A 238,099-nucleotide genomic window follows, 5' to 3' on the forward strand; every position below is an offset into this window, starting at 1 on the left:
GACGCAGAAGAAGGCGCTCTCTCAACCACACAACAAAGGCTCTGCGCCAGATGCTGTGAATACCAAAAATCCCCGCAACACAAACATAAAATATATAAATTAATCAGAGTGCAGGTAAATAAATAAATAATGTATATGAGGAGCTAATTAAATGTGTTTATTCCTGTTATCATATGCTGCCCTCATTTCCACCACTTGAAGTCATGAATCATTAAGTGGCTGCTAAATTGGTCTCTGGGGCCGTCCTAGTGGCAGGGGGCGGTCAAATCCTGTCTGGCAGAAGGCAGGTGTGCAGCGGACGGACGGATGGCCTGTGCTCCTGTACTCCTCGGACAGCGGCGCCTGACAGAGGGGAAGCAGGCGTCATGCTGGGAGGTGAGTGGCCAGAGGAGAGCCGGTAGCAGAGCGGCTGACAGGACCGCCCGTCACTGGGCCGGCTCCGCTTTGATTAATGAGGGCATTTGAAAGACAATTAGTGGGAGCAGATTTGCCTTCAACTACCTTATCAATCAGAACCCTTTTAATTCAAAGTGTAGCACCCTCTGCACCAAAATGAGTGTCTAAGCATTGTGTATCTAGCAAGGGGCAGACTGCCAGTCAAAAGAAGGTGGGAGAGGAGGGGCCGTGTACAGAAACAAAACTTCACCCCTCTGAGGACTTGTTATCGCAGTTAGTGAGGCCTACGGAGTGGTTGCTGTGTTGAACTTGTGGTTGCCAACTCTTCACATTATGTAAAGTGAGATCATACCATAACAAAATGACAGTTACTATTCCTTTAAATGGTTGAATACATACAGTACTTATGCTCTTATTTGTTGTATCGCTATCATATATCTAAGAAATTAGTATGTGCAATATACATTTTTCTGCAGTGCAAAAAACAAGATCACCGCATGTGCATGCATGTATTTATGTGCACGCATGTATAAAAATTAGAAGCACATGCTATGTAGCTGACAACAGTTGGCAAGCTTTTAAACTTTTTTTAAGTTGCATGCCAATTGCTTTACAAAAGGGAAGAAATACTATTCAATTGATCTGCTATCACTCAGGATGCGGTCAGATAATTTCTTTGGTAATGAGCAGTACAGTTGGAGGTCAGGCCCAAAACACAGTCTCAGCTATTTAACCCTGCTTAAAGGCCTCAACCAAGATGCCGACCAAGTTTCCATGCATCTTTCTCACATTTCCCACTGCCATCCATTATCAATATAATTTTCAAATTTCAGGAGGCTCTTTGAAACAACTTAGGCCACAAGAATTGATTTTATACATGATGCAAATCCAATCATGTTAATGTATCCTAATTTATTCCTATACTATAAATTAGAGTAGACTTTCCTTTGATGTTTCTCAAGATCTGTCACCTAATTAATAAGTACTGAAATAAAATCTCTCTCAAAACCAGCTTAAAGTCTCCCAGTATTAGCTATGAAAGCCTTCAAGGCACATCTCACTAGTTTCTTTTAACAACTGACAGCTGGAAAGGTCGATTTTCAAGAGAGTTCATGACAGCACAGAAGTGTGTTCTACAAATATACATATCAAGAGTTTACCTCGGTGCTGCAGCATTTCATCTCGCTCTATACAGCCGCCCTCTTGCACAATTACACTTGTCAATCATTTGAACTCAAATTATTTGAACCACTGGAGAAATGATGTAGATCTGCCAGTGTGCTTAAGAGGGTGAAAGATGTGTTTTCATAAAGCTGGAAACAAGCAAGTAAAGAAGTGTCTCTATTGATTCCACTGCCTGTAAATAAAACAAGGGCAATGGGCAAAAAGAAACAAACAACACTGGGTAGAGAGAACCTGGGGAGGAAAATCAATAGGTTCCCTCACTGGCGGGTCTTCTTCGGTCAGACTATTCTCTCTGGGTTAGGCTGTCTGCAGGCAGGGAAGGAGTGGAGGACATGGTCAACCTCCACTTGATTTCCAAATATGTTTTATAATGGGGCCCAAGTGTGAATGCAGCTCATATGCATTTAACCCACACAGCTAAAAGAGAGAAGGAAGGGCCGGCAGTTTAGCGGATCATCATACAGATGTCAGATAGCTTCCAGCCAAGAACTTACAGAATGTTTTTCTCCAGTATGACGGAAAGGCCAGCTGCAGTACTTTGAAGCAGGGGCTTAAAACTTTGTAGTGCAGTTTTGTTTATTAAGAGATTCAAGTGATTCCATTTGGAGAGTGACTGATCGTCTGTGAAGTGTGGTGATTGGATTACACATATATTAAATACCAGTTATTACTGTACTCGTATTGTACTAGTATGGAGTATCTGTAAATCACGCTTATGGCAGAATACTCCCATTTATAAAATAACATGCTTGAGGAGAAAATAACAATTTTGAGTCGTATGTAAGGATGAGTGGACTTGCTGTGCGACTATAGGTGTTTAACAATGTAATTGTAAGGGGCGTCCTGGTGGCTCAATTGACTAAGACATGTGCTGCACAGTATAATTGTGACATCCTGGGTTCAAATGCGGCCCAGGGCCTTTGTCGCATGCCCTCTCTCTCTCTCTCTCTCTCTCCATTGTCAACTGTCAAATAAAGCCCAAAAAAAAATCTTTAAAAAAAACACACAAAAAAACAATGAATAAATCACATCATAAATCCGTGTACAATCCTGCACCATTTGTCAGTACAACAGAGAGAGTCCTTATTATATGTATGGGAAAAACACATAATCAGCCTGTGGACATCATCATCATCATCATCATATGTGGAGAAATGACATCATCTCGAGGGGCAAACATATTTAACTGTCCCATTTCGGATGTGTCATATGATGTGTTTGGCTGTGGTGCGGTGGAGGCTGGCCTGTTGTGGACGCTCCCCGGCTCTGCCTGCCTCTCCTCCTTGTTCCAGCTTAGCGGGCAATAAGGAATGCTGCCTGCTGCCCTCCATTTCCCATTAGCTGTTTTATTTCACGGGAAATTTGCTTCCTGCTTGCTGTAATTGGTATGTAGGCACCTCCTGATGTGGGCATTACGATTTTTAATACAATCTTTTACGCAGGTGAGAATGTGCATATATTACCCTTTCAGCAGCACATTATTTGATTGTCATTCTCAATTATTTACCAATACACTGTGTGAAACAAAGTTAAACATTGTGGCTAATGTTATTAGCTGGCTACTTGTGGGCATGGCTTTGTTTCCACACCCTAACTGCACAGCGGTGATAATAACGTCATCTGAAGACTCAAAAACTCAACAAACTTCTCCAAAACACAGACCGACTCCATAACAGCAGGATGGTTTGCTTCTTACACTAATTCGATGATTTCTTTAATTTACTGAATGTCAGTGCTGTTAAAATATAACCATGAGCAGACCTGTAATGAAAACCAGCACATTGTGTTAGCCCAGAAAAATGTCTTCTGGAGAGTGACTTTGATCCCTGTCCCTGAAGATCCCATCCTCCATGTGTCAACACTGGCCCGAATTCACAGCACAATTTGGAGATTTGTTTTTATTACTTCCAGTAACAGACAGGGCCACATTCAGCGTACAGTTTAATAAAGGGTATTTGTTCATGTTTGGGAGATAAAGAAAGAGATAATCTCACCCCTAAGTAATTAAGTCGGCTGTGCCCTTTTAATTCATAATATTTCTTGGGTTTGGTTACTGCAAACTGGTAGTCAACTGTGTGTATAGAATTCCAGACGCACGCGGTACTGAATGGTGAAATTGCAATAAGTCTTTCTCCAGCAGAGGCCAAAAACTGGGTGCCATAATGATATTCATTTTCAAACAGGAGAACATTCTAATGGGCAATTAAGATGATCAAGCCTGCCAAGCTACACGTGAAGAACGGAGTCCTGGTGCCAGTGATTACGTGTCCTCCGCCCCTGCCTCCTTCCTCCGCTGGCCCAGGCTTTGTCTTATGTGTGTGCATAAGTAGCAGGGAGGGGAAGAGGGAAAAGGCTCCAAAAGCACAATATAATTGAACTTTCCACATTATTTCTCACTAATATGTGCTGCCACTTGGTCTCATTAGTGGAATGATGTGCTCTCCCGTTCTGGAATGAACTCTTTGCCCGAGTAATTAAGGCTCCTAAAGTTTCTAGTCCTTTGTTTAAAGAATTCGTCCTTGTGCTCTCCATGCCCCATCAGCTGCCTAATTAGCAGGGCCTTTGTGTGATTAAAAATTCTCACAGAGATTCCATTGGATATTTTCCTCTGTTAATGAGTGTTTGTGGACAGCTGGGAACGGGCGCAGGCTCCCTCCTCATAGGACCTCCTGTGCATTGGGCAGACCTCTGTCAGGGCCCAAGAGTGAGAGCTGTCATTTCCGTAATGGGGATGGAAATTGGTCAAAACCTACCCGGGCCCCCGCAGGAATGGAAATGCCTTGAAATATAAATGAGGATGAATATTCATATTTTTTTTCTACTTCAATAAAAAAAGTGCTGAGTATTAATATACATGTCTGTCAGTTTAAGCAGCACTAGGAACTTGGTGTGCTATGTCTGCCCATCAATGCAGCCCCTTGGCTTCATTTGCTATTATCCTCAGGTTCTTTTTCTCCCTAAAGTTGGGGTCACGCTCTCCACTGAGAATTGCACATTGGAGGCTTTCCTTTTGTAACAATTCTCCCACTTAGTGAGTGTGTGTAAGAGAGAGAGAGAAAGAGAGAGAGAGAGAGAGAGAGAGAGAGAGAGAAGAGAGAGAGAGAGGGCCCTGAAAGAGCCAGAAAGGCACTTAATGAAGCCCACTCGGAAGTAAGGGAAGCAGGGGTCAAACCCAAATGAAACGAACAAGGCAGGCAATGTGTGCAGTTGGAGGATAGCAGAAATCCAGAGGGAGAAAAAGAGGGGCGATGGGAGAAAAGGCCTGGAGAAGAAATAGTCCACATTGGTTTAGCTGCCTGGGACAGATGCCCTTCAGCCTCGCAGCGGTTTCCCCACCTCCCCTCTGTCTTCATTTGTCTCCTTTTGCAAAGTGATGAGAAAGAAGAAATGTTAATGTACTTGTTCGTACAATACTCTATATCTATATTTCAACAATGAGCTGAATTTGTTTTACATAAGGGTTCATATGGAATTCAGTGACCTGTGCTATGTCTGAAACAAACACTGTCCCAATATGAGGAAAGAGGAAAGAGGATGGCCTTCACAGCCGGATGTGTGAGTTGTGCTTTGGTAAGGCCAGAGGCAGAGAGAAAATCAAAGCAATGATAAGGAATTGGTCTGCACAAGGAGAAACTGTTGAACCAAGCGATTCTGGGGAAGTTTAATTACAAAGTGGAGCGATGGATAGATTTCTTAAAACATCATTATAAACAGAGACAGGCAATAATGAGCTGCGTGGCTGATTATATTTCTATTTAAAGACCTGGATCTCCAGAGAAAACAGCAAATGATAGGACATCTTACAGAACAATTTACACCTGAAAGGGCACGTTTAGCCTTGGAAATAAAAATCCATTCAAATTCTGCAGGAACAAAAGGAAATGAAAATGATTTCTTGCCCCTTTTCAGTATGATTTTCATAAGCAGTCCGGATGTACTGAAGATAAGTGCCTGCGGTGAAGGTTAAAGAGATTAGATTGATTATCAAATAATAAATCAGCGAGTGATGATTTCATTTGCTGGGCTCATGGGATGTATTTGTTGATGTAGACTGTGTTTTTGACTCTGATATTCTGTCTCCTTGCTGTCTTCTGATATGCAGTTTGCCTGTTTTTTGATCTACCAATCTTTTGATGTACTAATTCTCATTCTCTCAACACTCATAGATATTCAGGTGTTTTTTCAGTCCGTGTACCTGTAGACTTCCCCACAGGAATCATTCCAGAGCTAAAAGTTCCACCCTATTTGGATGGAGTTAAATTTCCCTGCATGGGCTTTGGGTAATTTGTTTGTTTGTTTTTAATTAAAATCTAATGTAGCTTTCTCAGGGCCTGGCAAGCTCTGCCCAGTGACTGGGGGATATTTAATAAGCTGCAGTGCTAAAAGTTGTTTCATTAGGTGTGAAAAGGGCTGATAACTCAATAGCCAACAGCCAAACATCCTCTCTGTGTCGGTTTCCTGCCTCTTTAATCTGTTTTTCATTCTGTCTGGCATGCTGTTGCAGTACAGGGGGCTTCACAAAATGGAAAAGACATTCATCACCATCGGGCCTCCAACAAACCAGGGTGACAGAGCGAGCCAGCCAGTTCAGCTGAGGAAGGAGACGCCTCAGACTGCAGAGCACTGCAGCTGCAACACCTTGTGTGTATGGGTGTGTGTCTGTTTGCTCATCTCTACATTTAATATACTGTACTGTAGACTACTTGTATGAGTATAGTCATGTGTCTAGATCATATAGCATCCCAGCAGCTCACTGGCCTGCAGAAAACCACAAGAAGCCTGCAACAATGACACTCATTTTCCATAGCTTTCAGTCCCACCCGTTTACTTTTTTTTTTTTTTTTTTAAATTGTAACCTCTTAATCTAACGTCATAATCATAGTAACGCCATAAAGCTAAATTCTAGTCCGACAGGACATAGGTGCCAAGAGGCACGTTAGCCAGATAGATAAGGTTTTTTGCACTGTTCATTATTGGACTTCAGTAATGATGAAGTTTAAGATTTTGTTTTCAGAAGTTATGAATATACAGGGCATAGAATAAAAAACAATACCAATTTTGGATTAGGTACTAAAAGGTTTATAGTCATATTTTTAATAATACTAGTCTCCTACGATTACTTAACAACTGTATGCTAAAGCGTTAGCATGTGCACCAGACACAGAGATGATTTTGGGACCAATCGTCTTGTCATATATTGGGTAAGGTGACCAACAGGCCAAACTTCTAAAAAACATCAGTGTAGTCAAATATCAATCTTTAATCTGGAGGATGTAGACCTACAGAACATGATTAACTCATGAAATCTCAAACTCCTGAGATACTGAAGGAGCAAATTTTCTGTGATCTATCTTTCTGCTTCTACTGAGCATGAAGACACAGTACAGGGCTTTGCAATGATGTTTTCACTATTTTCACAATTTTCCTCCTGGAAGTCAACAGAAAAAAGGAACAAAATCATATCTAAAATAAATTATCTCTATGCTGATATGCATTGATAGCGCAATAACAGGTTTAACAAAATTTACTTAATCCTTTCATACTTCATATAGTCAACCATGGAAGCCACACTAGGAGTTTCTGGATCTAGATGGATCATATGTGAAGCAGTATGACCCAAATTACCAATCACCAAACAAGGGAGGACTTTAGCATGGGTTGCAATCAGCAATGTAAACATTTGCACCATTTTTTAAAGGACAAAGGTTATCTAAGTTTGAAAATAAACTATTTTCCCTTTTACAGTTGCCTCAGTCAAAAAGAACATTTTTTTGTAGCTCATTATTTACAGTGATTGTTTTCTATGATCTTTTTTACTGAACTTTACAAAGGGTTTCAATAACTGCTGAGTGCACTGCTTGAACTGGACTGTTATTGTGAACTTGTGATGTCTTTAGATATTGTTTTGTTACTGCTGAGTGTTAGCAGATAATGTATAAATATATAATAACCCAGAAACAGCAGATCTGTAATGACAGGTATTAGAGTATAACAGTGTAGACAGTTATAATATCACTGGTGGTCTGCTGGGTTGCTTGGCCATGCTGAGGCAGTAGTGTACTGGGTGTATCATTAAAGTAAAAATCCACCATAGAGGTACAACCCTGTCTCTTTTTTCCACCTGCAAAATCTGACAGGCCAAGTATATCGCAGGCTCTTTTTTCATCCTGAATAGATATCACAGTTCCTAATTTGCTGCCAGAGATCTGTGGCAGAGTTGAGTGTTCCCCCTCCCTCCCTCACTCCTTCAGGGAGGACTTCTGAAGCTCTTACAGTAATAAGGCGACAAGTATGCCTTCACGTGTTGAACTACATCAAGCCCACTAATCCTTGTAGATTGAAGCCGCCCACTGATTTAGATTGTCATTATGTGTTTCATAAACGTTACACTCTGAGGTTTTATATTCAAAAAATCTGGAGAGGTGGGGGTGGAATGGAAGGTAGAAATGGTCCTTTCATTACCGTTCCTCCCTCTTTATGCAGAGTTTAACAGGGCAAGGTAGATGTGCTCGCTCAATGACTCTGTTCCACCTGAGATGAAAGGCTATTTACATCCACCGATGATGATGATGATGGCTGTGGGAGCCAGCATTGTTTCCAGGCGACCAGGGTTCCCCGCTCACTGTCATTTGACAGGCTTTAAGGAGCACACTGTTAGAGCGCGGCGCACATTGTGACCATCACACCTAATTGACCAAAGGGGCTAAGCTTTAAGTGAAACAGAAGTATAACAACCGAAGAAATGAAGCTCTTCCCCCACATTACCAGACGGATGTGACAGCACGGACAAAGCACAGGTCACCACTTTATAAGTCTGAAGCTATATTATTGTCCAATTTGAGATAGACTGAGCTTGAACTTTAAATGTGTAAACTAAATGAGACTGGACCAATCGTGATAAATGTAAAGCCCGAAGGCATGGCTTCTTCTTGTCCTGCTCATTCTCTTATTTCACTTATTTCACTCTTTGCACGCAGAGTTGATAAGTTGATTGCTGATAAGTGTTATTAATTTCAATGAGTAAGCCAATTAAAAATTGAGTTTTATCTAATTTGATAGTTAGACATAATTTGCAAGAGTTTAAACTGAAAACTCTCAGTTAATAGTGTGGTATATTTAATTTTCCACTTTTTTCTGGAATATTGGATTAGCAGGATTTAAACTTTGTCTTCCAATTGCACAATGCTGTTGGGCTATTTAATTAGCCATTTTTGCTGCTCAGAGAGGTGCATAAAGCAATATCCCATATCCCAGAAAATAAATGAATAATTAAAATAAATGTACGATTAAAGGCAATTAAAGCAGTGATTGCTTAAGCAGCTACATAAGTAGCACTTGTCCTTGCACAAGTGCCTGTAAGAAAAACTAGTGTAAATGCACACACACTATTTTGTCACTTGGGCATTGGTCTTGCAGGTAGTAACCAGCTTTGTAGCAAACTTGACATAAGAAAATGGAGCCAGTGAAACAGGCTCCTCTATTTTTCATGAATAAGGTCACTTATCAGTGAATGTAATGTCACCAAGTTCTCTTCATCAATTCAATAACAGTGTGAAAGTGAAAAAAATAGTTGGGTCATTTCTTTGTAATACACCCCTGGGCTTTTTATTATGACTTCATTTCCCGTTGTAATATTGGAACGTCTCTATAATTGTAAAAGTGTAATAGACTCTAATAGAATTTCATTTTGAACCCTGAATGGTCTATGCCATCTCTGCTCAATTTGAGTAGAATAATGATTTTTAATGTCCACACATGGCTTCCTGTGACCTTATTCAATCTCTGGGCTGATCAGGAAATATATTGATTCAATTACAGCGCTGATGACAAGCGAACAGAGGAGAGGAGGGAAAAAAGGTCAGCATATATTTGAAAATGTAAATCTTAACAATGTCTTTTGGGTTTGCTGAAAAAAGCCATTATCAAATGTCATTTGGCTCCAGTGGCATCTAGCCCTCTGCCTTTTTCTCCCAGACCAAAGGGAATAGTAAGAATATTTAGGATAGTGGGGTTTTCCATTGTCAGGGAACGCAGTATGTTCAGAGCATGGCCGTCTATTTTGCTGTTTGCGCTGATTTGATGGGCTATAATGGCAAACATTATTTCTTTAGCACAACATATCCACAATTGGCCTTTTGGAGAGTTATTAATGACCTTGAGGTAAAGACTTTAAAATGCTTTTGCATGTACAGTGCTGTTCTTTTGCTGCATAAGACGGTCTCAGTAAATTAGCCTGACAATTTCTGTACTCAAACATTGAACAAAGCTCTAAAATGTATTCCTTCTCAAATTACATGCACACCACACTGGGTTCTACTAATTATTTGTTTGGTCATTAAAAACCCATTAAAATTAAATTGTTCATTTGCATACCACTGTGTGTTGCATCATAAATTATTAATTGAAAATAAATAAATGAATGCAATTAGAAAAATAAGTAATGTAACATATGCACCTACAGAGATGTTGTGCTTGTCTTTCTTCTGACATTGGATTTGGAGAAGTTTTGCTGTGGAGGAATACTGTACCGCCACTCCCCTCGGAGAGTGATGTCCAAATGCCTAAATAAAGAACTTGCAGCAGAAAGGGAGCCTTGTTAAAAGGGCATGGCTGTACAATATGTGAATTCCAAAGACCAGATTTGAGGTGGTGCTGATGAGAGCAGATCAGAGCTGCACGGCCGCAATGAGCATTCTGGTAAATTCTCTCTGCAGAGAAAAGTGGAAAACATTTTCCTCTCCTCTGCTTTTCATTTTCGCTGATTAACTCCCCCTCCCCTGCTGTCACTGTTTGGCTTTGGTAAATTATGAATAAATTGACTTTTTCTCTTGCTGACAAATATTTAAGCAATCCAGCCAAAAAAGGGCAATTTTCCTTAACCCACCTCGTTACCTCACATCTGTATGTGTTTTGTGGCTGGATCATCTTGTCTCAGGGCTGGAATAATATTTCATCTCATTGCAAACAATTACTCAACACCCCCACTCCCACGCTTTACTTTGTGTAGGGTTTCTTGCGGCTGGTGCTGCTGCTGTTGCTGATCTTGTTGCTCTTGTTGTTTTGGTTACTTTATATTCCCACTATTTTCCAGTTCCAGGGATTGGTAAATGTGCACCCCTTTTCAAATCACTTCATTAATTAAATGGGATTGGGAAAGGTTCTGAGCTAATGGATTAGACTGGGGCTGGCTGGTTCAGGCCTTTTACTGGAGGTCACATTTCATTTGCTGCCTATGTCAAGCGACCAGCAGCGGGGCCTCTGAGGCAATCTAATCAATGTCTGCGTGCCGTAGCCCTTGAATGAATCCATTAAAGTTATGTGGATGCATCCTGCCCAGTGAAAAAAAAAGTCTCCTGATACCTCTGATAGAAATTAGCCATGAATTAGGAGAGAGGCTGGGCTCATTCTGGATGCCAGCCAAAGCAGAATTAATAGGCCATCAGAGCCTCTTGTGTGTTAAATCCCATTTGTTCGCCCATGGTTTATGAAAGCTCCTCCTCTGTTGCTCCATGCCTGGCGTGAGACCCCCGCACACCCACCACAAAACTTCACTCATTAAATAAAGTTCTGGGAGGAGACAAGGCAGGGAGGGCTGGAGACTGGGGACCGGCTGGTAATTTAGGCTGGTGTTGTTGGGGAGGATGATTCTGAGGGCGGCCTGAGCTGGGGTTGTGATTGCAATTGGGGTTTGGATGGGCTTAGTCTGTGGCCAGGAATGGAGCTAAGAGGACTTTAGCAGGACACTGGGGGATGCTAGTCATGCGGGCCTCTTCAGCACCAACTTCATCTCAGCAATGTCCACTAATCCCACAAATTGATCTTCAGTGTTTCTGTGTTTAAAGTGGAGGAGATGCTCTGACCAAATCTCTTTGGAAAAGAATGTCTAAAATGCCCAAACCTATCAGAGGAGAAGTTTTACTACTGCAATTTTTCAAGCATTTTGTGGCGCACGATCATTATTTTCTGTATGCTTGAAAACACGCAGCATCATATGAGATAATTATTGGACATATACTTTACTTAAAGAGTAATAGCTCTTGGCATGCCTGACTCAGAAACTAAGTCAGAGCTTAGGTTTTGTTGTTGTGGAGCTCTGCATATTTTACTGGAATGTTGCTCAGAACAAGCTAAGTCCCTCAGTGAGGTTTTCTTCATCACTATCTTTGATTTCCCTCCCTAATGTTTTCCATTTTTTCACCAATTAATCAGACTTAATTTGAAAATGGGACTTTTTCAATACAACACTTTATAATCAGTGGTGTAGACACAATCTATTGTTAGCAAAAAAAGACGATATAGGAGCTTTATAATCAGTAATTCTAGACCTGTAATGATGTGCTAGATTTATTTTGGACCAATTTTGGGAATTTTCAGTCTGATATAAATCATTTCCAGCAGACTAGTATGTGATGTATGTAATGCATGTAATGTATATGTAATGTAAAGCCACAGAAGGCGAAGATAGTCAAATCTGCTGGTAAAAAGAAGCTCATCACAGTCATGGTAACATTTCATTTGACTGCAACTCATTCAATGAAAACCCTACACTTGAACCATGCAACCAAGGCACTGACTCACCTTGACAAAAGCAATGATAACCTCTAAATGAACTGTTCCCATCCAAATCAAGCAGCCAACCAAACTAACACAGAGATGGGCCGCGCAGAGGGACGGCCCCAAACTGCTGAGGAACAGACAAGTATGCGTGCTGAACCCACTGGAGGGCCATTACAGCTCAACCCTCTGTTTCACCGGGCAGATAAACAACAATTCCCAGAGTCCACCAGTCCTCCATGGTCCTAATTTACATTAAGTTTGGAGCTTCAGCGCATGTGAGTGCTAGAGGTCAGTGCGAGTGTGTATTCACGAACACGCACCCTCACGCAACGCAAGGAGAATGATAAGCAGAATAACGTTCCCTAAAATTCCACTCTGTAGGGCGTTCAAAAACAAACTCTCAAAACTCTCAAAACGCTCGAACGCACAAACGCACCGTTGGATGTACACATACTGTATGCATGCTTCCCGACACGTACACAAAATTGCATGCTCACACACACACACACACACAAACACGGTTATTCTTATGCGGTTATAGACACACTATATGTAAATGAGATCTAAAATGGCTCTCATGCTTGCCCTCTTCCTCCAGTGCCAGAGTCACGCATCATTGTCAGCAGCCAGCAAAACAAGATGAAATAAAATTCTAAGCCGTCCTGGCAGTCAAGGACACCATTCCCTCACCGTAATAGCCTGTATCGCCTAGCCACTCCATGTGTAGCTTTTCTTCATTGCTCTGGGCTTTTATTCCTGGCAATAAGCTCTTTATCACTCCTCAACACAATTCATTTAAAACCACCGTCAAGAAGCAATCAAACCTTAAGTAAGAGGATTCAAAGTCAGTGTGTTATTGTTAAGCAAAGTAGCATTACTTCATTTCCATAATGCACCCGGACGAAGATGCCAAATAGGTAATAATAAAGAACAGTACACAAGAAAATAAACAGTTAATATTTTCTTATTTTTAAGTCCCCAATCTAAATGCAACACTTTATCCACCCATGTTGTTTCCTCTTTCCTTCTTCCCTGCATTTGCCTCTTTCACTCTCTCTCTCCAGAATGACATTATGTTTGGGTTAGTTGTCTTTCTGCCTTGGACACCTATGATTTAGCAATTCTTGACATATCCATTACACCTCACAGATTGGCTATTCTCCTTTCTCTGTGTCTCGGCAACCTATAGAAATGACATGTACCTTTCCATTTTTTCTCTGATGTCCTCGATTCACAGGTGGTGCATTTAGAAAGAAGTGGATTCTAATTTCAGGAGTCTTCCCCCTACTATTAACTATAGCTACAGGAGAGACATCAATCTTGACAAGGTCTTTTTGAACCATGTCTAAAAATGCAATCCCATTGTGAATTTTTCACCTGCTCTCTATGGCCTGACAGAAGATGGGCATTTCTTCTGCTGTTTTCACAATTTACTCTCTGCATTATTATTGTCGCAGTCTATAACAGAGTTGAGGAAGTGGTTCAAATGTCATCATTATTAATCTTTAATGCGTTGATTGCTGAGGTAGAAGAGCGTGTTGAGTTCTTCTAAGGCAGAGATACAAGTTACAACCGATATTATTTTCATCATCATCAAGCTCATCATCGCCATTACTATCTTGATACTTGTTTGCCAGCGTTGTTTGCTTTACTGTTTACCCAGTTCCCATTCCAGACGCACTTCTTCTTCTTCCCCTTACATTGATGTTTACATGCGGATTGGCCTTCATCCCCATGTATTTGCTATATTAAGTCTTGAATTTTACATTCCTGACCGTAGACATTAATTGATCCAGTGAAGGAGGAAGTTCATCAGGCAGCCCCTCCATCAACCTATGCATGGAATCTGTATGACCACATGGCCAAAAGGTCACATATGGGCCCATAGCAGTGAGTCTGGCATGCATATTAACTGCATTATAATGTCCAATACCAAGAATTTGGCCCAATATCTCTAGAGGTGGTGGCCCTAAGCTAGATTCAACACTAGATTCTGAATATAAAATATCTCTCTTCAGGCTGCTGTCTATGTCAGAAGCCATCTATTTAAACAGGCTAATAGTGAATTATCGTATTAGGTGGCATAAGGACTCACTTTATAAACACAGCTTACTGTAACTCAGAGAGGTATTTTGATTCAAATCATTTTCAAACAGCCCAGTAGCTGGGTTTACTGGTGGTGTTTGTTGAACATGGTTATAAATATGATGGTTTAATTCCATGTCCACTCTCTCCTCCCCCTGGTGCTTTCTATTTAATACACCAACTTCATCACCAGGGAGATTAAGGCTAATGCCTAAAGGAGCACAGCCCAAAATTGAAAAGAATTAACTGCAATTAGCATGCTAACAAATGGCTAATAACATGGCAATTGTTCTATTTTTATTATATTACCTGTAATCTTACTCTTGAGAGACTCATTCTCCATTATAATGAACCGGGCTGGAGAGTTATTTTAATATCAACAATTTCAATTTGTTAAAATCCATGGGTAAAATAAATGCAGGATTAAGATTTGCGTCGTTCTATCACTGCTATATTCTCACCAGGGTCTTTACTTTTTTTTTATCCCAGACCCTTTTGCAAATGTAGGACAGCCCTACTAAAGAGAGGTTAAAGCCAAGAGGAATAAAGCACAGCATCATTACACCAACGCCATGACCACAGCAGGCAGGACAGCACATAAAAGATCTTGCTAACTGCTCCTTCGGCCCGTAAACCCAACTAATTAACAGTAGCTTCACCATGCTATTTCTATGGCCAAGTTGCCAGCTCAGTGTGTTTCCTCGAGGCCACAGGATATAAGCCCTAGAACAATTTGCAAACCATTGTCACACAAAGAAACACGGGCAGTGAGATGGGCAATAGTGAGCTGGGATTTATTGGCTCTGATAGTTATTGGGTGCAGCGTTTTTTTTTTACTCTTCTCACCTTCTGCCTGCCGGTGCTGCTGCCATCATCACCATCACTGCTGTCTTTCTACACCAACAGTAATGAAAATAATAATAATGATAATAATAGCATCACTTCAATCTCACTTTCAGTGATTACATTGTTCCACCCGTTTCCGTTTCTGCTTAAATTATATTTAACTTCATCTACTGTGGTCCGCAAACAGGATTACTGGTACTTATCTGAAATGAAAGTGCATTTTTAACGCAGTTTAATAACGAGAGTGGAAAATCCAGTCCATAGCAATAAAGCTGAAACTAATTCATTTGAATGGCTGTCGGCACAGAGTGTTTCTATTCTTCCTCACATGCCCATTTCCACTGTTAAAAACTGTAAAAGAAAGGAGGCAGGAGGCCATTTGTGTAATCTGCCGCAGCCTGACATGAGTGTAGCGTGGTTAGAAGATCACAGAAACAGTGAAGAATCTCCATCCACACTCAGCCTTTAAGAGCCTCTTCAAAGAGGCACTAAAAGGCCAACTTAAAAGCAACCAAGATCATCAAACTCTGCAACTTTTCTTAAGTGTCTTGAGTAGAGTGGAGGGTGAAGGGGTGGACTGGTAGGAATAGAGGAGAGAGAGAAACTGCTGTATGCCCTCATGCATCTAAAGTGGTCAGCAGTTTGAACCTGTCCGTGCCTCCTGTTCCATTATGGAATAGTAACACAGGGGCCTGTTTGTTCGCCAAACACAATTAACAAGGTTTCTGCTGCACATCAATACTGCTATTTGCATAGGGTATTGATCTGGAGTCCTTATAATCACAAAATGTTAATTGCACCAATTAATTCTCAATCTGTTTGTGCCCTTGTCTGGCCGCCTTGAGCCCTGAAGGTCAGTGTGAAAATGAACTGCTCTTTGATTCTCCTCCAGGAAAAGATTTTTTCCCAAGACAACACAGTTTGCTACTCAGAAATCAAAAGGCCCTACCATCCTTTATCATTATTATCATTCCCCGTGAGTAGCAGCTAATGGGTTTGAAATCTTGTGATCTGATTTGTCCTTTTAAACAAGGTTTTTCTTGTCTCGTTCATTAACCAGGGCTGTCTCCTTTTCTCTGCAGAGCCGTGGCTATTTACACCCTCAAAGACACAGTATCCGCCTTATATTGACTAATAAGTCATTTTCTGAGACAATGTGTTGCCCGTTTGATTCATACCCTGTACGCCATGTATGTGAGTCTCCTGTCCCTGGTCTTGCTGCTACACCATGTTATTACATGCTGTAACATGACCTCCTGCTCTATTGTCTGTTTGAGATGATCAGAATAATAAGTCAGAGCTGTCTACTCCACCATACCTCTGTCTGTGATATGTAGGTAGGCCGCCTTCTTCCTTTGTGTGGCCCTCTCTTTCTTTTTAGTCCAAACATAACCCTATAACATTTCATAGTGATATTGCAGTGCTCATTTGATCATTTTGGTGGAGGGTTTGTGGGGTTGGTGGGATCGTCTGCACCCTCATACTCTATTAAAATTTAGAATTTAATTTAATAAAGCCTATAACCTATGTCACAATATTACCAAATATTTGTATAGCTTTAATCAAAATAGTTAATTGGAGGAACGTTTACAGTAGCTTAAAAGAAACCCTTATTGCACATATTGCTTTTTTGAAAGTATTGAGTCCAAATTCTGGTTTTGCGGCTGAGTGTATTTACCAGTGTTGATTCGACCCTCCATTGATTGCTTTTCCTTCTATCTTGATGTGGTCAACAACACGAACACAATTAGAGGTTATTCTTTCCCCAATATCTGTACATGTCAGTGCAGAAGCAGCCCACTCCCAGTCCCCGTCATCCATGCCTGAACACAGCCAAATGACAAATGAGCCGCCCTGTGTGAAAGATGAATTTCAATCCACTACACCTGTGCCACCCCACCAAATGAAAGGACTGATTGCCTCCAATTGCATATTTAAAATGCTTAATTCCTCCATTAAAAAACCTATTTACATGAATTAGGGACAATTAGCATTTTCAGACCCACTTCAACTTTGTTCGCCCCATCCATTAACATTTGAAAGTGTCGGCTGCCAGACACAAGAAAGCCCCACCATCTGATTTGTGCTGACCCCCTATGATGGCTGCATGGATGGACTTTTTTATCTGTGCCACCTCACTGGAGGAAGGGGTTGGCCCTGGGTCTAAGTCACCTTATTATGTGTAATCAACAAAAGCCATTGAATGAAAGACAACAGAGTGAAGGGCAAGGAGATGTCCAATGGACAAAGCCAAGGTTCAGCTCCTCATTTGCACCCACCTTTGACCAAGGGATCCCATGTGAATTCCATGTGGTAAAGCTCTTGGGTCGTCCTTCCAGTCTGTATATTGCAACACTGAACAATCGAGGGAAACTGAAAAATCAGTGGCCTCTAAACTGGTAGTTAGGTGGAAATAATGGAGAAAAGAATAGATAAAATGAAGAAGATGAGTATCAGGATATGCACCTGTCAGGTCTCTGAAGTTATTGGATTAACCTTCTGGCTCTGCCCAATCCACACAAGGGGAAAATAGGCCTCAATGAAGACTGTTTGTGCACAGCCTTGAGTATTTTCATTGGTCACCAATTACAGCATCTGACTCAAGTCGCTTACACATCCTTAGGATGAGGCTTTTGATGGAGAATAGGTTCTAATGAAGATGACAGAGACTGTCTCACTCTCAGGGGAATTTATTAGCGAAAGAGGGCTCACATCATGTGAGTCATGTGTAATGCTTTTTATTGCTCCAGTCACAGGCAAGAGAGAGAGCTTGTTTTGATGATTATATTCACCCTTGGAAATATATTAATATCTCTTTGAATCACACAGACCTGTTGTGGAGTGTGTGTGTGTGTGTGTGTGTGTGTGTGTGTGTGTGAGAGAGAGAGAGAGAGAGAGAGAGAGATAGAGAGAGAGAGAGAGTGAGTCGGTGTGGGTGTGTGTAGGTGTGCACATGCATTGTATACTTATGTGTGTTTTTATCACTGAGAAAACTAGTCTTTTGTAGGAGGTATGTTTGACTTTTAGGATGAAACTGGTCTTGAATAATTTTCAAGTTAGGTAGAAATAGGGGGGAGAAGAACATTTACCAATACACAGGATCTGATGTAACTATCCCTTGTCCTGTTTGCAGGAAGTGACTGTACTCAGAAACCTACATTAGCTGGGATGTTAGATCAAAGGGGGGTGGCTGACAGCAGGTTTGCCATTTACAAGGTCATCAGAGATATTTTGTTGAATTAGGCTCAATAGCAACACAGTCTCAAAATTTTGTGAAATGAGCACAAACTCTGAGATGCACATTACGTGACAATACCACAAATTAAATTTTTACCTGTTCATCATGTGAAAAGGTCAGCCAGTGGTTAAGTTTAGGCAAGTAAAACAACTTCAGTTAAGGTTAGGGTAAGGTTTTGGTCATGGTTTAAAGGAATAGTTCACCCAAAAATGAAAATTCTGTCATCATCTACTCACCCTCATGCCAGTTGATACACAGGTGAAATGTGTTAGTCCATATAACACACAGGGAGGTTGCCAGCACAACTTGGTAGCAGCCTTCTCCAAAACAACTGAAGTCAATGGGGACCTGTTCTTTAGAGTTCCAAAAACAGGCAAAACAGGCAAACAATCACACTGTGAATAGAAAGACCTATACACCATTATTTGTTGCAAATCAATCAGCTGTAGTTAAGATTTGCACTAAATTATGGTGTAAATATACTGTAGGTCTTTTTGGAAGACCTACAGAACTGGTCCCCACTGACTTCAGTTGTTTTGGAGAAGGCTGCTATGGAGTTGTGCTGGCAACCTCCCTGTGTGTTATATGGACAAACTTCACCTGTGTTTCAACTGGCACCAGGGTGAGTAGATGATGACAGAATTTCCATTTTTGGGTGAACTATTCCTTTAGTAAGAAAACTTTTGGTAAAGGATAAAACTGTTGACAGAACTATACCTCCCAAATATATGCACTTAGGGCCTAAGTGCCCAAGTCTTAGGCTGGTGCTGAGTTATCTCTGATAGGACTTTCCCTATGCCAGCTCACATTTCCCAATTGCCTCCCTTAGCTCCCCTAGCTTGCGCCTGCTCAATAATAATTCTTTCCTGACTTATTCAACATGACGTACAAAGCCAACTTGCTAAATAGGTTTATCTTTCTTAATAGGCAAAGATTTAACTTCTGTTTGTTTACTCTCAATTGCTGTAACCAGGGATTTCAGCACTTGTTTATACCTCCAAGCGTATCGTCCTCGGGAAAAAGCAACTTCGCTTACTTACAGGAAAGGTTCCTGTTCATGTGGCATCTTCATCAAGTTACTGATTGGGGCTTTAGGAGATGGTAGATCATAGTTTACACCAATATTAAAGCTAATCCTAAATGCCTCCATATTCCAGAGTTCTATCCAATTTATTCAATTTATCCTCTCTACAATTTCATCCTCTCTACACTTTCCCAGTCCAACCATTGTTCCTTTTTTGCATGAGAAACCACTTTGGCATTTCTTGCTGCTTGCCACTGCCCTGCTTGGTGATATATTTGCTCCACCACCAATTTATTCTTTTCTAAAGGGTGTTGCTTTGTTCCATGCATGTTTACTTGCGCCAAGACCAAGGCCTTCTCAACCCTGTCGCACTCACTCTACAACATCCCTATCTCTAAGTGCCAATTGTGCTTGCTGAACTGCCTCTGTAGGGGTCCATTTCTGTCCAGTTGCTATATATATTTTATAGACTACATGCTTTTGCCCATGACTATACTTACTTTCAGCTCAAGGATTCAATGGAAAAGACAATAATTTGACACACATGAAAGCAATTCTGTACAAAAACATAATCTGTAATTATTTGGGTTATTCTGGCTGGTGCCATTAGACCACCGCCATCAGATGAAGCAGAGAGCTCAGTGTTGCTCCTCTGAAGCCCCCAGCAATCCATCCAATATTTCAGGGTACACCAAAGGACAATCAAATGCCATTGTCTCACTGGATTTCATAGCTATATTGTGCTCCCCTCCTGACAATCTCCTTCCAATATGTTTCACTACAAAATGGGGAACATCCATAGTTTCCAATATTACCATGGCAAAGTATTTTTTTCTGTCAGATATAGAGGTTTCATGGGGGTTTACAATGGTTAAGGGGGGCTTTTGCATCTTGCATGACTGTTGTGTAACCATAGGGATCTAAACTCACTAAATAAGCTGCCTGAATCAGTGCATGCAGCTACGTGTTGTGTCATATTGCACTGTAAATGACTTAAAAGATGCAAAACTAAATGCAAATGCATGCATACACACACACGCATACTAACACAACAAACACAATGCAGCCTGTTTGAGTGCGCTTATTGTCTGTATTGCAAGGACAAGTTCTATTATCATAATTGTGCTATTGATTATACATAACTCACTTTGTCTGATTATGATTACAATTTAATATATGACTTTCCCCATGCAATGAATTCATTCTCCTGGTGTCAGTCTTGTTGACTTGTATGATCTATGATTCATCAATACCATTGATTCTCCCAAAGTTCATCCATCCATATGTGACTGGCACATCAGTGTTTTACATAAAAAGATTGAGGAGAGGCAATCTGCATGTCAGCAAAATGTCACCATAATTGAGCTTGGCTGATGTTATTGTCCCTTAACGAAGTTCTGACTGTTTTATAAACAGGGCTGGGACAAGAGGCATCAGTCACAAGGGAGACTGTTAGCATTACCAAGGACAAGAGCATCGCACACTAAACAGCCGCAGCAGATGTGCTGCACTCGCTCTCATGTGGAATGTGAATGCATTTTGATAGCATGCATTGTTGCTCACAGTGGGAGTCGGTGTGCATTGACTGGCCAACCTTGCTTGGTTGTATCTTTTTTCCAATTGTATCTATCTATCTATCTATCTATCTATCTATCTATCTTTCTATCTATCTATCTGTCCATGTGTTTGCTTGAAGAATGACTCAGAAACACCGCAACGATGGCAGGAGATGTGTTTACATTTTACAAAACAAAAGGAGAACATGAAGTACTACAATACCACACAAGAATGACAGCACATTGAGGCTAATTGGAAAGGCCTGTCACTGATTATGGACACACTGACGCACTGTGTGTGTGTGTGTGTGTGTGTGTGTGTGTGTGTGTGCAAGTGTGTGTGTATACACATGCGCCGTGTGTGCGTTTATGTGTTGCCTTGTGTGGGTGCATGGCTATTCAGTCCACACACCTGTGTATCTCTGGCAATTGCTCTGCTGGTGGACACTGCTGTTGTGACAGTGGGCTGCCCTCGGAGGTCTCTGGATATCCAGTGTAAATCCAGCCCAGTGGAGCTGTGAAAAAAGCTAATAATATGTTATTGCAGTCCAGGTCCCCCTGTCGCCTCTCCATCAGAGCACCAGTGTCACCTTACACATGGACCACAGTGTGATAATGGACAATAATGCGGAGTAGCTGAGAGTGAGAAGTCCAATCTGCCTCCTGAGTGGTGAGAGGGCCGGGGAAGAGCACAGTCCATATGCTGCGTGAGAGCTCCCGGCTCCAAGGCTGTGCATCATCCCACCATGAACCACTGGGCTTTACTTCCTATAGGGTGTGGGCGCAAACCTCTGATTGATTATTACGTTACTCCATGAATCGTGCGACTTCAATCTTGACAAGAGCGGATCTGTCTGGGCTTCTGCTTGCATTCAGCTCCACTGAGGAGTGAGGATGTTAATTTGTAGACAATATGCATATGCTACACTACAGCATTGTTTTTTGTTTCAAGTATTACAGACCTATCCAAGTCTATGAACTGGCTATGTAAAAGACCATTGCCTAATTGTTTCATCATGATGTATTTATTCATATTTAATGTGGATGCATTTTCTCCTCCAAAAATGTAGTCATTAGTGGGAGCGTTACAAAGAAATAAATGTGTAGATTTGTTGTGAGGGTGTTTAAACCTCTCAAAGAGAATCTAAAATCATGTTATCTGTCGTGACTTCAGGCATGTTTACAATTAGTGAAGCGCTCCTGTACACACTCTGATGCACTACTGTTTTGCTGCCTTTGTTTAGAACAAAGTTTTATAAAACAACCCCCATAACATAAATAATAACTCCATTTTCAAACCTAAACATATTAAATATGCCTCCTTTGATCAACCAAATGTTTTTAGTTTCGCTTTGGCACGGTTTCCAGTGGTAAGTTTCCCTCTAGAGAACTTCGCAAACACAACAAAATTATAAATGAAGCAGCAGCAAAACAATATGTTTGGAAACAAAGTGGCACCACAGACCGCCAGTCTGAGGCCTCTAGTGGCAGCTGAATGCAACATCCGCTTAGTTGAGGCAGAGGCCAAAGCATCTACTACACTCCTACACCTACACATATGGTGTCTATTAACTAACCGTTAATTAAGGGTTTAGGGGATGAGTGTTGAGTTTAATAGCTGAGTTCATTATTTGAGATACATGACAGTATCTCTGGATGAGAAAACCTTGATGCAACAGATGATTTCACATACAGGCTGATAGACCTGACTTCTTTTAATTACTAAAACTTTAGCATAAGCTTCCAGATTAACATAAGCAAATAGTTTCCAGCTGTTGACATGTAAGCATTGCAATACTTTCTAAATTCATCAGGTTATAGCAAATATTAGATGGTAAATTGCTTTTCTGCTTTCTGATTGTAATTATTGTAGTGCTGCGGGGGCACGGGGGGCATTTTATTTTCTGTCTGATGATTGAATTTCTTCCCCTCTTCTGTGCCAAGTTGTATTTTGGTGCGTGACCACAGGCTTTGTGGTTCTCCAAGCCTCACGGGACCAATTCCCATTATTTACTTGACTGTGACCCCGTATCATGACCTCCTCAAGTCTCTCATTCTCCAGAAGCCTACTTTTAAATCGCCCATCTAATGGCAACCTGCGTTTTTACTGAACTGTAATGAATGCTCCAATTACGCTGAAGGTGATGGAGGCGATTTTCCTATGATAGAAGGGGTGATTGGATCTCCCACACTCCATTTCACTATCTCTCCACTCTTCAGGCATTCCCACAGACCTATGGTCAGCACCAGCCATTGGGAGGAAACTAAACCTCCACTTGTGGTAATGCACCCTCTCAGTGCGCTGCCAAGCCATGCACCACTGAGGTGACTACAGAATTAAGTGCTTGAAATAAATGAATTCATACTGGCAGAAATGTGTCAAATGACCTTTCCGCTGCTCATTACACATGGTGCACATTACGCCAGAGAAATGCTCCTGTTGTCTGCGCTCCTTTGTTTCTCCCTCCTCCCTGCCTTGTCAAAGGGGAATGGTAATTAATTGAAATCATTTCCATGTGTAAGGTTGTGTAGATCCCTCCTCAAGGTGTGTCAATGGGTCGATAGGTATTTGGAGTGTATAGTGGAGTCAGGTGATAAGAACTCCAGTCATACTGCGCTAAATGACTGCCAAAGCTCCATAAAACCAATTCAAGGGCAGAGGAGTTTGAGGGCATGGAGTAACAGAGAGGGGGAAAGCCATTGTCCCTAGCGGATGATATTCTGACAGCAGTGACGATGGTCACTGTCCACAGAAATTGAAATGTTTTGGATCATTCAAGGCTGGGCACATTTTTCATTTTCTAGCTTTTTTCCTATGATTAAAAGGTTGTTTGTGAGAATTGAACACAGTCTCCTTGGAGGTGGTATCCTCCTGGTTGACTGAATGTGGGGCATTTCACCCCGCTCTGTGCAGGAGTGAGGAGAGCTTATCCTAATGCAGAGGCTGCCTGTCTGCCTGCCAAGGAGAGATGCGACTTTAAGAGGCCCATACGTGGTGTTGATTAGTTTTACTGAGTGGGTATGCAGAGACCAATAAATTAAATATGAATAAATTAAAAATGTACTCTAGCAGAAAATTGCTTGGAAAACAACCACCTCCCCATTAAAATATGTATAGTAATGCCTTTTATGTGAAGTAACTTGGGATTAGATATCACTGTAAATTAACACGCCATCCAACCGTAGTCAAGAACTTTTCACTTTTAACAAGGACTTATAAAAAAGGTATTTACTCTAGTGTGTTCAGTAATTAATTTGATATTCAAATGAGCTAACAGTATGTATTATAATTGCAAATATCCCAAATAAGTGTAGTTTTAAAAAGGGGTAGTGTCAACAAAGATTGATGAGGCTTGCTTTGAAATTGCCATCTGTTTCAAATGTTTACTTGAGGCGGGGTTTTCCCCCCTTTCTTCTTCTGTGGAAATAAAGGCATTGTGGTTTCCTCCCCCATTTTTTTTTTCCATGCACACACCGGTTTTTGGTTGCATTGTGGTGCGGCAAGCAAGCGTACATGAACACGCACACACACGCGCGTCCACACACAAGGTAACGCAAACATTGAAGGGGATCAGGAACATCAGCATGTGTGATGAGCTCCCACAGATAACGTCTCCACAACGTTTCCATGACATTGTAGCTGTGTTACCTCATTACCACAATGTCACAGCAGCAGTGTGAGGATGTTGTGTTTGGGGAGTGGATGGAGAGGGGGGGGGGGGGCTCAGCTGCAGGTATCGGGCCTCTGCAGATGAGCTGATTAATTAAAGGGAGCTCTATTAAGGTTATTGAGATGCATCCCCCCCCCCCCCCCCTCCCAGCAGCCCCCTCCATGCTCCTCTGTGGATAAAGGTGGATCGAGCAGAGGGGGGGCCGAGGGAGGGGATGCATCCTTACCTCTTTTGACATTAGCCGGCTTGCACCCACTTCACACACCCCGTGATTCTCGCCACAAGTGCCATCTCTGCACCCCACCTTGCAGGAGTGACGCTCTCCCCGGGCTCCAAAAAGGGGCTGCGGAGAGTTTTAATCCCTGCAGCCCGTCAACCCACCCATCCTTACTTCCATCTGTCAGGGGGGGTGGGGGGTAGAGGGGGTGGGCGCATCCCTGGTTCCATCCCGACGAATTTTCTAATTTCCTTTGCCTCCATGCTTTGTCCCAAACTCACGCCCCTAACCTACCCACCATACAGCCGAGCTTGTTCTGTCCTCCCTCCCTTCTTGCCTCCTCTCTCTGTAGCTTGGGCCAAAGTGATGGAAGTAAAAGTGGAGACTGTTGTTGGCTTTAGCAGCGACAATACTTTATCAGCCTCACAACCTACTGTCACTACGTATGAAGACATCAGATCATCCATTTTTCCTTCATGTTTTTCAGCCTCTTTAAATTTCTTCCACCCTGAGGCATGTACAAGCGCTCCTATAATTTGCTGTAGGTCACATTCCACTAGCACAATTCAATTTGGGGATTTTTTTTTCTTTTCCTATAATTAATTAAAAGTCTGGCACAAGAAAATGAGGACCATATGTTGAAATCCCATCTCCTCTTCTGACAACACATTAGCCATACAGGAGGTTGTCTAAACAGACTTTATGCAAATCCAGTGCACTGGTCTAAAGGGAGAAGAGGTTTTACAAACTGAACGAATCATTGTTGTCTATTTTTTTGTTTGTTTTTTCCCCTCATTTTTCTAGTTTTCTACCCAACAAATCACATTTGTATTCTTTGAATAAGACAGCAGCTGAAATGTTGCATTTCTTAACCAGTTATTTTCTTTGAATGAATCATCAAGACCTAGCCATGCAGTGTATTAATCAGTGACACATTACATGCACATCACAATTTTAATGGGCAATGACTCAATCAATCACATCCACTTCCAAACACCTTCATACACAGAACTAGATAGTAGGCTTTGGGGACAGCGTTCTCCTGTCAAATCAACTCCTGGAAATGAACTCGGCAACCCACTACAGCTCCATCTGCTGTTTATACTAGTCTGAGTAAATACAAGTCATGGCATATGCTATCATCTTTTAGTCAAACTTTTGTACACCTTGAATCAATATTGCAGTTCCCTTCCATTCATTTGAAACTATTTTTGATTAAATTTGTGTATTCTCATCAGCTGTTTGTTTCATACAAATTGAATCTAACCAAAGGCAGTGAAAAGGTGTTTTGTGTACCTAGTCACCGTGTTACGTGGCATCACACATGAAGACAGCAAGTCTACCTGGACAAAGTATTTGATAAAGGAGGACATTCACACACTTATAAGGCCATGACCTATTCCCCCAAAGGGAGAAATGCTATTCGTCCTTAGCTTCAAAGAGCAACCTCCAGACACATACGCATATTTACACACATACGCACACAAACACACACAGCCTGTGCATGAACACTAGGCCCCATTGTTGGCACACATTCACTTCGAGATGCAAATGGGTGGATTTGAAATTCAGCCTCTGTGTGTTATGCTTGACTACTTTAATGTTGTATCTATGCTGGGGATTATTCTCTCTACAGCAGAAAAACCTGTGCTTGAATGGCAGTGCCCTCAAAGTAGCTCCTACTGCTTTCAATGGCCTCCCAAACGAGATTAGACCCGTGGCTGCCCTCAGTCCCAATCCTCTGCATTCAGATGGAGCGTAACCAGCCTGTGTGACAGTTTTTCTGTTTTGACACCGAGTGGGTGCAGTCAGTGCATATAGAGCGTTTTGGAATTGAGAGGTCAGAACAGAAAAAAGAATAAGCTATTATACAGTAAATCCCTATTGCTCAGTGCGGTGTTGTGAAATGATATATACAGTAAATTCTCATGTGTTTTGAGCGTTCTCAGCATTTCAGCACATAATATCAAAAACATATGTATTTGGTCTGTTTATTGAACATAAAATGAGTACATTTTTTTGTACATCAATTCTTTGTTTATGATATTTGGCACATAGTTTTAAATGTCTTAGTTTTAAAACAGCAAAACAGAACATATAGCTACAGACATCTACCTAAATACTACTGATTTAAAAACATCTTCAAGTTGCAATCAGCTATTTTTTGACAAAGGCAAATTCTGTTGTAAAATCTCTCTTTAGAAATGTCTATTAAGATGCTGAAAATATTCTCGTACAGTACATTGACCATATTATTACATCCCTGTATACCACTAGTAAATAATTAATTCTGTCCAATGTAATAAATTAACATTCCCTTTTAGTTTTAATTATATTTTCAAATGACTCTATCAGTTTATTTTTCATATGGAAAAGGCATACATTCATACTGTATATAAATAGAGCGGTGAGATTAACAATGACAGGATATCTTGCTAGGTAGAGGTACGTTAAGCACCGAACAACAGTTTTAATAAGAAATGAGATGTGGAATTCTCAAATCTCCTGGGTCAGTTCTTTACTTGACTGACTCTAGCATGCTGCTTCATAATAAACATATTCAAGCAGATGCCACCAGCAATATCTGACAAACTCAACTCACAATTTCTATGCTGGTCATATATATATATATATATGTATAGAAAAAGGTGAGTCTGTATCTGGGCTGGTTTCAGAGGAGCTGTGGAACAGTTGGCTGTGCAGCAGTAATCATGTGTCCAGCAGCCTTGCCCCAGCCGGGGGAACACCTCAGACTGGGGCCCTTTGCTTTGGCACACAGCACCGCTGAGGCTGGGTTCTCTGCTGCAGGGGCCTAGCTCTTCTTCGTCCTGGGGCAGGCAGCTGGTTTCTGGGAGCAGCTCCGGCTTGTACCGGACGGGGAGGGTCGCTGGGCTTCTGCCTTCCTTGGGCCAGTGGCTGGTTTGGGCACAACTGTAAATGAGGAGGCGCAGGGAGTGGAGTCCCTCTTGTCCTGCGGCCTGCGCTGCTTCGCACTTGGCTGCCCGGAGGCCTTAACACCTGCATGGGACTGCAGAGATAAGATCTCACATTCATCTTACATAAGAGCATTAACTAACACATTCCTCTCAAAACAACAGTTGCACGGCTATAAAATCATCACCATCTTCTTTAGTAGGTAAATCTGGCACCATCTAGTGGTGACTGAATATCAAAGGCAATAAGCATGGCAATATGAAAGCACAAAGGCAGTTTAAATTGAAAAGAAAAACATGGGGTTTAAAATAAGTCTGACATATATACAGATATATAGATATTTCTTTTATGGATATTTATGTCCCAACCTGTGAAATAAAACAGGACAGGATACGGCCAGCGCAATATATTGCCGGTACTAAAATGAAAACGTATGAATCAAACAGAAAATTGAGGTTTGGGTCGTCAAAAGGCCGAGTTGTGAGAGGTTTAACGTACTTTTAAACGACTGACCTGTGAGGCAGGGGGTTGAGGGAGTAACTGGCTTTCACAGCCGATGCTGCTGCTCTCATCCTGCTGGAGGGAGCCACCGGCTTCTTCTGTCTTTATTCCAACATTACAGAGATAACCCAAAGGGAAACATGAGACCTATACCTGGCTTGACCCTAAATAATGGAGAAGGGCTGAACCTTAGGGTGATAACTTACTTTAAGTGCTAAGTTATCTAAGACTCAGTGAGATAGTTTTAGTCAAAGACAAGATCATTATCATGAGCTAATTGACGTGTAAGCAGATGTAATGGACAGCTCGAGTACCACCAGGCTGCAACTTAAATCATTAGTTTGGTAGAGACTTTAGAGCTTTGAGTTCCTTTGGGAGCGAAACACACTCTTGAGCCCCAAAAGGAAAAGCACCTCGGCAGGTCAACAGTAGTGTGAGGTGGCTGGGCTAAACAGACACACTGTACCTGTCGGGTCGGGGTTGAGGCGGTGCTGCCGCTGCCGTCTGCTCCCACGTGGCTGAGCCCAGCGAGGTTCCTGCAGTCGCTGTGCGCTGAAGCCGGCCTGCGCTCCAGTACCAGGACGTCCCGGGGGGAAGTGAGGGAGAACTCCTCCAGAGTCTGTGTGACCGCCTCGCTCTCTTCCTGCTCCAGGCCATTGGTCCCGTCTGGGTCGTCCCGGAAATGACGCATCATCTCCAGCACATTGGTCAGTTTGGCGGGGGTATTAGTGTCGCCCTGAGGGACAAAGCACCAACCTCATATGAGCACCTGCTGTGGCTCATTTGGTAAAGGTGATGAATGCAGCTGGAAGAAGCAGCGCCTTACTGTAATCCAGGGGTTATCTACTAGCTCCTTAGCTGTGATGCGGTGGGCGGGGTCGACCTTCAGAAGGCAAATCAATATGTTTTTTGCTGTTGAGACAGACTCAAGCCAATCAGTGAGTTTGTTAGTAACAATCTGAATTACCATCATCTACGTTCTATCCTTTACTGCACATGCCAATGGAAACACTCCATGTTGCTAACTTTCTATTTCTTCTTTGATGCAGGTTTACTTTTTTTAAAGAATGAGAACAGAGTTGAAATGTCACCTGCATCACTGATTGTGTCCCAGATGGGCCCAGTAAATTTGAGTTCTCCCTTCTTAATCTTCTCAAATAGTTTTTCCTTTGAATTGGACATGAATGGAGGCTCCCCACACAGCCTACAGGGACACACAGCCCAGATATTTTTAGCCATTCAGTGTATGTATGTATATGTGTGTGTGTGTGTGTGTGTGTGTGTGTGTGTGTGTGTGTGTGTGTGTGTGTGTGTGTGTGTGTGTGTGTGCGCGTGTACTTACAACATATACATGATGATTCCTATACTCCACACATCACACTGCTGACTGTAATCATGAGCGCTTATCATTTCAGGAGCTGAAACACACACACACGCACACACGCACATACACACACACACACACACCATACCCATGTAGGGTTTTGCTGAAATCTGCAGACTATTCGACGCTATTGGAATTGATTCACAAAGCAAGGAATAGCCATGAGCAGGACATATTTTAATACCCTATGCGAGGTAAAGATATAAAATATATACATTTCACTTTTCCACCTAGGTGGCCAAGAGCTGAATAGGCAAGAAAAACCCTGCCATGAGACTTCTTTAAACATAGAGCTCTAGCGTCTTGTATAGGAGGTACAGGTGTCATACCCATATAGGAAGGAGTCCCACAGGTGGCCTTCATCATGCGCTCACTCCCTACACCACCTTTCTTCACTGACAATCCAAAGTCTGTCACCTGGGTGAAGAATAGCGCTCAGAAAAAAGGCAATACACATAAACATGATTTAGATGTACCGACAGAACAGTGTTAAATCCTTTGCCTTTTTGTCAGAAAATAAAAAAAAAACAATGCTTATTTGTAGAGCATGAGAACAAACACTGGCCTTCGACCATTTAGATGAATAACAAAATATGAGCTGTTAAGGCTGTATGGGTCCCGCAGAATTGCAAAGGGATACCACATTATTAATAATAAAAAAAAACCTGAAAATATCCAGATGAGATGACCAGCTCCTGTGAGATAAAAGCCATTTATACTGTGCCAGGACAACAGTTTCTTTCAACATAGTACATGTAGTACACATGTGTGTGTGTGTGTGTGTGTGTGTGTGTGTGTGTGTGTGTGTGTGTGTGTGAGACAGAGAGGGGGAAAAAAAAGGAGAGAGAGAGAGAGAAAGAAAGAGAAAGAGAGAGAGAGAGAGAGAGAGAGAGAGAGAGAGAGATGTATGCTGTGGCCCACCATTGTTTTAGCTTGCACACCAGGTATCTGCTTTGGCTGGCTCGTTGTCAATGCACGCAACATGCTGTGCTCAGGTGGTAATTTGTTTTAAGATACGGTTGATTCTCTCTTTGTAAAGGAGCACCATAAAGGAAGACCAGAGGGGGGTCTGTCATAATGAGGTAGTATTTAAAGCCTTTTTATGGAATATAGGGGAGATGGTGGAGGAGGAAAAAGTGCCCATCGGAGGCTTGTGCTCGAGTCCTGCAGAGAATGGATGAGAAGCAGCAATGGAACGTTTCCCAGTTTGTGTCACCATCTCACCTTGATATTGATCATATCATTATCGTCCCCATGGTGAGAACTCTTCATGAGAATGTTCTCCAATTTCAAGTCCCGGTGCACTATGTCTGAAAGACGGGGGGAAAAAAAACTTTTACAGACACATAATGGGTTTACATATAGTTTTACCATGAAAGAATAAATTGCCATATCACCAAGAGCAACACCAGGGAATGCACAACTGACTTAACATCATGCCAAATGACAGTAACACCAGGGGCAGTTTGACCTCAGGCATGGTTTTACTCAGAATTACTGCCACAGAGCCTCATTTCAGTTTTCCTTCATTTCAAGGTTCATATCAAACATTTTAACTATCTAATCACTCATTTTCAACAAAATTTTATTCCCCTTGCCATAATATAGGTATTATCAATGACGTAGAATGAAATTGCATTTCGACAAAAATTTACGATAAGCCATCAAATTGATGAAATGTGAAAATAGCTGGCAGACTCACTATGTGCTATCCGTACCTTTTGACCTTAGAGGCACTGCACAATGCCATTGCATTTCTTTAATTCAGAATTTTAGGAAGTGGTAACACCAGTGATGGAACATAGAGGGAAAACTATACCCCAATAATCCTTATCGCTTTTTTTGTTTATAAAACTCTTTTGCACTACATATAGTACTTTTACAGGATGCAAAGGTGAGGGACATCCTGTAAATTCCACTGCATTATAGAAAAACAATGAATGTGACCAAAAATAGATAACATGAAATAAAATAGAAGAAAAAGTCATCTCTTTTAAGTGATTTTTGTCAAAGGGGTAAAGAATGGTGACCCTCTCCAATTTTGTTTCTTCTGCTGTTGTTGATGTTAATGTGGAGGGAGGTCAAGACAGATCAAGATCCTTTTGAAATAAAACTGATTTCCGTGTGCACTGTATGTACACCAACCCTTTGGTCTGCGATAACTAAGACATGACAAGAGTGACTGAGTAACTAAGGTATCAAGGGAACAATTGGCACAGAAACATCCTGTAAATTCTTTCACAGAAATTTGTCATGCTCTCCAAAGGTGCCATCTGCCCACCAAATGTCCCAACAAGTGACTCATTTGGAGACCCAGCTTCGAAAAAATATTTTCGAGGAACATCCTTCTTGTCAAGTTCACATAATCACTTCACACACAAACACAACACTGTTTACCTTGCTTACACTAGACCCAGGCTGAAGGGCCTGGTTAACAAAACTCAGTGAAGTGAGGGAAGGCAGGGGGAAAAATACAATTTGCCCGGGGCAGTCCTCTTCAGTGCACTGTTTGAAGCAACCAATTACACAATGCAATGCTGTTGCAGCTGTGTGCAAGGTAAGTTGGACCAACTGATGTGAGCAAAACAAAGACCAGAAAATGTTTTTTTCCTTACTTTATCAGCTACTTCCAACATATTTTTCTATTTTTATTACTTCCTGGTGGTTTTCGCTACTTGCTGGTGGCTGAGATTTGTAGATAAACTATTTTCAAATACGCTCAGTACTTTTGCATTTCTTCTAAAAGTTACTGAAATACCCGAGGAGGAAAATCACAATTACATTTCAGTAGCCATGCTTAGATTTTTGATGGAATATCAGATCTACAGTTTAATAACCGTTCTATTATGAGTTGAGACTCAATATTTGCTTTATTGACAATAGACAACTCATTATGGTGAGACTTTAGCGTTTGGTTGTTTGTTTTTAGATTTTCTAAAAGTCTTTTAAAATTATTTTCAACTCACTGTCCACTCCGTTTGTGGTTTAAAAAATTCAACCACATAATTGAGATATAATCCATGTACAGAAACTGACTGCATGCCATGGAGCAAGTTTGTCTTATGGCTTGGATGTTTCTCCAGCAGCTCAATCAAGACATAGAAAGAATTTTTGGCAGGAGGAACTCAATCTACATTGTTTAAGCAAACTAATTCAAACGCATGTCTCCATCAGACTGAAAAGCCATTGACAAAAGTGCAACTCTATATGATGACTCCATATCTGTATTATGAGTCAATATTAAGTTAAGTTTTGAAATCCCTCTAACAAAAATTATTAGAAATGACAGTTTAAAAGCTGAATTTTATAAAATGTCCTATTGCAGGAACATTTCCCGGACTCCCCTTGAATTAATGTGTATCCCTGGCTGGTTACTTTTTTCATTTTCATTTCTGGCCTACACCTACATGAAATGGCGAGCCTTGTTTCCATGGGGCTGCTGTATTACCATCTTATGTAATTATTGTAAGCAAAACAGATTGTTGATAATATGACAAAACTCCCATCAAGTCCAGCTGAGGGATGAACTTTCATGACCATGACTGCTCATATAGCTTTAAGGGTCCTGGCTACCTAATTTAAAGCAAGCACATTCTCATTGGTATCATTAGTCACTATAGAGGTATGGCAAACCAGCACAGAGGGACTTTCATGTGAAAATACACCTATTAATCAGTATTCCTCCCCAGCTCGTTGTAAATGAGTCATTAGCCACATGTAATGGTGTCTCATTGCCAAGCAATGTCCTAAATTACCTCTAACTACAGATTTCACCATTAGAAGGGGAAACAGCATCTCCAAATAAACCCCTCAGATTCAATTAAAATGTGTACAACTTTTTTCCCTGGCAGTTGTTCATTATGACCTCATTATTAAAATAAGCTGGGCTTCTGTAATGACTGAGAGCCATAATGGCACCGAATCTCACTGATTATCACATGTCAATGAGGGCAACACAATTTGAGTACAATGACGGCACTATGATATTGCCAATTAACTAAATCCCATTTCACTCATAACACACTGTCTGAACTATAATATAGGTGTTGTTTGAATAATTCTATAGATGTATATGATGGTGTTCTTTCTATGATACCCAACAGTGAGACATAAAGTCACCTTTAACACTGTGAGAATGTCAACCTGTGAGATGTCATTACCCTTCTTGTGCAGGTAGACGATGGCCTCAGCTAAGCTGCTGATGATATGCCTCGTCTCCTCCTCTGTGAGGCACTTCTTCTTCTGCAGCAGCTCATTCAGTTCACCTCCATCGCACAGCTCAGTAACCAAATACATCCTCTAGAGCAGAGCAGAGACAATGCATCTCACTATAGGGCCAATCTGTATGTGATTATCAATGTTGTTTATACATAGCCACATACACACGCAATACTACTGGATTGAGATATTTTCCACATGCATTACATTAAACCTGCTCTCTAAATTGTCTTTCTTTGGATTTGGGTACTTAAAAAGACAGCAAGACTCACCTTTGGTGTTTCAAAGACTTCCTTAAGATGTATTATGTGAGCATGATTCACTTGTTTAAGAATGCTTACTTCCCGTTCCAGCAGTTCGACTTTTGAACTCCCTGCCTGCAGTGGTAGGAAGGCAACAGTTAAAGCAGTTTCAGCTTAGGTATGGGAATGCTGTTTATTTCTCTCCAGACTTTAACCTCGCTTCTTTTCATGACATCAGATAATAGGCTTCCCAGTGGAATCTCAAATGCACTCACCTTTTCTTTGTTAACCTTCTTAATAGCCCATTTTTCCTGCGTTTCAATATGGGTGGCTTCACAGACGACCCCAAAGCTACCTTGACCCAATTTCCTTCCAATTGTGTATATTTGCTGTGGGGATAACAAAGGAAACCATTAATAGATTTGCAATCTACATCTGCTCTGTGAACTCTCAAACAGTCAGAGACAGTACAGGATTTTCCTTGAGCTTGTAGGGATATTTGAGTTTAGGAGTTTAGGATAATTTCACTGCTTTGGATTACAAACACATTACGCATTAACTCAAGACCTGAATTCTGAAGTAGATCCTAGTTTTCAAGCGCTCTGAAAAAAGGGGAAGTTTTCCAGTCTCTGGAGCTGCAGAATATAGTATTTCTAATCAAGTTACAAATGATTAAGTTGCTGCCGCAGTTCATTCAATCTCAGGTCTAATTAACTTGATCATTATCTGTGCGCATGCAAGGCTGAGCACTGACTGCTTTGGATTTGGCAAAGAGAGCAGTCAAATTCCCTAGAGAAGGGGGCGTATTCAGGAGCAAAGTGGAGTCTGATCCTCCTCTAGTGCAGATGGAGTACACTATGGAGGTCACCAGTGAGTGAGTGTGGCTTCTTCAGTATTGCCCCTAGGGCAGCGGAGGAGATTGTGGGGTAAACTGATGTATAAGAAATTCTCTATACCTTGAGGTCAGCATCGTCCTTCAGGCGGGTGTGAGGCACCATCCTCTCCGGACTGTTCCTTCGGGTGCGCTGACAGGCCATTTTCATGTCTGTTCCACTAACATCTGCTTGTGTCATCTAGAGATGGAAAGAAGGGGGACTGTTCAACTAGAAGGTTTATACACAAGGGGGGGACTGCTTGATATTATGTTAATGCCTCAAGCCTACAGTCTGACCATTCCATTACAATAAACCATTGATCAGGTCATTATTGCTTTGTTATTCTTTGGCACACCACAGGATCATTTTCCAGAAATAATGCTGTAGTTACAGTAAGTTCTTTCATGAGCCAGTTTATAGTCAGTCCTTACTATAGATTAGATTTTCAGTGTATCACTCTTTGTCAAGTGCCAATCGAAGTTGTGTTCTTTTCACCTGAATGGATGAAGGGCACTTTAACTCAGGTGACCTAAGGCCAGTCAGACGGAAGCCACCTCAGTAGGTGGCCTTACACTGTTCCCATTGCAACAGGTCTGCTCCTGAAGGCAACTTACACCCAAACTGGTCACACTGAATGCAAGTTGTACCTAAGAATTCCAGCAGCAAAGGACAGTAAAGAGATCATGGCACTGGCAGCAGATTTTTGAGTGTAATACATAATCACTGAAAATATGCTTTACATCATTAATAAACATGTCTCCACTCAGAGTGTAAAGTAAGTTGGTATCACATATTTACAACAATACATAACCGAGCCATAGACTATGCACCTCACCAGTAAGTTTTTCAAACACACATTGGCGACTTCATCTATTTGTGTGTTCAGCAATAACCTAGCCAACTGAAAATATCCCTCTGCCAGATTAGCCAATCTATTGATAGGATGAAGTCTTTCCAGAAAAATATATTTTCCAAATGAACACTGATGTGCATATTTTGTTTTCAATTTGCCAAAATTTCAAAATACAATAATACAATACAATAATACTTAACAAAACAGAAATCTCTAGTACAAGTTAGCACTGTTAGTCACAAAGACATGAACATTAACATTTACTTTAAACGGTATGCCATATATTGAAAAGATACTGTTTAAGCTAGCTGAGTAAAATCAAAAAATCATAAAGTACAGAGTCAGTCTTTAACTCCCTAGTCTACCTTGTCATCTTGCCATTGGTTTATGACCAAACTGCTGTCTCTGTCTGAGCCCATATTAACTTTAAGCACAATTTACCCAGCTTGAAAAACACTCTCTAAAGCGAAATTAAATGTAAAGCAATTATCAAGTGATGACTGGGAGCGGTGAAGTGGATCCACCACACGGACAGCAATTAATTATTAACAAGGAAGCGGTGTCTTTAACCTCTTCACTCTGGTGCATTATCTTAGCCCTGACAGGGCTCTCATAACAGGCCTGTCTCTCCCATTATCTCCTGTCTATTTTCTAATCAAAACGATTGTGACAGCCTCTGGAAATCCCAATCACCTCAATCACAGCTCATTTGTGGGAGACAGAGGCATGTGATGAGTGTATCACTGGGGACTCACAACACGGAGGACGGGAGTTTGTGCGCACCTCAGGTGCCTCCAAGATGGCCGCGTCTTATCTTTAGCCTCGACGCAGAGGAAATGGGATATCAGGGTCAGGTCCGGGAGAGAAGTCTGACATTAAAATGGGTCACAACAGAGACACAGGTCTTGAATTGCTTCAAGCCAGGAGTTCTCTCCCTACAATGTAGACCTGTGATTCCAAAACTACAGGTCGGAACCCAAAATGGGTCACATACCTTTATCTGAGGGGTCCTATAAGTTCTCCTCGATAACTTCTACTCAACCTAAAATTATAAAAACTCCCCAGTTATACCCAACCACAAACCCAGACCAGAGTTAACCCAGAAATCATCAGACCTGGGCCCAAATGAACTCGAGAAATACTGCACTTGAACCTGGATAGATTCACAGCTATACACAGTAGCCAAGTAACCAAGTAAAATCCAAGTAGAGTGCAGTTGCAAGCCAGCAGCGGAACATCTAGACTGCAGTGATAAAAGCTGTGCTCAAATGTGAGATTTCTGTTTAGCTAAGGGTACTATTACAAAATATCCCAGTATTGAAAGCTCATGATGTAGGCTATATTTCACATAAGGAACTGATCAACCAAGGCAGATCAATCAACAACATGCCTACAACAGAAACAACAGAGCTTACAATAAAATGTAAATGAATCACCCATATAAAACGTTGTTCCTTCTTACCAGCAGGTAAGCTAACCAACATAGTCAGGGCTCCGCAGTTGTCACCCTGAGAAGTTTATTTGGTAGCTGCTGATCTCTCCTACTAGCTGCTAGCCAACGGTCACGTCTCTCTTAATAAGAGGGGAAACAATACCCACCCCCCTCCAATCTGACACAGTAATTGCAACCGACAGCACAACATATGACAGGCATAATAGCCAAGCGACCAACAACAAAGGCAACAGCCATCTACTGACTATTAGAGGAAACTCCCACAGATATAAGTGAATGAAACTGAATGAGCATCAAAAATGAATGGAAGTCAATGAACAGTGAAGCCCAAAAAGTTCCTTCTTACGGACGCACCGACATGCTCGCCACTCTAAACCTAGTGGTGAAGTTAAAAATACACTCTGCAACTTTCATAATCCATCATAACTCAATACTTGTCTCTTTACCTCACAATGTCTTCAATCCACTGAATAAAAAGACTAACAATGGTAGTCGTGATGTGACAGTGTTTCAGAAGGGGGCGCCATGTTGTAAATAGTCCGGATTAGGGAATAGCGTGACTATTACCTGGGTCTGAACCCTGGACAAATCAGGGCCCAGGTTGGATCCCCAAGTTTTTCACAGAATGGCTAAATCCAAACCTCTAGGTCCCTATATGACAGCTGTACATACAGTATTAGTCCTTTAATGAGGCTGGGTTACTGGGACAAGACCTTATTCTGTTTATATCTCTTAGTCTTGTTGAAGGGAGTTTGTAATTGTTTAGCTGGCAAGGCAACACTAACAACATGTACAAGATTCTAGGCTAGATGCAAAAGATAGCTAGCATAAACCCATATGTATTTAAAAGCTTTACAAAATAAATTAGCCTACATGAAATAGATAGCTTATGTTTTCATGCAAAATCTAACTGAAATTGATTCTCAAAGAATTTGCTGAAAGTCTATGAAAAATATGAGAGTACACTTGAAGTTTTTCAACAATGGGATAATTAAGCCTATGAATATTGTTTTCACTATAGAGGTTGAAGGACCTTATTAAATGTAAATAAATGACAAATAGTATAGGCAGAGAAAGTATGATAAAACTACAGTCCATTGTAACAGCATCATCACTTCAAGAAAACTTGTTGGATAAACCACATGACAACACGTCAGAGCCTGTCCTTGGTAACACCTGACTTATCAATGTGCTAACAACAGCTATGGAAGTCACCCTGTACTTGAACTGTTGCATCTATGGAAGAGGCTCCATTATACAGCCTGGCTAGTTGTTTGGCAAATCTACCACTATAGGAGAAATGCCTTACAAACCAACTTATAGCAACCCCAAAGTGTTCCATGAAGGCCATACGTTTATTTGTTTTGTTTGTACCTGCATAGAAAGCTACATCAGCAGCAGCACTGATTAGGCTTCAACATTGTTTATTCCGTCTTTTAGATCAAATCAGTGCTACAGACTTACCCAATTATTTGTGGGAATCACATTACTTTTTTATTGTCCACAGGTTTAATAATAGTGAATGGATTCAGGACTAACCCGTAGCATGAATGACTATTACCTGGGTCTAATAATGAATGCATAATAGTCGACAGCACAAATGAACAATGCCAACACATCATGGGTTTTGTTCACACACAGAGGCACTGAAAGATGAACGAACATCAGTACACACACCACCCCCCTCTCCATAGGCTGTAGGCCACCTTCTGCCTCATATCAAATTTCAGTAGGAAGTAATCAGACCCAGTGGAATGTCACCAATCAACTCCTAACGTTTCTCAATTCTCCATCATACTGTCAGAGACCAATTTGTGTTTATTTACCCTACTGATGAAAAAAAACATTGTGTCCCACGACTGAAGAGAGCGGGGGATACCGTGTTTGAGCTACAAACACAAATTTGATGTCACATTGGAATGAGGACTGCCTGGACATACAAAGGCTGGTTCTGGTCCTGTATAACTTTTCCTCCCCTAAACCTGCTTCTCTTTCATTCTTCACTCTCAAAGTAATGTATTTACTCTTGCTCCCTCTCTTTATGTCATTTATGTCAACATCTGAGCAATGTAGTCCTAGAGTCATGTTTTCATTTGCTAAAAAAAAATTGGCTGTTGATCTGTAGTAGCCTACTCAATTTTTAGCCTAGATTACTAAAACGTACTATACTATTACTATAACTTTAATGCTGAATTTACCTTCCTAGCTGGACTAAGAGACTTGCCTCTTGGCTCTCTTTTTCCACCTGGAAAGCAGTGTCTGAACTAGGCTATATTCCCATTCACCACGCCATATCCATAATTACTGACTCAGTCATTTCCCTGATGTTCACCCATATTGATGAACCATCAAGATATTAAACATTTGAATTATTCTGCGAGGCCTACATAGGTTTGTGTACTTAGTGGCACAAATGATAGGCTAAATTAGGCTTATGCAGATCTCTAATGACCGTGCTTCTCTGTAATAAGCAGCCACTAAAATAAAATGAAACAAAACCAAAGAGTCTTAGCAACTGCAATTAAAATGTAGACTGCAATCCGTCTTGCTTGAGCCCAAATATTTCATTTTCCTCATATGAAACTTAATCATTTATTGACAGCTTGGCTTTGATGACAAATGATAAACTTCACAGTCCTAATGAAGCATGGAATTACATTACCTGATGAGGCAAGAAATTGCATGTTTAGAATGCAAATATTGAGCCAGTCTACTTCACTAAGTTATGGAGTGAATCCTAATAGTATGCAAAGAAATTATCAAAGTTAATGGTCTACATGTAATGTCAAGAACGCATAAACATTCAGCCATTAAAACACACAATAGATTTGCTTAAAAAGTACTGAAGATATACTTTACCTGACAGCTGATGGACAACCTGACTCCTACCAAACAGTGCTTTTTAGTTCCTACTCCTCTCAGCTAACAAGTAATAGTGTCGCTGTAAACAAACCATTTAGGAGACCCTCCAAGAATTCCCTTTGTTTTCACTGGTCATGTTTGATAAGTGTCTATGGGCAGGAAAACATGCTTTGCTTAAAGGAAGCAAAAGATCAAATTGTGCCATTTGCTCAGAGCACTCCACATGTTGCTAGGAGATAAGGGCCAACAAATTCAAATTTTCTCATTGGTTTAATCCTGGTTAAAGCTAATCTCTGCCCTTGCTGGGCTCAGCCTTGGGAACCTAGGGCAGACATCTAGAAAAATGTAGGCCATTTCAGAAACAAGAACACATCAAATATCATTTTAGTAGCAACTCAGAAAGAAGTCAGCACATTCATTATCACAAACCATGGATGTCCACACCTAAGCTTGAACTCATTCAGACTCCCAGGTTTATAACCCTTTTTAACGAAAAACTCCCTCAATTAAAATGATGATGTAGCTACCCTACCTAACATTTATATCAAAGGATAAAAAATTAGAACAAAATGTTAAATTATATAACTGACTCAAACATTGAAAATTCAGTCTAAAATTAGCTGTTACTCAATCGTAGGGATTATGTCTATAGTATTGTAACCAAGAAAGGAAAGAACAGTTGGCGAGAAACTTCAGCACACGAGGTGCTTCAAACACAAAACTAGCCATATTAACATTCCCATTAACCTTGGACAAGCATTGCTACGCTAACATTAGCTTAGTTATTATGCATGGAACCTGTAATCATGCTCCGTAATGTTCCAGACATTTTTGCAGTCGATTAAAGCAAAAGTCGGATAACTTATCATCCCGAGCCTTTATGTTCAAAAGCAAAAGTCAAACGTGCAACAAGCAACAACTTAACAGCAACCGACTGTAACTTAATTTAGCAGTTAACATAAACGATAGAGCCAATAACTACTTAACTAGTCAGAAAAATATTCAAAACGGAACGGGTACATTAAATAACGCTACTCTGTTAGTGATAACTGAATACTAACTAACGTTAGATGTTAAGCAGCTCTGGTAAATAAAAAAATATATAGTCACAGTCCCTTTAGCGCATGTTGTCATGGCAACAATATACGAAGTTGTACAAACGTTTGCTTCTTCTGGCGAGATACGAGTAAAAATACATTAATGGATATACATGAGGATTTACCGTGTGTACAAGATCACAGCTGCTCTTCTTTAATTCAACAAATGTTACATACCGTTTAGAATATATCATATTGAAATAGCCGCTGTTTAAACCAAACTTTTTGAGGCGAGTGGATGACTACGGAAACTGAAAAGGGACAAAAGTATGATGCGGTTTGAACATCCCCAGTCCCTATCGTATCCATTGCATGATTTGCAGCGCCCCTGGTGGGCAGTAAGTACCTAGTTTAATACATCCATGGTAAGTACCCTGGTAGTTATAACTGGAAGTAGAATTACCTGAAAGACTACAAAGTCCGTAGGGTAAGCGTGTCCACTTTTGGATTCATTCTTAATGTTGACCATCCGTTGCTATACTCAAAATGTACTCATAGCCTATAGAATGTGAGGGAGCAGGTCGTTCCCAGTGGCACCTTGGTAGGCTACTTGGTGTGGTCGTTAGTCTCCATCTAGTGGAGAAAATGGTCACTGGATTTATTTATTTTTTTTGCCTGATTTGTTGTTAGAATGTAGTCATTTATTCATTAATTTACAATTAATTTTCGGACAATTAACACTAAGGTTCAGTTTGGAAATATGATTCTTAGCCATAGTCTGGAAATATGAGTCTCAGCCTTGTAAAATCAATAGTTTGCAATATTTTGCAGTTCATCACTGTGAGCACAGTTTACAACTTCTTTGTTCCACTTGGACAGGACAGCAGTGGCTAATGCGATGCTTTTGAACATTAGCCACTTTTCCACAGCAGCCTTAAAGGGCATGCCAGGTCCAGGGCTGATTTAAGATGAAACACTATTTCTTTGCAACTTAGTGTAGTCCAGCAGACATCTCTGCAGGCAATAAGATAGCTTGATTAATATTGTTATGTGGGGAATGGAATGACGTTAAAAGGAAAAATGAGGATTTCTAGAAGCCTATCCCATTAATCACTAATGAAGCCTCCACTTGGGACCATTCAATAGTTTTCATGCCAGCATTCATTCATTTATTTATTTATTTATTTATTTATTTATTTCCTGAGAAATGGGCTCCATCCTCCTCTAAGCATGTTTTGGCACTGCAAGCACAAGTCAACGGTTTATGAAACAAAGTTCTTTCAAACAGTTGTACTACTTATTCATGCAACTATGGGAGCATATGCAACAGCTTGCATGTGACCTTCCCTTTAATTTGAATGAACCATAACCCTGGAATGAATATATCTTTTAACTACACCTCAGCAGATCAAATATTTCAAGTGGGCCTATTTGAATAACATCTGCTGTGCAGTACTGAATACAGATTCCTCAATTTCTCTACATTAAAAAAAAAAAAAAAAGCACTACACATGTAATGTACAGTGTGTATATTGTAGCCTATGAATTATTTGAAAAATCATGTATATACACATACATATGTATTTGCACTCTTTTAATGTTTCTCTCCACTGAAATATTTCTATATAGTATATTTTGATATATTTATTTGAAGTCCAGTCTAGTCACAAAATAAATTTGGCTTGATCCACTTATATAATAGGATTGCTTCAAATCAATTTGTAAATACATATTTTGGTCTAAATGTGCCTGTTAGATCATGGAGTGTATTGACTGTTGCTTTTCCTCCTGTGTATCAACCTAATACCGTATGTTTTTAGTGTATGTTTTGTTACATTTACATTACATTACAGTTTACATTGCGTTTACCAATACACAGGATTTTGGGGCACTTTTGTAGAAAATCAGCTTGAATATTCGAGGAAAGCAGTTGGATGAGAGTGATATGTCACATCCAGAAGACTCAACAGTAAGCAACAGTAGTACAGCTTTATCAGATAGTAATGAGCATTACAAAAGCATGGTGAACATAGCGAAGACAATTTTGCTCACTGTTACAAGCACAAAATGGATTTTGATGTCAGAAAATGTACAAGTCAAATGACACAGCTGTGAAGTCTTTGGACTTTGACTCGACTAACAGTATGGGAAAGGGATAAATTGACTGTTGAGTGTTGAAGGAATTGTTTCATAGTGAGAGATTGACTTGTCTTCACACAAGTGAAACTGAAAAAGTTAATATCTTGAAAGCTGGATTGATAATAAAGGCTAAAATACACTTTTCTGTCTGAGCATTGTTCTTTTGAGAATCTCAACCTCATTCATTATTTCATTATTTGGATTAAAAGAACATTCAGAACATTTAGGGGGACGGGGATCATTGGTTGAGTATTGACACATTATCATAATAGCTGTAAAAACAATTCAATTTTAATGAATTTGCACTCAGTACTTTGAAAAGCTCAAAAGTACATGTCCAAAAATGTGTTTACCAATACAAAAATGGCTGGAGCAGTCTGACTAAAATGATCTTCCAACACATCCTTAACTGAAGTAACCACCAATTTCCTCCTCAGACAGACTTCCGCCTCTTGCCGAAGACATTATTGATGAGCTTGGCCATGGACTTGGAGCCGCTGTATCGTCTGCGGTCTGCGCGGTACTTCAGGTTCTCCATCACATGCCGAATGAGCTTCGTGAAGAGGTTGGATATCTCCAGGTAGTCCTCTGCTGCAGACACCTCCTGGAAGTGGCAGCGGTTCTCCTGGGCCAAGGATCGCCCCTCCTCCTCACATACCTGCCGAGCGTGGCACAGGTCCTGCTTGTTCCCCACCACGAAGATCGGAATGTCCGCCAGTCTGTCAGATCACAAAGTGCAGCAGGGTCACACAGACAGCAGCCTCCCCCAATGGACCAGGTGTCAAAGGTGCCACTGGACTCACAACATTACCCATTCCCCAGTTCAAAGTGACCAAATATCAACATCAGATCTTACCAGTTCAGAAACACTGGGTGCTTTTCACACTGTAGCACAATCCAGAACACCTGAATAGCGTCAATCCAGGAAGCTGCCATATTTATACACATGAACTGTTCACTTGATTTGATTTTAAATCAGCACAGTATGATTCACTTGTTTATTATTGTATACACTGTATATGTGTGCTTCTCTAATCAAGACTATTTAGACTGGCAAAATGTGTAAGCTATACTGTGAAATGTTTATTGTCGGTCAGCACAAGGGGGAAGAACTCAAGTAAGTCATGAAATGGTTTCAGGGGAGAAAGGAGAGTTGATGTAGTGCAGTGAAGTCCCACAGTCTAACAGCGGCCCACTGGTACACCATGTGAGGTGGTGTCTGCTTCATATCTCTGTCACAGTGTGTCGGGGAAGGGGGGGGCGGGGGCATGATACAGGAAACTTCAAAAGGACCATGTGTGGTACAGTTTTCACTTCTCCTCCATACAGCCACAAAAAGCTCTCATTGTAAAATCTCCACTAAAATTACCCAGCTCTCTCAATGTTTTATCCCATTTCAATTAACATCAATGAGAAAATTGGATATAAACCGTTCTGGGATTAATTTAGTTGAGCATATGAATTAATTTACCCACATAATTAACTTGGACAAGCGTTGTGGTTCAAATCCTCGAAGATACGTTCATCAAGAAGCCAAAAATCACAATTTCCATTACAGACAGATAGCCGACCAACTGGCTCTTGGGTCCGAGAGGAGTTGGCTCCATTTTTCTACACTGTGATGTTCTGCTGTCATTCTACTCTTGCCCATCGTAATAGGGCATGCTGAAATCTACTGCTTAAACTGCAGCATGCCACACTGATCCTCACCCTGATAGGCCTAAACATCCATCTCAGGAATGGGACTCATTAGTTCATCAAAGTAAATCCCTCAGCTCGGCCTCATTCCCAGTGGGCTACAGTCACTCACCCCTTGCAGCTCTCCTCACGGGCCTCTTTGATCTGACGGAGGATGCTTTTGGCATTGAGGAAAGACATTCGGTCACTGATGTCGTACACCACCACAAATCCATCTGCCCAGTCGACGGGTTCCTCCAGGATACATCTGCTGCTTCCACTCTGACACAGTCAAACACGAAACATCCTCAAACATCTGACTCAACTATAGAAACTAATGGAAAGTTGTTAACATAGGATACATCAGCTGTGCCCCATTGCAGAACACTGTGAAAACAAGTGATGAGAATCATTTTAAGGCCACTACGACCCATGTTGAGCCATTTGCCAGGAAACCATACAGAACCCCAACTTCTAATTTTAGTTAAAAAGTATGCAGTAAAGGAGTATGCAACAAGGTCATGGATAGGGAAAATCCTGTTATCTGAGCCTTCAGGGTTTTGCAGTCAATAAAAGTAAAAACTTTGCTGGTGGAGCCATATGCACTCACTGTAAACACTGAACATATTCTGCTGTCGTAACCTGAACAGTATATCAACCTTCAAACGCTGAGTGTGTGCTGACCTACATAACAAATACCTTAAGACCAAAATATACATTTGGTATGCTACACTTTGTGGTACAGTAGGCAATGAATGCAAGCCATTAACCAAATGGAAATGAACATATTACCCAGATCTACCTGTGAACATGGATCAAACACCTCTAAGTTTAACTGTCTTCCATCGATGGACAGCCTTTTATGGTATAAGGAATCTGCAACAAAGTAAGTTCAAAAAGATGTGTATTATAAAAAGTAACAGATGTTATGAATCAAATCACATCCCATGAACACTAATAGAAGTGGAGAGTTTGGTACAGTAAATGACAACGCTCATACTTTTCTCATTGAGAGGTAATGAACCCAGTGTGGTGCCAGTTCAGTTGACCTATGGAACAATGATTACCGTAAGCTTCAAAAAATCTAGTGCATGATTGCTCAGATGGGGCAAACGAGCTAATTCATTTAAGGGAATTAGGCAGGAGTGGCGAGGTCTGAAACTGTATACCCACTCTGTAAACTGTAACATTACAAGCAGCCGTCATCCAGCCTGCAAGATAAACAATGGCTGAAGCAAAATATGATTTCATATACCAATTTGTGAGATGTGCGTGTCATTCTTTTTAAGCCATATGTTAAAAAGTGAAAAACCGTTTGAATTTTCCAGGAGGTCATATGGAGTCGCTAAATCCCTCCAGAGTACTGTACTTTATGTCGTGATGAGCGGATCCCAGTGATGGATCTTACTCAGCATGCACCTCAGTGGATGTCAAACTCTCATGTGTCTGTATAAATAAAATCTTAGGCTCCATGATTTGATATAATTGGTGTGTGGCCAGCAGAAACAGTGTGGAAACAGTGTGGAAACAGTGTGGAAACAGTGTGGAAACAGTGTGGAAACAGCGACCGGCTCGTGCCCTGAGAGCAATATATGGTATATCTTACTATAAAAACATGTAAGGAGTCTATTTACATACTGGCATTGGAAGCATACTCTCCAATAAAACGTTTTGTCAGGAATCTCACCAGAACAGCTAGGGAGAAAGAAAAAGAGAGAGAAAGAGTCAAGATTGGAGGAACATGCAGGAAATGTTCAGAAAATCACTGTATAATACAACACTGGAGCTCAGAAAATTTGCATTACCTGGAGACTTGGTGAAATATATTGTTGTATATGTGTCCTTATCTTGAACTCGGGATAGTCTGCCATAGTTTTGAAACTGTGTTGCATGACAATCTTAAAAAGTCAAGGCTTGAGTTTCCATGCACACATAAAAAAACTGCTTTCTGGACACCGATTGGTTTTTTTGCCCCCACTAGTGACCTTCAGCAGTTAAAATACATAGCCGCGTTCCTGTCCATTTCCCACTTACACTTGGCAGACTAAGCAGTTGTGCTGAGTCATGTAATCTTCTGTATAGCTACTGCCTTTTTATAGCTACTGCCTTTTTTCCTCTGCTGTTCCTTATGTGTGGAAAAGCATTATTCACTCAAATGCCATCTAATTCCCCCCCCCGGCCAAAAGGTAGATTTGTTGAAAAGCCTCCAGTTAGCTTCAGGGGAAAACATTGCTTTCAAAAATTCCTTGTTTCATAGGAAACACAATACCTCATCTCACAAGTGTGGAGACTGGGAACTATATTATTCCATCAACATTATGCTCTGCAGTTAGGATCGCTTTCTCGGTTTAAGTTAAACTCAGAGGTTACATTAAATGTGTTTGTGTTGTAATGTGCAGTATATCAGACACACATGGATATTATGTAGACCTTGAATATATCCTTGGACTCAGTCTTACATAGGAGTTATTTATTACACAGGACATAATGCTCAAATCACTTTAGACACTTGAGACACTGTTAATAGTTTTACATTTTTATCTCAATATAGTTTTATAGTTTTATATTATTTATATTGCCATATATCTTTCCTGTACTATTTATATTACCTTATTACCTTTCCTGTACTTTGTTCTGACAATGCACAGTACATTGTTCTGCCAATTGCAGCTGTGACACCCAAATTTCACCTAGGGGATCAATAAAGGGCAATCTTATCTTTATCTTATATAGTGGCAGAATACACCAGAGAGACAGAAGAGACAATGGTGTCTTTTCTTCCTTTCATATTCTCTATATATATGAATATATTCTCTACCAAATAGAATTTACAGACAACACTGAAAGATCAGCGAAACAATATCATCTGAATTTTTATGCTAAAAACACAGTCAGCTGTCAGCGTCTGTTTTACTCACCTGATTTTCCAGCTCCTTCGCTGCCCAGCAGAGCCAACTTGATGTCATTCATGACGGAGGGTTGGAAGGGAACTGTTAAAAGCACTACTTGGAGCTATGATCCCAGCTATCTAGCCTCTCTCTCTCTCTCTCTCTCTCTCTCTCCCTCTCACTCTCTCTCTCTCTTTCACCCTATACCACTTTATGAACCGCACAGTCAAGTGTTTGTAAGAGCTGCTTCACCACTACATATCCCCCTGTGAAAAATGAAAACATACACAACGTCTCTGCTCCCTCTCAGCCAATAAGAAGATTTCCAAGTAAGGTTGCAAAAAGGTCAACCAACACAAGACAGGCTTGTGTTTTTGGATTTATGACAGCCAACAAGCGTTAAAGTTTTCTTTCACTAATGGTTTTTCATTACTATGAAAGAGAGAAAACATATTTACCCATGATGTACAGTCGATTACCAAATGCAATTATGTTGGCTAGGTAGAAAATGCTGTAGATACACAATGTGCCACAAGGGAACACAGTTAAAACAACTCTTGGGTAGAAAAGTTTTTCAGCACACACACTTCCATAGATGTTCAAGAGCAGCCAACCTCCAACATTAGAGGATCTGCTGTCTCCATCGGCAAAATTACCGCTTGGTTCTAGGATACACATTTAAATAATTTACTTGGGTCAGGTTTTCCTTATTCTCATGAGTCAGATTTTAATAATACCACATTAAATCAAATCCTGATTCGCCTCTGGGTTACAGAGAATGGGTTTTCCTCGTTTGTAAATGTGATATAATATGATTTTAGGACAAGGCTTTCAAGTCAAAATTTAGAAAGTGGAGCTAGTTATGGGTCTCCAGAGCAGCCAGTTTTAATAGTTGATCATACATGAATCTCTAAAAAGGTATGAGCACTAAATGTGAGGGTTCTCCAAAAGTGAAATATCACTTAAAGCTGCTGGGACTTTGCAGTAATGTAGAGCTGGATAGGAGTTTAGAGCGCCTGGAGGTGGATAATACCACAGATATGTTTCAACTGTCATGGCTAGGGTAAAATCTCAAGTACACAGTATTAAATGCCAACATATGTTGAAAGTGGAAGGCATGGTTTGACTGCAGGGTTAAGTACGTTTGAAGGCGAGGCACAGAATTCAACTTTCCCTCTTTCCCCCCGCAGTGCAAAAAGAATCCAAGCCTCAGTTTCATGGACTGCTTCACTGGTCAGTTTTCATTTTTCCCTCTCCACACGTTCAGTTTCTCTCGTCCTTTTCTGTCTACCCTTTCCATTGTTCAGCAAAGGTCACAGAAGTGTCTCGTTATTATCCTGTTATGTTTCATTCCAGGTCTGTTGACTGAAAGGTCACAAACCTTATTCAAGAATATAGTAAGATGCCCCCTGACCAAAACAATGTACAAATAACACCTTTGACTGATTACTCCATGTATTGGGTACAAAAAAAAACAAAAAAAACAATCAATGGGTGTCGCACAAGAATTTAAAAAAGAACACACACGCAATAAACTGTGTAATGATCAATATTCAAGATAAAGACATGTAAATCTTTCACCGTAGTCCTTAAAATAAAAAACATTTATTCATAATTTCAACATATCACAATGTCGGTTATGAACTGATATCAAACTGCAACTTGGACGGCATCTGCATTGAGGAGGGCTTGTAATTTCACTTTAACAATATAATTTCAATAGACCACATAAAGGACTTACCACTAACTGACAAGGCATTCTTCTTGAAAGTTATAGTTTTCCAGAAATCAATTTACCTATTAAGATACAACCCTACTTTTATTGTATGACTAAATCAAAAACAGGAATTTTGAGCCATTTAGAACGCTTATGAACTCTTCCCCTTAAAGTTGAGCCATAATCAAAATAATTTTTTTATATGTGTTGAAACTGAACATATTGCTCTTCTAGTCCTCGAAGATCCAGCCTCCACATTTCCCTGTGTGTGATGTGAGACAGGAGCCAGCAGCCTCTCCTGGGTGAGGAGAGGTTGGGATGCCTCAGGGCCAGGCAGCGTTATGACATCATGTCTGTCCTGAGGAGAGCAGAGTCTCCTGGGAGCTTCATCTCTCTCTCTCTTCAATCCCCAGACAATCTGCCTCATCATCACACACGTAAGCCTTCTGAGGGAATTCTCCGAGACCAAAGTGTGATCTGATTTATTTGAAGTTCTGTTTAAACTCTGACTGACCTAAATTTCCCTTTAGGCGGATTCAGACGTAAGAAAAACAACTTAATCTGCATGTCAGCGTGTTATGTTGTGCACATGCCCTTTACCTGCTGTTACCTGCGCTTATAGCATGTTTATACTTAATGAAAAACTGCTGTAGCTCAATCCTACAACACATCCATTACAGTAAAACCTATCCTCAACAAGTTGCAGTCAGTATTTAGTCTGTTAATATGTGATAATCACATAATCACATAATCACAATGTACACAACTTTACATCAATCACTTCCAGGTTCTTTTTGAGCACTAACTTGAAACCGGCATAAGTCTACAGTAGAGCAAAATAACTAAATAATGTTGTGTTTGTTGTTGTAAACAGAGGTTGTCGAGGAAAAACTCATTGGGATTTTTTCAGTTTCCATCAGGAAAGTCGGACCAGGCAAACAAATATGAGTGTTATGCATATGGAAGACGTGGTTTTTCAGTGACATGATTTTTGACTTCATTAGCATTGCAAATAAATGTATGCTATCTGCTCACACTATTTCAAAAAAACAAATCACTGGATCAGGTGCTTTTGGGATGAACTGATTGGACACCCAGCTTGTGATAAGTCAGATAGGTTTCCTAAAAACCTGAACTATCCCTTTAATAGTATATAACACTAAGTTTTAAAAGTGAGACTAAAAATGGCATCTCCTGTGTCTTATTAAAGTGATGTCACAGACTTGAAATGTGAGCTGATTCAACTCGCTATTGTTTCCAGAAATACATCACAGTGGTTTCACAAGCGGCGAGCGCCAGTGCTGAACACTCAGTCTGTGCTTTGTTCCAACTAAATTTAGCTTGCAGTTTTTATTAGCATTATCTGTGTTTGCGCTAGGTAAACAACTCAAGTCCCACATAAATTGTATGAACTGATCATGCAGCTGTAAAACATCATCATACAGCTCTCCAGAACTTTTCATTGATTGATTCAAGTGTATTTTTCAGATTATGACGCTGCTGACATAAAGTTGGCATGTTCTCTTTTTCTACTATGGTTGGATCGCCCCTGTCATGCTGCTTTATGGCTTATATCTGCTTAAGTCTTCAAAAGCCTCTTAAAATGAATGTTATTCATTTGCCTCGATTGCATCTCCATGCAAGGAAACTAGACTGCTATACATGAAAGTTTTCCACAGGATCATCACAATGCTTTGACATGAAAGACACCAGAAAGATCAGGCACTCTAAATATAATGACCAATAAACGTATTCTAGTAGGAAAGCTGCAGTGATATTGATATTGTTGTTTATTTATTATCCATGCAATTCATTCCCTGTTTTGGACAGTTGTTCCTGGCTGGACAATAAAGACAGAGTGCACAGTAAAGACAGACACCTGGACGACTCATCCTCTTTCTCCTCCTTCCATTAAGCTCCAGCAGAGCCTGCAGCTTCAGCTCACAAACACAACCTCTGTTTCTTCACTCCTCGTGTTACAGCATCCAACACAAACATGCTGGATCTGTTATTCCTGAGCCTCAGAGAGGGATTTCAGCGTGGAATATTTTGAACATCAGCCTGAGAGTTTAATCAGAACAGGGATAATAGAGTTAGAAAAGTGGTTGGAGCTTGCAAGATATTTTCAAAGGGAGCCAAAATTTATGCATTATTCACTGCCCCCAAAAGCATGTCAACTCATTCATTACAACTGAATTAGTTGTAATGGAAAATTACATCCAAAGCGAAAGAACCAAAGACAGCTTTTTTTCAAATGCATTAAAAGGAAATGACCTCCAGGAAAACATATAACATTTTATCGTGATATTAGGGCTGAGGATGTGCTATCTACTGTACAGTCATTTAATGTCTCCCGATGTAAATAAACGTGAATGAAAATGTGGAGTAACATGCCAATATAGCCTTTCACAAGATTTATATCATGCCTGCCAGTGTAGCTAGGGAAGAAGCCTCCATAATAAGAAAGAAAGAAAGAAAGAAAGAAAGAAAGAAAGAAAAACAAACAAACAAACAAACAAACAGTGTTCCATAATAACAGATCCTGCAGTTACATGCTTAGGCCTCGCTGCAACCTTTTTTTTTTTTACAGTCTTTGGTTGCAGCTTTGCATGCAGTCCCATCCACATGGCAGAAAGCAGGAGGCTGCTGGCAATTGACTGAGACAAATCACAATCCCCTTCTGTCAAAACCATGCATCCAACTCCAGAGACGGCAGAAATACTTTGTAAACGATGATCACATAGATGAGCCTTGACAGTACACAGTGGTACTGTAAATGACAAGTCTGTGGTGACATAAAACACACTTTATCATTTCCATATGGAATGGCCTCAGTCTCCAGTAAAATGAGATGAGGAACAAAGGGACTTGGAAAATAATATTTTCTCTTAAATGGATTTTTATTGATATCAGTATATAAGAGAGATTTATGGCTGTTACAGTAAAAAAGGAAAAAAAAAACAAGGAACCAGACTGTTGAGTTACAGTAACTATACATAAATCAGAAATATTATTCTTCCCTCATACAATAGGAAATAACATTACATCTATTTACTGCAAAGGGAAAAACATTACATTTATTACTACTCTTGACATTGATCAAAGAGTGCAAAGACAATAATTTGTGCAGTAATTACTCTAAAAGTTTAGCAAAATCTATCGTAGGTTGCAGAAAGCAATTCAAAGTATATTTAAAAACTGGAAGGCTACAGCTGCAGGGAATATAAAATGATTGATATTTTTCTCTACTATGTAGCTCTACAAATAGCAAAGACCTGTTTTAAGTATCAATAATATCAATATCTTACACTCATATTAAGCCTGAGATATTTAGATAATAGGGAAACATTTTGCCTAAACACTGGTGAAATAAAAATGATACATACCAGTATATGCAAACCTAGCTCATGATTAAGTGTAAAATTAAAATTACCATTGACTAAAATACAGTGAGTAATATTATTTTTGTTTGATCAAAGACATCTAGATCCACTGATATGAAACAAACAACAAATTCAAGATGTCCTGTTCAGCTCTGGACACAGTACTGTGGCTACAGCGCCCTCTGTCTCTCATACTCATATCAAACTGGATTCACTGTAGCTTTTCTAGAAATGTACTGAGAAACAGACCAATATAATTATATCAAATAATTCAACCTATGACAATTGCCTGCAATCGTTTTGTTACTAAAATGAAAAAGACAAATATAATAAAATAAAGTTCTATATAGTTTCACATATAGAAATATGCCAAACATTTACCAAGATGGTAAATATTTACCAATATCACATTTTCAAAGTGCTGTATATAATCAGGGCTTTAATGGTTTATGTTAACCTAAAAATAAAGTCCAGAAATCCACTTAATAAAGGCGCATAGCAAGTTTTCTAAACAAATATCCAACTACATAACTTTATGTATAGCATATCATTTCAGATATATGATTTTAGGAGATCTGTAGGTAAACTACAGCAAGTAATTTCATGTGCATCTGGTGCAAATCGTCAACTGCCAAAATACGAAAGGCTGGTAAGACTGTACAAATTACAGCATCACCTCACTTGTATGGTAATAGGCATGTCATGGAGCTGAACATGCAACCCAAGAAACTCTAAATTCTTGTTTATTCTTGTCTTTTTTCCAAATTGATGTGGTTACAAAAGTATGTAACCTAAAGTTGTGTTGTTATCTGTTTTCCCTCTGTCTGCTCCTCTCTAATCTGTTGAAGCTCCTTTTCCAAATCTGCAGGGAGTTGCTCCTTTGTCAGTTATCAGATGCTCTTACATAGAAAATGGGTGGCACAGTTCATTAGGCATTTTCCAAATAAGGGGGCACTGTTTCATTATGTTCAGCGCAATATTATTGCAATACTATTGCAAACCACAGTACTACGCTACTTTCTGATTGCAGTTTGGACATACCGTTATAGCGCTACAGGCTGGGCAACAAAAGAGTGGAATCAAACACAAATACAGCTTATTCATATCTTCATATCTTCATGGTTCTGCTCCATTCACCCCGAGTTAGAAGTGATGTCTCCTGGAGTTGAGAGAGTGTCTCCTCTTCCTCTTCCTGTGGCACTGCTCCCTCCTCTCTGGCCAGGGGAAACCGCCCTCAGTGGCCCTGTAGGCTTCATCATACTCATCGCTGTCAGAGTCGGCCTCAGCCACGGGGAAAACTCTGTCAGGAAACACTTCTTTCAGCTTGGAGCTGAAGAAAGCCTCCAGGCTGCGGCCTGCCTGGGCCACCTCCGAGTCAGGCTGCAGTCAGAGAGAGAGGCATCACACAGATCAGCGCTATTAAACAGATCAACTCAATCAGTAAAATTATATACATAATTAGAATTAACTATAATTATAAGCCAAATTATAGAAAATACACACACGGGATATCAATTTCTCACTTACGTAGTTGAACTTTGCACAATTCCCGAACATAAGATAGACATCAGCCACGAACTCGTCAGGTGAGTAATAATGACGCGTGCTCCTCTTGTTGAGTTTGGCCCGGATCACCGACAGGTCCATGGGCCTCTTGATGATCTGGTAGTAATGTCGAGCCTGCATGCAAAAGCAGTATCAGTTTAAAATATATGACCGTCAAGCTTTATTCCCATCCCCAGTGGCTTGCAATGATTTTCTATTTACCCCACCAAATTCAGTTTCTTACAACTCATTCCAGTTTACTTAGCTCATAGCTCCCACTGCCTCCAAAATGCATCTAACATATGTTCCAGAGATTGAGTTAGCTAACATTTGACAACCACCTATGCGTAGTCTACTTGCTTGGATATCAGGCATAGAAATCAAACCTGCCTATGCAACACTCAAAACATATTGATTAGGCCATTTTGGTGATTTCTGCCTTGGTGATGGGTGCTAGCAGAAGCTCATTCCAAATCCACCAATCCCAGTTCCTCGCCATGCTAAAAGCTTCCTTGTAAGCATTGTAGATGGCTGAAACTTTGCAATGATGGGACAGCAACACACACACAAACTGAAGCGTCTTGACAGTATCTTAGATGCACTTCAGCTGCAATTTTGGACTTTTGCACTAGAGTCAATGGGAGCTGCGAGGTAAGCATAACTCAATACCAAATCATTGGGAAATAAAACCGTAAACAGCATGTGTTTATGAAAGCAGCAAGACAAAGATGGGGGAAACTCTTCATGATGCCGGTGTGTTCCTTTAAATATAATGAAAAATAGATGAGACTGTAGAGTGGAGCTGGCTTCTAACTGGACAGTAAGAAAAGGCTGTTCACTCACCAGCGGACTGACAGGCTCGTGGAAGGGAGCACTTAGGATGTTACTGAAGATCAAAAGAGTCAGCCGCTCACATTTCTAGAAAGAGTGGACAAAGCGTGGAAGAAAAGGTCAGTGATTATAAATGCAGAAAGAAAAAAAGAATGCATTTACTGAAAATGTTGAACACCTCCAGCATTATTGCAATGTCAATAGCTTTGATGGGTTTGTGAAGCAACTCACTCTCTGGTCACATGCAGACAGTCCGTGTGCTGATGTGCGCTCCCCAGATGTTCTCTCGTTCTCACAGTCGTACTCGACCTCTGGCTGCACGACGTCTCTACACAGGCTGCACACCCAGTCACCGCTAAGCAGGGTAAGAGACAGCATGTCACCAACAACAGGTCCACATAAACTGTTTCATAATAGGTGAGAGGATAAAAGAGTAACTAAACTCCAAACCCAAAACTGTGGAAAGACTGACATCTAATGGTAAAAAGCATGCTACTGAAACTGCCATCTGCTATTGACTGATCTTTGGTGCCAGGCACAGGTGTGGCTCGAGCCCCAAATCAGTTTCAAGTCTTGAGGCGCAAGTCTCAAGTCAAGTCCCAAGTCTAAATATAGATTACCAAGTCAACTCCATGTCATTAATGTCAAGTCTCTAGTGTAAATGTAGAACACCATGTCAAGTCAGAATAAATGAATAGTCATAAATATTGTTTTAATAGGATAAACACTTGGTAAGAGCACCATGAGTTTAATTTCTATAATCAGTTTCAACTTCAATCAATCCATACAAATTCAGAAAACAGAATTTAAATTCAGTCATCTGGTGGAATAAATCTCATCACCTTCAATCCAAGTAATTTACACAAAGACAAGATCTTTTCTTAAGACTTTAGAAACCTTTTGAAGTCATCAAAGTACAAATCCAAGTCAAGTCAAGTTTTCTCTTCATGCATCAAGTTAAGTCTCAAGCAATTAAAATTGTGGCTCGAGTCTGGCTCGTGTCCAAGTCATGAGACTCGAGTCCCCACCTCTGGTGCCAGGTGATGTCACCACTTGTTGTATTCTATAGAAGCTGACCATCATCTGGCACCAAAGATCAGCCAATAGCAGATGGCAATTTCAGTAGCATTCTTTTTACCATAGATGTCAGGCTTTACAGGCTTTGGGTTTGGGGTTTAGTTACTCTTAAATCTATCAATGAAGTCTTTCAGGTGAGCGTTACAGTATGAGTGGCTTACGTAGGGAAGCTTAGTAGAGACGGGATATGGCAGGACAGGTGGAAGACTTTGGGACAGTGGTCACAGCACAGCAGGTCCCCTCCAATCAGACACACAGCACAGAAGTCCTCACTCTCCATCTCTGCATTTTCCTGCTCAGGCTGAACCTCCTCCGCCCCCTCGCACCCCCGCTGAGGGACGGGGTTAGCAATCAGAAGGGGCCTCTGACCAGGACCGACAAGGGACTCCTCTTCCTGGTCCGAACGAAGTGGCTGCGGGTCGTCGGTTGTTAGATCGGGCTCCGATTCTAAATCTGGCTCGGACTCCACAGAGCCCTGAGAATCTGGGGGCTGATCGGACAAAATGTCAGAATCGGTCTCCGCTGGAAAACAAGGATCATAGTCGGCCTGGAGGTCTGACTCTGCTTCAGCATCGTCGGATTCCACATCAGCTTCCAGCTCTTCTTCACCGTTCTCTGATCCCACTCCTACATCGTCCGACTCTGGGTCTGCTTCATATTCGATACTAGGCTCCGACTCCCCCGCGATGTCAAGCTCCCCACAGGGCTCCAACTCTCCGGCAGCCACCGATTGCTCCTTAGCCAGAGACTCAAGTTCAGCTTCAGATGAAGACTCGGGGTGTGGGTCGGATTCTGGTGACGCATCCAAGTCTAGCTGCGGGTCAGAGTCTGGATCAGCCTCAGAAACAATTTCTATATCTGAGGCTGACCTGGGATCAGAGTCAGAGTCCAGGTCAAGTGCAGAGTAACTCTGAAGAGCATATTTAGGGTCGGTGGGCGGAGCTGGCAGAGTGAACTCTTTATGAGATTGGAGTCTCCCTCGGTTGTGGAACTCACTGATGGGTGGAGGTGTGGCAGACTGACTGGGCCTTTGTCGCTCTGTGTATGGTGGTGTTACGAACGAGAGGGTTGTCCTCATGGTCTCAGAGCCTCCAGCTATCCCCTACATATACAAAACAGATCAGAATAGATCAGAACAGCATAGAATAGATCAGAACAGAACAGAACAGAACAGAACAGAACAGAAACATACAGCCTATGCCGTACTAGAAAGTAGACAGTAGTAGTAGTAGATCATTCCAGCAGTTACAGCCAGCTTACCCATCTGCTTTTTAATCATAGTTTTCCACTAAATGAAATATACAAAAAAATTCAACAGCATATTAACTAGCCTCTCTAGTGATGTCTAAAATCTATTAAATAATATAATAATATAATATATTAAGATCTATTAATAAATTGTTCAAATGAAAAAAATACACTAGTTAGCTATCATCCCAACAGTATATCAAATTAGTGACAAAGATAATTTTTTGGTATCAAACCCTGGGGGTGAATATTTTAATGAAAGCACTGAATTAGAATGTGTAACCTACTTTGCGAGACTCAACATTGGCAAGTTACAAAGTTATACATCATACTTGACAGAGTGATTTTATATGATGTCATGTCAAAAGTTACTTCCAAAAAAAAGAACCAGTTTACAGTTTATCTGCTGCAAATTTACTACAAATTGGTAAAGTACTTTCTCTGTTCCTTTTCAGATTATTTTGCCTCCAAAATGTACAAAACATTAAGTTACACAAATAATTTATTCTTATAGGCAGACTGTAATTTTAATGATTATATCGTCTACAAAAATGATTAAGCATTATCGATGTGACTACTATATCATAATCAAAATGACTTTCTACCATTAAAACAAAATTGTCAGTAATCCAAGGATTACTTAACCACCTATATTTTCAAAATTAATGTTGACTGCTATGATATTTTCACTGATTTCAACTGATCACTAATATTACTGCAAACATGTTTTTTAGGATCACACTGCCTGTACCATATAAAAAGAGAGGTGAGACCTACTTCAGGCATCTCATCGCCCCAGGCTCTCTGCTGGGGGAAAGCTTTGCTCCTCTCCATCCCGCAAGCGGGCAGTGGGTCACTCTGCCGCCGGCCGTGTGGAGGGAGTCGGGACACGAGGACTTTGAGCCGCTCCAAGCACACCACAGGAACCTTGGGACTTCCTGGATTCTTCTCAGCCTCCCTTTTGCTTTAGAGGGAAGGAGGGAACAGATGATGAATGTTGCATTTCATTTTCACAACTTCTGCATAGGAAGATGTTTGAATTGATAGTAAATATACCTGCTATTCTGGTCCTTTCTTGATATTCTGCATTGCTCTTTGGCCTCATAATCAATCTCTTCGCTCACATAACTGAAAGCATGATCTGATGAAGAGGAGGATTATGAAGATATATTCACAAACCATTGCATTTTATTTATTTGAAGATATAAGAAGCAATAGCATAGTTAGGTAGTTTGTCCAGCACCTGGCTCTGTCTTATAGGACAATAAGGGTGACAGGTGCAGGATGGATGGGCCTCTGGAAGGGGGCGTGGCTGACGAGGTTTCCTTGGCAACACACTGGATCACCCCATCTGAAGCCCTCCTTTGCCTCGGATCCACACTGGCATACTGAGAATAAAGCAAATAAAATGGAAAAACACACTGTTTTAAGTAAAAGAGAGCATGTATTTTAAATATATGAAAAATATGTTTTCTTTATTAGAAAAATACACAAAATATAATACTTCTCCTAATACTCTTAAAGGAAAAGCTAGTATGAATCAGTCATAATACAGTGACAGCAGCTGGGTGGAGTTTGTCATGTATAAAGCCAAAAAGACACCTGCCATTCAAATCCACTCAGTATTCAGAAATCAGTTTTACTCTCTGAAAAGCTTTTGCCATATGAGCTTGGGCACATACTGAACCAGACTCACTCTGCTGTAGTTATCGCTGCTGTCGGGTGAAAACCTCATGACACCAAAGAGCCAACTTTTCAGGAACTAAAAACAGCCTTGTTTCTAGCTTGACCACCATGCATTTTTGAGTTCATCCAATGGGTTTTAAAAGGGTCTCATCAGCCCGAGGGTCGCAGAGTTTGTCTCAACCCATAGAGAAGCATGTAATCCTTCAACCAAAATGTGCATATGCAAAGAATTTTAAAACTGGTATGCTGATCCAAAACTATTTTAGAGTAATAATATAATTTTGTAACATTTTTCCATGGAATTGTGTGTAACAGGAGACAATAGCTTTGTGTGGAACTGGCCCCACTGGAAAGCTCTCCAATTTATTTTACAAATTTAAAGAAGACATGTAGACAATATCATGCCAGTATACACATGTTTAGAAAGAACACAGGTTTAATCATTAAACGGTGACCACCTCAATTTTATTTGGCAGCAGAGCATCAGTTGCTCCCTGTGAGTGATTCTACTCTGATGTCGGGGTTACCTGATCCGCAGCTGCTGCTCCTAGGCTGTGGGCGCACCCAGTGGGCCTTTCAGTATAGGGGCTGCTGGATGGAGCTGCCAGTTCTGCTGGGATGCTCTGGGAGCGTCTCTTCCTCCTCGCACACACTGAGCTAGAGCTGAGCCTGCTGCTCTGTATATCAGATCCACTCTCGTGGGCTGTCACAGACGTCTCCAGGGAAGTGGATCTCTGTCAGAAACACAAACATACAAAACCGAGAAGGGTTTCAACAGCGCCAAGCCGTATCACATGCACAGATGCACCTATTCATGCCTTAACAACAGAGAGAAAGGAGCAGGATGTGTGCGATGGAAACAACCTTGAGTGTCTCACACACACGCACACACACACACACACCCAGGCAACCACTAAATGAAAAAAACATCACTCAAAGCCTATTCTGGGACTAATTCAAAACAACTCAATCCCTCCAAACCTGGAGGTTGGCCCACACAACTGCATAGATTACTGTTATTCTACAGATAATGAAAGGATTGGTTACAACACCAATTATCATATGTAAATTCACCATCAGGGGTGCAGTGGGATCCTTTGATTAAGCAGGATTGGCAAATCACTTATTACCTCCCCTCTCTCTCCCTTCCTCTCTCATATTATAATTTAACTAATGTGAGTTTTCCAAAAAGCTCCCCAAAAGCCTCAACTGTGTCCCCGGCTAATATATGCAGCAGGGCTGACAAATCAGTTGACTTCAGGTTCTTTAACATCTCCTCCTCTCTCCACTCTTCTTTTTCTAGTGCACCTTCATATATATTTAGGCCAGCTGACACCGAGCATGTGCTCATAATTATCATGCGATTAAAACACTTACCTGATCCATGCCCCTAAGGAGAGGTATGCAGGATTCTGACTGTGGAGGAAAATAGACTATAATCCCTCTCTCTCTGTGGAAGGATGGGGGTGTAGGGATTTATCTAAGAGTGGTACCCAGAGCTGAAATCAAACTGCCAGCTTCCACTATTCCCTTAGTGACTCATTAATGACAGGTTAAGTACATATGTGACTGCACCCAAGTGGTTTTTGTCATTTTCAGATGCCGTGACTTGAAAAGGTAAAAACGATATGTCTTTGTGTTTGTAATCATGCATCTGGAGGGTTTTTGGATAGGTGATTATGTGGCTGCTCAAACCCCTGACATCAAGTGTGCTAATGATAAACAGCGCTGTCCTGGATTTTAGGATGCATTATTATGTGCAGTTCAGCTTTAATTGTCAGAGCAGCTCTTTGTTTTCCCGTCTCCCTTTCTTCATAAAGGAAGAAACAGGTTTCTGTTGCACCATCTGTTTTCAGGCTAGCTGTCAACTGTGGTAACTGATCATTCTGGCATAAAAATAAACAGTCGGCATTCCTTTAGTATCTGCCGTGTATAGATTAATAATTAAACAGTAAAAACTTCTTTCTGCGTTGGATTCAACACTCAATTACCTGCCTATCATTATGTGTTTTGCAAATATACAATTATGCAGCATAAGCAGAACATTTTCCTACTGATTTTGATTTAGGTTATTTGGCATTTGTTACTACTGCATTTTTTGAAGGCTTTGTTACCTACTGGATTACCTGAGGTTTGTGTGTGTGTTTGAGTGAGTGTATGAATGTCTGTGTGGTTGCTCTATAGGAGGTTGCCCTGAAACTGGTCTCATACTATGGTTTTCGAGAGATGTATAAGTAGCACTGACTGGTATAACATGTCTTGAGTTGTGAATAGTTGTGTTGAGGTCTTTTGAGCCCATAGCAAGTGAGCAGGACCAAGTGTGGAATGGAAATTTGAAGTGCAGTTGTTAAGTAGATGTGTTACCAGCTCAATTTGATCTCAAAGTAGTTGCTGGTACAAACCAAAATGGGAGGCAAAATGTTCAAATGATACCTCCATTCCTTAACTACACGACTTTATAAAGTTAATGTGGAGCAGAAAAAGGTTGCAGTTGTTAAGTAGATGTGTTACCAGAGACTGATAACCGGTTTTCTCACCCTGACATCCCTGTAGTCTCTGAGTGCCAGAGGAGGTCTGGTCCCCTGCTGCTCTTTCCTCAGCTCTGCTGCTGGGGAAACCAGAAGCAGCTGCTGCTGCTGCTGCTGGACAGGACTCTGCTCCCTCCTCTCCTGCTGCAGCTCAACACTCAGCAGCTCTCTGCCTTCAACCGTTGCTGCTTGTCCGTGGGTCTGCTCCCCTCTCCGCCTCTCCTCCCAGTTCTCCTCAGTCATTACGTTTCTGTCCACAGCCCTCTGCCCAAGATGCTGCTGCAGAGCTGTGCTGGCCGACAGCTTTCCCTGACACTGACCCTGGAGTTGGCCCTGGCCTGGCCTGCTGTGGTCTGCACTTGGCTGGGTCTGGCTTTCAGGAAGGTGTTCCCTCTGGTGTTGGTGATGGAGATGAGATTTCAGCTGGGACTGGGGCTGGGGTGAGGCAGGTTGTAGCTGGGATGTTGATCCGTGACTGCAGCCGAGCTGGACAGGCCCCACGGTTGGGGCAGGTGATGAAGGGGGAGGACACTGCAGGGAAGGCTGCATGGCTGGGGGGCTCTCTGGGTCCCAGCACCTCTGCAGCTGCTGGCTCTGGTGCAGAGAGGCAGAGAGAAGGGTAGGCTGAACACAGCTGGAGCTGTAAAGAGCAGCTTCCAGTTGGTTTTTGTCCAGACTGGGCAGATCTGGCTGAGAGGGAATGCCATGCAGGCAACACATCTGGGGCTCGCAGCAGACCTGGTAGCTGCAGCCCTGCTCTCGTCCTCGGTGGCACACAGAGGGCGGGGCCATGCAGGTGATGGGCTGCGGCCGCAAGATACTGGGGCAGGCCAAACCCTGAGGATAGGGGCAGTTTCCTCCCTCGACAGTCAGCTGGCCTGCAGAAACACAGAAGCACATGTTGGCCATATGTCCATTTTGGTAAAACAAATATTGTTTTAAGTTCATTATTATATCTCTAAAATATTGGGGGATCCAGTCTGTATCAAGCGTTATCATTTTGTCAACCAAGGACAAATCAAAGGTAAAACAATTTGTAATAATAATGGTAATCTCATTTTGGAACAAATCTTCCAGATATTGGAAACAAATTATCTGTAACACTAAAAATCATGTTCAAAAACATTTAAAAAAAAATATCAGTAAATGCATTAATCCCAGTCATACTAAACAATTAATTTAGTTAATGTATTCAACATTTCTAAATTATAGCTTGTATTATAAACTTGCTTTGGTAACATTAAATTTACCTAAAGAGGAAATCTGTTTAGTCCAGTAGCTAGCATCCCAGTTGAATTTGATCTTGACAGGAACCCAAGAGTCTGAGTGGAGCGATGACTCAAGCAGTTGCTGCATCTGGAGTGAAATCTGACAGAAGAATATATTAGTTATTTGGCTGTTATATGTGATGTACATGTGAACTATATATGAAAGAACAGAGGCTGCCTTAATTATCCTCATCTTCATCATCTCCTATCCTGACAAAAGCATTCTTGGTACAGAAGTGGATAATATATATATTGTTTGGTAGCACTATGGGTCTAATTTTTGTTAAAATGAAATCTAAACTTGAGTCATGACATTTGACATTTGTAAAACACAAAAAAGTTACTGCTGTTTACCTTTGTAGGGCGGTATAACATTAGAGCAAAGCTGAAAAGACTTTCCCAATCAAAAACCCAAATGAGGCCTGATTGTTAACCACTGTTCAAACAGCTGGCCTTAATTATCCCTTTAATTAGGTTGAGGTGACTAGGGAGGGGGTTCACTTTGTCACACCTGAAGATTACATGTTTGATTACCTTGCACAGAAAAAACAAATGAGAATGGCACCAAACATTTTTTTTCTCTCACACTCCCTGAGTTGAAATTAAAATCAGACATGGGATGAATACTTTTTCACAGCGCTGTGTGTAGTGTTACAGTGTCAGTGGCCTCCTGCGGACCCTTCCTCTCAGCCTACCAGCGCCCTGCTGAAGAGCACCGGGCTCCTGCCATGGTGGGTCGTTGCCCAGGTGATGAACTTCTGCACATGGTCCAGCTGGCCGCATGTCTCTATCGCCCCCTGCAGCTGGTCTTCCAGACGCTGCTGGAAGTCCTCCGAGATCTTCTGCAAAGAAACACACACAGACACGCACACGGTTACGGGTAATTACTGGCACAGAAAGTCACGGATGGATTCAGGGGGCTAATCAATGGCTCGTTTTTCTTTTGCCAGATGTAGTTCCTGAGATGCCGGCTTAAGCAGCTTTGACAGATTATTATTGGCTCTCTTTCGCTTGCTTTCAGGGCTGATTACATCACGTTGGGTACTGATTCTTTGCATGTAGATTCGCGGTCAGCTGAACGATAAGAGGGAGAGAAAGAGAAAAAGTAATTACCTCCAGTTGCTCTATTAATAGGTTGGCTCGTTTGTTAAGCTCGTTCATCATAATCATCTTTGCCATTTTAATCTGGTTCTCAGCCTTCCTGTGCATGATCTTGACTCCATGAAGCCTAAGAGGAGAGGAGAGAGAAAATGACAATCTGATTGCTGGCAGAAAAAATCCCAATACAGGTTTTTGGATGTACAGATGTTTTATTTTATTTGGATCCTTCAGCATGGCGGGGAAGTTATTTTGTAATGATAGAGCGGTGGGAGAAGAAATGCTCTAGCATCAATATGAATTTATGTACAAGCTTGCATTATTGCACATTGTCAAATTCTTGTCCATTTGTGCCAGACGTTGCTTAGGATTTGGATACAGCTGATGATTGTGTGTGTGTCCTGGACTCTAATCTGACCTGTCCTCTATCTGTTTGGCAGTGTTTTCCACTGCAGACCTCCTCTCTTCCACCTGCACCATCAGGCTCTCAAACAACCACTGCTGGTCCTGCAGGGCCTTCCCAATCTGCACCAACCTGAACAGAAGAGAAGCACAAGATCACAGAGCTAGTTAGAAAAGTTCACTAATTTATTCTTTGGGCATAAAGAACACCATAATTAAATTTGTTTCCCCGGGGACAAGACATTATGCAGGTGACCTTAGAGGCAACTACTGTACTGTAACATCATAGAAAACAACAGCGCATGAATACTTAATAAGTATTAGGCAGGCCAAGGATAGTGTATGCAGATACAGATGATAAAATTGACAAGGCATTTAGAGAGTGCTGTTGTTCAGAGGAAGTTTTTAACCTGCGCTTAGCCCCGTCTCTGCAGTGTCCTTGTGCTGCGTGTCTGAGGACTGACCTGTGGTTTTTGTGGGAGGACAGGTGACAGCTGCTACAGCACAGAAGGTCACATGACTCACAGAACAGCTCCAAGGGCTCCTGTCTGTGAGAGTGGCACATGAGCAGCGAACAAGGATATGACCCTGGGCCTAAAAGACAGAAGGAGGTGGGGGGGGGATGGGGCATGGAGCATTACCACAGAAAGACGATCAACAAGAAATTCACACCCACAGCTGAAGGTGTGATATCGGTGTGGCAAGCAAAAGCAAAAGTAGAAAAAGAGATTTGGTGAGAACAAAAGCTTGCTACTGATGCAGTGCGGTCTGCCAAACCAAAACTTATTTAAAGTCATCAAATGATCAGGCAAGCAGCTGTTTGGGGGACTCAATTAAATGTGTTTTGGTAAATTGAGATATTTTGTTTGGATATCAAATTTTGTTTTGATTCTGTTTACATGAAAGCATGCTGTGTCTGATGCTGCCCTCAATGTCCTGTTGATGACTCATTCACATTTATCACTGTTCCAATCTATCGCAAGAACTTGACACCTTTTAAAATCTTCCAATCTTCAGCGCATCTTAAACAGAGAGAAGTAGAGCACAAATTATCTTTGATCAGCAGCAGAGAAATGCAAATGCTAGGCTGCATTACCTAGTGAGCTTTACTTGCTTGTAAGTAATCTATGTCTTTAAAAATGAAAGAAATTTGCCTTTAGAATTAGAATTTCTTTTCTATGCAAATGATTTGTATGAACAGCATGAAACATGGTTCTTCTGCAACATGAGTATAGTGTATCTCACAAAGCTAATCAGCAGCTGGGGCCTATCACCGTGTTGTTTTGTTTTGATTCTGTGAGACAGACTGGACCTAATTTTGAGAGCAATAAAAGAATTGAATTTGAATTTTAATGTGCTTTGTCTGCCCAGGTTGGTTTGACTCTGGCAGCTGGAATGTGCACCCAGATTTCCAGAATAACCATAAAGAGTCAGTGGTAAATGTGATGACTGGATATCAGTTGACTATATTAAAGTTGGCCTAGCTCTGTATTTTGATGGAAAAAAAACACATAAAATAACAGGAAAAGGGCAGGTAGCAGGTTGCAGTTGCAATGAAACAAGGTAAAAGACTACTGTAACTAAATAATAGGCTATTCCCCTTTCACACAGTGCTGTGCAATCTCTCACTCACACACCAACAACCACATACACAAATAAACACTCTCAAAAATAACTTTCACACATTTCAAAATAGGTCATTGTAAAAACGGTTGCAGAATTGGCCTACAGAACATTATTTTATCTAACCGTTGCTGGATGAGGCTAGCTAGTGAATGCAGCCCTGCTGCTCTCTGCTGGCCGGCTCACCCCAGCCAACCCCAACCCGCCTGCATGTGGCTGCTCATCACAGATCACTGTGGTAAGGAGCTGAGCATCAGCCCTGATGCATCAGCCCGAGCTGAGTGACCACATCCTGCCTGTCAGTTCAGTCACTCCGCCAATTTCACACGGCTGTTTCGCTAGTACACAAATAACAAACACTATCACTCACATATCACGACAATGGTGTTTTAGGTTCAACTGGTTACGATTTGGTAATTTGTACGACTGCAGGCCTGCAAAAAGAGCAGATAGCTGGCAGAAGCATCTTTAAATAGTAACATACTGTCACTTAGAAAAACTGGAATCATCCGAGCACTTAAGAATCTGGGCCACATGTTAAAGGGAAGAGTAATAAAATACAGGCGATCTCCAGGAACCATTAACAACCATCGTCACCATCATGCATAATTCATTGCAATGGTTCCTACTGAGACATGATTAACAAACAAACAGAGCAGGAGAAGGAAAACAAAGAAACTCAAAAAGGCTTGCAGATGACACTGGGAGAGACAAACCCGTAAGGCCCCACCCATGTTTGACATGGCGGCCTAGAAAGTGGTGGAAAGATAAAAGTGAGGCTGGAAACTGGCAGCAACACTTGCCTTGTCCAGTCGGAGGCAGGGAGCCGGGTGCTCTCTGGTGCAGGTCGGGACACTGGGCGGTGGCGGGCCTCGGTTGTTGGTGCAAGTCTATGTACTGGGAGGCGGTGGTGGCTCTCTGATGCTGATGCATGTCTGTGCACTGGTAGCACAACCACTTGTTGCAGAACGTACACAGGCTCTGTGCGAGCCGAGGCTCTGAACAGTCTGAGCAGCTCTGGAGGGGGACATACAAAGAAATCCCCTGGTGTCTGACTGACATGTACTGTAAATACACACACACACATACTCACTCACGCACACACAGGGCCATGTGATAAAAAGATGGGGTGGCATATGTCAGAAATATTTATGTTACCTCTTAACTTTGGGCTAAATCACACTCCTCAGACTTGTTTTTTGTTCTCATGCTCACAAATCCTGTGTAGCTCCAAGAGACTGTCAGAAACATCTGATCAAGTTCCTCAAGGGGAAAAACTAAAACTATGATAAAACACCCTTTGTGCACTTGTACTAGCAAAACCACCAACCACCACTATCTATAAACATTAAGATGAAATGAAACATTAAAAAGCAAGGACATAAAAACTGTCAAAATAAGGAATTGTGAAAGATATGTTTCTAACAATAAAGGTTTGTCCGTTCTGTCATCAAAATAAGACAGATAAAACCCTTTATAGATTTGCAAACAGTGCCCAAAGCTGCTTCTGTTTCAAATGCCACATCAAAGATCTCAGAGGCTGTCAACAGCCCCCAGCAAAGAAATCTAGCAGGATGATGCACATACAATACAGCTGCTTCCACTTAATTATCACAGTCTAACTGCTGCACAAAACATTAGAAAAATAAACAGTCGTCTGACTAAATAAATCCCAGCCTATCTTTAGCTGTGTCAGAAAATAAAAAATGACAGGAAACAAAGCTGCAAGAAATGTCTTACCTTCTCCATTTCAATGCCTGGGAGAGTGGAGCTGGAGAGTGGAGAGTGGAGTTGCTCTCTCAGCGGGAGGGAGAGCAGAGCAGAGCACACAGCCTGACGCCAGCAGCAGCACCCGCTACGCAGAAACACTGAGGCTCCTACCTGCAGCAGGAAGCAGCGCGCACCAAGAGGTGGCCCCAGAGGAGACGGCTTACATGACAGCCTTGCTGTGCTCTCTCCTCCCCCAGTTCATCCATGTGTAGGACTCCTCACTGCAGGAGAGAGGAGTGTCACGTTCAAATTCATCCTCTGCTCCCCGGTACAGCCACTAAAAAAGAGAAAATCTAATCCTTTTTCTTAAATAAGCCTGTGCATAATAATTGGGAATTAGGGAGATAAGATAATTATTTTTTTTCTAGGGCAAAATATCCCCGGAAGCCCTTTCCAAAATGGAGGAAGGAAGGCCAAGTGACCTACAATGTTCAAGGAGGGAGGAATTGTACTGTAAGCACTGCTGGAGTGGCTGGAGCAGGCGGGGTGAGGCAGGACTGGGCTACGTTAGGGCTGGGTTGTGCTGGGCTATACTGGGATGGGGTGGGGTGGGCTGGGCTATGATGGGCTGGCTGTGCCCTTCTTCCACATCCCTTTGTCAGCACAAGGAGGGGACAGGTCCCAGTGGAGCTACACGCTAACGTAGCACACCAAAACCGGGTCAGGCTCTGATAAGCTCCAGATGGGACTAGGATACACTCTTGCCGTTCCCTCTAACACTGTGAAATCAATTAAGATTTTAACACAGCATGTCAGAGGGACCGAACAGCACACACTGAAGCAGGGAACAAACTGAAAAGGAGCTAACTTTGGACCCGGAAAAGATATTTGGATACAGAGAGGATAATATTACAACACTCTGAAACTATATCAGCAAGAAATGGGTTACAACTGTGGGGCGATATGGGACTTGTAAAAGGAACTGTGGAGAAGTGCGCTGCTGCCCTTCAACCAGCAAGCAAAATAAACCTAATACACAGAGCTGCTATCAAGTAGAGCCCAAATCAAAACCACTGTGACATCTGGAGCTGTGAGCAAGTCTGCCTAACAACAACCCCTGCAGCCTGACCTACAAATCTGACAACTTTCTCATCCTTGGGTGCTTCACTAGGGAGCTCAGAGCGATCCCATTCCCCATTGTGTGCTCAAAGACCCAGTTTAAAACACAATTAGTCAATCGTGGTGCACCCCGCTTTCTTGTTCACTCAGCTCTGTAGCATTTTAAAACCGTGCTTTTTGCTTTCACTGCACACTCCACCCATTTATCTTTCAAACCGAAACCCCCCCCAGCTTCCCTGCCCTGCTAAGTGAAGCTGGCTCCAGATACGCAGCCTGAGAGCACGCCATCTCAAGAGATGTCACAATAATAGAAACCTGCAGAGTGATCTCTCCCTTGAAAGCACACCTATGTAACATCCATTAACACTGGGGTGATGGGATCGCAGCAAAGGCAGGATTATCTTCAGCCACAGTGTCAGATTCACTGTTGTGTTATTATACATTCATCATTTCCTACAGGCATCTGTTCTCTCTACGTACGACTCACTCTCTGTTCTGCCCAGAAATCCTTCCACAGGAGAGAAGCATCTTCACTGGCCTTCTGTGCTATCAGTCTGGGACACAAATAAATCCTTACTGAATGATAATAGCATGTCAAAAATAACGAAAGCTATACATAATTTAAATCATTTGAGCACTCACACTGAAGGAGTTCTCCTGGCTCTTTGCAGGAAGTCAGATGTTGCATCTTACATAAGCAAGTATGAGACTTTTTTTTGGCACACTTGCCCCTTAACCCCTGTCTCCTCCTCATGCAGTGGTTGAACTGCTACAGCTGATGGGACGTCACTGTGCCTCCTGTCCAAGGGCTAAAGGAGATCTGCTCCATGCCTGTTGCTACATCATTACAGAAGTGATATATTGTTTTGTTTCTATAACATCTCACTATTGTGCATGCTGATATGGTGATCTGCCAAAGCTCCCCACATATAACCAGCATTAATTACTTTTATGTACAATGATTAAGGTGCAATTGTAATAAACTGTGTTTTGCAATATTCTTCAACACAAGCTGTATGAGCTATAGGCCTACTAACTGCCAAGCCCAGTCTGAAAACATGAACCTATTTTTTACCTGTTGTCAGTAAATGTCAAACTAATTCATTGGAATTGAATACATTGAATTAATAAATCTAACATGTTGGTCGATTTGACAGTTGACATTGGTCATATACTGTGATCAAAAACTGTTATATTAAGTGAAAAAATTTGCCAGTATTTAATGAAAAAGAATTTCGAATATTTTTTTGTCACCGTCATTGTCAAATTTGTAGCCAACCGGTCGAGGCAACACTTAGCAAACTTTAATAAGGGCTATGTCAACTTTACCCCCCCTAAAATTATTTTAAATACCGCATTTTACAGCCTACTCCTTTGTATATGATTTTGAAATTATAGCCTGCTAAAGGGAGCTTTATCCTTAAATCTATAGCCATAAAAATAACCTGCTCAGCCAAACCTTCCGATTATTATTATACTCCTAACTATAGGAGTACTATCATACATTTTAGACGGATATGACAGTAAAACTATATAACATGAATGTTATAGTGATATCATAGGGGACAAAAGGCAGCATGAAGTATGATAGAGCCATTATAAAGTCAGTTTTAAGGACACTATAAGTCACACTGTAGAAGCCGCTAAATTATAGGGATATTATAGTGATTTTTCGTTAGGGCACGTTAGTTTCCACGGCTACCTGTTCCATCTGTTCATGAATTTGTCTGACAGTACTTTATTAACGCGTCCGCTGTAACAATAAGGACGTCACTCATACTGCACTGTATGCCCCCCGCGGTAAGAACAATCACTAAGAGGTTTTGCTCTGCATCAGAAGCCCTAACCTATAGCGTATCATTGAGCGTGAAAGGCCACTCTTGTTTTTTTTAGGATGTGCGCATGAGATTACGCCCATAAAATAAATGGCATCACGCTGCAGTCCATAACAAAACAAGAGGATAAGCCACGGACACGAATTAAACGTACAGACAGGTTCGCTTTAGAGTAATATTCAGAGCATCAACAAACTGTCTACAAATGTACAAATTAATTCTCGCACTGGGGAGCTCAGCCTATGCTAAACATCCCAGTAGGTAGACATTAATATGCGCGTGTTTGAGGATGTGAGTGTGCAGTATTTCAGCCCAGTGGAGAGAAGACTGTCTAGCTGAGCGGCTCAACTTCTGTCCGCCTGTCAATCATGTCAAGTGAGGTACAGTGTGTGCGTGCGTGTCCAAAGCGCGAGCTCTTTACCTTGACCTGTGCATCACTGTCGGCTCCCCCCCCATCGGATGTCGCTCTTTGGCCCGGCCAAATTTTGGAGATGCCAAGTCTCGCAGTTAATCGTGAGATTTTATTCGTTCTCATGCAATACTTCTGACGTTCTCAGAGCCGTGGCGTGCCAATTTGTTTAGAGGACGCTGTTTCATTTAAATGCCAAGTTCACGAGGAGTGTGGGCTTTCACAGTAGAGGCTGGGCAGATCACGGCTGCCTGTAAGCACGCCAATCAAATCTGACATGCCATCTTTACGACTCAAGCATTACGAAAGGCAGATGCCGTTATCCTATACTAAATAGAAAGGGTAGCCTACTATACAAACATCACAGGAAAACTTTAACATTATAGTAACACCATAGAAGATACATATAACGATAAAGTCTCTATAAACTCACAATTACCACAGACAGACAAAACGTCCCTATAGGAATGTTATAGGGATATATTACAGTGATTTTATTTGGGGTATGCTATGCAGCTTATTTTTTCCTAAACACAGCCTATAGTTACTTATGTAAGTGCTATAAAGGAGTCAAGCACAAGAAATAAAAGTAGCATGACGACTGGAGTCAACAGTAAGCCTCCCAGTTAGGAGAGCTAATAACAGCACGGCAGTGACAGCCACCAGAGTGATGTGCAAGGACATAATTAGGTTACCAGCAGCATGTGGTAGCTGGTGCTAGACTAACTGTGCCTTTTGGGATCCCACCAGCTCCTCATAACGCATAGCTTTGGGGGAAGCTGTCATAGAGATGTCACATGTGAAAAGGGCTGATTTTATATCATTTGGCAAAGCATGCATCAAACGTGAATGAAATATTTCACAGCGTCCAAAAGAGATAAGTCAGATTCCTTGTTACTTTGGGTTTAGGAATGTGTTTTTTTTGGGGGGGTGAGAACAAAACACCATGCCAAGGTCAAATTAATAAAGGCTGTAGCATACATATGTATTTTTGTTATTGGAAATGTGTGTTACGGGTTGGTATGACAGCAAGAGTCATTATTTACACACTAATACAGATCTGTTTCTTTTCAGAGTCTCTCAGTGCAAGGGAAATAATTACCCTTTCACTTTATTTTGGCTCAGCATGATCGAGCCTCTCTTCACCCACTTTGACAGGATTACCATTAAGTGCTGGGTCAAGGGAAGCAGAAGAAGCTGATGGCCAAACAGAATTTGATAGCCAAGAGCAAATCCCTTAATAGGAGGCACAGTCAGGAAGTCGGACAAGTTGAAGTCATGGATAGACTTTTAAACATCATACATATTTAACATTCCTGAATTGTGTATCATTAGTAAACTCAATACTGTACATTTAGGCATTGGAAGCATCTTTAATTGCTGCTGGGTTTTTTTTGTTTTTTTTACAAAAGATTTGCAAAAGACTGTAGGTTTTAACATTTACAATCATTTTCTTCATTCTCTTGACGCATGTACAATTCCTGCCAGTCAGACGAATAGGTTTTACACTCCTTAAAACAGAGGACAACACTGATGTGAACTAATGCAAAAATCAAACATATGAACTGTACATCTATGTCCATGTCAAGTCACATTCACTCACTCATTCTGAATTCAAGCATACCTGGACATCAGTGGTTACTCTATGGCTCACTCACTCTGTACCGTCCTACTATCGTTAGCCTCATATGGTACTATACACTTAACAATACATCTACATTGGAGAGTATCACAGCCAGCTTACACTGAAATATGTACATGTTTAAACAACAACAAAACAACAAAAAAATAGACGGACAAAAGAGTGAGAATCATCATGATGCAGAGACTTGGGACATCAGGTCTTCGGTTTGCAGTACGTTGTCAAACAAGACGTGACATGCTGGTTTAGGATTAAGTACAGTAGCAAATTTCCCTCAGCTCTTTTTGTGGAGAAACTTCATTTTACTTCCTGAAAAGAGAATCCAAAAATCCATTAAGTCAAAATATTAATGTAGGGAGGTTTAAATCAGGATATTATACAGGGGGGCAAAAAAGAAGAAGAACTCACCAAGGCCTTTAAGGAACTTGTTGACTCCACTCTGCTCCGTGTCTGGCAGCTCCTCCAGATACTGATCCACCCTCTGCTCAAAGAGTCCTGCCAAAAGCACAGCACAAGTGATTAAAAAAATACATCATGGTGTTCCAAGAAGTTACAGTTACTCTAGTCTGTCAAGGAGCAGCACAGTGATGTGGTGGGAAAACACAATGAACGCCACCATATAACTTTCACCCACTAGAGGTCAGTACCAGTGAAGATTCTGCTGCACAGTGAGAGCTAAAGGCATGGGGTGGAACTGCACTGAGAAAATCTACTTCTGTCTTTTCATGCAAATCAACTTAAGTTTTTTAAGCAAAAAATAGTATAAACAGAAACAACTGACGGTCTACCTTTAGCCCGGCACTTCCTCAGCTCCCGGTCTTGAATGAAGCCCGCAAACATCTGAGACTCCATGAAGACGCCCAAGAAGCGGCGGATGCTCTTAGAGGCCACAGACTTGCGGAAGGCCTCCCGCTGGAAAATACGTTCCCCACGCTCGTTCTGAGTGAGGAACAGCGAGTAATGGCCGATGGTCTCCAGGAAGAAGCGGATGAAGGCTTCTGACACCAGGCTGTTCAGTGAGTTGTACTCTGAGGACGCAGAGGAGAAGGGATTATTCACAATTTTATTCAAAGGATTACTTACATTTTTACTGACATTCTAACAACAAAGTGGACATCTCACACTGAACAACATCAACAAAGAACAGTTTGTTTTTCCCAAATGATAGTCAGATGGTTCTTGAAAGCAGTCTGAAAGCAGTCAAAGAACCAGGTTAAACTGGAATGCATGGTTTGGCTCTCTGCTCTCCGCCACACAAACAATAAAATTTACCCACTGCTAATGTTAACTGTGTGGTGACTTAGGGACGCGTCTCATAATTCTTGGTCAACTCAGCTTGACTAAACTTACATCAACAACAAAATTAAGAAAAAAATTAAATATCGTGGTCGCTTCTTTACGACTCCCATTCCTTTTAGATTAGTTGATGTTTGTATGGCGATTAGCCTAGCACCGTGTCATCTGAATCAATCAGAGAGCTTACTGAGGCAAGAGCACAGACTTTCACATTCAATGCAGATGTGGAGAAACGTCTCACACCTGGGAATGTTACTGACCCTGCAGTCCCTGATAAAGAAACTATGGAAGAGTGTGAGCTGAAGCTGAAGAGCCTCTGTGAAAAATACATCTGTCTAGAACGACATGCCAAGACACTCGGTGAATATTACAGAAACAGTAGAATTCCACACAGAATTGGCAGCAGCTGGGCCGTGCCAAGGATCATTTAAGGACAATTCCAGCGTGATTGGAGTTTTTGCTCATTTCCCGCATTCCCTTGTTGTTTTACATCACTTTGTAGATCATTTTCTAGTGCTTTTATCAGGTTATGAGATATTTGCTATTTTTATTTTGTCTTAGTTGCTTTTCAAAGTAAATATTTTGAAACTAAATGTTATTATAATTGTGTAAAATGAAGCTTTAATTTCCCTTTCATTTTACAGACTAGAGCTGGCGGAAGCATCTTGCTTTGGTTTGCACGTTGGCTGGAATGGGTTGGCGGGCCTTAACGTAACCACAGAGAACGATAGCTATTGGTTGAAAGATTTATTTTGGAGACCCAGAAGGAGAATCTCGGCTCTTGTTGTTTACAAGCAGAAAGTGGAAGTAAGACGCCCCCTCCTGTCCCGTCTTTTGCGGTTTTCCAGACTATGCACATTAATATGAAACTATAAATGGAACTTTTTTCAAAATGTAACTTTACAGAGCTTATTAGGGTTCTGATGCAACTTTGCAAAAGGTGATTGTCAGCTTCTCATTCACATGTGATTGATTACCTTACCGAATTAGAAGTTTCAGGAGTTGTTTTCTATGCTGTTTGGAATTGAGTGGGAGAGAATGAGCCCGAGATGTATGGCGCAACTGATTTAAAAAATATCTTAAATCGTCAAGCATGCATGTAAAAATGGTCAGAATTAACATTAGAGGGATGGAAAATGTAATGAGCAAAAAACTAAAATCATGCTGCCACTACTCTTGGAACAAGGAACCATCTGAATATCACATGAAAAGCAATTATCCTTTACCACCTTCCAGCACAGACACGTGTCTTGCGTCATTATAAAAAACACTACACTGTGAAAACCTGTAACTCTCACTCCTTAGGTGAGCGTGACTCACTGTCATCAGCCTCCACAGAAGACTACGTCATGAGAACTGTACATGCTCCATTAAAACAGGGGGGGCTGAAACTGTTGTTCTAATTAACAGAGATAACATCTGGTTTAGTAGGGAGGGATGATCTGTCCCTTATTCACCTTCATCTGACTCGCTGTCAGAGTCCTGATTGATGATGTCATTCCTCTGCTCCAGCGCTTGCTCAAGAGCTGACTGAAGTTTCCGCGGCAGCAACGAGGCCTCATCGTCCATCTATAAACAATCAAAAACATTGCCTTCAGCAGTGATAAACAACGTTTGGAGAATTAATTCAAAAGCTCAATTTTGCAACAGAGAACTACATGCTCCACAACAGATTTGTGCTCTTTTTCTTGTTTCATAAAATAACAGACAAACCTGGCGGATGAAGCGATCCGTTCCCAGGTCAACCATTAAAGCCTGAGAAAAGGGAGAGAAGAGTGTATCATAATTCAGATCTAATGCAAACCACCAGCTCTTCTTAAATCTCTTTTATATGTAGAACTATACATTCCACCTGCAATGGAAATGTGCAATTGCTCTCTGCAAAACACTTTGTCAAATGAAGAACCATCTCCTCCAGATAAATACAGCACAAGAAACTCAGATCTTAAAAAACAATATTATAAAAGATTGTTTAGGAATGTTAAGTGAGTCAATCAACAACATGAAGGGGGATGTAAACAGAAAACAGATGTTGTTGACAGCCCATTAACAGAGCAATGTTAACCATGACAGACAGAGTGAGATGGTCTTTTCACACATATCACTTCTGGGTCTGAGTGGTAGATGTAGCCAATGCTAAGATACGATAAAAAGAGATAAAACTTTAATGATTCCCGTGGGCAAATCAGGTGCTACTCACTTAATAACTGCATGAATATCCAAGGCTTCAATAGGCTGCCGGCTTCTCCGGCCAAAACTGTTCAGCCTGAGCCAAAATCCTGTGAGTGAGGGCAGAGCCAAAGAGCTGTGGCTGGTGCTGCCATGGCACTGGCTCTGCCCCAGCTGCCCAGGCCAGAGGCACTTGAGGCCACTTTCTGTGCATCTGTGTGTGTGTGTGTATGTGTGTCTGAGCACATATGTACAGTATATATAGAGGGGTTTCTCCAGGGTCAGCAGCACTACACAGACTTGCACTGCTGGACTGAACTACAGAAGTTCAACTGAAGTTCACAACATTGAAAAAGTCATGGCTTGGCTTTTTTTTTACTTTTTTAATGTAGAGGGTTGATGAACACGAAAACAGTGGATAAATGTCACGCTACACTGCTTAATTTAAGTCTTATAGCCACCCAGTCAAACAAAAAAAAAAACTTTTTCTCATTGTTATTGTGAAATCAATGACTGGCAAAGAATCATGTCTGATGTCTAGAGCTAAAATTTAAGATTCAACTGAACAACATTTTTAAAATTGTAAGGTTGGGTCTAATCAATTTGAGTTCCTGATGGTTCAACAGTCAAAATAACAGCTTGTGGCAGTCTAAACATGCGCCCTCGGTTTCAATCCCTTCCTACAGCTGATAGTCACATGGCTGGCTCTCTAAAGAGGACTAGAAGCAGAGGAGGTCAGATAGATTCAGCAATAGCTGTCCCCCTTATAAAGGGATTCCTCTGGATCGGTCTTACTGTAGTTTATCAGCCAAGAGATCAACATTTGCTATGCTATACTCAGAAATAGAAAGAGAAAGATGAGAATAAGGAGAGTAGTTAAAATGAGTGACGGAGGTAATTTTGCATTTCACTACTGAGTAACAATGAAAACATTGAACACTCAGGGACATTCAGACTGAGAGTGTAGGAGTCTGTAAGAGGAGAACTGTAAGATTAGAGGGCCAGAAAAGGATTTCACCCAGCCAATTAAGACATGGTGAGAGGTAGATGTAGAGAAAATACCCAGAGACAGCAATAAGCCCGAGAAAGTGTACTCACCTCTTCTACTGGCAACTCTTTGAGCTTGGGCATTGAGCTGGACAGCAGCCCCACCAGGAAGGGTGTGGGACAGCAGACAATGTCCACCATGGACCCCGGGAGCACGGGGATGAAGGTGTGCTGCCAGGAGAAGGGGTAGAGCAGCGCCACCACCGCATGGATGCAGCTGGACAGGGTGCTGGTGATGGGGGACAGAAGGACAAACACCGTCAATCACCTTCACGCTCACACAGCCCGGCCCTGCAGAGGCCACACCAGATAAAACTGAACTGAATCACGGAAAAACAGTGCAGATGTTTCACTAGATAATGAAAAAATATGTTTTTCCAGACTGGAAGGGGAGTGGTGGGGTTGTGTGGTGAATCAACATCCTCCTAAAACTACAGCCTACAGCAACCATGAACTGATGTAAACTAAAAACACTGCTACTTCAAATGCTCAAATTATCATCATCAAATCATTAACTGGGCTACATGTGATCAAATGAGCACAGACAGAGTGTGCTGCCATTGCTGGGCACCTTCAGTTTCCCCAGGCAAAATAACATGATCCTCTTTGGCCTTGAAACAATTACTTTTGTATATACATGAGGTGAAACAGCACAGCTATGTACCCAGGCTTTGACACTTTGTTCTTCCTGCAGCTCATCTGAGAGACAGCCGGATCTAACCGCAACAGACTGTTCTTTCACTTTGACAAATACAATAAAGAACAGGAAGGGAACAGAAATCACTTGCAACACTCCGCTCCCCGCCTTAAAGGTTTCTGTTAAGGAGCAGGCGGACAAGTTCACCCGTGGCAGCGATTCAAATCCTTAATCTCTTGCACTTCCACCTCTCCCACTTAGTGTAACACCCTTCACTACAAACCATACAGCTGAAGGTTGACTCTAAAGAATGTGTGCAATAGGGTGACTGCAGCTGGAGCCGCTGCTGCGACAACACAACGTAACCCTATGCTGTCTACTCTAGTGGTGTGACTCTGACATGTTGCTATAGTGAAGCTCAAACCTTGTTGATGCAACACAAAAAAGTACCAATTCCGTTTAACATCAACAGCTGTGGTACAACATCAAGATCACAAATAGCAGCCCGTCTTTCTCACGGTCCCTCGCTTGTTGACAGTGGCTGACCCTCCTCGCCTCTGTCCTCTACATACTGTTCAGTCCATGTACACAGAGAGAGCAAAAATAAACTATGGGTCCAATCAGACACACACACAGATAGTGGTGCACTAAATCAGTATGGATCAAGACCAAGGCTAGGGATCAAACGCGGTATGCAAACGCACCCCACTCGAGATTATATACACTTTTAATAAGGAATGTTTTGCGTGGTTGCTCTCATCAACAGCAGACAGCACGTCCAAGTAAACAGACGTTACTCCCTTGTACATGACCTTGCTCACCCCGAGTTACAGCTTCAGCCCTGAGACACTTCATTAAGTAGAGCACTGAGCAGAGTACGGAGAGAAGAGTGAGAGATCTAGGAGCCATTATCAATAACGTGTTGAGATAAATGACAAACCCTCTCTAATTTTTTCCACCCCATCATCTAGGCTACATGCCATTAGCATTTGCACGTAACTTCCCGTAAGTCAAATTGCAAAGATTAACTGTGTTTTCTTGACAGGGTAAAAAAAAGTTTGACTAGTGAAAACCCACAGGCTATAATAATCTCAGCCTTCACTCTTTTCAGGTCTATTCCTATTCACTCATAACATGAAGCTCTTGCAAGTCTGCTTCGGCCTGACTGCTTTCCATTTGCCTGAGGAGAGCTTGATAATTCCTAACAGATCCTGTCTCCTGGGTTTGACGTGTTTCAACAGGGAGTGATGGGGCACAGATCCTTCGCCACAGGCTGCACACAGCACTGCACACCACTGACACCAAGAGGATCAATTACACTCATTCCCCAACCACACACTCCTGGGAAAAGATGAACTTGCAATGAAAACACCATGCACTACCAGGAGTTGCCACTCAACCCTGGAAAACCCCGGAAAAAGAGAGGAAAAGACCTTCAGATGTGGACCTAAACTTCAGACCGTCAGACCGCGGGTTATAATAAAAGTCACACCATGAAGACTGCCTTCTTGCCTCCGTGTCGGCTAACCGGTGGGAATCCTTAATAAATAATAAACAATAAGCCATCCCATATGAAAGATCTTAACTTAGACCAAGTCTGCAAGCATAAAGGTTGCGGTAATTGGAATCACGATCTTCCGGGGAAATAAGGAATATTTTGTGGTTAGAGTGCTTTATACTGCCTTTTCAGCCTACATTAGATGTGGCTGAAAGGTAGATTTCGATTGGGCCTCACTGACCACATTAACATTTGTGATTGGATGGGAGATAGAACCTTTAGTTCCAAGATGCAATCCAGTGTCTGAGATAGAACTTTCTATCTTTGTAGGTATTTAACCCCAAAAATTTCTTTTAAAAACTAACACCACACAATCATAAAGTAACATTCAAAGATTAAGAATATCTGAACTCAATTTTGATTAAAAAACAAAACCCCAAAAAAGTCAGATAGAACTTTATAATTCCAAGCTCACTAAATGTTAAAAAAAAGGAGGAGGTCTGCAGAGTTGAGGTTGTCGAGGTTGGGGAGCTAATCCTCACATATTAGCTCTCCTAGGTTGGCCTGGCCTGGTTTAGTGTGTGTGAGGCTGAACTGGCAGATGCTCCAGGAAACATGGGATCCAGAGGCTTTAGTCTGTGAAGCCCAGAGGAGGAGGGAAAATCTCATTGTCCAAGAGGAGGAAGGGAGACAACAGCCTGTATCACCACATGCTTCACAGCTCCACTAAAGTACTGCACTGTGTCTACCAGTCCTGTCATGGCCCAGTCTGATTCAATAGGCAGAGGACAGACAAGATGAGGCTGGGAGCTGTCAGAGCAAACTGAACCACAGCTGTCAGATACCAGCGCTGCCGCAAAGCTTCACAAAACCATGGTTCAACGTTAAAGCTCTTCCCAAGCTCAAAATAGCACCTAGCAATCATATAAAGAGACAGCAGAGTACATATAGACCTACAGGATTTCTATGATAAGCTACACACTGCGTATTTTTATCCGCTAGCAGAGTGTTCTGTGCTCCCTTAGTCCCCAAATGGTTTTCCCTCACTTCCTGTCTATAAGGATCTCCAGTCACCAGCTTGGCCTCGGCTCTCTGACTCCACAGAGAGCTCCAGCAGAAGCTGTTTAACAGTGAGAAATGGCTTCCCTATGGGAAACCCTATACATGCTCTTATTAAAACCACAATAATGTCTGAATTAAATCAAGCCTTTCTAGAGCGTAGATGGAGTGTGCACACGTGTATATGAGTGTGTGTGTGTGTGTGTGTGTATATCTGTATGTGTGTGTTTGTGCATGCAAGTATGTGTATGCGTGTGCACACATGTACATGCATGTGTGTGCGTGTGCACGTGAGTATAAACATTCTCAATGACAGTAATGTAAAAATCAGCTGGTCAGGCTCTGGTAATGGCCAAGTTCTTCTCTCCTTTTAAAAACAGAAATGTTTCACATGTTTACAGCGTGTAGGTTTCACTCTACCTCTGAATATCATATATCACACAGGAAACCAGCTAAGTTGTTATAGGATGTTTTGGCATTGTGCCAGCACTGCACAGTGTGCTGCAGAATGTGTTGAATGTGAAAAATAATGAGGAGCTAAATCAATTGAACACCTTACTTCTTGATTGGGCCACACAAACAGCAGTAGCTAATTTACACCTGTCTGAGGGTTACAATCATCATAGATCATACTACTGCAGCTGCAGAAAGGGGCTGCTGGTCTACCTGCCTCCACCTAGCATTCAAAATGGGGGTGTTTGTTAAGAAGCAAAAGAGGGTGCCACACATTACAGTACACAGAATGCTTCATATTGTACTTATTATCACTCAGTTTAATAACCAGTTTTGAATTTGCTGCTGGCACAGATTGGGACCAAAGTGAATGAGTGAACTGCGTGAGGGGAAACCAGATAGTGCCTAAGCAGAAACCCAAGCAGCCTTCTGCGCCACAGAAAAGTGAGCTTGATTAATTCACCATGGCCATGAGAAAGACTTTCACAGGCCATTGTTTAGTTTCCCTCCACAGTCCCTCCCTTTTCTCTGTCCTTCTCGCTCTCTCCCTCTCAAACATACATTTCTCTTGGTTTTCATCATACTCCTTACTCTTCTTCTTTTGTCCCTACGTCAAATAACATACATTGGGAACATTCACTCAACACGGCATTTGTATAATCACGTATTATTTCACATTTTCACACTGAAAAAAAATGTGGAAAAATCAGGTGGGATTCGACATTGACATCGACATTGGAGCCACATCAGGGAAAGTCATTTAGATTCAAGAGTATGCAAAAACACTATTAGGAGTATTTTGCTGCCAGGTTATGAGATGCACATGGACATGCTCATACAATTTGGTAACCCTTCATCAACCCTAGCCTGAGGACTGACAGTTTGTTTACATAAGACTACAGTGCTGAAAAAACTAGTTCAGAGGCTGCAGGTAAATTGAGTTAAGCAATTGCACAATGACAGTGATTGATGATGAATTCATCTAATTTGGCATCAAAGTTGCTATTACAGACACTGGAGGGTGAATCATTGCTTAAATACAGAAACTGTCTATGCAGCATTTGATGTAGAAGATAAGCAACAACCTGATAAACCATTTTGCAAAGGTTTCAGTATAATATCACGGGAGTTAAGATGAAAAACAACTTCAAATCCCACTAACATGCCAAAGAAAGGTTAACACAGAGTTTACACTGTGCACTACAATAGAAGAACCCACAGAGACCCGTTCCCTAACATGGCTTGTATTGGATATACATTTCACGGGACAGAGGCATACATCATGTTCTGCTGGCAAGGTATTTTGGGAATGGATTATGTACTGGGGCTCCAGAGGGACCAGCCCTTTTATCAAAGAAGTAATTAATGCTTCAGAGAGGCCCTGTCACTGTTTTCAATAGAAACCAAAACACAGGAGCTCTGCATGCATGCATGCTTATGTGTGTGTGTGCACATACACATCCATTGTGGTTCTGGGTGGGGGAGCTTTAGAGAGTGAGTTCATTTAAACACACACAGAAAAACACACGGTTTAAGCAGATCATACTGAACAAGGATAATAACAATGAGAACATTGCTTTGTAAGTCTGAAGCACAAGGTCGTTCTACACAAAATCTAAGAATTTAATAATGATTGGTGCAAAAGAGGTTTTATGATGGAAGGATAGGTTTTTAAAGAAATAACAGAATTAGGGTCTTAATGAAGTTATGACATTGAGAAGGGCAGGTTGGAGAGAGTTCTGTATTGACACAGACAAAAACTTCTGCAAATCTCAATTCTCACTGTGATTCTCATCAAAAACAATGAGTATCTCTCCTCAGCACCTCTTTAAAACTGGAGACTGATCAGCAATCTCTGGGTTACCATGCCAACGAGGCCCAGAAGTTATCACCGCCGGTGAGGAGCAGCTTAGACGGATTCTCTCGAGGGACAGAGAGAGTGCAGTTACACGTAGGGAGTGAACGTGGTGCCATAAGTCAAATGGTGACAGTCAAGCCACAGATCACAGAGGGCAGAGTCGCGCACACAGGAAGTGCATTCCTTCCCCTCGCAGTCACTGCCCCCACTGATGTTTGTTTAAACTGTGCTCTGATACATGGAGAGATTACTTCTCCGCTGAATCCTCCCTCTCCACCCTCGCCTCCGCTGATCTGAACGTACCTCTCTCTCTTAGGTTTTCTGTAGCAAGACTCTCAGCAGAATGATCCACTTTAGTTCTCCTATCAGGACTGGCCTGGCTGACAGGCTGACTGACTGACTGGCTGACTGACTGACTGACTGGCCTGATGCCTGACTGGCTGACTGACTGACTGACTGACTGGCTAACTGGCAGACTGGCCTGATGCCTGACTGACTGGCTGGCTGGCTGGCTGGCTGACTGACTGACTGACTGACTGACTGGCTGACTGGCTAACTGGCAGACTGGCCTGATGCCTGACTGGCTGACTGGCTGGCTGGCTGGCTGGCTGACTGACTGACTGACTGACTGACTGACTGACTGCCTGACTGGCTAACTGGCAGACTGGCCTGATGCCTGACTGACTGGCTGGCTGGCTGGCTGGCTGGCTGACTGACTGACTGACTGGCTGACTGGCTAACTGGCAGACTGGCCTGATGCCTGACTGACTGACTGACTGGCTAACTGGCAGACTGGCCTGATGCCTCACTGGCTGACTGGCTGGCTAGCTGGCTGACTGACTGACTGACTGACTGACTGACTGGCTGGCTGACTGGCTGGCCTGCTGCCTGACACTGGCTGATACCTGAGACAGCAGCTCCATGGGTGCGGGTGTAATCCCAGTTAACATAACCGCTCCACACATGCTAAATCTGTTAAGCCCCAATTGACAAAACCACAGTATAAGGCTACCATTAGCTGTGCATAGATGTGGATGTGGATGGGTCATGTGTACAGTATATGTGTGTGTGTGTGTGTGTGTGTGTGTGTGTGCGTGTGTGTGTCTTTTGACTAGCAAGAAGTCACAAATTAAATCTGCCATCTTCAATTAGGATGAGCCAAAATGGACAGGCTGGGTGGCAGAAGCACTGTGTTCACTGAAATCGTAAATATTCCATCAAGCTAGTAGTCTGTGAAAAGTTTATGGAAGAGATTTTTCTCAGTTTCAAATAACCGGGAGGCTTGGAAAGTTACAACAGCATGCCAGGACAGGTGAAACAGAAATCGAAAAATATTGTGGCCACTGGAGCAGAACCACCAGACAATAATATGACTAATATGAGATTTGCAGCCATTTGCTCAGAATCCTGGAGCCTAGTTTTAGTTTTAGTTCTTCGATAAAAAAAAACTTTTAAAGGGAACAAAAAAAGCTATGACCATTCATGTACATATTTAGGGAAATTTTATGAGTGTCATTTAAGGTAGATGTTATTGCAGCAGGGTTACATTAAGTGAATTCTCTGTGTAGACTTACATAGTAACTGAAGAGGGATATTATTGCCAACATGCACCTTGATTCTCATTATTAGCCAGAAACTAATCTAGACATACAAAATGCAAACATTATGTTGATACTGAACACCTGCTGAAACACAACTCTGATATCCTGTATCTGGCTCCCTATCATATGAAGGTAGATAAGGTGAGTCATTTCCAGTCATGAGTAATGTGCTGGAAGTAATTAATTACATATTACTCATTGCTCTTTTCAAAAGTAATACCTTTACTTTGCATATCACTCCTTTATCTAATTTAAGTTTATTTATTTAACCTTTATTTAACCAGGTGAGTCCCATTGAGATTACAAGATCTCTTTTTCGAGGGAGCCCTGGCCAAGACAGCAGCGATACAGTAAAAAAAAATATATATAAAATTATCTATTCCATGCTCTTATACTTTGTCCAATCAAACAAAATAGGCCCAACAAAATAGAAGGCCAACATAATATGGCTACTCAGGTTGCTACAGGGATTTATTGCACTTGTTACAAAGAAAAGTAGTTAGCAAAAACTGCTCATTTCCTTCTCCCTCTTGGTATTCCAGCACAGAGCGAATGACTAATGATCCCGTGGAATGGGAGTGTAAGAGCCTCACCTGAGTTTATCAGCCACAAAGATGACCCTGCGCTCCAGCAGCAGGGAGGCAAACACACGTATCACTTGCCGCACACTCAGGCAGCTGAACAGACTGTCAAAGTCCACATGCTCCAGTCTGGAGTCAGTGGGCCGCCTCAGCTCGATGACCTGGACAAACGACAACAACAACGGGAATTTAAGCCAACGCAGTTTATAGATCTAGTTAGCTAAGTGAGAATTTTATAAGCAACAATTCACTGTGAAGCTATTCAATTAGGAATCTTCACACTAAATGGAAATTTTAATATAAGTCCCCCCAAATGAGAGCTACTAAATCCATCTAATGGGCATAATGAAACGGAAAAGCCATCAAATGTTGTTCTGACCTCATTTCCTGCTCCAGGCAGGAAGGTCTTCACTTTGATCGTCTTCCCTGGTGCAGGGAAGGGTGACTCCATGAGACTCCTCATGAAGGGGTAGACCAGCGCTGCTGAGATGCCTCTCCGCCTCTCCACCTCATCCAGGATCTGGGAACATGGGAGGAGAGGGAACAAAGAGTTAAGACTTAGACTCAAAATACACAGAGAGCCTGAGTGAAACATACACCAGTTTCCTCAACAGAACCTAAACTGAGCGTGACTCTCACTGGAAATCTAATAATATGAATTGTGTCTAGGGGTTTATGTATGTCAAGTGAATTGTCCTGCAAGGGGAAAATGCACGGTCATTAAGGCTCCTGACCATGACTAAGCAGCTGAAATCTGTATGTCAATAGTGAATGGAAATGTAGTGTGTTGTTATGCGTTGAGCACTGCCAATTGTCTGGAACTCTTTTTTCATTTTGAAAAATAGCAAATGAATTTCTTTCCATGTCTGTCTGTGTGGAAAATTCCACCCAATATGCCTGTCTGCCTGTTTTGGTCCAAACTGCCTCCTGTCTGGAAAGTTGATTGGAGAATCGCTCATTTTCAAGGTCATATGATATCATCTCTCTCTTTCTCTCCATCTCTCTCTCTTTCTCTCCATCTCTCTCTCTCTCTCTCTCTCTCTCTCACTCTCTCTCACTCTCTCTCTCTCTCACTCCCTCACACACACACACATACAAAACACACAGACTTCCCTCTGAAATCAAACACTCCCATTTACTGTGAAAGTACTTCTGACTCCTTAAAGAACATTTTCCTTTCAGGTACATTGCTCTACAATCATCAAAATGGAGCCATTTGAAGGATACACCCATGTATCTGAACAAAGTCTATTCAGCCCTCAGCGTCCTCAATTATCACATGATACAGAACTCCTGCAGTTGTAAATCCTTTGTTCACAAATGAAATATCAAATGTAAAAGCACCTATAACTATATAATTACTACATCCACATGGTGCAGCTACTCTACTGTAATTCTCTACTACAAAATACTGTATTAGATGTTTAGTGTTTTTGTCAAGTCAGGTTTATTTTTACAGCCCTTAATCACAATTACAGTCTCAAAGGGCTTCACAATGCACACATTATCAAAACAAATATCAAATAATAGAACTTAGACCCTCAATGTTTAGTTAGGCGGGACAGGTGAAAACTTTCTTTAACTATATCTAACATAAACATGATATTTCAACATCTGAAATGTATGTTTTATTGCACACTGTCCTTGAAATAAACCATTAATTAATTTTGTTTTCATTTCATACAGCAGACTCTTTGTTTCAACAGTCTGCACTTACTCACTTTGAATAATCCTTCTGTAGTCAAAATAGATTAATAAGTAATTAGATAAGGCTGGAGGAAGTCAAACACAATGACTGTTCTGCTTTGTGTTAGCACCATTGAGACAAAAGCGAAGAAAACAATTACTCTGGGAAATCAGACAGTAAAAAAAAAAAAGATTGAAATAAGGTTAACTAGTGAGCAGGCGTTCAGCAGAATGTCTACTGAAAGTCATTGGCTTCAGCTGCGAGACACATTAACCACAGCTATACTAAAGTGTTTGTGTAGGTGTGTGTGCGTGTGTGTGTGTGTGTGTGTGTGTGTGTGTGTGTGTGTGTGTGTGTGTGTGGTGTGCACGCATGGCAAAAGGACAAGGCTGAGCTCACCGTGGAGAACAAGTCGAAACAGCCTAGCCGGCTGATGACACAGTACACCTCTGGAAGGCGAGGTCCTTTCCCACTCGGCTGGAGGAGGAAGCAGTAGAGACTCATTAGGGCCTGTGATGACAGACTCATCAGGTCTGACAATGAGACAGTGGCTGTGTATCAAGACAACAATCCAGTACATAGGTTCTGTGCCAACTGGCCACAAACACTGACTGTGTTCCTGTGAGCATGCTCAAATAATATAATAAATTCTTATATTTGACCCAAGCTGTGGAATTTGATTTATTTGAAAACAAAAAAAAAACATGTAGGGTCAAACCATGATAACATATAGATAAATCAGATAAATAGTGAAGCTGGGGGTCTTTAAATCATCTCCTCTCCTCTGTCTCCCTCAGTCATCTGAAGTGAAAGTCTTTCATGTGGATACCAGCTTCCTAAACACAGGTGCACTATCTGCTCTGCTGATCCTATCTGCCTTCCTCAGTACTCTCATAGACCATTGTATCCTTCAAGCCACCCTGAGTGCACACACACACACACACACACACACACACACACAAATGAACACAAGCACTCCAGAACCGCCAATCCACTTGTCCATATTAGGTATGCAATTTTCTCCTCTAGTTTCTCCTCCGCTTTTCCAAATGGATGATTAAATCAACTATGTGGAGCTTGATTCAAGGCCTCAGGAATGCTTGTTTTTTGCCAGCCGCTGGACAGACAGCAGGGAAGAAACTAAGTTACTGGAGGAGAGACGCTCACCTCTTTCTCTACCTTCATCAAAAAACAGGCTAATCAAGAGCTGCTTCTATCAAGATGTACTCAAGAAAAACCGAGAGCACAAGCTTGAAACATTCTTGCCTGGTCAAGAACGTCAAAGATTCCTGACTATTACACACACAGCACACGCAAATGCAGCGGTAAAGACACACACACACTAAACCTCTGAGAACATACACACTGTAGTAGTGTAAACATACTTAGGCATACCAAACGGCAAACAAAATCACCACCACATACACAGAATCCCACACAGCCATGCTTTGCGCCCGCAAGCTAAATGTGAGGCTCAACAAAAAAAACTTCAAAGTGTTCTCAGGCCTCATTATGTAGGAAATGCTCCACAATGACAAAGTAAAGATTTTTCATGGTTTCTCTCCGTCTCTCCTCTCCTGAGAAACTCTCATTAAACTGAATGAGTCCATTTTAACTGGGTTTCATCTCATTGGTAGTTAGCCGCAAAACAACTCCACTACATTTCAGTTCACATTGTTTTTTTCTTTTTTTCTTTATACTCTTTCTAATCTAATACTCTTTCGGGTGTTCATAGAATATACTATGTTTCGGTCGGTTTCTGTCAACTTTATGTGATATATTTGTGATTGACAGTAATTGAAATCCCTTTTTTGGATAAAGATGGGGTTTGGATGTTTGTTATTCCTGATGCTATTTATTCATCTGTTCCTAGTCATATGTATTTCCTAGCCAAGTTACCTAATTATTTTGCACCTGACTGCAGAATACTGAAACACTGATGAAAACAGGGTTCGCACACCTTTTCACTGATGCAATTCCAAAACTTTCCCATGACTTCTCCATGACCCCTTGTCAAATTTCCATGACCAAATTTTAATGAGACAGAATTAAAAAGTAACCATCAACTGCACTAACGTTAAGTATTAGTTTGTTTTTCACTTCAACACTCAACACTCAATTTCACTTCACTTCAATCAACAACGATAATATTATTTAACTGTCAACAAAAAACAGTCAGCAACCAACAATATTTTCCTCTAACAGGCAGGTCTAGAGCCAGCCACAGCTTGTTGTGACATTTGACACTATTCAAGAAAAAAAATCATTATGACTTTTCCAAAACTTTTCTGCTTTATATAATTTTTCATAACTTCTCCAGGCCTGGAAAATGCTATTAAAAAAAAAAAATTCCATTACTTTTCCAGCTTTTCCAGGAGTGTGGGAACCATGAATTAAATATTTGTCAATTGGGTGTCAGTCATCTTTAGCGTGCAAAGCCTTTCCGTTTTTCAAGATTTTCATGCTACATACGATGTTACGCACCTAATTCAACTCTGAGCGCAGTATTTTTGCTTTTTGAGTTTCCCTAGCTTTCCCTTTCTCCCCTGCTGCCACTGTGGTTAGTGACGCAACACGTCAACGGCCCCAAGGGAAAACCGTATCACTTGTTCAAATAAAAAGCTCTGTCACAACAAACAGAGCTCAGCAGGGTGTGAACAGGGAGCACTGAACGGTGAGCTGAACGGCGGCTTACCAGCAGGCGCCTGCAGTACCCAAACCTCCTGCTGCCATCCTCTCCAGTCAACATGAAGGAGAAGGTCTCACTGCAGCAAAGAACAAACGTAAGAAAAAAGAGACAAAGAAAGAGTGAGAGAGAGAGACAGCACAGCATGGAGCCCCCATTACTGTCAAACCAGCATATACTGTAGGTTATAATAAAGCCTGCCAAACAGTGATCAAAGGCAGGTTTGTGTTGGATCTGATTCAGTCACATGTTTTTGTGATGGTGTAGTAGCTGTAGTACACACATAAAGACTTATCTCACATGCCACCATCATTTTCCAAGATAATAGCATCAACACCGTGAAATTTCACAATATTGTGTCAACACTAGATATTTCCTTTATCCATGACAGTAAATTGATATTCCTTATGAGCCTTTATGTACACATTTAGCAGTGCTGGATATGTTATAACAACAAAATAAGCAGAGCAGTTAGTAATAATGAATTTGACACATAGGCTGCGGAAGATGTTCAGCCATACCTGGCGTACTCAGACACAGGGCTCCAGTCCTTTGCATCTGGGTAACAGAACTGAGGTATGGCTTTGAGCCTCTGCTCTGCCTCCCTCATCTGCTTGGTGGGCCGCTCTAGCTGTGAGAGGAGAGGAGAGGAGAGGGCAGTATTTTAATCAGCTCATTCTCATTCAAATAACTCTGTCCTCCTTTTACAGATCCCCGTGGACCTCTCCAACATGACCAATGAATGACCAGACCAACATTTCTCCCATACAAGGTTACACCCCAACCCCACCTCCAATCTTCATCAACTCCCATTCAACCACCCTCTAACCCAACACCATTGAGTCAGGCTTTCCCCAGAGACTTTCCCCAGGGACACTACTGCCGAACAAAATCTTAAATAACTTTAAAATATATCTTTGAATAACTTAACACTTGCCTGCCACAGAAACAGATCCCTATAGTTATACTTACTGTCAACAGGCTCCCAAGACTCTCTGGGCTTTATATTATAAATCTTAATAGGAGGAGGTTTGGGTGATTGGATTTTTAATGCATCTTGGAAGCATTTACACCTGGATTTTATGCATTTTATCTGAAAACTATTCAATCACTGAGGATGCTTGTTAATGCCAGGTTTAAAGATAATCAGAGAGGCCCAACAGAATCCAGTTAAGGTAGTTTTGCCTTTACCTTGGGGAATTGATAGGTGACTTCCGGGGAGTAGGAGTTTTTGCTGGGTTTCTTTTTCAGGGAGATCACCACAAAATACTCAAAGAGCTCTCTCTCCTGCCACTCAATGAGCTGCAGCTCCAGTGTTCGGTAGCTAGGGGCCCGTCGAAGGATGGACTGCAGTTTCAACAACCTCTGGGTGTGGGCTGAGAAGAGGAAGCAAGCATTGATACATACAATACACTGTCTAATCAAAATTCACACTAACACACAACTTTACAGTCCAGTATGCACATCTAAGACTCACAGGGTATCAATCTTCGACAAGACAGTCAGGGAATGGAAACTTGTTATATGTCTTGTTGATACACAGTTAATACACACTTTATAATTACTGACTCCAGTGATAGCTAGTAGCTAGCTTTTTTAACAGAGAAAAAGCATCAGCTTTTAGTAGTAAATCTCATCAGCGTACATTCTTCTCATGAGATCTAGACGAGTGATAGATGTTTGTATAGTCTACTGGTAATCCATCCATATGGCAGTCCTTTTGGTTACAATTCTGCGGTCTGGTTGGTCACAACGGGTCACTTGTCAAAACTAAAATGGACATGGAGGAGTTGTTGCATGAATACTGAGAAAAATAGCCCACCGACTTTACAAGAGCTAACAGAGAGAGCTGTAGCACAAGTCTAGCACCTCATCCCAGGAAATGGAGCTGAAATGCATGCTGCGGTCTCTCACCTTTGAACCTGTCATCGGAGTCGCTCTCACTCTCGCTGTTGTCATCTGGAGGTAGACATGAGACAGGAGAAAAGGTTTTCTATTGGGTCAAAGGGCAATTCTGCAGACGTGTTTATGTCAGGAGAGGGACGTAGCTGGAGCTCTATGTGGGTGGCTGAGACACAAATATTTACTCACTAATCCAGCCAGTGGATGAGGGGAAGAAAGAGAGTCCTTACCTCTCAGGGATGCAGTCTCAATATTGGACATGGACAGCTTCTTCAGCCTCTTCTTCCCACGTTTAGTGCAGTAAATGGAGTTGATTCTCTGGACCAGCTGTAAACAGAAAGAGAAAATTCTGTGCTTGGGCGACCTCAAGGAGAGTACTATTTGATCTTAAGGAATGAAAAGGTCAGTAAGAGTTTTAGAAGGTGTATCTTTCCAAAAGTAACAGTGCAAAATGCATCTGCTGTAAGGGTTGCAAAATGTGTAAAACTGAAGGGCACCCTTCCAGAGAAGTGCTTGAGGACAAGTACCGTGAGAGCAGAGGCTTAAGCAGCAATTACATGCGCTGGTGCACTCTGTTCCAAAAACCTCTCTCCCAAACTAAGGACTTATGCGCCATGCAGAGCTGCTCACTTTCTCACACTCTGACTGTGTCCCCGCAGAAACATGAGCTTGTTTGGGAAGTGGGAAGGACAAAGAACACAGACACAGTTCTGCAAGGACTTAGTGTACCTAGCTGTTTTGTGTAGGACCTCGCAGTGTGTACCTTGGGGATCCTCCAGTGCCTATGTGAGGCCAGGGTGTCACTGGTGCTACAAAGGCTGTCATCCAGCAGGCCACAAGGTGAGGGAGATCCACCCAGCTGGGGCAGAAGCAGCATGTCATCGTGGCTGTGGCGTTTGGACAGCTGTAATGCCCGGTGGCTCTTCCTGTCACTGGGACCAGTGAGGCGCAAGGACTGGCTACTGGGTTTGGAAGGCAACTAGTCAGAGGGAAGAGAAGATGGAAAGTTTTGAGGTTTTTAAGTTTTTCATGTTTTTTAAAAATATTCTTCCCAATCCTTTATCAAAGATATTTTTCTACTGCACACACAAAAGGTTCTATTTTAAACAAAGCAGAGCTGATTCCTCTTTCTTTAGCAAGACAAAGTACCTCTGCACTGAAGTGAGAGAGCCAAATTTGCAGACTGACCCTTCTGTGGAACGTCACCAGGTCTAAACATATCAAACAGTTTCCTGTAGTGCCACAAATGAGAAATCTCGCTGTGAGACAAGATTCTTTAGAGGGTCTTGTCCAGGATTCAGAGATGCAACCCATGCAGGGGGTTAACATTACCATAGGAAAACATATCAGCGCTGTTTTTTCAATCCCAGCAGGTTTACCTGAGGTGGAGAGTTCAGTTTCCTGTCCATGGTGCTCCAGGATCTGCTGCTCTCTGGTAACAGACAAGACTTCCGAACCAAACTCCTCCGCTTCAGGTCAACATCCTCATATGGGTTCTCCTTCTCTGTGGGGATGCATACAAGCATTCAATTTAGCTCTAGCATAATACCAGCTGTAAAGCTACCAAATATCCATGGACATTGGCTGTCTTTGATAGAAGACAGAGGAGGCTGGGGGGTCAAAGAGGGCAAATAGGGGGCAGCAAAGGGTGTCAGGGGCATGAGAGGGCCTTCTTACGGTTAGTCTGAAAAGAGATGAGTCATGCAAGGTAGGTCAAAGGTCACTCGCAGCTGGCTGAAGTGAACTGCCTCCTTTCAAAACAGTTACTGTTGGCCCTGGGCCCTGGGCCCTGGGCCCTGGGCCCCGTTGGCCCCACTGGGCCCAGCTGAGACTCCTGGACCCTGCACTGCTGGTGAGTCACTGTCCAAGCATGCGAGCTGTCTGCTCAGAGGAGACAGAGTGGACGGATGAAGAGGCTCATCCTCTTAGATAGTTCTCAACTTGAGAACTGTAAGATCATTTTGGCAGTGAGTTTAAGATTATGTTTTGAATATACAAATATATGATGATGATTATAATCTTTGTGATAAATATTTTCTTTCTTGTGAAATAATGAATATTTGCAGTCTCTGGGCTCTCTCCAACAATTAGTAAAATAGCCTGAAAGTAAAAATGATGATGTGTGTTTACCAATGTTGTGGGGTTGCGAATAAGCCATGAGTCAAAAAGGTTGAGAACCAGTGTTCACAGCTATCACACTAAGGTCTCATTCTCACCTCATTTCAAGGAAATGAACACAAGAAACGCAACAGTGAAGTCTCAACACGTTACCCTAAGTGTGGACTTTCCTATTGCGTACTCTTTCGATGTACTTCAATCAATAACTAACAGCAGAGAAGAAAAGAACAGGAACGTTACAGACCACTGCACAGCTCTCACTGATGTCACTTGGCAGAGGGCCAACTTCAATAAAAAGAAAACTTGTGTAACACCACAGTCCATGTCCATTCAGACATGTGCTCTGAGAATAGCTTTTTGGCAGGGTCTGAAAAAGGTTGTGAGAAAGTGAAGGAACCACACTGAAGAATAAAAGCAGAGCCAGATGGCGTCGAAATGCATGAGGGGAACTTTTAAAAGCAAGAAAAGCAGTATTATCTGTCAGCAGAAAGCAAAGAGACCAAAATCTATTTGGTAGTTGCGTTCTATCCTCCTGAACATTTTAGGGGAAAACCCAATGAACTCAGGGTCTCCAACAATGAGGATCTGTGTTAAAAAATACTTACCTAACATTAACCTAGAGCTAGTACTTCGTTCAATGAGATATGTTAGGGTAATTTTTCAACCTGTTTGAGGCAAACACACACATACACACATACAAGTTATATTACCAGGGATCTTAGAGCATTCTGTTGTGTCATACAGTAAATGAGATTACTGTGTGATTTTCTGTGCATCATTAAAGCTGAGCAGCAGAATAAGAGGGCTTAGTCTGACCCCTCATTGTGCCACAACTCCATTAAACTGAAGCAGTGCTGTAATGAAAGCCTGCTGGGAAAATGATATGTCTCTATGGCTGCTGATGTACTGGAGGGTACTAATCAACTCCTCTGATTACAAACATCCAAGTCTCTCTCACACGCTCCCACTCCCACACACACGCACACACACACACAGAAATATAAAGGGAGTGGACACACCTCGACTGCACACTGTTATTGTAGTTTTCTGTTTACGCAATAGACTCTCTGGGCAGGGCGAGACACAGAACAAACTATACCAACAATGTCAGTATCAGCTTACCATATAAAATGAACAGAACGTCCCTCTCCTTGGACAAGCTACAGTGACACTGCCCACCCATTCATGTGGTAAACATGAATGTGCATTGGATGAAAAATAGGGCTACAGTTTTGTGTAAACATTTGGCGGCACCACAAACCATAGAGTGCATCCACCCGAGGACAGTCTGCTGATGCCCACATTGGGGAAATTATGCGAGGGAATGCACAGTATTTTTGGAGTCCAAATTCCTGAGCAAGAATAACAAAAACATAGGTCCAACCGTGTCTGTAACAGTGTAAGTTTTTAAGTTGACCAAACTTTGCATCAATTATTACATTTAGTAGTACTCTATTCACACGTGTAACAACAGACAACATATGACCAAGCCAGTTCAGTAAAGGTGACATAATGCTGTGAGCTTGAGCAAGGCCTGGGTTTAATGATACAGACAGCTGAATCACAGCTCTGCTGGTGCACAGGGCATGATTCATCAGCCTGGAAACCTATCACTCAGTGGCACTCCATCAATCATGTACACTACTCATAGGCACTTATACAGTCCCTTGCTATCACAATCTATCACACAGTTGCAGTCGTACTGTAGCACAAGTCACAGATGACTTGTATTCTCAAGGTAAACTTCTGACAACAATCAATCACAAGAACCAAAAGCCAAGATGGTGTAAGTGAATGTCCTGTTGCCCATGCTCAGTTTTCTCAGCACTATCCTAGGCAGCCAAGATGGAGTTCAGCAAATGTGTGGGGACTTCTGCTCCAGTGTATGGGCTGCATGTTGAAATAGGGGCACAGAGGGACTGAAAGATGGCTCATTTCCCACTGCTGTGGCTGCTTCTCAAATGGAACATCTGACCTGTAAACCACTGCTATAGTGCTGGTGGAAACCGCCATTCTGTGCCTCCAATAGAGCCAGCTAGAGAGTCACTGGAGACACACTCATGTAACATGCACACAAAGACAATGTCTTTCTCTGGAACTAATCCACATTCGCAGAAGTGTCTGATTGAATTGTGAATTCCACACTCACAGTGCTGGGTGAACAATGGAGGCTTTGTTGGGATTCACATGAAAATCACCCATGTCTTTATGTTCAGTGAAGCTTCTGCACATCCTCAGTTTGAATAAAAATGCCACTGAACAAGACACTGATAATTTCAACCATGTTGGTCGGGGAAATAAACATTCGGTCTAGGCTCACAGCATATTCCCTTGTAGAGATGCCATGGAGTAATGTAATACTTAAAGGAAAAGAGGCACTTATTTGCTCATCATTGTGCATCTATCATGAAAAATATTTCAATACGTGAATGCTGATTTTTTACTGTCTCACATCCATGCCTTATCATCGGAAACAGAATATATGATGTTCAGGCCAGACTACACTCATTCTGACACACATTTCCACCACGTGAGGAATGCACTAGGAGAGCTGGCAATTGCACTGGGCAGCGGGCCTCAGGTCATTTGCTAGTGGAAAGGAATTTGGCTCTTAAACATGTCTAGCACTTCATAGATTTTGTCTATGAAGGGTAACGCTTTGTCTCCTTGCATTCAGAGAACTGTGAGTTGATCCTGTTTACACTGAGACACACAACACATCCCTTAAACAATTACAATATCAGAAGATAATGTTGGACAATCAAAATTTAGGGAATATACAGTGAGCTCCTTTACCCCTAATCTGGTCTCAAACAAATTCTCCCCATTGCTAGAAACAACTGATGCATCTGACAATAAGTAGTATTAGACAGACTGACAACTGTAATAAACTTTGCCAGCGCCAGGCATACAGATATAGAAAACAACCTAAAACTGTGGAATTTGATAATATGCTCAGAAAAGGAGCAGTGGGATGTGGATTTTGGAGGCTTATCCTCTGTGGTGGTAGATTGCACTGGACAGCAATGTGGGAACATCAGCTTGCTTAAAGGCTGATGGGCTCCAGCAGATGTAGGAGGGGAGTCATCAAAATATAACATCAAACCATGCTGCGCAGGTGCTATCCCTATCAGTAAAACATCTGATTACTCTCCTCTGTTACACTGACCATAACCTTGATATAGGCTATTTACTGCAACTGAAATCTGTCTGAAAGCTGATGAACACATTCCTTTCATAAAACACACCCCTTCTGGGTCGACCATGTCGTTCATGGAGCCAGAAAAGGTTGGGGTGCAGTTTTTACATGTGACTTTGGCCTATAGAGATTACTTCCAAAATGGACTGCATTTTCCTCTTTTTAAGTTCTAGACTTGGAGTCCTGCACAACTGTGATTGGATTATGACTTTAATGCAATTTTATATCTGTCATATAATATCTGTACCAATATTTGTCCCCTGGAAGTGGGGACAACATCTCCTAAGCATCCTGATTGTTGTTCTTCTGATACAGAAGAATAGCCTATACCCTTAAATTAAATCTGGCTGTCAAAACTTGAACTTCATAGTCAATGTATCATTAGATATCCAAAAACAGTACAGAGTACAGAGCCAAAACAACAAAACTAGTGTCACTGCCAAAAAACCTTTGGAGCTTACTGCGATTCCTGACAAAGCTGCAGAGCCACTGTTTTCTATTTGTTTTACGTAAGACTAGTTTTAACAATTCATCTGGGCTTCAGCAAAATAACTATCAGTTTGATATTTTTCTAAAATCCAATAATCACAAACCAATCACAATATAATCTGGAAAATAGCAAAAAAAAAAAAAAAAACTTGGTTTCAAAGAAAGGCCTAGAGTTTGTAAGGTAGAGTGGGTTAATCATATTTTTTTTGTTTTCCTGAAAAAACATTCAGCAAGAAAGATCAAAAGTAAATGTAAATACAACATTCATTGCTGAAAGGCCAAAGTTGGTTTCACTCAAATACACTGGATAATTCCTACTCAAAAAGGATGTGATAGAAATTGAAACCCTATCTACTACTGGAAGATCTGATATCAATATTTGTTGAGTCAAATTCTATCTGTGAGAAACCCAGGTCAAAAACAGGCCAGTAAGTGATCAAGGTCAACTGGAGGCCATCTCTACTGTATTCAACACCAGTGTGCCATTGTTCTTACCTACTATGTCCTCATAGGTATTCTCCTCTAAAGTGCTTTTGGAATTGGGCCGACTCCGGGTCTCTCTGGTTACAGTGCCGTTCTCTGTAGGTGAGGACGGATACAAGGAGGGCAGGCTTGCAGCATCCTCTGACTCACACGTCTCCCTAGAAAGAAATGAAGAAAGTCAAAACAGACCGAGATGGGGAAAGATGTTACGCACACAAAATTACAGAGAGGAAGAGTCACTAAGCAGTAAGTGGGGGTAGACAGATAAGAGTAGAGAGAGGTCTGGCTCACTCATAACATTCTCCACTGGCCAACTACAACCAGAGAAGGGCTAAACAGGTGGATAAAAAACACTTCCAGGAGTCCAAAACATGTCTCGTCCCTCAGCAGCCCCAAGTCAGAAGCCGCCAAATATAAAATACAGAAAAAGGAAAGAAAAAAAACATGGAACACAAGCTGCAGGGAAACGCCAACCTCAAAATGCTGAGAGCAACATGTGCTCCAATCACAAGACATTCCTGATGAGTCACGAGTAAACATGCAAATATTTTACCAATTCCGTGTGCTGTTTGCACACTATTTGGCACGCATAATGAGTGTGTGTGCCTGTCTTTGCAGAGGAAGTTAGCTACATTAGTGCAGGGATCTATGGTCATGTCGCTCCTTCGACGGCTCGGCTTCTAAGCATGCTCTGAAACTGCTTGAGCCACAGGAATGTTAAACACAGAGTCCAAGTCATGAATGTTTAAGGATTTCATCCCCATTGCACATCAGGAAGAGCTGGTAAGGCCCCGCCCTCACGCAATGGACTGAAGACATCTTATTCTGAACACTATAAATAAAGAATGAGGACTACATACTACAGAAGCATAACATTTAGAGTAATATCTACACAACTACAGAGCAGCATAATAATTCAGAGTGCGGGATTTCACTACTTTACCTAGGATGCACATTTCTGCCAGACTAAAGGAAGTAAGAGAATATGTTCACTAACAGGAAAAGTTTTAGTAAACTAGTTTTGTTTTGATGTAGGAATATGGTGTTGCTTTAAGTCAGTAAGTAAAAATTGTCTGTACAGTAGAGTACAATAAATCAGTAATGGAGCTTATAAATGAGCTATTCAATGTGAACTGCCTTTCTGTTACCCTATTTGGGTATTTTCCTTATGAAAAACCTATGATGATATCATTCATGACAAATCACATTAGGCAAGCTAGGATGACAAAAAGGCTACAGGCGGTATCAAAACAACATGATACTATTTACATGAAGCCAGAAGCACTATTATTCATTAGTGGAAAATACTGAGGCTTTGAGGAAATTCAACAACAGATTCACTTCATCTCTGCTTATTATCAAATCCTAAACAGAGGAACCAAATAAGTCTGCTCCATCGCTACAACCAGACAAAGTAGCCAATAACTTATTACACTACAACACTCACAAAGCAAACAGCTAGCCTGTGATCCTTATCCCCAACAACATTCTCAAGACATGTTAGAAACATTTCAAAATCCAAGAGAAATAAATGATCTGCCATACATGTGGAACTCCCCAAAGGGGTCTAAACAAATTCATAGCACCCGTGTTTTTACTGCAGACGATAGGTTTCACATTGCACTGTGCAGCATCATAAATCAGCATCTCCAGTTCAGCATGCTGTTTGCTCTGAGGAAGACTCAAGGGGGAAAGGACATAAATGGTTTTACTGTCTGAGAATGCAGGAACAAAACTGATACACAACAGTTCACCATAATTGCACTGACTGAGACACACAATGCGATCAAAGGTGTTCGCATCTCAGCAAATGAAAAGAAACAGAAAATTCTTGTCTCACCTATCCTGGAGTCTCGCGGGGGCGCTCCCCTCAGTCTTCGCCGTACGTGTCATGCTAGGGGCCGGGGTAGAGGGCAGCGGCGGGGGGGATTCAGAGGCTCTGCTTGGAGGTAGTCCATTGGTTGGCAACACATCCTTCTGGTTTTGGTTGGCGTCATACTCAAAAGTGCGTTTGGGTTTAGGTAAGGGGTTGACTGGTGTGCCTCCAGCGGTCTGTGGGCCGGCCGGCTCTGGGCTCTCAGACCTAGTTGAGCTCACACTAAACCTCTGTCTGAGTTTAGAGAGCTTATCAGACACCAAAAGGACGTCCGGTTCGGTGGCCACTGAGCAAATACTGCTGCGCTTACTGGTGCATGCACTGTCCAAGTCCTCTGTCCCACCTATCACGAAAGACTTTTGTCTTGTCTTGTCTGGAGCATAGCAGTTATTCAGATAACGTGGAGGGGTTGGGCTGGGGCTCTCCTTCAGGGCCTGCTCTATCTTTTGTATCCTATTGAGGACTGCCGATTTCTCCTTCCGCGCAGAGAGGGACCGTAGGAATGTTCCTGAGGTCTCCGTCTTGCCTAACCGTTTCTGAAAGCGGCCCAGGCCGTCTTTGTCCAAAGCTGCTTCCTCTTCCTCCGTCTCTGTGTAGGAGCACTCTGAGAATGCTGTGCTCATCCTGCGGACCCCCTTAAAGTCAAAAGTCTTGTCACTGCAGGGAGAAGAGAGCATGCTGGGGCAGCCCTCACTACCCCCTACACGCTCCCCTCCTGGCCGTTTTTCTAGACACAAGCTCATCCTAGGCAGAGCCACCCTCCTGCACTCCCATTCTGAGATCTTTTTGCGGATAGTGGTGGGGGGGACACCCGTTACTGGACGGGTGAGGGAGAGGGTGCGCTTGTGGCCTTGGCTAGAGGAAGGTCCCAGCGAGAGTGTGCTCCAGCTCAAGGGCCTACCATTAAGTCCATCTCCCCGAGAAAGATCCACTTGTTTCTGAGTCTCCCTCTGCTCCTGGATGCCCTGGCTTTCCTGACACGCCTGGGTCGGAGCTGGGGGCTTGTAGATGGAGAGCTTGTTGTCCAGGCAACTGATGCTCTTAGACTTGGTGAGTCGGCTGTGGGTGTCAATGTCCCCACTGCACAGGCTAGCGGTCTTGCTGCTCCAGCCAGCACGCCCCAGGAACCTGCCGTCGGTCCTAACGTACCTGCTCTCCTTCCCAGAACACTCACCGTCGCTGAGAAGAGGCTGCTGGCACCGCCCCTGACTGGCAGAAAGAATAGGAGGCGGGGATGTAGACTGGCACCTGAAATAAGATAGAGAGAGGTGTGAATGGGGGTGCGGCCCTCACATCTCGGAAACGTTTGGCAACAATAACCTTTATATATTTGTTTCTTGAAAGGAAGGTAGAAAAAAGCACATATCAGCCCAATAATTATTAATAATATTCCATTCAACCCTAGTGCTTATACACTACCAGTCAAAGTTTGGACACACCACATTTTTCCTATTTTTCCTATTTTCCACATTTTAGAATAACAGTAAAGTCAAAACTATGAAATAACCCAAATGGAATTATGCAGTTACCAAAAAAGTGTTAAACAAATCAAAACTATCTTATATTGTAGATTCCTTAAAGTAGCCACCCTTTGCCTTGATGGAAAGGCAATGGCTTTGGAAAGAAATTCATACATACATTTGTCTAAGAAACAAATTTCAAATATTTAAACATAAACTTTTATATCAAAATGGCTTTAAGATAATGAAAACCATAAGATAATGAAAACCATAGTACATTCAATCAGGTGTGTCCAAACTTGTGACTGGTACTAGTGTACAATAATAGGTGTGGAATAGAAAGAAGAAATAACTAGGTGTGGAATGGAAGGAACCATAAGACCTTAAAGAAAAAACCTTAAAGAATCACATTAAAATTCTGAATTCATTTCCAAGATAAAAGGCAAAATGAAAACTTGAACCACATATTTAAAACAACCAAAGGAAAGTATTCTGTCTTTGGCAGCATGAGATCAAAATTAAGGCCAAAGCAAATACAGACCACATTAAAATGCCCACGAGGAGTTTTCCACATAATTAAAATGACTTAGGGAGGATCAATGTGGACCTCACACATAAAGCACGACACTAAGCAAGATATACAGCCTTACCTGTAACAGTCTCACTGCTCCTGTCTGGTCCTCAAAGCCTTCTCTCTGTGTGATCCCTAGGGCTAACTGACACACAGACTGGATGCTAGTCCCACGGTCACTGCTGGCTACACTATTGTTCACCACACACACATTCTCACGCTGCTCACTGTGAACCTCATGTAAGGCTTCCACAGACAGACAGACTTTCCCTATGGATCGCTGACACTTTACTAGTCATTGTCTTTCAGGAACTCTGTCATGACTTGGAAGCTCCCTGACTCTTGCGAAAGTGAAGCGTTGGGAGATCTGATGTCATAGCCGTGGTTAGAATAACAAGCGCCGGGGCTGGGAGGAGGAAGCTGAGGGCTGTGGACTATGATCCAGCGATGCAGGTTGGGACAGATCTCTCTTCACACCTGCCTGCCCTTCCCTGGTTTCTTACCTCATGCTCCAGGGTGGGTGACACTGTTACCACACCTGGGAACCTGCAAGCTCTACGCATGTGATAAAGTCTACATGATGGACATGTCTCATCTAATTTCCCTAGGACAAATCCAGTATTTCTAGGTAACAACTCATGCAGACTCCGGCTCTGCCTGAAGAGTCTTACTGCAATCTCTAGCACCTGCTGATTTGTAGTGTTTTCAAGTACAATGAACACATTTTCAAGCACATGATACTCTGATTACTGTGATTAATCAGATTAAGATTATAGTTTGATTAAAGCATTAACATGGTTTTAAGCAACATGATCTCCAACAGCTTGGTACACATTAACTGGATAGGTTTGTTTATATGAAGAAGGATCTCATACTCTGTTGCTTGATATTCAATATAAAATCTCAGATTGTCAGAATACCCATTTAAAACAATGTTCAATTTGTTCACTTTTGGTTAACATCAACGTTTCACTATTGCTTTTGCCATCACTCGTTCTCATGTAAAAACACCACTGTATCCAAGGAAACTGAATCTAAATGAGTGACATTTTTCACATGCAAGCATATTTTAAGATACAAAAGGAAACCCGACTAAGGTGTTTAAAGGTCCCATATTCTACACTTTCCAGTGTTTTAATTTATGTCTTGAGGTCCATTAAAAGCTGTCTGTGTGGTGTCATGTACCAAAAAACATTTTTACACATTCATTTTCCAGCATCACTCTGATCCTTGCCAAGAACAGGCTGTTTCTGTTGCTGTGCCTTTAAGGCTTATTAATATTAACAATCCCTCTGTTCTGATTGGCTAACCGCTTCAAGAGTGAAATGTGAGACACCACAGCGCTGGCAGGCCAGGCAGCGACAGGTAGGGAAAACTCTCCGGTAATAAACAATGACAACTGCTCAACCGCTTTGAAAAAAACGCTTTGTTAGTCTATTATTTCTTACAAAAATTATAATGAGCAAACCTTTGTGATGCCACAAAGTTACAGAAGTCCAAATGGCTCATTTAGAGGCTCGGTTTCCTAATATGGATTGTGTGGATTTAGTTGGCTACCGTGAGTTTTGATACTTTCACAATGTTTAGCTAGCACATCCAACTCCTTTATAATCAGAGGCAAGGGAAATCCTGTTTTTCACAATATGGAACCTTTAAGTACCCAAACAAATCAAAAGATTTTAATTGGGTTGTGCGTCCTCTGATTATAACCTTACTCAGAATATTACTGTGCATATAAACAGACTTAAATTTGAAAATAGTTGAGGGCAAACTAATTACTATTTCCAAAAGCACACTGTGTAAAGATGCCCTTATAATAGTCAGCTATCTAAATTCAGGTGTGTCCAACAAATTAAAGAGATAAGCACATTCCACTCATAAGTGAAAACTCCATCACCTTGCATACTTGAACAACCTATAATAAGTCAAACACACTTTCTGGTTTTATGATTAAAAGATATCTTGAGTACTCTCCAGTATTAATCAGCTTTCCAACTCGTTGAATTTGTCTGGCAAATTAAAATCATATTGGTTCTCTGGCAAAATAAATCCTATCTAAAACTCTGCCAAGTAGTATGGCTAATGCAGAAGGCCAGAGAGGCGGCGGTGTCTTTGAAGCCAACTATCGATGGGAATGTTGCAGAGGCGGCCAGACCAAACACAAAGAATAATACAAATCTAATGCCAATAAAAGCGCAAATTAGTGAGTTATTCACGTCAGTTTAAATTTTCAATTTTGCCTGTAATGTATGGGTTTGATCTTGTTGGGGTTTTACATTTTATTTTCTTATTTCAAAATCAGGAAATGGAACAAAATTCACTGGTGTGCCTCCATCCTGGACCATGCTGACTACAGGCTCTCGACTCGCATATCCAAAATGCCCCCGATGTGGCAGGACCAGGCTCCTGTAGAGTGGTTGCGAAATATGGAAGTAGTGATAACAATTGGCCTCAGCCTGTGCTTTGTAATGAACAAGAAAGACTATATCTATTTGTTAAGTATATCAGTGACCTATTCAATGAGTGGAGTTTCAGAGTCACCAGTTTAGAGTGAAATGTGGCCCACCATGTGCACTGCATGGTGTAATTCAGTGTGAAATGCCCATTCCAGCCGGTTTGGAAATTCACTTAAAATTAAGACATTATTTAATTTAGACGATTGCTTATGTTTGCTTTGTTCCTTTTGTTTTACAGTACTTTGTTTCACAGTACTTGGTAGCTTTATTTGTGTTTGTAGATCAAAATCTGATAAGCTCACTGTACTCAAAGATGATATATTTACATAGTAAGAGATCCAGTATCAACTATCAGTGTTAAGTCAATCAGCCATAGAATAAGACATTCTTAAAAATATCAGAGCCTACTTTGGCTGGGATGACTCCTTATGTTGTAAAATGTTTGACTGAAGTATGAAGACCTTTTAAGTTCATATTGAATCAAAAAGAAAACAAGTGCAGAATTCTTGTCTATTTAGGGCTTGGTGGGACTGGGGTCTTTAAGGGTTCTGGTGGTCTGGATCAAGCTTGTAAAAATAAGCCCAGCTCTGGCGATAGACGGCCTCAGCTGGGCCGACCACACATACAGTACTGTACACAGGGCTGGATGCCAGTGACAACCTGGCCTCTGGCTTTCACTCAGGCTTTCAGGGCATGCCTACCACAAACCACTTCCTGTTTGCTGACCAGGATGGAGGGAGCAGGAGAGCAGCACTTGTACTAGCCTATTACATTTCACCATCGATTTGTAAACTCTGCAATATTATACCTATCACCTACTGGCCCTTTCTTTCTGTCACTTGTTTTTACAAACCTAGCACACATTTTGTTCCAGAGGGAGTTTTGGAGGTTTAGCCCCTAGATATCCACTATTTGGCTCTTTTTGTAACTCTATATACTGTAGACTTTGGCATTTCTTTTGCTAATTTGTATTAATGTTAAGGTAAATGTGGGAAACTGGGAGGCGGTAAATGTACACATTTCCCAAGGTAAACGTGGTAAAAGGTGTACACTTCCTGGTTAATGTGAATACGTTTTGTTGCGGGACCATGTGGCCAAATTACCTCTTCAGATTGGCTTCTGTAGTATACCGAGGTCTGTGATTCATTCAAAAATTGGAAAAGGCAGGGGGCGTGCTGGTGACTCAGAGTGCTGAAGCGTGTACCATGTAAACGCAACGTCATGGGTTCAAATCTGGCCCAGGGCCTTTGTTGCATGTCAACCCCCTCTCTCTCTCCCAGCCTTTCTCATCCCTCTCTACTTTGAACTATATAATAAAAAGGCAAGAAATGCCAAAAATAATCGAAAAAAAAAGAAAGAAAGAAAATTGGCAAAGGCACCCTGCCTTAACCCCAGGGGCTCAACCGGTAAAGTGCATACCATTAAGACTAAGTCCTAATCACAGCGTCACAGGTTTGAATCTGGCCCGAGTCCTCTGCTGCATGTCATGCCCTCTCTCTGCCCTGTCTTTCCTGTCTCTCTCTACTGTGACTGTACAATAAAGCAGAAATGCAGAAAAAATCTTTAAAAAGAAATTGATGCCTGATTGATTGCATATTTTTGTCCAATACTGGATGCACTCGCCTACACAACTAATTTGTATTTGTGTAAAAATATGTGGATGCGCAAAACAACCTTGGCTATTAATTAAAACTGTAACATAACTCCATGACACCAATAAACTGTTAAATCACTACTACAGTAACAATACTTTTTGGTCGATATTAATCTTATTAAATTCATCAGAAGACCTATAGAAGAACTGTAGCGTTGGGACAATGCATTATCATCATGATACAGATATTTTCCACTCAGATAAACCAGGAAATGTGCACATTTACAACATTTACAATGGGAAATGTGTACAATTACCAACTCTGTATGCCTCATTGCCTTGTTTGTCAGTACAGAAAAGCAGCAGCTGATCTCCAGGGCAACATTTCCAGTCACATAGTGGCATTGCTATATTTAACGCATATTGCTGCAACACCATTGATACTAATGCTAACAATCAACTAGCTCAAAATCAGCCATCAGACTCTCACATGGTGATGTGGCTGCTAGCAACGTGAACAATAAGTACCTTTCAATGCTGTGGAGATGAGGCTAAACCTTCTCATACCGTCTCCCTGTTCCAACTAAGGTTTTCTACTTGAAGAAAATTTTTGGACATGGTAAAAATGGACAGGGTGATAGGCTGTAAGAATGAATAGTCTACATATCACATATCATTACCAAAGTTTGTTTTTCTCCCCCAGCAGGAGGATGTCAGCTCTCAACATGCTAACACAAACAAGCTTAAGCTCACTACTCACAGTTTATAGTTGAACGGGGCCCTATTCCAGAATACAGGATCCTCCTTACAAAAGCATGGAAAGTCCAATCAAGTTTGAAAATCAGTGGTCATACTTTCCCATGAGTGGAAAAAAAGAATAAAACTACTGTGAACTGATTATTCATGGAGAGAAACTGCTGAAATTAACAGACCTTGTGAATGACTCCACTCATTAATGCCATTCTGCTTTAAATAGAACAAAAAATCCAATCTGAGGAAAAACTGGAACCTTTAATGCCATGTGACATGAATCATGGAGCAAACTAACCAGCCCTCCCCGTCCCAGAAGCTGATGTCACTGACCTGTCGGGGACGTCCCGGGGAGCTTTACCCCCTCCTGCACGAGGCGCAGCCTTCGAACTCTTGTTGGCAGTCATGTTTGCCAGCGAACCGCCCACTCACCTGATGGACAAACATAATGATATGAAACACCAGGAATAGCTGTAGCATTTCAGAAGCTATGAGACAAACAAAAAACATGATCTGACACTGCAAACTAAAACTGAGGATTATTTAGGCTTATGAATTACTTTTTTACTATTAACAATGTAGTAATAGAAAAATGAGCCTTTGAGAATGGAGCGTGACCCAAAAAATCAGACTATGATTTTAGACTATAACTATACTTGGACAATACATTGATGAATATGGGCCTTAATGGGCCCTAACATGTAATCATAAAATTGTAAAAAATAAAAACATTAAATTTGTCCAAAGGGCCTTGAGATGATCACCTCTGATCAATTTTAACATTAAAATTGTACATTATTTATTAAACAGTGAGCATTTGCACACCTGAGTACAAGGTGACAGGTCCTAAGGAGAAAAACATAGGTGAACAAATTAAGAAAGAAAAAGCTCCTGCACACTGTCTACTGAACTTTGCTATTAGAGAATCTTTGTTAGGAAAGTTTTGGTAGGCAAGCAGGCATCAGAGCGTTTTCCTACCGAGATCCCTACCTCTGGAACCAATTTCCTCTTGCGATTACAAAAGCCAATTCTTTGGAAATATTCAAATCCAAGCTCAAAACCTATCCATTTTCACTGTTACATGACCAGCCCTAGCCCTGTCTAGGGACCAACACAGTCTCTTCTCTTACCCTAGTTTAGACAACATTAATATAGCAACCAGACTTTCGGGAACCCAGTCTAGGGTTCTGCCTCTTGGTCTGACTGCATCATTTTACTCATCATTTTATTGCATACTGTTTTGCCTCATTTTGGTTTGTGATTGATTTTTGATTAGTTAGATCTAGGTAGGCTCGTTCTCTGTAAAGTCCTTTCAGAGACATGCTATGTTATGAAGACCTGTATAAATAAACTTGACTTGACTTGCTGTTACCGACACAGAGGCCGAACCCTGAGTTCTTTGGAATTTGGAAGAGGTTATAGCTGCGTCAGATTTCATACAAAGAAGGTGTGGTTGGACGCCCCTCCAAGTCCATCCAAGTCCAATAAGTACAATTGAACCTTACTTATTAGCTCGTAGAACAGTTGCAGACATTGCACAGTTATTTGGATTCAGTAAGCAGTGTATGTGTTGGATAGCCAGAGAGCAAAGGAAAAAGTCCAGTGTTTTCATTACAAACGTTATTTTTTCCAAATCTGTACAGAAGAGTTGCAGTTTTAGTGCTTCAGACTCTCAGGATTCTAAACACACAGTCATGGTCTCTATCTAATACAGAGGCAAATGACCCCATTTTAATCAATGTTAGATTCAATCATGGAATATACTGTCAATCAATTTTGGTTGATGCAACATCCTACATTCAAAGTCCTGCAAAGCTGAAGCAGCAGGAAAACTGTTAACACATCTTCCTCACCATAAATACTTCCTGGATGCTTAATCTCACATTAGACCAGCAATTTACTAAACCCTCCCTTCAAACCGGAGGCCATTAGCCTTGAAAATTATTTTTTTCAAACGCAGCATTGACCCTTCAAAGAACGCCTTCTATTTCCATTCTTCAGCTCAAAAAGATTGTTGTGGTGTATAAGGAGGTCAAATGGAGATCCCGGAGATCAGAGGTGGCGGATGGGAGGGTGCTTGGCAGGGTGACTTGTTTACAGGAAGTTGTTGTATGAAGAAGGCAGCCAACCAGCAGTGGAGCTGAGTCCTATATAGACAGATGAGGAGAGAGGCAGCATTCCTGCTGTCAGCTATTTCCTGTAGCAGCGGACTGGGCTGAGAGCAGCGGCCATGCATCATTATTTTGATCAAACACAAAGAATAGTGCGGTCCCGTCCTCCTGACAGCTCTCAAACACTGTCCTTATTCTGTGCTTTGGGGTTCTGGAGGAAAAGGTCATCTAAACATGGCACAGCAAGTGCAATGATTTACAGTACATCAGGACAAAGCAGGACATGAAAGCTAGGGCCCTATAATTTCTGTGATTGCAGTAAACACAGACCGAATTGCAGAATTTATGTTTGACAATGGAATTCTAACAATAAATGTGGAATCCCACAGAAATTGCTTTAAAAGGTTGATTTTCCACCACTTTGCGAACAGAAACTTGTCTGGATACTCCAAGCCTACGTATTGACACTTGAGAGTGCATTGATGTGCATATACGTGTGACCACCGGAAAACAAAACAAAGACTACAGCATCTAAAAAGTTGAGAAACATGGCAATTGCTCTAAAATTTAGAGAAGAACAATTCTCAAATGATTTCTACAGACAACTGTTATGCACATTTTGTCACTGATTTTGCACACAGCCAACTGGAAAGGCAAACTTGCAACAATCATGCAAGTCAAAGGTAATTTTCATTGACTTGTTATAAGATGGATACAAAGACTTTCTTCTTTGACTGAAAACATGTTGGACCATTAAATAATTTTATTTTGTGACACCCTAAAGCAAATATGGATCGGGAAGTGCAATTCTTTTGTATATTTTTATGTATATTGTGTATATTTTTTGTTCAGATTTTTATGAACGTTTATTGTGTAGATTTTTGAGTATGTAAATTGTAACTTTTTTTCTGCCTATTTATTCTGTGAAAGCATTTGTAAGGAGATGTGCTACACAAATAAACTTGAACTGAAGTGAAGCGAACTGAACTGAGCACCTTAAAGCAAATATACAAGGATTAGGGAGAAAACTGCAGTCAGCTCTAGGAGTCAAGGAAATGAAAGACCAAATTTTTAAATATGGTTGTTCTACGCACCTTAGTTAGCCTATATCATGCTGAGAACAATGCTAATTTCCTTTAATTAGTATGGTGTCATCATTTTAAGCATTTTTGGCTGAGAAAGCTCTACAACAATCAGAGAAATGGGTCACAAAGGTCCAAGATGGAGTTGGCAGAGTAAACACCAAGGCGTTAGCCAACTGACTTCCTGAGGTGTGATATCATCTCCTTACGCAAAAAAAAATCACAGGCTGTAAACAACCATTTCCAAGCAAGCTCCAGAGTATCTTTGAAGTGCATTCAACCAGATTCAAGGCAAATTTTCCCTTGAGATGTCAGAGCCAGAGGCAAGCTAACCGTCAACCGCCACTCACTAAGAGATAGCCACCACACTGTGTATACATGAGTTGTCAACAAGTCAACAGCTTACTGCTAATGAGGAGCATTAGCATTCTTGATGACAGACTTGGCACTGATGGTAAAACAGATAACTTGAAGGCGAGGTGAAGGCGGGTCTAAGACAAAAGGGCGCAAAATTGTGCGGGCATGTTTTGCCTGGGGGTTTCAAATGATTTATGGTTACCACAGGCTTTTTCAACATGGATATTTCTGTCGTTTTCATATATAAACTTTATCTTTTGGTTAAGGCTGCTGTTGCTGTTAAGTTTTTTGAAGCAATAATTACTACTCAAAGAAAATACTATCACCAGTAAGCCAGTAAATAAAATATTAATTTTATCAAGCACTACACCCTTGAAGAACTAAAGAGTCTGAAGAACCCTGAAGAGCAATATAATACTATTTGTTGTTACCATAGATTCGATTTTTTCATTTTGAGATCCAGAGGATGACATATTTTCTAAAATTACTTCAGTTTTGTCTTCTATATGAAATTCCAGAAAGCTTTTTACCGAAGTCATATTTGCTGAGTCTGGCAAATGATTTCCATAAGATGTCAAGTTGTTTAGTTGCGATGGAGCACACCTGCCAGATATTTCTGTGGAATTTCATGTACTGACTTAACACGGAGAGCTGATTCAAAAGTGCCTGGCTGTTTATTTAGCAAGAATGACTTCCAGAGTGAGGTTATGAAAGACAGGAGCTAACAACTCTACTCTGCAGGCTTCTCACCTCTACATTTTAGTCCAGAGTTTACATGACCGACAACATGATTTACATCCACAACACATACAGCAAGGTGTTTCGAGGCAACAGACATCATGGTTACCGCTGATCCTGCAACTTTTACATTGAAGGATTTACTCTTCAAGTATCTGTGTGTTTAAAAACGGAACCGTTGTTACACTGAACTGTTCTAATGCAGCTACTCCAGAACCATCATTATCATCCCATTTACAAGATCAGCTAACTTTAAATTAACTGTCCTCCATGTGTCACTAATAGCATGTTTTACAGCAAGTACAACATTCATTAACGAATGCAAATGAAGACATTCTGAAATATTCAGGTAAGTTAATCAACTTAGCTGTGGCAAAATGTTACCAATTCCTGTGTGGCATATTTTGTGTGGTTTAGGAGTCACTTAGATAAAGGATGCACAATTATGACATTAGAAATCAACTGAAATAAAAATGGACCCCTTAAAAATCATATTTGCTTGCGTTTCTTGATCTGTTTACCTTTTAATTCATAATCTTTCAGTTTATAACATACTTTCCATTCTCTTTTCTACTACTAAATGTAGCCTAAACCTGTTACTGTGCATGTTTGTTTTATCTCTGTTGACGAAGAACACGGAAACACAACACATCCAATTTCTGTAATTGGTTGGTATGGACATCTCACTCCAGTTCCACTGAAACAACACAAAATACTTCAATCTACATTCAGAGTTTTTAACAACTTAGCACAAGAAGTTAACTAAACTCTGTAGTAGTACCAAACCAAGAACAAAACATGTTTAAGACATTCATTCGTTCATGACACTTATTTAAATGCTCTAGCTTAGCCATTTCAGATGGTATTTTCCTGGCTTCATCATGTTCATGTCCAGAAGTACAAATTGATTACGAGAGAGGCATATCAATGACGCACATTTTTCTCGGCAACAAGAGCATATTCATGAAGTGGGACTAAAAGAACGTCTCCATGAGACTCTTTGGGCTGAATAAAAGAGGCCTTTGTGTTCAACACGTCCTTGAGAGGGAGATGTGGTTAAAAAGTAAGCCTTTTATCAGGAGAGTGAACCTCACTACGGTTAGGCAAAGCCTGTGTGTATGTGTGCGTACGTGTGTGTCAATCCATAAGGTAAAACCTCTTGAATCCGCAAGTCCTTGGCCCTGTCAGATTTGACAGATCATCTGATACACATTTCTCCGCATCAGAGGAATGCACTAATATTTGCCCTATCCATCAGACCCTGGCTGCATTCAACACATTAAAGAATGTTTTCAAAGGGTGGAAAGCACAGGAGAGGGGCGGAAACACCTGGACCTAATGCCAAGAGCTTCTTTCTCATTCAACAAAGACTACACACAAATACAAAGTTCAGCACCTGGCACTTACTGTTCACTCTATGAGAGTACAGCACTATTTCACTTCATTTAAAGATCCAGTGCAATGATTTCAACTCAGTCAGGAAATGTTTGATGTTGATTTCTAACATAATGTGCATATTTCTTTCAGTTTTTGGTGGCTAGACGGCACAAATATCCAGTGTTGGAAGTTTGGCACTCAGCAACAATGGAGGCAAAGAGATTTTCCCTAGTTTGCTAAGTAGCTGGCTGGCTATTGTCTGACAGACTATGGGGCAACTCATTATCTATGCATAGTGTCGACCAATCAGAGCATTCATTAGAACCTCGGTGTAGGTGACATCATTTACACCAGGAAGTAGATTGAAATTCTAAATCTGTTTGATTCTGTTGACAACTAGAGGGTCGTTGCATTATTGAGAAATGCAATTCTTTTATGATGTTGGTTGATTTCAATATGGTTCCTAATGGACAAGCTTCCACTAACCTCATTTGGAGTGGATTCTAATTTCCATAACACTGTGTTCAAAACAAGCTGCAAACAGACACAATGGCTTCCACAAATAGAGGCTAATATTGTAACTCTGTTCTCCAGTCTACTGCACCTCAGCTTTTCTGGCAGGCAGGTCCTCTTTTTCTGCTGATCTGCAACCTGACATCAAGGTTTTAAAAACCACCATGGAGCTTACTCGCAGCCAAAAAGCAATGGGGAAGGGAAGAGTGAAAATCTCTGCAAATTCTCAAGTCTTTACAAACGTCACAACTCACTGGCAGACATGACTGACTGTGAGCCCACACAGTGATCCAGGCCATTGTTTCAGATTCTCCAGAAAGACCATTTTTGTCCACTACGGACAAAAAGGGTTTTGAGCTGGCTGAATCGGACATGTTAACAGAGCCAGTGAGTGTGGGAGTTGAGTTACTGCATAAATATCCTGGTAGAGGGGGGTCCAGCTCCAGACACTCAGCCCAGCGTAATACAGTCCACATAAAAGCATTTACAATAACAGACATATGGACTGTGCTTGTGACATGTACAGACATACAGCCTTTTATCACAGACCAAACAAGAACAAATTCTCTGACCTTGAAAGCTTGATATCACAGAACCTTAATCTGGATGTAAGGTATTCTGTTCATAATTAGCAGCCTACCAAAGGCACAAAAGCTACATATGCTTTGAGAGCAGCCACCTTTCGTCTCCTTTGACTATTTCAGTGCCAGCAGTGAGCTTCCAAGAAAATGGCCCGGTGTATATCTTTTATCTGAGGGTATGTCTGCCTTCGGAGGGCAGTTAAGGCCCTGACAGCCATCCCTTACAAAACCCAGTGACTTACATAGAGTACCTCCCCAAGGTTGTACTGGCGGTTGCACATGACCATGCCTATGTAATACCCACATATTCTGCCACCGTAGTCTTTTCTCAATTGGCCAGGTGGAACCAATTCTTGGAGTGGCTTTTTCAGCCATTCCAGCTTTTCTTCAAGGCAATCATGGCATATTTTCTCTTTGTGGAAAAGAGGAAAAACCTTCCTGTGTAACCTAGATATGAGCATGCACAGCTGCGGAGGCCGGCATGTGGAAAACAGGCTTATGTCCATCTGAGCAGCAGCAGGGGGGCTAGGATCTGTGTCACTGAGCTGACTTCTGACTCACAGGCTTTGACTTTACAAGGAGATAAAGCAGACAAGATGTACTGTTGTTTGCCACTGTCTCAAAGCCAGGGTTAAACTAACCCCAACACCAAAAACAATGTTTACTACTACAGTGCCTGTGTTGTTTCTTATTTTCTTTACTCTAAAAATATTTTTCAATGTATATCAGTTTCAAAGCAAACGGCCTCTGAGAACATTAAAGGTTTAAAGGTATAAGCTGAGAGTGAGTTTATTTGGGTCTCTTGCTCCACAGAATGTTTGTCCTCTCTTTCAAGTCAATGTTTTCCATTGCTCACATAAGAATGACAAATCTTAAATAAAATAATCAGTGGAGAAATTAAGATAATTGGGAATTATTTCATGAGGGCAACCATCAAGTTTGCTGAAAACTGAAAACAAGGACAAACTAAGAATGAGCATCACTCCTTTTAATTAAATGATCTGGGAAATGTGTATTTAAGTCAAGGTGTGTCGATTTGTGGGGCTGTGAAATGTACTGCCAGATAAAGTACCTGGCGCTTATTGCAGGTCATAGGTTGTTTACTTTACAAAGAGGCTTTACACAGCAAGTGAGCCTGAAAGAGCGGCACACACCATCCGTTTTGAAAATCCACAGGTTTCAACAGGTGTTCAAGAGCTGAAAGGTTCATAAACTCTAATGTTTGCAATCCTAGATGTCAAAGCTGACAGTAGACTGTTAACGTCTGAGCAGGGTTAGATTCAGCAGCATCTTGAAGAAAAGAATGCAGAACATCCAATGGCACATTGATGTCATGTCATGATGTCACTTTCATGTAGGTCCCTGGAGTAACAACTTGGCACATGTATCCTACTAGTTCCAAAAATCATCAACTGATGCCTAAAGTAACAACGGCTTGTTTCATTTTCCAAACAAATCATTAGTAACAGGGTGGTGGTGGCCTAACTAGCAAACTCCACTAAAACACAGGAGCAGATGTCTGTACCATATTCATTCAAAGTGTCTGTACCATCTTCATCTTTATGTGTTAGTATAGCTTCTGTATTTCAGTCTGCATAAATGTAAACAAAAGTTGAAAGAGCTGAAACAAACTACAATACAGTTACAAACTACTGCCAGGCACTTGTATAGTAGGTTACAATTATCTGCTTTTTGGATAACATTTGTCACTTTGAAAAATGTGTATAGCCTAAGTGGATTGACAACCAATACAAACTTAATTTTTCATCATTTCAATGCACTATATGAGGATGTACATGTGCATCAACCATCAAGAACTGAATCATGGAAATCTTTGAGCTTGGATGCTTCCATCAGAGGCGACGCAACACACAAGCAGATTTGATTGGTTTCAAAAGAAGTAGTCCCTTGATGACTGATGGTTGGGGGTAAAGTTGAGAGAGGTGGGCTTGTGACCTGAATAACACTGGTTCAAATCCATGGACAAACTGGAGAAATCTGACAAAAGGAAGTAAGAGAAATACTCTCCCCACCCTTTACTATTTCTGCTGAGGTTCCCTTGAGCAAGACACTAAACTGTTCCAGTAGAGCTGCTCCATGGCCAACAGTAGCAGACTTGTATTCATCAGCTCTCAGGCCTGTGTGTTACTGTACGAGTGTGAAGTAAAGCATTGGTACAAAGTAAGTGTGTTCTCACTCAACCTCTCCTGGATAAATCAACATTAAAAATGTAGATTCTACCATCTACCGTCCAGCTGTAGGTCTAAAATGTAAATTGCTGAGGTGAAATGGAGTATAAAAAGGAGAGGAAGAAAAATGTGCATTTTGAAGCACTCTATGATGATGTGATGCACCATTACCACCAAAATACAAACTAAATCTGAAACTGCCAGAATAGCATATCATATTTTGGTATATAATTCCATGTAAAGGCCTGCAGCACTTTAGAGCTGCAACTAACGATTATTTTCATTGTCGATTAATCTGTCGATTATTTTCTCGATTAATCGATTAGTTGTTTGATCTATAAAATGTCAGAAAATGGTGAAAAATGTGGATCAGTGTTTCCCAAAGCCCAAGATGACGTCCTCAAACGTCTTGTTTTGTCCACAACCCAAAGATATTCAGTTTACTGTCATAGAGGAGTAAAGAAACCAGAAAATATTCACATTTAAGAAGCTGGAATCAGAGAATTTTGACTTATTTTTCTTGAAAAATTACTCAAACCGATTAATCGATTATCAAAATAGTTGGCGATTAATTTAATAGTTGACAACTAATCGATTAATCGATTAATCGTTGCAGCTCTACAGCACTTACAACTAGTCAAATAACAAGGTTTTTGAAAGACCTAACAATAGGAAAACAAAATGGCATATTCATCTTAGCCAAGCTCTCCTCCATTATCACTGCAATGACATCAGTATTGTTCAAATTATCATATGGCTTCCCCATGAGTTAAGATCATTGAGGGAACAAGGGAACAACTATTTCAAACAAAATATCATCATCAGAGTAGGTAAAGACATGTTCCCACACAGATTTAGAGGGATGGTTGGGCCAAAATGGATTTCATGCAGGGTAGAAGAGCTTGCCAATGCATGACTCAACAGTTGGATTTTTTCTTTTTTTTTTTTCTTTTTTTTTTCTGAAAATGATGGCTGTACAGACTCACATATCACTCAGCTACGAACAGGAAATTAATCACATTTTCTATCAAATGACAGCTTTAAAAGCATCTGGTGACAGCACTGAATAGGGAACCGAGAGGGGCCTCCACAGCTTTGTGCTGACAGTCCCGTCCAGTGAGAGGGAAAGGTCATTGTTAGATTTGCACAATAGAAAGTCTATTTGAAAAACAAAAAAAAAAGAAAAAGAGTGAAAGCACTCTCCCAACCGCAGTCTGCATTAGCCTCCACACTGTATAGGGTAGCCTAACAAGACTCAATATTGTAGTTTTGTTGGGAAAACGGCTACACAAATACAGTTATCATTGTTGTTGTTATTATTATTATAAGAAGTGAAGCGGAACAACTGTATGTGAAAAGCAGCACAAAAGAAACTTTCTTCCCTCAGTACCCCAGAAGAGAAAAACATGACAGTCCAGTCCAGAGTGCTGCTCTGGTAGCCTGGACTGTTTCTGCTTATCTGCTAGTTTGACTTTTTCATGTTAAGCTAACTGTTAGCCTAATTACACTAAACAGAGCACTTTCACCGGCGTCTACTGCCTATCCGTTGTGACTTTTTTCCTCATTCAAATGGTCAGCTGGAAAAAAAAAACTCCTAGCCTGCTCCATTTCATCGTTTAACATGGTGATGACCAAATATGGTCACATGGAGACGAGGTCTGCACTTAAACGCACCTTGCACATTTTCTGTAACATTTCATAGGCTCTGGGGTTGTTTCTATGCTTGTTTTCGACCGTTTAAAACCGGTTTCCTACACATGTTTCATTAACGTCCCTGCTGAAGTCGTATTCAATACTAGTTTCAAAAAGCAGTCGGCTTTAACGTTACCTCAGAGTTTCGCCTCACATCCATGGCCATTTTCATAATCAGATTAATCCCCTGCGACGCACAATCCCGTTGATCTATGCGTTGAAAAACTTTGGCCAGTTTTGCCGGATACCTGCCTTTCTCAATAAACTGCGAGTCATGTCTTTCCAACCAAAACCAAAAAAAAAAACCCAGCCTCCCTCCCTGCTTGCTGGAGAGTCGTAGGCAGGACTTGTTTCCATGGAAACGGGTTGTTTGCCCCCCACTTTTCTTGGGATTTGGCCTCGTGCCCTTCTCAACCAGGCATTCAGGCTCCCTTGTTTATTGTCATGCTGGGCTAATGTCTCTGGGACAAAGTTATGCATATTCACGAGTTGGATACTGCTTATGGGATGAGACCATGTTACCAGGATAACAATACCTAGTCATGCTGCATCTACAAATAGCAACAGTCATTAAATCCCAACTGAGGGTGAGATAGACTGATATGAATGCAAGACTTCCAGGAACAGCAAAAGGGATTTCCAGAGACAGGACCATCCCATAGGGCAACAGAATAAACTTCACAGAGAGATATGTTTCAAAATGTAGCACAAATAAGAAATAAATAATTAACCAAAAATATATTTTGTATATACTTGTAGATATTGTCAACAGCACATAGGAATAAAATGTACCTCCAGTGACCAAATATATTTTTTAATGAATGTTATCTACATGTACATACATTTTTGGCCAATTATTGTATATTTTGAAGCATATCTTTCAACATATTCTGAGGTATATGTGAAATTTTGCCATATGTGTATTTGCTTTTGGACTTAACCACAGGCATGAACTCGAGGTAACCGCAAAAACGTAAATATTCTACCAATATGTAATAGCTATCCCCCTAAGTTTAAGTTAGCTCCAAGCAAATTAAATCTTTTGACTCTCACTGCGGTTCTGGAGCATTCGCTGGATCATAAAACACATCTTTGTAGTTCTGAAATGTTAGCTAAACCACACATATCAATTTGTGCACTATGCATGTTAATTTGGAGACATTTGCACAATATCTAAAAACAGCATGCTATACCAGACAAAAAAAAAGATGAGAGAGCCACACATATTCCAAGCATCTATAGTATGCTTCTCAGCGGTCAGTGCCCATTACAAAAGTACTGCTTTTCTGTTTAAGAAAGCCATATAATAAATCCTGTATGGGCATTTCAATACGAAATATAAACTAAACAAATTTTAAACCAATGTTTGTTTTGTAGCAAATCTTTTTCGATTGCTCCTGGATATAATGTCTGATCAAAAACCAAACACACACACGCACACACACACACACACACACCCCTCCATAACACACACCACAAACCAACATGGATGCAATGTATCTGCCCTACAATCTATCACAATGACACTGGACTGGCACAGGGCTCTAACTGTGTCAAGGACACATAAATAACCCTACTTTGAATTGATAGTTCAGATATTTTTAAAGCCTTCTCTGCATCTGATTTATCATGAACTAAGAGCCTTTTCACTCCATCCAAAAAGTAGCTTGGCATTTTGATTGTTGGGAAATTGGAAGCACAAGTTGTTGGCATTTGCTAGCAAAACCGTGTCCCAGAAAAAATAGTACCAAACAGTTTTACAACAGTTTTTTGAACATAATTTACTATATACAGCAACTTAAATATGTTTTTCAACCTATTGGGTTGCACTAGAATTTCTTTAAAAAAAAATGGTCATCACATTTGCTTTTAATACTACAACCAACACACTGAGGCAAGTATATTATCAATGGACTGAAAGGGCTCCCATTCACAATATATCAAACAGATATAAAAACCTGAACTATGATATTGTAGATGTAATCCCTTTACCATTCATGTTTATCTGTCACCCTCCTGCATTATGCAACTACACATAACATCCTTACACCTGATTTTAAAGTTCTACTCCCCATCCATGAATCTTGTGCTTCACTCACACTGCGCTCTGTTCCACTCCGTCTCTCGGGGCTTCTTATCATCCCACAGACTTGGGAACAGGGGAAGTCACAAAACTCAGACATCCGTCATCACCATTCCTAACATCAAGTCAGCAGGAAGTCTACAGCTTTGCCACTGTGTCGCTTTTCTCTGGTGCTCGACTCTAAACCTTTCAAAGTCTCATAAAGGATCTCCTTTCCTGAAGAGACTTGTGAATCCCCACTGTCTGAACACAACAGAGACAAAGACAAACATCCGTTGTATTTTGTGGGATGCTTTACCAAACCCTTAACCTAACTTATGCTCAAGGAATTCATTCTTCTACTGACGGCGATGCCATCTGGATTTCTCATAGGAAGCTGCGTCTTTTCTTACATGACGTCGGAACGTCAAACAAAGCCCAGACCAAAATAAGCATTGGTGCTGTATATGCTCACATTCAAACATTAAATCAAATCCTTATAGCTGTGAGAGTGAGTCTCCCTTGTGCCGGACTCCCAGAGGTTGATGTACCTTCTTTCAAGACTTAGCTTCAGGATTATGACCACAGAACATTTATCAAAACACAGGATATGATGTTACGATCCCTTGTGCCATAATCCAAGGTGAGTATTCATATAGAGGCCCGATTCAAGTGTTTAACAGAATGATATACTGCCATACAAATGAGTACCACAGAAAACATCAGGCTACACCGTCATAAATCTACAGCACCATAAGAGAGTTTTGTTGCTGTAAATCTTTTTTTTTTTTTCTTTCAGAATTATCCCCCAAGGTCTTCACCTACTCGCTATTACACACATGTTAAAGCCAATCAGTCACAAAGGTGAGAACATTTACTGAGAACTCATAGGCCCAATTAAAATCATTATGATCATTAAGGAGCCATTGATCCATATCAAGTGAATCCAAAGTGCTAAGACATTCAAGAACATCCTTCCACAGTGCTGTAGTGCTTTTTCCACAGGGTTACATTGCAAAAATCCCTGTCCGATCTTTTCTTCCAGCATCTGAACTTTTTAAATAGCCAAAGGCCAGTGGGTCGAGGGAGCTATGGAAATAAGGAAGGACGAGTAGTAGTGAACCGCTTTGAGCAGAAAACAGCAAAGGGTCAAAGTCATTGCATAGTCATATGCTCTATTTTAGTGTAAAGTTGTGTTCAGTACAGTAAACACCATATAGAGTGTCAGAAACAGTCCTGAGGCAGAATTTAAACTCCAGCATTAAGTTGTCTCAGGTTGACGGGTCTCATCAACACTCCTGCCCAGAGCCTGAAATACAGTCTGTCAGGACTGAGAGAGAAGACACAACTTGCCCAGCAAGAACATCTTCTTTAAAGGAGAGCTTATGATAAAACTGAGAAAAATAAGGTACAAGTCTCCTCTGCAGTGGATCTAAAAATTTAAAAAAATGCTACTACCTGTTAATTTTATAGGAATATTCAGTCTTACTGTACAGTATGCTAAATACTGTTCAGATGAGAAGCAGCTATTTTGTTGTCATTGGGAAAAAGGCATGTAAGCTATTCTCTGTGAATTCATCATTTTAATGACTTCTAGAGCCTCAGGCACAATTAAAAACCTATTTTGGCTGCGTTTTTCATATGGATTCCATTTGCAGGCTATGAGCCATGGAGAGAACTGCTATCAGCTCCAGGCCTCCTCAAGTTGTGCTGCTGCTGCTGCTGCTGCCCCATGAACTCCATAAACACTGTATCTCTGATCTAATTATACCATTCACTGCTGTCTCCAATTCACAGAGAGAAAAGCCGATCCTGACCCTTGACCTGTTGTGTTACACTGCTGCTGTGTGTGTGTGTGTGTGTGTGTGTGTGTGTGTGTGTGTGTGTGTGTGTGTGTGTGTGTGTGTGTGTGTGTGTGTGTGTGTGTGTCCATATCAATACTGGTAACCCCCACCATTACGTTACAGTATGTAGCATCATTACTAAAGACAATCATCAAATCATTGATCTACACAAAACCACTTTGGGTTGAACTCAATAAGAAATGAGAAGGAATTAAAAAAGTATAGTAATAGTAGTAGTAGTAGTGGTTATTATACCAAAATCTCAGAATTGATTACTTCTCATAGATCAATAATCAGCAATCAATCCAGTTTGTATTTTCTGATGAAGCCACTACTTTAATACTGATATTGAGTATGTATAGGAATGTGCACTGATTTTCTTAATAACTGAGCCATCCTTGTTCACTCAGCAAAAATAAAATGTCAGCTAAATGTATTGGATACACAGATAGGGATGCACAAAAACACTCTGCTAATTTCAAGCACTCAACATTTTAGCAGTGAGGAAAGTTTAGTACAAGGACAGATCTGCTGCATTCCACTATCTGGTATTTCAGGGTATTTTTAACTTTTCACCACACAGCAGCCATAACAGAAATTTGACCATTGTCACAGAAACCTTGAAGACTGATGTACTGTAACTGGATACTAAGTGTTGGGACACGAAGAAAAAAACAAAAACAAACAAACAATCTAAAGGTGAGTCCAAGCACAAAGTCTGAATTGTACTGGAACACAGACTGCTGCCACTTTGCATTAATTATCTGGGGGGGAAAATCAAATCCAAAGGCTGAAGCGCCCCCTGTAGGCTGAGCCTTCTCATTACAGCACTACAGCTGACAAGAACAATCCTCTTTTCCCCAAACATCAGTCCTTACTAACAGTGAAAAAGACAATTGGCCAACATCGATTAAACTCAGCATCTATAAATAACTTCCAACCTAGTCGTCTTAAAAATAGAAAAGTGTTCTAGAACATGTAAGGATATTTTCACTTCTTATGAATATTTTAGATGCCACAAATAAGTTACTTAAATATTGTTAGAATTGCGTTAGATTTCCCTATTTACAAGATTTCATTCGTTGAATCAGAAACGTACCTGCTTGCCTGTGTTGTTGCAGAGTTTCGTCAATAATCCATTCTTGCACAGCGGCTCTGTTGCTTTCTGCCTCAGCAGCCTGAAAACTGATTTTTTCTGCGCAAAAGTAGTCTCCTCTGTATAACGGCATGCAATGGAAAAAAAAAAGAAAAGTGGACTGCGCAGGAAATGATGACGGCGGCTGTATGTAAATCATTTAAAAAGTGGAAAAAACATAATTGTTAGGCTACTTCATGGTTATCAAATATGTGCAGGCAGCTTGGTCTGCAAATTACTCACATTTTGAGCCATCACATTTCACTGTTTGATTTCTACTGGCTGCCTTCTAGTACTTTCCAGATGTTTTGAAGTTAGAAAAAAGGGAAAGGAAGAAATCTTATTGAGTGTGGGATAAATTAGAAGGACTAGCAGCATGCCAGTGACCAGTTGGAGTTTTTTGTATGCACCAAATCATTGTAATAGCTCTCTAATGTTCCTGTAGGGACATGTGTGTCTGTTAGCATTATCTTTAAGTTCCAGTCCGTGTAAATTTGATAGTGTCCAATAATACTGGTTTTAAATAATACATTGAAAAAGTAAGCTTGCAGAAGTAAGCTTGACTTATCCATGGATTTGGTATATTGCAGAACACACCGAATTGTGCATAAAATGGATTACATTTCCATATACAAATAATCTTCCTTTATTGATTGTAATTGCTTGTCAGCTATTAAAGACTGTTGAATGGAGTGTTTTCGAGATTTTATTTAGGAAATATTTTGGATTTGTCAAGGGGAGAGGAATGGGGATTTTCTCAGTTTTAACAATAATCCAATAAGGGAGATTTGTATGCACCTGAAGAGAGCTGCACTTTTTTAATCTGAATATGCAAGTTTATTTTCAGTTGTGCCGCATCTTTGGCTGGTTGTAGCACTGTTCCTCTCCCCTCCTGATTTTCTCAGGAACAGGGGCCCTAGCTGTCACTTTCCCTCCCCAGAGGCCCTTGCAATTGGTCTCCATTGGGATTTTAAGATATTTTCTCCATCAAGCACCAACAGCATGTGCTTCACTACTGGATAGCAGTTGAAACCAGTTCTTGGGGTTCCAGAGCAAGAAAAATGAATCAACACTCAACAATTCTGTTACTACAAAACTTAAACTCAACTCAAAGTGCACCCTGTGTATATTTTTACACAGTAGAGCTGAGAATGGGTAATCATTTATTTTTCCTTTGACAGCTCAGCAACTCCACTACCATCCCTAAGTGAACCACGTTCCCAAATTCTGCTCGTTTTCTGAATTAGAGTCCATCCTTGTCTCCATAATCCCACTGATATGTACTGATGTGGTATCAGCTTGGTTGGCAAGAAAGGCAGAATTAGAAAGATTTTGAAAGGAAAACATTGTCCAAAATCTAAAAACAACCCAAATCTGTAGTCTGTGACACATATACCAACTGATGAGAAAATGTCTATTAAAAATTATCTATTTCATCAAAATGTATCATGTTGCCTCAAAGGGTGGTCATAGTTCTTTAGCTTGTTTTTGGCAAGAGTTGTTCATACTCACATACCCGAGAAGATATTATGGATACAAGGATTGAGTAGTACTGCTGTTTAATGCAAAGATAATACCGCTAATTTAAATACTGGTGACCACTCTGTGTTCTCCAAGTTGCCAGAAAAGTTGCTAGTTAGGCCCACCCCTGCTAATGTCAGGCATAAGGAAATGTCAAGACACCACAGATGGAAGAATCACAAATATTACATAAATTTATTTCAAATTTAAAGGTATCACATATACAAGAGTTAAGAACACTTTCATAGGTTTCCCAACAGTGGTTCTCCGATGCCCCCTCCCCTGTACACTGCCCAACTACTCAAAAGAATAACAAATTTTTTACACCTCAGAGTAAGACGATCCTGTCATACCGACGCTGTCTATCAGATTAAGACAATTAATATTACTTAAACCTTTATAATGGAGCAGAGGTTAGACCAAGCACATGGAAGTGAGGGAAAAAACAAAATATAAAAGGAATAGACATTAAATTTGTCTAGGCAGTTGAACAGGGCACCGACTTCAACAGACAGGATAAATAGCACTGCTAATTTCACTATGACAACACAAATGTATAACTGCATTAATTTCTGCAACGAGGCTCAGTGAAATTAGTTCCAAATATCAAACTGATTTGAATGCATGAAACAGGATTTTCACACCAGTAACATGTTATTATGATAGGGGTGAACAGTTGTAAATAAATTTATAAAAGATTTATTATAAAACATGCATTTTCAAATGAAGCCGATACAAACATTTACACTTTACACTCTTTCCTATGCCTTGCGGTAAGAGCAGCAGTAGTTATATTTGTAATTGGGTGGAAAGTTGCCACTAGCCACGTGCTAATAAACCATTACTGCAGTCAGTATACAAGTCCGCTCTCCCAGCCTCTTCGACAGGCACCAACCATCGTGTGAATGTGCCTTTCTGCTCTAAAAGCCTATTTGGCTGGTAGAATTGTGAGACTGGTAAACTTTGGACTCCACCAGCCACTGTGGCCAGAGGACGAAAGAGTTACTTTTCTGTCATGGGTTGCAGACATTAAGAAAAAAAAAAAACATTCACTTGCAAGATTAATTTTGGTCTGACACTTAGTCTCTACTGTGAATTTTGCATTGCAACTCTCTGGTGACTTGGCACTTTCACAAATCGGGACAGCAGGTAGAGATTAAATTTTGCTTTTGGAAATGATATGAAAGACTGTTCATTTTAGGATTGCAAAAATGAATTCACTGTAATCTCTTGTGCTGCTTGGAGAGTAACTAGCACAGTTCCCAGTTTTGATCGTACCTGTCTGCCAGGGGATTTCTGCACTACAAAACCTCAAGATCGCTTTACCGTGTTCACCTTGGAAACATATACTGAATCATACTTAGTGAGATACAAATCACAAATGAGAATGTATGTAGAAAGCGGAGGAGAGAGGAGAAGGTATAAATCGAGGGCTCCGTCACAGTGTTTATGCTCCACGAAGAACCCCGTGTTCGTTAAGGGAGTTTAACTGAGAACAACGTGGCGGTCGAACACAGACTTCCTCTGTTCCTGGACCTGCCTCCTCCAGCGCTGCTGGGCATGCTCTACTTTGTTTAACACGTTGGGTCGGGAGTGGGAACGGGAGAGAACGTTGTGAGCATTGGCAAAAGGCTGCTGGTCCTGAAAGCAAAGAGGGGGGGGGAAATAAGAAGGTCAGAAGTCATGAAGGGTTGAATAGGTCAGACATCGGGATATCACAAGAAGCACATTACTAGGGCGATAACAGGCCAATAACAAGGGGAATGGCACTGTCATTAGCATTTCTGACTAAATTGTGTTGGGGAAGGCAGACCAACATTTCCCCCTCACTCTCTGGATGTTGTTCTTTTGTCAATTATCAGAAATTGACTAAACAGTCCAAGCCCGGCATTTCCTCTGTGAGTTATACAGCAGTGGCGCTTAAGGGTATCTTAGTTTTGGTTACACATCCGTCTCTGTTTTGGTCCCAGTTATGGTTCAGGTGCAAGATGCTGTGCTACAGATAATTTTCTGTGGACACTTCACCATGATTAAAAATTAATTCTCAACATTAGAACAACACTTCTTTTGGTTTAGGGGGGAAATTAGTTAATTGTAGTGTTATCTTTATTTCATGTTTTCTCTGGCAGTGGTGGTGATTTTCTTGCTTTGCTGCTGTACCAATGCTTGAAAGCACAAAGAGGAAACTGAAGTCATTACAAATCTTCCATCACTTGGCAAACAAGCTAATCCAGCAACCTCTGTAAAGCCTAGAAGTAACAGCTGCATTATTTGGACATTCTCATGGGGACCATGTAGAAAAACCGCCTCTCTCCAAACACTCCCTCTTTCTGCCAGTGAAACACAGAGACCACAGTGAGGCAGCTGCAGTACCACATCTGACCACAGGTGGGGGCTATCACCGTTTTGCTTTACTTTGACTAATATCTAAGCACTTCATCATTCTTTTGGAAACCAATTTATTTTACTGCTCTTCATATGCACTTTACCAATTTCTTTTAACGGTATTTCTTTTTTAAACAGTTTACAATGTAAAGTGACAGGGCATAATGTGGAAGAAGGGATGACATGCAACTAAACGATGATATTGAGAGTATATGACATGCACCTTAACCCAATGAGCCACCAGGACACACACTTTTAACTAATTTCCATCCATTAATATAGACTTGCAGTGTTGTGAACAGAACATGGGGAAGTTGCCTGCTTCATGTTTATGAGCTTCCACACTGCAATCTTTCAGTCTGTGATTGCGGTGGCTAATGGATTCTCCAGTGAGCCCCAGCTCCCAGACATAAAACACTTTGATCAATATGATTTGGACTGAGTTTTAAAAAAAAAATACAACAATACATCACTCCTTGCGTTTGGAGTACAGTCTTACTCCGCAATGTTGATAACAGCCATTCATTCAGATGGGACGAGCTGCTCTACCACCTCATCAAAGCCTCACCTCATCAAATTTGTCATTTCCATGTTTATGTCACAAAACATCAGAAGTGCTCTGTGTTGTTTTTCATATGTACTTTGGAAGTTAGAGAGGCGTTTTTACCTCAGTACAAGTCTGCCTACTTGATAGCCTCTTACTAGGCGAAAGCTTCCCCACCCAAAATGGTTTGAAAATCACCACAGACACTCAATACCTTGTTAATTTTTACCAAGATAGTGTGAATCCATTGTGACATGTTTTATGGAAAGGTAGTTAATTGAACTTGACATATATATATATATATATATATTAAAATTACTACCGGACTGAGATATAATAGTTTCTACTTGGTGTGAAAGTAAAGGTGTTCGCAACATAGTGAGTCTACATTATTGGTCCCAATTACATTTTAGGAAGCTCTGTCTCCCATGCTTCTTTGAGGCTTTTGTTTTGGCGGAGGAAGGGTGGAACAGAACAAGAAGTCCAGGTCTACAATAAAACAGGTCGACACTGTCTGACCACGCTCTTTGAACCATGTAAGCTACCACAATATTATCACAAAATACATCAAGAAGAGTAACACATACCCCAACATCATCATCGTTTTGGATAAGCTGGGAGTGTCCAAACAGACGCCTCTTCAGAATGGGCTCCAGGAGAGTCAGGTAGACCATGTAGAGAAGCAGCAGGCCCAAGATGGACAGGTACATTATGATGGTCCCCTAAACATTACGGACGATAACAGATCAGTTGGGATCCCTGTGACATGTGAATGATCCAAATACATTAAACATCTTGTAAAGTAATGTAGCTGGCCTTAACGCACAACCCCCCACCCTGTGACACACACACACACACACACTTCAGGTACTCGACTTACTTTGATGGTCCCTGAGCTTCTCTCTTCATATTTACACTCACAACGTAAACAATACGCCTCCACATCTTTCCCGTCAACCGGCATGGGTTCAACGACATGAAGACAATTGCTGGAAAACAGGAGAAATGGTGCAGAATGTAAGAAACTGGCATGGTTAGCTAATGTCTATGGTGGTAGTAACTGAGTAACTTTTGTGTACTTTGTACTAAGTAATTTTTCTTGTACTTGAATACATTTTTGCTGAAGTATTAGCTATATTCTGAATCATATCCATTACAGAATACAAATTTTGTAGGCTCTACATAAGCAACAGAAACTGGACAATCATGTATTGGCCAATTGTGGAGCCATTTGCAATGAACCAAAGAAGAGAAGAGTAACTTGGCTTTACTTATAATTTCCAATTTAAAAGAATCAAGTTTGAACTCTGTACTCTCATCCTTCTGGAGCTGCATGGGAAAGATCACATGTAACAATGTTCTATTTTCTAAAAAAAAAAAAAAAAAAAAAAGTAACTCAGTAACTTTTACTCTGAGTACATTTTAAATGAGCCACTTTTTAACGTTACTACATTTTTACACCAGTACTTTTACTTCTATTCAAGTAAAACATCAGCAAAGCAACAGTACTTCTACTTGAGTAGGACAATCTAGTACTCTTTCCACCACTGAATAATGCTAGTCATCCACGAAGAGGAAGTCCAACGTGAGTGATGGGAGTGACACAACATACCAGTCTTTCAGAGAAACATTTTGTTTGTAGATTTGCCCCTCGATGTCTCTGTACGGCGGGCAGATGCATTTACAGCGAATGTCTTCAGAGTTCTGCAGGGGATCGATCACAACACAGAAACTGTCAAACACCCTCTGCTATGGCGACACCGATAGTCGATAACAACAAATACAAAATACGTGGTTCTAGGTTAGCGTTAGCAACACCGGCAGCATTTCTCACTGTGATGTGAAGAACTAAAAGGAAATGTATCTGACTATGGCATTTTAGCTTGTCAAGATTAACAAACTAAATAATTTCATGCTCAAGAGAGGAGGAATTTCAATTTAGCCGGATCATCGTTAACCTGCCTCGCTATGCTAACCTAGCTAGCGACACACTTACCTTCGCGCCCGCTTGTGTTAACAGTAAAAAACACACCAGGGACAAAACCTCGAGAGGGAATACAGGATTCATTTTTATAGTGTGCCACAGACTGAGAGTGTCCAGATAACAAGCTTCCGCGGCAGCCAAAAATAACGTCAAAAACAGTAGTAGCTGCCGTTAGCCAGCAGGCTAATTTGGATAAACAGCTCTAGGTTCCGACCAGCTGACTTGTATCTTCCGGAGCTGCGGGTCGGTAGTCTCCGCCCACCGGAGGATCATGGCGTGATGGCTGCGGCTAATAACATGATGCTCTGAATCAAAGCTGTAAATGTTTTGGTTAAATTTGATAGTAGCGGGACAGGAAACAAAAAACAAAACAAAACAAAAAATCAATTTTCTCTGGATAATCCAAATAAATACTGCAGTCATGTAAACGGTATTATTATGGGGAGATGGCAGTTTATGTAATCATGTAAACGGCGTAATCAGACTATTGCCTTAATGGTTACGATATAAATGTAGCCGTTTGGAAATTGTGTACTTTGACGCAATGACATATGTTGTGGCTATTTTTTGCGTGATTTTACTATTTTAGTCAATATGCACTTTGGTCTATAGTTGGACACCAGGCTGCTTTGGTCCAGCAGTTGAGTAAATTTTATAAGACACAAGTAGAGAGATATTTGTTTGTGGATAGTAAAGCACATTTGTGATGTGTCTCTTATATTTATGGATCATTATACACACATTTGTCAATAATATTGAGTCCAATCTCTCTCCATAAGTAATTTGCTCTGGCTATTTGCTCCTACAATGCAATTTTAGTGAATTAGAGCCTTAGTGTGAAAATATAATAGACTGGGACAAAAACTGGCCTAACAGACCAGTCACTTTTCCACTCTTATTTTCTCTGTGAATGAAATGCAACTGAAACACTTCATTTAGAAAGTTAGTCTACATTAAAACAAACCACACAAATAAGTTTACTATCTTTATTTACAGCAATGTTAGATGTACAAAACAATAAAAAATATACATACATTTATTATCTAAGACAGGCGAATAGAGTAATTCTATTTTACAAAACTTTCATTTGATATCGGATCATTTATTCCTTTTGTGTCCTCCTATCACTCTGTATCTCAAATCACATCACTCCAAATGTTCATTTCTCTGAGTGTCTGAAGAGTGAAGAGTTGTCTTTGGTTGCTGGTTCATAATGAAAAGTCTTGATGCGCAGGCATTTTGATAGAGCAATGGTGTTTCATGAAAGCCTAAAAGCCACTACCCACTGTTTTTTGGAAGGTAAAATGTTTTTCAGGATAGTGGCACTCATTCAGTTACCTTGAAACATCCAATACACGGGCTGTCAGGAGATGCGTCAATGCTACACGTGTCAGGAATTTAGTTGCTACAATACATTAACATTTCACCTAAAACTTTTTACATCATATACAAAACATTCATAAGAATAATTGCTTCTGTGGTGTCACTACGTACTTTGTAGTGCTATAACGATCCCAAGAAAAGGTCACATTTGTGCTATATTTGTTTCTTATATTGAGCAGTATTTCTGTCAACAATTCAACTCTACTTGTGAAACAGCAGCCTATGTTATAACTAGATACACACTCTATATAATGCTGACATTCAGTATATATCTCAGTTAGCTACCATACTTGTGTCTTAACACCATGCTATTAGCAACATTCTCATAATGTTGTGATTTGAATATGTGTTCAGCAATATTCAAATAGATGCATATTATTAATGTGAAAATAAAAAAAACTTTCCAAATCTCTCTCAGCTTTACCCAAACACTATAAAGGAACATCATAAAAGAGCAGACTAGCACTTTGGATTGGAATCCTGAGATGGAGACTTGAAAAACAAAAGCAGGTCATTGCAATTCTTGCATTGCTCAATAAAACACATTTCCGAACAAATGGAAGAAACAGGAAGAAACCAAGATGGCCGTCTGAAGAAGCCCATGTGTGTCAGAACCGATCATTCTTTCCCTCTCCAAGGTCCAGTTAAAAGTCCACCTGCTTGACTGGTCTGCTTTCTCTTTAGGATCAGTTCTGTGTATCGTCCACTCTCGTATCTGTCCGTGTGAAAACAGGATCACTACAGAATGCTCTTCAACTGGTCAATGGATAAAATAGACACTGTGGCCAGTATCTAATCTGGGCTCTTCATAAAATATCCACATGGCAGCCGGATGACAGTCGCCCCCATCCTAAGGGCGCAGGAATCTCAGGACTTTGGAACGCAGGAATCGGATGAAGGACTTAGGGAACATTTCTCTTGACTCTTGTGCTGTGTAGTTGAAGAAGTTTTGTGGGTGGGCCAGCACATCAAACAACGCCTTCATGAGTTTCTTGTCCTGACGGGAAAACACATTGTATGAGTGTTAAATATAGGCATTTAATATATGACAAGTAAAGCCAATGTGACCTGTATTTCTACATGTCTCCAAAAGAGGTCACTATATGCATATAATACAGGATGACGTTAAGAGCAAAGCTGGGTAGAATTTCAGTTTGCTAGACAAATTGGTAGAACTTCTGGCACATCTATCATCACTGAGTGTGGTTTTGTGTTGGGCTAAATGATACATTTTGTTTTGTACTATTTGAATACATGCTGATCAAATGTTTTGCTCCATTTCAATAACTTTGTACAATTTAAAACTGGTAGAAAACAGGCATACATAACAGGCATACATAACAGGCATGCCTTAAACAACAGGCTGCACTGGGATAAAATATAGATGCACACAAACAAGTACAAGCGCAGGGCCAAATTTTATAGGAAACATTTTTGTACCGGTATAATATGTCACTTTTCATTTCTTTACATTTCATTGACTTTAATCGTTACAAGTGGGTAAATGTTGGCCGACTCTGGGCCAAAGTCTAAGTAACATTGTTTCATTGCTAGAATACAATATGCAAAAACCATGACAGTTCTTCGAAAAACAACAGACATTTGTGTAGTACAATTATAAACGCTATTATACCTTGAGAATTTCCTGGTGATTCTCTGAAGCGTATAATCTTCCATCTCTGACTATATCTTCTATTAATTCTTGGTAGTCCTCTGAAACAAACAAAGAACATCAACAGCTCCTTAGCGCCACCAATCCATTTGAATGTGTGCAACACATGAAGGAAGAAACATTATACACCACACAAATCGCCACGTTTCCTCTCACCGTCGTAGGTAACATATGGGACCTGGAAGCCTTTCCCACTGTTCCCCTCGTTGGACCTGAACTGTATCCAAAGCCTCTTGGAGCGGGAGGTGAAAGCAATGGGACGCTCATATGTCTGACAAGTCTCGTAAGTTGTCACAGAGTTGGAGAGAGCTGCGAAATCAGGACATGGGCACAAAAGGATCAGCCTACATTATTTGCTTAACGCTAGTAGTCTGTAACTCCAGTACCACACATACAAACACACACACACACACACACAGCTAGGACTCACAGCTTTTCCTCATGACCAGGTAGTCTCCACACTCGTCCTCGATAGGGAGATAGATCTCTGGGACGACGATGAGGATCCTGCGTTTGGGCGGAGGGTTGATGGTCCAGGTGCACTCGATGTTAGCTGGGTAATTCCCTGGGTAGTTGGGGGACTCGATGTAGCCGGTAAAATCTCCCAGCTCTCCTCCACACTGTCGGTCTGTGAAGTGGCAGAACAGCGTCAAATAGTTTATACCTTCTTAGTGCAGCGATGCTAATTATCTAGGACAGAATTCTGCTGCGTGTCCTGCTGCTGTGTTTCATTTGCTGCATGTAATCATATATGCTTGAATACCAAGGGTGGAAGTAACTAATTACATTTACTCACATTGCTGTAATTGAGTAGCTTTTTTGTGTACTTTTTTGAGTATTTGTTACGGTCAGTAATTTTACTTTCACTTAAGTACTACATTTTAAATCACATCCAGTCGGCAAAGAAGAAGAATCAGGCTTTACTTTCTGCACTTTATTTTGTAACTTAAAAAAATTCCAATTAAAAGAATCTAGTTTGAACTCATCCTTTTGGAATTGCATGGAGAACATCACATCTAACTGTTCTCTTTACTAAAAAGTAACTCTGAGTAAAAGTAAAAGCTACTGAGTTACTTTTTACTTTTACTTAAGTACATTTTTACACCACTACCTTTACTTCTACTTAGGTAAAATATCAACAAAGGAACAGCACTTCTACTGGAGTAGGACATTCTAGTTCTCTTTCCACAGCTGTTGAATACCAGCATGCACTCAGAAACATTACTGTGTACAAAACATACATACTTTTGCACTGCATGATGTTGGTGGAGCCGTCAAAGTCGGTGGTGGTGTTTCCAGGGCAGGAGATGCAGTAGTTCTGGCCAAACTCCACCTGATAAGTGCCCATGGGACAGCGGATGCAGCGGTGCGTACTGGTGTTGTAATAATGACCAGGAGAGCACTGGACTGTAGGAGCCAGAGGGAGGGACAGAGAGGAATGAGTACAGAATGAGAGCTGAAATGTACAAACACTGAAACAGCTGCAGAGGGCAGCAGAGTTCAACACCCAACAGAATTTCAAAGCAACCTGTACAACTACATGATGCTGTTGGCAGGGGAAAACCTCATATCTAAAAATGTTTTTAACTTAATGACCATTTTTCATTTTATTCAATGGCTTTTGAAAGGTTTTCATGAACCCAAGGGTTACATAACCTTCTCAACCCCTGTAATCCTTCCATTTAAGTTAAAACATGGACAAAAAAATGAGGTTTTCACCCAACAACAGCAATGAAAAAGATGACTACCTCACCTTTGGTCTCACACTCCTGAAAGGAAACGGCACCGCTGTGCTTGGTGACCAGGTTCCCTCCGCAAGGGAAGCAGGAGGTGCGTCCCACTTCTGACTGGTACGTCCCCAGTGGACAGGGCAGGCAGGGGATGAAGCCGTCATGAGAGGACTGACCTGGGGAACACTGACCTGGGCACACAGACACATTTGGCCTAGTCAGAGCTTCAACTGTTAGAGACACCATGCAATGGAAATCAAGGACAATTCATGACAAGTGGCTTGAAGAAAAAGGAAAACTGAATTATTATGAAGTTTTTGGCCTGTTTTATCTCCCTGGAGTATTTTATGGAGATGAACCGCTTCACAACTTGAATTCATTTTTCACTTCATGAGGTCTTTACCATTTCGCCTGTGGTGACACACCAGTTCTCAGCCAATAAGAGAAAATACACTCCCTTACCATTAAGATAAGAGCATATAGCAAACCCACATGTTAATGGAGTGATGTAATGTCTTTTATCTCTGACTGAACCACCTCTCACATATCTCCTGAGTGACTTACACAAACTGGTTGCCACTGGGAGTCTGCTGATAGCTCTTCTTGTTTAGTCTGTCACTGAAAGAAGCAGGAGATGGGATCTGGGACGCACAGCCGCAAAGTGACTGCGATAACGGCAATGGAGGAGCCCAAAACATGGTGGCTCGTTTTCCTTTCATTCAGGACCGGGAGGGGGCCGAGGACGCCTTTTGAATTCAAATACATCTTGAACATCTAAGCCCAGGCTTCTTTGACTTTACACAAAGCAGAACATCTGCCGGTGAGATCTTTATCGCGGCACCATCGCTAATCCTGTGCGGTTCAAATTCATAACAGGATGAGATTCTAAAAGGCTCGTTTAAAGATTACTTTTATAAAATATCAAACCATCAAGGAGAACCTTTCTTCGATCTCTCATGGATCTCTATTTGTATATCCTTGTTCTGTGATTATGGACGGACCTGTTGACTATCCGCTGGTGAATAGAGGTGACTCACACCCACTGGATGGATACAGATAGGCCATCATAACAACTTATGTTCTTTTTCTAAGATTTGAACTGTAGGTGTGCCCATTTGTTCCCATTTGATGGTGGTGGATATGTGGGAGTGGCTGGGAGACAGCAAACCTTAAATAACGACCTCCTGTAAGTTGTGAGAAGAGGATATTAACAAATTTCACAATGTGGGACCTTGGTACAATCTATCTTACAGCCATGTCTTTATCTGTGTTACATACAGTATACACGATCTATCAAGGCAGGGCTCTCGAAAAACATTTCTACTTTAAACTGTTGGATGGCCTAAATTATGTTTGTGTATTGATTATACTGGCGGAGGCTACCTAAGTGCTTTATTTTAAAATCTAAATACTTATGATGATATTTGGTTGGACTTGTTTGTTTGTTACAATCCATTATTTGCGTGTTTCTGAATACGGTGTGTTCCTGTGACTTATCTACATCTACAATTTCTAATGACACTTGCTGTAGTTTATCAAAGTCTTACCTCCACACTCTGAGATGTTTCGAGCCCCAACCACCTTGGAGCTCCCTCTCCCTTCAGGCCCGGGACAGACCTCACAGGACATCTGCCCCTCCTCATCCTGATATGTTCCTGCTGGACACAGAACGCACCTCCCCTGGTCCCCGTCATAGTACGTCCCGACGCTGCAGCTCACTAACAGAGGGAGGCAGAACGACACCGATTACATTAAGAATTGCCAAAATGATTCATATGAAGTAAGACTCTCACACACAGGTGCATCCCTGGCTACACACACAGCAAAACTGGGCTAAGGACCATGCCTCTGTTTACCCAAAGTCAGTTTTCCTCATCTCTCTGAAGGCTGACAGTTATGTTTTAGGATTGTAGTGGCTTAGAAAAAAATCATGTACACTACATACTTAAATGCATCTATTCTCTTAACAAGAATATTGTGGAATGTGCATCAAACTGAAACTCACTTAAGCAGGCAAGCCAGTGTAATCAAAAATTACATAAACGTAATAGAGGTAAAAAACCTAAACCTAATGTTGTGTCTGCACACATCATTTACATTCATTTTGCAGACAAATCAATTTAAAGTAGTGGCAACCGACAAAAACCGGGACAGGTGCGATAGACAATGTGAAACGCAGACATGAATGAACAACTTCAGCAGTGTGCCCTCTGGCTACACATAATGAAACAGCCCTAACCACACTGCAGATCTACACTATGAATATGGCAGTTCAGTTGCATGACAAGACCAATAAAGCTGAACATTCATCCAGCCCCAAATCTTCAATCACAAAAGTAACCCAGACTTCACCAGCTGCCTCTCAAGTATGTTCAAACAGAGCCGTGTAGGATGGGCTCAAAAGAGACAATTACTCAACTGATAATGTAAAGTGAGAAAAGATGATGGGGCATAAGGCTGCATGATTAATGAAATTAAAATTATAAATGTGATTTGACTTTGTTTAAATGCCTAAACAACACAGGGCTGTGATTTTCCCTTTTAGACTTATTAGATGTTATGTTATTAGTCTGTATTTGAGTTCTGTAAACAGGCTATAGCCTTAACAATTTCCGTTATTATGATACTAGAACATATTTTTATGATTTATCATAGTTGATCACTGAATGCTTTTGGCTCAAGCATCTTATGAATGTTTATCACTAGTTATCCATCAGATGTAGTCAGACAACCTTTAAATGTCAATGAGAGATAACTAGTCATAAACGTCCACATGCTGCTTACTGATGCATTATATAAGCACTCATAAATTATTATAAATATAATACACATACATATAATGAATTATTACAGTCGTCCTGTGAATGTTGATGATTACCACAACCTCTGATAGATAGCTAGTCATAAACATTCACAAGACTCATATTTATAATGTTTCAGGAATGCTTATATAATGCAACAGTAATCATTATGTCTTCTTAAACGTATGGTCATAAGAATTTATGAATGCATTATATTTATAATGCCTCATGAGAGATATGGTAGTCATAGAAAGTGTTACTTCCAATTGCAACATTTATCCCATTAATCAGGGTTTGCATTTTATCCAGTGTTAGGTTGTTGGCCTAACTGCAATGCAACTGATGCAGGCAGCATTGTTAAGATGCCAGGAAAAGATCCAAAAAATATCACAACCATAAACCAGGGAGGACAACTATTTGGTGCTCCTGAAATGGCTTTCTCAAAGGCTACGTACTACTACATTTGTTAAGATTGATATTTAATAGAATTAGTGTAATCATTTTACATGGTTAAAGGTACTTAGAGTGGGGGTACAAACATGTTAAAAATCCAAACTTGGAAAATAGTTACATGCAAAACTAATTTCATAGGGCCGTCATTAATAGGCCCAGAGCCTACACCCCCCATTAAATTCTCAAGTGTATGTTTTTTTATTATATCCTTCTCTATCCCTGGATTCTTATCACTAAACAACGTAGGGCTCGTTACTAAAAAAAGTAAGTTACTAATTTCAAAGTTACTCTTATTACGTTACTTGTCATTTTTTTACACAATAAAATAAAATAAATGGGAATACCTCCACCCAGAGAAAGTAAACTTTTCTCCCATTTCTCATCCAAGCTAGCACAGTGACAGAAGACAACACTGAACTATGAAGAAAATAAAATGGGGGATAGGAGTGTGATGTAGTTTTTGGATGATTCAACTTCAATCTGATATTTATAGGGGTGATAACAAAAGTAAGAACTTTTTTTTTTTATTGGTAATGGTAATATTATTAAAATTTAAATAGTATTTTGTTACACTGTTGGTTACTGAGCTGGTTACCGTAAAGTAATAACTTTACTGTAACAGTACTACTGTAACATTACTAAGCAATGTGCTGCCGCTGCACACTGTCACTACATTAGAGCAGTTAAACTATCTTTTGGCTAGTGGGTTGATGATCACTGAGTGGGTTGATCATGGCATGGACCAGACTGGGGCCCCGAATCACAGCCTGCTTCAGGCCCCCAAAAGGCTGCATGGCCCTGTCCACACAAACACACACTTAAAGAGGAAGGTGCGCACGCTCTCTTTCATGTTAGCATGCACACAAATACAGACACACACATACACACATACGCACATGCACAGAGGCCCAGTGTTAAGCTGTTAAAACGCCTTTCAAAGTCAACCTGATGCAGCTATGCAAAAAATTCAGACAAATAAAGAGCACCAAGCTTCTCCACATCTGCCTTTGTGCCCCACATCAGACAAGTCCTAATACTTCATGAAGCATGGCTGTGCATCAGGGAAGAGCTCTTAATACTATCATAAGCACCCTCACCTCTAGAAAAAGCAGACAGAGGCAAATCAAAGGGAGCATTTGCCTCTTATCTCACAAGACTGCATAGGCTTGATTAAAGGGATGAGCACCATTTTGCTTTGGTTCCTACCATCCAGAGTGATGCCTGTAATTAATTTGGGAATTATTGTGTCTGTCTGATGCCGTTAAGAACTTCAGGACTTGAAAACTGTAGCTGATCTCACAACAGAATAAATCAATTAGACCCTCAGGCTTTTAGTCCAAAATGTGCCTCAGTAGTAGCCTTTAAGATCTGCCTCTCAGTAGAGAACCACTATTTCTAAAAGCTTGACACACAAAAGCTTTAGCGTAGATCCATTATACGTGGCTCAGCAAATTGTTAGATTTTCCTTCAAAGAAAGAAAATGTAATTCTCTCAAGAGCAGTTCATTTTTTGCAGCCTATTGTTTATTCTGAAAGACCATGAGGAGCCATCATTGCATTGTCCTCTAACAGCTTTTATTTGACAGAGGGAAGGAGTGAGAGAAGAGAGAGAGTGAGAGTGAGAGAAAAAAAACCTTGAAGCCTTTCAAATGCAAAGAACCGGTTCTATAGAGTCCTCGAATTGATGGCCCCAAAGAGGTTTAAAAGACCTTTCACCTCTATTCAAGTCCCCAGTCTTTGCCTACTTGATGACATAGGAAAACACTACGGTATCACAGTGGTAAGGAGCTGAACCCAATAAAAGGGGTCAGGTTTCTGAATCCCCCCATTCTGCTTGGCCCAATCGCTTCTTGCGCCCATCAAGCAGAAGCCCAAACAGCTGATGCTAATTGATTCCCATGGTGTGGCTGAAGTCAATTCTCTTTAGCAGTTTAGTGGCTGGGGGTCATGCAAAGTGGCCCTGGTTGGGGGGCTGGGGGGACACAGCACTCAAACTGCCAGCTTGAATCAACAGCACTTCCTAAACATCTCCAATGTTAAAACAAACACGCAAACAAGTTGACTACAACAATCAAGTAGATGGGAACAAGTGGACGAGCTCAATTCACAGCATCTCTGGATCATTGCAATTGCTACGCTTTACAGCAGTTGTTTTACTTTTCACATGATAAAACAAAACATTCACATTCTGATACAGAAACATGCTGAAGTATTCGTGTTTTAATACAGAAATAAGAATCAAGTGAAAAGAAAAATGCCATACTTAATGAAATAATAAACTAAATGAGCCATACCAAGTATTTAAACAGAGATTATGTCCTGGAACAGTATACAAGCTGATGCAGCCTCTAGCAGTAACACATCAGAGACAGAGAGAGAGAAAATGCTTTAAAGAATACACAGAAGAATAAGGGCGAGCACAGCTTTTCTCCCGCTGCGACAGAGGCGATGTTGTTGTGGCGGGATAGCTTTAGTCTGCTCTCCTTCTGAGGCAGTGAGAACAAGCCCCAATGAGGTTTTCAATGGAGTGGGCAAACTGAAAGGACTAAACTGCACTCAGAGCTAAGCCAGAGCGGGAGGTGGGGGAGGAGGGAAAAATATAGCTCCTTTAAAGAGCTGGAGGTTAAGAATGCCTTTCAGCCCCCCTCCCAAATTACATGTCTGCACCCCTGCCATAGCCAATAGACTGCTTAATGTTGACCTGAAAGTGCAGTGGGGGGAATACCGAGTTAAGGAATCAAGATACTTAAGACCTGTGTTATTGAAACATAAAAATAACTAACAGGAGCAGTTTAAGTTTATGCCGTGTCAGCTCAGCACAAGAAATTACTTTCATGTAATTTAGAGGCCAAAAAGAGGACAAAAAAAACATAGCTGTAGGGAGATAAAGCAAATGGTTGGTGCATTAGGTGACATTTTCTTTCAATGTCCCAATAAATACACTTCTTGGAAAACTACAGAGTAGCTTTAGCTTTGGACTGTTTTTGTTCAAAGTTCAAAGACCTAGAATGGATAAACTCTTTCCACCGCTCATCAGCCCTATTCACATTAGCAGGCACATCTACTTTGATTTGATCTGTGTATGGTAGTTCAGAATGAGGAAAACTAATATGCCTAATGAAATACGCTGGTTTACAGGTTTACCGATGATCTAGGGTTTAGGTCTAAATCAGATTAAACATCTTCCATGCTGGTGGTATCGATGTGTTTATCGAACGAAACACAGGCCATTTGATTGTTTAAACATCTCAATAGAGAAAGGCAATATTTTCGTCTCCATTCGCACCGTCTCACTGATATTAAGACAACGTGTAGCAGGCAGTGAACTCACTGTGAGGCCCGAAACTAGGGGCGCACGCTCATCTCAGCCAGAGAAAACACATGCCAGCCTTCAGCTCACTAGCGCTGACAGCGTGCCATTATACCTAATGAACATTTTCTCCATTATGGGTTGTATATAAAACCCGACCGAGAGGCAACAGCTACCACGAGACCTGCCATCGCCCCTCATGTTACACTCTTATCCTAGGGAGATGCTGGAAGACCTCATGGCTTGGAGGGCCAACAACAGTCTCTCTGTTCTTCCCTGCGAGCTCATTACAGCATGTCTGCAAACCAAATATGGCACTCATCTGGCCAACACCTGCTCCAAATCCAATCATTAAACCAACTTGTCTAAATATATCTCACTGGCATGGACTATTTCAATTACTTAAAGACATGACTATGAGACTACCCTGTGTGTAGGAACGAGTCAGAGCCGCTGCTGCCTTATGTTCGGTGGAACAGAAGCGCTTGGAGCTGCGCTCTCGCAATAAGTAGCGCTGCCTGAGAGATGAAAGGTGCCGCCTGGCTGAATGGTGGATGTCCTGACCTTTACCTAGGTTTGTACCAGGGTTTGGGGTCAATTCATAAATCCAATCAATCCAACTCCAATTTAACTGAGGAATTGAAATTGGAATTGGAATTTGAAAAAACTACAGCAAACAGAATTGGAATTTAATTGCAATTCCAGGAAGCTGAATTTAATTCAGTGAAACTCTGTGAAATTCCATGTTTTTTTGTTTTTTCTTACCACATATCTGAGATTACACGTAGTGTTATATATTATCAGTACTGAATGTCATAAAATGTTGAAGGGACCTTTCAGGTGGTATTTGATGCATAACATGTAATCATAATACAAACATTATGATTGAATGTATTTGATTTGTTTAACTGTCTTTTATTTGATTCATAATGTTTGATTTATAATGTTTAGCAAGTCAAGACGACCTCTCTTAAAAGTGGAATTTTGTAGAATTTAATGGAATTCAATTCTGTTTCCCATCATTCCAATTCAATTCGAATTCCAGGAATTGGAATTGAATTGTTTCCTTAGAGCTGGGTGCAATTCCAACTCCAACTCCATCTCCAATTGGAATTTACCATGCACTCTCAATTCAATTCATGAGTGGCCTCAACCTTGGTTTGTACGCAGAGTAACAGGTAAATCCAAAAACCTGCCTACTCACCACACTTCCTGCCCACCAGCACCTGTCCCGCCACACAGTGCCCTGGCAGGTCGACCGGCTGGCCCAGACCCCTGGCCAGCTCGTAGTCGGAGCCGGCGAAGTGGAGGTGGAACTGTTCGCGGTTGATGGACTTCCGTAGCGTCCTGATGGTCTTCCTGAGCCTCTTCTCCGAGCGCCGACGCACACAGTTCAGGTCACAGCTCTCTGCTGAGAGAAGCACTCCATACCGCAACTGTCTCCAGAGCACAATGTCACATCGCATATCGGACATTCACACCTAGATGCACACATGCTTACCTACCCATTCACATGAGCAAACACTACATCAAGGCAGGGAAAGAATAAAGAATAATCTTTTCACCATTCAAAGGGAGAAGAAAAAACACCTCGACCCTGCGTCCCGACCCAGAGCCCACCACCACAGCCGAGTCAAAACAGGAGATACTTTAACAGTTTGGTTTGTTTAGTGACGAACAGACAGCAGGGAAAGAGAGAGGAGAATGTGAAGCATAGGGTGACACCCAAGGGGGCTGACGTCACAGGCAGGCAGGCAGGCAGGCAGCGCAGAGAGACCAACCTGTTACCTCCTCTAGGTTCACATCCAGCTCAAACTCAGCTGTGATAGAGGAGCCGTCCTCCTCGCCGGCTTTCCTGCCGTGGCGGCTGCGCACTCGACGGCCAGATGAGGTGCAGCGAAGGCTCACGTAGCTGAACTGGACGTTTTCAGTGAACGGGAACCTGCTATCTGTGGACATGGGAGACAGCCACCCCGCCACCCAACAGACACACAGACACACACACACACACACACACACAATCGTTAAAAGAAAATCACAGCTGCTAATACAGAAAATAAACAAGTTATGGCACAACAATTGCATGGAAAACAAATCAGACGTCGTAAGCAAAGAAAATCTGTGTAAAAAAATCTGTGTATGCAGTTAATTATATAATATTTTCCCTGTTCTTATCAGTATGTATGTAGACTGGCAAGCTCAAAAGAGGATGATGAGATGGCATTGTGAAAATGTCCTTTATTTGAAGCAATTATGTGCCCTTTCAATGACTGTGAGGGATGTAAAGGACCATGCCGGAACCCTTTGGGGAAACAAAATAATCCCACAATCGGAAATCCACTTGATTGATGGCTAGGTCAAACCCAACTGAAAGGCGTGCTATGGCTAATTACATCTTCCCCTGTCACCGCCAGACAATGTGCAGTGCTGAGACATTCAAAACATTCAAAACCGCTCCACTTTCTCTACAAATTTCTTTCACATTTGGCTCAATGTTTTGTTTAACTTCAAAGCAGCGTTCAGGTCTGGTTCATCTTCTCAAGACTGTTGCATGAGATGTTGGCACTTCCTCGTAAACTCAAATTGTTTTACAACCAGTAAGTGGAAAGAGTTTGTAATTTCACTCCATGTCTATCTGTAATTTCAGGGGTTTTTAAGCTTGTGATATAGGAACCTCTGTACCTGAGTGTGCAGCGTTCAGGCTCTCCTTTAGTCTCTCCTGACTTCGTTTTAAGTTGCACTTTGCAGTACCAGACTTGAAAGTGGCTGTGGTCTTAATACGTGGAACACTTGGCATTTCTGGGCCTACAGGACAGAGGAACAGAAATAGTGTTGTAATCCCTTGGAAAATCTTGCCATTTTGTATCTACTTTTATATCAAATAAAAACAATGAATGCCTGTGTTGTTATCAAGTTGTTACTGTTTTGTGTGTCAGAGCGTTGAGACAGAGATGTAAATCTGTGATGTTGTGTACTTGCCCAAGCAATACAAGCCAGTGTTGTTCTTTTGTGCTTCAGCCAAGCAGGGCAGAGGCATTCCACAGGTCACAGTGTAGGAATCCTCCGTCCCTGAAAACACACACAGGGCCGTGACACAGAGACCAGTGGAGACAAAAGTTAGGGCCACAAAAGCCAAGTCAGAGAGAGCAAACAGGCAGCATGTAGCAACATGAAGCCTCGCTCTGCAGGCTGATGTTACCGACTATTCAAACAACTAGCCGACTAACTGACTAACCAACTCACCGCTGCTGATATGAACTTGGGACTGGCATGTCAGGAAGCAGCGGTCCCCTCCCTCCTGCTTACTACAATTCAAGGTGGGTTTAGAGGGGGGGTTTGCAGGTGGTAAACCCTCAGCCTCTAGATAGAAACCACAACAAACTCCAAGGTAAAGAAGAACACTTGTGATTGCAACAGGGAGGAAAAGGCACACAAAGACGAGGCACAGAAAGAACAAGAAACAAAGTCCAACATCCTAACAGCACCGGCAGCACTGTAGCGTTTTGAATCTTTTTCTCAAGCACAAGAAAACCGAGCGACAGAGAATTAAAGAGAAAAAGAAAACAGAACTAAAAGTATCTCCTGTTTTTGTCCCCCGAGTTTCAGTCCAAAGTGTGGGATGGCGTGTATTATCTCCTCACACACTTTCCAAAGAGATGAAGAGCATGACAGAGCACTCAGCAGAAGTGCAGAGGCACTGGCTTACCAATGCAATCCTTTTTGTTCCAGTGTAGCTTATAGCCCGGATGGCAATGGCATTCAAATCCACCCATGGTGTTCTCACAACCCTGCTCACAACCTCCATTGTTCACACTGCATTCATTTATGTCTGAGAGGAAAGGGAAAAACCATCATTATGTTCTATTTCTCCAGCGTACCAATAAACTATTCACTTTTATAAATTGTGACTTTATGTACAACTTAACACATCTGTAAATTGCACACTTGTGTGTGATGCCAAAGCTGTCTTGTGCAGCTCCCCCCTCCCCACTTATAGTCTCACCTCCGCAATGGGCCAGTCCGTACAGGGTGTAGCCTTTGTTGCACACACACTCAAAACCACCGGGGGAGTTCACACACGTGTGATCACATGTCCTCTCGAAAAAACACTCATCTATATCTGTAATCAAAAAGCAGAGAGATGATGACATGGTAGCGGGGCAGTCAGTTACAATCATTAGGAGGGATTTCCCACCCAAAAACACATTTGTGTCTGATACTGAATCTTCCCACTAAATTCAATTGGACATGTGCGGTGTGTTACATTAGCTGGGGAGGTAATGTACCATTGGTTTCTGATAGTAGTTGTAGTAAGAGAAAAAGCAGCATTTCATTATAAAGCATCTTAATTACTATTGTAGTAGTATTAAGGGAGACATCTCTGCTAACTCTCCAGATTGTGAAGAAAGCAGACAAGTCAGGAGCCATTTGTACCTTGGCAGGATCGCTCATCTGTCAGCAGCTTGAAGCCTTTCCTGCAGTTGCACTCGAAGCTGCCAATGGTGTTCCTGCAGAAGTGATCGCAACCGCCGTTGTGAAGCTCACACTCGTCAATATCTGTGGGAAATAGGTGATATCCTGACAACCCTTTAGCGAGACTTACTACACAAATGCACTAAGCTGAATGGGAGTGCCAAGAGACTGCGCCTCTCTGTGGAGGTTGTCAGTGGACTGGAAGTCTGACCTTTGCATGTTTTTGCGTCTGGCTGCAGCGTGAAGCCGACGGGGCAGCTGCAGCGTACGCCTGTGGATGTGTCCTTACAGGTGCAGTCACACCCCCCATTGTTCACCGCACAGGTCTCTGAAATTACACGACACAACATGAATGCACTCCAGTTATTGACCGACCTCCATGCAGAATGTGCTATACTGTTCCCCATCTGTCATATAAATCCTTAGCAAAATATAACCTTGATTTTCTGAATGCAAAACTCTCAAAATGATGAACATGATGAACAAAAAATGTGACAGCGCAAATATGTATTCCACAGATTGTGCATTTATTTGCTAAACTTCACAGGCGGTTTTGAACATTTGAATGAGTGAAGCACATACAATATATGTAATTTGTAATAATCTTTTTTCCAGAATTTCAAAACACCCGATGGATACAAATGAATGAGGCCCTAAAATATGGCTGCTATAGCGTAAATTTGTGATGGATAATACATTTGTGATAATACATTTGTGATGGATAATGTCTGTAAGCAGACTACACCCATACATTGGTGAAGTGCATGTTAACAACCTGGTTCACCCAACAGACATTATTTATATCACAGGAGAAGTCATGCACTTAGTGAAGCATTACAGATATAATGTTTTAGGTGTGCAGACTGACCCAGCATCGCACAACTGATGGGGCTAAATATAGGAGAAAAGGTTCACACTCTACCCTTCCCAAATGGAAGGAAAACGTGAAATGTACCACACTGTCACAAATGCATATTTTTCCGGGGGGGAATCGGGGGTGAGAAAGTGAGAGTCCATAGCCATTTCACAGTTTGCTCTAAAGACTGAGGAATGCATTGGTTTACTAGGCATTACCACTCCTCTCCCCTTCTGAACGCTCTTGACTGGATCGTGGCAACTCTATACACCGTCAAGTCATTGTAAACATTCATTTCTGCTGGTGAGCTTACTGATTCGGTTTGAGATGGTGCGATGTATAAACATTATGATTAGGAATGGAATTATTACCCATGAGCAGCCTTCTTTTGACCCGTTTGTCAACCTCGGTGAAGGATGTGGAATTGTGGTCCGAGGACTCGGTGGTGGCTTCATCTCGTTCTGCGACAGACACAAAGTGAGATGAGTCATAAACAGGCAATAGGTAAACAAATTCACCAAAGATAATAATTGACTCATGTATTGTGACTTCTCTGTTCACTTAAATTGAACTTTAAGATTCCCTTTTGGCTTGTTTATCTACAGTAGACTATTGGCCGATGGAAACAACTTTACTTTGTTATTGCAAAAAAGTTAAATTACAAGTCATCCCCAAACAAATGATTTAAGCTGAGCACCTCTGGGTGTTTGTGTGTGTCACCTTTCTGTAACCAGAAGCACGTTTTCACTTGAGATATACAGTGTGCAGTGTCTTGGTGTGTGTGTGTGTGGCAGATAACACAGCAGATCAGTAAAATGAATCTGGAGACAACCTCGCAGTGATACGCCTGGACCTCACACACACTGCCGCTAGAGAGAAAGATACTACCCAATATCTGATGACTGATCCTTATCATTCATAAGCATTGTGTGGAAAAAAAGGAGAACTGGCACAGACAAGTTGTTTAGAGAGATATTTCACGTTGGTACCATATTTTCATTTCCCAGCAAGATCGCCTCCGCATTACTACACAAACAAACTCCAACATAAGCTGGCCTTGGAATGTGTATTCACTGCATGTGTTCAGGCTCCATTTTTAGTCTACTTGCAGTTGCAATTACTAATTGCAATTAGGAAAAATTACTTTCTGAAAACGATGACCTAGAACATGAAAAAATCATATCTGTCACCCCCAATTCAATTGATATATGTGTGTTAGGACCACCAGCCAGTTTTGGTAGATGGTTGTTCATGAACCCATACTGGAATATGAGTGCCGGGAACTACAAAAGTGAAATATCACTTTAAGACATGATTGCTACTTCATCCAGAGGTTTAAAATGTGTTCAAAAGGAGGGTTTTAAGAAATAGAAGAGGGCAGAAGTTACAGATATTGTGGTGGATGTAGGGATGTGTACCGCATAGCTGTGGCATCATATTTTAGATGAGATTTTAGATTTTCCCGGTCTGAGCCTACAAGCAGTTGGTTCAGGGCTTACCTACACACGACCTCCTGTCAGGGTGCAGGGTGTACCTGACGTGACACTTGCATATGGGGCCCTGCTCCGTGTCCTCACAGGTGTGCTGGCAGCCCCCGTTGCCATGGTTACAAGTCACTGCAGGCCAACAACAAATAACCTTGGGTCAGATAAACAGCGCGACAGTTGAAGCCGACTGCGTGCGTCTAAACAGGCATAGTGTAAAGTAAGCTTTATGTGGATGTGCACGTACGGATGCAGCCCCTCTGGTTCCGGGCCAGCTCGAACCCCGGGCGGCACTCACAGGCCACGCCCCCCTTGGGTGTCTCTTTGCAGATGTGAGCGCAGCCATGCTCCTTATTCATACAGCTGAGGCCCTCTGGGATAGAGAGAGGTACACAATGAAACTCTCCTACAGTGACTGGCTGGCTTCACACAAAGGCAAATCCAAAAAAGAAAAAAAACAACACAAAGGCACTCATACTGAGAGATTAGCTTGACAGCCTCAAAGACAGTGATTGTTCTCATGCCGAATATATTCAAAATACATGGGCTACTAGTTCCATTATTATTATTATTATATTTAACATTTCTGGTGTAAAAAAGACATTCCACTAGCAGAGCAGGAATTGTTTACAAGTTCATCTTCTGAAAAACTAAAATTTCTCAAACTGTCCTACTACCTACACTCTCACTAATACTTCTAACTGCAAAATGAGACATATGTTGTAACATTTGAATGGAGGGGTCACAGCTGAGTGGATGTGTCCGTAGGATTTAACAGGCTTGCCAGGGGAAAGCCAATGGGGTGGAAAGCACTTGCATCAATTAAATTCAATTTAGTGAAGAAGACAAAACAAAAGCACTTTCTGGCCTGGCAGCTACAAATGCGTAGAGACTTTAGTCTCATCTATGACACAGGCCACAAAGACCCGAGTGTTGCAGTTATTAACTTATTTTGTTCCCTCGGACACAGAGCTCCTTTTCCCACAGCATGCGCCCTTTAGGGCTGGCCTGCTGCAGATAAAGCCTCAGAGAAGGGAGCCAACTTAAAAGCTGTCGTCCCTCATTGTGCTGTCAATCTTTGACTTGCGTGTGAGTATTTGAGAATTTGCTACATAATTCTCTGTGTCCCTTTCACAGCTTAATACGTTTGAGGACACACTTACACACACACACGCACACACACACACACACACACACACACACACACACAATGAACTGAAAAACTCTCATGAATGGGCAAGGTGCTGCTGAAACTTTCACTTCATCTTTACCTTTTTTAAAATAGCCTTTTAAATGCCGTGTCCTCCAACTTTGGGAGTTGCCACAGTTTTTCTTCACTAACTCTACAACACCCGTCCCTGCAGTCAGATTCTATTGTGTTCTACTTTGTGCATCTCTGCACTCTCAGTACAAGCTAAAAGGTACAGGTGTAGGACGCTGGACGCCCATGCTCACTCACCCACAGAGCGGTGGATGCACGTGTGCTGGTTGTCACTGAGGAAGAAGCCTTCCTTGCAGCGGCACTCATAGCTGCCCATGGTGTTGACACAAGTGTGCTGGCAGCCTCCATTGTTGAACTTGCATTCATCCACATCTACAGGGAGATGGATTCATAGCATTCATTAATGGCATTTAAGATAAAATCTGGAAGTTACTTGGTATCTTCAAATAAATTCTTTAAAAAATTGAGCTTTTAAGAAATGTCTTAACTTATAATAATAATAATACGGGTTTCCAGTGTTTATAAACCTTACCAATGTAAACAAACCTCTTTCAAACCAAATTTAAATCACTATGTAAACAAAGCAAGTAGTGGTTTTAAAGTGTTTTAAAGAGGGTCACCATACTGCAAATTGTAGGTTGGCCTTTAATGCAACTGAATTTGTTGCTATTAGGCTACACTGTACAAGTTTACTTAAGTATACAAGACAAGAGCAGTAATATCATCTGAGTTAGCCAGAGAAACTTGTTACAACATAACTGTAAACTCATCAGAGCAGTCTGTCTCCATAAAACGTATTGGCTTTGTAGTTAAAAACTTATCTTACCAAGACAATTATGTCCGTCGTGTGCCAAATTGAATCCATCGTGACAAGTGCAGCGATAATTTCCTGGTATGTTGTTACACTCGTGTACACAGCCACCATTGTACTCCAGGTCGCATTCATCGATGTCTAAGAAATGGAACACAAGTGAACACATATGAATGTTCACCGTTTCATCTCGAACCACCCCTAACTATAAGAAATAACTATAGTGCAATAAAAATAAATATAGTATATCTTTTAAAGAACTATAGTAATGGCTTTAGAAGGATACAAACATCACAGCAAAACTGTAAATCCATATAGGAACATCAATATATAATTAAGTACAATTAAGTGATACCATGGGAAATAAAAAAATATCACCAATAAACACTGAGTAGGCTACCACAGACTTATAAGCCTATCTGGAAATATTATAGTGAGTTTTCGTTAAGGACAGGTTATACACGGCCCTATTAAAAACGCCATTCATTCAATTATGTGCGTAGAAAAAAGTCTGTCACTTTAAGATGGTTGGTCAACAGATGAAATGATGAAACACAGGTATCAACAGAAAGGGGATACATTACCTTCACACTGTTTGCCATCTCCTTTAAAGCCTGCTCTGCACGTGCACTTATATGAGCCTTGGGCATTCTGACAAATAGCATCAATGTGACAGCCATCACTCTCCTCTGCGCATGGATCTGTTGAAATACATATGGGTTTTAGGTAGTAATGATTTCCAGAATACCTGAGCATCATGGTATAATTCACTTATCAGTCAAATTCTCAAATAGCACTTGCTACTATGACATCTACCATATAGGCTACTCATTTTAAGGACAAACTAGAGCAAACAGTAAAAGGTCAGCTACCCTGATGATCACAATAGCCTGTTTTGTTACAGAAGGCAATCTGAAAAGTTCACAGAAAACCAATACCAAAGCAAATACATTCCCTATAATTTGCAAACCGAAGAAAATTTGTTTTACAAAATTATGCGTAGGGGGAAATTAAACTCCCACGACAATAACATTCATCTCCTAATAAAAAAACAAACATTTAGGGTATTTATAAAACTTAAGACAGCACTGGGGAAACAACAACAGCGCACTCCTGAAAGCGTGCGTAAAGAACAGTCTCCACGGCAGGAAAAAACACACACACACACACAGTCCTACCTCGATTCTCTGGAAGCGCTGCGCTTTGGCGACTATTTAACAAGAGCAAAAACAAACAGAAGTCCCTTGCAACCCAAATAGCTCCCATGGTGATATGATCCAAGTTTAGAGGTCTTCTCAAAAGGACGCGTACGCACTGAAGTCGTGAGCGAGTGTCCGCCTCATTTTCATTCTAGCCTGTCAATCTGCTTCACAAGGGGGTTTTGAAAAGAGAAAGGAGTGTGCGCGTTTCTGTGTGTGTGTGTGTGTGTGTGTGTGTGTGTGTGTGTGTGTGTGTGTGTGTGAGTGAGTGAGTGAGAGAGAGAGAGAGAGAGAGCGAGAGCGAGAGAGAGTAGGCGCGCGTGCGTGCGCGTACACGTGGGAGCGAGAGAAAGAGAGAGTGAAGCGCTTTTGAAGCTGCGTCAAGCCAGCCAGAGATAACCAGTGTCACACAGGAAGCGCGGCGCCTTTGGCCTTCTTTGTACTTTGTATCGGGCCTCTAAAAACGTCACAACCACGCTCTTCAACAAGGGTTTTATTTTGAAAGTTCTTCGGAAATGTTATGTTATATTCTGGTGGGCTTGACTTGATTTAGCTATTCTAAAATCACAAACTACAGCCTCTCGTAGTTTAGGATATTAGGTGCCGTTATCATTAACACATCAATGTAGTAAAAAGATACATTCAGGAAATATTTAGGCTATTTTTTCAGTCAATGGTAGGTAAATCATTATTTGTCCGTCCACCGAAGTTTTCAAAGAATAGGTAAACAACGTGGTTGCTAGGCGACACAAGTACCGCGGTTAGCGCACTGATATTTAGATCAACTGTTATGCTAGTCGGTCACACAGGTGTGCTTTTATCAGGCCTACAGCCGCTTCAGACGCGACTCAGACGATCAGAGGAAGAAAACCGTAACTATTTTATAATGATTATTTTATGATACATACAATAGGAGATGAGGGACATCGGGTGCCAACGGCAAAATGATTTCTACACCCAGATAATGAGCACCTACTGACGGCGCGTTACTCTCTTATTAGAAAAGTTGGCCTCAGTTCTGTCGTTAGTTCAGTCTCTGTTTCCCAGTACTCCCCATTTTCCGTTTAGGCCTATAAAACCCAAGTACTTTGAATGCCGAAAACCTCCCTAAATAGTGGTGGTCATAAATAATTGTAGGCTACTTTCACACTCCAGTGCTCCAGACTAGACTCCAACAGTGCTCGGTGTTATCCTGTACTTTTATAAAACGAGTCCCGCACCAGAGAGCAAGTGGAGTGGATGCGATGTTTTGACAATAATCCAATAACCTAAATGCAGCAGTGATAGGCGAGACTCCTATTAACACAATCTCTTATCATACGACTTTGGGGCATCTTGTTCAATTCTGACAAGATCAATTAAACAAAATAATTAACCAAACCTAGACTTGTGTTCCTCTCCTTCATTGTGTTCAGTGTGCCCGATTCAAAACATTTCTTCATGTAGCTCTTGCGCACCATCTACCGGTGAAAATAAAGATCACAAGCACACGACTGATCTTTTGTGTTTTTTTTTTTTATTACAGTACAGAACTATTGGTTGTGGTACAGTATACAAAAAAGCATGAAAAAAAAATCTACCTCGAATGTTCAAAGGAAGTGCACAAAATAAAAACCGACTGAAAGGCTCTACCAGTTATTTTTAAGTTTCAGTTTAACAAAAAAAGGTTTTGTAATAAATAAATATAAATTACATGAGATTGAGATTCATAATGAAAAAGGACAGGCAATTCTTAAGGCACACTTCATATCCCAAAATGTACCTCGCAAAAAACATTAATATGGCAACTCCTTAAGGACAAAAACAAGCTTAATTTCCATCTCAAGAGGAAGCAGCGATTCTCCTTTTAACAATAGGAATCATAAAAAATGTTCAGCATTCAACTACCCTGCCGCAGAAAGTTTATAAATCAATTATAGTTTGCCCCTCAAACCATCAAGTTTGAGACGGGTTACAACAATGTAAAAAAGCAACCGTTGTCACCACAGCATCAATTTGAGAAAGACAGCATGCACCATGGCTATAACTGTGCAATCTGAGCATTATTTCCATATGATATACAATAGCCAATGACAGATATCTTGAGACAATGATGAATTGTGATTAGGAAAATGTTGATTATTGCTGAATAATGTACACTTTAAAGCCAATTTGGTTGAATCAGGATCCACCACCTGAGGCTATGATGACACAAAATTAAAGACAGCCCCAGAGCATTTAGGTCACTTCTCACATTCAAAAAGTCTGCATAGTCTGAGCTTTGAGAACTGCTTCTGAAGATAAACACAGCAACAAGAATCACACGATTAGTAACAGAATATTGGAGGCAAGAATGTAGAGGAAACACAGAACATTGGTCATGTGTTACTTATACTCATTTTTAACCATTAGAAGCCCTCGTCTATGCATTCTATCAGCACGGACAAGGATAAAAAGAAATATTACAATTCATATGGATACTGAGATTATCACAAAGCCTTAGCCTTTCCCTGAAGTTTACACTTGTTTCCCCAGAGACTTATGAGCATAGATTGGGGCTTTGCATGCTTTTAGAAATACGGGATAGTTTTTGAGAGTGTGAAAATGTGACAAACCTTGCAGAATACAGATATAAACTGGCTTAGCATGAAATATTGAAAAAAATGAAAAATTTCCTTTTCGCACCTTTCGGAACTACGATAACTAAACATGTAAAGCTTTCTGTACACAAGTAGTGGTTTGCTATTCCTGTAATTTAAAAAAGGTTCTGATGGACCAAGAGCAAAAACACTGATGTGTATTTACAACCTCCCCCCCCCCCTTTTTTTTTTAAAAACATCTGCTTCACAACATGCATTTTCATTTCATGGAAGGCTATACAAAAGACAAAATAAATAATCGCTTTTGTTATTTCAAAAGGCAGAGGGAAGTACTGCATGCATGGTCTAACCACATCTATCAGTGTCAAGGTGTGCAAACTGCTGACGGACAAATTTAAAAAAATGGAGTGTTTAGAACTGACAGCACTTGTCTGTGTTAAATTGTGAAAATGTGGGAGAGACTACGCATGCAAATCCACACACACATTTAAAAGCTCATAAGATTCATAGAGGACAGATGTACTAACGATCCCTGTTGTCACCAATAGCCCTTTATGTACTAAAATCCTACAGATTCACGTGCTTGCACACAAGGAGCACACAGGTATGACAAAACATTGCAGCAACATGTTGGAGAGCCACTCCAACACAAACAAGCTGGTATTAGGAATAGCTGGTGTCTTTCATCAAGCAGACAAACATTTTGACAAATTAAGAAAAAACAAAAATATAACAGTCTTGATATGTATGGAAAAGTAACAAAATATTTACAAAACGCTGATCAGTTAATACAAAAACATTTCAAAGTAGAAAACAATTCATAATCAGAAATGGATTAGCCTCTCAAGGCCACATAGAAATCTGCCTCAGCATCCTATAAATAATACACTAATGCCCTTAGATTTTTTTTTTCCTTTTTGTTTTCTTAAAAAAAAAAAAAAAAATCAATTCTATACAAAATAAAAAAATACCCATATAAAAAAGGAATAGTAAGCGAGAGAAAAAGAACCATCTAATTACACTGATCTAACAGAGGGAATGATACGGGATGTCTGCCACTGGAGACAAATCCAGGAGGATGCCATGGATAACCCTAGGGGAGTTAAAAAAACAAACAAAACAATCACCAGGTTTCTTTCAGGTCTTCTGGGAGTGGCGGAGGAAGCGTGTCTGGAAGGTGTGTGGCCACTTGTGTGGACACCAGTGTCTTCTGTTTCTTGGAGCTGCAGCAGGGCTTGAACAGTCGAGGATCAATGATCACCTCCCCGAACCGTCCCTTATAGACAATCCCACAGCACACCTTTTGCCTGCAGGAAAAAAGAAGAAAAAGTTATTTGTCAGAGGCAGAAAAAGACAGAAACAGTTTAATGAATCGGTTCCCTTGTGTCCCCAAATACAAAGCTGCTCATTGAGAGCAGCGGCTTGCCTTTTCCAGTAGGAGCGGTCGAGGAAAGAGAAGACAGACGGAGTCGAGCGTCTTTGTTTGGACTCGATGTCGGAGCCGTCGTCTGACTGGTTGCTGTAACTGGGAGACTGGGATGGAGACATACTGGAGGTAGTGCTGTGGGCATCTGAGTCTGCTTAGAAAACAAAAGAAAAGAGTTTAATGCTGTGATCAAACTGATTTGGTAAATTAGTAACTATGGTTCAGTAAACTTAGACTAGACTACTAAGAGTAGCCCTTATTTTGTTACATTGGGCATAACAATAATGAATACAATGAGATCTGACAGCATCAGTATTTTTTTGGAATATGTCAGTAGACAGACGGAAAAAATTGGCATGGGGTTGGTGGCATGCAACAAAGGTCCCGGGCTGGATTTGAATCCAGGACATTGCGGTTACACTGTATGCACCATGGACAAGTGAGACACCAGGACGCCCCAAAACAGTAATTTTCAACTCGGCTCTTTCAGTGTGGGCAAAAAAGGAAACATCACCAAAACCCTGGGCCAACACGGGCCCAAATTACAGGTATTTGCATGACCATGATAACAGGTGATCTTAATTTCTTTAGGGGAGGATTCTAAACAAGTACTTCTACATAAAAAAATTATAAATATTCTTAAAATATTCTTTTCATATCCGACTAGTTCAAAATCCATTTGTAATACAAGACAAACATCTCAACACACTAAACCTATCAATGCAAAATTGTATGTGCATATTTTTTTTTTAACATCAAAACAAAGAAGAAACCTACTTTGTCTCTTGAATTTATGAAGCTTCTTCAGCTTGCTTTTCTTCTTCCCATCACTGTTCTTGATCTTCTTCGGTTTTGTCAACTTGAAGCCTGGCCCGGCTCTGGCATCGACAACCTGTGCCATGTCACACAAATCATGAGTCAGATCAAAGGGTTTACATGCAAATTACATGCCAATTAGACAAAGAAGATTGTCACCATTCAAGCAGATGAGACTTACATGGTTCCAGTTCTTCTTGGAGCCATTTGGTAGCTTTTTCCATCTTTTCACCAACAGCACACAGGCATTGCAAATGTCTCCAACACGATCCTCTGACAGCCTTTACAAATAAAATTGAAAATACACACACACACACACACACACACACACACACAGTGTAATGTGAAATAGATAAGCTTCCCACCATTGCAGAGACTGAATCTCTCTTCAAACACAGACATAGATACCAATACCGTACACATGCACAATATGTAATCATTGAGTCCTCACCCAAAACACAGCCTGAAAGTTTCTTCATATCGACTGCTGTCTGTGAAGCGTGAACTGGAGGACTTGGTCTTACAGATGCAACAGCCGTCGTTACTTCGGTAGATCTTTGACTTATGAAAGCCAAACATATTCTGTATGTAGTTCGCTGTTGTTAAAAAAACCTGAAAACGGGAGAGCACAGATCGGTAATTGTCACAGTCCCCGTCATCAGTAGTGCCGATGGCTGCAGATGTACTCCGGTCATGCTTTCTACTACTGAAAAGGGGGCGGTCCCTACACACACGACCAAGCAAACCATTTGTTTTCCCCCTACATTTTAAACAAATCCCATGCCAAAAAATGTCACTAACCACTGCGTTTAACTAATAGTTCATGAAAGACTGGAAAAAGCACAACTAACTTGGGTTAATGCAAAAATACTTAAGTTATATTCGGCATGCGAATTTTGTAATACTAGTAGCGGGAACACCAACACACCCATAGACATACGCCATAACATTACACGGACGTTACAACCTCAGTGTTAAGCGAAAAACAAAAATTGCAATTAATCAAGTAACGTTAGTTCAAAATGTATTGTTAACGCTAATATGAATCAGGGACAGCTACACATTATGCGGTGCCGCCGAGGGAGGCTCGCGAACTTGGCTTACAAATTGAACGGTTGACGTTAATATAACGTTAAGTGAAACCGCAAGTCCACAACGCATTTTATACAGTAAAGTTACTTTTCCGAAGATCGGTCTTGTTGTGACAGTGTTTACGAATCAGCGATACAGCTAAAGCTGCAAAGTTAAAACGTAGGTTAGTCAAGTTGTGTTTTTGTTTTCAGCGAACAGCCGAAACAAAAAGCGGGTAGCGCCTTCTGAAGTCAAGAAACAAAAAGCTACCGGGCTATTCGTTAAATTATGTGCAACACACGTGGATGCATTTCACACATTAATTTATTTGATTTGATTCAATTTGTTTTTATCATCGTGTTTAAATAAGAAAAGTTACAATTTAACCATCCTTCCCTTTAAATTCAAACTTTTGCCCGCTAGAGCGCCAAATACGGCTCATTGTTGTTAGCTAGCATGCTAGTTAGCCAACTTAGCTACCACGCCACGCTCTCGTTTACTTCCACGTTATCCCATTGTCGAGTGCAATATCTTGCAGATCTAGCTCGCTGCGACGCACACGTCAGATTACAATTACACCACAGAATGACCACAGTTATTTAGTATAAAACAAATCAATGCAGTTTTGCAAATGTAAATTCTGTAGAAAGGAAATAACGGTGGACTTACTGAACAAAAACTTTGAATCTTCGCCGTATTCTTTTCACGCACTGCGCATGCCTTACTACTGCATACAGCTGACCATTAGAATATCATTAGCATAAAAAGACGGAATGAAAGAGTCGAGCGTAAAAACACCATATAAGGACTGCAGCCGCTCAGTTTGAACCGCTATTCAACCAATCGCTGCTGTCCATTCGTAATCTTTATGAATACTGCATGATGGGAGGTGTAGTGAATGAGTAGGAGATCTCTATGCCGACACTATTATAACCGCCCCCTTTTAAACTCAACATCCCATAAAGCAACGGGTCAAAGGCGTTCAGAAAAAACAGCTATTTGACATGGCGCGAATGAGTTTGTTTACATTCTCCAGAGGCGGCTGTGTGTAGTATACTCACTCAGCAGAGAATATAAACTGTTTATTCTACCGCGTACTTCTTAATGAAGAACTGGTAAAAAAAAAATAAAAAAAAAATACAATGAAATCCAGTTTTATGCATTACTGATGCTTTATTCTTTATATATTTTTTTACACTGTACACTGTTGCTCACTTAGTAAACACTACATTACACAGCTATGTCAATAAATGTACAACAGTATTGGAAAACAAAAATATATATCTCCCAAGATGCTCATGTGGGTCGTACATTGACAAGTACAACACAATCAATCCAGACATGGTTGGCACAGGAAAGACATCATCCTTCACATCTTAATATCAAATCTCTTGTCCTGCACAGTAGGTTTAATGCAAATGGAGGAGGGCCCAGTAATACCTCAAGACACCCCAGTATATAGTTTATAGGGGTTAACTTTTCTCACGTGGATATTGCATAGCAGAAACCATGATGAAAGTTCGGTAGGGGAAGAGCACTTCTCTTAGCTCTTCACACGGCCGCATCGGGCGCTCCGAAGATCATCCCAAGATCATCCCAAGATCACGAGTCTACAAAGATCATACTAACAAGTTTATGTTAAGAGAGCAGAGCCGATGTAGTGTAAGGAGTCAGCATGGGATGATGGGAAGGGGAAGGACCAGTTGGAGGTATTTACATGAAGGCTGTCGTTCCGATCCACTTTGCACAGAAAGATGGGTTGAGCTCTACGGAGGAGTCGAGTCCAGAAACATGAAGCAATGACTTGGGGGTATTTTTCCTCGTCCAGCTGAATACACCGTCCATCGCTGGCGTTAACAGCCACACAGTCTTATTGTCATGCAAGAGGGATCCTTATCTCTGCTCAAGTTATTCCATGTAAAAGATTTGCATACTAGTACACTTCTCAGGGAATGGCCCAAATGTAACACACTGTTTCATTTATGTAGGTGAATCGTCTTCCACACTACAAAAACGTCTGCCCCCTGTCATACACATACTTATAAAGCATACTTCTACATCATTTGCTTCAAGCTCTGCATTATGACATTGGAATCTGAGTTGACAACAGAGCAAGCAACTTGACGGACTTAACAAAATAATACTGTTTTTCTCTGAAAATATATTAACAGTTTTTGTTCCTTGTTTTCCCTTAAATATAGCCATTGTCAGCAGTTCACGATAACAATGAAAATATTTAGCTTTCAATAAAACAGTATAGCACAAGTGGGTTATCGTCAATAATGTGAAAATCATGGATCATAATAGAAAACATATTTTTAACATCTAATGGCAACATCATTGAGGATAAAAATAACAACATATCTTGAAAGGCTCATTGCACTTAATATATGGCAAATGTAACAGTAGCTTTAATATAAGCCAGAAAATGTCCTTTGTTCAAGTCTCTTCCTGCATAAAAAAGGTTCAGTTGTTCTCTTTATGGTCCCCAGCGATCTTCCTGGTCGGGTTCAACCGGTGGGAAGTTGTGCGGGTTTAGATACCGACACCTTTGACAAGCGAAGCTTCTAGGGTAATGTTGAACTCCTGCAGAGTCTGTAGGACTCTGATCAGAGAATTTACCAACGAGTGGTCCTTAATCAGTGCAGCGTCCTCGTACATCTGAGCAGTGATTGGACAGTCTGCGAGCAGAGCAATCCAGTGGTGCAGCAAATGGTCCCTAAGAGAAGTGGACACAACTTTAGTCAGCCGACTGGTTCGATGTGGAGACAGCACAATGGAATTGAGCACAACAGTTAAAATTACATGTATTATTCAGAGGACTAAGAATGCAGAAGCTGCTGTCAGTTGTTATTGAATGCTGCATTTTGCCAATAAAAAACACAATTTGAAAAAAGCTTGGCAGTAAAAAAAGCTTATTTCAAAGACAAAGCACATTATATTGTAGTTGCAAATCCCTGCTCTTCTAAAAAGGCTTTTGAGAGCAAAGGGTATTGAGGTGTAACGAGTACTTAATAGAAAAAGATGAAAACACAATCATACACAAACACAGATGACTGCATCACCATGTGCATCATACACACACACACACACACACACACACACACACACACACACACACACACACACACACACACACACACACACACACACACACACACACAAACACACTATAACGGGGAGGGAGAGAACTACAAGAAAGCAATAACAGTAATGTGACACTTTATGGATCCCCAAAGGAGAGATTCTTTTCGCTTGCCCACTTCCAGGTCAGAGTGCAGGATCAGATACAGAACATCGACCCAGCAGCTGTTAGGGATTCAGTGTCTTGCTCAAGGACACTTCCGCAGGGCGGACACTTGAACCTGAATCTGCTTGAAAGATGGGCTCCCTACTCACCATACCAGCCTGCTGCCTAAAAGCCACCCACTCTAAAGTCGCCCGCCCTGTCTTTGCAACCTTCCCGTCTTTTTTTTTTAATGACGTTGTGAAACACTGAACTTCCTAGTCAACCACAGCAACTGTCTGGGATGTTCAGTGCAATCTGTCTTATGAGGTTCCTGAGTGCTGCCTACCTTGCACCTAGACAGACAAGCATCTGGAACTTCCCGTCCTTCCCAATGTTCCTGGATGTACTGTTGATGGCACGCATGAAGCGGCAGAAGTGGCGCACTCTGGTTTGCCAGTTTTCATCTAGAGTCACCTGCCGCTGCTCTGCACTCTCAAAGTACACTTGTGACTTTTCTGTTAAAACACAGATCAACCGGGAGACAAATCAATTAATTAACAATTCATTAGTCAGTAATATGAAGGGCTGATGATAATATAAAAGTCTTTACCTAAGAAGTCCCAGATGAAGACATTCTTAAAGAGTCGGGGTGACTTGAAACCGTGCTGGAAAACTTGCTCCAGTGCCCAGACCAGGCCGTACTCCCCACACAGCAGAAGGGTCAGACTGCCTCTCTATGGAGAAAAACAAGGGAAAAAATGATGTGGTTAGAAATTTCATGTAATTTACATATGCAAATACGGTTGTTCTTTTCTCACTAATGAGAATAAAATGGAACACTGCACTGGCCATGTTTTGGGAATTCATACTCTTGAGGATATTCAGCACGTTTGAAAACAGTTTGTCAGAGCCAATCAACCCACTCAGTTACCAAAATAACGTCCTGAAGTCTTGCAGGAAAGTACATGTAAGGTGTTCTGGCACCATTGTGACTGCGCAGGGTGCAGCTGTCTCGCCTGTCACTTTTCATGTAGTCATGGCCACAAAGCTTGTCAAGAGAAAACTGCAACTTGGGAATAATAAATCACTGTCACAAGAGGCAACTGCATTTAAATTGGCAGTGAATGCTGGACGAACTAAAGTGAATGCAGGATCAATTTATGAGGTTATGGAATGGAGTTTGTGGCTTGATCAACATGTGAGAAAGCATGTGCGAGGGAGAGGAATGAAGACAGGCCATTGTCTGTATCTATCTGCAAATACATTACATTTATTTCCAAAAACTGGCCATTGTTCTCCCTTAATACATTTTAATAATCTGAATCATAGCACACAACCAGCACTGTCTGAGGGACACAGAGACCACCAGAGGAGAAAGCAGCGTTTCCTTATTTGTGATGAATAATAGAAGTACATGTTGGGGCCTGTCTAGACTGCTGTCTCTCACCTCCTTCTCCGGCTTATGGAAGTGCTTCACTATTCCATTGATGGCCTCTCCCACTCCCTCCTGGATCTGACCTGTGTTTAACTCTGGATGATGAGGAAAAAAACAGAGACTCAGTAAGCCAATACGAGCAGTCACAGGGAAGCAACATTTCCAGTGAAGTCTTATTTAAACAGTATGTCATTGTTCTCATGAAAGTGCCTTTGTATCATTGATTTTATTTGCACCAATTAAGGTTATTAGGAACACTTTAGACATCAGACAGATCTGCAATGTGGAGATCTTATTTTTGTTCCACGCTTGTTAGATAACCCTTATGTGGTTGTTTCCAATAAAGCTCTTATTGAAGAGTAAAAAGGAGATTTCAGAGATGTTCAGACAGCAGTAAGCATTCTGTGATACCTAAAGGGGTTATCGCCTTTTCTGAGACAGAAGATATCCCACTCAGTGACAAATGTTTCCAGTGAGCTAGACTGTAACAGAACGTCTACACACCTGCTTCAGATAAATTGTGGTTGTGTAGTTGAAGAGAACCACTTACTTGGTTTGCTGTTTGGCGAGATGGTAACAAACCTCCTCATCATCCCCGGGGACTGCTGCATCGGGGGCGTGCGGCACATCCTGTCATCATTCTCTGTGCTGGGGGTCATCAGCTCTCCGACCAGGATCCGCTCCAGACTGCCATCATCCACCCCCTTCCCCAGCCACCGACCGCATGGGAACCTGCCATACACACACACACACACACACACACACACACGTTAGGAATAAGGTGTGATTTTTCTGTCTTTTGAGTACCTGCTAGTCCAAAAAACGATTAGGTAAATTTCTCTCAAAATGTGCACTTACTTGTAAGTGTGCCCTGTGATCTCGTTGCGGACCATAACACACTCCACAAGCCACTTTGCGTAGAGTCCTGTGTTATCATGACCCATCTGAACTGTGGTCAGCTTGCCCAGGTTCTGGCACTGAGAGAGAGAGAGGAGGGAATTTAATGCGTTGAATAAACCCCCCTCAAGCCAAAAATAAAAATTCAAAAAATTAAGAAATCAGTTGGTGTCTTTAAATCTGAGGATAACACCAACCTCAAACGTGATCTCCAGGGTGTTCCTGGGGACCTGCAGCACCCCAGTCTCAGCCAGCTCCCCAGAAACACACACCCATGGGTTGGCTGTGAACATGGAGCCACCCAGCTTCTTACTGGAAACGACCAGCACATGGTAGGGGATCACTGGGAGACAGAGAGGAGAGAAACAGATACGGTTTTAGAAGTACAGTCAAATAAAAATGTAAAAACAGTAGTTTACAGTAGTGATGATGGTCAGTAGCTTTGCCAATACAGTTTTTTTATCACTATGGTACATATGTTTCGGTTTCTGGTATTTTATTTGTGGTATTTTATTTTGTTTTATGGTATTTTATTTGCTTCTATCTTATGTGTTACCTTTTGTTTTATGTGTTTTATGTGTTTTACGTCTTGTGGTTCATTTGAATCATTCCTTTGTCCCTCTGTGTCTGTTTTAAGTGAGCTTGCCAAAATAAATCCATTAAAGTACTCAAGCACTGATGGCAATAATGTATTGAACATGAACATGAGCGGACTGTATGGCATCAAAGTAGCACTCACTGATGGTGGTGAAGACATTGGTGAAGCAGAAGTAGTCCACAGCGTTAAAGGAGAGCAGGTGGTAGAGGAACTGCTCCTTCTCATCATCACAGCGCAGGAACGCATAGCGTTTGTACAGTTTTCTAAGAAGAAAAAGTTTCACAAATAATTAAAAATAAAATAAACATTATTGTATAGACTTACAAGATTACATGCTTCCTATTATTTTGAAAAGTTAAAGGTGCCCAGTGGATAAACATTCTTCAACAGCTACACAACAGGTGATGCAGTAATTACTAGGTAAAGAGATAATAATGAATGCATACTGTTGGCTAAACAACAAAAGAATTGACAAAGTAAGGTCACAGAAGCAGATAGAAATCACCCTGAGTGTGACCCAGTTCACCAAAGTGATATCAATAATGAATAATCCTGTGAATAATTCATGCTGCAGTGGACTATAGTATGACGCTTTGCAATTTCAAAAGAGGTAATGTATTATAAATGGGCAGAACGCACATTATAATGTTAATTTCATATGAGACATTCCTCCACAAGGACATGAGTCCCTGCATAAAAAGAAGATCAAGATTAAAAAATAAAAGACTCCATGATTTCCTCTTCAAAATGTGCAAGTTAAGACTCATCGTCTCCCTGTTATAACTGTCCATGAGACAGAGGCTCTTAGGCTGTTGTAGGGTGTTACAGGGTGCTGTTTTACTCACTTTGTAAGCTCGTGGTCCGAGAGCAGCTGCTTCAGGTGTCTGGACAGCAGCTTTTTCTCCATGGAGAGGCGAACCCAAGCTCTGGCCTTGCCTACGTCTGTCTTGATCTCACTTATGTTCTGGATGTGCCTACAAATAAAACGACAGAGCAGAGGGGTCAGACGAGGTGAAGCGCTCACACATAAGAACAAACAGTGCACAAAAGCAAAGACACGCACACCATCTTCTTCATTATCATTATGGGAAAACAACGTTAACTGCAGCTAGGAGTCACTACTACGGCCAAAGAGCTGGATCTCAGTCTGCTTATGTAGCAGTATTTCCACCATGGCCGGGGATTCCACAGCAGACCGACACTCAGACTCCCCAGTGTGCGAGCCAGTCCCATGTCATCGCTCCGAGCCACTATCATGCCTCCCATGTCCAGACACATTCCCTTCCACTCCACCTGTGCCATAAGCATTGTCTGCTCCCTAAAAGCTCCTCCTAATGTCTCTCCACCTTCCCTCCCCCTCCCCGTCACCACCCTCTACTCCCCTCCATGTTCCCTCACACAAATTAACCCAGTTTCCTCCACTCATTATCTCCATAGCAACAGAGGAAAACATCTACCAGACAGAATATTACTGCAACCTCTTTGAGATTAGAATATTTAGATAATCATTAAAGGCTTGACAATGTGCAGGACATTTTCTTTTTCAAATTTCAGCTCAACATTTTCAAAATAAATAACAACTGCCTGATAAGATGATGCATCAATTATTAAAACCCTACGATGGTAAGGGAGGTGGCTGCTTCTGTGAGAGAGTTTGTTTATGTGCAGGGAGTCAGACACAGACATGAGTGGGGAGGAGGGGCTCGCTGTCAGCGGCGGGTACAGCTGTGTGTCGGTGCCCTGAGCTAACCCTGCCTCGCGTCTTAGCCAGACCGGCGGGGGGTCTGGTAATTAGGCTGGAAGTAACGTGCTGTTGTTACCCGGCTTCACTCTGCGCCTCCTTCACGCCGCACAAGGAATGACATTTCACATGATGACTCCTGATCTCTGGATGGGCATGGCAGACATGATAACAGTGATCGCATGATAACAGTCTCATGCCACCATCACACAAACACAAACACACACACACACACACACGCATGCATGCATACACAAACATACAAACACACACAGGCATACACCATGTAGGTTTCTGTCTGCTGAAGGAGCTCTCACAGGCCATTCAGTATTTTATTAATATAGATAGTACAATAATAAACAATATTGAACTCACATGGGAAAAGTTTTGTTGCTGTTGATTCAATATTGAACTGTCTAATCTGTATGTGGGGATGTAATAGTGATGAGAGTGAAACCTAGGATTAAAATAGTCATTCTTATACATTCTCTAACTGGGATTATTTTAATTATAGTGAAGTTAAATTATTACTCTTTTTGCTGGGGGACCCCCTGAAATCACCTCAGGCACCCTTGGGGGGGTCACCTAGGGAGAACCACTCATGTAGAATACAGTCAATTCAAAGTAGGTATTATTCAACAGTCTACCACAAGGGGGCAGCCTTACTCAAACTTACTTTCCTCTGATAACTGTGTGAACTCCAGCTTGAAAGTATGTATCAATATGACAAAGTACTATTAATATACACACATATATATATATACAGTGCAGAGAAAAATTTAGAGACTTTATCCTTTATTTGCTTTATTAGGCTTCCCATTAGCCAACGCCTCAATGAACTTCCAGTCTTCCTTGGGTCAAGGACTCACCTCATGTCCTGAATCAGAGAGACTTTGAGGGGGGGCATGGCAGATCCACCATCAGATTTGCGTCTCTCAGTGTCGTGGATGAAACCTGAGGTAGGGAAAAAAACAAGGTTAGACTATGAGATATTCAAATCGTCACCACACCACTCTCCAGGTCTGATTATAACCTTTACCTAACAGCAAAGGTGATTCATTTGTTACATATCACATTTCCATTCATTTTGTTTATTTGGTGATGGAGCAGCTGATTTCAGCTTTCACCTGGAGGTCCTAAACCGCCTGGAGTCGCATCCTTCTTCTCTTTGCTCTCCTGGTAGTGGAGCAGGTGGGACCACAAGGCAGATTTACCCTAAATAAGCAAACATACACCATTAGTGCCATTAATTGCTGCGAAGGGACGGTGTTGATGAGAGTATGTCAAGAAGCCATGTGTCTCTGTGGTGTGTGTGTGTGTGTGTGTGTGTTTTTTTTCCAGACCTGTTTAACCTGCAGCCCGTGGCTCCAGATCCTCTCTAGCAGGTCACAGAGGCTGGCGATGAGCGTGTTCTCCTCCACGCCAGTGATGCTGACCTCGCCGTGACCGAGCTCCACTGCCTCCCGACCCATCTTCTCCACCAGCATACGCTTGGTCTGCATGGAAACACACAAATACACACACATAAATACACACACCATCGTTACTTCTGGTGAGCTAGGAATTTAAAGGACAATACCACTGTTTTTGTGGCAATCATCTAGGTTCATTCATCTAAGTCACTCTGAATAAAAGTGTCGACTAAAAAACTGTTAATAATAATAATAATAATAATAACTGTTAAGTGTAGAAAACATGATGAGTATTACTCTGTTAAAGTAATGTGGCAGTGTAGAGATCATTGCAAATAGAGCAAAACTGAACATCTAGAGCACAGATATGCACAAACCTTGTTCCTGCACTCCTTGAGCAATCCTTCAACAAATTTCCAGTTAGTCTGAGCGATGACAGAAGGTGAGAGGTTGGACAGTTTGGGCTGTCTGATGGTTGTGCCCAGGTTCCTGGCCTCCTGGATGTATTTCTGGTACCAGACAGAGAGAAACATTCAGGAAACCACAAACCAAAAAAGGGAGCTGACAAACGCTGTGGCAGAAAAAGTTCAGCACATAGGTGGGCTCACATCACTAGTGAAGGTGACTACAACATTCACTATAAACACTGGATAAATGGTTGGCTATCTACAGGTGTTGGTCTCAGTCAGGAACTGAAGTAGAAGGGATATTAGTGTAAGTATAATTCAATTACAGTGAAGTGCAATGGAAGCTGTCTGATGATGGTATCTGATGATTGGTAGCTATACATTTATTTTCTGTTCTAAATATAGATTCTAAGGGGCTTGCTAGTGTTCAATATATAGATTCAAATGTTCAACGTATATATGTTGAGTGATATTTCTACCGTCTATTGTCTGTCATATGTCTTGTCAATGTGTCTCTGAACCAAGACAAAATACTGTACAATTACAGCAGTCAATATCCAGACTTCAGCCTTAAGATATTGAACTGATACCCTAAATATGATATGTCCTAGAAGGTAACATGGGCTATCAGGTCGAGCACTGCTGGTGGTGGAGGAAGAGGAGGGACGTGAAGACCACATGGGGGGATAGGTCATGTGGTCACAGTGTGAAGGCGAAGGCCTCACTGACTACCAACACATACCACATCCACAGTCACCGACTTTAGACAGGGCTTGAAGGACTGGGAGAGCCAGTAGTAGTCAAGAAACAGCAGGAGCTGCAGCTCCGGAAACAAGCACTCCACATGCTGAGAGCGTGTGTGTATGTGTGTTAGACAGGCCAAGAAAGAGGGTGTGTGTGTGAGAGAGAGAGAAACAAAGAGCGAGGACAAGATAACAACAGAATCAAAATAAGGCGAAGAGAGAATGAGTCATACAAACAGAAAATGAACAAAGACAACAATGCTCTGTCATTCCAGAATGACAAACGAGGCACATGGTTATGAAACAAGAAAAGCGTGGTAAGCTTGAGTGAAGCAGAACATAAAGCCTAAACAGAAAAATCTTCATGTATAACATCTACAATTAGATGAAGATCTATATGACTATAACAAAAATCCACATAGGAAAACCACTATGGAGACCTCTCACCTCTCTCTGGTCATTGTCTAAGTAAAGGTGCTCAGCGTGTTGCTTCTGTCTGTCCTTCCTCCTCCACTGGGCCGGAGCGCTCCTCTTCGCCCATCTACAACAACAGGTCACAACAACACGGCTTTAGCATACCGTCAACAAAATTTGAAAACATAATTAGGAATCACAGTGCGACGTTTGAAGTGAAAGCAATGTGAAAGAGTCACTTGTTGCTGGTGGGCCCAGTGGAGAGCACATCAGACTGCAGTCGGGGGAAGAAGCCTTGTTCGTAGCGCCCCTGACCGATCTTCATGTCCAGCAGGTGGGGGTGCAGGGCCGTGTGGTCGATCTTTGACACTCTCATCTCAATGGCCTTCTCTGTAGAGGAGAGGTGGGGGGGGTGGGATGGTTAGATCACATACGCATTTTATTTTGGGCAAAGTCATAATTATTTATTTAAATATTTCATAATTTTTGTTGATTTAAATTTATGTAAGATCATCTGGAATGAATTATGATTATAATATTAATTCTGAACCATGTCCTCGTATGACTACCATTCATAATAGTGAGGGATGGATTTTTGCTAAATGATGATTACCAGAGAGCCAAATCCTGCATTCTGATTCCATAGACTACTCTCATGTCAAAGAATCATTTGACTATCACAGAAAAAGAAATGATCCTATAATGAGACCTGCTTTTAATATATATTAAATTAAAAAAAATATATATATATGTAGGGCTATTCTGACCAGAAACCTACAGTAGGCAAAAATTGCCCTGTGTAATTTTCCAATATTTTTTTCCCAATCATTCAAGCAAGCTCCTTACAATTCCTGTAGCTTGTGTTGACAAAACACAAGCTACAGGAAGCTAAGAAGCTAAGAGTCAATCATTGATGACAGAGGAAAGAGAACAAGTTAGACATGAAGATAACATTTCACCCCAAACCACCAAGAACTTCTTCCAAAGAGCCAGCTCACATTCGCCCATGAACAACAGCTTTAGACAGTGTTTTTCAGAGTTGGATCCAAGCCCATAACACGAGTTGCAACATAAGTTCCCAATTATTCTGGAGAAATGGAATCAAATTTGAATAAATACAACAACAATAAGCACATTGTTACAAAGGAGAAAATTGAAACATGAAAAGAAAATGTAAGCTTAATCGGTCAAACTGATCCTTGTTGATTTTTTGCTAGCTACCTGGCAAATATGTTGGACGAAAAAACAAAACTGACCATGTGAGAAATATATAAGAACTATTTATGATGAAAAAATGATATAAAACATGAGGAAAATTCCGCAAAAATGAAGAACCCTAAAATTGATTTCCCTCAGAGATGCAGATAAGACTGGGAAAAACAAGTCCACACTGTCTGAAGCTGTGATTCACAGGAACAAGGACTTAATGCCCAAAATCTCCTCTCTGATTAGAACTTATTCTAGCCCATTCACCTGCATGCTGAGTTATCACACCACCACCATAAGGACCAGTGATAGCATATAACATTGTTAATATGATTCCGCTCACCAAGTCTAGTATGAACTGACATGCTTGCAATGCATTGTGGATCTCACAGAGGAATCTCAATAAAACAAATACTACAAACTATCAAGTCTTCTGTATAAATCACTATTTCATTGTGTTCTGTGTTGGAGCTGATAGCTACTGTGTGGACAAGATGAAAGGAAATGAATCAATCCTCCATGAGTGTATCTGACATAACGCATTGCAAGCACATTCAGAGACCTGCCACCAAGGAATGTTTGAAGTAATGAGAACAACTGATTACTAAGGTGGGCCTTGTAGTTCTCTAGCCCAATGGCATGAGGTCCAGGGGCGACAAAATCTGCTTTTTCATATCGCTTTTTAATCAGGGTGTCTGCAAACAAGACAGGAGTTATCAGTCAGTTAAGTAGTCAGAACAGATCTCGAAGGCGGTCAACATTTGACCCCATCTAACTCATTTATGCTCACTATTGTGGAAAAACAGTTTCAGGGTTCCCACACTCACTTGGGCATCAAATTCAAGGGTTTATTAAAGACTTTCAAGGTCCTGTTTGGTGAAATTCAAATTTCCACATTTTGGGGTAAGACATGGCATTGATCAAAATTAGACATAGAGGCCTCATTTTTTTACTTGTGTCAACACTGGCCATATATCAACTAATCAAATCAAATATCAAATATCTATCACAGAGTTTTCCTCAGGGTGTGAAGTATTCATGCTAGGATGGATAAGTACTTTATTTTAATAAAAAAGAAATCAAGTACTTTCAAGACAATCCATTCATTTTCAAAAATGTTTTAATCCTTATTAGATTTTTCACAAATCCAGATTTTCAAGGCCCATGGGTGTTTCCTTTTTCCTTACCCGACTCTTCAATGTTGGTGCATTTCTGGTACATGGAGGTGCGCAGAGTGGGTGTGCGGACGTTCAGCATGCGGATCTTATCCACGCGGGAATCAAACACCCTCAGCGTGTGCTCCTTGTCCTCGTCGTCATGGCAAAGGATCTTACTATCGATGAAGGAGGCAAACATCTGAGTCTCCAGGAAACGGGACAGGAAGGGCAGGTAGGGCTCCGGCTGGTCAGAGAGGAAGGAGGCCTGCAGGGCAAATAAAAAAGTATGATAATAATAATTGCAAGGGTTGGAATGCATCAATCCCATTAGTGTGTGACAATTACTCAGTTTTACTTTACAATTTAATAGGGATGGATGATATGCTTTTCGATACACAATATGGGGTTCACGATTTGCTACAACCACAATACGATGTAATAAATAAAAGTTCAATCACAACAAAGTGACTGTGCAGAATCATATTTATTTCAGATCCACAAATCATTCTAGCAATGTCACTGGCTTGCTAGAATGTAAAGAACAATTTAAAAATGTCATTACAAAGTGCAAACAATATAATTTTGATGGAGAGCTTGTGAAATTGTGATGGGCAAGCCGTCTCATCTGTGATTACTACAGCAGAATAAAATGTGGGTAACACCGCCATTAATTTTTCTGCCCCATGATACGTATAGTCACATTTTTGTATTTCAATATATTGAATTTCAATACATCCTCCCATCCCTACAATTTCATGTTATATTTCAAGTATGGCCTTTCGCTATACTGTGCTACACCTGAACCATTCACACCAAGCGCCAGATCTCACCTTGTCAAAGTTCTGCATCTGGTCTCGATTGCTGAACCAGGACTCCTTGTCCTGGCTGGGCTGGATGACAAACACCTCGTAGTCGGCAAACATCTGTGTGAATCGGTTGGCGAAGACCTCACGCACCTGGATGTTCACCTGGTGCATCTTAAGTTCTTCCTCATCACACTGAGCCCGTATGTCTTTATTACTGCTGGCATCCTCTCTCACCTCCAGCTGATTTGCACACACACACACAACACAAAGGAAAAATAACAAAATGAAGAAAAGATAGGCAGAGATAGGGAACAAGGTTATGAGAATACAGGCTTGATAAAGAATGAGCAGTCCAGTGTGTTATCACAGGCTGCTGATGGAGCAGCGGGGTTATGGGAAAGGAAGTGAAGGACATTTGTTTTGATTTATGGACCAAAGCAAACTGAAACACACATTCCTTATTTAGCATGTCATTGTGTCAGCTTTGCATATGCCCGCATGAGTGGGTCAAAATAACACTGACTACCGCTGTGTGCCTGCATAAATGAGGAAACAGAAAATGGTAAACAAAGTCACAATCCAATGACATGATCATATGACCCACTAACCTCATAACATATCCCATAATTCACTGCCTCGCTCCCTTAATTCCAACTCAGCAGTGACTTTAGATAAGAGTAAGCATCTGTGAGGCCTGACCTCCTAGCTGGAAAGCTATACGCAGACTATCAGGCAATCCCTTCAGGGAAAGCTAATGCCGGCCACCAGTCCATAAGCTGATTAGGCTGCACATACAGAGACAGCCTCTAGTTAGCAGCTAATTCATCCATCCATCAGCCTTTAAAGTGACTGTTCCATCACACGACTGTCTATTACCAACAGCTCTCTCTGAAATGCTCAAGCCAAATGGAAATTAGGCTGTACAGCAGCCAATTACAGCTGTTGATGGCAATGTGGCAGCCAGCTGTATCATCAGGCAGGTGCTCACAACACTCCAGCTGTGGGGAAGACATTTACAGAGGAATCTCTCCAGTGAGCAACATTTCTACTCTAACCTATGCAAAACATTCTAACTAAAACTACTAAATAAAACAAAACCACAAAATAATTACATATGGAAAGAGCAGAGATTGTATTTGAATTGCGGAGATTTGAATTTGTTAAGCTCATATAGAACTGTTGAATTAAAAAAATGGATTTGTTGAATAAAATAATTTGAAGTTGCTTTTGTAAAGCTAATTTGACATTGAATGCAGGGGCTTCAAATTGAATGTGATTATATTATTGAATTTGACTTTTTTGCACTTTATGAATCATATATAAAGCTCTTGATTATTTTCATTTGCCAATGTTCTATGATTGTGAATCAAAGAACCTGAAATCACAATATATGATTTTACATGATTAGTTGTGCAACCATAATTCTATGTCAGATTTCCTCACTGGGAAATGCTCTCACCTTCTCCAGACTGACCCCTGTCCTCTTGACCAGCGCCTGCAGTCGGGCGATGGTTTCATTCTCCCTCAGCAGGTAGGAGTTGAGGGGCGAGGCCAGGTTGCCGTTGCGCTTGTCGGACACCATGTCGACGGAGCGGAAGCCCCTGTATTTGGCCTGGCTCTCGCTGGAGTGAAGGTTTTCCTCAGGAGACACGCCGAAGGACATGAGCACCTCAGAGATCTCCTGAATGAACTCCAGCTTGTTGGGAAACTGGGGCAGGTCCTCCGGTAGCTCGATGAAGTGGTTGTCAATGTCCACAAAACACAAGTTAGCCTGAAATAAGACAGAGCCGTGGTCACAACATGATAATACTGATGGTAATGCCTGAAAAAGATACAAGCCCTGCTAATATCACTACTAGTCCTGAACTGAAACTGGCACACTATGCACTAGCAGCAATGGACCCTGAAATACTCCAGAAATACTCCTGAAATACTCCCCATGCACTCGGCATTTGTAAGATAAAAAGACCTAAGTTCAAAGAATCTGGAGTAATTTCATACTTCAAAGCAGCAAAAAAACATGCAGAGACAAAAAAGAACAACGAGAATAAGAAAAAAATCCTGTCCTCCATGGCTTGCATCAGCTATACAATAAAGGGCCTACCTATGCAGAATGGCTTTAGTAAAACTGCTTGTTCTGATCAGAAATAAAAACACGGTCAAAAGGATGGTTGTATGCCTTCAAAAGGGACAAGATGGAATTCATCCACTGAAATATTGAGCATCTTTTTCAGTCTGTTTCAACATACAGCCTCTTTTGGAGTCTACCTCCTCTTTTGATGAATTGACAAAATGCCTAGCAAAACAAGTAATCACAGGTCTGTAGAGGCATTCATGCAGCCGTGAAATGAGGTAATCTGCATAGTTTCACAACAGGTGTGAGGGCTAGAATAGGCAAATGAAAGAAATGACGACAGCTCAAACACAATATAATGTGTGTGTGTGTGTGTGTGTGTACCTCCTGTGGCAGCTCTAGCTTGGTGCGGTCATCCTGTCCGTTGGAGTGCAGGCCCATAAGGTACGGCACGGGGGCGTCCAGGAAGTGGAGGAGGGAGGCAGGCAGAATGGGCACATAGACATGCTGCCACTGGAACGGGAACATTAAGGCTGTGATGCTCTCGGCCACTGTCATCAGCCTCTGGTAATCTGTTTCACACACAAAGTAAAGGGAGAAGAATAAGAGACGATCGCCAAATGAATAGATAGACTGACCAAACAGTGCAGGGTTCAGATGGTTCATTTTCTGAGCTTGTTTTTAGGCTCAGTTATTCTTTAAAGAGCTAGATAAATCATAATTACAGCTAACATGATTCTAAGTGATCACTTTCATCCCAATGTTTTGTTTTTTTCTGATTCGAGCAGTGTCTTTCAGGATGACAGGGACTTATTGACAAGGTACAAATGTTACACAAGCGGTTTCAACAGCATAATCATGACATTGTCCAAATGCCTGCTCAAAGACAAAACGAATGATAAATTCAACATTTATGCGATATTCTGGAACACAGTATGGGATGGGTATTTTCCACTGATTTCATTAAGAAAGAGAGCACAGATAATCCCTCACGGACATTCTTTAGTAGTAGTGATTTAGTAGTGGCCTTTCCTTCTAGGAACTTAGTGGACTAACATGCCAAAAAACAGAAAACACCCAACACTGTTACAGTGCCATGTGAAGGCTTTAATCTGGTTGTTTACATTATTCTCTCAGTAACCTGTAGATGTAGGAGTGGATTTGGATCAATGACCAATCTCGTTAGCTGTGATGACGCGCAGTAAGCTCGACCTCTGGCCGACGTTCTTCTGTCATGACTTCATTCAGTGTCACTCATTCATGCGCAGGGTTTCACACTTTAGTCAAGTGTTTGGCATACATGTAAACCAGCGTCAGGTCCTCTTCATCTGCATTCCTGTGCTATCTATCGAGACCTATATTCAGCAACTGCTCCGTCGCTGCTGTTATGGTGCCAAAATAACCACTCTTCCTTCATTTGGCCTTGTGCTGGTCAACTAGAAGAGACTCTCTCCCCAGCCTGGGCCTCCCCCTCATTCTCCCTCTCACCAGGCTACCTTTCCCAGGATGGGGACAAGAATACTAACATCGCCTGTCTCCTCTTATACTAGGCCACAAGAAGCCATTTCATCACATGAAACAGAGACAAACATGAACACACACTGCCACATTCACACATGGGTGCATGCCCACGAAAACTCCTATGAATCACCATAATCCTTGCCAACAACAGTTGCAAAATAATAAGAAAGGAGCTGCCCTGTCCTCATCAAAAATAATATTTAATGCCAGGTGACATTAAATGTAGATAGCAGAGCAATTTGGGTTGAATAAAAGAATTGCAAGTACTGCAGCCTCTTCTTGTCCAGTGATTTATGCATGCAGGATTAATTGAAATCAATTAAAAGTGGGTGTTGACAAATGTTGCACTTTGATAAACTTTCTGTTGTGTGGAGAGAAGATTGGTAGCAGTTTGGACTTGAAGGGATTTTTGTTCCATCCACTAAACATGCAGTGTGCAAAAGCGTGCAGTATTGCAAGCTAAAAATATACTGGACATACAGAAGTGAAACTGCTACAGATCTTCTTGCCGCTCGCTAAGTTGATTGCTAAGTTGATCAAATGGCTTGTGACAAAGAAATCTGTATTCCTTTGAACAGCTCCAGTTGGTACCTTGGCAGTAATGGAAATTATTTACTGATTTTGATCAGTTAATGTTTTCAGTTGTTCTTAAGCAAATGGGAAAGCCAGAAGAATGACATATATTTTGTACATTTTCCATATACGTAGTCCTCGTTTACTAGATTTTGTTCCAGCATAATTGTGACCCTGACTGCTGTCCCGCCTTTTGTCAGTGCAAGTGTCCCGTTCTTGCAATTAGTATGATGAGCTGCATAATTTTGTGAACTGACCTGACAGGCTAAGAGCAAAACTAAAACGAGAGACTCACAGACTAAAATGTAAATGAGAGAATCTCTGGAGGAGAGGTTGTAAAAAAAAAAGTTGATGGGGAAAGAAGAATGACAGCAGGGTTGGGACTCAAGCGTGTACAAATTTGATGAAGAGTGGAGTCGTGGTGGGCAAGCACTAATCTTATAAATCTAATAGAGAAAGAAAAGTGGGCAGGGTGTGTGTGTTAATGCCATGCACTAAAATCCATTGAAAAAGAAAATGTGAGAGAAGTGAGAGTAATTTATTCATTTGAAAAAGTAAGGAGTATGACTATAGAGCGGAAAGTTAAGCTTGTTGAGGTATCTTATAACCTCAGCCTAACACAATACGTTTACACAGTTTAAGATCTGTGTTTTTCAATGTGATTTCATTCGGGGCGTCCTGGTGGCTCAGTCAGCTAGGCCTGTAGCGGGTACCATATAACTGCAGTGTCATGGGTTCAAATACGGCCTGTCACATGTCACCCCCCTTTCTCCCAGTCTTGCTCTACTGTGTCTATCAAATAAAGACAGAAAATTCCCATAAAAATAATCAAATAATAATAAAATGATTTACTTTCATCCATTACAGCTTGTCACAAAGAGTCTCTGAACCTGTGAATCAGATATAGGCTGGACCTTACCAAAGCCCCCCCATTTTAAAATTGATTTTATGATCTACACTCACAGCTCATGTGGAATAAGATTAAACTTTAAAGCTCTGTCCAATGGATCACATCCACAGACAGCTTAGCTTTAAACAGTGTCTATGTGCCCCTGATGTTTGCATTTATCCACCATGCTAAAGCAGACCAGAACTAGCTCTGACAGTTAGCATAGTTTGGTCACAGACTCTTTAATTAACACATATCAGATTTGGAACAGCAGGAGATCTAATGATCCTTATTGACAATTGAGTCCTCAACTCTACTTTACAAGATAAGGTCATCACAACCTCCAGTATGTTAGAACTTTGTTGACAGAATGATGGGGCTAAATGGCGAACTGTGATGCTTGGATACATGACAAGCTTCCCTTGCTCCCTTTGGGAAGGTAGGGAAAGCAGCAGATACTTATTTCAACAACATTTGATGTAACGGCTTTGTGGGAAAAACGTTGGCCAGGGCCAGTTTTTTTTAACAGAGTTATGAATTATAGTGCTATTTTTAGCGCACCACACACAGTCATCTCCTTATTTGCAGAGCATCCCTTTCCCCAGTGTGAGAGTGTGTGTGTTTGTGTGTGTTTGTGTGTGTGTAGCATTTTTTCCTAACAATCCCTCATCTCTTCTCACTGGAAAATCGGTAGGGCTTAACTCTACACAACACTCTTCACACATTCAGCAGTGATGAGCCTTGTGGGGGGAAAAAAGGCATGATGTCACTTCCAACCAATAATAATCATCCTGCATCACTGCTATCCTTCTTGTCTAAGGGTTGCCTAGCAACACCACGGCTTTGCCCCTTAAGAGCTTCTCCCCCCGGCCTCTGGCGTTTTGTAAACAATTTACCTTCCCTTGCCCTGTAATGGATCCAATCGCCACACCAGCTCCAGCATCCTTAAATAATTTCCTTGCTGCTCTGCACGCTCACATTCTCTCCAAATGCACTCTTCCAGTGTTCAATACAGATTTCAGCATGACATACTGCAGAATGATATGAATGCCAACTTTTCTAAAAAACCATACTGCTCAGCAAAGTATGGTTTGTATTAATCTGATCTGTATTGAGCAATTACTATTCATGGATGAATATTAATGGGGATCCTGCTTTGTGAATTGTATTACTGCCAAAGGATGTGGATAATGGTTCGGTTGCTGTGGGTTTTTATCAAAAGCTCCTGTGGAATTAAGTATTTTACTGCCAGACTCCCGGTGTGGGTTTTGATTTTAGAATGAAGCACAGGGAAAACAAAGAGGGACTGATCACAGCAAACAAAAATGGCCCTTCACAGCACACTGCTGTAAGCCAGCCTGTTCACCCCAGCAGTTCAAATGGGCACACAAGAAGCACACACATAAGACCCTCTCTCTCACACAGGCATACCCGCATTTACATGTGGGTCCTTGCAGTGGGAGCTGCCTGTGAGGGGGGGAGCGGACGAACATTTATACAAGCTAGGACACACAGCCCATTTCTGTAATGGAAGCACTCAACAGGTTACATAATCTGCTGGATAATAGTTGCACTAAGCATACCAAACACATGTAGGTGGCCACAGCCTCGGGCCTTGTTCTCTGTCCCTACACAACAGCTGTCCTTAAGATTCACATCTAAAGATTTCTTTGGTTGGCCGCAAAGCCATATTACAGAACAAACTCTAGCTATGACATTAGGAGTAATATTTCCTCTCCAGTGTATTCATCTGTCATGTCTAGCATCCTGGTGAAGGACACCTTGCCAGGAGGTAATATTAGTCAGATTTATCTTGAAAAGCACAAAGAGCTCAGCAGCCCAACAGCTGTTTGCCATTGAACACAACATTGAATCATATTATGTATTATGGCCAGAGATAAACACCCTTTTCTTGAGCTACAGTGAATAAAGTAAAGAGCTCCAACAATTCAAGTATCACCCAGAAAATCAAAAGGCTTTATAAACATCTTCTCACCATAAATTTACTGGAGACTATAATTACTAAAGAATTCAAGCTGCTTACTTTTCCTTGAGGATGAACAAGGCTACACTTCTGAAAACCTCTCAGCAGCATTGAGGTTTTTCCCCATCATGTTGATCCAACAACCATTAATCTTAGGTTCTCCAATACAATGATGGGCTATGGTTACACTTGTCATTTCTACATGAGTTTTGACATCATTGCTAATGTGGTGGACAAGAACCGCTCAAACAGGTCTTCTCAATAGACACAGAGCTTTATTCGAGCATAAGCAAGGGAGAAGCAACTCTCTCTAAGTAAGTCTCTAATCAGAAAGGAGTGTGCAGAACTTTTATACTCTACATATGGTGTGACTATGGGGTAATCATCTTCCTTAAGATAAGCTAAGCACATAACAATCTGAAGGTTAGACACCTGACAGACTGAGAAAACAATAGTGTTTTAGTATCTTTTATAGTATATAGTATATATATAGTATATAGTATATATATATATATTTAATAGTATCTTTTAGCAGCAAAAGTATCTTATGATCAGCGCTGACCTCAAGGCTCAGCTCCTCCACTCACATCAGTTAGCCACACAATTGTAGAATAATGCTAGTAGCAGTTTTCCACTGAGTTATGCTGAATCTTATACGGGGCATTTTCTATTGTTTGATATATGCTTTAGAGTTCTGCTTCCACACTAAAGATCTGATTTTATGAGATCACTTTGCTGTATGTCCACACCTGAAATTCCCTGAAAGTGGCTATTATGCATAATGCATTAGGTTATCCCACTCTCCCACTCCAACTCTTTATAATATATGTGTGTGCGTTGTGGGTGGATTGTGTTCACACTACATAGAATTATGATCCAAATGCAAGCCTGATCACTTCTCTACTTGAAAACCTAATAATGTGAGCAAAATGTGACTTTTATGTGTTGGGACCTGTCACGTAATGCATTCCTGGCTTGACTGGATGATAAAAGATGCATTAAAAACAACAAGTATAACCGTAGCCAAGGCACTTCAGCCATGGAGGCCTAGCTACTTACGCTGTGAGTAGAGCAGGATCTGGATCTCCAGCAGGGCACAGGTGAACAGCTGAAGAACGTTCTCCACCCCCAGCAGATCAAACATCTCACTGACGGCAAAGTCAAAGAGCGGCAGCTCGGCTGTACTCGGCCTCTGGCACACTACCGGCCCGTAGACGCCTGAGAACTTGAGGGAACGCCCCGAGGGTGGCAGGGGAACCTCGTAGAGGATGTTGTAGATGTAGCTCTCCAGGGGGAGGGGTGGCGGCTGGGGGGAGGTGACGGCCTGGTGAAGTTGCTGCAGCACCTTCCTGCATGCCTGGGCAAAGGCCATGGGTGCAATCAGGCAGATACACTTCGACACATACAGCGTGTCACGACTGATGTCATACGAGTTGAAGCGCTGCAGGCGGGAGATAGCGGGAGCGGCATGGAGCGTGGGATGGGGCTGGGGGTGCTGGCGGGGCAGGGAGTGTCGCTGGTCCTCGGGCCCTTGCGGCGAGGTGGGGGTGTGCAAGATGTCATACTGCTCTGCATTGTGCATGTGGTAGAGGGTCTGCATAGCACTGCAGATCTGCTTGCTGGTCACCTCCTCGAAGAAGGTGAGGGCGAAGCCGTAGGTCCGAGAGCCGTCCTCTCTGGTGATGATGAAGGAGTGGAACTGAGGCTCCCGAGAATCAACCTGCGTCCGGAAGGACAGACCCTTTGGCATACACAGCTGAGGGAGAACGGAGGGAAAGAGTGTCGGTTAAAGAAGAGAGACAAAGGAGAGAGGTATGAGACTTCAGCAGAACCTTGTTTATCCTTGAAAATGATAACTGATAACTATGTAGAGATCTTACCATGCCAACTGCATCCTGGTCAAATGGGCTCCACTCAACATTCTCTGGATAGTGCGCTAGAACTTTGGATTTAAAGGTTCTCCGCAGTGGACTCTGCTCAAAATTCTCACCTGAAAGAGAAACAGATAGAGCGAGACAAAAAGGAGGAAAAGGGTCAGCACAGGAGGAGCACAGGGACATTGGAGTCTTATCATAAGCAGGCTTGAGGTGCCAGGCACACCTCCAGAGGAAAGAGCAAGTCAGCATTTTCATCTTGAGAGGAAGACTGTATTGCATCATATAAAGCTGTCATCTGCATCCTGTTCTAGACAATTATGGATCACAACCACAATAAAAGAGTCAAACAGATGGCAGCTAATATTCCAAAGTTTTAAGTGGATGGTTATATCAAAGCAAAAAGAGCAACCTAATGTTAAACAAGCCTAGGAAAAGATCAGCTTTAAGGATCTTAACGTGAATGCTTCCTGTGACAGCTTTAATGGCAATACAAAGCAACTCACAAAATAATCAATCGAAAAAAAGCACAAATTGAGTTGATTGGAACCCAGCGTGAAGCAGAAGTGATGCACACACCAAGGCAGTACTGAAAAGTCATTCAGAGTGACGGGGGAGAGTAAACATTGACCAAGCAACACCAGCACAGGCAGCACTGGGTGTGTGTGAGTGTGTGTGTGTATGAGAAACAGAAGCAGTGATTGTCAAACATTGGCTTATTGTTCAGTTGCTGCTGAGGGATGTGAGGGAGAGGGAGGAAAGGAGGCAAGAGAAAACAGGAGAGAAATCAGGAGGGCGCAAAAACAGAAAGGGCAGTCCCCACACCTGTGCAGAATAGAACTGTGAAAACTCAGAATTTGAAACAACAAAAGAGGGCTGCTGTGAAAGAACGGTGTGTTGGGTTAAAGGTTAAAGGGTAAAAGCTGAGCTCAGGTTAACCGGGGGGAGGAGTGTGTGGGAGGGGGGTGGGGGGGGTTACCTTCATTTGCACTCGCCAACTTTCCTCTGGCCCCATCTCTGAATTTAGTAGCCTCTATATACTGGCATAAAGCTACACAACAAATGAAACAAAAGTATTAATAAAAGCTTGGTTCTGGGTGCGTAGCGCATAACTTCTCAACATGTGCGATGCATACACAGCCTGACATTCTGCTCCCAAAGATCTGTTCTGGGAGAAAGTTGCATACAGACAGAGAGGATATAATTGTGTCTCTGTCAGGTGGGTATGCTAATTCAAGCCAGCTGGTGGGTTATGATAGAAGAATACTGTGTTGCTGTGTAATTCCCCCTCTCTTCTGGAGATCAAGTTAATCCATATTTCTCTGGTATGGATTCTCACCACATACACACCAGAAAAGAACAAACCGGCATTGTGAAAAATGCATAAAATCAGTTGGATGACCAGAAGAAGTTCAATGTTGGTGATGGAAGATGGCTTCATGTTGGCTATGAGCATAAAGCTTTAGCAATCCCTTTCTTGCAATATTTCTTTCTCATCAAAAAATCTTCCATAGAGGTAGGTATAGCACAAGTAATTTACAAAGGGATAATGTGACAGTTCAACAAACATTTAACATTGTTCCTTTTTAACCTCACGCTAAGAAAGCGGATCGAACATTAATTCAAGATGTGGCAAATTGGTGAAATATGTGTGTCCTTTCAGTAGACAGTCATGGGTTTGGCTGGAGAGAATGGCTGCTCTTATACTAAAGACAGACTGGCCCTGGGGTTGACTGAGTTAGATTATCTAACATTTTACATAAAAAAATAACCTTTCTGCTAGACTGTGCCTTTTGCTTTCCTCCCCATCCATGCCATTATCTTATGCACCAGTGAAACAGACACACATTCATGCAGCATGATAGACAAATGTGAACTGCGTGACATACTGTGTAACATCTACTCTTTTCTACCAGATCCACTCCAAATCAAAGTTGCTCCCAGGCCAGTGTGGCCTGTCTGAAACTGTCTGATCTGAAACTAGGCCTTTCTCTATTGGACTTTTGAGGGGCCATGTTGTTTGGGTTGTGGATTATCTTTCTATTTAAACTGCACTTACAGTAATATGACTCAGTGATGACACACAGAGAGAGAAGTCAGGATGACTCTTGCAAGTCTCTTCCCTGATGACTGAATTAATTATCTGTGTTGTGCTTGTTTGAACGTCATTTAATCTTAATCCTGGAAATCATTTACAGTGGAGTCTAGTCAAGCTTTTGAGGGTGATGAGTGAAAGTTCTCTAGTCAGTCAGGTCAGAGTTGACATTATTTGACTACAAATATGACAATGAAAATCCCCTTCATTTCACAGGCTTATCCTTCTCCAATCCAACAGTCAGTCAGTAGGTATTGAGTTTAACAACATACAAGTCTGCTTGTGTACATTAGTCTCAGAGTCTCTAACCCTAACCCTCTGAAGCAAACCACAGCAGGGGCATAAAATCTTTAAGGATTAAGTGCCTTAATCTGCTGGTTACTTTCATATCCAAACTGCCCACAGGGCAGAAACTAGGCCAGGACGATGGGCAAGAGAGAGAGAGTGTGTCATGATTAGTCAGCAGTATGGTGACATTTACACAAATCAAACCCACAATATAAGTGACAATACTACATGACAGGAAAAGGTTTGGATTCATGAAAATGTACTCTTCTCTGTATTTGTTCAGCCCTAATCCAACATACATGCCCAGACCACTTCATAAGGGGAAACCCCCATAAGAAGACAAATCCAAACTTGGGGGGGTCCTATGTCTGGCTTCTTGAAAAAAAAAGTCTACATTTCTGAGTGAAAGTAGCATCTCTGTACTCTCTGTAAGTCTTTCAAATGTCCTGGTTTTGTGAATGCAGCATTACATTTTTGAAACACCAGAAGAGCTTTCTCACTGCTCCCACACCGTGGCACACAAACACACTTATTTTGTGATTTAGTGAGTTATCACTGACGAAGAATGCAGACAGTGTTTTTTTTTTTGTGTCGCTTGAGTGTTTTTGTGTGGCTAGCATGGCAACTCAATCAGTACTATTTTCATAAAATTCCTACTTAGCGCTAGCCTCCTAAATGGGAAATACAGTCACTGATTGCGTACCTGCCTTTATATTGGTGTCAGGGAAAGCAACTATTTGGACGTTTTCTCCTGACCTACAAAGTGCCAATTTTTTTTAATTAAATAGGCATGGTTAGCAAGCAAAAACAAGGAATTTGCAAATGTTAACATTGGCGCTTTATAGGACTGGGACCAACAGGCAAAGACATTATTAGGCTCCTTGATATTTTTGATATTAGTTTTAGTGGCATATTTACCATTTTATATTTCTCCATGTGTTATTGTTGAGTGGATGTGTGGCCTGTGTGCACTGAAATGCGTTTACTTCTATGCTGGTCTGCACAAAGCAAATTTACTTTTAATTTTGTTGACAATGAAAAGCTTACATTCTACTCTATTAATATTTACTTCTGAGGAAAATCAAATTTCAGGTATGTGTGAAGCAGTGGCCTCCGCTGATGAGTAGATTTGTCTCCTTTTTGCTGTATTTGCTGTGATCACAGCATGGTAAGTGATAAGCGGCATGATGAAACAGTAAGAGGGTATTTATCTGTACTGGTGGTGAGTTGGGTAGATGACAACGGGGTTATGATTGTACAGTAAATCAGTAAAGGAGAGGAAATATGTGTTATGCATGTATAACATGAAAGGGAAAAAAAGGGAAAAAATTATTTAATCTGGAATTGATAGCAATGACATGCCAAATGTCTTAGGTGCTGATAAGTACAATTCAGGCTATAGACAAAATAAAACTTATGACAAACAAGTATTTTATATAATTATAAACATCGACCATAGAACCAGATTAGCCCTGCCAACACTATAGGCTCACCTTTTCTTGTTATCCTTAGGAAGCACTGTGAAGCATTACGACGGTGGTAGGCTGAATTTGAGTTCAGACAGTACAGAATATCAACAGCCAGAGAGGGTTGAAATGGGACATAACTTGTATGAATAGACCAATATTCTTGTGTCTGTAGCCTCAGTTATTCTCCTTTTAAAGTAATCAGAATTGAATGTTTCATGGCTACAGTTATGGTGACGTACAATTTGCATAAATTATACCCACAGCCTGCACACAGCAGGCCTCTGTGCTGCCACAGGAAAGCATGTGAAAATAATGAGCTAATTATGACAGAAAATTTACGTATAAAAGATGCCCTTCAGACATGTAAAATAAAGGAAGTTCTTTACCAAATTAAGAAAATATCACCATGTTTCTATAGCCTAAATCAATATGACTTCACTATATTATGTGTGAAAATGTAGCCTAAAGTTCTCTCTATGGGTCAATTTGATGGGGATCAGGAAAAGCAATCACACTCGCTTAACAAGTCAGCTCAACAATACTGTCCACGATTATTTCTCTGCCTGAACACAGACCGCTATGTGTACGGCAGCGTATTGATGTCACAGTGGGCGAAAAACATAGGCTCAGCATCTCATTATAACGAGAAAATTTTCTTGTTATGCACTAGAGATTAAGCATTTTCTTGATTTGTCTGTTGATTGTGATGCCATGAGAGCGTGGACGGGTGGCAACGGGAGCAGTGCGTCACCGAGCTCCAGCTCCTCTCTGTCTCCCTCATCCTGTGTGCCAGGGACCACCTACAGCTCTGCCCCCTCCTGTGCTCAGCCCATACTCCATCACACCCACCATGGCCCACTAGGCTCAGAAATAATGGGATGGCTTAACAGGGGAGAGGAAAGAGGGATGTACCTCTCCCATCGGAACGCTCAACTCGTCTGAAGCATCGGTTGCCCGCAGCAAAAAGTGGTAAGGACATTGCTAACATATCAAAATAGCTCAGCAGCAAAAACATGAACACTTATTCACCCAGAGATGCTGGTGCTGACTAAACACGAAAGCTCACTCTTAGCTTAAACTCACAGCCTTCAGAGCTTATACTCCCAATAGAGACAATGTGTGTTTTTCTCTATCGGATAAAGCTTCACATTGAATTTTTCTTCACTTGTCTCAGTGTGGGGAAAATGTTTCTACAATGGCACTTAAGTTAACTGAAAAATGGCATACTATACTAACTATATTACTACGAATATTGCTAGCATTCCTCATTCAAATCAGTGGATAATGCACACAACTTAGCTTGTTAGCTTGCTGCTGCCAGAAGTACAATCAAGCATACTTCTGTGATCCTGTGCTGCAAGTTCCAGCCTATATCATGTCAATATCTTTAGCAAAATCATGAAGTAGTGGACAAAAAGGCATGGAATCTCACACCGGTCTGATGTTGCAGGAGGGCCTGACGACCTCAGTTCACAAAACATCTGTTACCAGCCACAGGATTGGACTGCAGAAAAGAGAAACCTATAGCACGGAGCAGATATTGTCTTGCAGACAGGAATGTGCAGGTTTAATTGCTCTGCCTCGATGGGAAAGTATGCAAGCTTCACCATTCACAAGGGGCTGAGCAAATCTATCTCTGTTGATTGACAGCCACTAGTAAAGTCTCTTATGCAAACAGAGAAGACCAGAACTGAGCAATTACTCTCCTCACCTCTGACACAAGTCCAGCAGAGGGAGAGAACCGTGTCCCCGCAGGACATGTAACTTTATCATCATAGGTAGGGAAATGAAAATCAGAAGGTGGGAGATCCCTCCTACCTATTGACAAAATTCCACTCTGCACACAGTACATATCAAATATTAATCAGCTGCTACCATTTAACACTGAGCATGGTACAAGTAAGCAGCAAAACCATGAGGGGTTTCAGAGAAACAAAATACAAATACATTGCAGGAAGTATTAAGTGTTAGCGAGTATATGAGGTATGATATTACAAGCCAACAATGCATTTTATAGATTAGAGAGTGAAAACTGCCTTTCAGCTTACCATACTGAGTGGTTAGCTAGTTGAATGAAGATTTCTGGGTAAAGGTTTAGCCTACTTACATATATATATATATATATATAATCAAATTCTATGAGCCACAGAAGGGGACTGAGAGAATGAACCCAATTGCGTTTACATTGCCCTCTTTCTCAAAAGAAGATTTAAATCATTTCCTGTTCCACTACAGCTCTGATGAGTATCTAGTCTAGTTTCCTCACATATTCACCTTTCTTCTTTAGAACTCAACCTATTATGAATGTGTTTTGTGTTGTGAAAAGAAGCCTAGTTCAAAAACACGACACAAAAAAAAGACTATTAATGATCATGATCAAGCTGAGTGATCATTGGCTGATTCTGATTGTGGTCTGTTTTCAAACACCAGGTAATGAGTTTTAGCCCATTTCCAATACAGTGATGTTTGAAAATTACAAGGTACCTTTCCATCCAGTTTTCAATAAATGTCCCTCTAAGCAGACACAACATGCAATTTTGAAATAATTTTACTGCAACAAATGTACTTTTATTATTACCCAACCATCAATAAACCATTTCTCTGAGCAAGTCCCACAAATAAAAAGGGAGTGTTTCATGTTCACAGTACATAAATGAAGCAAACTGCCAAACGGATTCAAGCAAACCAAAGTAAATGGGCTCTGTTGGACGTCTGAGGTCAGCTTGTTTTAGGGGGCTTGAGTTCATGTGGAGTGTTCACATTTATGCAATAACGGTGACTAATTGGTCTCAGTTCACTTAAATGTGTGGAAACTCCACATGGTTATATTTTTCATTTTGAAATTTGCTGGGGTTTATTTCTCCATGAGACCTTACAGACAATAAGCAACATGGATAAGTTGTGACATAACGTCTGTAAGGGAACCAAATCATTCCCTAAAATCGAAATAATAGAAGGGACTCTGCTAAAGGTTTTTGTAACTAAAGGGGTAACTTTTCTTTCTTCGTTCAAGAAGAGCTCCTCTGTTGCATCGCAGCATTATTTCACTTTCCCTGTCAAACACAGCGAGGCACAAATCATGTGACCCAACATGAACTCACTTCCACTGTGACTGTGAAGTGGAAATGGATCTGCCCCATTTACTTTTCAATAGAAGCGGTGGGATGCTCTCTCCCTCCTGGCTCACTGCCTTCCTCAGCACAGCACAGCAGAGATGGACAGGCAGACTGAAAGGTAATAAGGGACTCTGACTGCATCGTCAGTTTCATAAAAATACTAGCTGCTTTTCTGCAGCAGCCTGAACCCTCTTTAAAAAGACTGCCGTCCTGGTTCCAGTCAGCAGAAGGATGTGAGCCCCAGGGAGCTGAGAGTAGAAAGCTCTATTACTCAGAGACAAACTCCTGTTAGGAGGTCTGGGATGGAACACTAGCCTCGCCTCGTTTTTCTATGAGAACTTTTTAATATCAGTTAGCCCAGCCAATGTAGTCAATGTGAAGTTTATGTTTGGGTATTGAGAAAAGAATTAAAGTTGAGCTATTGGATACTGGGTATGGAAGTTTTGATGAAGAGGCGCCATCTGACCCACTGTAGCAGAAATTTTTGGCAATGTGAATGACAACCTAGAACAACTACAGCAAGCTGTCACTGCCTCCCCCGATAGAGCCAGTGTTATCTGTCAAACAAAGAATTATCTGTCAAACAATTCTGAGTTTTGTTTTTGTTTTGTTTTTTCAAATAATGAAACTGGAGCATTCCTTTTCAAAGATAAATCCTCAAGGCCTTGACATAAGCTAATGAGTTACTGATCTCAAAAAGCACCCGTAATGGCATAATCAAAGAGATGCAATTAACAAGACAAAGTTTGCTTATAATTTGATCAGTTGATATGAGATGTTCAAATTAGTAGGTAGCTTCAATTTTTATTGGGTGGAGTGTTAGTAGAGCACTCAGTGTCTGAGTTGCTAACAATAACCAGCCAACCTTTATTCAATTTATGATGGATTAAATAGAAACACCAGACTTTTTTGGATAATCATTGATTGACAGCTGCTCATTTAACAAATGATACCACACTGATACGAAACAGCCTTTTAAAATGCCGTTTTATCTTGACTCAGATTAATCTCAAGTAGCCTATTGTATAAATCATAATCAATTATATAAATCAATTGTATAAATCATATTAATCCTTTATGAAAGCCATTATAAAAAGGTACAAATCTGAGTCAGCTACTGGTGAATTATATTTTAATTTCTAATTTGGCCTATGTAGGTGAACTGGATTAGGCCTAGTAATACAGCCACAGCCAGTATATTCACAACCTGTCTCTTTGGAACATGGATGTATTAATGGCAAAACTACCTCTATTCCAAAAAACAATGTGCAACATTAACATATGATGCAAGACACTGACATAGTGCAAGCTATAAGAAGCCTGCATTTGGCTGAGGCTCAGCTTTCAAATCACAAGATCAGGAAGTCCTGCGTCACCTGTACTGCTCAGTGGTTCACTTACTCAAATCAACTTCCTTAAATTCAGCAATGATTTTAAATTCACAGCATGGGAGAAATGGCACTTTCATGTCTTGTAAATGTTATTTGCCTGGCCCAAACTTTAGGCTATACTATTCAAGTAACAATATTTTTAAAATATGACTGCCTTATTCAAATCCACAGCATCACCAACTTGCTCTTTATTTGGTCTTAATTGGTCATATTACACAACATCTTTGACTGGCCACCACCTTTCAAAAGATCCTAACTGTGCTACAATAAATAAATTATGTTAGTAAATTGGCCGCTAGCTCTAATTTGTATGGCTTAGTGTACAAGCCATGTGTGCAAAAGAAAACATCACATCAGGGCCAGAATTTTCTTGACTGACGTTAGATAACATTGAGTATCATGATCAAGATACACTGCAGCTTCAAAGGACTGTGAAATTTCCAAAGCATCTTCAAAGCGCATCCAATTTTTCATCAGTGTTTTAAACCTTTAAAACACTGACGGGAGATCCTTAACAGGCCCATAAATTATCCACCATGAGTGAAAATATGAGTCCAAGCTCACAATATGCGTTTATAGCCAGCTTTCACAGTGAACCATTCATCCTCATTTGTTTGCTGAGAAGGATTAGGGGAGAGAGGGTGCCTGGGAAATTCAAAAGGATGTTTAGCATTTGAATAAGTGTAGCCTGTGTGCGTGTGTACTTATGTCCCTCAGCTCCCTGCTTTCCAGTGTCGCCTGTGAGGCTGCCAGTGACAGCAGCATGGCAAGGGAGGGAGGTCATACATATGCTAATCAGGTCTTTACCCTGCTTCCAAATACTGTGCTTAAAGAAGGTTTTGGTCATTCAGTTTCTGATGATTGTGTCTGACTACATGAATCAGCATTGCACCATATTAAAAAAACATCAATCTAAAACAATTATGGCACTGGAGAAATACTGGAGAGAGAATAGCAATGATGTTCAAAGTGAGCAAGGCTCCGCTGTTGTTTCTGTTCTACGTGATGAAGACCTACAGTAGCTTCTGCATCCTGTTCAATAATTCATGATGTTTTTGTTTATGATACCAACTTTATTATTCTCTTCATTTACAGCTGAAGCAAACATTGGTTTAGGAAAACCTCAAAATGGTTCCAACTAAATAAACTATTCCTGTATATAAAGAAATAGCCTGAAAAAAGCAGGAAATTAGTTTCAACAACCAGCTTGCTGAATAATATTGAAATATAGAAAAATCCTTTTCACCTTGTTCACCGCAAAGTTTCTTGGTATCATCAGTAAAATCAACATCAGCATTGGCCTTTTGTGTCTTTTACCATAGTTGTAGTTTGATTTACCCAAATTGCAAATACTACGATTTTGCCTGGGCATCCACATTTGTGTAAGTATACCATAAGTATACCTTATACCGCTGACATGATCGTATGTAACCTATAAAAACAAAATTTCCAAACAATTTCCGTTCCTCAACTCAAACTGAAACATCAGCCAATACCGGCAAGCCCCTAACCTCCTTCTACAGTAAACAGCAAAAGATTGTAGTAACTAGCACAGGATAAGTCACGCATGACCACAGAACCTATGCGGGGTTTCCACCAGTTAGATTTTCAGCCAAGACACAAACATCGACTAAGGAGGCCTATGACATGGCCAGTGGCAGATTTATTGCACCTAGATAACAGAAAGGCAAAATATTCCATTTGGCACTCCATTAATGCTATGTTAAAATTTTAAAGCCAATTTGAGCATTACAGTATAGCTAATTAGAGCTCTTCATCTGACAATGACACAATGCCACATTAGTAATGCAAGTTGCTTTTCAGTTATTTTAACTATCAATATCTTAGACAGATGCAGAGGCAAATTAGTTCAGATGGCCCAGTTGGCTTGTAATACACTTAATAAACTGTAAACACTACAAAACCCTACAAAGCTCAAGGCTCAGTGAGAGTATCCCCAAGCCAGCTGCATGCACATTCACACAACCGAGCTATATCGTCACGACCGTAGAGCACGCACTACAGTTTCAAGTATGCTGAGCACATGACGGAAGTAGTCTTCTCAGTTTGGTCAGCTAGAGCAGCCTGCGCTCTATTGTCTGAGTGCGTGTGAACACCTAAATACCTAAAAGGAAGTTTAAGAGGAGATAACTCATCTAACCATTCTCTCAGCTACAACAGCAGCTTCACGGGGCCTCGCTGCCTCGTAAGTCACATTAAACCACTGGGGGAGGAGACAGAAAAGCCCGAGACCGGGGCAACAAGAGCTTAGACACAGTTATTCGCAACAGGCTTAAGGCTAGGTCACATTAGACGATTTGTACATTGATTGTAAGCCCGACTGAACCAATCCGACCGTCAGGGGGAGTCTGGATTGGGGGGGGGGGCAACGTGCCTGCATCAATCCAAGTATGCAGAAACAAATTAAGTGAAAGAAGTCTCATACAAAATTCTCAATCATCAATGTTATCCTTGTCATCATGTCACTTCAAAAAACATTTGTAATGTAAATTTGTATCTGTAAACTGTATCTTCTGTACCATGAAGCAAAAACTGATAGAACCCCTATTTTGTAGGCTAACTGTATTACAGTGAACTGCTCTGGATGGGAAAACATTTTTGAATGACAAAATCGACTATTGTGTGTGACAACCCATCTTTGCCCCCATCGCCTTGTGTGCACAGCTTCCCGATGGGACGGCAAGCATTTACTCAAGACCAATCATTTAGTCTGAACTGCCCTCCCTGGGCAAGATTTGAACAGTCTTGTAGACTGACAGCAGCTTTACAGGACGAGTCCCATGAAGACCAGGCAAGATTCTACTGAAGGAATTATCTATACACTCATACATGGCCAGAAACATTTTAGGAGATTTAGGTTTCAACCACTCAAACAATTAACTAGTGGGTGATGTACAAGTCGACAACAGCAGTTCTAGTTGGAAGGGCTTGGACTTGCTGGAAAAAAGCACTACATTTCCATGGTTCATCAATATAAATAAAAATTGGAATAAACAATGTTATGAACATTATGTTTGCTTTTGGAGTCTTCTTATTTACACTGATTACCTCTCTTTGGAGTAGTGAGAGTTGTAGTGTAAACTATAAACCATCATTTATTAGACACGGGATATTGCTTATCCTATGTCTTGGATGACGAAGGAGATAACATTTGAATGTGAATGCAGTAGCAAGTACGGCACTTGACTTACAAAAACAAATATGTTGGCTGACCTGTTCAGGAGGATTTGTTGAGGGAAAGACCAGACCTTCAGGTGCAGTCCCAACAACACAATCAAATCTATGTTCTTAAAAACCTAAAAGCTATTATTCATGACTCACACCCCTGCTGTTATCTTAGGACTTTCACCCCCAAAGGTCACAGAGACTCAAGAGTATTAATAATTACATCACCTTTACCAAGTGGAATGACCCTTGGGAAAACCTATAATGATCAGACAACCACAGTAACTCCAGTATCCCCCTTTTTCTTGCACTGACCATTCAGACCTAAATTCAACACCTAATTTAATCTGTCACTTGCAGGAAGAGAGAACAAAATCAAATACATCTTATTTGAAAACAATCTGCAAGCATTAGGTCCATTACTACATTGCAGTCTTTTAAATGTGGAAATACACTATTAAATATATGTGCTGAATGGGTGTTATGCTGCAGTGTCTAAACTCACAAAATGTAGGTCCTAATAATAGACTAGTGAGGTTGTCATTTGATTGGCGTAATTAATATACATGCAAATAAGGAGAATTTGTGTGAAAAGAAAAAAATACAGATGGATGGTGAATCTTTTATTCATAATTCAAATTATTTTTTTGTTACGAACTCTATCATCGTGTTTCTGGGTGTCATAATAAGGAAAACAGTTAACCAGGCTGGGCAAGCTTAGGGCATCAATTTTTTACATGAAGTAAGACAAATCATGAATTGCCAAACTTACAATGAGTTGCCATATCTTCAACAAGGGCAAATTTGTGTCCCGATGTAAATGTAGTTGAGGACAAATGGATGTCAGATCTGAGATTAAGCGCCTGAAATGGCCGTTGTATTTACATCAGATTAATTACATGTTAATTGTTTTATCACAACATTTCTATATATCTAAATCACAATGTCTATTCAAAATCCAAAATATTATGTACAACAAAAATATATTTCTACCAAGAAGGGATATGGAATGACAGGAAAACACAAGTGCTGCTACTTTCATCCCTGCTCTCCCCGAAAAAAAAAAAACCGACTGACAGGTCGGAGCCGTTATGACAACGAACATTACACTTCTTCTGTTGTACGATTAACATTTTATTAACCATTATCCATGGCAGATATGGGGTGTCAGTATTATGGCCCTAGTTGCACCATCAACCTACACCAAGGCCTGAATTAACCCTAAGAAAAGTGTTGCACGTGTAGAATATTTTATACGTTACTGTGCCACACCAAAATTGACTAATTTTGGTATCAAGAGTACAAAATGTGGAGCGAATTTATGGACCGTTTAATTTAAAATCCATGTCAGTGGGTTTTAAGAAACATAACAAGCCAGCCTAATCTCCTCGACTCTCGACGAGCAGTAGAAACAAATCGTCTGGAAAGATGGACTAAAGCTGGGCCTGTGTGCGCTGTGTATGGGATTTAGTACTTCACATGTATATGAACAAATGCAAGACACACACATTTAATGTAAACACTGAACAATAACGTTGACCCCTAGTTAATACCCCTTCCTTACATGCTATAGCATCAGCTCGACATTAACCGATACTGCTAATGTGCTTACCGGACAGTTCGTCGGGTTCCAGCCCGCTTTCGGTGTCGAGTCCGCAGATCACGAAATAATCTGCGAACCGGCAGGAACCGGAGCTGAAGCCGGTGGTCATTTTGAGACTGGTCCGGTGGCACCCTTATCCCTGCGCTCCCGACGGGGAGCATATTAGAGGATCTCGAAGAAGTGATTTCGCTCAGCCATCACGGATGCTACGATACTGCGAAGCTTGAAAATCACCCGATACTCAGCAAGCCAGAATGAAAAAAACTATACATCCGGTCAGAATTTTCAAAATAAAAGCCTTACATACGAACGTTGCAACGTTTTTCGGGTATGTTGCAACGTTTTTTTTACATTTATTTTTCACTTCTTGTTTATTCTAATAATTTCACTGTGTAAAATCATGTGATTTTGATGTTGTATAACCCCTGATAATACGCCACATACTTGTTTTTTCCCCTTGACGTGACCAATTTTCTGCTTTATTTAGAAGGAGGATCGCTTAACTTCCGGGTTTACTCTAGCTATCTCTGTTTGACTTGACGCATCTATGAAAATCAGAGTATTGCAGTCGAAATGCATTGTGGTCCTTCATCAGCACTACAGCTGTTTTCATCTGCCTTAAATCTCCTCACAGAGCTCTGGACAACACTGAGCATGTGCAACCGCCTTACAGAGATTACGTTATGCCTTTAACTCTTCAGCACCCAACATACAGTTCATGTTTACTGTGAATTATTGTGAATATTAGTGGGATAGCTGCCTATTACCTGCCTATTCTATTCTATTCTAATCTATTCTATTCTATTCAACCCTTTGTATTACTCCATTATTATTATTATAGAAAATGTGAGTGTCATTCAGGTTGGCAGAGGTTGATGTCCCTTATATCCCTCAAAATAAATGTACAGTATAATTTGGGGTATGAGTGCAGTACAAAAATTTGAACTTCAATTTTTTTCCCCAAAAAACTCTTTCTTCTACTTTTTGAGTAGATCATGCAATACTATTTTGTCAACATTCTTACCAATAGTATTTATAGCACTGACTAGAACGTACATGTGAAATTTACACAGAAAACTGATCTTGAATGTAATACATGCTTGCATTTCCTTTGCTTTCTGATGGGTTCTCGTCTCTATGTCTCTATATACAGTATATTAGAATCACAACTATTATGAAAGTTTGCTGAGCACAGAAATTTAATAATTGCATTTCACTCACACACTAATGTTCACATGGGCTCTAGATCAACAAATAATGCTGGGCAGATGATTGTGTTAACATCAATCAATGTTTGTGAGCTCCTCATAAAAATGAACCCTAACTATTTTAAACTCATCTCCAAGGTCTGACTTTTCCAGTACAAGCAGTTTTATTTACACAAAATATGTTTGTTGGGGTCTAAGGGCAACATAACTTGGTTATATGGTCAGTATTTAGCTACCCAAGCATGTCGAAAAACATCAATATGGGCTAATCATTTAACTGGGTTTATAGTGAGATAATCACATTTAATTGCTGAAATGATTGCTTTAGATTAGTAATCTTTTAAAACAGGGGCAGTTAGCAGCTAAAACAAAACATCTGATAACCCTATAGACTATCTTGTAACCATACACTAAGAATTGTCACAAACATCTTAGTGTGGTCAGTTAATTCCATGTTCAGATTTTAGTGTGAGGGTATATTTCAAGTTTATTTGGAATTTTATTTATTTATTATTTTATTTGTAAATGCATTGTATAAGGCATCGATATTACAATGTACAGTATGTTAACTGTATCTGTGTCATGGTTGTGTTATGTTATCCTAGCAGTCGTTTTACAGCATCACCACCAGGCGGCACTGCACCCTCGCTTTTAGTTTGTGAACCTGGACAAGTATTCATAAACTTCAAAGAGTTCCTGGTCAAATAAACATAATGATAAGATATCTAACTCCACCTAGGAAACTGTCTGGGTTATGGTGAAGAATGCTCTTTTTACATGTTTCCATCTACAGCTATAGTAATAGTAACCTAATGTAATATTTATAATGATAGTAATTTACCGCATGTTCTCTGGTTTTCTGAAGTCCCAAACAACCACCAGTCTTTTCTGTTTTTGTCTTAATCAGGTAATCAGAAAACTGAACCTGATCTGATTGCCTACATGTTTTTACAGTATGTCACGACTGTCCTCTTGTCATGGAATCAGTCTCCTCTGAGGGCCACATCCCAAAATTCAGAAATCACATCCGCTTTCCTCCATGATCTCATCCTACCCTGCATGACTAGGAAACCAGTGTTTGTGCTACCATGTTGCCTGTTGTCCTAACTGTAAGGGAGACAAGAGAAAACTGCTTAAAACCACTGCTGAATACAACTTGGTGTTTTCCCAATGCTCACTCATCTTTTCCTTCACTGCCTCCTCCTTTCCTCCATGACTTGGAAACTAATGTTTATGAGTCAAGAATGTGGAGGGGATATCAATACTGTGAAAGTCACAGGAAATTGTGATTCACTGCACTTTAAATAAGCACAGAGATGCATGAACTGATAATTAAAAATATGATGGAATATGAAACGTTGGTTTTCCACACTTCATCCATGGGGTCAAAAAGTTATTAGTGAGTTCCAAGTTTGAAAGAATCAGATAAGTATTTTGTATTTGTCAGAAAATGAACATATTGGAGAATATAGAACTATGTCTGTTATGTTATAATGTTTTAATGGAGTTTCCATCTAGAGGGAGGCTATAATACTGTCATGACAAAAGGCTATGAAAGGCTATTCAACCATATTATGTTAAGATAATTTTAATGATTCAATAAATATAAAAAATAAACATAAATTTGATTAGATAGGACAGAAAATTACAATAGACAGTATTTGTAAACACGTCATACTGCAATACATCACTATTTTGTACAACTTAATACTGAGTTTTGAAACATCAAGAGACAGTGACATGAGAATTATCCCACAGCAGTTAGCAACATCTTTGATGAGGGTGATGGCAAAACTATGTTGAGTTTAAAATTTGAATACAACTTTTGCTCTTAGAATAATTTAGGAAACAGGAAAACCAATAAAAATCTACCCTGTTTCATGTCTTGGCAGATTTAGAGTATTGTAGACTTTCTTGGAAGAAGTTGAACCTATTAATAACTAATCTAGCTCCTATTTAAATATTGACTAAAGACTAAAACTAATGCTTGCAGGATCGGTCTGCTTTTTTCCCAAGACAATGATGTACTGTAGGTGTAAAAATGGAGCTTTGTAACAACCTAGTCACAACTAGAAAAACAACCCAACACCCTTGGGCTTTAGCTGACAGAGTGCTAATTACTTCGCTACTATAAAACGTATGAGAGTTGAAAACCCTCAGTACTGCTCATTTCAGATTTTACATACATTGATGTTTATGTAATCATATCAAATCAAGTTCTAGAGGTCAATACAAATTTTACAGTAGGACACAGTGAATCTGTTCAGCATTAAGACATTAAATTAACCCAACAAATAAGAGTAAGAACAGAAAATCAGAAAATGCATCTAACAGACTGCATCAAAATATGTGCAAATGTAAGTGATTAGAGAAAGCTGAGCCATCCGCTGTGAAGAAACAACAAGCAATAAGATTTGTTACCTATGTGTACATTCACTGCACCAACCTCTCTGGTTACTTCCAGAAAGTTTTTTAAGCAGCAGCAATAAGATACCTTGGTACACAAGAGAAAAAAAAAAAACTTGGTACATAAAAAAAAAAAAAAAAAATCCATTAAGCTTTTATAACACACAACACAAAATTAATTAAAAACAAAGCAATTCCAACAATCCAAACCAATAAGATAAAAGTCAGGCATCATAATATATGTCTCCTGGTTAGATTCATACAATAGTTCTCTTCATAAATTACTTAGAAGAATGAAAGTAGTAAAAGCAAGGTAAGGCTTGTATACCTCACAGTTAGTTGGCAGTCTTATCAAGGGCACTGGTACATCATCCACGGCATGGACAACACCTACACTTCTTTACTGGCATAGCATACAGTAGCATGGGGCGACGATGGACGCACATATCCAGAGGTGCAGTCACATCACCAAATGTAGCACTTGACAGCCAAGGTTACCAGAAGGTTAGCCTTGGATTTGTCAAATTCACCAGACAGGATGGTTCTGTACCCAACCACATGAATCACTTGTTTTGACTTCATCTATATTCACTCATTAACTAGGGATACCATTTTGAATTCAGCAATTCTTGGGTCTAGCCCATCGTGGTTTGATCATCAGAGGGATAAATGATATTTAAATCCTCAGACTAGTGCTTTCTTTACCAGTTACAGTGACAAAGAATTGCTTTACTCGTGTGATTAAATGTAAACAGGCTGATGTTAAATCCAATCAGAGGGTTTGATATCTACACAATCTAACTGCCTCTTCAGAGAAAACCCCTGCCCAGTCCCACGAAACACTAAATTCAAAGGGTAATGTAGTTGACAACTAAATACAAGTGAAAACAAAAAGGACTGTTGCATGGTGGTGGATCCAGGCACCTGTCCAGGAGTGCTCAAGTCAAATATGTGATGAAAAATATGCTGGGCAGTCGAAGGGAACTCATCCATTCTTACATCACCAAAAGTTGCACTTATTTAGGTCATGTTACTTTTTTTTTCTCCACTATAACTGCAATTTTTATCCACTGCATAACTTTACCAAGGCAAGAACCAAGTATCAAAATGTACTTTTTCCACTTTCAACAGATAGTATGACAGTTATTGCTTTTGTGGTACATTTCATTAAGATTCGACTTAAATACAAGCATGTTAAAATAAATATCAAAAAGAAAGAGTAACTTAAAGGTGCTAAATATAGGATTTACTCATTGATATGTTACTGCCATAGCAATTGCAAACATATTCCAACAACAAAATACAACCATTTATGTTACATCAGGTCCAACAAGGTACTGATGACAACTGATGAGGGTCCAAATCAGGTTTTCGCTGTAGCGGACTATGAAGTGATGTTTCTAAGATAGTTGACAGAAATACACTGTTCCCAATGGAAAGGCCAAATGAAGCCACTGGCACTTGAATTTCAGAAAAGCAAATTCAAGTATAAGAAAAATGTGTTACTTAAAAATCCTACAAGTAGCACCTTTACTTGTGTGACAAGAATCATACTATACAATGACAAGCAGTGCCTGATTTTTTTTTTAAATGCCATTTCTCCTATTTACATGATGAGCCACAATTAACAATAAACTGTATAAAAACCAAAAACGAGTGCAAGCAGCGGCCAGTTTATACTTGGTTACATAAAGTCATGAGGAAACCACCACTGCATGCATTTTGTGGTCAAGGAGCGCTCGCTGTGCCGGTGGCCAAGGATTTCACCCCCAGCAGCACGAGCAGCTGTGTATGAGACTGAGGCAGAGCAACTTGAGTGACAGCTGCATGTGCTGTTCCTGAGCCAAGGGAAGGGGACGTGGGATCAGCCAGCAGATGAGGTGCTGAGGTGTTTCATGTTCTACTCTAGTTTCTGCTGCAGCTTTTTCTGGAAGCAGACAGGCAGGATCGAGAGCACAGCGAGTACCCCGAGCACGGCCAGGGAGTTCCAGGACACCGCCTCGCCAGCTGTGGTCAGTTTGTATAGTGTTGTACCGGCGTTGATCGCCACAAAGGACGGTGGGGCCACTCCTGTAAACCAGCCAAGCAGAACACAGGTGAATCAATAACATAAATGAATAACACAAAAAAAAGAGAAGAAAATATATTAAAAAAAAACAAAAACAAACAAAAAGCATCAGAGAGAACTAGTAGCAGATCTGGGCCTTACCAAAAAAGGTACCAAGGAAGAAGACCCCCAAAGGCACATTGATGACAGGTGAGGTGATGTTGATGAACCAGTTGGGAAGAAAAGGGGTTATCCTCAGGAAGATGATGTAATTGATTAAATGATCTCTATGTTTTTCAACCTGCCGGCAAAAATAATGAGCAGTAAGTAGTCTATACACAAAACAGTTTTTACCAGAATACCTTCAATTTATATTTTCTATTAAGGTTTTTACCTGCTGAGACCATTTCTGGGCTCTCTCTGTGAGGTATCTGTAGACCACAGGCCTCCCCACCAGGTAAGACAGCATATAGCAGAAGGAGGCACCCAGACCAGAGCACTAACAACAGATACAACACATCATGACTGACTGAAGCATAAAGGTGTGGAAAATACAACAACTATCTGAAGTGGAGAAACCTAATGACTGCTCCATTTCAAATAGGAGGAATAGTTTTAGAAAATGTGTATTGATGATCAGTGGCCATATAGTATATATCTGTTTTTTAAACCTGAATATTACATCTCCTATTTTGGGCATATTTTGGCTTTGACCCAAACAATGAGGGTTCACGGTAGATTTTCATTTAAAAAAACAGATGAATAATTTTGTCTTTTCATAATAATGAAATGGAGCAGTTTTGGGTATCACATAAAAGCAATAAGAACCATTACTGGTCTCAACTGTACACTGTACAATAAAATACAGAACACACCTTAACATTAGACAGTAGTGCTCATAAATGTGAGCATAATAATGACATTTTATAGAGTTTTCCTGCTGTCTTTACTCACCAAACAGACTAAGAAAAGTGCCAGAGGGAAAGGGTAGAGATATCCAGACAGGATGCTGAGGAAGATAGATCCAGGGATTGCAAATGTTTGAAGGCTGACATAGAAGTGTCAAGGTAAACAGCTTTGCTGAAACATACCAAATTATCACACAGGCATTCACATATTCTTAAGAAAAGCATCAAATGTGTATTCCACAGTTTGTTCAGGGGTTAAACTTCTAGTCTGTGATCCTGATTTTATCGTAGAACCTTTGCTACTTTACTGTCCAAATAAAGTGAGGAAGAGAAGGCAAGGGGATGAAAATCTATTCAGTATAACCTTTCCCTGACATGTTTAGCATTTATCCAAGTAGCTCTATGCCCGCTTTGATATCCTGTTGTCAACCATGAGGCAAAGGTCAGCTAAACTCCTAATTGGTTAGCTCTTGGCTGGAATTTGATCAGCTAGTTTAGGCATTGGCTGTGTGCACATACCAGCCAGTGCTCACATAAACCTTCTTTACATAAGGCAGGGGAAGGCTAGGATAAAACTGAATCAGTACAGTTACTAGTGTATATTTTGTGTGACAGAATGACATACAGTTCACCAATGAAATAGGTAACATGTTTAACTACACCCACAATTTCTCCATTCATTAGGTTTATTTATGAAAGTGATCCCCTTGACTACAACACAGCAATCACTGGAGTTTCTGGTGTTCAACTTGTGAGCTTTTACTACTGCAGTGCATACTTACAATTTTCTTCCACTATTTTGGTTACTTTACTGGGCACCAGAGCAAAATGGACTGAAAATGAAATAGGGAGTGGGAAAGCATTAAAAAAGAGCTGAGGGAAGAGGAATGAAGATGATTTAGAGAAAAAAGGGGAACAGGGCATTTCACAGGATTACCACCATTGTGTTCATTGTCATTTTTGGACATCATTCTGTGCCGAAAAGAATTTGAAGGGCATTTATCTGGTATTTCTGCCTGAATTACTACTCGTATTATTAGTCATTACTTGTAATTCATTGAGGTTTGTGAGCCTCAGCGACCCTGGGAGCCATGTTGTCAGGAGCATTGTGCTCCTTGTCGGGACACCCAAGGCGAACTGGTCTAGCGATTCCAGAAGAACCTATGAGTTGTGCAACAAGATCTAAGAGAACCTCGCCCTCAAAGGGACACAGTGTCCCACTCCTGGAGACAGGCCTGGAAGCAGTGCTCCCAGGCCTGGGCTCATCTCCATGCAGTTCTGGCTTTGGAACCAAACTCCTTGATAGGAAGTAGTCTCTCTCCTACTCAAGAGTTAGAGGCACCAGGGAGAGAGGCACCAGGAGTGTGTGGTGATACTCACAAGTCGCCGGCTGGCTGCACAGTTGGAGTTTCTCCCAGTGGATCAGAGGGTGACCTCAATGCGACTGTGTAGTGTGGAGAGAAAATGCTGACAGTTGTGTGTGTGTGTGTATGCGCCTAACAGCAGTTTGGAGTACCCAGCCTGCTTGGAGATGGTGAGTGGGGTGCTGGAGAAGGTTGTAAGAAGCTATGGCCAGAAGGTGGTCAGTGGCTGCAACCCAAGAACCTGCTGGTGGACACCAACAGTGAGGGAGGCTGTTGAAGAAGTAGGCCTTCTGGGCCTGCTTGGCATGATGGACTCCTTACTCCAGCAGGTCAGAGAGGCTGCAGCTGAAGAGACGAAAGCCCGGTTGTGGGAGGAATTTGACTTTCAGGTGGCCTCAAAGAGGTTCTGGAAAACCACTCAGTGACTCAGGAGGGGAAGGCAGGACATCGCCCAGGCCGTTCTCAGCAGGGGTGGGGAAACATTCACCTGGCCTCATAACTAATTCAATGCATATTGGGCTACAAACGATCTCTGCAACCCAAAGTGTCTTTGGTGACCTGAATTTCAGTCAGGCAGTGGTACAAAAATTCCCAATACGAAAAAAAAACCCTGTCAAAGAAAAAATAAAGAAATAAAACTATGGGAGAAGTTGAGACTCACTCTTCTAAATGGTACATACATTTGCTCAAAGGATACAAAACATATGTTGTGAAGTAGGCCATCAACACTTGGGTGTAGTAGGTGTCCTTGTATTTGGACAGCACAGTGCCCAAAGCTTTGGCATCATCCATGTCTTTAGGGATCTTGATTTTCTCCATTTCGTCACTGAAAAAATAAGAAATCATAATCTTTGGTAATCCATATTGGATGCAAACATTTTCAATTTGTTTTCATCACCATAAATAGTGGAAAGGCAGCCAATAATGTGCATGTTACCTAGTTGATGGTTACCTTGGCCAAAAACATCTAAATGAGATAATCATGGTTTTGCTGTTAGTTCTAAAACATAGTAAAATCATTTAACTTTTTTTGCATTGCAAAAACATTTTATTATTTTATTAAACAATTTGTTCATTTAAACTGAGCCCCATACTGAATGCTGTTTATCATGGTTGGTCTATCAATAACAGCTTTTCTGGCCTTGCTACTGCTGAGTGTGACCAAGTAATGTGTTCTTCTGATGGGAGAGGGGATAAAATGAAACAAAATAACTGCAGTGTCATTATTATTGCATTTGTAAACCAGCAGCAATTCACCACCAATAAACTCATACGCAATAAGTGCATGTACCAATCTCATTGCACATGCTGTACCACAATTCTATTTAGTTGTGACACTTTATTGGCAAGTGCAGCTGTTGAAACACCTACTGAAGCTGCTTCAGTTGGAGGATACACAGATGTATGCTTTCTAAAAATGTAAATGTCATGACTGTTTGGATTACTCTAGGCACCTGTAAACCAAAAAACATGCTTTTAAGGTGTGAGTCGACTGGAGCATTAAAGGGACAAAAGCATAATCTGTATGTTTTGATTGAAGATTGTTTTCCTGCTTTTGCTAAAGCAGGGTGTTACTATAACAAAATCCTAACCCTATGAATCCAGAAAGCAACTTACTCGTTAAGCTCTGGGAAGTTCCTATAGACCAAGTACATGACTGAGGCAGAGCAGGTAAAGATAGACAGCAGGATGAGGAGAGACATGCGTGCTGAGCCCCCTCCAGTATGTTGTGCCTCTGTGGGGAAAAGATAATGATTAATTTGTATATCTACCTTACAGAGAATTTAACTAAGGAACAGAAATAACTGTAGCGGCTGCTAGCCAGAAAGAGTCTTGTGTAATTTCCTTCTGAGTTTTGCATCACTTGTTCAGGCCCCTGCAGGGAATTGTGTCTCCCCCCTGAGACAGACTCATGCTGTTGCTGAGCCAGTCCATTCAATCACATAAACACTATTTGGAGAGGGATGATTTGTTAAAACATCTTATTACAAGTTGTCTGTTAAAGGGTTAGATGTCATGTGAAAGGGAAAATGTATTTTTTAGGGGGCAGTTCAGTTTTGATTTGTGAATGTGAACAAGAAGTAGAATCAAACCAGCTAATACACTCTAATGATGTGATTAAGAAACACACCTTGGAGCTTCTCCATGGATATTGAATTACAGACGACAAATTCAGACTACTATGATTGATTTACAGATCAACAAAGGAATCAGGGCTGTAGTTCCCCAGGACTGTAGTTGCTATGTGTTTTCTTAGACTGATTTTACATTTATGCGTTAGGCTGGTTAAACAATTTCAAATAGTAAGAGGATTATTAAGAACCAAAATATAATAAATATACACCCAGTGCTGATGAAACCAGGAAATATTAATTTCAAAGATTCCCACGAAAACCAGGACATCTATCTTGAACTCGAACCAGTCCAGCCAAACCAGGACAAAGCTGGTCTCCCCACCCTTACACAGAATACATGTTTTGATTATCTTAGCCAGGTCAGTCAGTATTTGTGAGGTTAAATAAGTGTCTTAGAAAGTTGGAAACCAGACAAAGCCATCAGCAGAACTTGTCTATTTCTGTTCTGCTCAGCAGGATGTAGCTTACATAAAAGCAATGTTATTGTGACAATTCAAATATGCATCCAAATAATAAGACTCTAGACTTCCAAGTCCACTCAACAGTTCTGCAACTGCTATGTAAACCATCGTGAATTCAGTAACAAGCTGTAAGTTAATTGCCAGCTTAATAGAATGAGCTGAATACTAACAATACTGGTGTTGACTTTGCGAACATATTACAGCCTTGTTTAATTACAGAAACACAAAGGAACATCGTTTAATGGTATAGTATAGTTCAGAAACAACATATTTGCCTGATATAGCTGTAAATCACCCTGCTCTGTAAGGACAGCGACAGCGTCGGTCGGTCATTTTGTTAATGGAGCAACTCATCAGTGTTTGTGATAAATCATTCACAGATTTGAGCCTTTGCTCTCTTGTTTTAACACTCAGAGATATTTATTCATATCCACAAACTGATATTAGAATACCTCTGGTGTCATCTGAATAATGTATCGTGTTTTAATTTTGCTTGAGGCTGCATTTTCACTTTAACACGGCTGGACAATAGAAGTAATCTAATGTTAATCTGCCAATAACCCCTGTGTCTACCGTTAGCCATCTAGGCTAGCTAGCTAGCAGAGTCGTCAGCTAACGTTACTTTTAGGTAGCTGGCGTTAACGTTCTATATAAAACCTCCTTGGTTACAAAGCTAGCTTCTGTTACACACGGACCTCAAAGCAGAAATGACGTTAACATGTTGTTATTAGTTATCTGCGCTGCCTCGAGTGACCCCTTTGCTCCCCATTCAGGTTAGCCACAGCCTTACCTTTGAGGACCTGCGGGTCGTCAAGATTTGCCTTCGGCTCTTCCTGTGCTGAGGACAGACCGTCGGCCTCTCTTCTTTCTCTCCGTTTCTTGGCCATTTTTTTTAGTTTAGTGTTTTAGTTGGAGTACCGATGTTTAATAGTCTCTGTTCGGGTGGCACCGGCAATGTTCTGCTTGACAGTGACAGCAGAGAGACTGACACGTTACACAGGCTGACCTTTTACCTTCATGTCTACCAGCACAGTTTCACAACAGCGCCCCCAGCAGGAAAATGCACAGAACTTGATGAACCATGAGCCTCTGTCATAAGGAATGAGGTTAGTTTTACTTGTGCAGAGGCTATAAAATGTTTGTTTACATTGGTATTGTTTCGAAACACTGTAATAAAGTAGACCTATAGCCTATTTTAATTCTTCCCCGGTTATACAGCAAACTCTTTGAGAACAGGCTATGTGAATATAGGCCTACAAAATTGAGATGGTTAAATATCTGGATTGTATTTTTAAGTGAATAGACACTACTTATAAAGAAACCATTGCTTATATCATCAATCCTTGCAGATCACTAAATGCAAGCCCAATATGTCTCCCATAACCAGTCATGGCATCAAACCATTGATCTGTAATAAACGCCCCACAAGCTGCTGGAAGCACAAGTTTTTTCTACTTTCACTATATCAGGCTACAGCCATGGTCCAGAAATTATTGTTATTCGGCTTATTTTTATTGCAATTAATGCTAATTCTGGGGATACTTTAGTGGATTGGCATATTATAAAATATAGTTTCAAAGCGCATCGTTTTAGTATAGATCAGTGCATCAAATGTGCGATTTTTTGTTTGTTTATGTAGATGTTTATTTTTAATAATAATGTAATTAGTCCATATTTTGCTAATTGTGATCATATGATGAAGATCTCCACACAGAACCAAAGAGTCTTCTTTCAAATGTTTCATCGTGCGTGTGTGTTGCTAACTTCAACCCATAAAAATATCAATAAAATTTGCAGAGGTGATGTTATATGAAAAACGACGCCAGTGAAATACGACGTAGGCCTACTGCAGCAGTTATTTGCATACGCTGCAGCATCATGCGAAACATTAACTCTCCTGACAGACACACAACTCACAGGCCATGTGGTCCTCGGTGGGGAAAGAGAACAGTAAGCAGTAAGAGCTTGGGCCATGCATTGCATTCCACATCCTAAATAGATTTATACAATCCAAACATTTCTTTCACTCTTTGGAAATCTTATCACAGCAAGGTTAATTTGGGAAATTTACGCAGGCTATATGCAGCTTTCTGCAAACAGAAAAGTAACAATAGCATTCCCAACCCCCAACAGGGTCAACAGGGTCACACATCCACAGCATGGAGGTCCTTGATTTGACAGAGTAAAAGGGAGACTGACTTTGTGGGTTTGTACTAAGTTGTCTAAATGTTAACATCCAAACCAACTATACTACAGTTATACTATGCACAAATACAGAAAATGTACCTTTATCCTCAGCATACACAAGCTGTTACTTTTTTCCATTTTCACAGTCCATCCACTATTAGTGACTGTTAGCCAGGGTGCAGGAATGTCTTACATTTAAAAGCTTTAACTGAGTGGTAGTCCCAATTTGTCCTCTCGCATGCGGAAAAAGATTAGAGTAGAACCTGCTAACAAGGGACAATAATAATGTTATCACAGCAGGACTCTTATTATCATCTCTTCTTATTTTGATATTATTAGGCTATTAAATCATTCTGGACAACATGTTAGAGAACATTTCCCCCAGTCAACTCCAGGGATTAAATAAACCCTTTGGTAAACCCTTTTGGCCTCTTCCAGCCTCCAGTCTCTCCTTCAACAGCTAGCATACTGTCGAGATGCCCTTGAGCAAGGCATTATTACAGTAGAGACAGACTGCTGCAGTGGGCAGCTGCAGGTGGGAATGTGTGTATTTGGCTGGAAAAGAGCATCAGTAGGATAATTAAAGGTAAAACTTGGTTACTTTGAAATCTGAATAAAATCTTCACAAGCTAGACAAGTTTGATTTTTTTCATGCAAGCATGAACTCCTGTACCAATGCTTTTTTAAGGTAATTTAAAGTTCAGCTCTCATAATAATACTCTTCAGTGGTTTTACCATTGAGGACTGGGTGGGGAAATGATCATGTCGCCCTCCGGTGGTGGTAATACAATCCCAGTTGAGTTTGCTACAGTGAGTTTGACTTTTAAATATCCTCGGGGATCTATTTTCTCTATTTAAAAAGCTTTAGCCAATTACGTTAATAATTCGAGGGCTGCTGAAGACGAAATTTGTCTGACGAAAGATTTTTTTTTTCCTGTAATGAAGGCAACCAGTAGGGGGTCACTTTCCCCTCCCCATCTGGTTGGAAAACTACAAGTCCTATAGTGCTGCAGTCGCAAGCGGATGTTCGTGTTGCACAAATTTGGCGCTGATCTATCCGGGTACTTCATTCACTTCTTCCTTTCGCGCCGGTAACTGGAGAGCCGTGCGTCCATGTGCGCAGTGACTGGGAATTGATAGACCACTGAAATATTAAATCCGAGCCATAACAGAGTTTTCGCAATGGATCCCGAGTCTTTGGTCGAGGCCCTGCGGGGCACCATGGACCCCAACTTGCGTGAGGCTGCGGAGAGACAGCTGAACGAGGTAAAGTTGGACTTGTGGTCATGATGGTAGTTGTGTGGCGCGGTCTCGAATCGGGCCTCGTTCGCTCACAACATCAAGATGGTGTGATCACGCAGACTGGATCTGCGATCGTTAACTTTGACAGATCAAGTGTTAAATTCTCTCTACTCGACTCGTACTCTCTACCTTACACCCAGACGGACACCATAGTTATACATACATTAACGCGAATCCAATAGCAACTACTTATTTTGATGACAAACTCGTTTGCTAGTAACCAACGCCAACGTTAGCTTTATGTTGTGCCAGCTGCCTCGCTAATGCTAAAGCTAACCAGCTAACGTTACTTGCGCTGCTAAACAGCTAATTGTTAGCTCGTTACAAACAGTTGCAGTGCTGGTTCCCTTTGCTAAAACATCGCTCATTTGAGAACTGACATAATATCAGATTACGTAATGAGTGAAGCCGAGAGATACTGTTGAATGTGGGGTATGTGCTAGTTAGCAAAGTAATTTAGCTAGCGAGGATAACCGTAGGGTACATGATGGCTAGCTAAGTGGCTAACGTTAGCTACTTGTTGGAAAAGCTGCCATAGCCCTGCTACATAGCTGCTGCTCACGTGTCACTGTGACAAGCCCAGCAGTGATGACATTCATTTTTCACGACTGAATAAGGCTGTGTTGGCTAACCTTGGGTGTTGTGTGCTAGCACAACAGTTAATTTCTCATCGGTGTACATGGCGACATATCTCAGGAAATTGTTACATTTTACGTTACATTAGCTGAGCTAGCAAGGTAGTTGATGTGGGCTATCTAAGTTAGCATCAATGTCATGATAGTGCCAGCAGTCGGACTCTATTCTGCCTTTCATGCTAGGTTATGCTGTCTCTATTACATTAAATCATCCAGTTAGCTACCTAATTTGCTTAATTTTTGAGTGCTAACCACTTTAATAGGGTGTTTACGAATTTTGAGTTTCGCTTGCCAACTGATACAGACGCAGAACTCAAGTACTGTTGAGAATGAATTGTGTAGACTAAAACTTAATGTTGTGGAGTCAGCTTCAGTCTCTGCCACCATCATATCAATGCACTCATGTTTCACTTCAGTGTTACAGGTAATGAGAAAAAAGTGAGATAAACATTTTTTTTCTAGTTGATGGCAATCTGTCATTGAAATGTATTTAGTGGAAATTAACAGTTTGAATGTCCCTCAGGTAGTAAAGATGTCATCAGGTAGTATGTTAGTCAGTCTCTTATGTAAAACATTTTCATTTCATCAGACAAATTTAAATAATTTACCTCAAAGCTGTGAAGCTCATTAGATCTGGCTTCAGGATCTGTAATGGTTGTGGAGATCAAATGTGTGCAGAGCAGAGGCCAATATGAAATTGAAGCCCAAAGTGTCTTTGTGTAAGATAAATGGTAATGAACAATCAAATCGTATTAAAAAGCTATTTTATAATCCAAAGGGAAGATGAAGCGCCTATCTGTTTGTGGTGTTTTATTATTTTCTTTACATGGTGGGACACTTGGATGGCAGACAGTTGGGAATGTGTTAACATGTGGCTGGTGTGAGTTATTTAAGTTGGGTACAACCTATGTTGGAGTGCATAGTTTGAATCTCAATGTGTTAAAAAGGTGCTGGGGTAGTTTATTCCAATATCACAAATGTCCCGTAACAGATTTGAGAGAGCTTGTCTAATGGCATGTCAGAATAATGGAGCCATAGGCATAAAACTTCTGCAACATACCTGTTGGTTTGTTGGACCTGACAGAGGAGGAGAAACAGGAGTGGACCAAACTGGTGCCAGCCCATTCAGTCAACATTAGTTTTCAATAACCTTCTATAAACTTGGGTAAAATCGATGCTGACTGGCACAGCTGAAACAAAAAAAAAATCAATCAATCAAACTTGAGGGCTGACATTCAGAATTCTTAGTTTTACAGGTAGTGGTAGTTGTGTGGCATATCTTGTCACCTCTGAAATATGCTTTGAAAGGTTCCTTGCTCTGCTTAAAGTCTTATTAAAGTGTTGTTTTTTTTCAAATAGAAAAATGGCCAGATGAAAACTAAATTAATAAGGCTCGGCATAAATCTGTAGGCTAAATGCATCACATATGACCTAAAAAATCAATGTTTTAATATTGGAGCAGAATGGTGGCTGGAAGCACACGTTAAGAATATATATAGATATGTAGCTGCTGTGATTGAACCCTGCATACTGGTCTGATGTTTCCAGTGCCTCCATATTGAGTCGAATGCTCCCACACCCAACTGTCTGTTTTGTGTTTGTTTAATTTCAGAAGGTGTGGTGACTCTGTGCTAGTCCTGTGTGAAAATGTTGGGAACACCCAGACAGTAATGAAGATGCTACCTCTTTTCCGCAATTTTGAATAAAACACAAAAAAACAATTTCAGGTTTATACTCACAAGAAAGGGGTTTGCTCCCATATGGATATTTTGATCCGATTTTGTGGCTGATCTCTTGTAATCAGAAGTGATGCAGGACTGTGGATTAAAAGTTTCTATACTGTGGTGTTAGAATGCGACTGAAGTGTAGGTGTGAAAAACTGAATGGTCTTTAGTAGGCGAGGGTAATTTAGCTGTTGAAAACTGAGTGCAAGCAATTTGTGAAAGAAAATAATGAATAAACTTGGAGTCAATTCTCTTAGCGGTAGAGCAGCGCACCTGCTAACTAGCTTTCAGTGTAGTCAGCTCTCATTCTGAAGCACACAGTAACCACTACCCAGAATGCCATGGGTTGTAAACTTGACCTTAGTTACTTAGCAACCACTTCAACACATTCTAGACTTGTGTAGAGAAATTTGACTCATGTTTTTTTTTTTTGGAGCCACAGGCTCTTAAGAGCTGCCAATTTTGCGGCCACCAATCTAATAGTACAAAATGAAAATTGGCCAATCTGGATCACGACCAATTAAAGGGTGACGGTACCTCCAGTTTCACTGCCTCTCCACCTACCCATTAGTTTGAAAAATGCATTGAAATGGCCGTGGAGAGCAGCGGGGGAGCGGCTATCGAATCAGTGTGACTATGTAGAGTCTAAAGTAAGATGCTACGAAACATCCAATGACCTTCACCTATTTTTTATTTTTTTTTAACCTGGAAAAAAGGGAATTGTTGATTAGCGCCTACAATATCGTCGGTTCAAGATGTGGAGGTAGTGCCTAGTATTGTTTTCTTCTATCTCAAACCTAGATATCAGTTAATATATCAAAACATGTTTTAGTGTGTCTGACCCCTTTAATGGGAGCATTGCTAATGAGTCATTCGGTTTGATAAGCATAATCGGCATTATTCCTGGGGTTGGGTATCATTAGGATTTTATTGATGCTCCATCTAATGGAATGTAGCTCTAAGGTAGTAATCCTGTGTAATGCTTCCACTGTTCGTTCCATTGTTAGTTATTGCTGCCTTTTGATGCATTTGTGAGTGTAAATAAGTATTTCTTATCGACCACATACCAAGCAGGTATAAGGGTGGTTGCTAATGTATTGCTGGTAATTAGGTTTGAGGGCCATGGCCATCTCTCCACAATGGAAAAATATTAACAATCAGAATTGGGTTTCATACACGGCCTGTTTCCTCTGGTTGTCAGGTCAGTACAGGACAGCGGATGTTTTATTCCAAACTGAGAGGGCCACTATTTTTGAAAGTGTGACTCCAACTCTTACGAAATGATCACTGCCATCAGTGTTATTATTATTACTACTGTTTGTTTAACTTAAGATATTTGTTTACACAAAAGTAACGTGATGGTGCAATCAGTTGTATTTTTAAGCAATGGCTGCAGCTTTGAGTGTTTATGGATAGAAATGAATAGTTATTTAAAAACTGCCACTGAGCAAGAAAGCTCCTTGCTATATCATTTGTTTCCTTCAGTTCCCACTATTGGACTCATTTATGTTGATAAGCCATGTTATCCTGACTGGACGAGTACAAGTTGATATTGTGAGGACTTGCATCAGCAGCAGAATCTTTGCTCAAGTAATCAAAACCACTGCACTGTTCCAAATTAACGCCATTGCTGGTATTGCCCCCTTGCATGCAACATCTTTTCACATAAATTGCATCTAGCTGTGTTTCTGTCTGCTTTAATACAGCTGGCTCACACTTGTGAACGTTTTAACGTCTTCACCACAACGTCGATCACTGTCCACGCCAGGAGCCTGCTCAATAGCGTCATTGCACTATAATGCTACAAAGGAAATGCCTGAGAAGTTATCTGTGAATTAATTAAAATGATTAATGTTGTGATGTTAATTTATTTGAATAGGCCAGTTATTTGTTTATGCTAATTTGCCCAGAGCTTTGAGAGGCACACGTGACTGCTTAACATTCATCTGTTTTTCAATTCTAATTTACAGGGTCACACCCAGGTAAACTTTGTGTCCACCCTACTGCGAGTCACCATGTCCGACCAGCTGGATTTGCCTGTCAGGCAAGCAGGTGAGCCCTGATACACTTGATGACACATAGAAATAGTTTTTCAATTGGTACAAGATGATAGGTTGGATCTGTGCTGAATGAACATTAACTAAACCCTGCAAATGCTGTCAATGTACACAGGGCTTAAAGACCTCCGGCCAGGTGCCGGATTTCCGGCATATGGACGTTTTAGATTCATAAACTATTTTCAACAAAAAGAAAAAAAACTCACTACACGTGGGTTTTCGTTTTTGATGTGTTTTATCCGATCATTTTCAGCAAAGCAATATTTTACATTTACCAATGGAATGCGAGCAAGTTTTTTTTTTATCCAATGAACAGCAACCTACTTTCTATCACAATGTAGCACCAATTCCGTAGTGTAGCACAGCTGAAATATGGAAACAAAGTTTATGAAAGCTGGTGAAGATACACACATCACTGAGACAGGAGTAAAAAACAAAGGCGATAGGTATGGATTGAATAAACGGATGGAGACGGGAAACCGTTTGGCACTTCGTGCGACAAGTTAAGGGAACCGGGTGTTTGTTCTGCACTGTGTGCTCAACCAGCAGAAAGAAAGTGCTCTTTCCACATGAGGTAAGTCCCGGACACAACGCCGCTATACGCACACTCCGATATCTGACCACATTGCCGGGAGCGACAGTTACAGCTGCCACTGCGCTCCAGCAGCAATGACAGACCTGAACGTGGTCTGTATTTCACAATTTACAATCGTCATTCCACATAAAAATGTGGCATTGCTTTGGCTGTTCTCTACAGAGCTCCCCAGGCATCACCTGGTAAGAAAAAAATAATTGATGTGGAAATCCATACGGCCACCGATTGGTATGGATTAGTAAACCATGCCCTCGAATTAGTGGCACGGAGTCCTAAACCATGCCCACGGATTAGTAGACCGTGCACACGGATTTGTAATATGTATATTGATAACGTCAAACACGGACACCACAGTGGCCCACAAAGTTGCATATAAAATTTAATTGACATGCTTTTTCTACAAGCATGATTTATAGGGAGTAAATGGGTTTCATATTGTCACCAAAACACACATTGGGTCATAAATTAGACCTACCGATGTAATCAATGGTTATGGTTCACATATGGTCTAGGTGCCTAATGGCTATTACAGCTCACTATATGTATGCCAAGCTGTGTGTAATGGCTATGTATGGCTCACTTTATATAGGCCTAAAAGTCACTCTTTGATGTTATCAACGTAGATATTACAAATCTGTGCACATGGTTTACTAATCCGTGGGCACGGTTTAGGAGTAAATTGTAAGATTTCAGATCATATTTTTTTTGTACCAGGTGACTCCTGGAGGGGCTCCACAGTTATCCTTATTGCACTAGGTTTATAGAGTAATAATGCTGTGTTGAATATTCATTCATTCAGCACAGAAATGTGTCACTTGTTTTCGTTCTTGTTATTGGACTACTCAGTCAGGAACATTTCAGGCTCAGAATTTTTTTTTGCTTTAAGCCTTGTGTACACGACTGTGCTATTTAATTGGATTTCATAATAAGAATTTGTGAGTTTAATTGTTTCTACAGGTGCATGATGAATGCAATAATGTACTAATTCAGCCACTGGTAACCTAGTCTGCCCACAGCTCGCATTATTTTTAGATGTCTCATGACACCCAGACTATCAGACCCTGCCATTTCTTTGCAAAGACACTGTGATATCTGTATTCACCTGTGCCTTTAAAAAAATGTCTACCAGACTGAACAACTGTTCTCTTTAGAGATGTGCATTCCACAGATGTTTGAGACGCTACATGTGAGAGTCAGGTCATCCGTTGTCACTGTGCCAGATTGGTTATGTGCAATTTTCCATCCATTACGTCTTGAGGACACATAAGTGTTGAATTCGGTCAAGTGAGCATTTCTGTAAACGGTGACCCAACACTTCATTTTTCATGTGCAGTGCTATGATGGGGATATCTGGGTTATCATTAACAATCATATTTGAATGATAGAATAGCTTATTGTTACGCTAGTAGAGGTTCCAGTGTTGCTGTTCTGGGCTCAAGAGACTCAATGTCGGCAGCCTTTCCCATTAAGATATTGAAATCTACATTGTTTGAACAAATATTCTTATGACACTTACAAGGCAAGTAGTTCATGTTGCTACTATTTCAGTACTGTTCAGACTTGTGTGCCTTTTGCAAAATGTTCAGACTGGCTTTGGTTCAAGGCTTGTGTCCCTAGGAACCACGTAGGGCAACTGAAACACCCTCCTGCCTCCTGCCACCCCCTGGCTTCCCCCTTCACCCTGCATCTGCCTCAAATTTTGTTAGATTGCATTAGATTAGTGATTGGCTAGATATTCTCCATGATAAACGGGTCACTTATGTAATGGTTTTGAGAAATGGAAGATGAATAACTGATGATGCATCTTTTACCTGCACTTCTGTTTTTGTGAGGCTAAAGTGCCTCACTGAAGTGCAGTGGACATGTTAGGATGGTTAAATATATCTTACTCAAACCTTGCTCTATGAGAAAGGTGGTCACTCAAAAAATAAAACTTGACTATAGGTGTTGCTAGCAGTGCACCGATAGTGTCTGTAGTATCAGAATCAGTGCTGATCCAGCTACTCGTACTCGGATCAGCAAATGAAGCTGTCCCGATACTTTAATGAGCTGCGCTTTGTCGCAGTAAATTACTTTTCCAGCGGGAGTAAAAATGTCTGCAGTGTGGCGATTCTTTGATCTCAGTGAAGCAAAGTGCCAGCTGTGTCAAACTAAGGTGTCTGGCAGTGTTGAGAGTGGAGGAGAGGTGAAGCGGCTGCCTCAAGCCAGCCAGAGACGGTTAGAATAATACCAGAAAAGAGGCGATTCTGCCTTCCAAATAAAAGTAGGGAATTTGTCACAAAGGGTGACGGTAACCCCAGTTTCAGCCCCTCTTCCGCCTACCCCACTAGTTTAAAAAAGGCTATGAAATGGGTGTGGAGAGCAGCAGTGGAGGGGGGCAGGGGGAGGAGCTATCAAATCAGTCCGATTACTTGGAGTCTAACTAGAGAAAGACACTACAAAAAAACCTCCTTCACCTACTTTGGATTTTTAACCCCAGAAATAAGAGAATTATTGATTTAGCACCTAAACCATCGGCAGTTCAACACATGCATTTTTATGTGGAGGTAATGCCTAGTATTGTCTTCTATCTCAGACAACACCTAGATATCTCAAAACACATGCTTTAATGTTTCTGACCCCTTTTAAATATATTCACTTGGTACTTTGTATTCAGGGTTCACTAAACACTCTGTGGTAGATTCAGCCACTCATTTTTTTTTTTTTTTAACAGTCACTTTTTTATTTTAGATCGATGTTAAAGGCTAAATATGATACACGGTTTGGCTAGAAAACCAGCTGGTCGCGCATCTTGCCTTCATGTCGCCACTTCTCACTGAAATATCACTTTTTTTTTTTCTTTGGCTCCGATGTCTCTTCCTTCGCTTGCTGCAACGCACCACCTCTAATCTGTGTCTACTGGCCTCTGAACTCCCACAAAATGTTGCCACATTCTGCTTCCAGCTTGACGGTCTTGTATAGCCTCAGGGTAGACAAGCTAAACTGATGTAGTGGGCAGTAAGGCTGCCCTATGTAATGTTTTCCTTTGTGATGAGATTTTGTATCAAAATTATTTGTTTTGAATCTACGTTGCTAAAAAGTATGGTGCCTGGGAGTGGTCATGGGAAGAAACAAGAGAAACTTGCACAGGTGACTCCAATTACCATTGTCACATAAGTAAAGTTATAACAAACTCTATAATAGAACTTGTACATTATTGCGAGTAAGAATGAGATACAGTATGCATTAGAGGAAATCTATACTTCAAACATAAAGGCCCAAATGTACTGGACACGATTCGCACGTGGTTTGACACGTCTATGCTCTGCAGACAGGAGATGTGAAACGTCGACACCAAGGCACTGGCATTTGCACTTTGCCACTGCGACATAAATTCTATATAATATATAATCTCTATAAAACTTTCAAACTAGCCAACTCGATGAGCTGCCAAAGGGTACTAATTAATTAAATCCAAAAATGCTCTGTAACACATGACCGCAAATTAGAAATGTATCGAAAAATATGCATCACAGTTATGCTTATTTAGATAATTAAGTTGAAAATATAGCCTCTGGGGGGGAAAAAAACATTATTTTACCTTTTTTGTTTTTACACTGCGGCTGTTGAAAACACCTGAACCAGCTGTGCTGGTCCTCTCTTGATGCTTCCAAAATCAAACCAACTTCAGAGCGTTACACTTGATGCTCCACAGGACGCCTTGAGTGCCTGTTTGGCAACTGAAAACAGTTGGTGCGTTTTGAAAATTCCAATTGCTCGGATTTAACAATTTAAATGTGAAAATGGGATACAGTGACATAGGTCAAAAACTACATTAGTCATGCCAAAAAGTAGAGTATGTTATATGTGGCATACCTTATGTGGCATTGTACATATGGTGGAAGACATTTTGTTTTTTTTTAATTCTGGCTGGTTTCTTACTAGTAGGCAAACCAAACTGTCATTTGTGAAAAAGAACATTCTGCTCATATTCTATTTTAATATTGTCATGTTCTCTTGTTTGATTAGGGATTGTTGCATAATTTTCAGTGCATATTTTGATCAAATGTAGCACTTGTAATTTTTTTCATAATAGGCCAATACTAGGCGGCATGAATGTTAATTGAGTGGTACTCTTATCGGCAGATCTACTTAAGTACTCAGTACTTGTTTTGGTTCTGTAAAATTGGTACTGGTGCACCCCTGGGTGTTGCCAAGCTATGTACTACTGATTACTCAACATATTGGATAGGTACAACCGTTCTCTGCTTACAGGGTTGTAGGCTTTTTGTATATAGAAAAAAGGATAAAATTGATTCTATACTTGGACCCATTAGTGATATAATTGTCTTGGCCTACAGTACACTATTTTAAATGAACATTAAGCTATTTAATAATCATCCATGGATGCCCCCCCTCTCCTGAGTTCCAGCATGATCCCTACATTTGGTCCTGAGCTGCAGTAGCAGTGTGGCCAGCTGAATAGCTGGCATACCTTGGGGTAACGGAGGCTTAGAGACTAACTTGTCATCTCTCCCACAAGTACACAGGATGTTCTTGCTGTGTTGCTACTGGATGGTCCCATGTGGTTCAGTAATGAAGCTCGTAAACTGAAAGTTGACACACTCAAAGGGATTGTGTGAGGCCGCAGTCTGACAGTAGATAATGGTTAAACTAAAGGAATAGCAAAGCATAATGTCCTTAGTTTTTCAGGAGCACCACTGCTCCCACACTTTAAAATTGATATCTTATTATTCTATTCCTTTAAAATGCTTTCATGCTGTTCGAATTGGTCATATTTTGGTTTAATTCGACAACCATGCAGCCATTTCATTCAACTGGAAATTTTGCAGGAAGTAATTCCTTTTCCTGTCTTTTGAATCTGATACGTCTGACAGATTTTAGTTAATGGGCTTGGCAGTGTGGGGCAGTAGTATAGTTTGGTGGTCATCGGGGCAGGGCAGGGTGGGGGGTTTATGCTCTGTCAGCATTGATAGGCTGGATTATGACTGCCTCGCTAGCGGCATAGACACATGTGTCAGCAGTCTGACGTCTGCCTCTGAGCCCTAGCACTCCTCCCTCGTTCCCTCAGATGCCTCTCCCTGCGAGCCACAGACCTCAGAGAGGGGCCCCCCATTGTGGATATGAACCCAGTTGACACCCTTGTGCTACATTCAGACCTACTGAACTACAGACAGGAGGACCCATTTCTATTGCTTAGATTTAAGATGGTTGCCGTTTCACACTCCTTTACCTCCAAAGCAAAAACTTTTGGGCCTCCAGTTTCAACTTGACAAAACTAGGTTCATGCTCCATGCGGAAATAAATGCAACACAGTCAAATGATGTAATTGCAGTCAAAACAACTGGGTGCATTGGCCACATTTGGGAGTTGAGTGCAAAGTTGAACACCAGACACAATTTGAAACAACGTGGATGGTGCCACAGTGACATGAATGCGCCTCTGTATAGCATTGGCTGAATGAAGAGGAACCGGAACCACTGGCAGATTCTGGTGTTTGTTTGGTGTTTTTTTTTTCTTGCTGGTATGTGGAGAGCTGAATTTCCCTACAGTGCCAGTAAAGTAACAGGGTTTCCCGGTGCATGATTGTCATGAGAAGTGTGCAAAGCATGAATGCCAAGGTATGCAGACGACACGTCTGCCTTCACATGAAGTTTACGTGCATCTAGCCACACAGAAAGCATGAACCAGGAACCTGCTCAACTGCAATATGTGCTGATAATTTGAAAAAGCAGGTCACGCAACATGCACTTTATTCCCATAATGACCAGCTGCGGTAGTTGCCATTATCAGCAAACTGATTTTGTGTCTGTCAGACACTTGGCAGAAACTCCCTGAGCACATCCAAGGTGCTCACATACTGATTATGATTAGAATATCAACTACTACCGCTGTCTACCAGTACTTTCTCCATTTCAGTTTCATTTGTTTGTTGTCAGCATCAGTGAAGAAAGATCCTGCACACTGCTGACTCTGACTGGACCAAAATGAAAGTGAATAAATGTACAAAGTGCTGTATTGCAAGGGCAGTATGCCGGATCTTTTTTCATATCGATGCTGTCACTTAATTCTGACGCAGCTGCACTAAGGTTTGTTTTCCGTCATTCTGTTTATTGTCGTAAACTGTCAATTGACTATTTGCTGTGAAATCCTGCCTCTTCTTGCTTGTGATTAGTCGGCTCACAAAAAAGCAGTCTACATCATTTGCGCCCCTCTACAAATTTATACTTTTTCTCAGCTTTAGAAAGCACTGACTTGTCATCGTTTGTGGAAAAGAACATTCTGCTCTTTTTCTATTTTATCATATTCTTGTTGCCTGACACGGCTGCTTTCCATCTGCCTTATGACCGCACCCCATTTACTGTAGAGTTTAAAAATGTGCTGGCAGTTTGAATAAAGGAGAATAGTTGGAACGCACCCTTTAGGAGTACTAAAGAAAGGGGAGATGTCCTGGAACTGGGGCCCTTAAAGTGGCCGCTCATACTCCCACCATGGCAGCTGCGGCCCCTGCCTCTCTCCGGCTCTTGGTATTTCCTTTCAGCATGTCCAAGTGAAGGCCCACCAACTGCTGCAGGGTTCCCCTGCAGTTAGGGCTGATGGTTTCATTCATAAACCATCTGACTGAACGCTCTTAACTACAACTACTGTGGAGTCTCAAACTTGGGCAGCTCTACAAGTTAAATGGCTCCTGATGCTTTGTCATCTGACTGGTCTAAAGTCCTCTAACCTAAGGAGATTGAATGGGGGAAAAAAAGGTTGGAACAAACTTGAAAACCTTTTGTCCCATTTCAGTTTCAAAGACTTTGTGTGACTGTTCTTTCGAGAGGCACGACTGCTAGGCCTCTAGCAATCATTAAAAAAAAATTTTCTGTCACTGGCATATGTGTCTTTCAATGGCGTCTTCTTACTGGCTTTCTCCTGTTTTTTCCTCTGTCTAGGTGTGATTTACCTTAAGAACATGATAACCCAGCACTGGAGTGAGGGAGACGGTTCAGGCACGGAGACGCCCGTCAATAACATCCCCGACGAGGACAGGCAGTTCATCCGAGACAATATAGTGGAGGCCATCATCCACTCCCCCGAGCGCATCAGGTAACCACACGCCCCCTAGCTGAGTGGAGGGAGCGAGAGACGAGGGGAGGAGAGGTCAGGAGATTAGTCTTCCTCTCCTCCTCCGTCACTCACTTTGCTTCACTTAACCTCTCAATCTCTTTCCCCCATCCACTGAAATCTAAAACTGCCCTTTGAACTCCTCAGGGTCCAGCTGACAACATGCATCCACCACATGATCAAGCATGACTATCCTGGCAAGTGGACAACCATTGTGGACAAGATCGGCTTCTATCTGCAGTCAGACAACAGTGCAGGATGGCTGGGCATCTTGCTCTGCCTCTACCAGCTGGTCAAGAACTATGAGTAAGTCAGAGTTCTTGATTTTGAAGCAGAAGGTTTGGTTTTCAGAGTTGCAGAAAGAGTGTTAAACTCCTTAAGTGTGTGATACTAGGACTAAACATTGTGTAACTGCGTCTGTGGCTGATGTAATCTGTGTGTGAAACAGGTATAAGAAACCAGATGAGCGCCAACCCCTGGTGGCTGCCATGCACATCTTCATGCCCATGCTGAAAGACCGCTTCATCCAGCTGCTCCCTGATCCCTCCAGTGACTCTGTCCTGGTACAGAAACAGATCTTCAAAATCCTCTATGCCCTATTCCAGGTAATGACAAGGCTCACCTTTCTTTGTCTGGGGCTGCTGGAGAGAGGGAACAGGAATTGTGTGTGTGTACTACTTTCGGTTTGGGTAGAAGGTTTTGGGGTCTTTCTTTTGGTTTGTTTTTTTATTTCTTCCAACTTTCAACTTAAGTAAATGTGGATTGGGGCACATCAGGGCTAGACCAATAGATTATTTATGTGTCCTATACTAATAATAGGAAAATAACGTTTACAATTTATTTATTTTTGAGGTATCATAGTGATAATCCTTTTTGTTTTTTATGGCTAATACCTGACCATAATTCCAAAACATACTTATTTGGCATTTTGTATTTAAGATTTTTCTTTATTCTCAAAGGTCTGTACAGTACATATGCATTTTAAAAATAACCCTGATAAATTTTTTGCTGAAATCCAATTTTTTGTGCTTGTATCTGTAAAACACTATTTTATGCCAGTGACATCAACACGTCTTACATATCGTCTGGTTAAATTAGAGTGACATTTGGTTGTTCGATAACACAGTCTCTTGTTTGTCTCCACAGTACAACCTCCCCCTGGAGCTCATCAACAGACAGAACCTGACAGAGTGGATGGAGATCCTGAAGACTGTAGTGGATAGAGATGTGCCTCCGGTGGGGACACAAAATGCATACACATACTAATATTGTAAATTACCGTTTCCAAAGTTGTTCAGATTTCTAGATCCGCACAGTTGTGTTTCCACAAGCTGATTGTTCCTCTCCTCTTGTCATTGGTCACTACAGGAGACCATGCAGGTGGATGAAGACGAGCGGCCTGAGCTGCCCTGGTGGAAGTGTAAGAAGTGGGCCCTTCACATCTTGGCCCGGCTGTTTGAAAGGTAAAGACCCAGTCAGTGCTGTCCTGACCTTTTTCAAATCAGTTAATCATGCTCTACAAGAACATTTACTATATGAAACGCCAACTCTTACTTACCAGGTATGGCAGCCCTGGCAACACAACCAAAGAGTATGCAGAGTTTGCCGAACTTTTCCTCAAGGGATATGCAGTCGCCGCACAACAGGTAAGAACTACAGAAGGCTTGATATAAAGCAGCAGCTCTCCAGTCAGACTGACCAGATTGCTTAAGCTGTGTCATCTTTGGAGTGAGCCTCACAGATTAAAGGACTTTCTTTGTGCATCTGTCTACTAGGTGCTGCTGAAAGTCTTATATCAGTACAAGGAAAAGCAATATGTGGCCCCCAGAGTACTCCAGCAGACGCTCAACTATATCAACCAGGGCATTGCACATGCTATCACCTGGAAAAACCTCAAACCACACATCCAGGTATGAATGCAAATTTTTTGTGTATCCACTACACCATGCATAATGTAGGACAGGACTAACATGTTAAGAGTTAGTTGTACAGTAATAGCATTATATGATATATTCCTTATATGCCATTGTTTTGATGGATGGATTGATCATTAGTTACTGATAGCAGCATCAGGCTGATACCAAGCTAAAGCATTGTAATCGATATTGGTGAAGTCAACAGGTACACGGAAACTGAGTACTGAAGCAGTGCTACTTAGTGAAAAGCAATTGTTTATTATACTAACAAACCAAGGGGATGATGCCTTTTGATTTTAAACCGTATGAAAGGTTTTTTTTAAACTAACTATTTTATTAGTCAAAGTGGCATGTAACCAGTACCTAGTTTTAGAAAGTACTCAAAATTCACTATTCAAGTCATGTCTTCCATTGACTTGCATTGAGTCACAGTGCAATGATTCTGACTTTGTTTATTTCAGGGCATCATTCAGGATGTGGTTTTCCCCCTCATGTGTTATACGGACAGCGATGAGGAACTATGGCAGGAGGATCCATATGAGTACATCCGCATGAAGTTTGGTAAGCAGAGAGTCACTGGCTGTGATCCAAAAGGAATGCCATTTGGACAGCAAATGATGATTAACTGCGATAAAACTATGACTGAGCATTGATTTTTGAAGCTCGTGTTCAAATGGGTTCCTGTCTGATCGCTCCTCTCCCATTTTAGATGTGTTTGAGGACTTCATCTCCCCCACCACAGCAGCCCAGACGCTCCTCTTCACCTCCTGCAACAAGAGGAAAGAGGTGAGTTTAAAACCCTTTGCTGTTAACGCCTTGGAAGCTTTTTGATTTGACATTAATGGAAGTTTGATAGTTGGAAAAAGGCCTTCATTGCCCACTGTGATTTAACAATCTGTGGGCCTGACTTCGACTACACTGCCTTCCTGCCAATGTGAGAGAGTGCTGCAAAAAGATTAAATAGTGATATTTCTTTCATTGCTTCATGCATCAGTGATGTCACTTAAAAAGAATGTTCATAGTCTCACGAGTGAGAAAATGATTATTTTGGTGAGAAGTGTTTGCTGTTGCTGTGAATGTTATGCTTGGCTATGTCTTGCAGTTTAGGCACAGGCACACCAGGCTCAGTGGTTAGCACTGTTGCCTCACAGCAAGAAGGTCCTGGGTTCGAACCCCGGTCCGTCCCAGGTCCTTTCTGTGTGGAGTTTGCATGTTCTCCCCGTGTTTGTGCTCCGGTTTCCTCCTACCATCAAAAGACATGCAAAAGAACTGGAGCTGGTCCCCGGGCGCTGTACTGCGGCTGCCCACTGCTCCTAGTGTGTGTATAGGATGGGTCAAATGCAGAGGATGCAAATTTCCCCACGGGGATAATAAAGTATACAAATACAAAAATAGATTGGAAACAAATGTGTTAGGTGCCTGGGTGCAGGTGAAGCAGTGCATGATTGGAGTGTGCAAACTTACACTGACTTAAAAAACTCCACCTGTTAGCACCAAAGGGCTGTCTCAGTGTTGCTGTTAACTAAGAACAAAATATTTAATTTGTGTGTTGACCTGGTCACTACAGTTAGAAAATCACTGAGCTACTTCCTTGGAAATGCAGCGCTCCAGCCTTAGTTGGTTGGTGCTTGTTTGATTTCTACCATAATGTGTGGTGTAGTGCATTTCCCTTATGCAGGACTCTTGGGGCTCTGTGCAGCGTAAACAGTGCGCACCGTAATTCCCCTAAGCAGTGCGCATTGCAGAAAGCGTTAAACACAAACGCACAAACGAAGGAACACACTCTTCCCAAGCACCTAGTAATACTGTCTCCGCTCCAACCCCCATGCTTGATGCTAATGAGGCCAAAAACTTGCCTTTACATGCAGTATAATCTAATATGTTTTTCATGTTGTGTTTAGGTACTGCAAAAGACTATGGGCTTCTGCTACCAGATCCTTACTGATCCCGCCTCCGACCCCAGGAAAAAGGACGGTGCCCTCCACATGATAGGCTCTTTGGCTGAAATACTGCTCAAGGTGAGGCACTCTCAACCGATATGGCTGCTTGCACTACTTCTTTGAAAATCCCTCTTTTCTACACACTTCAGATTTTTCACTTTTTGCCAGGAAAACCAATTTTAACATTTACTTTTCCATTGGAAAATGGTGCACGATTTGATTTTCATGTGAAATAAGAAGGCTCGATAAAGGTCATCCTCCCAAATGGGCAGGAAAGGAAAGAAACGCACAAACACAATTGCTGTTCTAAATATTCTAGTCCTGTAATTATCAGTGGCTACGTTTACATGCATGAACAATTCTGTTGTTAACCTTGTTACTCAAGTACTGAATAACCCAGATAAACTTGATCATGGAAAACCTGCTTAAGATGCCCGGCTTACTCAAATATTAAAGAGGTCACTGTGGCATGTAAACCTCTTCCTCCTTTCAGTTTTGACCTTCCGTGCAAAGTTGCACTTGCATAGGGTTATGGGTGCATTTTGATGTCAACAAAAACACGGCAGCGAGCCGGGAACTGGAATATTCTGTTAATTGGTTTATTCATTGCAGCAGGGATACACATTTGCCATTTAAACAGTTTAACCTGAATTAAACCTTACTGGAGTTTGAACTATAGCTGGGTTACTCTGTTCATCTACATGTAGCCAGTGAGTGACATAGTCATAGTTTGGGATCTGTTTTCCCATTCCTAAATCTTGAGGCATAAAACTGACTAGTAGAAAAGTAGCGCTGGGAAAAAAATGGCTGTTGCAATGATTATACAGCACAGCCTAAGAACAATAGACAGATAACCATGAAGATCACTGATTTTATGTGGTCTGTGTAAGACGTAAAGCTTAAATGAATACAAATTGTGTTCATAACATGATTATACTAGTTTCTCTGATGCTACTTTCTGTGATTCTACCCAAGCTGTCTGCAAGGTCATGCTAGCTGTCTAACTTCTCTACCTCTAACTTCCTCTGTGGTTAGCTGTTGAAGATAAACATGAAAATGTTTTCATAGGCTTTTAGTAATTGGGAAAACTACTGTGCGGTTCAGGTACTGCTAGTCTGGCTATCTTTGAGTTGAAATAAAAGGCAAACGCCCACTGATGTTCAAATCACATTTCCTTTTATCTAATTAATATTTTATAGTGGTTAACCAAATATTCAGCCTGGACATAAATGCAGTAAAGTACTGATGGTGTAGTGCTGGCATTCATTTTTTTTATTTTTTATTTTTTTTTACAACCTTCAAAGCATTCTTGGCAAAACCTCATTTACCTTTTTTTTTTTTTTTTTTGCCAAGTATGCCTTGAAGAAGGTCGTATGAGACCGAAAGCTTGCCAATTAATGAAATTCTGCATGGATCCAAGTGTGCGAATGTTCAATCTCTTTATCCATTACATGTAAAAAATAAATCAATAATAAAAACTGACCTGTTAAGCCTGTAAGTGCTGTGTCATGTGGTAACAGATGCCTTGTGTAGCTGACTGTTTTCTTCCTTCCTCTACATAGAAAAAGATTTATAAGGACCAGATGGAGTTCATGCTGCAGAATCACGTCTTCCCCCTGTTCCGCAGTGAACTGGGCTACATGAGAGCCAGAGTAAGTGATAATGTACTAACAGTTGGACTTATGTTATTATTTTTAACTTATGTTATATTGTCACTGTGGCACTTCACCTTTATTTCGGCACTTTAATTTGTCCTGCCGCAGTTTCTCAACCTCTCTCTTTTCGCATAGGCCTGCTGGGTACTGCACTACTTCTGCGAGGTGAAATTCAAGAGTGACCAGAACCTGCAGACGGCCCTTGAGCTGACCCGCCTCTGTCTCATCAATGACAACGAGATGCCCGTTAAGGTGGAGGCTGCCATCGCCCTGCAGGTCCTCATCAGCAACCAGGAGAAAGGTGAGCAAGTTAAGCCATTTCAACAGATTAAAAATTGCATTAGCTTCCTCAATGCATTTGATTATTTTGTTTTTGTTTGAAACTGAAGTGATTTGATCAAAGTGTTTATCAAGAAGAATATACATTTGCATTGAAATTGATAGCTGTGAGTATTTATTTCACCCATAAGAAAGCAAGCAAAACTGGACTTCGCCCACAACAGAGGGACACTGGCCCAATCCCTTAGTAGAAAGCCATGTGAATAATATAGAACAAAATTGCAATGAGGGAAATGACCTAAGCAATTTTCCTTTTAAAACATTGAAGGTTGTCTTACTTGTAAACCAGTAGGTTTCACTGTCTTGCTAACATCACATCTGCATTGTATTCCTTAGCCAAAGAGTACATCACCCCCTTCATCCGGCCAGTGATGCAGGCACTCCTGCACATTGTCAGGGAGACTGAGAATGATGACCTCACCAATGTCATACAGAAGATGATCTGTGAATACAGCGAGGAGGTCACTCCAATTGCAGTGGAGATGACACAGCACTTGGTAAGTGCTCTCAGTATAGTGCCTGACTGATTGAAAGGGCGGCTATGATCAAGTTGAGTTGGTTTGATCGGTTGCTGTCACATAGTTAAACAATGTAGAGATGGGAAATGAGTCACACCTCCTGCCTGAAGATGATGTGTAAAGATACTCAGAATCCATGTACAAACACACACTTAACAGTTGGCCCTCTGTGTATTCCCCATGGTAGGCTATGACGTTCAACCAGGTGATCCAGACGGGGCCTGATGAGGAGGGAGGAGATGACAAGGCTGTAACGGCTATGGGCATCCTCAACACCATTGACACGTTGCTGAGCGTGGTGGAGGACCATAAAGAGGTTAGCAGCGCAGCCATTCAGCCTGCTGCCCACACACACACTCTCTCCAGCTCCTGGCTGATCACTCATCTCGGTGCCACTTCCTCTGCAGAAGCAGCTCTGGCCTGCCATAGTGTTCCTGCCAACACACTTCAGCCACCCACCAACTCCTGGGAACACGCTCTGTTCTCACCATGTTCAAAATGCCTCAGAGGCTGAGGCAGATGCTAGAAATAGTGCTGTGGCACTCTGCCAGCATGTCTGCCGAAACATAGGACTGCTGATGCCTGAAGCCATGCAGCCAGGAAATTTGACCAAGCATTGCTTCACAGGGGCAACCCTTGATTGCACAACACTTACATTCAGTAGTTTTAGTTTGAGCTGTGGCTGGTATACTTCTCTTTTGCTGAAATGAATTGAAATATTTTTTTATTTGCCAAGTGCAACGGGTATGCAAAGAATTTGACCTGGTTAATTGCTGCAGATGCATTACCAGACAGGTGTACAATACATGACTGACACAAGGCACATAACAAAACGTAAGACAACCACCACCTCTCAAATGAGGAGGTGCTTGTCTTCATTCCTTAGGTTTTGTTTGAATTGGAATTTGCTCATATTCAATAGCCTTGACAACACACCATGAGACGAAACTGCACAGTCACACCAACAGTCAGTATGTTGGTGTGTGAGACCCATGTTCCAGTATAGATAGTATTCGATCAGCGTCATCACGGTCGCTGCGGCCATATTGTTGACAAAGCGCTGGAGCTGTCAACTAGTGACAGCCTAGGTGACAGCAGCGCTAATAGGAAGCTAGCCACCGTTAGCGTTATCCCTATTGTCTATTACCGCTTCTGTTGTGTTAGGATGTATTACAGAATAGTGATGGTGGCCTGCATTATACACGGCTGTAGTAATGACAGCAATAAAATCCTGAAACAAAAATTAGTTTGTATGCTATCCCTACTGTCCACAGACGTGAAGGGAAGGAGACTGAGGATCTAAGCCAGCACAGGAGAGATGTGTGGATAGTTAGGAGAAACAGGCGAAACTTTCTGCCAGCAAAGTCTGTTCACCTCAGGTTTTTTTTGCACTAACCTGAGGTTAGTGCAGCTGTCACTAGCAGCGCTATGTCAACAATATGGCCGCGGCGACTGTGATGACGCTGATTTGAATACTATCTATTGCAGTCTTGATCATGAGAGCTTCATGGGAGCTTTACGTTCTCACTCATAGTAATTATATTGATTTAACCCTGCTTGCCTGTAACTCTTGTACTGTTTCAGATCACCCAGCAGCTGGAGGGCATCTGTCTGCAGGTGATCGGCACCGTCCTGCAGCAACATGTTCTAGGTAAGCCAGTCTGGTTCTTCCTGTCCTACCGCGTTCCACCTGGGTGTTGCTCTAGTTCTCTCAACCCTGTGAACACTTGACTGTGTGGAGGAGGACTATTGATAATAAAAGATTGTATTTACCTCCAGTGACACTCCTCTTTCCTGATCCTTCAGAGTTTTATGAGGAGATCCTGTCCCTGGCCCACAGCCTGACCTGCCAGCAGGTGTCCCCACAGATGTGGCAGCTCCTTCCACTGGTGTTCGAAGTCTTCCAGCAGGATGGATTTGACTACTTTACAGGTACATAATTGGCTAAGGACAAGACAACTACCCACGCCGTAATGCATTAGTAATTCTACAAATCTCGTATTAGAATGCCAAGTAGGTTTCTTAATGATTGTCACTATTTAGCCTCCACGGTTTTGCTGGAAAGCCGGCTGCATAAATGATAAATGGGTTTCTGTTTCAGATATGATGCCTCTCCTTCACAACTACGTCACAGTTGATACAGACACCCTCCTATCTGACACCAAATACCTTGAGATTATCTATAGCATGTGCAAGAAGGTAAAGCAGTGCAGTTTAATGACATGAAATGAGACTCTATGTATACATGTTGTTAAATTATTTGTAATGGTCAGTTTACACTAGGAGGTTTACCTTAGCCTTTCACTTCACACAGGTCCTGACAGGGGATCCAGGTGAGGACCCAGAGTGTCATGCAGCTAAGCTACTGGAGGTGATCATTCTGCAATGCAAAGGCCGTGGCATTGATCAGGTCAGTATCTGCCAAAGATGGCTCTTTCGGTGTTGTTGATAATCACATGTACTTGTGGAACTGGTGTAAACACAGAGATATAACTATAGAAACTTAGTGTTTCCTTTAGGTATTTTGTTTGTGTAAATGTGGGGGTAAGTTTAGTTCAAAGATCCAAGTTCGCTCCTGGAACCATTCCAGGATGAGTTCCAGTAGGTTTTGCAGTTCAAGAATGGTGCTTATTTGGATATTTGTAATAATGATATAGACTATTTTGCTGTATTTTTTTTTTTTTTCAATGAACCTGCTTTCATTGCAGGTTGTTCCCTTGTTTGTGGCTGCTGCGCTGGAGCGTTTGACACGGGAGGTGAAGACCAGTGAGCTGAGGACTATGTGCCTGCAGGTGGCCATAGCTGCACTTTACTACAGCCCCCCTCTGCTCCTCAACACCTTGGAGAATCTGCGCTTTCCCAACAACACCGAGCCAATCACTAACCACTTCATATCCCAGTGGCTCAAAGATGTTGATTGCTTCCTCGGGTAAGACCAGTTTCAAGGGTGTTTCAAAATCACAAGTCACTAGTATAATTAGTCTTGATTATTTTAATTATACATAAAACACCTTTTTAAAAGCTGAAAATAAATGTATTTGGTCTTGATTTAATGGGACATATCAGTCCTATTCAATTATGTACTTTCAGGATGATTTCTGATGTGTGCTATGTTGTACTTTCTGCTAACAAAGCCCCTCCTCCTTGTTTTTTGTTTTTTTAAACAGCCTCCATGACAGGAAGATGTGCATTCTTGGACTTTGTGCTCTGATTGACCTCGAGCAAAGGCCCCAGGCCGTCAACCAGGTGGCCGGCCAGCTTCTCCCAGCAGCCATTCTGCTCTTCAACGGCCTCAAGAGGGCCTATGCCTGTCGAGCAGAACATGAGAATGAGGAAGAGGATGACGATGAAGATGGAGAGGAAGAGGATGACAATGGTAGGACATGAGTATTTTGATTTAATCAATGTGAGATGGGTCAAATCTTAATTTGCAAGGAGAGTTATAGGGTGTATTGAGTGATGTTAAAATGAGGTCTACCCATAATTCTGTCCTCAGCCGAGCTGGGCAGCGACGAGGACGACATCGACGAGGAGGGCCAGGAGTACTTGGAGATGTTGGCGAAGCAGGCAGGAGAGGACGGAGATGATGAAGACTGGGAGGAGGACGACGCTGAGGAGACGGCACTAGAGGGCTACACTACAGCTGTAGATGACGAAGACAACTTAGTGGACGAGTATCAGATCTTCAAAGCCATACTACAGAGTAAGGCGACAGTCCTCCTAAATCAAAAGCTTGCCCCAGTAAATGAATGTGTAAAATCCACCGAAAAACTTTGAATTCATCATAATACACTTTGAGATCAGAACTGAATGATTTGTTTGTCAGTCAAATTATGTAAAATAAATATGACCATGCTGCACAGTCACTGTAACTGTAAGTAGAGAACTGATATCGCTTTGCTCTGATCCAGATATCCAGAGCCGCGACCCAGCATGGTACCAGGCACTCACACAAGCCCTTGACGAGGAGCAGGGCAAACATCTTCATGACATTGGCACACTTGCAGACCAGAGACGGGCAGCACATGGTAAGCCCCAGTCATGTAGTGAGCAGTGCTGAATCTTGAGGGAATAAATGTTGTTTCACCAGTGTTTGTGGTTCTGTCTTATTTTAAGTACCATTGCTTGTTGTCTGATTGCAGAATCCAAGATGATCGAGAAGCATGGTGGATACAAGTTCACAGTGCCAGTGGTGCCAACTAATTTCAACTTTGGAGGCAGTGCTCCAGGAATGAATTGAGTCATCTGTTCTACTTTTTATTACTCTGTGACTGATTGTAGTGAAGTGAAAAAAAAGCTTGTGTTGTTCCCTTAAGTAGTGGTTCCAGAACTGGTTCTTCTCAGTCATTCTTCAATCTGTCAAATTGGAAATAGCACCAGAAGATGTGGGAAAGCAACCAAATGCAACCAATGGCTGGGGAAAACAAACCAAGAACTTGAGCACGATGCAAGAGAAGAAGCTCTGAACAACGTTGTCTTCTGGAGTCCAATGTGGAGGGGATACCATGATGGCAACTCTTTTTTTCCCACTTTAACAAAATTGGGGGCTTAACAATTTGAAATTGATAATGGGACTAAACATTTCATTATCACCGTTTAGGCCAAATGGCTGTAATAAGATTATACCTCTGGCAGTAGTGATATCTACGTTATTTTCTGCATAAACAAATTCTCATGTTTGTTATGTACATACACGCCAAGGTTATTGATTTTTCAAGTAGCCTTGAAAAACAACCAGAGGCATTTGTAAGGTGTCAACAGCTGTATTCATATGTAGCATATTGGATACTTCATAGCACTATGTGATGCCTGATCTCTGTAAATTAATGACTAGCACTTTCATATTGTTCAGGTCTCCTAGCCTTCTGTATCAGACTGCAAATTTTTTAAATCGATGAAGACTATTTAAACAAACAGCTGTAACTTTGTTACTTTGCAAGCGACTTCTCCTGTAATGGCTGGTTGTCACATGTATTTGGTTACGGTGTGGATCAATAGGCAACATAACTCTGCCGACTTGGAAACATTCTTGACTTCTGAAAAAAGAGAATGCTCTTGGTGTTCAGTTTGGGTACAGGACATGTGTTTGTGAGCACTGAAAGTACAATTGGATACTTCATTGAAGCATGTACAATTGGACTTATCGTGAAGGTCTCAAGCTTTTGGTTGGTGTATGGATGAACCATCTATATATACAACAACATATTAAAAAAAGCTAAGGGAATTCATGCCCTTGAGTGTTTCCTTGTACAGGCACGTTGCTTGTCTTGGTTTATGAATTTTGTCATTGTTTCGTTAATGGCTTTACGGCTCACTTTGTCTGAGGACTGTCCACCGGAGTACGGTGCTCTCCTATGATTGCAAAATCACAGCCATGGTGTTCACTGTAATGTATATGTGTAAACATCAATTTAAAGTGTGCAATTGTCACCACAAAACCATTTTGTTAGGCAAACAGTTGATGTAAGTAATCAAATGGTAGGTGTTGGCAATTAAACGTCAGCCCCAGCCATATTTTTACATTTTAGTGAAATTGTTAGGCCTAGTCTTCAGGGTGTATTTAAAAAAAAAAAGCCCTCCCAATTTGGCGCCAAACATTTTTCATCTATCAGAATTACACCCTAATCACCAGTTGCTTGTCCAGCTGACTGCAAGAGGACATACTGCTAGACTGTAACCCAGCAGCCTCCCAAAGCCACAGGATCCGGTATTAGCCATCTTCACATGCAAGCATTGCTCTACATGTTACTGAAACTATGTAAAGACTGAAACAATTGTAGTCTTCTGCAGAATATGACTCTTTCTGGACAGCCACATGATGTCCAGATATGCCAGGAGATTTCATGAGATGGCAGGTGTTAAAATGGGAGTATGGTTCAGTTGTCAAATGTGTGAAAAAGGCTTGGTAGATGGATCTATACGAGAGGGAATGGAGCTGCCTAATGTCTCGGCATAATCACTATGATATATTAAACATAACCAGATATGCTAATGAGGTCAATACGTTAATTAATGGGTTAATTGGCAAATATTTCTATGTCAACATACATGTCTTCACATAACACATGGGTGGTATATACATATGAACTCAGTATCTTAGAACATTAAGGACTTACAGTAAAAGACAAATCAGTTTTTCCTCATTAATATGCAAATATATGCAGCAAGGCGCTCCAATCACAACAGCTGATCATAGAAGAGAGAACGTGTAAACTTACGCCATCTGCTGGCTACGTTCAAAGAAAACAAAATCACTCCATTTCCCTAAAGGGGGGATTTTTAATAGATTATAATTTAGTAACAGCTTGAATTTTCATGTATCAGACATTTTTGCGACACCTTTGCAAAGACATAATACTGTTCAGATCAGATACATAAGCAAAAGAAGAAAAACAGCAGCTTTGGTATGGCGCTGACACATTGGAATGGACTGTCCGTGACGTCATTGGCGCGACAGGCTTTGTAGTCCGGTTGGAAAACTGGACGACAAAAAAAATAAAATTCACCAGAGGCGGAGGTGTAATCGCTCTTTATGTTGTGTAATTTGAAATGTGCAATGTGCAGGTGTGACCCAAAGATTATCCATTATTTATATTGTCATGGAGATAGTCTCAGAAAACTTCTCTGAGACTGTAGGGATGAAGTACATTCACTTAGCCTCACTGTTTCACACTGATATCAGACTTAGAAAGTAGTTGCTTTGTGTGGAATTATATTGAGGAGCCTCTGAAATTGTTTAACCTGAATTACAACAATTCTGAATGGATAATACTACCCAATGTGTGTATATCTTAGACAAAGATATTCCTATAAAATCGCACATTGATTTATTATTATTATTATTTTAGAGAATGCCATATTCCCAATGGAAAATCACTTTTTTTTTATAGTGACCGTTGTACTTTATGATGTTTTTTAATCTCCTATGGTATCACTATATTCCTATTATTCCTATAATATCCCTATAGGGTATTATATATAATGTATAGTTTTGCTATATATATTTTCTAAAAAGTAACGCCAATCCGGTACACCAGAATTCAAGATCATTGAATTAGGTTACAAACACACACACACACACACACACATAGAGAGAGAGAGAAACACTCGAGGCACTAATTTACGTGGGTTTCTTGAACATGAACCGTTATGTGGCGCTATCATGCACATAACACACACACGGGCGTAGGAAGCAGTTGGCCATTGGGGGGACAGATTTGACTACTGGGGTCCGGGGGCATGCTCCGCAGGAGGAATATTTTTGCAGTACTCATTTCTAGTAACTTTTAAAAAGGCTATCTGAAAATAAAGAAAGAATGACTGTGCTAAGTGACAGATCAGACTTTATGTGTTGGTTACAGCAGGCTTTCAGCTAATCTATCTAGTTTCGCCTGTTTCTCATTAATGATAGGCCTAATACAATAACAATACTAATAATTTCCGTCTTTGAATTACAGTGTTTTATGTAGTTGTATTTTTCTTCCAACTAACTGCACTGATATTATCTGGTTTCTAGTCATTTATTTTTTGCGGTGCACTGGTCCTTTTTAAGAGCCAAGTGTGTTTTTTTCTCCAAGCCCTGCTACAACACTGACTGGCTTTAGCTTGAAAATATGTTAATTATAAAATACATACAAAAAGCCAGCACAGTAGTGCAGCTTTGTTTTTGGCTGCAGTTTGGAGCGCTGCCTTGGTAGTCCAGGCATTTTACCCAAAAATGTGGGTCAACCTCTCACAAATTGCAACAAAAACAAACTCAATGGATTTTGTGTACTCAATATGTTCTGAATGAGAGAAAAAAAGTCCTAAGGAATTGTATGAAGGGAAAGTTTTGAAAATCACTTAAATATGATCCTACCAAAACGTAGGATGATCCTATCAAAAACGCCTTTTTAGCCTTTTTTTACAATGTAAGTCTATGGGAGGACTGTTCAAACCATGCCCACTTTGAACTCTAACTAATCTTTCATACTTTAAGCTAGAAACTCCATTCAAACTTTAAACGGGTCACCTTTTTGATACCTTTTGTACTTTTTGAGAAATCGCAGTTTAAGTTTTATACTTTTTTCAAACTTTATAATGGGATCCTATGGAGCCAGCCTACAGTGCGTGATGTCACAATTCACTCTAGCAGACTGTACAGGCTGTACTTTTTACTAAATTCACACATTTTAAAACAGTGACAGTTCACACAACTTTAACACTACATATAGTGCAGGAACAAACCCTCAAAAAGGGCCTTCGTTTTTGTTCTACCCCTACCCGGGGTAGAACAAAACATGACCTTGTTTTTTCATAACTTTGACATGTCCCCTTCATGAAATGGATGGTCATAATTTTTATTTTTACTGCAAAAGTCATTAAATTCATCAGTGAAGTGATTCACCACATAGGCAAAAAAGTGCAAAAAAACGCCTGCCCTGAAAGAGGGAGTACCAATTTAATCCCATGTCATTTTCTACCTACTGGTTGTATTTACATCATATTTGCACTGATGGTCTACAGGTAGTGTCCCTACGCTCCAAAACAATCAGGATGTCAAAATATGGTTCTATTGTGAATCAGCAGCCTTTTATATAAGGCCTTATTATAGGCGGAAATATCAAACAGTTAATTTTTCTGAGAAATACTCACTTCTAATCCTAATCCTAATCTAATAATACTGTAATCAATACCCAATTATGCTAATAATTCATTTCAGGCAGTCACTGACATTGTCTCATCAAAAACAAGAAGTAATAGTTTGTCACTGAGCACTATTATTGTGACTATCCAGTGAGTATAACCCAAAAAAGTACACAAAAATGCCTGCCTTGTAACAGGGAATACCAAGTTGATCCCATGTTTTTTACCCACTGGTTGTATTTACATGCTTCATATTAGCACTGATGGTTCTCAGGTAGTATCTCTAGACCTCAAAGCAACCTTAAATTAACCACAATGTCCAAATCGAGGGCTTGGAGCCAAAGGGGCGTAAGTGCGATTTTGGTCGAATATGAGTATTATATATCAATTGAAAGGTCTCAGTGAGATCTTTTCAGTGCCAAAAGGACACAACTGAAATCATGACCCATAAGTTTTAACAACAAAAACTGAAAGCTGTAACAGTAAAAGTAGGGTTTTGCTTGCACTTGCGCCCTTTTGACACCAAGCAAAACCCCACTTTTGACACTGAACAAGCATTGTGGGTAGAGGATTCTAACAGCACTTAGGTCAACTCAAAATGCATGCTGACGTAAGTATTGCTAGCATGGCAGCATGATCACATCATTTTTAGTATCCTATTCATATCCTAATTAATATTCTAGGTCAGTATTAGATCAATGTAAATATGTTAATATTCCCATTAAAAACTTAGGCTTATAGATTCAAAATGTTATTTTATAATGTTAGGAGTGTGAAGTGGTCAAGATGAGCTCTGATAGTAAGACTGCTGGTAGCTGAAGTTCTCCCTCAGTGTTATGAGGAGTTTTACAGGTCTTTGAATGTGTCCCAGGACACATCAATAAGTGATGTGTCCTGGGACACATACAAAAATGTATTATACTAGCAAAAGAAAAAAAAAGTAATAGTTTAGAATCAAAAGTAGTTTCTTATGTCTATAGAGGTTTATTAAAAAGGTTTATTAAAAGTTTTTAACAGAAAAAAATGTATCAATCAATTTGATATGTTCCATGCAGCCTACAGTTTTAAAGGCCTTGGTGAAAGTTGCTGAGCATTACTTCAAGATAAAGATATTCATTCTGATCTTGTTTTATATTTCAGTGTTGATTGAAGTGTAATTGCTAGATTTGTATTAAAATGAATGTGCTTTACAATTGTTTACTTACATACACCCATATTCTGCATGGCTGTATTGGGACAATGTTTGTGCCAAAAAGGCATATTTCACTCTTTTGCCATTTTTAAAAAAGTTAACAAATATAATTCAACTTAAACTGTAGCAGTATTGTTTTTATAGTAATGCTCAATCTGATAACACAAAAAGTTAAAATATTGTGCTTAGTATGTGGTAATGGCAGCTGATCCAAGTTTGATCAAAATTTGTTTTGGCTCTCCTGTAATATCTACTAAAACGGCTCCAAGCCCTCGAAATATGGTTTTATTGTGAATCAGCAACATAAAGTGCAGTCATAGGTGGAAACATCAGACAGACACATTTCCAAAGAACAATTATTTTGCTTACATTAGTGAAATCATTCATTTATTCATTCATTTCATTCATTCATTTCATCTAATCCTCCTGGCCATTTTCAAATCCACCTGCTTTTAATTAAGTGTCTTGAGAGGGAGAGAAGAGGAAACATAAGAGACAGCAGAACACATTGCATCACAGGAACCGGAAATGTCCCAAATTATAGACTGTACTTGCAGAGCTGTGGTAACAAAGAAGCCCTTTGCTTGTTTGTTTCAAACTACATCGTCACTGCAGCACCGAAGAAACTCAAAGACCAAGATTCCATTATATTAGCAGGTGGATTTGAAAATGGCCAGGAGGTCAGGATAGTTGACCACACAGGTGTCCACTGCTTGCCTGAGTTGTACAGCACACAAGAGGAAGCTGACACCAGAATGGTGCTGCATGCAATTCACCTCTCTGACAGATATCAAAACATCATTGTGAAAAGCGATGATACAGATGTACTTGTGCTGCTCATTTACTATGTCAGTCGAGGGTTAGGGTTAGGGTTACATGCAAAAAGAACAATATCCTAACCCTAACCCTAACCCTCTATTACAACTGCATAGGCGGAATTGGGTGCTTTTGACTGGGGTCCCCCAGGACCCCAATACATTGGTATTTTTAAAAAAGCACTAATTAAAACAGAAACAGAAAACAATGATATGAAGTCATTAGGAACAAATTGATTGACAAAGTCATGAAAAATTGGAATGATAGAATAAAAACACCTGTGAGATATGACAAAAAGTATACCTCTGGGGTCTGCGGGTACCCCAGTTGGTAGGATTAAGGTTAATTACAAAATAAACTCAAAATTGGATTTCTCATCCCCACAAACCCCTGAAATGTGGTATTACATAAGATTGTAGAAGGGTTTGATGTATAATATGTGTATATAGTGTTAAAGTTGTGTGAACTGTCACTGTTTTAAAATGTGTGAATTTAGTAAAAAGTACAGCTTGTACTGTCTGCTAGAGTGAATTGTGACATCACACACTGTAGGCTGGCTCCATAGGATCCCATTATAAAGGTTGAAAAAAGTATAAAACTTAAACTGCGATTTCTCAAAAAGTACAAAAGGTATCAAAAAGCTGAATAAGAGTAATAAAGTACTAAAAGTGGTGACCCGTTTAAAGTTTGAATGGAGTTTCTAGCTTAAAGTATGAAAGAGTAGTTAGAGTTCAAAATGGGCATGGTTTGAACAGTCCTCCCATAGACTTACATTGTAAAAAACAAGACTAGGTCAAAACCTAGTATATGGCTGGACCGTGTATGAGTGTGCCACGTGCCACGGCCGACCAATGGTGTAACATAACTCCGCTGTAGCGCGCCCACGGCCCGCATCGATCCTGCCAATCCAAGCGCCAGGCGCTCTGTTACCCATCGGTGCCGAAAACGCTGTTCGCCGGACACCGGGGGCGCATCGTCGTCGGGACCCCGGCTGAAATCTCGGCCGGATCATTGGGAACAAATCGGCGCCCAGCTAGTGGCACTGGCCGGAACCGTGGCCCCGGGAAACTTCGGGAAGGTCGGAAATAAGCCCTCGGCGTGATGAAACCTCCATGCTCGTTTGTGTCTCTCTCTCCCCCGACAGAACAGAGGGGCTTCAGGTGGACTGAGCTCGCGCATATGCATCGACATAAACGGTGATATGATATAATTGTATAGATTCTACTTTAGCTTCAGCTTACATGCATGATATTGGTCAGCCTGCTTACTGTGTGGGAGAAACGGGCTCCTGATCTCAGCGGAGAAACTAGACGGCGGAGAAAACGAAACTTAAATTTCTGGCTCTGTGATCCTCGATGTGCCACGTGCAACGGCCGACCAATGGTGTAACTTGATGTAGTAGCAGTAGCAGTAGTAGTAGTAGTAGTAGTAATAGTAGCAGTAGCGGTAGTAGTAGTAGTAGTAGTAGTAGTAATAGTAGCAGTAGCGGTAGTAGTAGTAGTAGTAGTAGTAGCAGTAGCAGTAGTAGTAGTAATAGTAGCAGTAGCAGTAGCAGTAGAAGTAGTAGTAGTAGTAGCAGTAGTAGTAGTAGTAATAGTAGCAGTAGCGGGAGTAGTAGTAGTAGTAGTAGTAGCAGTAGCAGTAGTAGTAGTAATAGTAGCAGTAGCAGTAGCAGTAGAAGTAGTAGTAGTAGTAGCAGTAGTAGTAGTAGTAATAGTAGCAGTAGCATAATAATTGGTGGGGGGGGTCAGAAAAAAATAGCCAATAGCAACAGCCAATAGCAAAATTCAATTGTAATAGCTGGGTTTCAACCAGTAGAGGGTTAGGGTTAGAATTTGGACCTGAATCCATCAACAACACTACTAAATACCCAAATAAAGCAGTTTTCAGCTGAACAAAGTGGTTTTGGGGATTAGTTACTCTTTAAAACAAATTTCCTGCATTTCTACACCACCTAACCTCTTGGATTAAGTCAAGAAACAGCAACCCTCTATAATATTAACCAAAAATGTAAAATTATGTTATATTACTAGATTTCAGCATTGAGGTACATTCATGATTTTGCATAGGCATACTAACCTAAAAACCTATTATTGGGAATCGTGAGAAAGTTTCACAGTGACAGACACAGACCGTCCCCGTAACCATGGTAACTCACTCTCACTCCTGCCTGCGTGCACACGGCGCGAGAGGAGAGGGAGAGACGCAGAAGAGCCGCTGACTGAGATTAATCTGAGCACCATGCATGGGAATAAATTACAATATAACAGATTTGTGTATATTTCTCGCTATTCAGATGGTCTGAATAACTCACTGCTGCACGGTGCTGCTCTGTCTTCGCGCCGTAACATTTATGAATTTCTTTTTCACTGCGTTAGAAAATGGACTTGTGGCATGAGAGCGTGTGATAGATGTCAATTGCGTGAGTCTCACGGTCAAAGACTACTACTACTGCTACTACTACTACTACTGCTACTACTACTACTACTACTACTAGGCCTACTGCTACTGCTACTATTACTACTACTACTACTACTACTACTAAACGTCCTCACAGCACTGCTTGTCATTTCTAATCATTATTAATATGGAAAACACTAACAGGTTAGCAACAGCGATTAGCGGCTACGGCAATTAGCCACAAAGTTAACAACACGTTAAACACACACACACACACACACTCACACGCACACACACACACTGCATAAAATGCCAGATTAAAACAAGTGAAATACCAATCAAGAGAATATTATGTGTTTTTCAGGATAATTTTCAAGATAATTTTCATGAAAGCATATAATTAACCTAAATGAATAAACAAATTCAGATAGTAACACATGAGCAAGACAATACGTTCATGAACAGGCGACTTGTTCACATAATGTAGGCTTAGACTCTACTTAGCAGAGTCTTATTTAATCGCACAGGAAAATCTGTAGCATTCAAAATACATAAACTCCCATCACACTGGGAGTGAACCCGATGGGCTGTTTTGGCTTTTCACAGCTAAAATTCCACAGTG

At 41.1% G+C, this 238,099-nt stretch overlaps 10 protein-coding genes across 23 annotated transcripts; 1 reads left to right on the top strand and 9 right to left on the bottom strand.

Annotated features, from left to right (window-relative positions):
- Positions 1-27,587: 27,587 nt before the first annotated feature.
- On the bottom strand, positions 27,588-35,127 carry stk33 (serine/threonine kinase 33). The gene is made up of 12 exons (XM_071515838.1): positions 35,011-35,127; positions 34,330-34,443; positions 34,085-34,189; positions 33,755-33,893; positions 30,819-30,904; positions 29,924-30,011; positions 29,553-29,628; positions 29,302-29,414; positions 29,037-29,122; positions 28,677-28,946; positions 28,223-28,312; positions 27,588-27,803 (listed from the first exon to the last, which is right to left on the bottom strand). The coding sequence occupies exons 1-12, from the start codon at positions 35,125-35,127 to the stop codon at positions 27,588-27,590; spliced, it is 1,500 nt and encodes a 499-aa protein (XP_071371939.1).
- An 8,579-nt stretch (positions 35,128-43,706) lies between these two features.
- On the bottom strand, positions 43,707-47,920 carry rerglb (RERG/RAS-like b). Its single transcript, XM_071515846.1, has 5 exons — positions 47,869-47,920; positions 46,589-46,645; positions 45,753-45,826; positions 45,084-45,232; positions 43,707-43,992 (listed from the first exon to the last, which is right to left on the bottom strand). The coding sequence occupies exons 1-5, from the start codon at positions 47,918-47,920 to the stop codon at positions 43,707-43,709; spliced, it is 618 nt and encodes a 205-aa protein (XP_071371947.1).
- Positions 47,921-52,572: 4,652 nt separating this feature from the next.
- Positions 52,573-65,203, bottom strand: trim66 (tripartite motif containing 66). Its single transcript, XM_071515835.1, has 15 exons — positions 65,086-65,203; positions 64,638-64,754; positions 64,235-64,349; positions 63,817-63,963; positions 63,104-63,221; positions 61,863-62,731; positions 59,853-60,059; positions 58,883-59,027; positions 58,696-58,780; positions 58,417-58,603; positions 56,553-57,493; positions 55,546-55,669; positions 55,327-55,401; positions 54,466-54,618; positions 52,573-54,318 (listed from the first exon to the last, which is right to left on the bottom strand). The coding sequence occupies exons 1-15, from the start codon at positions 65,184-65,186 to the stop codon at positions 54,082-54,084; spliced, it is 3,621 nt and encodes a 1,206-aa protein (XP_071371936.1). The 5' UTR covers positions 65,187-65,203; the 3' UTR covers positions 52,573-54,081.
- Positions 65,204-72,468: 7,265 nt separating this feature from the next.
- On the bottom strand, positions 72,469-122,140 carry dennd2b (DENN domain containing 2B). 5 transcript variants are annotated; one of them, XM_071515772.1, is made up of 21 exons: positions 117,206-117,311; positions 106,763-106,861; positions 99,563-100,846; positions 97,735-97,880; positions 94,829-94,842; positions 92,813-92,932; positions 92,197-92,412; positions 91,664-91,760; positions 91,446-91,490; positions 90,723-90,907; positions 90,053-90,162; positions 89,541-89,610; positions 87,245-87,322; positions 85,538-85,678; positions 85,171-85,319; positions 77,523-77,700; positions 75,969-76,010; positions 75,713-75,824; positions 73,748-73,987; positions 73,368-73,454; positions 72,469-73,268 (listed from the first exon to the last, which is right to left on the bottom strand). In XM_071515772.1, exons 2-21 carry the CDS (start codon positions 106,834-106,836, stop codon positions 73,234-73,236), a joined length of 3,423 nt encoding a protein of 1,140 aa, XP_071371873.1. In that variant the 5' UTR covers positions 106,837-106,861; positions 117,206-117,311; the 3' UTR covers positions 72,469-73,233. The 5 variants fall into 5 exon arrangements, with proteins under 5 accessions (XP_071371873.1, XP_071371872.1, XP_071371871.1 ...); XM_071515771.1 differs by lacking the exons at positions 94,829-94,842; positions 117,206-117,311 and adding an exon at positions 122,075-122,140 and having other exon boundaries at positions 92,813-92,937; XM_071515770.1 differs by lacking the exon at positions 94,829-94,842 and having other exon boundaries at positions 92,813-92,937.
- Positions 122,141-123,811: 1,671 nt separating this feature from the next.
- On the bottom strand, positions 123,812-128,749 carry tmem9b (TMEM9 domain family, member B). Of its 2 annotated transcripts, none has more exons than XM_071515831.1 (5): positions 128,557-128,749; positions 128,173-128,264; positions 127,441-127,549; positions 127,148-127,282; positions 123,812-125,272 (listed from the first exon to the last, which is right to left on the bottom strand). In XM_071515831.1, the coding sequence occupies exons 1-5, from the start codon at positions 128,626-128,628 to the stop codon at positions 125,117-125,119; spliced, it is 564 nt and encodes a 187-aa protein (XP_071371932.1). In that variant the 5' UTR covers positions 128,629-128,749; the 3' UTR covers positions 123,812-125,116. The 2 variants fall into 2 exon arrangements, with proteins under 2 accessions (XP_071371932.1, XP_071371933.1); XM_071515832.1 differs by having other exon boundaries at positions 128,551-128,749.
- Positions 128,750-129,532: 783 nt separating this feature from the next.
- scube2 (signal peptide, CUB domain, EGF-like 2) lies at positions 129,533-150,039 on the bottom strand. 2 transcript variants are annotated; one of them, XM_071515788.1, is made up of 23 exons: positions 149,917-150,039; positions 149,323-149,439; positions 148,754-148,879; positions 148,165-148,299; positions 146,953-147,078; positions 146,721-146,837; positions 145,593-145,682; positions 144,577-144,693; positions 144,327-144,449; positions 143,896-144,012; positions 143,599-143,721; positions 143,136-143,252; positions 142,872-142,961; positions 142,575-142,697; positions 141,674-141,841; positions 141,097-141,300; positions 134,877-135,047; positions 133,353-133,520; positions 132,845-133,006; positions 132,030-132,227; positions 131,756-131,908; positions 131,561-131,640; positions 129,533-130,924 (listed from the first exon to the last, which is right to left on the bottom strand). In XM_071515788.1, the coding sequence occupies exons 1-23, from the start codon at positions 150,002-150,004 to the stop codon at positions 130,778-130,780; spliced, it is 3,060 nt and encodes a 1,019-aa protein (XP_071371889.1). In that variant the 5' UTR covers positions 150,005-150,039; the 3' UTR covers positions 129,533-130,777. The 2 variants fall into 2 exon arrangements, with proteins under 2 accessions (XP_071371889.1, XP_071371888.1); XM_071515787.1 differs by having other exon boundaries at positions 141,097-141,303.
- Positions 150,040-151,438: 1,399 nt separating this feature from the next.
- Positions 151,439-156,554, bottom strand: sinhcafl (SIN3-HDAC complex associated factor, like). Of its 2 annotated transcripts, none has more exons than XM_071515828.1 (6): positions 156,499-156,554; positions 155,210-155,370; positions 154,940-155,039; positions 154,720-154,834; positions 153,943-154,093; positions 151,439-153,823 (listed from the first exon to the last, which is right to left on the bottom strand). In XM_071515828.1, exons 2-6 carry the CDS (start codon positions 155,335-155,337, stop codon positions 153,640-153,642), a joined length of 678 nt encoding a protein of 225 aa, XP_071371929.1. In that variant the 5' UTR covers positions 155,338-155,370; positions 156,499-156,554; the 3' UTR covers positions 151,439-153,639. The 2 variants fall into 2 exon arrangements, with proteins under 2 accessions (XP_071371929.1, XP_071371927.1); XM_071515826.1 differs by having other exon boundaries at positions 153,943-154,096.
- A 451-nt stretch (positions 156,555-157,005) lies between these two features.
- Positions 157,006-192,123, bottom strand: dennd5a (DENN/MADD domain containing 5A). Of its 7 annotated transcripts, none has more exons than XM_071515782.1 (24): positions 191,947-192,123; positions 179,769-179,840; positions 178,796-178,905; positions 177,975-178,671; positions 172,333-172,520; positions 171,334-171,645; positions 169,899-170,114; positions 169,099-169,333; positions 166,945-167,095; positions 166,739-166,832; positions 166,291-166,395; positions 165,519-165,650; positions 165,073-165,225; positions 164,857-164,944; positions 164,599-164,683; positions 162,834-162,962; positions 162,130-162,251; positions 161,588-161,733; positions 161,352-161,470; positions 161,044-161,225; positions 160,506-160,588; positions 159,669-159,792; positions 159,405-159,573; positions 157,006-158,548 (listed from the first exon to the last, which is right to left on the bottom strand). In XM_071515782.1, exons 1-24 carry the CDS (start codon positions 192,044-192,046, stop codon positions 158,365-158,367), a joined length of 3,996 nt encoding a protein of 1,331 aa, XP_071371883.1. In that variant the 5' UTR covers positions 192,047-192,123; the 3' UTR covers positions 157,006-158,364. The 7 variants fall into 7 exon arrangements, with proteins under 7 accessions (XP_071371883.1, XP_071371882.1, XP_071371880.1 ...); XM_071515781.1 differs by having other exon boundaries at positions 166,739-166,859; XM_071515779.1 differs by lacking the exon at positions 166,291-166,395 and adding an exon at positions 168,517-168,606.
- A 2,600-nt stretch (positions 192,124-194,723) lies between these two features.
- tmem41b (transmembrane protein 41B) lies at positions 194,724-203,451 on the bottom strand. The gene is made up of 7 exons (XM_071515834.1): positions 203,257-203,451; positions 201,488-201,605; positions 200,568-200,696; positions 198,553-198,646; positions 197,993-198,097; positions 197,761-197,899; positions 194,724-197,621 (listed from the first exon to the last, which is right to left on the bottom strand). Exons 1-7 carry the CDS (start codon positions 203,351-203,353, stop codon positions 197,452-197,454), a joined length of 852 nt encoding a protein of 283 aa, XP_071371935.1. The 5' UTR covers positions 203,354-203,451; the 3' UTR covers positions 194,724-197,451.
- A 2,296-nt stretch (positions 203,452-205,747) lies between these two features.
- On the top strand, positions 205,748-228,817 carry ipo7 (importin 7). Its single transcript, XM_071515817.1, has 25 exons — positions 205,748-205,919; positions 210,285-210,366; positions 217,905-218,058; positions 218,224-218,382; positions 218,525-218,681; positions 219,223-219,312; positions 219,445-219,539; positions 219,638-219,722; positions 219,852-219,986; positions 220,454-220,553; positions 220,702-220,778; positions 221,894-222,010; positions 223,495-223,584; positions 223,723-223,888; positions 224,263-224,423; positions 224,632-224,760; positions 226,029-226,095; positions 226,251-226,376; positions 226,546-226,643; positions 226,759-226,854; positions 227,153-227,373; positions 227,612-227,820; positions 227,941-228,147; positions 228,356-228,472; positions 228,587-228,817. The coding sequence occupies exons 1-25, from the start codon at positions 205,836-205,838 to the stop codon at positions 228,682-228,684; spliced, it is 3,120 nt and encodes a 1,039-aa protein (XP_071371918.1). The 5' UTR covers positions 205,748-205,835; the 3' UTR covers positions 228,685-228,817.
- The last annotated feature ends 9,282 nt before the right edge of the window (positions 228,818-238,099 follow it).

This window comes from Centroberyx affinis, unplaced genomic scaffold, assembly GCF_046629955.1.
Source record: "Centroberyx affinis isolate AG114_WGS23_722 - 3 ecotype Tasmania unplaced genomic scaffold, CSIRO-AGI_Caff_v1 ptg000369l_1, whole genome shotgun sequence".
In the NCBI taxonomy this organism is placed as follows: Eukaryota; Metazoa; Chordata; class Actinopteri; order Beryciformes; family Berycidae; genus Centroberyx; species Centroberyx affinis.

Bases quoted from the DNA above. Each gene is read 5' to 3' on its own strand.
- stk33 (XM_071515838.1), bottom strand. From the start codon at position 35,127: ATGACACAAGCAGATGTTAGTGGAACAGACATGAAAATGGCCTGTCAG. The intron at 33,894-34,084 runs GTGAGTCTTGCT...GCTCTGCTCTAG, and splicing joins AAGTCTTTGAAACACCAAAG to AGGATGTATTTGGTTACTGA. The intron at 29,629-29,923 runs GTATGACACCTG...TGTGTGTTTCAG, and splicing joins TGGGACTCCTTCCTATATGG to CTCCTGAAATGATAAGCGCT.
- rerglb (XM_071515846.1), bottom strand. From the start codon at position 47,920: ATGAATGACATCAAGTTGGCTCTGCTGGGCAGCGAAGGAGCTGGAAAA. The intron at 46,646-47,868 runs GTGAGTAAAACA...CTTTCTCCCTAG, and splicing joins CGAAGGAGCTGGAAAATCAG to CTGTTCTGGTGAGATTCCTG. The intron at 45,233-45,752 runs GTAGATCTGGGT...TGACTGTGTCAG, and splicing joins TGTTTGATCCATGTTCACAG to AGTGGAAGCAGCAGATGTAT.
- trim66 (XM_071515835.1), bottom strand. From the start codon at position 65,186: ATGTGCCACTCTCACAGACAGGAGCCCTTGGAGCTGTTCTGTGAGTCA. The intron at 62,732-63,103 runs GTAAATTTAATG...GTGTTTCTGCAG, and splicing joins TAAACAGATTTCCTCTTTAG to GCCAGCTGACTGTCGAGGGA. The intron at 58,781-58,882 runs GTGCTGGACAAA...CCTCTTCATCAG, and splicing joins GTCCTATAAGACAGAGCCAG to ATCATGCTTTCAGTTATGTG.
- dennd2b (XM_071515772.1), bottom strand. From the start codon at position 106,836: ATGACTGCCAACAAGAGTTCGAAGGCTGCGCCTCGTGCAGGAGGGGGT. The intron at 92,413-92,812 runs GTAAACCTGCTG...CCCTCTGACTAG, and splicing joins AACTGAACTCTCCACCTCAG to TTGCCTTCCAAACCCAGTAG. The intron at 73,269-73,367 runs GTGAGTTCTTCT...TTCTCTTTTCAG, and splicing joins CAAGTTCCTTAAAGGCCTTG to GAAGTAAAATGAAGTTTCTC.
- tmem9b (XM_071515832.1), bottom strand. From the start codon at position 128,628: ATGAATCCTGTATTCCCTCTCGAGGTTTTGTCCCTGGTGTGTTTTTTA. The intron at 127,283-127,440 runs GTAAGTCGAGTA...CGTAATGTTTAG, and splicing joins GAAGCTCAGGGACCATCAAA to GGGACCATCATAATGTACCT. The intron at 125,273-127,147 runs GTATGTGTTACT...CTTTGCTTTCAG, and splicing joins AAAACGATGATGATGTTGGG to GACCAGCAGCCTTTTGCCAA.
- scube2 (XM_071515787.1), bottom strand. From the start codon at position 150,004: ATGGGAGCTATTTGGGTTGCAAGGGACTTCTGTTTGTTTTTGCTCTTG. The intron at 149,440-149,916 runs GTAGGACTGTGT...GTATTTCAACAG, and splicing joins AGCGCTTCCAGAGAATCGAG to ATCCATGCGCAGAGGAGAGT. The intron at 135,048-141,096 runs GTGAGTAGGCAG...TCCCTCTGTTAG, and splicing joins GCTGGTGGGCAGGAAGTGTG to TGAGCTGCAGCGTCGGGACG.
- sinhcafl (XM_071515826.1), bottom strand. From the start codon at position 155,337: ATGTTTGGCTTTCATAAGTCAAAGATCTACCGAAGTAACGACGGCTGT. The intron at 154,835-154,939 runs GTAAGTCTCATC...GACATGGCACAG, and splicing joins CCAAGAAGAACTGGAACCAT to GTTGTCGATGCCAGAGCCGG. The intron at 153,824-153,942 runs GCAAGCCGCTGC...TTTTTCCTGCAG, and splicing joins GACCGCTCCTACTGGAAAAG to GCAAAAGGTGTGCTGTGGGA.
- dennd5a (XM_071515781.1), bottom strand. From the start codon at position 192,046: ATGACCACCGGCTTCAGCTCCGGTTCCTGCCGGTTCGCAGATTATTTC. The intron at 165,226-165,518 runs GTTTGTGCATAT...GTTTCCATGCAG, and splicing joins TCAAGGAGTGCAGGAACAAG to ACCAAGCGTATGCTGGTGGA. The intron at 161,734-162,129 runs GTGAGTGCTACT...TCTGTCTCCCAG, and splicing joins CAATGTCTTCACCACCATCA to TGATCCCCTACCATGTGCTG.
- tmem41b (XM_071515834.1), bottom strand. From the start codon at position 203,353: ATGGCCAAGAAACGGAGAGAAAGAAGAGAGGCCGACGGTCTGTCCTCA. The intron at 198,647-200,567 runs GTATCCTTTGAG...CTTCTATGTCAG, and splicing joins TACTTCACAACATATGTTTT to CCTTCAAACATTTGCAATCC. The intron at 198,098-198,552 runs GTGAGTAAAGAC...ATCTGTTGTTAG, and splicing joins CACTTTTCTTAGTCTGTTTG to TGCTCTGGTCTGGGTGCCTC.
- ipo7 (XM_071515817.1), top strand. From the start codon at position 205,836: ATGGATCCCGAGTCTTTGGTCGAGGCCCTGCGGGGCACCATGGACCCC. The intron at 219,313-219,444 runs GTGGGGACACAA...TGGTCACTACAG, and splicing joins TGGATAGAGATGTGCCTCCG to GAGACCATGCAGGTGGATGA. The intron at 226,644-226,758 runs GTAAAGCAGTGC...CACTTCACACAG, and splicing joins TCTATAGCATGTGCAAGAAG to GTCCTGACAGGGGATCCAGG.